The sequence below is a fragment of the Pseudophryne corroboree genome, chromosome 4, assembly GCF_028390025.1.
Source record: "Pseudophryne corroboree isolate aPseCor3 chromosome 4, aPseCor3.hap2, whole genome shotgun sequence".
NCBI classification, from domain to species: domain Eukaryota; kingdom Metazoa; phylum Chordata; class Amphibia; order Anura; family Myobatrachidae; genus Pseudophryne; species Pseudophryne corroboree.
Genome location: NC_086447.1, coordinates 719,236,999 through 719,525,356, shown reverse-complemented (window position 1 = coordinate 719,525,356; position 288,358 = coordinate 719,236,999). Strand labels below are relative to the sequence as shown.

Sequence of the window (288,358 nt, the reverse complement as noted above, 5' to 3'; positions counted from 1 at the left end):
CCGCTTTCTTTTCGGTACCTCTGCACCCTGACAGCCAATATTTGTTTGCATTCACATACAGAGGAGTCCAATACACGTGGACTCGGTTACCCCAAGGTTTCATAGATAGTCCAAGTATATTTTCTCAGGCTTTGCATGATTGTTTACAGTCTTTCCAACCGGAAAGTGGATCAGTGTTGATACAGTACGTGGATGATCTACTACTGTGTTCTGATTCATTGGAGGCATCCCTGAAGGATACGAAACAGCTCCTGTTTCATCTTTCAGACACAGGTCACAAGGTCTCCAAAGACAAGTTGCAATTATGCCAAGCTAAGGTAAAATACTTGGGACACTGTCTAACACAAGGACTGAGACACCTGACCGCTGATAGAATCCAAGCCATTAGAGACATGACACTGCCACAAACCCAGCAACAGATCAGGACGTTTTTAGGAATGTGTGGGTATTGCCGTAATTGGATCCCAGGGTTTTCCATATTGGCGCTACCTTTGCAGGAAATGGTCTCTTCAAACAAACCTGATCGGATTTCGCATACAGACGAATCCGAAACAGCATTTGAGAGACTCAAACAGTGCCTAACGCAGGCACCAGCACTAGGTATGCCAGACTATGGGAAACCCTTTGAACTATACGGAACAGAAAGTGCTGGGTGCGCAGCAGGTGTACTAACACAAAAACACGGTGATGCCAGCAGGCCAATTGCATACTACAGCGCTCAGCTAGACACGGTAGCGCGATCCCTCCCCACATGCTTGCGTAGCGTTGCGGCGATAGCATTGCTAGTGACAAAAAGCGAAGATGTCGTGCTAGGCCACAACCTCACAATCCATACACCGCATGCGGTATCTGCCTTATTGAATTCTGCCCAAACCAGACACGTCTCATCAGCAAGGTTTACAAGATGGGAATTGGCATTAATGGCCCCCGTAAACATCACCATAAGGAGATGCAGTGCATTAAACCCTGCAACATTTCTCCCAGGTGTGCCTGGTCAGACACAAAGGGTGGAAGGTGAGAGTGATGGGGAAGGAGGATTTAATGCAAAGGAAGATACACATGATTGTATGGAATATTTGACCCAAAATTTTACCGCAAGGCCTGACATCAGTGACAATCCACTAGAAGATGCAGAACTCACGTTCTACACGGACGGTAGTTGTCACAGACAGTCAGACTCGGGAGACTTGTGTACTGGATACGCAGTCGTAGATGACCAAGACACCATAGAAGCGGAACCGCTAGGCCCACCTCACTCAGCCCAGGTTGCTGAACTGGTCGCCCTAACCAGAGCATGTGAATTGGCTAAGGGCAAATCAGCCAATATCTACACCGATTCTAGATACGCCTTCGGGGTAGTCCATGATTTCGGAGCCCTATGGCGGCTCAGAAATTTCATGACGGCGGCTGGTACACCGATAGCGCATGCAGCTCACATAAAAAGGCTTCTAACAGCGATACAGGAACCCGACAGAGTGGCTGTTATCAAATGTAAAGCACATACATATAGTCAAGACCCAGTGTCACTTGGTAACAGCCGAGCAGACGAAGCCGCAAAGCTTGCAGCTGCTACCCCCACACGGACAGACGCCACACAGTTGATGGTATTTAATACCATCAACACACAGAAGTTGTGTGAGATGCAGAATTTGTGTTCCACACAGGAAAGAGCAGTCTGGAAGGCAAAGGGATATGGCCAGGAGTCCTCAGGGCTCTGGACGGATGGACATGGTAAACCAGTGGCCCCCAGGGCATACCTTCCATGTCTGGCTGAAGCAGCTCACGGGCTGACTCATCTAGGCAAGGAGGGGATGTGCAAATTGGTAAGAGCATACTGGTGCGCCCCAGGATTCTCCTCCCATGCGAGTAAGAGAGCAATGTTATGCCTCACCTGTCTGAGAAAGAATATTGGAAAGGCAATACCTACAGAACCATCCCATATCCCACCTGCCGGCGGCCCTTTCCAAGTAATACAAAATGACTTCATTCAATTACCCCCATGTAGAAATTTGAAATATGTACTTGTTTGTATAGATGTTTTCTCGAATTGGGTCGAAGCTTTTCCAGCAGCTACAAATACCGCTATGTTTACAGCTAAGAAAATTGTGCAGGAATTTGTATGTAGATATGGTATCCCTAGAATCATTGAAAGTGATAGGGGTACCCATTTTACAGGTGATGTCTTTCAAGGAATGTGTAAGTTGATGGGAATTGATAGCAAGCTGCACACTCCGTACCGTCCACAGGCGAGTGCGAAGGTCGAAAGAGTGAACAGCACTATTAAAAATAAATTGAGTAAAGTAATGGCAGAGACAGGATTGACGTGGCCAGAAGCTTTACCCATTGTTTTGTATAGCATCAGAACCACTCCCAGGTCCCCTCTTAATCTGTCTCCTTTTGAAATCTTGTTTGGTCGACAACCGCATGTCATGATTAACCCTCAGGATGATTTGAAATATAACAATGAAGTAACTGTAAAGTACTTGATTAACATGAGTAAACAGTTGAGGAATCAAAATGATAATCTGAAGTTGGTGATTCCTGATTTACCAGATAGTAATTGTCATGACATTGAACCTGGGGATTATGTAATGATACGAAATTTTCTACGCTCAGGTTGTCTTATTGATAGATGGGAAGGACCATACCAGGTCTTATTGACTAGCACCACAGCATTGAAGGTTGCTGAGAGAGAGACTTGGGTCCATTCATCCCACTGCAAAAAGGTTGCTGATCCAGAGAAGTCCCGTGATAAGGAACAGACGGTAGAGGTTGTATCACTAGAGTGTCTGTTCCAGGAGGACTGAGGCGGCACCTGAGCCTTGAAGACCGAAAGCAGCTGTCGACTCCCCTCTCCCTTTTATTGTTTTCTCCACTTCCCATCCCCTCTCCCTTAAAATTTCTTTTTCCCCCTTCTCATTCTTCTCTATTTCCTCCTCAAAGATGGACTTGCCCCAAGAGACTGTGATCCGGATTTTGATGTTAACCATGATGTTGACCAGAGCAGTCTGTTCCGGCGAGAGTACCATAGAGGTCGAAAGAGGTTCTGGAATGGGTTCCGATTATGATGATGGAGGCGTAGTTTTCCAAGATCAACCAAACCAACAAGCAAAGGCGAGTATCAGAAAACGATCCGATAGAAGAAATTGTGATGGATTGTTAGCTGAAGAAAATTGTATCTGTAGGCTCTGTGATAATCTGGTTGAAGATGGATGCATAAAGAAATGCCAATCTAGTTTTAATATCCATATGGACCGGCATCCATTGAGTGACTATCACTCTCTAGTGGGTAACGTGTTAAACCAAACAGATTGTTGGGTATGCTCTCAAGTACCTCAGGGTCACAGTAAATCAGGGCTAGTACCATTTCCTTTAACGTTAGGGGAGGTACTTGAGCTAAGTGGTGGGAGACCGGTGGATCGGAGGTTTAACATCTCCAGCCCTCCTAGTTTGAAGCTCCACCAATACCATGTGGATAGGTCCCTCATATGTTTTAACATCTCCAATCCCAGAAAACCGGGAAATTGGGAAGTGTCATGGAGCAACCTTACCATGACCTTCTCACACAGAGCAGATAGAATGCCTACAGATACAGAGCTCGTACGCCACATAGCCAGTAGAGGAAAATCTTTCCGGTATCGATATACCTTAGGAAATAGGATTACTAGAGTTGGAGAGGTATCACCAGGATACTGTGCACATATCGTACAAACCGATACGTGCATTAGGCAGATGGAAGAATTAGGGTCAGGAGATTTCACCTGGAAGGTTTGTAACATGGTCATGTCCTTCTCCGTCCCATATGTTCTCCCCGATGATGCATATTTCATATGCGGGAGAAAGGCGTACAAGTGGCTTGCCCCAAACTCTGAAGGATTGTGTTATATTGGAAAAGTATTGCCTGAAGTGATGACTGTTACACATGACAAAATGAAGGACATACACCGTGGTGCCCAAGCTCCTTATACTCACACTCATTACGAGCACCGAGTTAAAAGACAACTGTCAGAAAGGTTAGAGCATCCGGCCTCTGATCTTATCCATGAATCCACCGGGATTCAGGTTCTGGTAGCGTTAGATTTCACTCGCACCGCTCGAGGTGTGATGAATTATAGATACATTTCCGCACTCGCCAATTTGTTAGATAATATCACTGAAATGTATGATGACACGTTTAGATACACTGGAAGAGAACTTCAAGCTTACAAAACAGAACTAGTTCAGCATAGGATGGTTCTTAATTATCTTACAGCAGTAACAGGCGGATATTGTGTTACATTGGCAACACAGTACGGCATAAAGTGTTGCACGTATATCACAAATAGCACCGAGGATCCGGTAGAGGTCATAGACCAAAAGATGGACGATATTCTGCAATTAAAGTGGGAATTTCGTCGAAAACACAATCTCACCCTTGCTGCTGTAGGTAATGAGCTGACTGGTTGGGTGTCATGGTTGAACCCGCGAAATTGGTTCTCCGGTTTAGGAGACTGGGCTCAAGGAGTCATAATGGATGTTGGAAAGTTTCTACTATGTATCTTGGGTGTCGTTATATCGATTGGATTGATATTTAGATGCGGGCAGGCTTTAATGAGGTGCAAACAAAGTACAAAAGTGATGAGCTTGAGGAGTGAGGAAACCGTAATTAACCTGGATTTGATTTATGACCCAATGATAGAAACCAGAATGTGATGAAAATGCGATTATGCGGTCCGTTTCTTTCACCTGTTTTTCTGCTTTTCTCCAAGATACAAAGACCCCCTTGGACGAGGAAGCTGACGAGACGAGATGTATACAGACAACGGATTGACCAAAGAAGAAGATTTGACAACTTTAAATATGGACATTTGATGAACTTTGCCATGGATCCCCAGTTTCCCTAGTACTTTTAAACTCACGCTAGCCCAACATTTTTTGTAAATCTGATGGCTCAGACAAAGCTATTTGCTCATGCCCAAGGAGCAATACAGCGCAAAGAAGACGACTCTCAACAGATACCGAAAACAACTTCGACGACAGATGTACATTTCCCTGACATAGAATATCATTGCATTTTTCGTAAGTGTTCTTTATCTTCATCTCTGCAACCCCCAGGTAACGACACACATAGACGATAGGGAATACAGGCACAGATAGCAGCAACCACATACCTCCCCCATTCATGTATCATCAACTAAAATGTGCATCCCCATTTTGTTACAACCACAGCCGAAATGAGCTCGGTAGAGTTTGACAGCCCATCCACAGACCTGTACCACAGGACAAGAAGGAATTCAAATGTATACTTCGCAATACCTCGAAGCTTGATTTACCACACGTACGGCACGATGATACATGACCATCCAAACATGGACTCATACACACATGCTTCTACTTTCTCACTAGGTCATACCCTCTTCACACCTACTCCACTCTTCTCCCCTACCCAACCATGGAAATCAATTAACCCCTGACTTACATTTTTCTCCTTAAATGTTTTGTGGCAGTTATTATTGACTGCCAAAGGGTGGACTGTCAAAGTCAGAAAAATGTCCCAATGCACGTTGCCATATTTGCACCGCACACTGGTCCGCGCTGCGCGTGCGTACGCTCTCCCGTGGAAGCGCATACCCGCAATAGCGTGCACACGCAGGCGCGGTATGCGTATTTACGGTAGAGTTTATGTGGTCGTAGCGTGCGACTCATTCGTTACATATTTTCACAATTAATGTAGTTTATAGATCATGGTCCCTTTGATAGATTCTGAAAGTTTGGTTAAAATACAATGTCCCAGAGCTGAGGAATCCCTCTTTATATCGTACGAAGGGTCTAACAGGAATCATACAGCAGTGTTTGGTACCCATCGGAAGAGTATTTAATTAGCAATATTCCGGTGTTGGTTTGGAGCGTATTAATCGCTCGTGCGAATAGTTATGGACATAAGAAGTTTATGTCCATTTCTATTATTTACACATACTCAGGTATGCGGCGGGAAACACAGTTTCCCACCCACCTGAGCTGTTGGAAATCGTCACAGCCCACCTGTATGAATCACCCTATGACCTTTTGTTATGATGCAGGGCCGAATTCCTTCGGCCAATGGACAATGGGATTGTAGGACCAGGAGATTGCATTGTGTGTGGGGCATAAATAGGCAGGCCGACCACATCCAGCTCTCACTCTCTCATCAACGGTTATCTGCTGATAGCCGGGAGCTGGATATCGAGGCGCAGGCGATCATACCCTTTGTGCGTAAGTTTCTCTCCGTAATCATTGTCTTTCTGTGAGCCAATTTCTCTCTCTCTCTCTATCTCTCTCTCTCCTCTTTTCTCTTATATCTCTCATAGTATTATAGTATTGTACTGTATTGCATTTAGGTCAGTGTAGTATTGTCTTTTTGTATTTATTGTTTAGTTCTGTGGTTAGGAAGTCTCTGTTATATTGTAGTGTATCATTTGTACTGTTATCCCCTTTTACAAGTATATTAGATATAATACAGTTAATAGGCTTTGGAACCTAAACCAGTATCTGTGCATTTTCTATAGTGTTAAGTGTTCACTTGAGCGTCGGTGACGCTCAAGCAGCTTTGTAGTTAGTCAGGTTACACAAGGTTGCATTTACACCCTGTACTCACATTAAGGTATTCAGTGTATTTCATTGGTATAAGGTTTTAACATAAAGGTATAGTGTTGTGAGCGTCTGCATCGCTGGTGACCTCCTCGTGGTCTCGAGCGTATGCTACGCCATAGCGATTCATTCCCCTAGACATAACCAATAACGTGTTCTGTGATCACTGGGCCGTGAGCGAACGTGACGCTGGAGCGTCTCGCCTACGGCTGAGCGATCGCTACGCCAATAGCGTACCATTACGGTACTTCTTAAGTAAACAGCGTACAGTGTTCTTAGCTTCATAAAGGGTTGTTTATACGACAAAGAATTTAGCATTGTCACGTTGCGTATAGAAAGGGCACTACTGTGTCGTCTAATGTGAATAAAGAGCAATAGGGTGTGGTGTAATGTGAATAAGGAGCAATTCAGTGTGATGTAATGTGAATAAAGGGCTCTACTGTGAGGAGTAAAGTTTATAAGGTAAAGTGATACTACTGTGGGATGTAATATGAATTATCGACACTATCGCATGATCAAATGTGAATAAAGTTGCAGTAATGTGTGGTGTAATTGGAATTGGGGTTACTATTTTGTGGCCATGCCCCTTGCCTGCAAAAACACTCATTTTTGGGTGTGCGCCAAATGTGCGAGCTGTTCCTATTTAAAGTATAGGGGGTACAAACACCAAAATAAGGACTGCTATGGGTGAGGGGTGATAGTGCTGGGAAAGAGGTGTAAGGTCAGAGGCGGAACCAGCGGTGGTGCTAGGGGGCACCAGCCGAAATCTTGCCTAGGGCATCATATTGGTTAGGGCCGGCTCTGCTTAGATATATGCTGAGGGCAGAAACACCGCCGTACTGAGGGCGGAAGTGACTTCCTCTATGTTTACCTATAATCTGGTGACGAAAAACGCCGCTCACGTGACGGGACGCATGCCACGTGATCGGTCCGGTCTGATTTCCTTAAGTTTTCGTATATACACTAAGGGCAGAAGTGACGTACGCTAAAGGGCGGAAGTGACCCGCCCCGGCACCCGCCCCGTTCTCCATGATAGACACAGCCGATCACGTGGTATGATCGAGGTCACGTGACCGGACTCCTCACCATTCACTTACCACATATGATATTGGTCCCTATTTACGGGACATTACATTGGCTACAGCTTCGATCATGTGACACGATGTTAGTCACATGACCAGGCTCTGACACACATATCTTTGATAGGGAAAATCATGTGCGTTTCCTATACTGTCCCCACCCAATCAGAGTGTCTAAAGAAAGGTTTCCATAGTAATCTAAGCCTCAACAAAGTCCCTGATTGGTTACCAATCTTTGTACTTCCTGGTCTTTTCAGTGATTATAAATAGATGTAATTTTTAAAATCTTATAAAATGTGATAAAAAATACAATTTAACCTGTGTTTTCCCACTATGAGAGAAGTAGGTCTGTCTTCTTCATAAATATGTTTTATTATTTGTCCATTATCTGATAAATGTTGCCATAATAGTTCCAGGTGCTAATTAGCCACCATATTGAAATGGGTATATAAACCCCACATGTCTTACCTATGAACACCTTTGAAAAAGCTGCCACCCTAGTGCAGCGAAACGCGTCAGGCTACAGGGACCCACGCCAGGAACTTTGCCTAATACGTCCGGACCATCCCCTACCACATTCCAGCACAAAGATCCATAGCGGAAGGTGTCTGCTATTTGGCTGAACTGTCGAACTTTGCCTACCGCATTGCATGAGGAGCTCATCACTTACCATCTTGGAGCAACACATCCTCTAGCGGTAAAAGCCATAATTTTGGATATATACACCTCCTAAAATCTGTAGTTGCTGGACATACTAACCATTAGGGGAACAAATTTGGAACGGACTTTCCTAATTCAATACCATCTAAATTCCTGGCCTTTGGGTAACCCTGGTTTTATTGATTCTATCATGTGTACTTTTTAATGTTATTATTTGGAACTACCATTGATGGTTTATATTCCTATATTAAATATACTCATTTTTAACTAAATATTGAATTATCAGATATTATTGTTGTTTCATGTAAACAATCTAGCGCAGCCTAAATTGCTTTTTTTGTATATTTCTTGTGGGAGTGACTTCCCGTTTTCTATGGTTGCTGCTTGACAGAGCACCCCATATCCAAGCGCCCGAGAACTTTGGATTATTCCTTTCTTCCACACATTTTCAGACCATAGCCTCAGAACTGCGCTGGAATAATGATGCCCTCCGGGCTGCCTTTTGGAACGGACTCTCCGATCGTCTAAAGGACGAGTTGATCACTAGAGATCTGCCAGATTCCATAGAACAGTTGATCTCACTCTGTGTAAAGGTGGATCTTCGCATGCAGGAACGAGGTGGCGAACGTAGTCAGTCAGATCAATCAAGGGTCCGATCTCTTCCGTCTAAGCAAACGGTTATTCCGAGTCCAGATGAACCCATGCAGATTAATCGATCTCGGCTGTCCCCAGAAGAACATCAGCGTCGTCGTGAGGGTAGACTCTGCCTTTACTGTGGAGCCGCGGATCATTTCCTCAAGTTTTGCAAGTCTCGCCCGGGAAACGGGCAGTCCTAGCTTGTTCCGGAGGAGTCGAGCTAGGGGTTTCTTCTAAACCTTCTCCGACAGTGGACTGTTTACTCTCCGTGTCTGTTTTCTGAGTCAATGGCCAAACCCGTTAAGGCTCTGCTGGACTCAGGGGCTGCGGGGAATTTTATTTCCCTTTCCTGTGCCCAGAATCTGGGTTTTCAGTTACGGTCGGTCGAACGACCTATTACGTTGACTGCTATCAATGGTACCCAAATTTCTAATGGTCTGATTTCAAGTTGTACAGTGCCAATCAAGCTGCAAGTGGGAGCTCTGCATCAAGAACACTTGGAGTTCCTAATGATTCAGGAGATGCCCCACGATCTGGTCCTTGGCCTTCCTTGGCTTAAACTTCACAACCCTCACGTCGACTGGAGGTCGACACAAGTAATATCTTGGAGTCCATTTTGTCATTCAAATTGTCTCACTACTGTCTACCCGCTCCGTGCATATTCCAAGTCTGATGAAGGGCTCATTCCGGAGGCCTATCGGGGGTTTTCAGACGTGTTCTCGGAACATGCGGCCGATCAGTTACCACTGCATAGACCCTGGGACTGCCCCATTGAGCTCATTACGGGGAAAATGCCACCTCGGGGTCGCACTTATCCCTTATCATTACCCAAGACCCAAGCCATGTCGGACTATATCAAGTCTAATCTGCAGAAAGGATTAATCCGCCCCTCTACCTCCCCGGCGGGAGCAGGTTTCTTTTTTGTGAAGAAGAAGGATGGAGGGCTGAGACCATGTATTGACTATTGTGGTCTAAATGATGTCACCATTAAGAATAAGTATCCTTTGCTGCTCATCACGGAGCTTTTTGATAGAGTTTGCGGAGCCCGAGTCTTCACCAAGCTCGATTTAAGGGGAGCTTATAATTTGATACGTATCCGACAGGGGGACAAATGGAAGACGGCCTTCAATACCAGGGATGGGCATTACGAGTATCTGGTAATGCTGTTTGGCCTCAGCAACGCCCCTGCCGTCTTCCAGGGATTCATTAATGAGATATTTTCGGATGTGCTATACCTAAATGTAGTGGTATATTTGGATGACATTCTGATATTTTCTAAGAATCTCACAGAGCACAGAATACAGGTCAAAGAGGTACTTCTTCAATTGCGAAAGAATCATCTTTACGGCAAGATTTCTAAATGTACCTTTGAGGTCCCTTCTATTCCATTTCTTGGTTACATCATTTCGGGCACGGAGCTTCGTATGGATCCGGAGAAGCTCACTGCCATTCGGAACTGGACTCAGCCTCTTTCCTTGAAAGTGGTACAACGATTTCTGGGTTTTGCAAATTACTACCGGAAATTCATAAAGGGATTCTCTACCATTGTGGCACCTATCACTGCCCTAACCAAAAAGGGTTCTGACCCAAGTCATTGGTCCTCTGAAGCTGTAGCAGCGTTCGCTCAGTTGAAGGCAGCCTTTATGTCCGCTCCGGTACTTCAACAACCAAATTTTTCAAAACCATTCTTTTTGGAGGTTGATGCTTCCACGGTAGGCATAGTTGCCGTGCTTTCGCAGTACGCTCCAGACGGGAAGTTACATCCATGTGGTTTCCATTCTCGCAAGTTCTTTCCTGCTGAACAGAATTACACCATAGGAGACAAAGAGCTTTTGGCAATAAAAACTGCCTTGGAGGGAATGGAGATATCTTTTGGAAGGTGCTAAACACCTAATTACAATTTTCACTGATCTCAAGAATTTGCTGTACCTCAAGACGGCCCAGTGCTTGAATCCCCGTCAAGCTAGATGGGCGCTCTTCATTACTCGATTCTCGTTTGTTATTAAGTACCGGGCTGGGACTTTTAACACCAAGGCTGATGCCTTATCCCGTTCTTTAACGGCTTCGGATGAGGAGAATACCATTGAAAAGGCTTTGATTCTCAGTCCAGTTTCTATTTCAGTGGCTCCCACCGCTCTGGGTCCTCCTCCTGGGAGAAAGTCTGTGCCAGCTAAATTCCGACCAAGGTTGTTGCAGTGGGCTCATATTTCCAAGTTTTCCGGTCATCCTGGAGTTCAAAAGATGTGGGAGTTTCTACGAAGATCTTACTGATGGGACACTATGAAAAAGTATATTCAAGATTATGTCAACTCATGTCCTCAGTGTGCTCAGCACAAAATTCTTCGTCTTCCTCCTGCGGGCTTGCTGCATCCACTGTCCATTCCTAAGAGGCCTTGGACCCATATCTCTATGGACTTTGTCACCGAATTGCCCCTCTCCAAGGGTCACAATACCGTCTGGCTAATTATTGACTGTTTCTCTAAGATGGCACATTTTGTTCCTTTGACCGGGTTACCATCTGCTCCCAAGTTGGCTTCGTTATTTATCCGGGAACATTTCCGCCTGCACGGGTTACCTCAGGAAATAGTTTCTGATCGGGGGGTACAGTTCACTGCAAGATTCTGGAGAGCCCTCTGTACGGCCTTACAAATAAAACTCAAGTTTTCATCCGCTTACCATCCACAAACCAATGGGCAAACTGAACGCGTCAATCAAGATTTAGAGACTTTTCTCCGTGTTTATCTCTCTCCCTCGCAAGATGATTGGGTGGAACTGTTGCCTTGGGCCGAGTTTGCCCATAATCATCTGTACCACTCTGCGACTGGTGAGTCCCCATTTTTCATTAATTATGGATTTAATCCCCAAGATCCAGAATTACCCATTTGTCCTCTGAAGGATGTTCCTGCTGCAGCTTCTACTCTCCGGAACTTCAGTCAAATTTGGAGTCGAGTTCATGCTAACCTCAAGAGAGTCTCCGGCCGCTATAAGTTTTTTGCGGATAGGAAGCGACGGGCAGCTCCCCAATACAAGGTTGGTGACAGGGTATGGCTCTCTACCCGCAATCTTCGTTTAAGGGTGCCCACTATGAAGTTCGCTCCGAGGTTCATTGCCCCGTGCTACAAGTCCTGAACCTGGTTGTCTGCAAATTGGGATTGCCATCCCACCTCCGGATACCAAATTCCTTCCATGTCTGTCTTCTTCGCCCCCTTATTTTAAACCGGTTCCATTCCAAGTCCCCAAGGCCAACCTCTGCAGAGACTGAAGCTGGAACGGACTTTGAAATCAAAGCTATTCTTGACTCTCGTTATCTTCACAAGAATCTACAGTATTTGGTGGAATGGAAAGGTTTTGGCCCAGAGGAGTGGAGCTGGGTCAAGGCTACTGAAGTTACGGCTCCCCGACTGGTGCGGATCTTCCATTCCAGACATCCTACAAAACCTGGAAAGTGTCCAGGGGCCACTCCTGGAGGAGGGGGTACTGTCACACGCCAGAGGCGGCGCTCGCCGCGCTTACCCCTGCGTGCCTGCTGGTCTGTGTTGCGGCCTCCGCACTCGTTGGTCCACGGGCTCCGGCGTCTGGCTGGCGCGGCTCCCAGCGGTTCCCTGGGGCTAGGGGGCGCTGCCATGACACTCGGCATCACGTGGGCGGGGAGCAGGTGATGTCATCAGACTGTTCCGCCAATCCAGCGGAGGCGGGAGATTCAAAGTCAGAAACCGGGCAGAGCCTCGGCGCCTGAGTATCGTCTTTTCCCCTGAAGTGGATGCCAGTGCTCTTGTTCCCGGCGAGTCTCTCTGCAGTTGTATTCCAGTGTCTCCGGCATTTGCAGGTGCCAGTTCGCTGCATAGTCTCCAGCGTTCCCAGCGGCTGGTGTGTTCCTCTGCGGTCCAGTCACCAGTGCTCCTTGGAGTCAGTGTGGGCTGCGGGCTAAACACCGCTCTCAAGTTCTACAAATCTTCAGTGTCTTTAACCACCGCTCTCAAGTTCTACGAATATTCAGTGTCTTTAACCACCGCTCTCAAGTTCTACAAATCTTCAGTGTCTTTAACCACCGCTCTCAAGTTCTACAAATCTTCAGTGTCTTTAACCACCGCTCTCAAGTTCTACAAATCTTCAGTGTCTTTAACCACCACGCTCAAGTTCTACAAATCATCAGTGTCTTTAACCACCGCTCTCAAGTTCTAAAAATCATCAGTGTCTTTAACCACGGCTCTCAAGTTCTACAAATCATCAGTGTCTTTAAACACCGCTCTCAAGTTCTACAAATCATCAGTGTCTTTAAACACCGCTCTCAAATTCTACAAGTCATCAGTGTCTGTAAACACCGCTCTCAAATTCTACAAGTCATCAGTGTCTTTAAACACCGCTCTCAAATTTTACAAGTCATCAGTGTCTTTAAACACTGCTCACAAGTTCTTCAGTGTCTTTCACCATTGCTCACAAGTTCTTCATTTATCAGTGTCTTTAAACATCGCTCACAAGTTCTTCAGTCACCAGTATCTTTTAACCTCGTTCACAAGCTCTTCAATCATCAGCATCATTAAAACATTGTTCTCAGTGTCTTTCACCATCACTCACAAGTACTTCATTTATTAGCATCTTTAACATCGCTTACAAGTTCTTCAATAGGCCTGGACATTCCCCCCGTAAGTTCCCTTTCTGCTATGTGACATTGTGTTGCTCCCTTCCTGCAATAAATTCTTTAATATTTTCACCAAGCCTTACTGTCAGAGTCCAGTATGAGGAAAACCTATATCAGGCCACCCATGTTCTGACCCAACTGTGGTTCCTATTCCGAACCATCGGAAGAACCCCCGAGTTCACAACACCCCCAACCTAGGTCAGTGACACAACATAAAATTATTATTGCGTTGGTCCATGGTGGCTGTGCCACTACCAGTTCTCAAAGAACCGGTAACCTCATCGCCTAGAGGCCACGCCCGATAGCCTTGCAATAACAGCCACGGGTAAAAAATGGGGTTTCTTTGGCACAGGATCCCAAGCCTGACAAATGGGGTTTCTTTGGCAAAGGATCCCAAGCCTGAAAAATGGTGTTTCTTTGGCACTGTATCCCAAGCCTGAAAAATGGGGTCTCTTTTGCACAGGATCCCAAGCCTGAAAAATGGTTTGTCTACGCCACAGGGTCCGAACCCTGAAAAATGGGGTCTCTTTGCTACAGGGTCCAAAGCCTGAAAAATGGGGTCTCTTTGCCACAGGGTCCAAAGCCTGAAAAATGGGATATCTTTGCCACATATTCCGAACCCTGAAAAATGAAGTCTCTTTGCCACAGGGTCCCAAGCCTAAAAAATTGGGTCTCTTTGTCACAGGGTCCGAAGCCTGAAAAATGGGGTATCTTCGCCACAGGTTCCGAAGCCTGAAAAATTGGGTTTCTTTGCTACAGGATCCAAAGCCTGAAGTAGTGCTGTAAGCTTACCTTGTTAAAGGCTAAAATATACATTTTCTACCTTACAACTTAAAATTAATATTGCGTTGGTCCATGGTGGCTGTGCCACTACCAGTTCTCAAAGAACCGGTAACCCTTAACGCCTAGAGGCCACGTCCGATAGCCATGCAATAACAGCCACAGGTAAAAAATGGGTTTTCTTTGGCACAGGATCCCAAGACTGACAAATGGGGTTTCTTTGTCACAGGATCCCAAGCCTGAAAAATGGTGTATCTTTGCTACAGGGTATGAAGCCTGAAAAATGGGGTATCTTTGCCACAGGGTCCCAAGCCTGAAAAATTGGGTCTTTTTATCACAGGGTCCGAAGCCTGAAAAATGGGGTATCTTTGCTACAGGATCCCAAGCCTGAAAAATGAGGTCTTTTTGCCACAGGGTTCCAAGCCTGAAAAATTGTTTTTTTTGTCACGGGGTCCAAAGCCTGAAAAATGGGGTATCTTCGCTACAGGGTCCGAAGCCTGAAAAATGGTGTCTCTTTGTCACAGGGTCCAAAGCCTGAAAAATAGGGTCTCTTTGCCACAGGGTCCGAAGCCTGAAAAATGGGGTATCTTTGCCACATGTTCCGAAGCCTGAAAAATGGGGTTTCTTTGCTACAATATCCCAAACCTGAAGTAGTGCTGTAAGCTTACCTTGTTAAAGGCTAAAATATACATTTTCTAACTTACAACATAAAATTAATATTGCGTTGGTTCATGGTGGCTGTGCCACTACCAGTTCTCAAAGAACCGGTAACCTCATCGCCAATAGGCCACGCACGATAGCCATGCAATAACAGCCACGGGTAAAAAATGGGGTTTCTTTGGCACAGGATCCCAAGCCTGACAAATGGGGTTTCTTTGGCACAGAATCCCAAGCCTGAAAAAATGTGGTTTCTTTGGCACAGAATCCCAAGCCTGGAAAATGGGGTCTCTTTGGCACAGTATCCCAAGCCTGAAAAAATGGGTTGTCTACGCCACAGTGTCTGAACCCTTAAAAATTGGGTCTCTTCTCTACAGGGTCCGAAGCATGAAAAATGGGGTCTCTTTGCCACAGGGTCTGAAGCCTGAAAGATAGGGTCTCTTTGCCACAGGGTCCGAAGCCTGAAAAATGGGGTATCTTTGCCACATGTTCAGAAACCTGAAAAATGAGGTCTCTTTCCCACAGGGTCACAAGCCTGAAAGATAGGGTCTCTTTGCCACAGGGTCCGAAACCTGAAAAACGAGGTCTCTTTCCCACAGGGTCCCAAGCCTGAAAAATGGGGTCTCTTTGTCACAGGGTCCGAAGCCTGAAAAATGGGGTATCTTCGCCACAGGTTTCGAAGCCTGAAAAATGGGGTTACTTTGCTACTGGATCCCAAGCCTGAAGTAGTGCTGTAAGCTTACTTTGTTAAATGCTAAAAGACACATTTTCTAACTTACAACATAAAATTAATATTGCGTTGGTCCATGGTGGCTGTGCCACTACCAGTTCTCAAAGAACCGGTAACCTTATCGCCAAGAGGCCACGCCCGATAGCCTTGCAATAACAGCCACGGGTAAAAAATTGGGTTTCTTTGGTACAGGATCCCAAGCCTGACAAATGGGGTTTCTTTGGCAAAGGATCCCAAGCCTGAAAAATGGGGTTTCTTTGGCACTGGATCCCAAGCCTGAAAAATGGGGTCTCTTTTGCACAGGATCCCAAGCCTGAAAAATGGTTTGTCTACGCCACAGGGTCCGAACCCTGAAAAATTGGGTCTCTTTGCTACAGGGTCCCAAGCCTGAAAAATGCGGTCTCTTTGCCACAGGGTCCCAAGCCTGAAAAATAAGGTCTCTTTGCCACAGGGTCCAAAGCCTGAAAAATGGGTTATCTTTGCCACATGTTCCGAACCCTGAAAAATGAGGTCTCTTTGCCAGAGGGTCCCAAGCCTAAAAAATGGGGTCTCTTTGTCACAGGGTCCAAAGCCTGAAAAATGGGGTATCTTCGGCACAGGTTCCGAAGCCTGAAAAATGGGGTTTCTTTGCTACAGGATCCCAAGCCTGAAGTAGTGCTGTAAGCTTACTTTGTTAAATGCTAAAAGATACATTTTCTAACTTACAACATAAAATTAATATTGCGTTGGTCCATGGTGGCTGTGCCACTACCAGTTCTCAAAGAACTGGTAACCTCATCGCCTAGAGGCTACGACCAATAGCCATGCAATAACAGCCACGGGTAAAAAATGGGGTTTCTTTGGCACAGGATCCCAAGCCTGACATATGGGGTTTCTTTGCCACAGGATCCCAAGCCTGAAAAATGGGGTTTCTTTGGCACAGGATCCCAAGCCTGAAAAATGGGTTGTCTTTGGCACAGGATCCCAAGCCTGAAAAACGAGTTGTCTACGCCACAGGGTCCGAACACTGAAAAATGGGGTCTCTTTGCTACAAGGTCCGACGTCTGAAAAATGGGGTCTCTTTGCCACAGGGTCCCAAGCCTGAAAAATGGGGTCTCTTTGCCACAGGGTCCGAAGCCTGAAAAATGGGGTATCTTTGCCACAGGGTCCGAAACCTGAAAATGGGGTATCTTTGCCACAGGTTCCGAACCCTGAAAATGAGGTCTCTTTGTCACAGGGTCCGAAGCCTGAAAAATGGGGTATCTTCGCCACAGGTTCCGAAGCCTGAAAAATGGGGTTTCTTTGCTACAATGGGGCAGATGTATTAACCTGGAGAAGGCATAAGGAAGTGATAAACCAGTGATATGTGCAAGGTGATAAAGGCACCAGCCAATCAGCTCCCATATGTAAATTAACAGTTATGATCTGATTGGCTGGTGCCTTTATCACCTTGCACATATCACTGGTTTATCACTTCCTTATGCCTTCTCCAGGTTAATACATCTGCCCCAGTATCCCAAGCCTGAAGTAGTGCTGTAAGCTTACATTGTTAAAGGCTAAAAGATAGATTTTCTAACTTACAACATAAAATTAATATTGCGTTGGTCCATGGTGGCTGTGCCACTACCAGTTCTCAAAGAACCGGTAACCTCATCGCCTAGAGGCCACTCCCAATAGCCATGCAAAAACAGCCACGGGTAAAAAATGGGGTTTCTATGGCACAGGATCCCAAGCCTGACAATTTGGGTTTCTTTAGCACAGGATCCCACGCCTGAAAAATGGGGTTTCTTTGGCATAGAATCCCAAGCCTGAAAAATGGGGTCTCTTTGACACAGGATCCCAAGCCTGAAAAATGGGTTGTCTACGCTACAGGGTCCTAACCCTGAACAATGGGGTCTCTTCGCTACAGGGTCCGAAGCATGAAAAATGGGGTTTCTTTGCCACAGGGTCCCAAGCCTGAAAAATGGGGTCTCTTTGCCACAGGGTCCGAAGCCTGAAAATTGGGGTTTCTTTGCTACATGATCCCAAGCCTGAAGTAGTGCTGTAAGCTTACTTTGTTAAATGCTAAAAGATACATTTTCTAACTTACAACATAAAATTAATATTGCGTTGGTCCATGGTGGCTGTGCCACTACCAGTTCTCAAAGAACCGGTAACCTCATCGCCAATAGGCCACGCACGATAGCCATGCAATAACAGCCACGGGTAAAAAATGGGGTTTCTTTGGCACAGGATCCCAAGCCTGACAAATGGGGTTTCTTTGGCACAGAATCCCAAGCCTGAAAAATGTGGTTTCTTTGGCACAGAATCCCAAGCCTGGAAAATGGGGTCTCTTTGGCACAGTATCCCAAGCCTGAAAAAATGGGTTGTCTACGCCACAGTGTCTGAACCCTTAAAAATTGGGTCTCTTCTCTACAGGGTCCGAAGCATGAAAAATGGGGTCTCTTTGCCACAGGGTCTGAAGCCTGAAAGATAGGGTCTCTTTGCCACAGGGTCCGAAGCCTGAAAAATGGGGTATCTTTGCCACATGTTCAGAAACCTGAAAAATGAGGTCTCTTTCCCACAGGGTCACAAGCCTGAAAGATAGGGTCTCTTTGCCACAGGGTCCGAAACCTGAAAAACGAGGTCTCTTTCCCACAGGGTCCCAAGCCTGAAAAATGGGGTCTCTTTGTCACAGGGTCCGAAGCCTGAAAAATGGGGTATCTTCGCCACAGGTTTCGAAGCCTGAAAAATGGGGTTACTTTGCTACTGGATCCCAAGCCTGAAGTAGTGCTGTAAGCTTACTTTGTTAAATGCTAAAAGACACATTTTCTAACTTACAACATAAAATTAATATTGCGTTGGTCCATGGTGGCTGTGCCACTACCAGTTCTCAAAGAACCGGTAACCTTATCGCCAAGAGGCCACGCCCGATAGCCTTGCAATAACAGCCACGGGTAAAAAATTGGGTTTCTTTGGTACAGGATCCCAAGCCTGACAAATGGGGTTTCTTTGGCAAAGGATCCCAAGCCTGAAAAATGGGGTTTCTTTGGCACTGGATCCCAAGCCTGAAAAATGGGGTCTCTTTTGCACAGGATCCCAAGCCTGAAAAATGGTTTGTCTACGCCACAGGGTCCGAACCCTGAAAAATTGGGTCTCTTTGCTACAGGGTCCCAAGCCTGAAAAATGCGGTCTCTTTGCCACAGGGTCCCAAGCCTGAAAAATAAGGTCTCTTTGCCACAGGGTCCAAAGCCTGAAAAATGGGTTATCTTTGCCACATGTTCCGAACCCTGAAAAATGAGGTCTCTTTGCCAGAGGGTCCCAAGCCTAAAAAATGGGGTCTCTTTGTCACAGGGTCCAAAGCCTGAAAAATGGGGTATCTTCGGCACAGGTTCCGAAGCCTGAAAAATGGGGTTTCTTTGCTACAGGATCCCAAGCCTGAAGTAGTGCTGTAAGCTTACTTTGTTAAATGCTAAAAGATAAATTTTCTAACTTACAACATAAAATTAATATTGCGTTGGTCCATGGTGGCTGTGCCACTACCAGTTCTCAAAGAACTGGTAACCTCATCGCCTAGAGGCTACGACCAATAGCCATGCAATAACAGCCACGGGTAAAAAATGGGGTTTCTTTGGCACAGGATCCCAAGCCTGACATATGGGGTTTCTTTGCCACAGGATCCCAAGCCTGAAAAATGGGGTTTCTTTGGCACAGGATCCCAAGCCTGAAAAATGGGTTGTCTTTGGCACAGGATCCCAAGCCTGAAAAACGAGTTGTCTACGCCACAGGGTCCGAACCCTGAAAAATGGGGTCTCTTTGCTACAAGGTCCGACGTCTGAAAAATTGGGTCTCTTTGCCACAGGGTCCCAAGCCTGAAAAATGGGGTCTCTTTGCCACAGGGTCCGAAGCCTGAAAAATGGGGTATCTTTGCCACAGGGTCCGAAACCTGAAAATGGGGTATCTTTGCCACAGGTTCCGAACCCTGAAAATGAGGTCTCTTTGTCACAGGGTCCGAAGCCTGAAAAATGGGGTATCTTCGCCACAGGTTCCGAAGCCTGAAAAATGGGGTTTCTTTGCTACAGTATCCCAAGCCTGAAGTAGTGCTGTAAGCTTACATTGTTAAAGGCTAAAAGATAGATTTTCTAACTTACAACATAAAATTAATATTGCGTTGGTCCATGGTGGCTGTGCCACTACCAGTTCTCAAAGAACCGGTAACCTCATCGCCTAGAGGCCACGCCCAATAGCCATGCAAAAACGGCCACGGGTAAAAAATGGGGTTTCTATGGCACAGGATCCCAAGCCTGACAATTTGGGTTTCTTTAGCACAGGATCCCACGCCTGAAAAATGGGGTTTCTTTGGCATAGAATCCCAAGCCTGAAAAATGGGGTCTCTTTGACACAGGATCCCAAGCCTGAAAAATGGGTTGTCTACGCTACAGGGTCCTAACCCTGAACAATGGGGTCTCTTCGCTACAGGGTCCGAAGCATGAAAAATGGGGTATCTTTGCCACAGGGTCCCAAGCCTGAAAAATGGGGTCTCTTTGCCACAGGGTCCGAAGACTGAAAAATGGGGTATCTTTGACAAAGGTTTCGAACCCTGAAAAATGAGGTCTCTTTGCCACAGGTTCCGAAGCCTGAAAATTGGGGTTTCTTTGCTACATGATCCCAAGCCTGAAGTAGTGCTGTAAGCTTACTTTGTTAAATGCTAAAAGATACATTTTCTAACTTACAACATAAAATTAATATTGCGTTGGTCCATGGTGGCTGTGCCACTACCAGTTCTCAAAGAACCGGTAACCTCATCGCCAATAGGCCACGCACGATAGCCATGCAATAACAGCCACGGGTAAAAAATGGGGTTTCTTTGGCACAGGATCCCAAGCCTGACAAATGGGGTTTCTTTGGCACAGAATCCCAAGCCTGAAAAATGTGGTTTCTTTGGCACAGAATCCCAAGCCTGGAAAATGGGGTCTCTTTGGCACAGTATCCCAAGCCTGAAAAAATGGGTTGTCTACGCCACAGTGTCTGAACCCTTAAAAATTGGGTCTCTTCTCTACAGGGTCCGAAGCATGAAAAATGGGGTCTCTTTGCCACAGGGTCTGAAGCCTGAAAGATAGGGTCTCTTTGCCACAGGGTCCGAAGCCTGAAAAATGGGGTATCTTTGCCACATGTTCAGAAACCTGAAAAATGAGGTCTCTTTCCCACAGGGTCACAAGCCTGAAAGATAGGGTCTCTTTGCCACAGGGTCCGAAACCTGAAAAACGAGGTCTCTTTCCCACAGGGTCCCAAGCCTGAAAAATGGGGTCTCTTTGTCACAGGGTCCGAAGCCTGAAAAATGGGGTATCTTCGCCACAGGTTTCGAAGCCTGAAAAATGGGGTTACTTTGCTACTGGATCCCAAGCCTGAAGTAGTGCTGTAAGCTTACTTTGTTAAATGCTAAAAGACACATTTTCTAACTTACAACATAAAATTAATATTGCGTTGGTCCATGGTGGCTGTGCCACTACCAGTTCTCAAAGAACCGGTAACCTTATCGCCAAGAGGCCACGCCCGATAGCCTTGCAATAACAGCCACGGGTAAAAAATTGGGTTTCTTTGGTACAGGATCCCAAGCCTGACAAATGGGGTTTCTTTGGCAAAGGATCCCAAGCCTGAAAAATGGGGTTTCTTTGGCACTGGATCCCAAGCCTGAAAAATGGGGTCTCTTTTGCACAGGATCCCAAGCCTGAAAAATGGTTTGTCTACGCCACAGGGTCCGAACCCTGAAAAATTGGGTCTCTTTGCTACAGGGTCCGAAGCCTGAAAAATGCGGTCTCTTTGCCACAGGGTCCCAAGCCTGAAAAATAAGGTCTCTTTGCCACAGGGTCCAAAGCCTGAAAAATGGGTTATCTTTGCCACATGTTCCGAACCCTGAAAAATGAGGTCTCTTTGCCAGAGGGTCCCAAGCCTAAAAAATGGGGTCTCTTTGTCACAGGGTCCAAAGCCTGAAAAATGGGGTATCTTCGGCACAGGTTCCGAAGCCTGAAAAATGGGGTTTCTTTGCTACAGGATCCCAAGCCTGAAGTAGTGCTGTAAGCTTACTTTGTTAAATGCTAAAAGATACATTTTCTAACTTACAACATAAAATTAATATTGCGTTGGTCCATGGTGGCTGTGCCACTACCAGTTCTCAAAGAACCGGTAACCTCAACGCCTAGAGGCCACGCCCGATAGCCATGCAATAACAGCTGTTATGATACCAGTACGTCTGACCAGAGGTGATCTTATGACGGAGGTCAGAGTACTGGAATGGAATGCTGGTTACGGGAGCAGGAAAGCCTAGTAACCCCTGGCGCCCTAACTCCGTTGTCTCGCCCGTGTTATCAGAAATCCCCTGCGAGACTATGGTTGCTTGAGCCCATGGCAGCCGCGTTTGAAGGGCGGATTATGTCTGCCCAACTCCGATGCCCCCTCAGGTCTTAATGGGAGACAAAGGGAAATCCGAGACAGGGTGATAACAAGGGGCCCTCTGACTAAGCAACCAGGCCAGGGGCTACAAGCTAACTAACTTAAACCAGAAGTATGTGCGGACAAACCGCCAGGGAAAAGGACAACCAAAAATCCACGAATCCGTTACTCCTATCCAGCACCGCTGGATACCAGAGTGGATTTGTGGGAGCGGAATCCTCCGCAAAAGCTCCGAAACACAATATAACCAAATAATAAATAGTAAGCGGTCAAGCCGCAACACACGGCTACGCCGCGACTCACGAACACCACAGGATGTTAAAGGTGCTCGGTCAGGACTCCAGGAAAAGATGACAACTTCCGAGTATTGGACCACTGAGGACACGAACGACCGGATAGACAGGACTGGAAAACTTTCTGCAACAGACACAGCAAACAGGAAGCTATTACCGGCGTCTGTGAGAAGTCCAGAGAGTGCTTTTAACTGGGAGCTCTCCAATCAGGAGCCAGACAGGGTAATTAACAATCATGCCGTGCAGCTGCATGCTGCACGGCCAGGATACCAATGAGGTGATTAATCTAGACCCAGCAACGGGGAACGCGGTCCGACAGTGGCGTCCCCGTTGCTAGGGTCTGAGCGGCTCCGTGCGCCCGGCGTCTAGCGTTGCTAGGGAGCCGGCGGCTGTCCGCATGCGGCGTCCCTAGTTGCTAGGCGCCAGGCCGCACTGACGGGCGGACCCTCGGCGCCTAACAGTACCCCCCCCTTGAGGAGGGGTCAAGGAACCCCTAAGGCCAGGTTTCTGAGGAAATTCTCGAAAAAATGCCTTTTTGAGCCTCGGGGCATGGAGATCCTCATCCAGGACCCAAGACCTTTCTTCTGGACCATAACCTCTCCAATGTACCAAAAAATAAAGCCGACCCCGGGACAACTTGGAATCGAGAACCTTCTCCACCAAGAACTCCTGCTGACCCTGTACATCTATTGGTGATTTCCCCTGAGAGAACTTCCGAGGAAATCTACTGGAAGAAACGTATGGTTTCAACAGGGAGCAATGGAAAGTATTTCCGATCCGGAGAGTTCTTGGTAAACGTAACCGGAAAGCAACTGGATTGATTTTTTTTATAATATGAAATGGTCCAATAAATTTAGGGCCCAATCTGGCTGAGGTTTGTCGAAGTCTAATGTTGCGAGTCGACAACCACACCCTATCTCCAACTTTAAAAGTGCACGGCCGCCGGAGCCTGTCAGAAAAAATTTTCTCCCGAAATGCCGCTTTTCTGAGAGCAAGGTGCACTTTTCTCCAAATGAGTCTGAGATGAGCGGTCAAGGTCAGTGAGGAGACAGAGGAATGTTGAAAAAAGGAATTAGCTCTGGGGTGAAAACCAAAAACTGTAAAAAAATGGAGACACATTGGTGGAGGAATGACAGGCATTGTTGTAAGCAAACTCCGCCAACGGAAGAAACTCGGACCAGTCATTTTGGAGTTTGGCCGAGTACAAACGCAAATATTGTTTTAATGATTGATTAACTCGCTCAGTCTGCCCGTTGGATTGGGGATGGTAGCCAGACGTTAAAGACAATTTCATCTTTAAAGAGGCACAAAAAGACTTCCAAAATTGTGCAATGAATTGTGGACCCCGATCAGAAACAATATCAGTGGGTAACCCATGGAGTCTGAAAACATGGCGGAGGAACAAAACTGCCAATCCCTGGGCAGATGGCAATCGGGGAAGAGCAATGAAATGGGCCATCTTGCTAAAACGGTCAACTACCACCCATATGACTCGGCATCCGGCTGACAGAGGGAGGTCCACCACAAAATCCATGGAAATATGAGACCATGGCCTGAGAGGAACATTCAAGGGCATAAGTTGACCGATAGGCAAGGAACGGGGAACTTTATGCTGTGCACAGACCTGACACGAAAAAACAAACTCCTTAATGTCTTTGGAAAGACCAGGCCACCATACTGAGCGGGAGACTAATTCCAAAGTCTTAGCGATCCCCGGATGCCCGGCAACTTTGCTATCATGAAACTCCGTCAAAACAGTTGCTCTCAAAAACTCAGGGACATAAAGACGACCAGCAGGAGTATTTCCAGGAGCTTGATGTTGAAGCTGCTTTAACTGGGTAAATAAATCTTGTGTGAGGCCTGCCCGAATGACTGAAGACGGAAGTATGGGAGTAACAGGACTGTTATCATGAACTGGAAGAAAACTGCGTGACAGGGCATCCGCCTTGGCATTCTTGGAACCTGGCCTGAAGGTGATAATAAACTTGAAACGAGTAAAAAATAAAGCCCAACGAGCTTGCCGGGCATTCAGCCGTTTAGCTGATTCAATGTACTGAAGATTTTTGTGATCAGTCAAAACTGAAATGGTATGTGTTGCTCCCTCAAGCCAATGCCTCCACTCCTCGAAAGCCCATTTAATAGCCAGTAATTCCCGGTTACCAACATCGTAGTTGGATTCAGCAGATGAGAATTTCCTGGACATAAAGGCACAAGGATGTAATTCTAGAGAATCCGGATCCTTCTGAGATAGGATAGCCCCTACTCCAACCTCCGAGGCATCAACCTCAACAATGAAAGGCAATTCTGGGTTGGGATGTCTGAGGACCGGGGCTGAGACAAAGGCTTGTTTCAAGGCCTGAAAAGATAACTCAGCTTCACGTGACCAGTTGGTTGGATCCGCTCCCTTCTTAGTCAGTGCCACAATGGGAGCAACTAGGTCGGAGAAAGAGTGAATAAATCTTCTATAATAATTCGCAAACCCTAAAAAGCGCTGAATTGCTTTTAAGTTGGTGGGTTGCGCCCAACTAAGGATGGCTTGGAGCTTCTTCGGTTCCATACAAAATCCCCGAGGGGAAATAATGTACCCTAAAAAGGATACCTCCGTGACATGAAATTCACACTTCTCCAGCTTGGCATATAGGTGATTTTCACGTAATTTTTTTAGAACCTGACGCACCTGGGTAACGTGTTGTTCAATAGAGTCAGAATATATCAAGATATCGTCTAAATAGACTACTACGAATCTTCCAAGAAAATCACGGAGCACATCGTTAATGAGATCCTGGAAAACTGCCGGACCGTTAGACAGGCCGAATGGCATAACCAGATACTCATAGTGACCCGACTGAGTACTGAATGCCGTTTTCCACTCATCCCCTGACTTGATTCGGATGAGGTTATATGCTCCTCTCAGGTCAATCTTAGAAAAAATCACAGCCGAACGTAGCTGATCAAAGAGGACAGAAATCAGCGGCAAAGGGTAAGTATTTTTTACTGAGATTTTATTCAAGGCTCTAAAGTCAATGCAAGGTCTGAGTGATCCATCCTTCTTCTCCACAAAGAAGAAGCCTGCACTTAAAGGGGATTTAGACGGCCTGATAAATCCTTTCCCTAGGCTTTCTTTAACATATTCATTCATGGCCACAGTTTCTGGTCCGGACAATGCATATAACCTTCCCTTAGGCAAAGTGGCACCAGGAATTAGCTCAATAGCACAATCATAAGGCCGATGGGGAGGCAGAATGTCCGCATTGCCCTTGGAAAATACATCAACAAAATCCTGGTATTCCACAGGAATGGGTGCGGGAATGACAGCAGCTATTCTGATGGGAAGCGTAATACATTCCTTATTACAGATGGTACCCCACTGTGAGATCTCCCCCGACTGCCAATCAATGATGGGATTATGAAAGGCCAGCCAAGGGTGACCCAGAACCACTGGAACTGCTGGGCAATGGGTAAGGAAAAATTCAATTTTTTCGGAATGAAGAGCTCCTACCGAAAATAGTACAGGAGGTGTACAGAGAGAAATAACCCCATTGGACAAGGGACTCCCATCTAAACCATGCATGGTGATACACCTACCCAAGGCTAACTGAGGAATACCTAAGGCCTTGGCCCACGTTAAGTCCATAAAGTTCCCTGCAGCTCCACTGTCAACAAAAGCCGACACCGAGGAACAGAGGCTGCCAAAGGAAACTTTAGCTGGGACTAACAGTGAATTATTTGAGGAGATAAGCTGCAGACCAAAGTGAACCCCCTCACAATTCACTTGGTCGAGGCGTTTCCCGACTTGTTCGGACAATTACGGGCAAAATGTCCCTTACTCCCACAGTACAAACAAAGACCAGAATTTTGCCTTCTGGTTCTTTCTTCAGGAGACATCTTGGAGAGACCTATCTGCATGGGCTCCTCTATGTCCACAGGAATGGAAAAAACACCAGGAGTAGACCCGACAGATGCTCCTTTTTCAGCCCTCCGCTCTCTGAGACGACGATCAATCTTAATAGAAAGCTCCATGAGTTTATCAAGAGTCTCAGGAGCGGGATACTGAAGGAGACTGTCTTTTATAGACTCAGATAAGCCGAGGCGAAACTGACTGCGCAGGGCTGGGTCATTCCATCCACAGTCGTTCGACCAACGGCGAAACTCCGTACAATAAATCTCTGCGGGATTCTTACCCTGTCTGAGAGCACGCAAATGACTCTCGGCGGATGCCTCTCTATCAGGGTCATCATACAATAGCCCTAAAGACCCTAGAAAGGCGTCTACAGACAACAATGCCGGATCGTCAGTTCTTAAACCAAAAGCCCAGGTCTGGGGATCCCCCTGAAGTAAAGAAATAATAATTCCGACCCGCTGAGATTCCGTACCTGAGGAGACTGGTCTTAAACGAAAATAAAGTTTACAAGACTCTTTAAAATTAAAAAACTGCTTTCTATCCCCAGAAAAACGGTCAGGCAAATGCATTTTTGGTTCAGGAACGACCCTCGGGGAAGTCCGTAACAGATCTTCCTGTGACCTCACCCGAAGGGATAGATCCTGAACCATCTGAGTAAGTTCTTGAATCTGACTAACTAGAAGCTGGCCAGGATTTGGCCCTACACCAGTGGGATTCATGAGGCCGACAAATCTTCCAAACTGAAATAAGGGAAAAAATCAAACCCTGTTTAATTTTACATTTTAGTCTGGCCGGTAATAATGTTATGATACCAGTACGTCTGACCAGAGGTGATCTTATGACGGAGGTCAGAGTACTGGAATGGAATGCTGGTTACGGGAGCAGGAAAGCCTAGTAACCCCTGGCGCCCTAACTCCGTTGTCTCGCCCGTGTTATCAGAAATCCCCTGCGAGACTATGGTTGCTTGAGCCCATGGCAGCCGCGTTTGAAGGGCGGATTATGTCTGCCCAACTCCGATGCCCCCTCAGGTCTTAATGGGAGACAAAGGGAAATCCGAGACAGGGTGATAACAAGGGGCCCTCTGACTAAGCAACCAGGCCAGGGGCTACAAGCTAACTAACTTAAACCAGAAGTATGTGCGGACAAACCGCCAGGGAAAAGGACAACCAAAAATCCACGAATCCGTTACTCCTATCCAGCACCGCTGGATACCAGAGTGGATTTGTGGGAGCGGAATCCTCCGCAAAAGCTCCGAAACACAATATAACCAAATAATAAATAGTAAGCGGTCAAGCCGCAACACACGGCTACGCCGCGACTCACGAACACCACAGGATGTTAAAGGTGCTCGGTCAGGACTCCAGGAAAAGATGACAACTTCCGAGTATTGGACCACTGAGGACAGGAACGACCGGATAGACAGGACTGGAAAACTCTCTGCAACAGACACAGCAAACAGGAAGCTATTACCGGCGTCTGTGAGAAGTCCAGAGAGTGCTTTTAACTGGGAGCTCTCCAATCAGGAGCCAGACAGGGTAATTAACAATCATGCCGTGCAGCTGCATGCTGCACGGCCAGGATACCAATGAGGTGATTAATCTAGACCCAGCAACGGGGAACGCGGTCCGACAGTGGCGTCCCCGTTGCTAGGGTCTGAGCGGCTCCGTGCGCCCGGCGTCTAGCGTTGCTAGGGAGCCGGCGGCTGTCCGCATGCGGCGTCCCTAGTTGCTAGGCGCCGGGCCGCACTGACGGGCGGACCCTCGGCGCCTAACAACAGCCTTCGGTAAAAAATGGGGTTTCTTTGGCACAGGATCCCAAGCCTGACAAATGGGGTTTCTTTGGCACAGGAACCCAAGCCTGAAAAATGGGGTCTCTATGGCACAGGATCCCAAGCCTGAAAAATGGGTTATCTATGCCACAGGGTCCGATTTCTGAAAAATGGGGTCTCTTCGCTACAGGGTCTGAAGCCTGAAAAATGGGGTATCTTTGCCACAGGGTCCCAAGCCTGAAAAATGGGGTATCTTTGCCACATGTTCCGAACCCTGAAAAATGAGGTCTCTTTGCCACAGGGTCCCAAGCCTGAAAAATTGGGTCTTTTTGTTACAGGGTCCGTAGCAATGAAAAATGGGGTATCTTTGCTACAGGATCCCAAGCCTGAAGTAGTGCTGTAAGCTTACCTTGTTAAATGCTAAAATAGAAAAAAAGGCATTTGTTTCCCCCAGCACCCTGAATGATAACCGTAACCAGATATAAATTCCACATAATAATAGAATTCAGAGATCTTCGTTACACATATTTGCGCAAATGTGAGAATAAGCCCTAAAGCCGCATCAAGGCGTCTCTGTATATTTGGGGTCCCTAGCGCTATATCTAAGTGCAGGGTGTGGCACCCCAAAACACCAGCATAAGCCAGAAAGCCCAGCGTAGCATACCAGTGAAAAAACTATAGTGTTAATAAATTAGTATTTAGGAAGCCGAAGCTATAGAGAAAGTGATACAAAAATGAAATGCAATTAAAATAGAGAAATAGTGTTAAAAAATTAATAAGTGAAAAGTGTTAATAGAATGTAAAGGTATGCCACACTAAGGCCATCCAGCTCAGCCAGTCCAGTGGCACCACACCTCACAACTCCATTACCCCAATCTGGATCTAAGATTAACCAGCAAGGAGCCACATGATAATGGCTCCTTACTACAATATGTCTAAGCTAAGAGCTACCTACCTTGGAGCAACCCCATAATGCTCCATGTGGCATGTCAGGGCCTGCACCTCCTCCTAATGCAGGAACCTCTCTGCCTCTCACAACAAACATATATATTGGTAGATGCTCAATTATCTCAGTGATATCATTCAGGTGCTCGAAAGGGAGGGGTATTTCTAAGCAAGAAAAAAAGGCATTTGTTTCCCCCAGCACCCTGAATGATAACCGTAACCAGATATAAATTCCACATAATAATAGAATTCAGAGATCTTCGTTACACATATTTGCGCAAATGTGTGAATAAGCCCCAAAGCCGCATCAAGGCGTCTCTGTATATTTGGGGTCCCTAGCGCTATATCTGGGTGCAGGGTGTGGCACCCCAAAACACCAGCATAAGCCAGAAAGCCCAGCGTAGCATACCAGTGAAAAAACTATAGTGTTAATAAATTAGTATTTAGGAAGCCGAAGCTATAGAGAAAGTGATACAAAAATGAAATGCAATTAAAATAGAGAAATAGTGTTAAAAAATTAATAAGCGAAAAGTGTTAATAGAATGTAAAGGTATGCCACACTAAGGCCATCCAGCTCAGCCATTCCAGAGGCACCACACTTCACACCTCCATTACCCCCAACCTGGGTTTAAGATTAACCAGCAAGGAGCCACATGATAATGGCTCCTTACTACAATAGTTTCTTTGGCACAGGATTCCAAGCCTGACAAATGGGGTTTCTTTGGCACAGGATCCCAAGCCTGAAAAATGGGGTTTCTTTGGCACAGGATCCCAAGCCTGAAAAATGGTTTGTCTACGCCACAGGGTCCGAACCCCGAAAAATGGGGTCTCTTCGCTAGAGGGTCCGAAGCCTGAAAAATGGGGTCTCTTTGCCACAGTGTCCGAAGCATGAAAAATAGGGTCTCCTTGCCACAGGGTCCGAAGGCTGAAAAACGGGGTATCTTTGCCACATGATCCGAACCCTGAAAAATTAGGTCTCATTGCCACAGGGTCACAAGCCTGAAAAATTGGGTCTTTTTGTCACAGGGTCCGAAGCCTGAAAAATGGGGTATCTTTGCTACAGGATCCCAAGCCTGAAAAATGAGGTCTTTTTGCCAAAGGGTTCCAAGCCTGAAAAATGGGGTCTTTTTGTCACGGGGTCCGAAGCCTGAAAAATGGGGTATCTTCGCTACAGGGTCCGAAGCCTGAAAAATGGGGTCTCTTTGTCACAGGGTTCAAAGCCTGAAAAATAGGGTCTCTTTGCCACAGGGTCCGAAACCTGAAAAATGGGTTATCTATGCCACATGTTCCGAAGCCTGAAAAATGGGGTTTCTTTGCTACAATATCCCAAGCCTGAAGTAGTGCTGTAAGCTTACCTTGTTAAAGGCTAAAATATACATTTTCTAACTTACAACATAAAATTAATATTGCGTTGGTCCATGGTGGCTGTGCCACTACCAGTTCTCAAAGAACCGGTAACCTCATCGACAAGAGGCCACACCCAATAGCCATGCAATAACAGCCACGGGTAAAAAATGGGGTTTCTTTGGCACAGGATCCCAAGCCTGACAAATGGGGTTTCTTTGGCACAGGATCCCAAGCCTGAAAAATGGGGTTTCTTTGGCACAGAATCCCAAGCCTGAAAAAATGGGTTGTCTACGCCACAGTGTCTGAACCCTTAAAAATTGGGTCTCTTCTCTACAGGGTCCGAAGCATGAAAAATGGGGTTTCTTTGCCACAGGGTCTGAAGCCTGAAAGATAGGGTCTCTTTGCCACAGGGTCCAAAGCCTGAAAAATGGGGTATCTTTGCCACATGTTCAGAAACCTGAAAAATGAGGTCTCTTTCCCACAGGGTCACAAGCCTGAAAGATAGGCTCTCTTTGCCACAGGGTCCGAAACCCAAAAAATGAGGTCTCTTTCCCACAGGGTCCCAAGCCTGAAAAATGGGGTCTCTTTGTCACAGGGTCCGAAGCCTGAAAAATGGGGTATCTTCGCCACAGGTTTCGAAGCCTGAAAAATGGGGTTACTTTGCTACTGGATCCCAAGCCTGAAGTAGTGCTGTAAGCTTACTTTGTTAAATGCTAAAAGACACATTTTCTAACTTACAACATAAAATTAATATTGCGTTGGTCCATGGTGGCTGTGCCACTACCAGTTCTCAAAGAACCGGTAACCTTATCGCCAAGAGGCCACGCCCGATAGCCTTGCAATAACAGCCACGGGTAAAAAATGGGGTTTCTTTGGCACAGGATCCCAAGCCTGACAAATGGGGTTTCTTTGGCAAAGGATCCCAAGCCTGAAAAATGGGGTTTCTTTGGCACTGGATCCCAAGCCTGAAAAATGGGGTCTCTTTTGCACAGGATCCCAAGCCTGTAAAATGGTTTGTCTACGCCACAGGGTCCGAACACTGAAAAATGGGGTCTCTTTGCTACAGGGTCCCAAGCCTGAAAAATAAGGTCTCTTTGCCACAGGGTCCAAAGCCTGAAAAATGGGTTATCTTTGCCACATGTTCCGAACCCTGAAAAATGAGGTCTCTTTGCCAGAGGGTCCCAAGCCTAAAAAATGGGGTCTCTTTGTCACAGGGTCCAAAGCCTGAAAAATGGGGTATCTTCGGCACAGGTTCCGAAGCCTGAAAAATGGGGTTTCTTTGCTACAGGATCCCAAGCCTGAAGTAGTGCTGTAAGCTTATTTTGTTAAATGCTAAAAGATAAATTTTCTAACTTACAACATAAAATTAATATTGCGTTGGTCCATGGTGGCTGTGCCACTACCAGTTCTCAAAGTACTGCTAACCTCATCGCCTAGAGGCCACGCCCAATAGCCATGCAATAACAGCCTTCGGTAAAAAATGGGGTTTCTTTGGCACAGGATCCCAAGCCTGACAAATGGGGTTTCTTTGGCACAGGATCCCAAGCCTGAAAAATGGGGTGTCTTTGGCACAGGATCCCAAGCCTGAAAAAAGGGTTGTCTACGCCACAGGGTCCGAACACTGAAAAATGGGGTATCTTTGCCACAGGGTCCGAAACCTGAAAATGGGGTATCTTTGCCACAGGTTCCGAACCCTGAAAAATGAGGTCTCTTTGTCACAGGGTCCGAAGCCTGAAAAATGGGGTATCTTCGCCACAGGTTCCGAAGCCTGAAAAATGGGGTTTCTTTGCTACAGTATCCCAAGCCTGAAGTAGTGCTGTAAGCTTACATTGTTAAAGGCTAAAAGATACATTTTCTAACTTACAACATAAAATTAATATTGCGTTGGTCCGTGGTGGCTGTGCCACTACCAGTTCTCAAAGAACCGGTAACCTCATCGCCTAGAGGCTACGCCCGATAGCCATGCAATAACAGCCACGGGTAAAAAATTGGGTTTCTTTGGCACAGGATCCCAAGCCTGAAAAATGGGGTTTCTTTGGCACAGGATCCCAAGTCTGAAAAATGGGGTCTCTTTGGCACAGGATCCCAGACCTGAAAAATGGGTTGTCTACGCCACAGGGTCCGAACCCTGAAAAATGGTGTCTCTTTGCTACAGGGTCCAAAGCCTGAAAAATGGGGTATCTTTGCCACAGGGTCCCAAGCCTATAAAATAGGGTCTCTTTGCCACAGGGTCCAAAGCCTGAAAAATGGGGTATCTTTGCCACAGGATCCAAACCCTGAAAAGTGAGGTCTCTTTGCCACAAGGTCCCAAGCCTGAAAAATGGGGTCTCTTTGTCACAGGGTCCAAAGCCTGAAAAATGGGGTATCTTCGCCACAGGTTCTGAAGCCTGAAAAATGGGGTCTCTTTGCCACAGGTTCCCAAGTCCGAAAAATGGGGTCTCTTTGCCACAGGGTCCCAAGCCTGAAAAATGGGGTCTCTTTGTCACAGGGTCCGAAGCCTGAAAAATGGGGTATCTTCGCCACATTTCCGAAGCCTGAAAAATGGGGTTTCTTTGCTACAGGATCCCAAGCCTGAAGTAGTGCTGTAAGCTTACCTTGTTAAAGGCTAAAATATACATTTTCTAACTTACAACATAAAATTAATATTGCGTTGGTCCATGGTGGCTGTGCCACTACCAGTTCTCAAAGAACCGGTAACCTTATCGCCTAGAGGCCACGACCGAAAGCCATGCAATAATAGCCACGGGTAAAAAATGGGGTTTCTATGGCACAGGATCCCAAGCCTGACAATTTGGGTTTCTTTAGCACAGGATCCCAAGCCTGAAAAATGGGGTTTCTTTGGCATAGAATCCCAAGCCTGAAAAATGGGGTCTCTTTGACACAGGATCCCAAGCCTGAAAAATGGGTTGTCTACGCCACAGGGTCCTAACCCTGAAAAATGGGGTCTCTTCGCTACAGGGTCCGAAGCATGAAAAATGGGGTATCCTTGCCACAGGGTCCCAAGCCTGAAAAATTGCGTCTCTTTGCCACAGGGTCCGAAGACTGAAAAATGGGGTATCTTTGACAAAGGTTTCGAACCCTGAAAAATGAGGTCTCTTTGCCACGGGGTCCCAAGCCTGAAAAATGGGGTATCTTCGCCACAGGTTCCGAAGCCTGAAAATTCGGGTTTCTTTGCTACATGATCCCAAGCCTGAAGTAGTGCTGTAAGCTTACTTTGTTAAATGCTAAAAGATAAATTTTCTAACTTACAGCATAAAATTAATATTGCGTTGGTCCATGGTGGCTGTGCCACTACCAGTTCTCAAAGAACCGGTAACCTCAACGCCTAGAGGCCACGCCCGATAGCCATGCAATAACAGCCTTCGGTAAAAAATGGGGTTTCTTTGGCACAGGATCCCAAGCCTGACAAATGGGGTTTCTTTGGCACAGGATCCCAAGCATGAAAAATGGGGGTTCTTTGGAACAGGAACCCAAGCCTGAAAAATGGGGTCTCTATGGCACAGGATCCCAAGCCTGAAAAATGGGTTGTCTACGCCACAGGGTCCGATTTCTGAAAAATGGGGTCTCTTCGCTACAGGGTCTGAAGCCTGAAAAATGGGGTCTCTTTGCCACAGGGTCCCAAGCCTGAAAAATAGGGTCTCTTTGCCACAGGGTCCGAAGCCTGAAAAATGGGGTATCTTTGCCACATGTTCCGAACCCTGAAAAATGAGGTCTCTTTGCCACAGGGTCCCAAGCCTGAAAAATTGGGTCTTTTTGTCACAGGGTCCGTAGCCTGAAAAATGGGGTATCTTTGCTACAGGATCCCAAGCCTGAAGTAGTGCTGTAAGCTTACCTTGTTAAATGCTAAAATAGAAAAAATGCCGCATCAAGGCGTCTCTGTATATTTGGGGTCCCTAGCGCTATATCTGGGTGCAGGGTGTGGCACCCAAAACACCAGCATAAGCCAGAAAGCCCAGCATAGCATACCAGTGAAAAAACTATAGTGTTAATAAATTAGTATTTAGGAAGCCGAAGCTATAGAGAAAGTGATACAAAAATGAAATGCAATTAAAATAGAGAAATAGTGTTAAAAAATTAATAAGCGAAAAGTGTTAATAGAATGTAAAGGTATGCCACACTAAGGCCATCCAGCTCAGCCATTCCAGAGGCACCACACTTCACACCTCCATTACCCCAATCTGGGTTTAAGATTAACCAGCAAGGAGCCACATGATAATGGCTCCTTACTATAATAGTTTCTTTGGCACAGGATCCCAAGCCTGACAAATGGGGTTTCTTTGGCACAGGATCCCAAGCCTGACAAATGGGGTTTCTTTGGCACAGGATCCCAAGCCTGAAAAATGGGGTTTCTTTGGCACAGAATCCCAAGCCTGAAAAATGGGGTCTCTTTGGCACAGGATACCAAGCCTGAAAAAATGGGTTGTCTACGCCATAGTGTCTGAACCCTTAAAAATTGGGTCTCTTCTCTGCAGAGTCCAAAGCATGAAAAATGGGGTCTCTTTGCCACAGGGTCTGAAGCCTGAAAGATAGGGTCTCTTTGCCACAGGGTCCGAAGCCTGAAAAATGGGGTATCTTTGCCACATGTTCAGAAACCTGAAAAATGAGGTCTCTTTCCCACAGGGTCACAAGCCTGAAAGATAGGCTCTCTTTGCCACAGGGTCCGAAACCTGAAAAATGAGGTCTCTTTCCCACAGGGTCCCAAACCTGAAAAATGGGGTCTCTTTGTCACAGGGTCCGAAGCCTGAAAAATGGGGTATCTTCGCCACTGGTTCCGAAGCCTGAAAAATGGGGTTACTTTGCTACTGGATCCCAAGCCTGAAGTAGTGCTGTAAGCTTACTTTGTTAAATGCTAAAAGACACATTTTCTAACTTACAACATAAAATTAATATTGCGTTGGTCCATGGTGGCTGTGCCACTACCAGTTCTCAAAGAACCGGTAACCTTATCGCCAAGAGGCCACGCCCGATAGCCTTGCAATAACAGCCACGGGTAAAAAAATGGGGTTTCTTTGGCACAGGATCCCAAGCCTGACAAATGGGGTTTCTTTGGCAAAGGATCCCAAGCCTGAAAAATGGGGTTTCTTTGGCACTGGATCCCAAGCCTGAAAAATGGGGTCTCTTTGGCACAGGATCCCAAGCCTGAAAAATGGTTTGTCTACGCCACAGGGTCCGAACCCTGAAAAATGGGGTCTCTTTGCTACAGGGTCCGAATCCTGAAAAATGCGGTCTCTTTGCCACAGGGTCCCAAGCCTGAAAAATAAGGTGTCTTTGCCACAGGGTCCAAAGCCTGAAAAATGGGTTATCTTTGCCACATGTTCCGAACCCTGAAAAATGAGGTCTCTTTGCCAGAGGGTCCCAAGCCTAAAAAATGGGGTCTCTTTGTCACAGGGTCCAAAGCCTGAAAAATGGGGTATCTTCGGCACAGGTTCCGAAGCCTAAAAAAGGGGGTTTCATTGCTACAGGATCCCAAGCCTGAAGTAGTGCTGTAAGCTTACTTTGTTAAATGCTAAAAGATACATTTTCTAACTTACAACATAAAATTAATATTGCGTTGGTCCATGGTGGCTGTGCCACTACCAGTTCTCAAAGAACTGGTAACCTCATCGCCTAGAGGCCACGCCCAATAGCCATGCAATAACAGCCACGGGTAAAAAATGGGGTTTATTTGGCACAGGATCCCAAGCCTGACATATGGGGTTTCTTTGCCACAGGATCCCAAGCCTGAAAAATGGGGTTTCTTTGGCACAGGATCCCAAGCCTGAAAAATGGGGTGTCTTTAGCACAGGATCCCAAGCCTGAAAAACGGGTTGTCTACGCCACAGGGTCCGAACACTGAAAAATGGGGTCTCTTTGCTACAAGGTCCGAAGCCTGAAAAATGGGGTCTCTTTGCCACAGGGTCCCAAGCCTGAAAAATGGGGTCTCTTTGCCACAGGGTCCGAAGCCTGAAAAATGGGGTATCTTTGCCACAGGGTCCGAAACCTGAAAATGGGGTATCTTTGCCACAGGTTCCGAACCCTGAAAATTGAGGTCTCTTTGTCACAGGGTCCGAAGCCTGAAAAATGGGGTATCTTCGCCACAGGTTCCGAAGCCTGAAAAATGGGGTTTCTTTGCTACAGTATCCCAAGCCTGAAGTAGTGCTGTAAGCTTACATTGTTAAAGGCTAAAACATACATTTTCTAACTTACAACATAAAATTAATATTGCGTTGGTCCATGGTGGCTGTGCCACTACCAGTTCTCAAAGAACCGGTAACCTCATCGCCTAGAGGCCACGCCCGATAGCCATGCAATAACAGCCACGGGTAAAAAATGGGGTTTCTTTAGCACAGGATCCCAAGCCTGACATATGGGGTTTCTTTGCCACAGGATCCCAAGCCTGAAAAATGGGGTTTCTTTGCCACAGGATCCCAAGCCTGAAAAATGGGGTCTCTTTGGCACAGGATCCCAAGCCTGAAAAATGGTTTGTCTACGCCACAGGGTCCGAACCCTGAAAAATGGGTTATCTTTGCCACATGTTCCGAACCCTGAAAAATGAGGTCTCTTTGCCAGAGGGTCCCAAGCCTAAAAAATGGGGTCTCTTTGTCACAGGGTCCAAAGCCTGAAAAATGGGGTATCTTCGGCACAGGTTCCGAAGCCTGAAAAATGGGGTTTCTTTGCTACAGGATCCCAAGCCTGAAGTAGTGCTGTAAGCTTACTTTGTTAAATGCTAAAAGATACATTTTCTAACTTACAACATAAAATTAATATTGCGTTGGTCCATGGTGGCTGTGCCACTACCAGTTCTCAAAGAACTGGTAACCTCATCGCCTAGAGGCCACGCCCAATAGCCATGCAATAACAGCCACGGGTAAAAAATGGGGTTTATTTGGCACAGGATCCCAAGCCTGACAAATGGGGTTTCTTTGCCACAGGATCCCAAGCCTGAAAAATGGGGTTTCTTTGGCACAGGATCCCAAGCCTGAAAAATGGGGTGTCTTTGGCACAGGATCCCAAGCCTGAAAAACGGGTTGTCTACGCCACAGGGTCCGAACACTGAAAAATGGGGTCTCTTTGCTACAAGGTCCGAAGCCTGAAAAATGGGGTCTCTTTGCCACAGGGTCCCAAGCCTGAAAAATTGGGTCTCTTTGCCACAGGGTCCGAAACCTGAAAATGGGGTATCTTTGCCACAGGTTCCGAACCCTGAAAATTGAGGTCTCTTTGTCACAGGGTCCGAAGCCTGAAAAATGGAGTATCTTCGCCACTGTCACAACTGAGGGCCTGAGCTGACGGGAGGCAGCCTCAGTTGTAGGGGCTGAGATGTACCGGAACCTGGGAGGTTGTATCAGACCCCTGGACATGTAAGTAACATGAATAATAACTGCCCGAAGGCGTGACCACGACAACTTGGATAAAAGTCATTGATGTTTATTATGACAACTCCGCAACACAGCAGCAGTAAAAGAAAACGTAAAAGTCAGCAAAGAATAAATACAGTTCCTGGGTACTACAGGATGGCAGGAGCCACAGGGCACTGGTAGTGTGAGATAGTTCTTATGATCTTCTAGATGGAAAGTCCTTACCAGGCCCGACTGTAGCAATGGAGATAACCCAGGATTGTGCCAGCTGGTGTTCCAGGAAAAGCTGGGTTGCTGAAGATAAAACAGCTGCTGTGGATACTGGCTGGAACCAGACTGTTGTTAGCACGGAGTGGATACTGGCTGGAACCAGTTAAATAATAAATGAACTTGGGAGCGATGAAATATGAACTGAAATGTAGAACTTGAGAGCGGAGAAATAATAATATCGGTGGAGAGTGGTAAAGTGTAGAAAGGACACCGGCCCTTTAAGGGAAGCTGTACTCTGCTGGAAGCTGAGCTGGAAGCAGGTAATGTTGTAGCTGGAAACAGATGAATCCACAATGGATTGGAGAGTCAGGCTACACCGCAGGTGGAATGCTGGTGCGGGTCTCTATGGTGGAAGTCTTGAGACAGGAGCTGGAACCTGGAAGACAATCACAGGAGAGAGACAAACAGGAACTAGGTTTGACAACCAAAGCACTGACGCCTTCCTTGCTCAGGCACAGTGTATTTATACCTGCAGCAAGGAAGGGATTGGCTAGGCAATTATGCAGATTATCAATACTGAGAACAGATTGGTGGAAATGATCAGCTGACAGAATCCAAGATGGCTGCGCCCATGCAGACACTTGGAGGGAAGTTTGGTTTGTAATCCATGTGGTAATGAAAACAGTAATGGCGGCGCCGGCCACCGGAGACAGGAGGCGCCAGGCTGACAGATGCACATCCAACCACGCGGACACAGCGGAGGCCGCGGCTGACGTAATCGCCACTCAGACACTCTGCATGCAGAAGTTCAGGGACGGCGGCGGAGGCCGCGGGAGACGCCATGCCAGGTGTAATATGGCGTTTACTGTGACAGCGTCCCAGAGTGACAGGAGAGGATACAGGAATGTACACATCAGGATAACAGATGGTATCCGGTCCTGGAGCGCTGAGCCAGCCTTAGGAGGCATCTGATGGGTAAGAAATGGCGTCCAGATACCCGGATCGTGACAGCACCCCCCCCTTTAGGAGTGGCCCCAGGACACTTCTTTGGCTTTTGAGGAAACTTGGAATGGAATCTCCGGACCAAGGCAGGAGCATGGACATCAGAAGCATTGGTCCATGAACGTTCCTCAGGACCATAACCCTTCCAGTCAATAAGATATTGTAGTTGACCGTAACGGTGACGTGAGTCCAGGATCTTGGCCACTTCATACTCAACGCCTCGTTGAGTTTGGACTTTCGGAGTTGGAGGAAGTGAGGAATGAAACCGATTCAAGATCAGCGGTTTCAACAGGGAAACATGGAATGTCCTGGGTATTTTTAAGAAGGGAGGCAACTGGAGTCTGTAAGCAACAGGATTGATGACTTGTTCAATCTTGAAAGGACCGATATAGCGAGGTGCAAACTTCATACTGGGAACTCTTAACCTCAAATTCTTCGTGGATAACCATACCCGATCACCCACCTTGAGAGCAGGAACTGCTCGACGCTTCTTATCCGCAAACTTCTTGTACCTGAACGATGCCTTGAGCAGAGCTGATCGTACGCTCTTCCAGATATTGGCAAACTGATGCAAGGTGATATCCACTGCGGGAACAGAAGTTGCTGGAAGCGGTTGGAACTCAGGGACTTTAGGGTGGAATCCAAAGTTAGTGAAGAATGGTGTTGAAGCAGATGAAGAATGATACTGGTTGTTATGACAGAACTCGGCCCAGGGAAGTAATTGAACCCAGTCATCTTGAGAGGAGGACACATAGATGCGGAGGAAGGCCTCCAAGTCCTGATTCACCCTCTCGGTTTGACCATTGGTCTGAGGATGGTAAGCCGTGGAAAACTTTAGCTTGACTTGGAGGACTTGACATAAACTTCGCCAGAATTTGGCTGTGAATTGAACTCCTCGATCTGAGATAATTTCTTCAGGAAGACCGTGGAGTCGGAAGATCTCTTGTATGAATACTTGAGCCAACTTGGAAGCTGACGGAAGACCGGTGAGAGGAATGAAGTGTGCCATCTTGGTGAACCGGTCAACTACCACCCAGATGGTATTGAACTTGTTGCACATGGGTAAGTCTGTAATGAAATCCATCGACAAGTGGGTCCATGGTCGACGGGGAACGGATAGTGGAACCAGTTGCCCCGCAGGCGACTGGCGGGATACTTTATGTTGGGCACACTTTGGGCAAGATGCAATAAACTCCAAGACGTCCTTTTTCAGAGTTGGCCACCAATAGGACCTAGAGATAAACTCCAGGGTTTTTTGGATACCTGTATGTCCGGCAAAACGGGAAGCATGGGCCCAATGCATGAGCTTCTTCCTTAGCATCGGCTTCACAAAACTTTTCCCTGATGGGGGCGTAGAGTCCATCCCTACCGTGGAGAATGCCAACGGATTTATAATAGGATGCTTGTCTGAAGACTCTGACTCATTTTCTTGCTCCCACGAGCGGGAAAGGGCATCGGCCTTGCGATTCTGAGAGCCCGGACAGAACTGGAGTTTAAAGTCGAACCTGGAAAAGAAAAGTGCCCATCTGGCCTGATGAGGGTTGAGACATTGTGCGCCCTTCAGGTATAAAAGGTTCTTGTGGTCTGTAAGTATGGTGATTGAATGAGAAGCTCCCTCCAACAGATACCTCCACTCTTCTAGAGCGAGCTTGATGGCTAGCAACTCCTGGTCGCCAATGGCATAGTTGCGCTCAGCTGGGGAGAACTTCCGGGAGAAGAAACTGCAAGGGTGTAAATGGCCATCTTTAGCCCTCTGAGATAACACCGCTCCTACTCCAACGGAGGAGGCATCCACCTCTAAGATGAAAGGAGAGTCGATGTCAGGCTGTTTCAGAACAGGCGCAGAGATGAACCTTTGTTTTAAAAGATGAAATGCTTGCATGGCTTCTTCAGACCACTTGGACGGGTTAGCACCCTTCTTAGTGAAAGCAGTAATAGGCGCCACAATGGTGGAAAAGTCTCGTATAAACTTTCGGTAATAGTTGGCGAACCCTAAGAACCTCTGGACCCTCTTGAGGGTTAAGGGTACCGGCCAATTTTGGATTGCTTGTAGTTTCTCAGGATCCATCTCTAGTCCGGAACCGGACACAATGTACCCTAGAAACGGAATGGACTTGACTTCAAAGACGCATTTTTCTAATTTGCAATAGAGACGATTGACACGGAGACGGGACAGAACCTCTTTAACCCAAAAACGATGTTCTTCTAAATCGTTGGCAAAAATGAGGATATCGTCTAGATAGACCACGACATGACGGTATAGAATGTCTCTGAAGATCTCATTGACAAAATGCTGGAAGACAGCTGGAGCATTGCTCAATCCGAAGGGCATGACGAGGTACTCATAATGTCCGTCACGGGTGTTAAAGGCGGTCTTCCACTCGTCACCCTCACGGATCCGGATGAGATTGTATGCACCTCGCAAGTCCAGCTTTGTAAAGATGGTAGCTCCGCTAACTCTGTCAAAGAGCTCAGTAATCAGGGGTAAAGGATAACGGTTCTTGATGGTAATGTCGTTCAAACCTCTGTAGTCGATGCACGGCCGCAGACCACCATCTTTCTTTTTTACAAAAAAGAAGCCTGCGCCGGCTGGAGAAGAAGAAGGTCGAATGAACCCCTTTGCTAGGTTCTCTTTAATATATTCCTCCATAGAATGCGTCTCAGGCAGAGACAACGGATAAGTTCGGCCTCGAGGTGGAACCTTCCCTGGAATTAGATCAATCGGACAGTCCCATTCTCTATGAGGAGGAAGGATATCAGCAGAAGCTTTACTGAACACATCCGTGAAATCTTGATATGGAGGAGGTGGAACATCAGACGACCTGGGGGAGGAAGAACAGACAGGCAACACTTTAAACAAACATGTCTCAGCACAGGAGGGCCCCCATGCCAGAATTTGCGTAGTCGTCCAATCAATTGTAGGATTGTGAAGACGGAGCCATGGAAGGCCCAGGACCACAGGATGTGTGGCTCTTGGAATCACTAAAAGTGAAATAAGTTCGGAATGAAGAACTCCCACTCTCAGACGAACTGGTAGAGTCCTTAGAGCAATAACAGTATCAAAAATTTTACTGCCATCCACGGCAGTTAAGGAAAAGGAGGAAGGAAGTCTCTCGGTGGGTAGGGACCACCGTTTAACATAGGCTTCAGTAATAAAGTTCCCAGCTGCTCCGGAATCAAGGAGGGCAATGACGTTCCGATAACGTTGAGCAACTTGAAGCGAGACTGGGAGATTACAATCATGAGGAGATGGAGAGGAGATCATTACTCCTAGCCGGCCCTCTCCTGGGCGAGCTAGGGTTTGGAGTTTTCCCGGACGTTCGGGACAGGCATTGATGGTGTGAGACGGAGCTGCACAATAGAGACAGAGAAACTCGGAGAGACGTCTTCGGCGCTCAGCAGGAGTTAAACGGGAACGGCCAAGTTGCATGGGCTCATCTTTAGATGGTGACAGTTGACGAGGAGGAGGAGCAGAAGATTTTGGAGCAGATGATCTTCCACGCTCAGTTGCTCTCTCTCTGAAACGTAAATCAACTTTCGTGCAGAGTGAGATTAGCTCATCTAACTTAGAAGGTAAGTCTCTGGTAGCTAACTCATCTTTAATACGCTCAGATAAGCCATGCCAGAATGCAGCATACAGGGCCTCGTCGTTCCATGCCAGTTCGGATGCCAGGATCTGGAACTGTATCAGATATTGTCCTACAGTACGTGACCCCTGGCGTAAACGGAGAATCTCGGATGAAGCTGAGGTTACCCGGCCTGGCTCGTCGAAGATGCGCCTGAATGTTGACACGAAGGCAGTGTAGGAAGATAGCAGGGTGTCGGACCTCTCCCATAACGGTGATGCCCAATCAAGGGCTGAGCCACTGAGAAGAGAAATAATGTAGGCAATTTTTGTACGGTCACTGGAAAAATTGCCAGGTTGTAGCTCAAACTGAATCTCACACTGGTTGAGAAATCCCCTGCAGAATCTTGGAGATCCGTCAAATTTTGCTGGCGTTGGAAGATGAAGACGTGGAGCAGAAATGGGTAAGGTGGGTGGGGTTATAGCTGGAGTCACTGTGGTTGACGCACCAGACGCGCCTGATCCCCGGAGAGTTGTCTGAATCCCATCCAGCCGAGTAGAGAGATCCTGGAGACAGCGGATGATGTGGCCCTGTGCAGCCTCCTGATGTTCTAGTCGGGCTGCCAGTTCTTGCATCGGCCTGGCCGCTTGATCCTGGTCTCCGGCTGGATTCATTAGGTCAGTGCTTACTGTCACAACTGAGGGCCTGAGCTGACGGGAGGCAGCCTCAGTTGTAGGGGCTGAGATGTACCGGAACCTGGGAGGTTGTATCAGACCCCTGGACATGTAAGTAACATGAAAAATAACTGCCCGAAGGCGTGACCACGACAACTTGGATAAAAGTCAATGATGTTTATTATGACAACTCCGCAACACAGCAGCAGTTAAAGAAAACGTAAAAGTCAGCAAAGAATAAATACAGTTCCTGGGTACTACAGGATGGCAGGAGCCACAGGGCACTGGTAGTGTGAGATAGTTCTTATGATCTTCTAGATGGAAAGTCCTTACCAGGCCCGACTGTAGCAATGGAGATAACCCAGGATTGTGCCAGCTGGTGTTCCAGGAAAAGCTGGGTTGCTGAAGATAAAACAGCTGCTGTGGATACTGGCTGGAACCAGACTGTTGTTAGCACGGAGTGGATACTGGCTGGAACCAGTTAAATAATAAATGAACTTGGGAGCGATGAAATATGAACTGAAATGTAGAACTTGAGAGCGGAGAAATAATAATATCGGTGGAGAGTGGTAAAGTGTAGAAAGGACACCGGCCCTTTAAGGGAAGCTGTACTCTGCTGGAAGCTGAGCTGGAAGCAGGTAATGTTGTAGCTGGAAACAGATGAATCCACAATGGATTGGAGAGTCAGGCTACACCGCAGGTGGAATGCTGGTGCGGGTCTCTATGGTGGAAGTCTTGAGACAGGAGCTGGAACCTGGAAGACAATCACAGGAGAGAGACAAACAGGAACTAGGTTTGACAACCAAAGCACTGACGCCTTCCTTGCTCAGGCACAGTGTATTTATACCTGCAGCAAGGAAGGGATTGGCTAGGCAATTATGCAGATTATCAATACTGAGAACAGATTGGTGGAAATGATCAGCTGACAGAATCCAAGATGGCTGCGCCCATGCAGACACTTGGAGGGAAGTTTGGTTTGTAATCCATGTGGTAATGAAAACAGTAATGGCGGCGCCGGCCACCGGAGACAGGAGGCGCCAGGCTGACAGATGCACATCCAACCACGCGGACACAGCGGAGGCCGCGGCTGACGTAATCGCCACTCAGACACTCTGCATGCAGAAGTTCAGGGACGGCGGCGGAGGCCGCGGGAGACGCCATGCCAGGTGTAATATGGCGTTTACTGTGACAGCGTCCCAGAGTGACAGGAGAGGATACAGGAATGTACACATCAGGATAACAGATGGTGGCCCTCATTCCGAGTTGTTCGCTCGTTCTTTTTCATCGCATCGCAGTGAAAATCCGCTTAGTACGCATGCGCAAAGTTCGCACTGCGACTGCGCCAAGTAACTTTACTATGAAGAAAGTATTTTTACTCACGGCTTTTTCTTCGCTCCGGCGATCGTAATGTGATTGACAGGAAATGGGTGTTACTGGGCGGAAACACGGCGTTTCAGGGGCGTGTGGCTGAAAACGCTACCGTTTCCGGAAAAAACGCAGGAGTGGCCGGGGAAACGGTGGGAGTGCCTGGGCGAACGCTGGGTGTGTTTGTGATGTCAACCAGGAACGACAAGCACTGAAATGATCGCACAGGCAGAGTAAGTCTGGAGCTACTCAGAAACTGCTAAGTAGTTAGTAATCGCAATATTGCGAATACATCGGTCGCAATTTTAAGAAGCTAAGATTCACTCCCAGTAGGCGGCGGCTTAGCGTGTGTAACTCTGCTAAATTCGCCTTGCGACCGATCAACTCGGAATGAGGGCCGGTATCCGGTCCTGGAGCGCTGAGCCAGCCTTAGGAGGCATCTGATGGGTAAGAAATGGCGTCCAGATACCCGGATCGTGACAGCCACAGGTTCCGAAGCCTGAAAAATGGGGTTTCTTTGCTACAGTATCCCAAGCCTGAAGTAGTGCTGTAAGCTTACATTGTTAAAGGCTAAAAGATACATTTTCTAACTTACAACATAAAATTAATATTGCGTTGGTCCATGGTGGCTGTGCCACTACCAGTTCTCAAAGAACTGGTAACCTCATCGCCTAGAGGCCACGCCCAATAGCCATGCAATAACAGCCACGGGTAAAAAATGGGATTTATTTGGCACAGGATCCCAAGCCTGACAAATGGGGTTTCTTTGCCACAGGATCCCAAGCCTGAAAAATGGGGTTTCTTTGGCACTGGATCCCAAGCCTGAAAAATGGGGTGTCTTTGGCACAGGATCCCAAGCCTGAAAAACGGGTTGTCTACGCCACAGGGTCCGAACACTGAAAAATGGGGTCTCTTTGCTACAAGGTACGAAGCCTGAAAAATGGGGTCTCTTTGCCACAGGGTCCCAAGCCTGAAAAATTGGGTCTCTTTGCCACAGGGTCCGAAGCCTGAAAAATGGGGTATCTTTGCCACAGGGTCCGAAACCTGAAAATGGGGTATCTTTGCCACAGGTTCCGAACCCTGAAAATTGAGGTCTCTTTGTCACAGGGTCCGAAGCCTGAAAAATGGGGTATCTTCGCCACAGGTTCCGAAGCCTGAAAAATGGGGTTTCTTTGCTACAGTATCCCAAGCCTGAAGTAGTGCTGTAAGCTTACATTGTTAAAGGCTAAAAGATACATTTTCTAACTTACAACATAAAATTAATATTGCGTTGGTCCATGGTGGCTGTGCCACTACCAGTTCTCAAAGAACCGGTAACCTCATCGCCTAGAGGCCACGCCCGATAGCCATGCAATAACAGCCACGGGTAAAAAATGGGGTTTCTTTGGCACAGGATCCCAAGCCTGACATATGGGGTTTCTTTGCCACAGGATCCCACGCCTGAAAAATGGGGTTTCTTTGCCACAGGATCCCAAGCCTGAAAAATGGGGTTTCTTTGGCACAGGATCCGAAGCCTGAAAAATGGGGTGTCTTTGGCACAGGATCCCAAGCCTGAAAAACGGGTTGTCTACGCCACAGGGTCCGAACACTGAAAAATGGGGTCTCTTTGCTACAAGGTACGAAGCCTGAAAAATGGGGTCTCTTTGCCACAGGGTCCCAAGCCTGAAAAATGGGGTCTCTTTGCCACAGGGTCCGAAGCCTGAAAAATGGGGTATCTTTGCCACAGGGTCCGAAACCTGAAAAATGTGGTATCTTCGCCACAGGTTCCGAAGCCTGAAAAATGGGGTTTCTTTGCTACAGTATCCCAAGCCTGAAGTAGTGCTGTAAGCTTACATTGTTAAAGGCTAAAAGATACATTTTCTAACTTACAACATAAAATTAATATTGCGTTGGTCCATGGTGGCTGTGCCACTACCAGTTCTCAAAGAACCGGTAACCTCATCGCTTAGAGGCCACGCCCGATAGCCATGCAATAACAGCCACGGGTAAAAAATTGGGTTTCTTTGGCACAGGATCCCAAGCCTGACAAATGGGGTTTCTTTGGCACAGGATCCCAAGCATGAAAAATGGGGGTTCTTTGGCACAGGAACCCAATCCTGAAAAATGGGGTCTCTATTGCACAGGATCCCAAGCCTGAAAAATGGGTTGTCTACGCCACAGGGTCCGATTTCTGAAAAATGGGGTCTCTTCGCTACTGGGTCTGAAGCCTGAAAAATGGGGTCTCTTTGCCACAGGGTCCCAAGCCTGAAAAATAGGGTCTCTTTGCCACAGGGTCCGAAGCCTGAAAAATGGGGTATCTTTGCCAAATGTTCCGAACCCTGAAAAATGAGGTCTCTTTGCCACAGGGTCCCAAGCCTGAAAAATTGGGTCTTTTTGTCACAGGGTCCGTAGCCTGAAAAATGGGGTATCTTTGCTACAGGATCCCAAGCCTGAAGTAGTGCTGTAAGCTTACCTTGTTAAATGCTAAAATAGAAAAAAAGCCGCATCAAGGCGTCTCTGTATATTTGGGGTCCCTAGCGCTATATCTGGGTGCAGGGTGTGGCACCCCAAAACACCAGCATAAGCCAGAAAGCCCAGCGTAGCATACCAGTGAAAAAACTATAGTGTTAATAAATTAGTATTTAGGAAGCCGAAGCTATAGAGAAAGTGATACAAAAATGAAATGCAATTAAAATAGAGAAATAGTGTTAAAAAATTAATAAGCGAAAAGTGTTAATAGAATGTAAAGGTATGCCACACTAAGGCCATCCAGCTCAGCCATTCCAGAGGCACCACACTTCACACCTCCATTACCCCAATCTGGGTTTAAGATTAACCAGCAAGGAGCCACATGATAATGGCTCCTTACTACAATAGTTTCTTTGGCACAGGATCCCAAGCCTGACAAATGGGGTTTCTTTGGCACAGGATCCCAAGCCTGAAAAATGGGGTTTCTTTGGCACAGGATCCCAAGCCTGAAAAATGGGGTCTCTTTGGCACAGGATCCCAAGCCTGAAAAATGGTTTGTCTACGCCACAGGGTCCGAACCCTGAAAATGGGGTCTCTTCGATACAGGGTCCGAAGCCTGAAAAATGGGGTCTCTTTGCCACAGGGCCCGAAGCCTGAAAAATAGGGTCTCCTTGCCACAGGGTCCGAAGGCTGAAAAACAGGGTATCTTTGCCACATGATCCGAACCCTGAAAAATTAGGTCTCATTGCCACAGGGTCACAAGCCTGAAAAATTGGGTCTTTTTGTCACAGGGTCCGAACCCTGAAAAATGGGGTATCTTTGCTACAGGATCCCAAGCCTGAAAAATGAGGTCTTTTTGCCACAGGGTTCCAAGCCTGAAAAATGGGGTCTTTTTGTCACGGGGTCCGAAGCCTTAAAAAGGGGGTATCTTCGCTACAGGGTCCGAAGCCTGAAAAATGGGGTCTCTTTGTCACAGGGTTCAAAGCCTGAAAAATACGGTCTCTTTGCCACAGGGTCCGAAACCTGAAAAATGGGGTATCTATGCCACATGTTCCGAAGCCTGAAAAATTGGGTTTCTTTGCTACAATATCCCAAGCCTGAAGTAGTGCTGTAAGCTTACCTTGTTAAATGCTAAAACAGAAAAAAAGCCGCATCAAGGCGTCTCTGTATATTTGGGGTCCCTAGCGCTATATCTGGGTGCAGGGTGTGGCACCCCAAAACACCAGCATAAGCCAGAAAGCCCAGCGTAGCATACCAGTGAAAAAACTATAGTGTTAATAAATTAGTATTTAGGAAGCCGAAGCTATAGAGAAAGTGATACAAAAATGAAATGCAATTAAAATAGAGAAATAGTGTTAAAAAATTAATAAGCGAAAAGTGTTAATAGAATGTAAAGGTATGCCACACTAAGGCCATCCAGCTCAGCCATTCCAGAGGCACCACACTTCACACCTCCATTACCCCAATCTGGGTTTAAGATTAACCAGCAAGGAGCCACATGATAATGGCTCCTTACTACAATAGTTTCTTTGGCACAGGATCCCAAGCCTGACAAATGGGGTTTCTTTGGCACAGGATCCCAAGCCTGAAAAATGGGGTTTCTTTGGCACAGGATCCCAAGCCTGAAAAATGGGGTCTCTTTGGCACAGGATCCCAAGCCTGAAAAATGGTTTGTCTACGCCACAGGGTCCGAACCCTGAAAAATGGGGTCTCTTCGCTACAGGGTCCGAAGCCTGAAAAATGGGGTCTCTTTGCCACAGGGCCCGAAGCATGAAAAATAGGGTCTCCTTGCCACAGGGCCCGAAGCATGAAAAATAGGGTCTCCTTGCCACAGGGTCCGAAGGCTGAAAAACAGGGTATCTTTGCCACATGATCCGAACCCTGAAAAATTAGGTCTTATTGCCACAGGGTCACAAGCCTGAAAAATTGGGTCTTTTTATCACAGGGTCCGAAGCCTGAAAAATGGGGTATCTTTGCTACAGGATCCCAAGCCTGAAAAATGAGGTCTTTTTGCCACAGGGTTCCAAGCCTGAAAAATGGGGTCTTTTTGTCACGGGGTCCGAAGCCTGAAAAAGGGGGTATCTTCGCTACAGGGTCCGAAGCCTGAAAAATGGGGTCTCTTTGTCACAGGGTTCAAAGCCTGAAAAATAGGGTCTCTTTGCCACAGGGTCCGAAACCTGAAAAATGGGGTATCTATGCCACATGTTCCGAAGCCTGAAAAATGGGGTTTCTTTGCTACAATATCCCAAGCCTGAAGTAGTGCTGTAAGCTTACCTTGTTAAAGGCTAAAATATACATTTTCTAACTTACAACATAAAATTAATATTGCGTTGGTCCATGGTGACTGTGCCACTACCAGTTCTCAAAGAACCGGTAACTTCATCGCCAAGAGGCCACGCCCAATAGCCATGCAATAACAGCCACGGGTAAAAAATGGGGTTTCTTTGGCACAGGATCCCAAGCCTGACAAATGGGGTTTCTTTGGCACAGGATCCCAAGCCTGAAAAATGGGGTTTCTTTGGCACAGAATCCCAAGCCTGAAAAATGGGGTCTCTTTGGCACAGGATCCCAAGCCTGAAAAAATGGGTTGCCTACGCCATAGTGTCTGAACCCTTAAAAATTGGGTCTCTTCTCTGCAGAGTCCGAAGCATGAAAAATGGGGTCTCTTTGCCACAGGGTCTGAAGCCTGAAAGATAGGGTCTCTTTGCCACAGGGTCCGAAGCCTGAAAAATGGGGTATCTTTGCCACATGTTCAGAAACCTGAAAAATGAGGTCTCTTTCCCACAGGGTCACAAGCCTGAAAGATAGGCTCTCTTTGCCACAGGGTCCGAAACCTGAAAAATGAGGTCTCTTTCCCACAGGGTCCCAAACCTGAAAAATGGGGTCTCTTTGTCACAGGGTCCGAAGCCTGAAAAATGGGGTATCTTCGCCACAGGTTCCGAAGCCTGAAAAATGGGGTTACTTTGCTACTGGATCCCAAGCCTGAAGTAGTGCTGTAAGCTTACTTTGTTAAATGCTAAAAGACACATTTTCTAACTTACAACATAAAATAATATTGCGTTGGTCCATGGTGGCTGTGCCACTACCAGTTCTCAAAGAACCGGTAACCTTATCGCCAAGAGGCCACGCCCGATAGCCTTGCAATAACAGCCACGGGTAAAAAATGGGGTTTCTTTGGCACAGGATCCCAAGCCTGACAAATGGGGTTTCTTTGGCAAAGGATCCCAAGCCTGAAAAATGGGGTTTCTTCGGCACTGGATCCCAAGCCTGAAAAATGGGGTCTCTTTGGCACAGGATCCCAAGCCTGAAAAATGGTTTGTCTACGCCACAGGGTCCGAACCCTGAAAAATGGGGTCTCTTTGCTACAGGGTCCGAAGCCTGAAAAATGCGGTCTCTTTGCCACAGGGTCCCAAGCCTGAAAAATAAGGTGTCTTTGCCACAGGGTCCAAAGCCTGAAAAATGGGTTAACTTTGCCACATGTTCCGAACCCTGAAAAATGAGGTCTCTTTGCCAGAGGGTCCCAAGCCTAAAAAATGGGGTCTCTTTGTCACAGGGTCCAAAGCCTGAAAAATGGGGTATCTTCGGCACAGGTTCCGAAGCCTGAAAAATGGTGTTTCTTTGCTACAGGATCCCAAGCCTGAAGTAGTGCTGTAAGCTTACTTTGTTAAATGCTAAAAGATAAATTTTCTAACTTACAACATAAAATTAATATTGCGTTGGTCCATGGTGGCTGTGCCACTACCAGTTCTCAAAGAACTGGTAACCTCATCGCCTAGAGGCCACGCCCAATAGCCATGCAATAACAGCCACGGGTAAAAAATGGGGTTTATTTGGCACAGGATCCCAAGCCTGACATATGGGGTTTCTTTGCCACAGGATCCCAAGCCTGAAAAATGGGGTTTCTTTGGCACAGGATCCCAAGCCTGAAAAATGGGGTCTCTTTGGCACAGGATCCCAAGCCTGAAAAATGGTTTGTCTACGCCACAGGGTCCGAACCCTGAAAATGGGGTCTCTTCGATACAGGGTCCGAAGCCTGAAAAATGGGGTCTCTTTGCCACAGGGCCCGAAGCCTGAAAAATAGGGTCTCCTTGCCACAGGGTCCGAAGGCTGAAAAACAGGGTATCTTTGCCACATGATCCGAACCCTGAAAAATTAGGTCTCATTGCCACAGGGTCACAAGCCTGAAAAATTGGGTCTTTTTGTCACAGGGTCCGAACCCTGAAAAATGGGGTATCTTTGCTACAGGATCCCAAGCCTGAAAAATGAGGTCTTTTTGCCACAGGGTTCCAAGCCTGAAAAATGGGGTCTTTTTGTCACGGGGTCCGAAGCCTTAAAAAGGGGGTATCTTCGCTACAGGGTCCGAAGCCTGAAAAATGGGGTCTCTTTGTCACAGGGTTCAAAGCCTGAAAAATACGGTCTCTTTGCCACAGGGTCCGAAACCTGAAAAATGGGGTATCTATGCCACATGTTCCGAAGCCTGAAAAATGGGGTATCTTTGCTACAATATCCCAAGCCTGAAGTAGTGCTGTAAGCTTACCTTGTTAAATGCTAAAACAGAAAAAAAGCCGCATCAAGGCGTCTCTGTATATTTGGGGTCCCTAGCGCTATATCTGGGTGCAGGGTGTGGCACCCCAAAACACCAGCATAAGCCAGAAAGCCCAGCGTAGCATACCAGTGAAAAAACTATAGTGTTAATAAATTAGTATTTAGGAAGCCGAAGCTATAGAGAAAGTGATACAAAAATGAAATGCAATTAAAATAGAGAAATAGTGTTAAAAAATTAATAAGCGAAAAGTGTTAATAGAATGTAAAGGTATGCCACACTAAGGCCATCCAGCTCAGCCATTCCAGAGGCACCACACTTCACACCTCCATTACCCCAATCTGGGTTTAAGATTAACCAGCAAGGAGCCACATGATAATGGCTCCTTACTACAATAGTTTCTTTGGCACAGGATCCCAAGCCTGACAAATGGGGTTTCTTTGGCACAGGATCCCAAGCCTGAAAAATGGGGTTTCTTTGGCACAGGATCCCAAGCCTGAAAAATGGGGTCTCTTTGGCACAGGATCCCAAGCCTGAAAAATGGTTTGTCTACGCCACAGGGTCCGAACCCTGAAAAATGGGGTCTCTTCGCTACAGGGTCCGAAGCCTGAAAAATGGGGTCTCTTTGCCACAGGGCCCGAAGCATGAAAAATAGGGTCTCCTTGCCACAGGGCCCGAAGCATGAAAAATAGGGTCTCCTTGCCACAGGGTCCGAAGGCTGAAAAACAGGGTATCTTTGCCACATGATCCGAACCCTGAAAAATTAGGTCTCATTGCCACAGGGTCACAAGCCTGAAAAATTGGGTCTTTTTATCACAGGGTCCGAAGCCTGAAAAATGGGGTATCTTTGCTACAGGATCCCAAGCCTGAAAAATGAGGTCTTTTTGCCACAGGGTTCCAAGCCTGAAAAATGGGGTCTTTTTGTCACGGGGTCCGAAGCCTGAAAAAGGGGGTATCTTCGCTACAGGGTCCGAAGCCTGAAAAATGGGGTCTCTTTGTCACAGGGTTCAAAGCCTGAAAAATAGGGTCTCTTTGCCACAGGGTCCGAAACCTGAAAAATGGGGTATCTATGCCACATGTTCCGAAGCCTGAAAAATGGGGTTTCTTTGCTACAATATCCCAAGCCTGAAGTAGTGCTGTAAGCTTACCTTGTTAAAGGCTAAAATATACATTTTCTAACTTACAACATAAAATTAATATTGCGTTGGTCCATGGTGACTGTGCCACTACCAGTTCTCAAAGAACCGGTAACTTCATCGCCAAGAGGCCACGCCCAATAGCCATGCAATAACAGCCACGGGTAAAAAATGGGGTTTCTTTGGCACAGGATCCCAAGCCTGACAAATGGGGTTTCTTTGGCACAGGATCCCAAGCCTGAAAAATGGGGTTTCTTTGGCACAGAATCCCAAGCCTGAAAAATGGGGTCTCTTTGGCACAGGATCCCAAGCCTGAAAAAATGGGTTGCCTACGCCATAGTGTCTGAACCCTTAAAAATTGGGTCTCTTCTCTGCAGAGTCCGAAGCATGAAAAATGGGGTCTCTTTGCCACAGGGTCTGAAGCCTGAAAGATAGGGTCTCTTTGCCACAGGGTCCGAAGCCTGAAAAATGGGGTATCTTTGCCACATGTTCAGAAACCTGAAAAATGAGGTCTCTTTCCCACAGGGTCACAAGCCTGAAAGATAGGCTCTCTTTGCCACAGGGTCCGAAACCTGAAAAATGAGGTCTCTTTCCCACAGGGTCCCAAACCTGAAAAATGGGGTCTCTTTGTCACAGGGTCCGAAGCCTGAAAAATGGGGTATCTTCGCCACAGGTTCCGAAGCCTGAAAAATGGGGTTACTTTGCTACTGGATCCCAAGCCTGAAGTAGTGCTGTAAGCTTACTTTGTTAAATGCTAAAAGACACATTTTCTAACTTACAACATAAAATAATATTGCGTTGGTCCATGGTGGCTGTGCCACTACCAGTTCTCAAAGAACCGGTAACCTTATCGCCAAGAGGCCACGCCCGATAGCCTTGCAATAACAGCCACGGGTAAAAAATGGGGTTTCTTTGGCACAGGATCCCAAGCCTGACAAATGGGGTTTCTTTGGCAAAGGATCCCAAGCCTGAAAAATGGGGTTTCTTCGGCACTGGATCCCAAGCCTGAAAAATGGGGTCTCTTTGGCACAGGATCCCAAGCCTGAAAAATGGTTTGTCTACGCCACAGGGTCCGAACCCTGAAAAATGGGGTCTCTTTGCTACAGGGTCCGAAGCCTGAAAAATGCGGTCTCTTTGCCACAGGGTCCCAAGCCTGAAAAATAAGGTGTCTTTGCCACAGGGTCCAAAGCCTGAAAAATGGGTTAACTTTGCCACATGTTCCGAACCCTGAAAAATGAGGTCTCTTTGCCAGAGGGTCCCAAGCCTAAAAAATGGGGTCTCTTTGTCACAGGGTCCAAAGCCTGAAAAATGGGGTATCTTCGGCACAGGTTCCGAAGCCTGAAAAATGGTGTTTCTTTGCTACAGGATCCCAAGCCTGAAGTAGTGCTGTAAGCTTACTTTGTTAAATGCTAAAAGATAAATTTTCTAACTTACAACATAAAATTAATATTGCGTTGGTCCATGGTGGCTGTGCCACTACCAGTTCTCAAAGAACTGGTAACCTCATCGCCTAGAGGCCACGCCCAATAGCCATGCAATAACAGCCACGGGTAAAAAATGGGGTTTATTTGGCACAGGATCCCAAGCCTGACATATGGGGTTTCTTTGCCACAGGATCCCAAGCCTGAAAAATGGGGTTTCTTTGGCACAGGATCCCAAGCCTGAAAAATGGGGTGTCTTTGGCACAGGATCCCAAGCCTGAAAAACGGGTTGTCTACGCCACAGGGTCCGAACACTGAAAAATGGTGTCTCTTTGCTACAAGGTCCGAAGCCTGAAAAATGGGGTCTCTTTGCCACAGGGTCCCAAGCCTGAAAAATGGGGTCTCTTTGCCAAAGGGTCCGAAGCCTGAAAAATGGGGTATCTTTGCCACAGGGTCCGAAACCTGAAAATGGGGTATCTTTGCCACAGGTTCCGAACCCTGAAAATTGAGGTCTCTTTGTCACAGGGTCCGAAGCCTGAAAAATGGGGTATCTTCGCCACAGGTTCCGAAGCCTGAAAAATGGGGTTTCTTTGCTACAGTATCCCAAGCCTGAAGTAGTGCTGTAAGCTTACATTGTTAAAGGCTAAAAGATACATTTTCTAACTTACAACATAAAATTAATATTGCGTTGGTCCATGGTGGCTGTGCCACTACCAGTTCTCAAAGAACCGGTAACCTCATCGCTTAGATGCCACGCCCGATAGCCATGCAATAACAGCCACGGGTAAAAAATTGGGTTTCTTTGGCACAGGATCCCAAGCCTGACAAATGGGGTTTCTTTGGCACAGGATCCCAAGCATGAAAAATGGGGGTTCTTTGGCACAGGAACCCAATCCTGAAAAATGGGGTCTCTATTGCACAGGATCCCACGCCTGAAAAATGGGTTGTCTACGCCACAGGGTCCGATTTCTGAAAAATGGGGTCTCTTCGCTACTGGGTCTGAAGCCTGAAAAATGGGGTCTCTTTGCCACAGGGTCCCAAGCCTGAAAAATAGGGTCTCTTTGCCACAGGGTCCGAAGCCTGAAAAATGGGGTATCTTTGCCAAATGTTCCGAACCCTGAAAAATGAGGTCTCTTTGCCACAGGGTCCCAAGCCTGAAAAATTGGGTCTTTTTGTCACAGGGTCCGTAGCCTGAAAAATGGGGTATCTTTGCTACAGGATCCCAAGCCTGAAGTAGTGCTGTAAGCTTACCTTGTTAAATGCTAAAATAGAAAAAAAGCCGCATCAAGGCGTCTCTGTATATTTGGGGTCCCTAGCGCTATATCTGGGTGCAGGGTGTGGCACCCCAAAACACCAGCATAAGCCAGAAAGCCCAGCGTAGCATACCAGTGAAAAAACTATAGTGTTAATAAATTAGTATTTAGGAAGCCGAAGCTATAGAGAAAGTGATACAAAAATGAAATGCAATTAAAATAGAGAAATAGTGTTAAAAAATTAATAAGCGAAAAGTGTTAATAGAATGTAAAGGTATGCCACACTAAGGCCATCCAGCTCAGCCATTCCAGAGGCACCACACTTCACACCTCCATTACCCCAATCTGGGTTTAAGATTAACCAGCAAGGAGCCACATGATAATGGCTCCTTACTACAATAGTTTCTTTGGCACAGGATCCCAAGCCTGACAAATGGGGTTTCTTTGGCACAGGATCCCAAGCCTGAAAAATGGGGTTTCTTTGGCACAGGATCCCAAGCCTGAAAAATGGGGTCTCTTTGGCACAGGATCCCAAGCCTGAAAAATGGTTTGTCTACGCCACAGGGTCCGAACCCTGAAAATGGGGTCTCTTCGATACAGGGTCCGAAGCCTGAAAAATGGGGTCTCTTTGCCACAGGGCCCGAAGCCTGAAAAATAGGGTCTCCTTGCCACAGGGTCCGAAGGCTGAAAAACAGGGTATCTTTGCCACATGATCCGAACCCTGAAAAATTAGGTCTCATTGCCACAGGGTCACAAGCCTGAAAAATTGGGTCTTTTTGTCACAGGGTCCGAACCCTGAAAAATGGGGTATCTTTGCTACAGGATCCCAAGCCTGAAAAATTAGGTCTTTTTGCCACAGGGTTCCAAGCATGAAAAATATGGTCTTTTTGTCACGGGGTCCGAAGCCTTAAAAAGGGGGTATCTTCGCTACAGGGTCCGAAGCCTGAAAAATGGGGTCTCTTTGTCACAGGGTTCAAAGCCTGAAAAATACGGTCTCTTTGCCACAGGGTCCGAAACCTGAAAAATGGGGTATCTATGCCACATGTTCCGAAGCCTGAAAAATGGGGTTTCTTTGCTACAATATCCCAAGCCTGAAGTAGTGCTGTAAGCTTACCTTGTTAAATGCTAAAATAGAAAAAAAGCCGCATCAAGGCGTCTCTGTATATTTGGGGTCCCTAGCGCTATATCTGGGTGCAGGGTGTGGCACCCCAAAACACCAGCATAAGCCAGAAAGCCCAGCGTAGCATACCAGTGAAAAAACTATAGTGTTAATAAATTAGTATTTAGGAAGCCGAAGCTATAGAGAAAGTGATACAAAAATGAAATGCAATTAAAATAGAGAAATAGTGTTAAAAAATTAATAAGCGAAAAGTGTTAATAGAATGTAAAGGTATGCCACACTAAGGCCATCCAGCTCAGCCATTCCAGAGGCACCACACTTCACACCTCCATTACCCCAATCTGGGTTTAAGATTAACCAGCAAGGAGCCACATGATAATGGCTCCTTACTACAATAGTTTCTTTGGCACAGGATCCCAAGCCTGACAAATGGGGTTTCTTTGGCACAGGATCCCAAGCCTGAAAAATGGGGTTTCTTTGGCACAGGATCCCAAGCCTGAAAAATGGGGTCTCTTTGGCACAGGATCCCAAGCCTGAAAAATGGTTTGTCTACGCCACAGGGTCCGAACCCTGAAAAATGGGGTCTCTTCGCTACAGGGTCCGAAGCCTGAAAAATGGGGTCTCTTTGCCACAGGGCCCGAAGCATGAAAAATAGGGTCTCCTTGCCACAGGGTCCGAAGGCTGAAAAACAGGGTATCTTTGCCACATGAACCGAACCCTGAAAAATTAGGTCTCATTGCCACAGGGTCACAAGCCTGAAAAATTGGGTCTTTTTATCACAGGGTCCGAAGCCTGAAAAATGGGGTATCTTTGCTACAGGATCCCAAGCCTGAAAAATGAGGTCTTTTTGCCACAGGGTTCCAAGCCTGAAAAATGGGGTCTTTTTGTCACGGGGTCCGAAGCCTGAAAAAGGGGGTATCTTCGCTACAGGGTCCGAAGCCTGAAAAATGGGGTCTCTTTGTCACAGGGTTCAAAGCCTGAAAAATAGGGTCTCTTTGCCACAGGGTCCGAAACCTGAAAAATGGGGTATCTATGCCACATGTTCCGAAGCCTGAAAAATGGGGTTTCTTTGCTACAATATCCCAAGCCTGAAGTAGTGCTGTAAGCTTACCTTGTTAAAGGCTAAAATATACATTTTCTAACTTACAACATAAAATTAATATTGCGTTGGTCCATGGTGACTGTGCCACTACCAGTTCTCAAAGAACCGGTAACTTCATCGCCAAGAGGCCACGCCCAATAGCCATGCAATAACAGCCACGGGTAAAAAATGGGGTTTCTTTGGCACAGGATCCCAAGCCTGACAAATGGGGTTTCTTTGGCACAGGATCCCAAGCCTGAAAAATGGGGTTTCTTTGGCACAGAATCCCAAGCCTGAAAAATGGGGTCTCTTTGGCACAGGATCCCAAGCCTGAAAAAATGGGTTGCCTACGCCATAGTGTCTGAACCCTTAAAAATTGGGTCTCTTCTCTGCAGAGTCCGAAGTATGAAAAATGGGGTCTCTTTGCCACAGGGTCTGAAGCCTGAAAGATAGGGTCTCTTTGCCACAGGGTCCGAAGCCTGAAAAATGGGGTATCTTTGCCACATGTTCAGAAACCTGAAAAATGAGGTCTCTTTCCCACAGGGTCACAAGCCTGAAAGATAGGCTCTCTTTGCCACAGGGTCCGAAACCTGAAAAATGAGGTCTCTTTCCCACAGGGTCCCAAACCTGAAAAATGGGGTCTCTTTGTCACAGGGTCCGAAGCCTGAAAAATGGGGTATCTTCGCCACAGGTTCCGAAGCCTGAAAAATGGGGTTACTTTGCTACTGGATCCCAAGCCTGAAGTAGTGCTGTAAGCTTACTTTGTTAAATGCTAAAAGACACATTTTCTAACTTACAACATAAAATTAATATTGCGTTGGTCCATGGTGGCTGTGCCACTACCAGTTCTCAAAGAACCGGTAACCTTATCGCCAAGAGGCCACGCCCGATAGCCTTGCAATAACAGCCACGGGTAAAAAATGGGGTTTCTTTGGCACAGGATCCCAAGCCTGACAAATGGGGTTTCTTTGGCAAAGGATCCCAAGCCTGAAAAATGGGGTTTCTTCGGCACTGGATCCCAAGCCTGAAAAATGGGGTCTCTTTGGCACAGGATCCCAAGCCTGAAAAATGGTTTGTCTACGCCACAGGGTCCGAACCCTGAAAAATGGGGTCTCTTTGCTACAGGGTCCGAAGCCTGAAAAATGCGGTCTCTTTGCCACAGGGTCCCAAGCCTGAAAAATAAGGTGTCTTTGCCACAGGGTCCAAAGCCTGAAAAATGGGTTAACTTTGCCACATGTTCCGAACCCTGAAAAATGAGGTCTCTTTGCCAGAGGGTCCCAAGCCTAAAAAATGGGGTCTCTTTGTCACAGGGTCCAAAGCCTGAAAAATGGGGTATCTTCGGCACAGGTTCCGAAGCCTGAAAAATGGTGTTTCTTTGCTACAGGATCCCAAGCCTGAAGTAGTGCTGTAAGCTTACTTTGTTAAATGCTAAAAGATAAATTTTCTAACTTACAACATAAAATTAATATTGCGTTGGTCCATGGTGGCTGTGCCACTACCAGTTCTCAAAGAACTGGTAACCTCATCGCCTAGAGGCCACGCCCAATAGCCATGCAATAACAGCCACGGGTAAAAAATGGGGTTTATTTGGCACAGGATCCCAAGCCTGACATATGGGGTTTCTTTGCCACAGGATCCCAAGCCTGAAAAATGGGGTTTCTTTGGCACAGGATCCCAAGCCTGAAAAATGGGGTGTCTTTGGCACAGGATCCCAAGCCTGAAAAACGGGTTGTCTACGCCACAGGGTCCGAACACTGAAAAATGGTGTCTCTTTGCTACAAGGTCCGAAGCCTGAAAAATGGGGTCTCTTTGCCACAGGGTCCCAAGCCTGAAAAATGGGGTCTCTTTGCCAAAGGGTCCGAAGCCTGAAAAATGGGGTATCTTTGCCACAGGGTCCGAAACCTGAAAATGGGGTATCTTTGCCACAGGTTCCGAACCCTGAAAATTGAGGTCTCTTTGTCACAGGGTCCGAAGCCTGAAAAATGGGGTATCTTCGCCACAGGTTCCGAAGCCTGAAAAATGGGGTTTCTTTGCTACAGTATCCCAAGCCTGAAGTAGTGCTGTAAGCTTACATTGTTAAAGGCTAAAAGATACATTTTCTAACTTACAACATAAAATTAATATTGCGTTGGTCCATGGTGGCTGTGCCACTACCAGTTCTCAAAGAACCGGTAACCTCATCGCCTAGAGGCCACACCCGATAGCCATGCAATAACAGCCACGGGTAAAAAATGGGGTTTCTTTAGCACAGGATCCCAAGCCTGACATATGGGGTTTCTTTGCCACAGGATCCCAAGCCTGAAAAATGGGGTTTCTTTGTAACAGGATCCCAAGCCTGAAAAATGGGGTTTCTTTGGCACAGGATCCGAAGCATGAAAAATGGGGTGTCTTTGGCACAGGATCCCAAGCCTGAAAAACGGGTTGTCTATGCCACAGGGACCGAACACTGAAAAATGGGGTCTCTTTGCTACAAGGTACGAAGCCTGAAAAATGAGGTCTCTTTGCCACAGGGTCCCAAGCCTGAAAAATGGGGTCTCTTTGCCACAGGGTCCGAAGCCTGAAAAATGGTGTATCTTTGCTACAGGGTCCGAAACCTGAAAATGGGGTATCTTTGCCACAGGTTCCGAACCCTGAAAATTGAGGTCTATTTGTCACAGGGTCCGAAGCCTGAAAAATGTGGTATCTTCGCCACAGGTTCCGAAGCCTGAAAAATGGGGTTTCTTTGCTACAGTATCCCAAGCCTGAAGTAGTGCTGTAAGCTTACATTGTTGAAGGCTAAAAGATACATTTTCTAACTTACAACATAAAATTAATATTGCGTTGGTCCATGGTAGCTGTGCCACTACCAGTTCTCAAAGAACTGGTAACCTCATCGCCTAGAGGCCACGCCCGATAGCCATGCAATAACAGCCACGGGTAAAAAATTGGGTTTCTTTAGCACAGGATCCCAAGCCTGACAAATGGGGTTTCTTTGGCACAGGATCCCAAGCATGAAAAATGGGGGTTCTTTGGCACAGGAACCCAAGCTTGAAAAATGGGGTCTCTATGGCACAGGATCCCAAGCCTGAAAAATGGGTTGTCTACGCCACAGGGTCCGAACCCTGAAAAATGGTGTCTCTTCGCTACAGGGTCTGAAGCCTGAAAAATGGGGTCTCTTTGCCACAGGGTCCCAAGCCTGAAAAATAGGGTCTCTTTGCCACAGGGTCCGAAGCCTGAAAAATGGGGTATCTCTGCCACATGTTCCGAACCCTGAAAAATTAGGTCTCTTTGCCACAGGGTCCCAAGCCTGAAAAATGGGCTCTTTTTGTCACAGGGTCCGTAGCCTGAAAAATGGGGTATCTTTGCTACAGGATCCCAAGCCTGAAGTAGTGCTGTAAGCTTACCTTGTTAAATGCTAAAATAGAAAAAAAGGCATTTGTTTCCCCCAGCACCCTGAATGATAACCGTAACCAGATATAAATTCCACATAATAATAGAATTCAGAGATCTTCGTTACACATATTTGCGCAAATGTGAGAATAAGCCCCAAAGCCGCATCAAGGCATCTCTGTATATTTGGGGTCCCTAGCGCTATATCTAAGTGCAGGGTGTAGCACCCCAAAACACCAGCATAAGCCAGAAAGCCCAGAGTAGCATACCAATGAAAAAACTATAGTGTTAATAAATTAGTATTTAGGAAGCCGAAGCTATAGAGAAAGTGATACAAAAATGAAATGCAATTAAAATAGAGAAATAGTGTTAAAAAATTAATAAGTGAAAAGTGTTAATAGAATGTAAAGGTATGCCACACTAAGGCCATCCAGCTCAGCCAGTCCAGTGGCACCACACCTCACAACTCCATTACCCCAATCTGGATCTAAGATTAACCAGCAAGGAGCCACATGATAATGGCTCCTTACTACAATATGTCTAAGCTAAGAGCTACCTACCTTGGAGCAACCCCATAATGCTCCATGTGGCATGTCAGGGCCTGCACCTCCTCCTAATGCAGGAACCTCTCTCCCTTTCACAACAAACATATATATTGGTAGATGCTCAATTATCTCAGTGATATCATTCAGGTGCTCGAAAGGGAGGGGTATTTCTAAGCAAGAAAAAAAGGCATTTGTTTCCCCCAGCACCCTGAATGATAACCGTAACCAGATATAAATTCCACATAATAATAGCATTCAGAGATCTTCGTTACACATATTTGCGCAAATGTGTGAATGAGCCCCAAAGCCACATCAAGGCGTCTCTGTATATTTGGGGTCCCTAGCGCTATATCTAGGTGCAGTGTGTGGTACCCCAAAACACCAGCATAAGCCAGAAAGCCCAGCGTAGCATACCAGTGAAAAAACTATAGTGTTAATAAATTAGTATTTAGGAAGCCGAAGCTATAGAGAAAGTGATACAAAAATGAAATGCAATTAAAATAGAGAAATAGTGTTAAAAAATTAATAAGCGAAAAGTGTTAATAGAATGTAAAGGTATGCCACACTAAGGCCATCCAGCTCAGCCATTCCAGAGGCACCACACTTCACACCTCCATTACCCCAATCTGGGTCTAAGATTAACCAGCAAGGAGCCACATGATAATGGCTCCTTACTACAATAGTTTCTTTGGCACAGAATCCCAAGCCTGACAAATGGGGTTTCTTTGGCACAGGATCCCAAGCCTGAAAAATGGGGTTTCTATGGCACAGGATCCAAAGCCTGAAAAATGGGGTCTCTTTGGCACAGGATCCCAAGCCTGAAAAATGGGTTGTCTACTCCACAGGGTCCGAAGCCTGAAAAATAGGGTCTCTTTGCCACAGGGTCCGAAGCCTGAAAAATGGGGTATCTTTGCCACATGTTCCGAACCCTGAAAAATGAGGTCTCTTTGCCACAGGGTACCAAGCCTGAAAAATGGGGTCTCTTTGTCACAGGGTCCGAAGCCTGAAAAATGGGGTATCTTCGCCACAGGTTCCGAAGCCTGAAAAATGGGGTTTCTTTGCTACAGGATCCCAAGCCTGAAGTAGTGCTGTAAGCTCACATTGTTAAAGGCTAAAAGATACATTTTCTAACTTACAACATAAAATTAATATTGCGTTGGTCCATGGTGGCTGTGCCACTACCAGTTCTCAAAGAACCGGTAACCTCATCGCCTAGAGGCCACGCCCGATAGCCATGCAATAACAGCCACGGGTAAAAAAGTGGGTTTCTTTGGCACAGGATCCCAAGCCTGACAAATGGGGTTTCTTTGGCACAGGATCCCAAGCCTGAAAAATGGGGTTTCTTTGGCACAGAATCCCAAGTCTGAAAAATGGGGTCTCTTTGGCACAGGATCCCAAACCTCAAAAATGGGTTGTCCACGCCACAGGGTCCGAACCCTGAAAAATGGTGTCTCTTCGCTACAGGGTCCAAAGCCTGAAAAATGGGGTATCTTTGCCACAGGGTCCCAAGCCTATAAAATAGGGTCTCTTTGCCACAGGGTCCGAAGCCTGAAAAATGGGGTATCTTTGCCACAGGATCCAAACCCTGAAAAATGGGGTATCTTCGCCACAGGTTCTGAAGCCTGAAAAATGGGGTCTCTTTGCCACAGGTTCCCAAGTCCGAAAAATGGGGTCTCTTTGCCACAGGGTCCCAAGCCTGAAAAATGGGGTCTCTTTGTCACAGGGTCCGAAGCCTGAAAAATGGGGTATCTTCGCCACAGGTTCCGAAGCCTGAAAAATGGGGTTTCTTTGCTACAGGATCCCAAGCCTGAAGTAGTGCTGTAAGCTTACCTTGTTAAAGGCTAAAATATAAATTTTCTAACTTACAACATAAAATTAATATTGCGTTGGTCCATGGTGGCTGTGCCACTACCAATTCTCAAAGAACCGGTAACCTTATCGCCTAGAGGCCACGACCGATAGCCATGCAATAATAGCCACGGGTAAAAAATGGGGTTTCTTTGGCACAGGATCCCAAGCCTGACAATTTGGGTTTCTTTAGCACAGGATCCCAAGCCTGAAAAATGGGGTTTCTTTGGCATAGAATCCCAAGCCTGAAAAATGGGGTCTCTTTGACACAGGATCCCAAGCCTGAAAAATGGGTTGTCTACGCCACAGGGTCCTAACCCTGAAAAATGGGGTCTCTTCACTACAGGGTCCGAAGCCTGAAAAATGGGGTATCTTTGCCACAGGGTCCCAAGCCTGAAAAATGGGGTCTCTTTGCCACAGGGTCCAAAGACTGAAAAATGGGGTATCTTTGCCAAAGGTTTCGAACCCTGAAAAATGAGGTCTCTTTGCCACAGGGTCCCAAGCCTGAAAAATGGGGTATCTTCGCCACAGGTTCCGAAGCCTGAAAATTGGGGTTTCTTTGCTACATGATCCCAAGCCTGAAGTATTGCTGTAAGCTTACTTTGTTAAATGCTAAAAGATACATTTTCTAACTTACAACATAAAATTAGTATTGCGTTGGTCCATGGTGGCTGTGCCACTACCAGTTCTCAAAGAACCGGTAACCTCAACGCCTAGAGGCCACGCCCGATAGCCATGCAATAACAGCCTTCGGTAAAAAATGGGGTTTCTTTGGCACAGGATCCCAAGCCTGACAAATGGGGTTTCTTTGGCACAGGATCCCAAGCATGAAAAATGGGGGTTCTTTGGCACAGGAACCCAAGCTTGAAAAGTGGGGTCTCTATGGCACAGGATCCCAAGCCTGAAAAATGGGTTGTCTACGCCACAGGGTCCGATTTCTGAAAAATGGGGTCTCTTCGCTACAGGGTCTGAAGCCTGAAAAATGGGGTCTCTTTGCCACAGGGTCCCAAGCCTGAAAAATAGGGTCTCTTTGCCACAGGGTCCGAAGCCTGAATAATGGGGTATCTTTGCCACATGTTCCGAACCCTGAAAAATTAGGTCTCTTTGCCACAGGGTCCCAAGCCTGAAAAACGGGGTCTTTTTGTCACAGGGTCCGTAGCCTGAAAAATGGGGTATCTTTGCTACAGGATCCCAAGCCTGAAGTAGTGCTTTAAGCTTACCTTGTTAAATGCTAAAATAGAAAAAAAGGCATTTGTTTCCCCCAGCACCCTGAATGTTAACCGTAACCAGATATAAATTCCACATAATAATAGAATTCAGAGATCTTCGTTACACATATTTGCGCAAATGTGAGAATAAGCCCCAAAGCCACATCAAGGCGTCTCTGTATATTTGGGGTCCCTAGCGCTATATCTAAGTGCAGGGTGTGGCACCCCAAAACACCAGCATAAGCCATAAAGCCCAGCGTAGCATACCAGTGAAAAAACTATAGTGTTAATAAATTTGTATTTAGGAAGCCGAAGCTATAGAGAAAGTGATATAAAAATGAAATGCAATTAAAATAGAGAAATAGTGTTAAAAAATTAATAAGTGAAAAGTGTTAATAGAATGCAAAGGTATGCCACACTAAGGCCATCCAGCTCAGCCAGTCCAGTGGCACCACACCTCACAACTCCATTACCCCAATCTGGATCTAAGATTAACCAGCAAGGAGCCACATGATAATGGCTCCTTACTACAATATGTCTAAGCTAAGAGCTACCTACCTTGGAGCAACCCCATAATGCTCCATGTGGCATGTCAGGGCCTGCACCTCCTCCTAATGCAGGAACCTCTCTGCCTCTCACAACAAACATATATATTGGTAGATGCTCAATTATCTCAGTGATATCATTCAGGTGCTCGAAAGGGAGGGGTATTTCTAAGCAAGAAAAAAAGGCATTTGTTTCCCCCAGCACCCTGAATGATAACCGTAACCAGATATAAATTCCACATAATAATAGAATTCAGAGATCTTCGTTACACATATTTGTGCAAATGTGTGAATGAGCCCCAAAGCCGCATCAAGGCGTCTCTGTATATTTGGGGTCCCTAGCGCTATATCTAGGTGCAGGGTGTGGTACCCCAAAACACCAGCATAAGCCAGAAAGCTCAGCAGAGCATACCAGTGAAAAAACTATAGTGTTAATAAATTAGTATTTAGGAAGCCGAAGCTATAGAGAAAGTGATACAAAAATGAAATGCAATTAAAATAGAGAAATAGTGTTAAAAAATTAATAAGCGAAAAGTGTTAATAGAATGTAAAGGTATGCCACACAAAGGCCATCCAGCTCAGCCATTCCAGAGGCACCACACTTCACACCTCCATTACCCCAATCTGGGTCTAAGATTAACCAGCAAGGAGCCACATGATAATGGCTCCTTACTACAATAGTTTCTTTGGCACAGGATCCCAAGCCTGACAAATGGGGTTTCTTTGGCACAGGATCCCAAGCCTGAAAAATGGGTTGTCTACTCCACAGGGTCCGAAGCCTGAAAAATAGGGTCTCTTTGCCACAGGGTCCGAAGCCTGAAAAATGGGGTATCTTTGCCACATGTTCCGAACCCTGAAAAATGAGGTCTCTTTGCCACAGGGTACCAAGCCTGAAAAATGGGGTCTCTTTGTCACAGGGTCCGAAGCCTGAAAAATGGGGTATCTTCGCCACAGGTTCCGAAGCCTGAAAAATGGGGTTTCTTTGCTACAGGATCCCAAGCCTGAAGTAGTGCTGTAAGCTCACATTGTTAAAGGCTAAAAGATACATTTTCTAACTTACAACATAAAATTAATATTGCGTTGGTCCATGGTGGCTGTGCCACTACCAGTTCTCAAAGAACCGGTAACCTCATCGCCTAGAGGCCACGCCCGATAGCCATGCAATAACAGCCACGGGTAAAAAATTGGGTTTCTTTGGCACAGGATCCCAAGCCTGACAAATGGGGTTTCTTTGGCACAGGATCCCAAGCCTGAAAAATGGGGTTTCTTTGGCACAGGATCCCAAGTCTGAAAAATGGGGTCTCTTTGGCACAGGATCCCAAACCTCAAAAATGGGTTGTCCACGCCACAGGGTCCGAACCCTGAAAAATGGTGTCTCTTCGCTACAGGGTCCAAAGCCTGAAAAATGGGGTATCTTTGCCACAGGGTCCCAAGCCTATAAAATAGGGTCTCTTTGCCACAGGGTCCGAAGCCTGAAAAATGGGGTATCTTTGCCACAGGATCCAAACCCTGAAAAATGAGGTCTCTTTGCCACAAGGTCCCATGCCTGAAAAATGGGGTCTCTTTGTCACAGGGTCCAAAGCCTGAAAAATGGGGTATCTTCGCCACAGGTTCTGAAGCCTGAAAAATGGGGTCTCTTTGACACAGGATCCCAAGCCTGAAAAATGGGTTGTCTACGCCACAGGGTCCTAACCCTGAAAAATGGGGTCTCTTCGCTACAGGGTCCGAAGCCTGAAAAATGGGGTCTCTTTGTCACAGGGTCCAAAGCCTGAAAAATGGGGTATCTTCGCCACAGGTTCTGAAGCCTGAAAAATGGGGTCTCTTTGCCACAGGTTCCCAAGTCCGAAAAATGGGGTCTCTTTGCCACAGGGTCCCAAGCCTGAAAAATGGGGTCTCTTTGTCACAGGGTCCGAAGCCTGAAAAATGGGGTATCTTCGCCACAGGTTCCGAAGCCTGAAAAATGGGGTTTCTTTGCTACAGGATCCCAAGCCTGAAGTAGTGCTGTAAGCTTACCTTGTTAAAGGCTAAAATATACATTTTCTAACTTACAACATAAAATTAATATTGCGTTGGTCCATGGTGGCTGTGCCACTACCAGTTCTCAAAGAACCGGTAACCTTATCGCCTAGAGGCCACGACCGATAGCCATGCAATAATAGCCACGGGTAAAAAATGGGGTTTCTTTGGCACAGGATCCCAAGCCTGACAATTTGGGTTTCTTTAGCACAGGATCCCAAGCCTGAAAAATGGGGTTTCTTTGGCATAGAATCCCAAGCCTGAAAAATGGGGTCTCTTTGACACAGGATCCCAAGCCTGAAAAATGGGTTGTCTACGCCACAGGGTCCTAACCCTGAAAAATGGGGTCTCTTCGCTACAGGGTCCGAAGCCTGAAAAATGGGGTATCTTTGCCACAGGGTCCCAAGCCTGAAAAATGAGGTCTCTTTGCCACAGGGTCCAAAGACTGAAAAATGGGGTATCTTTGCCAAAGGTTTCGAACCCTGAAAAATGAGGTCTCTTTGCCACAGGGTCCCAAGCCTGAAAAATGGGGTATCTTCGCCACAGGTTCCGAAGCCTGAAAATTGGGGTTTCTTTGCTACATGATCCCAAGCCTGAAGTATTGCTGTAAGCTTACTTTGTTAAATGCTAAAAGATACATTTTCTAACTTACAACATAAAATTAGTATTGCGTTGGTCCATGGTGGCTGTGCCACTACCAGTTCTCAAAGAACCGGTAACCTCAACGCCTAGAGGCCACGCCCGATAGCCATGCAATAACAGCCTTCGGTAAAAAATGGGGTTTCTTTGGCACAGGATCCCAAGCCTGACAAATGGGGTTTCTTTGGCACAGGATCCCAAGCATGAAAAATGGGGGTTCTTTGGCACAGGAACCCAAGCTTGAAAAGTGGGGTCTCTATGGCACAGGATCCCAAGCCTGAAAAATGGGTTGTCTACGCCACAGGGTCCGATTTCTGAAAAATGGGGTCTCTTCGCTACAGGGTCTGAAGCCTGAAAAATGGGGTCTCTTTGCCACAGGGTCCCAAGCCTGAAAAATAGGGTCTCTTTGCCACAGGGTCCGAAGCCTGAATAATGGGGTATCTTTGCCACATGTTCCGAACCCTGAAAAATTAGGTCTCTTTGCCACAGGGTCCCAAGCCTGAAAAACGGGGTCTTTTTGTCACAGGGTCCGTAGCCTGAAAAATGGGGTATCTTTGCTACAGGATCCCAAGCCTGAAGTAGTGCTTTAAGCTTACCTTGTTAAATGCTAAAATAGAAAAAAAGGCATTTGTTTCCCCCAGCACCCTGAATGTTAACCGTAACCAGATATAAATTCCACATAATAATAGAATTCAGAGATCTTCGTTACACATATTTGCGCAAATGTGAGAATAAGCCCCAAAGCCACATCAAGGCGTCTCTGTATATTTGGGGTCCCTAGCGCTATATCTAAGTGCAGGGTGTGGCACCCCAAAACACCAGCATAAGCCATAAAGCCCAGCGTAGCATACCAGTGAAAAAACTATAGTGTTAATAAATTTGTATTTAGGAAGCCGAAGCTATAGAGAAAGTGATATAAAAATGAAATGCAATTAAAATAGAGAAATAGTGTTAAAAAATTAATAAGTGAAAAGTGTTAATAGAATGCAAAGGTATGCCACACTAAGGCCATCCAGCTCAGCCAGTCCAGTGGCACCACACCTCACAACTCCATTACCCCAATCTGGATCTAAGATTAACCAGCAAGGAGCCACATGATAATGGCTCCTTACTACAATATGTCTAAGCTAAGAGCTACCTACCTTGGAGCAACCCCATAATGCTCCATGTGGCATGTCAGGGCCTGCACCTCCTCCTAATGCAGGAACCTCTCTGCCTCTCACAACAAACATATATATTGGTAGATGCTCAATTATCTCAGTGATATCATTCAGGTGCTCGAAAGGGAGGGGTATTTCTAAGCAAGAAAAAAAGGCATTTGTTTCCCCCAGCACCCTGAATGATAACCGTAACCAGATATAAATTCCACATAATAATAGAATTCAGAGATCTTCGTTACACATATTTGTGCAAATGTGTGAATGAGCCCCAAAGCCGCATCAAGGCGTCTCTGTATATTTGGGGTCCCTAGCGCTATATCTAGGTGCAGGGTGTGGTACCCCAAAACACCAGCATAAGCCAGAAAGCTCAGCAGAGCATACCAGTGAAAAAACTATAGTGTTAATAAATTAGTATTTAGGAAGCCGAAGCTATAGAGAAAGTGATACAAAAATGAAATGCAATTAAAATAGAGAAATAGTGTTAAAAAATTAATAAGCGAAAAGTGTTAATAGAATGTAAAGGTATGCCACACAAAGGCCATCCAGCTCAGCCATTCCAGAGGCACCACACTTCACACCTCCATTACCCCAATCTGGGTCTAAGATTAACCAGCAAGGAGCCACATGATAATGGCTCCTTACTACAATAGTTTCTTTGGCACAGGATCCCAAGCCTGACAAATGGGGTTTCTTTGGCACAGGATCCCAAGCCTGAAAAATGGGTTGTCTACTCCACAGGGTCCGAAGCCTGAAAAATAGGGTCTCTTTGCCACAGGGTCCGAAGCCTGAAAAATGGGGTATCTTTGCCACATGTTCCGAACCCTGAAAAATGAGGTCTCTTTGCCACAGGGTACCAAGCCTGAAAAATGGGGTCTCTTTGTCACAGGGTCCGAAGCCTGAAAAATGGGGTATCTTCGCCACAGGTTCCGAAGCCTGAAAAATGGGGTTTCTTTGCTACAGGATCCCAAGCCTGAAGTAGTGCTGTAAGCTCACATTGTTAAAGGCTAAAAGATACATTTTCTAACTTACAACATAAAATTAATATTGCGTTGGTCCATGGTGGCTGTGCCACTACCAGTTCTCAAAGAACCGGTAACCTCATCGCCTAGAGGCCACGCCCGATAGCCATGCAATAACAGCCACGGGTAAAAAATTGGGTTTCTTTGGCACAGGATCCCAAGCCTGACAAATGGGGTTTCTTTGGCACAGGATCCCAAGCCTGAAAAATGGGGTTTCTTTGGCACAGGATCCCAAGTCTGAAAAATGGGGTCTCTTTGGCACAGGATCCCAAACCTCAAAAATGGGTTGTCCACGCCACAGGGTCCGAACCCTGAAAAATGGTGTCTCTTCGCTACAGGGTCCAAAGCCTGAAAAATGGGGTATCTTTGCCACAGGGTCCCAAGCCTATAAAATAGGGTCTCTTTGCCACAGGGTCCGAAGCCTGAAAAATGGGGTATCTTTGCCACAGGATCCAAACCCTGAAAAATGAGGTCTCTTTGCCACAAGGTCCCATGCCTGAAAAATGGGGTCTCTTTGTCACAGGGTCCAAAGCCTGAAAAATGGGGTATCTTCGCCACAGGTTCTGAAGCCTGAAAAATGGGGTCTCTTTGACACAGGATCCCAAGCCTGAAAAATGGGTTGTCTACGCCACAGGGTCCTAACCCTGAAAAATGGGGTCTCTTCGCTACAGGGTCCGAAGCCTGAAAAATGGGGTCTCTTTGTCACAGGGTCCAAAGCCTGAAAAATGGGGTATCTTCGCCACAGGTTCTGAAGCCTGAAAAATGGGGTCTCTTTGCCACAGGTTCCCAAGTCCGAAAAATGGGGTCTCTTTGCCACAGGGTCCCAAGCCTGAAAAATGGGGTCTCTTTGTCACAGGGTCCGAAGCCTGAAAAATGGGGTATCTTCGCCACAGGTTCCGAAGCCTGAAAAATGGGGTTTCTTTGCTACAGGATCCCAAGCCTGAAGTAGTGCTGTAAGCTTACCTTGTTAAAGGCTAAAATATACATTTTCTAACTTACAACATAAAATTAATATTGCGTTGGTCCATGGTGGCTGTGCCACTACCAGTTCTCAAAGAACCGGTAACCTTATCGCCTAGAGGCCACGACCGATAGCCATGCAATAATAGCCACGGGTAAAAAATGGGGTTTCTTTGGCACAGGATCCCAAGCCTGACAATTTGGGTTTCTTTAGCACAGGATCCCAAGCCTGAAAAATGGGGTTTCTTTGGCATAGAATCCCAAGCCTGAAAAATGGGGTCTCTTTGACACAGGATCCCAAGCCTGAAAAATGGGTTGTCTACGCCACAGGGTCCTAACCCTGAAAAATGGGGTCTCTTCGCTACAGGGTCCGAAGCCTGAAAAATGGGGTATCTTTGCCACAGGGTCCCAAGCCTGAAAAATGAGGTCTCTTTGCCACAGGGTCCAAAGACTGAAAAATGGGGTATCTTTGCCAAAGGTTTCGAACCCTGAAAAATGAGGTCTCTTTGCCACAGGGTCCCAAGCCTGAAAAATGGGGTATCTTCGCCACAGGTTCCGAAGCCTGAAAATTGGGGTTTCTTTGCTACATGATCCCAAGCCTGAAGTATTGCTGTAAGCTTACTTTGTTAAATGCTAAAAGATACATTTTCTAACTTACAACATAAAATTAATATTGCGTTGGTCCATGGTGGCTGTGCCACTACCAGTTCTCAAAGAACCGGTAACCTCAACGCCTAGAGGCCACGCCCGATAGCCATGCAATAACAGCCTTCGGTAAAAAATGGGGTTTCTTTGGCACAGGATCCCAAGCCTGACAAATGGGGTTTCTTTGGCACAGGATCCCAAGCATGAAAAATGGGGGTTCTTTGGCACAGGAACCCAAGCTTGAAAAATGGGGTCTCTATGGCACAGGATCCCAAGCCTGAAAAATGGGTTGTCTACGCCACAGGGTCCGATTTCTGAAAAATGGGGTCTCTTCGCTACAGGGTCTGAAGCCTGAAAAATGGGGTCTCTTTGCCACAGGGTCCCAAGCCTGAAAAATAGGGTCTCTTTGCCACAGGGTCCGAAGCTTGAAAAATGGGGTATCTTTGCCACATGTTCCGAACCCTGAAAAATTAGGTCTCTTTGCCACAGGGTCCCAAGCCTGAAAAACGGGGTCTTTTTGTCACAGGGTCCGTAGCCTGAAAAATGGGGTATCTTTGCTACAGGATCCCAAGCCTGAAGTAGTGCTTTAAGCTTACCTTGTTAAATGCTAAAATAGAAAAAAAGGCATTTGTTTCCCCCAGCACCCTGAATGTTAACCGTAACCAGATATAAATTCCACATAATAATAGAATTCAGAGATCTTCGTTACACATATTTGCGCAAATGTGAGAATAAGCCCCAAAGCCACATCAAGGCATCTCTGTATATTTGGGGTCCCTAGCGCTATATCTAAGTGCAGGGTGTGGCACCCCAAAACACCAGCATAAGCCAGAAAGCCCAGCGTAGCATACCAGTGAAAAAACTATAGTGTTAATAAATTAGTATTTAGGAAGCCGAAGCTATAGAGAAAGTGATATAAAAATGAAATGCAATTAAAATAGAGAAATAGTGTTAAAAAATTAATAAGTGAAAAGTGTTAATAGAATGCAAAGGTATGCCACACTAAGGCCATCCAGCTCAGCCAGTCCAGTGGCACCACACCTCACAACTCCATTACCCCAATCTGGATCTAAGATTAACCAGCAAGGAGCCACATGATAATGGCTCCTTACTACAATATGTCTAAGCTAAGAGCTACCTACCTTGGAGCAACCCCATAATGCTCCATGTGGCATGTCAGGGCCTGCACCTCCTCCTAATGCAGGAACCTCTCTGCCTCTCACAACAAACATATATATTGGTAGATGCTCAATTATCTCAGTGATATCATTCAGGTGCTCGAAAGGGAGGGGTATTTCTAAGCAAGAAAAAAAGGCATTTGTTTCCCCCAGCACCCTGAATGATAACCGTAACCAGATATAAATTCCACATAATAATAGAATTCAGAGATCTTCGTTACACATATTTGTGCAAATGTGTGAATGAGCCCCAAAGCCGCATCAAGGCATCTCTGTATATTTGGGGTCCCTAGCGCTATATCTAGGTGCAGAGTGTGGTACCCCAAAACACCAGCATAAGCCAGAAAGCCCAGCGTAGCATACCAGTGAAAAAACTATAGTGTTAATAAATTAGTATTTAGGAAGCCGAAGCTATAGAGAAAGTGATACAAAAATGAAATGCAATTAAAATAGAGAAATAGTGTTAAAAAATTAATAAGCGAAAAGTGTTAATAGAATGTAAAGGTATGCCACACTAAGGCCATCCAGCTCAGCCATTCCAGAGGCACCACACTTCACACCTCCATTACCCCAATCTGGGTCTAAGATTAACCAGCAAGGAGCCACATGATAATGGCTCCTTACTACAATAGTTTCTTTGGCACAGGATCCCAAGCCTGACAAATGGGGTTTCTTTGGCACAGGATCCCAAGCCTGAAAAATGGGGTCTCTTTGACACAGGATCCCAAGCCTGAAAAATGGGTTGCCTACGCCACAGGGTCCGAAGCCTGAAAAATAGGGTCTCTTTGCCACAGGGTCCGAAGCCTGAAAAATGGGGTATCTTTGCCACATGTTCCGAACCCTGAAAAATGAGGTCTCTTTGCCACAGGGTACCAAGCCTGAAAAATGGGGTCTCTTTGTCACAGGGTCCGAAGCCTGAAAAATGGGGTATCTTCGCCACAGGTTCCGAAGCCTGAAAAATGGGGTTTCTTTGCTACAGGATCCCAAGCCTGAAGTAGTGCTGTAAGCTTACCTTGTTAAAGTTTAAATATAAATTTTCTAACTTACAACATAAAATTAATATTGCATTGGTCCATGGTGGCTGTGCCACTACCAGTTCTCAAAGAACCGGTAACCTTATCGCCAAGAGGCCACGCCCGATAGCCTTGCAATAACAGCCACGGGTAAAAAAATGGGGTTTCTTTGGCACAGGATCCCAAGCCAGACAAATGGGGTTTCATTGGCACAGGATTCCAAGCCTGAAAAATTGGGTTTCTTTGGCACAGGATCCCAAGCCTGAAAAATGGGGTTTCTTTGGCACAGGATCCCAAGCCTGAAAAATGGGGTCTCTTTGGCACAGGATCCCAAGCCTGAAAAATGGGGTGTTTTTGGCACAGGATCCCAAGCCTGAAAAACGGGTTGTCGACGCCACAGGGTCCGAACACTGAAAAATGGGGTCTCTTTGCTACAAGGTCCGAAGCCTGAAAAATGGGGTCTCTTTGCCACAGGGTCCCAAGCCTGAAAAATGGGGTCTCTTTGCCACAGGGTCCCAAGCCTGAAAAATGGGGTCTCTTTGCCACAGGGTCCCAAGCCTGAAAAATGGGGTATCTTTGCCACATGTTCCGAACCCTGAAAAATGAGGTCTCTTTGCCACAGGTTCCCAAGCCTGAAAAATGGGGTCTCTTTGCCACAGGGTCCCAAGCCTGAAAAATGTGGTATCTTCGCCACAGGTTCCGAAGCCTGAAAAATGAGGTTTCTTTGCTACAGGATCCCAAGCCTGAAGTAGTGCTGTAAGCTTACCTTGGTAAAGGCTAAAAGATACATTTTCTAACTTACAACATAAAATTAATATTGCGTTGGTCCATGGTGGCTGTGCCACTACCAGTTCTCAAAGAACCGGTAACCTTATCGCCTAGAGGCCACGACCGATAGCCATGCAATAATAGCCACGGGTAAAAAATGGGTTTTCTATGGCACAGGATCCCAAGCCTGACAAATTGGGTTTCTTTAGCACAGGATCCCAAGCATTAAAAATGGGGTTTCTTTGGCATAGAATCCCAAGCCAGAAAAATGGGGTCTCTTTGGCACAGGATCCCAAGCCTGACAAATGGGGTTTCTTTGGAACAGGATCCCAAGCCTGAAAAATGGGGTTTCTTTGGCACAGGAGACCAAGCCTGAAAAATGGGGTCTCTTTGGCATAGGATCCCAAGCCTGAAAAATGGGTTGTCAACGCCAAAGGGTCCGAACCCTGAAAAATGGGGTCTCTTCGCTACAGGGTCCTAAGCATGAAAAATGGGGTCTCTTTGCCAAAGGTTTCGAACCCTGAAAAATTAGGTCTCTTTGCCACAGGGTCCCAAGCCTGAAAAATGGGGTCTCTTTGCCACAGGTTCCGAAGCCTGAAAAATGGGGTTTCTTTGCTACAGGATCCGAAGCCTGAAGTAGTGCTGTAAGATTCACCTGTTAAAGGCTAAAAGATACATTTTCTAACTTAGTATATATATATATATATATATATATGAAATAACAAATCGTAGATCTGAATGAATTAAATATTCTTATTAAATACTTTGTTCTTTACACAGTTGAATGTGCTGACAACAAAATCACACAAAAATGATCAATGGAAATCAAATTTATTAACCCATGGAGGTCTGGATTTGGAGTCACACTCAAAATTAAATGTCTTTAAAACAAGTCAAAATGAGGCTCAGTAGTGTGTGTGGCCTGTATGACCACCCTACAATGCCTGGGCATGCGCCAACTCCTGGATAGTCTGTGGTGCAACGGTTGGAGCGAGACATGATGTCCCAAATGTGCTCAATTGGATTTAGGTCTGGGGAACGGGCGGGCCAGTCCATAGCATCAATGCCTTCGTCTTGCAGGAACTGCTGACACACTCCAGCCACATAAGGTCTAGCATTGTCTTGCATTAGGAGGAACCCAGGGCCAACTGCACCAGCATATGGTTTTAGAAGGGGTCTGAGGATCTCATCTCGGTACCTAATGGCAGTCAAGCTACCTCTGGCGAGCACATGGAGGGCGGTGAATGACACTCCTGTTCCTCCTTGCACAAAGGTGGAGGTAGCGGTCCTGCTGCTGTGTTGTTGGCCTCCTCCACGTCTCCTGATGTACTGGCCTGTCTCCTGGTAGCGCCTCCATGCTCTGGGCACTACACTGACAGACACAGCAAACCTTCTTGCCACAGCTCGCATTGATGTGCCTTCCTGGATGAGCTGCACTACCTGAGCCATTTGTGTGGGTTGTAGACTCCGTCTCATGCTACCACTAGAGTGAAATCACCGCCATCTTTCAAAAGTGGCCAAAACATCAGCCAGAAAGCATTGGAGCTGAGAAGTGGTCTGTGGTCACCACCTGCAGAACAACTCCTTTATTGGGGGTGTCTTGCTAATTGCCTATAATTAGAGGGTGAAACGTACGTTCAGCCCAGATATCGCGTCACTAGACGTAATTACCGGGCTCCCGTCATACACACACGTGGAGCCGGAGCCGGAGACCCGGTACACAGGGAGACGCTGCCCGCTACCCATTACCAGTCCTCCAATCGAACCTCTACACGTTGAAGTTACAGAGAGATGTCTCGAGGTATTTCAGTGTCCTCTTATCGTGCCGCGACTGTGCCTGTGTCCCTGCAATGATATTTCCATCACCAGGGTTTCAGAGCACGGGAGCGCACGAAAGCAGAAACACCCTTTTCTTACTTCTACCCGTTACCGTCCAGGTCAATACTCTCACCTCTCATTCACTATGCCACTGTGCGCACATGGGAAGACAGCAGATGTTACCAGGGGCAACGGAACAGGGTCTTTACTCTCTGTAAACCTATTAAACTGTCAATTATCAATGACATATATATTGGTGCTCCATTCAATCTACAAACTAGGTTATTTCCTATTTTTGGAGGACTGTCTTGATTACTAGCACTGAAAAAACGACTTAGATTGGTAATGTCACGGCATGTATATTATTCTGTTAAGCACGGCTGATTTGTAGCACATCACAACTGCTACATTGTTGGCCACATGCTGTCTTGAATGTTGCAAAGATGAGGATTTCCCAAAGAAAACAACACTATTTGTTCTAATTTGTCTCAGTGTGAATATTGGCAATTAAGTGGTTACAATTGCCTGGTGTAGGACAAACGCCACAAGGTTATATAGCACCCATTTTTGAAGGTACATCAGGTTAACTTTGATAGTGATTACTTGGAGATTCATATTACAACATTATTTGGAATTACTCTGCTTTTTTTTCTCCACAGCAATTTATTAATGTGGTGATATAGAGAAATAACAGTTACTATGAACGAATGCATAATTATATTATAAATTGCAATAGTGACTGTTATGCCCAGGAGAGCTGCAAGTTGAACTCTCACGGGATTTATTATTCTCTTTTCCTCTTAGGTTAATTTTCTTCCTTACAGGGGATTATGGAACACCACCATACATTTCAACCTATATATATTTCTACTGCTGTGAGGAATTAACCTTGTGCGGGATTTTGCACTATGCTCTAGTTAGGACAGCGTCTCACTTATTAGTTTAAGGTACCGGGTGGTGGTTAATATAAATTACGTTTAAGAACCACCATAGATTTTTTTATATATTTTCACCCTAGGAAGCATTACAATAGAGAAAAAGCATTATTTTTGTGTATCACTAAAAAAAATTTTTATTCATTTCTTTTCATTATATGCTGATCGGATAATTTTCCTTAAGGGTAATTATAGATAATTAATACATAGATTTTTAATGAATTAATAAAAGTTAAATTTTAACTTTTTTAAATATATATATAATAAAATGAGTGCCCACACAAAGAGGTAACCTTCTTTGTCCCTAGCCTCTTTCCCTAGGACAACCTGTTTGTGATTTTATATATATATATATATATATATATATATATATATATACTGTGCTTTACCATTGCCATCAGAACTAAGAATATTTGTGTCGCATGCATGTCTTAAACTGAATTTAAACAGTGCTAATGACACATTCCATAGCTGCCTATTTAGCCCCTTCACTACCAGGGAGGTATGAGAAGGAGAGGAGGGCGTTATTACAAATATTACATGGATGGTTTTTAAGGCCTAGTATAGTGTATGCCCAGGTTCCTAATATTCACTATACAGTATGACAGTATCAAAGGACTCCCAATGTATGAGATGCATTAAGAGAATTCACTTTAGATTCTCACTAAGGGGCCCATTTATCAATATACAAAATTTAATTGCGGTTAGCACGCAGGTGTAATTAACTATTAGAGATGAGCGGGTTCGGTTCTCAGAGAACAGAAACCCCCCCCCGAACTTAGGGGATCCGGGGCCATCCAAGCCACAGCTCAGATGTCCCTGCCCGCTCCGGATCCCCAATCGAGGCAAAACCTCAGGATTCCACTGTCGGATCCTGATGCTTTGCCTCGGACGCTGGTCTCCATAGTAACCTACGGAAGGTCACTGAAGGCCACAGAGCAGCGATGGCGGAGGCCACGAAAGTTCTTCGCTGGTCGGAGAGACATGCAAGTGCTCGGTCAGCAGTCTTCATTCCAGGAGTGGACAACTGGGAAGCAAACTTCCTCAGCAGACACGATCTCTATCCAGGAGAGTGGGGTCTTCATCAAGAGGTCTTTGCAGAAGTGACAAGTCGTTGGGGAATTCCTCAAATAGAGATGATGGCATCTCGCCTCAACATGAAACTTCCGAGATATTGTTCCAGGTCGAGGGACCCTCAAGCAATAGCGGTGGACGCCCTAGTGACACCGTGGGTGTTTCCCGTGGTCTATGTGTTCCCTCCACTTCCACTCATTCCAAAGGTGATAAAGATTATAAGAAGAACAAGGCTTCAGGCGATACTCATTGTTCCAGACTGGCCAAAGAGGGCCTGGTATCCAGATCTTCAGGAGTTGCTCATAGAAGATCCCTGGCCTCTTCCTCTACGGGAGGACCTGTTACAATAAGGACCGTGCGTGTATCAAGACTTACCGTGGCTGCGCTTGACGGCATGGCGGTTGAACGCCAAATCCTAGCCCGAAAGGGTATTCCCAGTGAAGTCATTCCCACACTTCTTCAGGCTAGAAAAGAAGTAACGGCAAAGCATTACCACCGTATTTGGAGGAAATATGTGTCTTGGTGTGAATCCAAGAGGGCTCCTACGGAGGATTTTCACCTGGGGTGTTTGCTCCATTTTTTGCAAGCAGGTGTGGATGCAGGCCTAAAGTTGGGCTCCATTAAAGTACAAATTTCGACTTTATCAATCTTCTTTCAGAAAGAATTGGCCTCCCTTCCAGAAGTTCAGACCTTCGTGGAGGGCGTGCTGCACATCCAACCTCCATTTGTGCCCCCTGTGGCACCGTGGGATCTTAATGTGGTTTTGCAGTTCCTGCAATCTCATTGGTTTGAACCTTTACGTAAGGTTGAGTTAAAATTCCTTACTTGGAAAGTAGTCATGTTGTTGGCCTTGGCATCCGCACGGCGGGTATCTGAATTGGCGGCTTTGTCTCACAAAAGCCCCTATTTAATTTTCCATGCTGATAGAGCGGAGTTGAGAACTCGTCAGCAATTTCTGCCAAAAGTGGTTTCATCATTTCACGTAAACCAGCCTATTGTGGTGCCAGTGGCTACTGACGCCTTGGCGGAATCGAAGTCTCTCGATGTGGACAGAGCTTTGAAAATCTATGTCACCAGAACGGCTCAGATTAGGAAAATAGAGGCTCTGTTTGTCCTGTGGGTTCCCAACAAGATTGGGGCTCCTGCTTCCAAGCAGACTATTGTGCGCTGGATCTGTAATATGATTCAGCAGGCTCATTCAACGGCAGGATTGCCGTTTCCGAAATCGGTGAAAGCCTATTTTACCAGAAAGGTGGGCTCATCCTGGGAGGCTGCCCGAGGGGTCTCGGCAAAGCTGTACAGCTTTGCCGAGCTGCTACTTGGTCAGGATCAAACACCTTTGCGAAGTTTTACAAGTTTGATACCCTGGCTGAGGAGGACCTCTTGTTTGGTCAATCGGTGCGGCAGAGTCATCCGCACTCTCCCGCCCGTTCTAGAGCTTTGGTATAAACCCCATGGTTCAGGAAGCATCCCCAGCATCCTCTAGGACGTATGAGAAAATAGGATTTTAATACCTACCGGTAAATCCTTTTCTCTTAGTCCGTAGAGGATGCAGGGCGCCCGTCCCAGTGCGGGCTGTAACATGGTTACACTCAAGTTGAAGTAAGTTCAGTCAGTCTGTGGGTGATGTTGGTCATGCCATTGCATGCGTTGTTGTTGAATGCTATGTTGTACGACGTGGTTGAGGTGTGCATGTATCTCACCTTAGTTTTAAAAATTAAATAAATCCTTTTCCTCGAAATGTCCGTCTCCCTGGGCACAGTTCCTATAACTGGAGTCTGTAGGAGGGGCATAGAGGGAGGAGCCAGTTCACACCCCTTTTAAAGTCTTAAAGTGCCCATGTCTCCTGCGGATCCCGTCTATACCCCATGGTTCTTGAAGCATCCCCAGCATCCTCTACGGACTAAGAGAAAAGGATTTACCGGTAGGTATTAAAATCCTAATTTTTTTATGTCTATAGGAGGGGGGAGGGGGGGCAGGCATTTTTATTTATTTTTTATGCTCGCACTGAGAGACAAATTATCTAGAAACAGCCCTGTGTGAATGCACTGCAAGTGGGTGTAGTATGTGATGCCGGCACCCGACTGCCAGCATACCGACAGCTGGGTGAGCGCAAATGAGCTCCTTGCGGGCACGGTGGTGCGCTACATGCGCCACGCTATCTACTCTCCCTCCAGACCCCCAAGAGGGAGAAAAGCTGTCGGTATGCTGGCGGTCGGGATTACGGCGCCGGTATGGTGGTCGTCAAGAGCTCGGCCGCCGGCAACCTGAAGACCACTCCTGCATGTCACCCCTTGAAAGGAATAGGCTAAAGCAGCAGAACACCTGTCAAAGTCAGAAAAATATCACGCTACACGTTGCCATATATGCACCTCATGCGCGTGCCTGCTGCACGTGTACATTCTCTTCCGTGCGTGCGGATACACGCAGCCGCGTGATGGCGCCTCAGCCATGCGCTCGAGCGCGTGGTATGTGCATTTACGGTAGACTTTGTGTGCATCTAGCGGGCGACTCAATCGTTTAATAATAGAACCAAATAGCTCGTTTTATAGATAATGTTCCCCTTAATGATAACTGTAAGTTTGGTTAATGTGACTTGTTCACGGACTTGGGAATCCCTCTTTACGTGGTACAAAGGGTCTGATTAAGGTTGAACAGCTGTGTCTGGTACCTAACTGAAGAGTATTTTAATAGCAATAATCCGGTGTTGGTTAGGTAAAGATTAATCGCTCCTGCGTGTAGTTATGACCATTAGTAGTTTCTGGACATATTCTATATTTGCAGTTCATTATCCATGCGGCGGGAATCCGGAGATTCCCACCCACCTGAGCTGTTTAAAATAGTCACAGCCCACCTGTTCAAACTAACCTATGACCTTTTGATATGATGTGAGGAGACATTCCTGTGTCCAATGAACAATGAGATTGTAGGTCCCTTTGTAGTATACTGTACTCAGTGTATATAAGGTCAGCCAGCCTGAACAGCTCTCCCACTCTCTCCACAAACGGTTTTCATATTGACAAACTCGGGGCTGGTACCAGGCTGCGCTGCGATCGTTCCCAGTGTGTGTGTAAGTAATTCTCTGTAATCATCTCGCTCTTTGTTTGTATTGGCCACATTCTCTCTCTCTCTCTGTTTAGTTTAAGATTGTAACGTTATTGTATATTTATGTCTAGATATTCTGTTAGAATTATATGTTAGTATGTAGTGTATAACTTGTAACTGTTTTACCTCTTTTCGATATAACTATAAGCTTGTTAGTAAAGGTGTTGGATCCTTAGCACAGTATCGTGTGTTCATTTCATTGCAGAGAGTAATAGGAGCGTCTCGATCGCTCAAACAGCTTTAGTGTTAACAAGGTTAAGCAGCGTTATATCGCTACAGTGTTTCAGTACAAGGTTTACAGTATAAGAATATCCTTTCTGTGTGTTACATTCAAGGTTTACTGATTGTCATCTTGTGAGCGTCTGCGCCGCTCGTGATCTCCTCGTGGTCTCGAGCGTCCGCTACGCTGATAGCGTAGCATTACGGTTGTCGCTCGCCTATAGCGTGCTCGACACCACGCATTAAGCTGTGAGCGAGCGTGCCGCATGTGCGTCTCGATCACGGCCTAGCGTATGCTACTCTAAATACGTACCCTTACGGTACCCCATACGCCAATTGCGTACTGTGTCTCTTACCCATTATTGTGAAGGTTATAAGGTAATCTAAATCAGCATTATCACACCATACTCCAGTCAAAATACCGACGCCGGAATCCCGACACTGCTCTGAATGCTGTGCTGGTAGGAAGTATTACTATATGCACTGATAAAGTCCATTATTGATGTCAAACATCTCTCAGCCAGATGGCTTTTTGATCATCATAGTTATAGATAAGCTCAGTGGTAGCGGGTATGGGTCGATCCAACTTAGGTCGACAGTCATTAGGTCGAACACTGAAGGTCGACATGGGCATTAGGTAGACATGCACAAGGTCGACATGGGCATTAGGTCGACAGGTGAAAAGGTCGACATGAGTTTTTGGACTTTTTTTGGTGTTGTTTTCTTTGTAAAGTGATGGGGAACCACAATTAGTGCACTGTGTCCCCTCGCATGCACCGTGTCCCCTCACATGGCTCTCTTCTCTCGCCATGCTTCGGGCAAGGTGCCTCGTTCCGCTGCCGCTGCGCTCGGTACAGGTTACCGTTCCCAATTGTAGTCCACGTGGATCGTAAAGTATGAAAAAGTCACAAAATGTAAAAATATTTGAAAAACTCATGTCAACCTACTACATGTCGACCTAACGCCCATGTCAACCTAGTGCATGTCGACTTAATGCCCATGTCAACCTAAGTTGTGTTGACCTAACAACCGTATCCCGCGGTAGCAGGGTACCCACACTGACAAACAAGAACCCCAGTAATTACCATCAAAATAATGGAACTTGTAGTTCCACAACAGCTACAGAACTAGAGGCTACCAGTACCTACCCTCAGTTCAGAGTTTAGAAAACATTAAAAACTTAATATATACTAAAATAGTGACCATTGGATAGGATAGCAAAAAAATAAAAATCAAGAAATTAAGAGCTTGCAATGCACTAATACAGCAACCGGTACAGAATAATAACCCACATACGCCAAACATTCTACTCACGGCTTCCTGCCAGAGTGCCAGATATCTGGCAGAGTCTGATAACCACCAACCCTCCCAGCACTGCAACCTGCATCCGCAGCCCAGACAGTAAGTGCGCTCCAGGACCCACAGCCATACTTGCCGACTTTATGGCTGCTCTCTCCGGGAGAGAGCAGCCAGGTCGGCTCAGCAGGGGGCGTAGGCAGTGACGTGACGTGCAGAGGGGGGTGGACCAGAGGCGGAACGGGGGCGTGGCGGAGGCAGAATGGGCTATTACAGGCATTATACTGCAGGGGGCGTGGCTATGATCGACTGCCCAGACCGCCCACTTTACTCGCTAACTGGACGGCCGGGCAGGGGGAACCCAGAAATCGTGAGACTTGCCTGCTCTTCCCGGGGGTCGGGATGGTGACCTGATTTTCGGGAGCCTCCCGGCCATTCCGGGAAAGTGGGCAAGTATGCCCTCAGCACACCAGCACTTAAATTTGGTTCAGTCAGTATCACAGCTGCAAGTAATGGCAATCAGGCCCCATAAACCCTCCTCCTGTTTCTGAAAAGCCTGCCGGCCCATCATGCATGTGATGGATTTAAGGAAAGATACCTGACTTATGAGTTACTCAGAGGAAACTCAAACTTTGGGATTCTCAAGTGTTTGCAGTGTAGAATACTGTCTTCTCTACATACAATTCAGTTTTTAAGATGATGTCCACATTAAAACATGTATCACATGTAATCAGTGACGTGCGGTGAGGTCAGTGTCTGGGAAGGCACTGGCTGAATGCCCCCCCCCCCTCCCCCCTTGAAAAAAACAAAACAAGATGTAGGGTTCCCCTTATCTAACTAAAACCAGCACCAAGCTGAACCAGACAGGGGGGTAATGCCATAACAGGTGGGACACTCGGTATGGGATCCCCCTGCCATCACATTAATAATAATTAATAATAATAATTTTATTTATATAGCACTCTTTCTCCAATAGGACTCAAGGCGCTTTACAGATATCAAAAACAATGCACATAATACAGAGGATTTGAGTAATACAGCAATAGATTAGCAACACAGACATAAAAGAAAACCTTTGGAAAGAGAAGAGAAACCTTAGAAAAGGGAACACCCAGACTCACACCCACTTCTCGTGTTTATACTGTATGTCCCTTCCAGCCAGGCTTGGACTGGCCCACAGTGGGACTGGGGAAACCACCGGTGGGCCCCACTGCCTGGAGGGCCCACCTCCTGCTCTAAGGATCAGGTTCCAGACTGTGCACATGAATTATACATAGGTTACCTTATAATGGACTATGGTGTAATTTCTAAAGTGCATTGTTGTTATTAATCTGTTATTAATCTGATACATTATCATACATGCAGCAGTTTCATTTACTGTATATATTTATGAAGGGGCCAAGATGTTGCACTCTCTAATGAGTATTCAAACCAATGAGGTGGCAGGCCACACCCCCTCTGCAGACTGCCCACACCCCTAACATGGGCCCCTACCACTGCATTCCCCCGGCGGGCCCTTCATGCCCCAGTCCGACACTGCTTGCAGCCTCTAATCAAGTTCAATTTAAGACAAGAAAAAAAAATCTGAGATTGCCTTTCGAACTGACTGTGAATAAGTTTGTTTTCACCACTGATAATAATGAAATAAACAGCATGCAAGTAAAGTGTCAGAAAGAGCTGCTGATTACGGTAATAGGGCTCTTCACACTTGATAAGTAGGCCCAAAATTCTAAATAAATTGATATAAAACTCTTCACTAAAATAATTTTATATAACTTAATTGTTCCTTACCTTTTGATAATACGCCAAATAGGCAAATGAAGAAAAATACAGCAGTCATTTCTGAATTGCTCTGTCTCTTTCCCTGGCAATTCTGAGAGTGAGACCCGAGGTCAGCATCACAGTATTATGCCACAGGTGGTGATGTCATAATCTGAGAGTGAGCCCAGCATCACAGTACTATGCCACAGGCGGTGATGTCATAATGATATTTATAATGATATTTATGTGGGCAGCCACCAGCCTGCATTGGACTCAGTATATATATATATATATATATATATATATATATATATACACACACACACACACACATATATATATATATATATATATATATATAAACTGCAGATGCGTCTGGCACTCCCCCTTGGGCAAATCAAGCTGAAGCTTCTGCTCCGGTGCCCTCCTCTGCAGACTGTGCAGTCTGCTAGTATATAACCGGAAAAACAATGGCGGCACTCTGGAGACTTAGTTGAAGTGATGAAAAAGTAGTGCTGTTTATTCACTTACGTAAGTGTTTCCTGAAGACGGGGGCTTGTACCCCAAAATGTTGAATAAATAGCACTACTTTTTCATCACTTCAACTAAGTCTCCAGAGTGCCGCCATTGTTTTTCCGGTTATATACTAGCAGACTGCACAGTCTGCAGAGGAGGGCACCGGAGCAGAAGCTTCAGCTTGATTTGCCCAAGGGGGAGTGCCAGACGCATCTGCAGAATACCGACCGCAGCATCCCAATATTCGGAATCTCAACAGGGGAAGGTGGGCATGCTTAGGTTCACCCCCTGGTCCCCTAATTTAACCCACCCTTGCTGCAAGCTAAACCTACCACCACCACCCCCCCCCCCCCACACACACACACACACACACACACACACACACACACACACACATAGCCTAAACCTAACTCCTCTTCCAGCACGGCTTACCTCTCCTGCTGACCGATGTCCTCTCTTTCAGCATCCCGGCTATCAGGATTCCGGCAACACGAATCGTTGTGGGACTCCAGTGTCGGTATTCTGGCAGCCAGGATCCTGACTGGATCCATTTGGGGGGCATTTGTCATAGGGTAGATGCTAGATCCAAGTGGGCTAAGGGACCTCCATGTGACCTGTGACCCGCCTCGTCCATCACTCCCAGGGTGGTTACGGTTAGGCTCCGGGGAGATGTTAGGGTTAGGCTGCGGGGCTTGGATCCAGCACTCCAGGGGAGGTTAGGGTTAGGCTGCGGGGCTAGGATCCAGCACTCCCAGGAAGCTTAGAGTTAGGCACCGGGGAGATGTTAAGTTTAGGCTGCGGGGCTAGGATCCAGCGCTCCCAGGAAGCTTAGGGTTAGGCACCGGGGAGAGTTTAGGGTTATGATCCAGCGCTCCCAGGAAGGTTAGGGTTAGGCTGCGGTGCTAGGATCCAGCACTCCCATGAAGCTTAGCGCTAGGCACCGGGGAGATGTTAAGTTTAGGCTGCGGGGCTAGGATCCAGAGCTCCCAGGAAGCTTAGGGTTAGGCACTGGGGAGAGGTTAGGGTTAGCTTGCGGGGCTAGGATCCAGTGCTCTCGGAGAGGTTAAGGTTAGGCACCAGGGAGAGGTTAGCGTTATGATCCAGCGCACCTGGGGAGGTCAAGGTTAGGCACCGGGGAGAGGTTAGGGTTAGACTGCAGGGTTAGGATCCAGCGCTCCCAGGAAGCTTAGGGTTAGGCACCGGGGAGACGTTAAGTTTAGGCTGCAGGGCTAGGATCCAGCGCTCCCAGGAAGCTTAGGGTTAGGCACCGGGGAGAGGTTAGGGTTAGGTTGCGGACCTAGGATCCAGTGCTCCTGGGGAGGTTAGGGTTAGGCACTGGGGAGAGGTCAGGGTTAGAATCCAGCACTCCCGGGGAGGTTAGGGTTAGGTTACAGGGAGAGGTTAGGGTTAGGCTGCAGGGCTAAGATCCAGTGCTCCTGGAGAGGTTAAGGTTAGGCACCAGGGAGAGGTTAGCGTTATGTTCCAGCGGTCCTGGGGAGGTCAGGGTTAGGCACTGAGGAGAGGATAGGGTTAGAATGCGGGGCTAGGGTCCAGCGCTCCTGGGGAGGGTGGGGTTAGGCACTGGTGAGACGTTAGTGTTAGGATACGGGTGTAGGATCCAGCACTCACCTGGGAGACGTTAGGGTTAGGCTGCGGGGCTAGGATCCAGCGCTCCTGGGTAGGTTAGGGTTAGGCACCGGGGAGAGGTTAGGGTTAGACTGCGGGGCTAGGATCCAGCATTCCCAGGAAGTTTAGGATTAGGCACCGGGAAGAGGTTAGGGTTGGGCTGCGGGGCTAGTGTCCAGCCATCCAGGGGAGGGTGGGGTTAGGCACTGGGGAAACATTAGGGTTAGACTGCGGGGCTAGGATCCAGCGCTCCTAGGAAGTTTAGGGTTAGGCACCGGGGAGAGGTTAGGGATAGGCTGCGGGGCTAGGATCCAGCGCTCTCAGGGAGGTTAAGTTTAGGCATCGGGGAGAGGTTAGGGTTAGGCTGTGGGGCTAGGATCCAGCGCTCCCAGGAAGGTTAGGGTTAGGCTGCGGGGTTAGGATCCAGTGCTCCCAGGGAGGTTAGTATTAGGCACTGGGGAGAGGTTAGGGTTAGGCTACAGGGCTAGGCTCTAGCGCTCCCGGGGAGGTTAGGGTTAGGCACCGGGGAGAGGTTAGGGTTAGGCTGCGGGGCTAGGATCCAGAGCTCCCAGGAAGGTTAGGGTTAGGCTGCGGGGCTAGGATCCAGCACTCCAGGGGAGGTTAGGGTTAGACACCGGCGAGACATTAGGGTTAGGCTGCGGGGCTAGGATCCAGTGCTCCATCCACAGCCCACGGATGGTGGGGACAGCCTCAGGCTTCATCCCTGTCTCTTGGGTGCCTGGAGGGGGGGGACCCCTTTATTGTAGGGGTCCCCACTCCCCCAGGAAACCCCAGCCAGGGGTAACTAGTTGGGGGGGGGGGTGCTGTGGCCGCAGGGACCTATACAGTGGCGTAACTAGAAATTTTTCTCCCCCAAGCCAAAAAATTCTTCGGCGCCCCCCCCCCCCCCCCCTTCATGCTCAATAATTGGGAGCAAGAAAGGGATAAATATGCAAAAGGGGCGTGGTTTTGTTGGAGTGGGCGTGGTTTCGCATAAAGGAGCGTGGCATTGCAGGAAAAGACTACCTTATACCCCAGTTTTGCAACCTGCACGCCCATACGTTGGCCACCACAGGAAAGAAAAATAATCCTGATTCATGCCCCTTACATTATTTGTCATTTTTCCTCCTTATAGTAATGCCCAGTATACATTATGCCACATACTGCAATGGCCCTTAGACATTATGCCGCACACAATAATGCACGACACAATATGCACACACTGTAATGCCCCCGACACATTATGCCACACAACGTAATGTCTGTGACACAGTATGCCACACACCGTAATGCCTGTGACACATTATGACAGGAATCGCAATGCCCGTTATACATTATGCTACACACTGCAATGCCCCTTATACATTATAGCACATACAATGTCTGTGACACATTATGACACACACCGCAATGTCCGTGATACATTATGCCACACACTGCAATGCCCGATACATTATAGCACATACAATGCCTGTGACACATTATGCCACACACTGCAATGACCTTGAGACATTATACCACAATGCCCGTGATATAGTATACCATACACCGTAATGCCTGTGACACATACCGCAATGCCCTGCCCGTTATACCCTATGCCACATATCGCAATGCCCGTTATGTATTATGCCACACTGCAATGACCCTGAGACATTATGCCACACTGCAATGACCCTGAGACATTATACCACATACCACAATGCCCGTGATATAGTATACCACACACCGTAATGCCTGACACATTATGACACACACCGCAATGTCCGTGATACATTATGCCACACACTTCAATGACCCTGAGACATTATACCACATATCACAATGCCCGCGATATAGTATACCATACACCGTAATGCCTGTGACACATTATGACACACACCGCAATGTCCGTGATACATTATGCCACACACCGTAATGCCCATTACACATTAAGTCCTACAGTAAGGCTTCTAATTACTTTTCAATTACCTGCTCGTTGTCAGGGGTTTCATGCACTGGGTGTCATGCTCGTTGCCAGGGGTTTCATGCTCTTGGTTCCATGCACGGTGCCAGGGGTTTTCATGCTCAGGGTGTCATGCTCGTTGCCAGGGGTTTCATGCACTGGGTGTCATGCTCGTTGCCAGGTGTTTCATGCACTGGGTGTCATGCTCGTTGCTAGGAGGTAGGCCTTGTTGCTAGGGCTGTGCTCCCAGTGCCACATATGTCCCCAGTGCCAGATATTCCCCCACGGTGCCAGGTACTTACATGCCCCAGTGCCAAATATAGTCGTCGTCCCCATGTGCCAGGTACACATATACCCCGCCAGTTCCACATATGCCCCCAGTGCCAGATATTCCCCCCCAGTGCCACATATGCCCCCAGTGCCAGATATGCCCCCAGTGCCAGATATTCCCCCCCAGTGCCAACTATGCCCCCAATGCCATATATGCCCCCAGTGCCAGATATTCCCCCCCAGTGCCAGATATTCCCCCCGTGCCATATATGCCCCCAGTGCCAGATATTCCCCCAGTGCCAGATATTCCCCCCGTGCCATATATGCCCCCAGTGCTAGATATCCCCCCCAGTGCCATATATGCCCCCAGTGCCAGATATTCCCCCCCAGTGCCATATATGCCCCCAGTGCCAGATATTCCCCCCAGTGCCATATATGCCCCAGTGCCAGATATCCCCCCCCCAGTGCCAGATATTCCCCCCAGTGCCATATATGCCCCAGTGCCAGATATCCCCCCCCCCAGTGCCAGATATTCCCCCCTGTGCCATATATGCCCCAGTGCCAGATATCCCCCCCCCCCAGTGCCATATATGCCCCCAGTGGCAGATATTCCCCCCAGTGCCATATATGCCCCCCGTGCCATATATGCCCCCAGTGCCAGATATCTCCCCCAGTGCCATATATGCCCCCAGTGCCAGATATTCCCCCCCAGTGCCATATATGCCCCAGTGACAGATATTCCCCCCAGTGCCAGAAATGCCCCAGTGCCAGATATTCCTCCCTCCCCCCCCGTGCCATATATGCCCCCAGTGCCAGATATTTACCCCCCCCCCCCCCGCCGCCGTCGTCGCTTTTTGGAGGGACACGGAGGGCACAGCTCGTCTCTCCTGTGTCCCTCCTGCTGCATCATCTCCGGCGGCCGCTCACGGACGGCACTTCCCCCTATTAGACCCGCGGCCGCCGGAGATGATGCAGCAGGAGGGACACAGGGAGGCGCGCTGTGTGCCCTCCGTGTCCCTCCAAAAAGCGGCGGAGGGAAGGAGACTGCAGACTGACATGCGGACGCTCGTCCGCATGTCAGTCTGCTGTAAATCAGTGGCGCCCCCGCAGCCCCTCGCCCCCAAGCCACCGCGAGGACTGCGGGGGCAGTAGTTACGCCACTGGACCTATATAAAAGTGTCCCCAGCTGCGGCATTACCTCCCTGGCTAGTGAAGCCCGGTGTTTGTTTTAAAAGTATGGGCACCCCTACTTCTTTTGTCCTCCATATTTTTTGAACCAGGACTGGTCCAAGAGGCCGACGCTGCTTGTTTAAATATGGGAAAATCCTACTCAATTTTTCACCCATACTTTTGCAACCAGCACCGGCGCAAAAAAGAGCCCGGGGCTGGTTATGGTTGTTTTTTTGTTTTGTTTTTTTTGGGGGGAGGGGGCGGAGTCCTGCACGTCTTTTTTTTTTTGTTACTCTTTCCTTACTTCTACACACAGAAGCATGCACAGACCTCACTGATCTCTGCATGCTTCTGTCAATCTCACCAGCCATAAGTTGGTCTACAGTATTTATTGTCAATTATTTGGTAATGTTTTAGGTGTGAGCTCACATCGTATTACTTTGCCTGAGTTGTATGTTTGCAATGGCAAAACATCTGGATGCAAGTTTTGCCATTGCAATCTTTTGGACTGCAGGAAACAGGGCCGGTGCAAGGTCTCACTGCACCCTAGGCAAAGCTTCAGCCTAGCGCCCCCTAACCTTTTAAACCCCCACTACCTAAACTCCAAAACCCCCAGCACAGCATCTGCACATGGGGTCTGGTGGGGATATGTAATTGTTTGTATATATATATATATATATATATATATACACTTACACATACACCGGTATGCTCCTTATTGTGTTCCATCCCCCCATCCGTAAGTTCATTACTAACCCCACCTCCTCCATATGTACTGTATTGTGCCCCAGTGCCCGTGTTTTCTCTATTATGTGCAAACCATCCATTAGGCGGTAAGATCTGTACTGTCTGTGGTCCTGCAGAACCCCCATAGGTTACTTACACTAAAGTTGTTTCATGTTTTCCTTCATAATTGCCATGGTTCCTCTTACAGGTGGCAGCAGCATTACAGCAACGCTGCTGGGTGCAGACATGTAGTTAGGTGCTGCTTGCTGCTGGAGAGCCGGGATCCAGGGGTCTGGAGGAGGTGCAATAGGGCTATGAGGAGTGGCTGTGGGGGTGCCTCTCGGGAGTCATAGATACATCCACCTTCTATGTGTCCTCACATGACTTGATGTTACACGTGTCAACAGGAGGAAGCACTGAGGCACTATGTGGTAAAGCCTTATGGCGGCGGCTGCACCATATTAGACCCACAGCAGCAGCCAGCACAGTGTACAAGGAGGAGGTCACATACAGAGACATCTTTAAGTTTTTTTCTAGATGAATTCAGTGGCGCCCTCCAGGGGCCGGCACCCCTAGGCAGCTGCCTAAAGCTGCCTAATGGTAGAACCGGCCCTGGCAAGAAACATGCGATTTTGCATGTTTCCGCATACCATTACATTGGTCGACTTTGCTAAATGTGCAAGTTTAGCGCTAAACTCGCACATTTCTGCAAAATCACACTCCATTACATTTGGCCCCTGAGTGGTAGCACAGCTTAGGTGGCTGAGGAGGAATTAATGTGATTGCGATGTGATCACATTACTTCTGAGTGATCGTCGGGACGTGCTCCCTAAGCCGCGGTCAGCCCTGTCACTCCATCGGCGGCATGACTGCCATGGTTAGTTTAGTGTGTCCAGGGGTGGGGGTGGAGCCTAACATGGATTTCCTCCGTGTTATCCTTTGCGTCACTCATGTATGCATCTGTTCAAGCCTTCCAAAATTCAAGTTTTATAATTTGCATAAATTGGTTTTTCATTTCTAATGTGTTTTGATCTACACAATGGGTGAAATGTAATAATAAGATTTTAAACCTACCGGTAAATCTTTTTCTCCTAGTCCGTAGAGCAGGCATTCCCAACCACGGTCCTCAAGGCACACTAACAGTGCAGGTTTTAGTGATATCCAGGCTTGAACACAGGTGACTTAATTAGTAGCTCAGTTATTTTGATTTAACTATCTGTGCTGCAGCCTGGATATCACTAAAACCTGCACTGTTAGTGTGCCTTGAGGATCGTGGTTGGGAATGCCTGCCGTAGAGGATGCTGGGGACGCCGTAAGGACCATGGGGTATAGACGGGCTCCGTAGTAGACATGGGCACTATAAAGAACTTTCAGTATGGGTGTGCACTGGCTCCTCCCTCTATGCCCCTCCTCCAGACTGCAGTTAGAGAACTGTGCCCAGAGGAGATGGACAATATGAGGAAAGGATTTTGTTAATCTAAGGGCAAGATTCATACCAGCCCACACCAAACATACCATATAACCTGGAATATGCGCAACCAGTTAACAGTATGAACAAAAAACAGTATCAGTCATAGACCGATTCCAACTGTAACACACTCCATTACATTTGGCCCCTGAGTGGTAGCACAGCTTAGGTGGCTGAGGAGGAATTAATGTGATTGCGATGTGATCACATTACTTCTGAGTGATCGTCGGGACGTGCTCCCTAAGCCGCGGTCAGCCCTGTCACTCCATCGGCGGCATGACTGCCATGGTTAGTTTAGTGTGTCCAGGGGTGGGGGTGGAGCCTAACATGGATTTCCTCCGTGTTATCCTTTGCGTCACTCATGTATGCATCTGTTCAAGCCTTCCAAAATTCAAGTTTTATAATTTGCATAAATTGGTTTTTCATTTCTAATGTGTTTTGATCTACACAATGGGTGAAATGTAATAATAAGATTTTAAACCTACCGGTAAATCTTTTTCTCCTAGTCCGTAGAGCAGGCATTCCCAACCACGGTCCTCAAGGCACACTAACAGTGCAGGTTTTAGTGATATCCAGGCTTGAACACAGGTGACTTAATTAGTAGCTCAGTTATTTTGATTTAACTATCTGTGCTGCAGCCTGGATATCACTAAAACCTGCACTGTTAGTGTGCCTTGAGGATCGTGGTTGGGAATGCCTGCCGTAGAGGATGCTGGGGACGCCGTAAGGACCATGGGGTATAGACGGGCTCCGTAGTAGACATGGGCACTATAAAGAACTTTCAGTATGGGTGTGCACTGGCTCCTCCCTCTATGCCCCTCCTCCAGACTGCAGTTAGAGAACTGTGCCCAGAGGAGATGGACAATATGAGGAAAGGATTTTGTTAATCTAAGGGCAAGATTCATACCAGCCCACACCAAACATACCATATAACCTGGAATATGCGCAACCAGTTAACAGTATGAACAAAAAACAGTATCAGTCATAGACCGATTCCAACTGTAACATAACCCTTATGAAAGCAACAACCATATGCAAGTCTTGCAGATGCAGTCCACACTGGGACGGGCGCCCAGCATCCTCTACGGACTAGGAGAAAAAGATTTACCGGTAGGTTTAAAATCTTATTTTCTCTTATGTCCTAGAGGATGCTGGGGACTCCGTAAGGACCATGGGGATTATACCAAAGCTCCCAATCGGTTGGGAGAGTGCGGATGACTCTGCAGCACCGACTGAGCAAACGCATGGTCCTCATCAGCCAGGGTATCAAACTTGTAGAATTCAGCAAAAGTGTTTTAACCTGACCAAGTAGCTGCTCAGCAAAGCTGTAATGCCGAGATGCCTCGAGCAGCCGCCCAAGAAGAGCCCACCTTCCTAGTCGAATGGGCCTTTACTGAATTTGGTAACGGCAATCCAGCCGTCAAATGAGCCGGCTGAATCGTGTTACAGATCCAGCGAGCAATAGTCTGCTTAGAAGCAGGAGCGCCAACCTTGTTGGCTGCATACAGGACAAACAGAGCCTCTGTTTTTCTAACCCTAGCCGTCCTGGCTACATAAATCTTTAAGGCCCTGACTACATCCAGGGACTTGGAGTCCTCCCAGTCCCCTGTAGCCACAGGCACCACAATAGGTTGGTTCATATGAAATGAAGAAACCACCTTAGGCAAAAATTGAGGACGTGTCCTCAACTCTGCTCTATCCACATGGAAAACCAAATAGGGGCTCTTGTGGGACAAGGCCGCCAATTCGGACACCCGCCTTGCAGATGCCAAAGCCAATAACATGACCACCTTCCACGTGAGAAATTTTAATTCCACTGTTTGAAGAGGCTCAAACCAGTGAGATTTCAGGAAACTTAACACCACGTTATGGTCCCACAGTGCCACTGGGGGCACAAAGGGTGGCTGGATGTGCAGCACTCCCTTCACAAACGTCTGGACTTCAGGGAGAGAAGCCAATTCCCTCTGAAAGAATATAGATAGGGCCGAAATCTGTACCTTAATGGAGCCTAACTTCAGGCCCATATCCACTCCTGTCTGTAGAAAGTGGAGAAACTGGCCCAGATGGAAATTTTCCGTAGGAGCATTCTTGGCTTCACACCAAGATACGTACTTCCTCCAGATACGGTGATAATGCTTTGCCATCACCTCCTTCCTAGCCTTTATCAGAGTAGGGATAACTTCCTACGGAATACCTTTCCCAGCTAGGATTCGGTGTTCAACCGCCATGCCGTCAAACGTAACCGCGGTAAGTCTTGGAACACGCAGGGCCCCTGCTGTAACAGGTCTTCCCTGAGAGGAAGAGGCCACGGATCTTCTGTGAGCATTTCCTGAAGATCTGAGTACCAGGCCCTTCAGGGCCAATCTGGGACAATGAGTATTGTCTGCACTCTTTTTTGTCTTATGATCCTCAATATTTTTGAGATGAGAGGAGGAGGAAATACATAGACCGACCGAAACACCCATGGTGTCACCAGGGCGTCTACTGCTACTGCCTGAGGGTCCCGAGACATGGCACAATACCTCCAAAGCTTTTTGTTGAGGCATGATGCCATCGTGTCTATTTGAGGAATTCCCCAAAGACTTGTTATCTCTGCAAAAACTTCTTGATGAAGTCCCCACTCTCCCGGATGGAGATCGTGTCTGCTGAGGAAGTCTGCTTCCCAGTTGTCCACTCCCGGAATGAAGACAGCTGACAGAGCGCTTACGTGATTTTCCGCCCAGCGAAGATTCCTGGCGGCCGCCGCCATCGCCATTCTGCTCCTTGTGCCGCCTTGTGACGTTGTCTGATTGAATCAGAACCGGTAGGTCGCGAAGAAGATTCTCCGCTAGTCGTAGGCCGTTGTATATGGCCCTCAATTCCAGTATGTTGATGTGTAGACAAGCCTCCTGGCTTGACCACAGTCCCTGAAAATTTCTTCCTTGTGTGACTGCTCCCCATCCTCGGAGGCTCGCGTCCGTGGTCACCAGAACCCAGTCTTGAATGTCGAATCTGGGACCCTCTAGAAGGTGAGCACTCTGCAGCCACCACAGGAGAGACACCCTGGCCCTGGGGGACAGGGTTATATTTTGATGTATTTGTAGATGGGACCCGGACCACTTGTCCAGAAGGTCCCACTGAAAAGTCCTCACATGAAACCTGCCGAAGGGGATGGCCTCGTAGGCTGCCACCATTTTCCCCAGAACTCGAGTGCATTGATGAACAGACACTCTTTTTGGTTTTAGCAGGTCTCTAACCATGTTCTGGAGATCCTGGGCTTTTTCCAATGGGAGTAAAACCCTCTTTTGTTCCATGTCCAGAATCATGCCCAGGAATGATAGCCGAGTCGTTGGAACCAATTGTGACTTCGGCAGATTCAGAATCCAACCGTGCTGTTGCAGCACTTTTAGGGAGAGCAACACGCTCTTCAGCAACTGGTCTTTCGATCTCGCTTTTATCATGAGATCGTCCAAGTATGGGATAATTGTGACTCCCTGCCTGCGCATGAGCACCATCATCTCTGCCAATACCTTGCTGAAAATCCTTGGGGCCGTGGAAAGCCCAAATGGCAACGTCTGAAACTCGTAATGACAGTCCTGTACAGCGAATCTCAGGTACTCCTGATGAGGGAGGTATATGGGGACATGCAGGTATGCATCCTTTATGTCCAGTGACACCATCAAATCCCCCGCTTCCAAGCTGGATATTACAGCTCGGAGCGTTTCCATCTTGAATTTGAACTTTTTCAAGTACAGGTTTAGGGATTTTAGATTTAAAATGGGTCTGACCGAACCATCCGGCTTCGGGACCACAAACAGGGTTGAATAATACCATTTCCCTGTTGGACCAGGGGAACCTTGACCACCACTTGCTGTAGACACAGCTTCTGAATTGCAGCTACCACTACTTCCCTCTCCGGGGGTGAAGCTGGCAAGGCCGACTTGAAAAATCGGCGAGGGGGCACCTCTTCGAATTCCAGCTTGTAGCCTTGGGAAACAATTTCCATCACCCAAGGATCCACGTCTGAAAGAATCCAGATCTGGCTGAAAAGTCGAAGGCGCGCCCCCACTGGTGCGGACTCCCTTAGGGGAGCCCCAGCGTCATGCGGTGGATTTTGTAGAAGCCGGGGAGGACTTCTGCTCCTGGGAACTAGCCGAAGCAGGTGTTCTCTTTCCTCTACCCTTACCTCTGGCAAGGAAGGAGGAGCCCCGACCTCTTCTGGATTTATGCGACCGAAAGGACTGCATCTGATACTGTGGAGTTTTCTTTTGCTGTTGGGGAACAAAAGGTAAAAAGGTAGATTTACCAGTGGTAGCTGTGGCAACCAGGTCCGCGAGCCCCTCCCCAAACAACACTTCACCCTTGTAAGGTAAAACCTCCATATGCTTCTTCGGGTCTGCATCACTCATCCATTGGCGGGTCCATAGAGCTCGTCTCGCAGAAATAGCCATGGCATTGGCTCTGGAACCCAGCAGCCGAACGTCTCTTTGTGCGTCCCTCATATATAAGACTGCGTCTTCAATGTGGGCTAAGGTTAATAAAATGGTATCCCTGTCTAAGATATCAAGGTCAGCTGACAAGGTATCTGTCCATGCCGCAACTGCGCTACATACCCATGCCGATGCTATTGCCGGTCTGAGCAAAGCACCTGTATGCCCATAAATAGACTTTAAAGTACTTTCCTGTCTGCGATCAGCAGGATCCTTGAGGGCTGCCGTGTCCGGAGACGGCAGCGCCACCTTCTTGGACAGGCGTGTTAAAGCCTTGTCCAACCTGGGAAAGGATTCCCAACGTACCCTGTCCTGAGCAGGGAAAGGATACGCCATAAGAACCCTTTTGGGAATCTGCAGTTTTTTATCTGGAGTTTCCCACGCTTTTTCAAATAACTCGTTAAGCTCATGAGATGGGGGAAAGGTTACCTCAGGTTTCTTTTCCTTATACATGCGCACCCTCGTATCAGGGACAGAGGGGTCATCAGTGATATACAAAACATCTTTTATTGCAATAATCATACACTGAATGCTTTTTGCCACCCTTGGGTGTAATTTTGCATCATCGTAGTTGACACTGGAGTCAGTATCCGTGTCGGTACCAGGGTCCACTATTTGGGATAGGGGACGTTTTTGAGACCAAGAAGGGCCCTGTGACCAAGTCAAATCCGTGGATTGACTCCCTGCTTTCTCCCTGGACTCTGCTTTGTCCAGTCTTTTATGTAATGAGGCCACACTCGCATTTAACATATGCCATATGTCCATCCAATCATGAGTCGGCGTTGCCGACGGAGACACATCACACATCTGCTCCACCTCCTCCTTGGACGAGCCTTCCGCTTCAGATATGCCGACACGCACGTACCGACACCCCCACACACACACAGGGATATATCTATAAGGGGACAATTCCCCAACAAGGCCCTTTGGGGGGACAGAGAGAGAGTATGCCAGCCCACACCCAGCGCCAAACTGACACTGGAATAACCCAGATAGCGCTTTTTTATATATATAATCAATGTTATACACTCACTGCGCCTTAAACATGCCCCCCTCTTTTCAGCCCTCAGCAGGGGAGAGTCCGGGGAGCCAGCTTCTCTGCAGCGTTCTGTGGAGAAAATGGCGCTGTTAGTGCTGAGGGATTAAACTCCGCCCCCTCCAGCGGCTGTCTTCGGTCACGCTTCAATATTGAAAAAATGGCGGGGGATCTCTTCATTTACTGCCTCCGCAGCCTAATGCACCCTTTTTAGCCAGACCAGAGGTTTATTACTGCCCAGGGCGCCCCCCCCCCCCCCCCCTACGCCCTGCACCCATCAGTGCCCGTTCTGTGTGTGTAGTGTGTGGGAGCACTGTGAAGATCTGAAGTCTTCTGCCGCGTTGAAGTCTTCTTTTCTTCTTATACTCACCCGGCTTCTACCTTCCGGCTCTGCTAGGAGGACGGCGGCGCGGCTCTGGGACGAACGGCGGAGTGAGACCTGCGTTCCGACTCTCTCTGGAGCTAATGGTGTCCAGTAGCCTAAGAAGCAGAGCCTATCATTTAAGTAGGTCTGCTTCTCTCTCCTCAGTCCCACGATGCAGGGAGCCTGTTGCCAGCAGTGCTCCCTGAAAATAAAAAACCTAACAAAATTCTTTTTCAAAGAAACTCTGGAGAACTCCTCTGTAATGCACCCTATCTCCTCTGGGCACAAAATCTAACTGAGGTCTGGAGGAGGGGCATAGAGGGAGGAGTCAGTGCACACCCATACTAAAAGTTCTTTATAGTGCCCATGTCTCCTGCGGAGCCCGTCTATACCCCATGGTCCTTACGGAGTCCCCAGCATTCTCTAGGACATAAGAGAAAGGATGTGCTAATCAGGAAGTTAGAGATTTTGGGAGAGTTCTCCTGTTTTTTTAAAGTGGCAATCATTTACATGGAAAAAACAATCTGGTTTTGCCATGTAAATGATACCCACTTTAAAAAAACAGGAAAACTCTCCCAAAATCTCTCACTTCCTGATTCTCACATCCTATAACATTCCCCCAAAGGGTAAGTTACTTTTGGTCAGTTAGCTGCTGTTTCCACTACAATACTGTTTAGTAATTAAATCTATTTTTAGAAATTATCCAGGTAAAGAAAATCGGATGTTTCTTGCAAACTTTGTTCAAGTTCTATTCTATATCGTATGGGTAAATGTATAATACATGTGTGATATAGCAAAGTTAACTTGATATTTTAATATAAAAAATAAAATAAAACATTTATGAAGAAAAAAACAAAGATGTGTTGTCCAAGTTTTAGTTTAGAAGAAAAACATATTTATCTTGAACCAAACATGACAAAAGTATCACATGGTGTTAATACACTTTTGATGGATATTTTCAGTTTTTCATCACAATTAATTTTTTTTTTAATTAAATTTAACTGTAGTGTTGGTGGCAAGTGGGACAGGTAGGAGGAGCGTGGCCGCTGGACATGATGTGGAGAAGTCCAGCACAACAGCAGAGAGAGTATTCATAGAATTTCACACTTCTGTTAATATACCTTGAAATTCGGACTGCGCATTCGCAAGTCCAGAAATGCGGGGGGCGGGGCCAGCAGGGGAGAGGCACACTGTGTCCTGTGAGAGCTCTGTGCACTGCAGACTCTGCAGCAGGATGTGAAGACTGAGCACAGCAGCCACCTGTAGTGTACAGGGGAGCACATGTGACGGCAGCCAGGGCTCTGCACTCGATGGCTGGCCCCGCCCACCACACTAACAGTACAGTAGGCAGCATGACAGAGCCCAGCCTTCCTGCTCCTGCTTGTGTCTGCCCTGTGCTACCTCCCCCACCACACACTCCCTGCTCTTCACAGGAGGGACTCAGGGGTAGATTTATTAAGCTCTGTGTTATGATAAAGAGGAAGGTGATAACGCTTCAGCCAGTCAGCTCCTAAGTTCCATGTTACAGGCTGGGTTTGAGAAATGACAGGAGCTGACTGGCTGGTCCTTTATCACCTTCCACTTTTTCACTTCCCCGAGCTCAATAAATCTGCCCCTCAGAGAGCAACAAACCGGGTGTGTACTGTGTCTGCTGAGGGTCATTGGGGGGGTAGTAATGTAATGTGCTGCTGTGTGTAATATAGGGGGGGGGGTCTAGTGTAATGTGCTACTGTGTGTAATATGGGTGGGTATAGTGTAATGTGCAACTGTGTATAATATGGGGGGGGGGTGTAGTGTAATGTGCCACTGTGTGTAATATGGAGGGGTGTAATGTAATATAATGTGCTACTGCGTGTAATATGGGGGGGGGGGTGTAGTGTAATGTGCCACTGAGTAATATGGGTATGTGTGTAATGTAATGTGTGTGTAATATGGGGGGCTGTGTAAAATGTAATGTAATGTGTTACTGTGGTAATATGGGGGGACATGGAGCAGCGGGTCCCAGAGCTGCTCGCAGAGGCGGGTGAGACATGGAGCTGTGGGTCTTGCTGAAGCATTGCTGTCTATCATGGTGTGACACACACACACATAGTCTCTCTCTGGTATAGGGGCTCCACCTGGCGTAGTGTGTACAAGGGACTCTACCTGGGGTAATGTGTGTAAGAGGCTACCTGGCGTATGGTGTATATAAGGGGCTGTCACGCGTAATGTGTATAAGGGGTACTGCTGTGTGATGTAATGTGACAAATGTACACTACTGTACAGGGTATGTAATGTGAATTATGTGGTCATACCACTTTCCCATGAAACCATGCCCCTATTTCTCTTACGTCCTAGAGGATGCTGGGGACTCCGTAAGGACCATGGGGTATAGACCGGCTCCGCAGGAGACATGGGCACTCTAAAGAGTTTAGAATGGGTGTGCACTGACTCCTCCCCCCTATGCCCCTCCTCCAGACCTCAGTTAGATCCTGTGCCCAGAGGAGACTGGGTGCACTGCAGGGGAGCTCTCCTGAGTTTCTCTGAAAAATACTTTTTGTTAGGTTTTTTATTTTCAGGGAGCACTGCTGGCAACAGGCTCCCTGCATCGTGGGACTGAGGGGAGAGAAGCAGACCTACTTAAATGATAGGCTCTGCTTCTTAGGCTACTGGACACCATTAGCTCCAGAGGGTCGGAACGCAGGTCTCACCCTCGCCGTTCGTCCCGGAGCCGCGCCGCCGTCCTCCTCACAGAGACGGAAGATAGAAGCCGGGTGAGTATTAAGAAGAAAAGAAGACTTCAAAGGCGGCAGAAGACTTCTGATCTTCACTGAGGTAACGCGCAGCGGTAACGCTGCGTGCCATTGCTCCCACACATACACACACAGCGGGCACTGTAAGGGTGCAGGGGTCAGGGGGGGCGCCCTGGGCAGCAATATAATCCTCAAGGGACACTGGCATTTAGAGTAGATACTGCGGAGGCCGTATATTAATAAACCCCCACCAGTATAAATAATTTGAGCGTTATCGAAGCCCCCCACTGAGGGGGCGGAGTTTGATCCTCCAGCACTAACCAGCGCCATTTTCTCCACAGCACACTGCAGAGAGGCTGAGAGGCTGGCTCCCCGGACTCTGCCCTGCTGAACACGGTTACAGAGGGCAAAGAAGAGGGGGGGGGGGAGCACATTTAATCGGCGCAGTGAGTGTGTATATATATATATATATATATATATATATTTATATAAAAGCTCTGTACTGACTGGGATTTTATTCCAGTGTCAGGTGGCGCTGGCTGTGTGCTGGCATACTCTCTCTCTATCTCTCCAAAGGGCCTTATTGGGGGACTGTCTCCATATAGATATATCCCTGAGTGTGTGGGGGTGTCGGTACGTGTGTGTCGACATGTCTGAAGCGGAAGGCTTATCTAAGGAGGAGGTGGAGCAGATGATTGTGGTGTCTCCGTCGACAATGCCGACACCTGATTGGTTGGATATGTGGAATGTTTTAAATGCAAATGTGGCTTTATTACATAAGAGATTGTACAAAGCAGAGTCCAGGGATAAAACAGGGAGTCAATCCATGGCTTTGACTGTCACAGGGCCCTTCAGGGTCTCAGAAACGTCCCCTGTCCCAAGTAGCAGACACTGATACCGACACGGATTCTGACTCCAGTGTCGACTACGATGATGCGAGGTTTCACCCAAGGGTGGCTGAAAGTATTCATTATATGATTATTGCAATAAAAGATGTTTTACATATCACAGATGACCCCTCTGTCCCTGACACGAGGGTATGCATGTTTAAGGAAAAGAAACCTGAGGTAACTTTACCCCCATCTCATGAGCTGAACGCGTTATTTGAAAAAGCTTGGGAAACTCCAGACAAAAAACTGCAGATTCCCAAGAGGATTCTTATGGCGTATCCTTTCCCTGCACAGGACAGGGTACGGTGGGAATCATCGCCCAGGGTGGACAAGGCTTTAACGCGCTTGTCCAAGAAGGTGGCGCTACCGTCTCCAGACACGGCAGCCCTCAAGGATCCTGCTGATCGCAGACAGGAAACTACTTTAAAATCAATTTATACACATACGGGTGTTTTGCTCAGACCGGCAATGGCGTCGGCTTGGGTTTGTAGCGCTGTAGCAGCTTGGACAGATACCTGGGGGTAAATTTACTAAGGTCCCGATTTTGACCGAGATGCCGTTTTTTCATCAAAGTGTCATCTCGGTAATTTACTAAGCAATAATCACGGCAGTGATGAGGGCATTCGTAATTTTATGGAAGTCCAACAAAAAAAATACAAATGAATACACCATCGGTCAAAACGCGGCTGTTTAAGTATGAATCTCGGTAATTTACTAAGAAGTGCAAAGCAAAAAAAAAAAAAAACACTGCCGTGAAAAATTACAACTCGTAAAAAAGTGCTAAAAAAAAACAGACCTGCTTTTTTAATCCGTGATTGTATAGGCATGCAGGGATCCATGAGATCCGTGCATGTATATCAGTGGGAAGGGGTGGGAAAGTGGTTATTTTCTTAAAAAAACTTGCGTGGGGTCCCCCCTCCTAAGCATAACCAGCCTCGGGCTCTTTGAGCCGATCCTGGTTGCAGAAATATGGGGAAAAAAATGACATGGGTTCCCCCATATTTAAGCAACCAGCATCGGGCTCTGCGCCTGGTCCTGGTTCCAAAAATACGGGGGACAAAAAGAGTAGGGGTCCCCCGTTTTTTAAAACCAGCACCGGGCTCCACTAGCTGGACAGATAATGCCACAGCCGGGGGTCACTTTTATATAGTGCCCTGCGGCCGTGGCATCAAAAATCCAACTAGTCACCCCTGGCCGGGGTACCCTGGGGGAGTGGGGACCCCTTCAATCAAGGGGTCCCCCCCCCCAGCCACCCAAGGGCCAGGGGTGAAGCCCGAGGCTGTCCCCCCCAACCAATTGGCTGCGGATGGGGGGCTGATAGCCTTTTGTGAAAATGAAAAGATATTGTTTTTAGTAGCAGTACTACAAGGCCCAGCAAGCCTCCCCCGCATGCTGGTACTTGGAGAACCACAAGTACCAGCATGCGGCGGAAAAACGGGCCCGCTGGTACCTGTAGTACTACTACTAAAAAAATACCCAAAAAAAGACAATACACACACACCTTGAAAGTAAAGTTTTATTACATACATCCACACAAACATACATACATACTTACCTTATGTTCACACGAGGATCGGTCCTCTTCTCCAGTAGAATCCAAGGGGTACCTGTTGAATAAATTCTACTCACCAGATCCAGGGTCCCAGGCTCCTCGTAGCATCCATTTGTAATCCACGTACTTGAATAAAATAAAAAAACGGAAAGCCGAGCCACGCACTGAAAGGGGACCCATGTTTGCACATGGGCCCCCTTTCCCCGAATGCCAGAAACCCACTCTGACTGATGTCTAAGTGGGTTTCTTCAGCCAATCAGGGAGCGCCACGTTGTAGCACCCTCCTGATCGGCTGTGTGCTCCTGTACTGAGTGACAGGCGGCACACGGCAGTGTTACAATGTAGCGCCTATGCGCTCCATTGTAACCAATGGTGGGAACTTTCTGCCCTGCGGTTGACCTAAAGTGACGTCACCGCTGAGCAGAAAGTTCCCACCATTGGTTACAATGGAGCGCATAGGCGCTACATTGTAACACTGCCGTGTGCCGCCTGTCAGACTGTACAGGAGCACACAGCCGATCAGGAGGGTGCTACAACGTGGCGCTCCCTGATTGGCTGAAGAAACCCACTTAGACAGAAGTCAGAGTGGGTTTCTGGCATTCGCGGAAAGGAGTCCCATGTGAAAACATGGGGCCCCTTTCAGTTCGTGGCTCGGGTATCCGTTTTGTTATTTTATTCAAGTACCTTGATTACAAATGGTTGCCCCGCGGACCCTGGGACCCTGGATCTGGTGAGTAGAATTTATTCAACAGGTACCTCTTGGATTCTACTGGAGAAGAGGACCGACCTGCGTGTGAACATAAGGTAAGTATGTATGTATGTTTGTGTGCATGTATGTAATAAATCTTTACTTTCACGGTGTGTGTGTCTTGTCTTTTTTTGGGTATTTTTTTAGTAGTAGTACTACAGGTACCAGCGGGCCCGTTTTTCCGTCGCATGCTGGTACTTGTGGTTCTCCAAGTACCAGCATGCGGGGGAGGCTTGCTGGGCCTTGTAGTACTGCTACTAAAAACAATATCTTTTCATTTTCACAAAAGGCTATCAGCCCCCCATCCGCAGCCAATTGGATGGGGGGGACAGCCTCGGGCTTCACCCCTGGCCCTTGGGTGGCTGGGGGGGGGGACCCCTTGATTGAAGGGGTCCCCACTCCCCCAGGGTACCCCGGCCAGGGGTGACTAGTTGGATTTTTGATGCCACGGCCGCAGGGCACTATATAAAAGTGACCCCCGGCTGTGGCATTATCTGTCCAGCTAGTGGAGCCCGGTGCTGGTTTTAAAAATACGGGGGACCCCTACTCTTTTTGTCCCCCGTATTTTTGGAACCAGGACCAGGCGCAGAGCCCGATGCTGGTTGCTTAAATATGGGGGAACCCATGTCATTTTTTCCCCCATATTTCTGCAACCAGGATCGGCTCAAAGAGCCCGAGGCTGGTTATGCTTAGGAGGGGGGACCCCACGCAATTTTTTTTTACGTTTTACAGTGTTTATTTAAAAAAAATAAAAATAAACCCCAACACGGATCACACAGATCCGGCCGAGATTCATTGTGATAAAGTCGGCAGTGTTTTGCTAATCACTGCCGTAAAAAATGGGAAAAAAACCCGTATGACATCGACATCGGAACAAATGAAAAATCCGAATACGACAGCTTAGTAAATTAGGCGTAATAAATTCAAAAAGTTGCAGTTTTACACTTTCGATGTCATTCGTGATTGAACTTTGACCTTTTTCCGAAAATTACGAATGTTAGTAAATATACCCCCTTGTCAGCTGACATTGATACCCTAGATAGGGATACCATTTTATTGACCTTAGGTCACATTAAAGACGCAGTCTTATATATGAGAGACGCTCAGAGAGACGTTGAGCTGCTAGGTTCGAGAGCCAACGCCATGGCGATTTCTGCTAGGCGTGCCCTGTGGACCCGCCAATGGATGGGTGATGCCGACTCAAAGAGGCATATGGAAGTTTTGCCTTACAAGTGTGAGGTTTTATTTAGGGAAGGTCTCGCGGACCTGGTTTCCACAGCTACCATGGATAAATCTACTTTTTTACCTTATGTTCCCCCACAGCAAAAGAAAACACCTCAATATCAGATGCAGTCCTTTCGGCCGCATAAGTCCAGAAGAGGTCGGGGCTCTTCCTTCCTCGCCAGGGGTAAGGGTAGAGGGAAAAGAATGCCTGCTACGGCTAGTTCCCAGGAGCAGAAGTCCTCCCTGGCTTCTACTAAATCCACCGTATGACGCTGTGGATCCACTGAGGGAGTCCGCGCCGGTGGGGGCACGTCTTCGACTCTTCAGCCACGTCTGGGTTCAGTCAGACGTGGATCCTTGGGCAATGGAAATTGTATCCCAGGGATACAAGCTGGCACTCGAAGAGGTGCCTCCTCGCCGGTTTTTCAAATCGGCGTTACCAGCTTCTTCCCCAGAAAGGGAGATAGTTTTAGCTGCAATTCAAAAACTGTGTCAACAACAAGTAGTTGTCGAGGTTCCCCTAGTTCAACAGGGAAAGGGGTACTATTCAACCATGTTTGTGGTCCCGAAACCGGATGGCTCGGTCCGGCCCATGCTAAATCTAAAATCCCTAAACCTGTACTTGAAAAAGTTCAAATTCAAGATGGAATCGCTCCGGGCTGTGATCTGCCCCTTAGTGCCAGATACACATGTCCCCTGCAGTGCCAGATATGCCCACAGTGCCGGATACACATGTCCCCCTAGTGCCAGATACACATGTCCCCTCAGTGCCAGATATGCCCTCAGTGTCAGATATGCCCCCAGTGCCAGATACACATGTCCCCCCAGTGCCAGATATGTCCCCAGTGCCAGATACACATGTCCCCCCAGTGCCAGATATGTCCCCAGTGCCAGATACACATGTCCCCCCAGTGACAGATATGCCCCCAGTGCCAGATACACATGTCCCCCCAGTGCCAGATATGCCCCCAGTGCCAGGTACACATGTCCCCCCAGTGCCAGATATGCCACCAGTGCCAGGTATACATGCCCCCCTTCCCCTGCTGCTCACCGCTGCTGCTGCTGCTGCTGTTGTCTTGATCCTGTGTGTGTGAGGCAAGGAGAGCGCAGCCTGCGCCTCTCCTGCTTCTCAGTCGGTGCAGGTGTCACTGTCTTCCTTCAAGTCAGCGCCATCCGTGAGCCAATCAAAGCTCACGGTCCGGCAGCCTTGGCTGCCGGTCCGCAAGCTCTGGTTGGCTCACAGGCCGGTGCTGAATTGAAGGAAGACACTGAGGGGCAGGAGAGCAAATGCTGCGCTCTACTCCCCTCAAACAGCGGCACCGGTGAGCAGCGGAGGGACCGAGGGAGGGGAGCTGCGGCCCGTCGACGTGGGTACGGCGTACCCATGGCTAAATTCTTAAGGGTACACCGTACCCACCCGTACCCGCCCACTTGCACCGCTGATACCGGTGCATAAATATAAAAAATCATTACCCTGGCATCCTGGTAATGCAGCTCGCTGAGTTACACAACCAAACAGATGGATGGCGCTGTCAGTATATCACTATTCTTCATTATTCTACTAATTAAACACTGGTATGGGACTGCTGCTCCCTAAGTATTGAGGAGCTGACCCTCAAAAGAATACTCAGAAAGAAACAAATTGATGGAAAGGAAATCCAATCACAGTATATCATTTAAACGTATTAATAAAAATATATCCCAATCTAAAATGACTTTAAAAGGTTAATGGTACATCAGCATAAATCTTCTAAGCAATTATATATTAATTATACAATTGATAAACAGACTAAGGGGCCTATTTATCACCATCCGCATCCAGGAAGCGGATGACAGGTGATAAAATCGCCCAAACTCGCACTGCGATAATTGATTACATCGCAGGGATGTATCAATTATCGCATGCAGGGACAGAGCTTGTGGTCAAGCTCTGTCCCTGCGATGCCTCTTCGCAGCATCATCGAGGTATTTTTTCATAAAAAAATACGCCGATGTCCTGCTGCGCATGTGCCACTCCTGCCGAAATCACTGCTACCGCCGCCGCCCGGTCAAACTGACTCATTACATGCCGCCTGCCGCTGTGTGCTGCGGGCCGTCGAAGAGGAGAGCAGGAGAGCACAGAGACGCAGCCACGGGGGGGAGGAGGAGGAGGGAGGGGGACTCGAGAGCCTCAGCAGCGCAATGTAATTGGTGGAGGCGCAGCTGCAGCTGTTCCTCTCCTTCCACATAGGCTGGCCGCTGTGAATGCTGGGATGCACTTCCCTCATCATAGCGGCGGCGGCCAGCCTATGTGGAAGGAGAGGGACAGCTGCAGCTGTGCCTCCACCAATTACATAGTGCTGTTGCGGCTCCCGAGTCCCCCTCCCTCCTCCTCCTTCTCCCCTGCCCGGGATATGCCAGAAGCTGCACCGAGGAGCTTGACTGCCTGAGCCAGCGGATACAGTAAGTATCACCTGTTCTGTCTGTCTGTCTGTCTATCTATCTATTCTGTCTGCCGTAATGTGTAAAAAGGGACGCTGTCTGCCATAATGTGTAAAAAAAAGACGCTGTCTACCGTAATGTGTAAAAAAGGGGACACTCTCTGCCGTAATGTGTAAAAAGGGGACGCTGTCTGCCGTAATCTGTAAAAAGGGGATGCTGTCTGCCATAATGTGTAAAAAGGGGATGCTGTCTGCCATAATGTGTAAAAAGGGGACACTGTCTGCCGTAATGTGTAAAAAAGGGGACGCTGTTTGCCGTGATGTGTAAAAAAGGGGACGCTGTTTGCCGTGATGTGTAAAAAGGGGGACTGTCTGCCGTAATGTGTAAAAAAGGGATGCTGTCTGACGTAATGTGTAAAAAGGGCGCTACTGTGCGGCGTAATTTGAATAAAGAATACTACTGTGCACCATAATATGAATTGGTATTATTTTGTGGCCACACCCCTTCCCCATGAAGCCATGCCCCTATATTTTTTGCGCGCACTGCCCCTATTTTACTTACTGGGGCGCTGATGCCGTTTCTTGCACACAGAGCTAAAATGTCTAGTTACGGCACTATTGCTAGGTATCCATTTCCCTGGCCCTTAGCGGGTCACCTTCACCAGATCCTCTCCAGCACAGTGCCCCCATTGCATCCAAATAATCACCCCCCTCTCCACATCCTAAATCTAGGACACATCCACATCCTAAACCTGAACGGATCTCATCTGTATGTATATCTCTACTCTGTTATGTCATACTGTACTTTGCATCCCTGAGTGCCGCTTAATATTGTATATGTATATATATATATATATATATATATATATATATACACACACATACACCTGTGTGGCCAGCATTCCCTTTTTTACATATTATGTAAATATCTATAGATAATATATATTGATAGATAGATATAGATATATATACAGTGGCGCACAAAAGTATTTGGACAGCCACTGATTGTGCAAGTTGGCCCACTTAAAAAGATGAGAGAGGTCTGTAATTTCCATCATAGGTACATTTCAACTGTGAGAGACAGAATCTGGAAAAAAAAAAACAGGAAATAACATTGTATGATTTTTAAAATATTTACTTGTATATTCTTTTTTTTTTTGCATTGCTTTTAGTGCAAAATATGTTTATTGAAAAACAGTAGCAATGATAAACGGTTAACATGTAGACAATTGCAATAAAGAGTAGTATCGTAATACAACTGCGGGCCTGTCTAGCTCCTATCGCTAATAACAGGAGAGCATGTAAACAACGTTTTATAACAGTTCAAACACGTGGAAAAGAAAATTTTGATTGTCAAACGTGCCTTGTTAACCCTATTAGCACAAACCAGAATCAGAAGAAAGGAGAAGAGGAAAGAAAAGATACGGAAAGAGGCAGAGGAGGAAAGGAAAGGGGAAAGAATAACAATCAGAATCAGAATCACCTGGTCCAAATCGAGAGTCTCTTGCCTACACACAACGGGAGGCAGTACGTTGAGATGGAGAAATGTCTAAGAGGACGTGGAAGAACTGGAGGCGAGGATGGACCTAAAGGTTGGGGAATCTTTAAAAAGTAGCCATCTAACCCACGTGTCCCGGAAGGATGAATAATCCCCATCAGCAGATGTCATTATATCATCCAAATCCATATAAAGATCTACTCTATTCAACCAATCCCTAACGGTTGGAGGGGAGGAGGATCGCCAGCGGACAGGAATCACCGCTTTGGCGGCATTGTTGAGATGGCATAATAAGGAATGTTTAAAGCTCGAGATGGGTTTAGACGAGTAATGAAACAGCCAAAACAGGGGATCCGTTGGTACTGTACCTCTTCTCCGGTAATTTCAGCAGAAAGTGAAAGTATCTCCTTCCAGTACGGTTGGAGTAAGGGGCACGACCACCATATATGGAGCGGGTTCCTTGGGCCAGAAGGGCAGCGCCAACAGGTATTAGGGATTCCAAGACCCATCATAGAAATAATATCAGGACATCTATACCACCGAGAGATCAGTTTGTACTGAGTTTCTACTACTAGTGTACTAGGGGAGCACGCATGAGCCAGTTTAAATATTTTCTCCCAAACGTCTTCGCCGAGCTCCCGGCCGAGATTTCTATGCCACGTCTCAGTGAAGGGTGGGAGAGTTGAGCTGGAGTCTGCCAACAGAAGGTTGTATATCAAGGAGATAGAATGGGGTGGAGGTGACGGGCTATCGCAAAGACGTTCGAATGGCGTGAGGGTTGGGGTCCCTTCCCAGGGTAGCCCTGAGACACCAAAAAGTGGCGAACTTGCAGATAACGCCAAAAATCTCTCGGTGGTAAATGCCATTTCTCTTGTAAATCCGCAAAGGAGACGATCCCACCCCCACCCACCAGCTGCCCGACCCTCCAGAGACCCAAATCATACCAAGGCTGGAAGGCCCGTGTGGCCATACCAGGGGGAAATCGCTCATTAAATAAAAAGGACAAGTAGAGGGAAGCCGGTGAGGAAACAGAGGGGGATTTTCTAATCACCTTCTAACACACCAAAGTGGGGCCTACAGTGGGATGGGAAATGGCAGGAAGGGTATGCAACCACGGAGCGACGGCAATAGGCAACGGGAGCACCTGGCTCTCTATCTGCACCCATTGTTTCATTGGTTCAGTTCTGGACCACCAAAGGATCCTTTGGAGGTGGCAGGCTCGGTAGTAGCCTTTAATGTCTGGCAGGCGAAGGCCACCCCTGTCTCTCCGCCTGACCATCATGGAAAATTTCAAGCGGGGCCTCTTACCGCCCCAGATGAATTCTCTAAATAACAGTTGGACATCTCGGAACCATGTTGAAGGGATTTTGATCGGTAGAGTCTGCAATAGATACAAGATTTTGGGGAGAGAATTCATCTTGAGAATGCCCAGTCTGCCTAGCCAAGAGAAAGACTTGGAATTCCAGGACTGGAGGTCTGCATGTAATTTAGTTAGGAGGGGGGTAAAGTTAGAATCGAAAAGACGTGAAAGATCCCTGGTAATGGTAGTCCCTAAGTATTTCAATTGAGAGCTATGCCAGGTGAAGGGAAGTGCCGCTTTAAGTTCTGAGACCATGGTAAGCGGGGCTGTAAGGTTCAGGGCCACTGATTTTGAGTAATTTACATTAAAATTGGAGAGCTCACCAAAGACCTTAAACTCGTCCATTAAATTAGGCAAGGAGACTGTAGGGTTCGTGATTGTAGCCAGTAAGTCGTCGGCAAAGAGGGCAAGTTTATACTCATTGTCCTGAAGTCTGATCCCAGAAATATTTGGATTAAGCCTAATCGCCCTAGCTAGGGCCTCCATGCAGAGGACAAAGATAATGGGGGACAGGGGGCAGCCCTGCCTCATCCTATTATTTATATCAAACGATCCGGACAAAAAGGGTGGAGGGGTGTGTCTTTACGTAAAGCCGTTTTTAAAACCTGATATACAGGAAGATATTCAGGAGGGGACTGTAGACACTGTCGAGACATTATGGGTAGAAATTGCATGCGGGGAAAAAGGAATAAAAAAGTTAGTATTGGGTGTATGCTATAGGCCGCTTGGTATCAACGCATCTGATGAGGAATTGTTACTAAAGCAAATTGAAAGAGCAGCAGGAGTAGGAGACATAGTAGTGATGGGAGATTTTAACTATCCAGAGATAAACTGGAAAAACGATTCATGTGATACTGCTAGGGGTAATATGTTTTTAAACACACTTAATGATAACTACTTAGTTCAACTAATTGAGGAACCAACTAGGTACAATGCAATCTTAGACCTGGTATTAACAAACAATGGGGATTTGGTATCAGGTATTATAGTAGGGGAACCCATAGGAAACAGCGACCACAATATGGTCACATTCAATATCAGTTTCCATAAACAGCCCTATACTGGCTCAACTAGGACTCTAAACTTTAGCAAAGCAAATTTTGAAAAGATGAGGGTATTTTTCAGGGATATTGAATGGGAAGGTTTGTTTTTAGGAAAAAATACTACGGAGAAATTGGAGGTACTAAAATTCCTGCTAGCTAAAAATACACTCAAATTTATTCCTACGAGCAGCAAAAAAAGGAATAAAAATCATAAACCGATGTGGCTTAACAAAAAGATTAAGGAACTTATGGGCAAGAAAAGGCGAGCATTTAAAAAATACAAATCTGACGGGGAAGCAGAGTCATTTCAGCACTATAAGGAATGTAACAAAATATGCAAAAAGGAAATAAGAGCGGCTAAAGTAGAAACTGAAAAACTAGTAGCAAAGGAAAGCAAAGCGAATCCCAAAAAATTATTTAAATACATTAATAGCAAGAGATTAAAGAAGGAGAGTATAGGCCCTTTAAAAGACAAGTTGGGAGTCTTAAGCAAAAATGATAATGACATAGCGGACACACTAAATGAGTTTTTTTTCAACAGTATTTACTAGAGCGGACCCAATTCAGGGACTAACATATAATCTCAATAATGAGAATATCCCACTGATTGGTATTTATTTAAGCGAGGAAGTAGTCTGTGACCGATTAAAACATTTAAAGATTAATAAGTCACCAGGTCCCGATGGTATTCACCCAAGGGTTCTAATGGAGCTTCATTCTGAACTTGCAAAACCGCTATTTTTGATCTTTAAGGATTCAGTAATATCAGGTATGGTTCCCAAAGACTGGCGTATAGCAGAAGTAGTGCCTATATTCAAAAAGGGAAGTAAAGCTGAACCAGGTAATTATAGACCAGTTAGGCTTACATCTATAGTGGGGAAAGTATTGGAAGGTATTCTAAGAGATAGTATTCAGAAGTTCCTTGAAGTCAATAAGGTCATTAAAAGGAATCAACATGGGTTTATGAAGGACAGATCCTGTCAAACCAACTTACTTGGCTTTTATGAAACAGTAAGCGCAAACCTAGATCAGGGTAAAGAGGTGGATGTAATCTTTTTAGATTTTGCCAAAGCGTTCGATACTGTACCACACATGAAACTTATCTACAAGCTACAAGAATCAGGGCTAGGAAGCACAATATGCACTTGGGTCAAAAACTGGTTAGATAATAGGGAGCAGCGCATTGTGGTTAATGGATCTTTCTCTAACGTCCTAGAGGATGCTGGGGACTCCGTAAGGACCATGGGGATAGACGGGCTCCGCGGGAGACATGGGCACTTTAAGAAAGAATTTAGTTCCTGGTGTGCACTAGCTCCTACCTCTATGCCCCTCCTCCAGTTTGATACTGTGTCCAGACGAGCTGGGTGCTTTTCAGTGAGCTCTCCTGAGTTTACTGATAGAAAGTATTTTGTAAGGTTTTTTATTTTCAGGGAGCTCTGCTGGCAACAGACTCCCTGCTTCGAGGGACTGAGAGGAGAGAAGCAGCCCTACTCTCTGAAGCTAGGTCCTGCTTCTTAGGCTACTGGACACCATTAGCTCCAGAGGGATTGGTACGCAGGATCTCACCCTCGCCGTCCGTCCCAGAGCCGCGCCGCCACCCCCCTTGCAGAGCCAGAAGAAAGAATCCGGGTGAGTATGAGAAGAAAAAAAGACTTCACAGGCGGCAGAAGACTTCATGATCTTCACTGAGGTAACGCACAGCACTGCAGCTGTGCGCCATTGCTCCACACACCTCACATACTCCGGTCACTGTAAGGGTGCAGGGGGGGGCGCCCTGGGCAGCATTTGGGACCTCATATTGCCAAAAAATTACAGTTTAAGCGGGACAGAAGGAGCTTCTCCCTCAGCACTCACCAGCGCCATTTTTTCTCCACAGCACCGCTGAGAGGAAGCTTCCCGGGCTCTCCCCTGCTGATACACGGTAGAAGAGGGTTGAAAAGAGGGGGGGGGGGGCACATAATTAGGCGCAAAAACTATAACATACAGCAGCTACCGGGTTAACATTAAGTTACTGTGTTTTTCCTGGGATTTTATTAGAGATGAGCGGGTTCGGTTTCTTTGAATCCGAACCCGCACGAACTTCACTTTTTTTTCCACGGGTCCGAGCGACTCGGATCTTCCCGCCTTGCTCGGTTAACCCGAGCGCGCCCGAACGTCATCATGACGCTGTCGGATTCTCGCGAGGCTCGGATTCTATCGCGAGACTCGGATTCTATATAAGGAGCCGCGCGTCGCCGCCATTTTCACTCGTGCATTGAGATTGATAGGGAGAGGACGTGTCTGGCGTCCTCTCCATTAGAATAGAGATAGATAGATTAGATAGAGAGAGATTGTGCAGAGTCGCAGACAGAGTTAGTTTACCACAGTCAGTGACCAGTGCAGTTGCTAGTTAACTTTTATTTAATATAATATATCCGTTCACTTCTCTCTGCTATATCCGTTCTCTGCCTGAAAAAAAAAACGATACACAGCACAGTCAGTCACACAGTGTGACTCAGTCTGTGTGCACTCAGCTCAGCCCAGTGTGCTGCACAGTCATCAATGTATAAATTAAAAGCTTATAATTAATTGTGGGGGAGACTGGGGAGCACTGCAGGTTGTTAGCAGGAGCCAGGAGTACAATTATATTAATTAACAGTGCACACTTTTGCTGCAGGAGTGGTGACCAGTGCCTGACCACCAGTATAGTATTGTTGTATACTACTAATATCTCTTTAAATATCAACCAGTCTATATTAGCAGCAGACACAGTACAGTGCGGTAGTTCACGGCTGTGGCTACCTCTGTGTCGGCACACGGCAGGCAGTCCGTCCGACCAGAATTGTATTATTTATTATTATATACCTACCACCTAACCGTGGTTTTTTTTTCATTCTTTATACCGTCGTCATAGTGTCATCCTAATTGTTACGAGTATACTACTATCTCTTTATCAACCAGTGTACAGTGCGGTAGTTCACGGCTGTGGCTACCTCTGTGTCGGCACACGGCAGGCAGTGCGTCCGACCAGAATTGTATTATTTATTATTATATACCTACCACCTAACCGTGGTTTTTTTTTCATTCTTTATACCGTCGTCATAGTGTCATCCTAATTGTTACGAGTATACTACTATCTCTTTATCAACCAGTGTACAGTGCGGTAGTTCACGGCTGTGGCTACCTCTGTGTCGGCACACGGCAGGCAGTCCGTCCGACCAGAATTGTATTATTTATTATTATATACCTACCACCTAACCGTGGTTTTTTTTTCATTCTTTATACCGTCATAGTGTCATCCTAATTGTTACGAGTATACTACTATCTCTTTATCAACCAGTGTACAGTGCGGTAGTTCACGGCTGTGGCTACCTCTGTGTCGGCACACGGCAGGCAGTCCGTCCGACCAGAATTGTATTATTTATTATTATATACCTACCACCTAACCGTGGTTTTTTTTTCATTCTTTATACCGTCATAGTGTCATCCTAATTGTTACGAGTATACTACTATCTCTTTATCAACCAGTGTACAGTGCGGTAGTTCACGGCTGTGGCTACCTCTGTGTCGGCACACGGCAGGCAGTCCGTCCGACCAGAATTGTATTATTTATTATTATATACCTACCACCTAACCGTGGTTTTTTTTTCATTCTTTATACCGTCGTCATAGTGTCATCCTAATTGTTACGAGTATACTACTATCTCTTTATCAACCAGTGTACAGTGCGGTAGTTCACGGCTGTGGCTACCTCTGTGTCGGCACACGGCAGGCAGTCCGTCCGACCAGAATTGTATTATTTATTATTATATACCTACCACCTAACCGTGGTTTTTTTTTCATTCTTTATACCGTCATAGTGTCATCCTAATTGTTACGAGTATACTACTATCTCTTTATCAACCAGTGTACAGTGCGGTAGTTCACGGCTGTGGCTACCTCTGTGTCGGCACACGGCAGGCAGTCCGTCCGACCAGAATTGTATTATTTATTATTATATACCTACCACCTAACCGTGGTTTTTTTTTCATTCTTTATACCGTCGTCATAGTGTCATCCTAATTGTTACGAGTATACTACTATCTCTTTATCAACCAGTGTACAGTGCGGTAGTTCACGGCTGTGGCTACCTCTGTGTCGGCACACGGCAGGCAGTCCGTCCGACCAGAATTGTATTATTTATTATTATATACCTACCACCTAACCGTGGTTTTTTTTTCATTCTTTATACCGTCATAGTGTCATCCTAATTGTTACGAGTATACTACTATCTCTTTATCAACCAGTGTACAGTGCGGTAGTTCACGGCTGTGGCTACCTCTGTGTCGGCACACGGCAGGCAGTCCATCCGACCAGAATTGTATTATTTATTATTATATACCTACCACCTAACCGTGGTTTTTTTTTCATTCTTTATACCGTCGTCATAGTGTCATCCTAATTGTTACGAGTATACTACTATCTCTTTATCAACCAGTGTACAGTGCGGTAGTTCACGGCTGTGGCTACCTCTGTGTCGGCACACGGCAGGCAGTCCGTCCGACCAGAATTGTATTATTTATTATTATATACCTACCACCTAACCGTGGTTTTTTTTTCATTCTTTATACCGTCGTCATAGTGTCATCCTAATTGTTACGAGTATACTACTATCTCTTTATCAACCAGTGTACAGTGCGGTAGTTCACGGCTGTGGCTACCTCTGTGTCGGCACACGGCAGGCAGTCCGTCCGACCAGAATTGTATTATTTATTATTATATACCTACCACCTAACCGTGGTTTTTTTTTCATTCTTTATACCGTCATAGTGTCATCCTAATTGTTACGAGTATACTACTATCTCTTTATCAACCAGTGTACAGTGCGGTAGTTCACGGCTGTGGCTACCTCTGTGTCGGCACACGGCAGGCAGTCCGTCCGACCAGAATTGTATTATTTATTATTATATACCTACCACCTAACCGTGGTTTTTTTTTCATTCTTTATACCGTCATAGTGTCATCCTAATTGTTACGAGTATACTACTATCTCTTTATCAACCAGTGTACAGTGCGGTAGTTCACGGCTGTGGCTACCTCTGTGTCGGCACACGGCAGGCAGTCCGTCCGACCAGAATTGTATTATTTATTATTATATACCTACCACCTAACCGTGGTTTTTTTTTCATTCTTTATACCGTCGTCATAGTGTCATCCTAATTGTTACGAGTATACTACTATCTCTTTATCAACCAGTGTACAGTGCGGTAGTTCACGGCTGTGGCTACCTCTGTGTCGGCACACGGCAGGCAGTCCGTCCGACCAGAATTGTATTATTTATTATTATATACCTACCACCTAACCGTGGTTTTTTTTTCATTCTTTATACCGTCATAGTGTCATCCTAATTGTTACGAGTATACTACTATCTCTTTATCAACCAGTGTACAGTGCGGTAGTTCACGGCTGTGGCTACCTCTGTGTCGGCACACGGCAGGCAGTCCGTCCGACCAGAATTGTATTATTTATTATTATATACCTACCACCTAACCGTGGTTTTTTTTTCATTCTTTATACCGTCGTCATAGTGTCATCCTAATTGTTACGAGTATACTACTATCTCTTTATCAACCAGTGTACAGTGCGGTAGTTCACGGCTGTGGCTACCTCTGTGTCGGCACACGGCAGGCAGTCCGTCCGACCAGAATTGTATTATTTATTATTATATACCTACCACCTAACCGTGGGTTTTTTTTCATTCTTTATACCGTCATAGTGTCATCCTAATTGTTACGAGTATACTACTATCTCTTTATCAACCAGTGTACAGTGCGGTAGTTCACGGCTGTGGCTACCTCTGTGTCGGCACACGGCAGGCAGTCCGTCCGACCAGAATTGTATTATTTATTATTATATACCTACCACCTAACCGTGGTTTTTTTTTCATTCTTTATACCGTCGTCATAGTGTCATCCTAATTGTTACGAGTATACTACTATCTCTTTATCAACCAGTGTACAGTGCGGTAGTTCACGGCTGTGGCTACCTCTGTGTTGGCACACGGCAGGCAGTCCGTCCGACCAGAATTGTATTATTTATTATTATATACCTACCACCTAACCGTGGTTTTTTTTTCATTCTTTATACCGTCGTCATAGTGTCATCCTAATTGTTACGAGTATACTACTATCTCTTTATCAACCAGTGTACAGTGCGGTAGTTCACGGCTGTGGCTACCTCTGTGTCGGCACACGGCAGGCAGTCCGTCCGACCAGAATTGTATTATTTATTATTATATACCTACCACCTAACCGTGGTTTTTTTTTCATTCTTTATACCGTCATAGTGTCATCCTAATTGTTACGAGTATACTACTATCTCTTTATCAACCAGTGTACAGTGCGGTAGTTCACGGCTGTGGCTACCTCTGTGTCGGCACACGGCAGGCAGTCCGTCCGACCAGAATTGTATTATTTATTATTATATACCTACCACCTAACCGTGGTTTTTTTTTCATTCTTTATACCGTCATAGTGTCATCCTAATTGTTACGAGTATACTACTATCTCTTTATCAACCAGTGTACAGTGCGGTAGTTCACGGCTGTGGCTACCTCTGTGTCGGCAGTCGGCAGGCAGTCCGTCCATCCATAATTGTATTATTATTATAATATATACCACCTAACTGTGGGTTTTTTTGCATTCTTTATACCGTCGTCATAGTGTCATACTAGTTGTTACGAGTATACTACTATCTCTTTATCAACCAGTGTACAGTGCGGTAGTTCACGGCTGTGGCTACCTCTGTGTCGGCAGTCGGCAGGCAGTCCGTCCATCCATAATTGTATTATTATTATAATATATACCACCTAACTGTGGGTTTTTTTGCATTCTTTATACCGTCGTCATAGTGTCATACTAGTTGTTACGAGTATACTACTATCTCTTTATCAACCAGTGTACAGTGCGGTAGTTCACGGCTGTGGCTACCTCTGTGTCGGCAGTCGGCAGGCAGTCCGTCCATCCATAATTGTATTATTATTATAATATATACCACCTAACCGTGGTTTTTTTATACCACCTAACCGTGGCAGTCCGTCCATAATTGTATACTAGTATCCAATCCATCCATCTCCATTGTTTACCTGAGGTGCCTTTTAGTTCTGCCTATAAAATATGGAGAACAAAAAAGTTGAGGTTCCAAAATTAGGGAAAGATCAAGATCCACTTCCACCTCGTGCTGAAGCTGCTGCCACTAGTCATGGCCGAGACGATGAAATGCCAGCAACGTCGTCTGCCAAGGCCGATGCCCAATGTCATAGTACAGAGCATGTCAAATCCAAAACACCAAATATCAGAAAAAAAAGGACTCCAAAACCTAAAATAAAATTGTCGGAGGAGAAGCGTAAACTTGCCAATATGCCATTTACCACACGGAGTGGCAAGGAACGGCTGAGGCCCTGGCCTATGTTCATGGCTAGTGGTTCAGCTTCACATGAGGATGGAAGCACTCAGCCTCTCGCTAGAAAACTGAAAAGACTCAAGCTGGCAAAAGCACCGCAAAGAACTGTGCGTTCTTTGAAATCCCAAATCCACAAGGAGAGTCCAATTGTGTCGTTTGCGATGCCTGACCTTCCCAACACTGGACGTGAAGAGCATGCGCCTTCCACTATTTGCATGCCCCCTGCAAGTGCTGGAAGGAGCACCCGCAGTCCAGTTCCTGATAGTCAGATTGAAGATGTCAGTGTTGAAGTACACCAGGATGAGGAGGATATGGGTGTTGCTGGCGCTGGGGAGGAAATTGACCAGGAGGATTCTGATGGTGAGGTGGTTTGTTTAAGTCAGGCACCCGGGGAGACACCTGTTGTCCGTGGGAGGAATATGGCCGTTGACATGCCAGGTGAAAATACCAAAAAAATCAGCTCTTCGGTGTGGAGGTATTTCACCAGAAATGCGGACAACAGGTGTCAAGCCGTGTGTTCCCTTTGTCAAGCTGTAATAAGTAGGGGTAAGGACGTTAACCACCTCGGAACATCCTCCCTTATACGTCACCTGCAGCGCATTCATAATAAGTCAGTGACAAGTTCAAAAACTTTGGGTGACAGCGGAAGCAGTCCACTGACCAGTAAATCCCTTCCTCTTGTAACCAAGCTCACGCAAACCACCCCACCAACTCCCTCAGTGTCAATTTCCTCCTTCCCCAGGAATGCCAATAGTCCTGCAGGCCATGTCACTGGCAAGTCTGACGAGTCCTCTCCTGCCTGGGATTCCTCCGATGCATCCTTGCGTGTAACGCCTACTGCTGCTGGCGCTGCTGTTGTTGCCGCTGGGAGTCGATGGTCATCCCAGAGGGGAAGTCGTAAGCCCACTTGTACTACTTCCAGTAAGCAATTGACTGTTCAACAGTCCTTTGCGAGGAAGATGAAATATCACAGCAGTCATCCTACTGCAAAGCGGATAACTGAGGCCTTGGCATCCTGGGTGGTGAGAAACGTGGTTCCGGTATCCATCATTACTGCAGAGCCAACTAGAGACTTGTTGGAGGTACTGTGTCCCCGGTACCAAATACCATCTAGGTTCCATTTCTCTAGGCAGGCGATACCGAAAATGTACACAGACCTCAGAAAAAGAGTCACCAGTGTCCTAAAAAATGCAGCTGTACCCAATGTCCACTTAACCACGGACATGTGGACAAGTGGAGCAGGGCAGGGTCAGGACTATATGACTGTGACAGCCCACTGGGTAGATGTATGGACTCCCGCCGCAAGAACAGCAGCGGCGGCACCAGTAGCAGCATCTCGCAAACGCCAACTCTTTCCTAGGCAGGCTACGCTTTGTATCACCGCTTTCCAGAATACGCACACAGCTGAAAACCTCTTACGGCAACTGAGGAAGATCATCGCGGAATGGCTTACCCCAATTGGACTCTCCTGTGGATTTGTGGCATCGGACAACGCCAGCAATATTGTGTGTGCATTAAATCTGGGCCAATTCCAGCACGTCCCATGTTTTGCACATACCTTGAATTTGGTGGTGCAGAATTTTTTAAAAAACGACAGGGGCGTGCAAGAGATGCTGTCGGTGGCCAGAAGAATTGCGGGACACTTTCGGCGTACAGGCACCACGTACAGAAAACTGGAGCACCACCAAAAACTACTGAACCTGCCCTGCCATCATCTGAAGCAAGAAGTGGTAACGAGGTGGAATTCAACCCTCTATATGCTTCAGAGGTTGGAGGAGCAGCAAAAGGCCATTCAAGCCTATACAATTGAGCACGATATAGTAGGTGGAATGCACCTGTCTCAAGTGCAGTGGAGAATGATTTCAACGTTGTGCAAGGTTCTGATGCCCTTTGAACTTGCCACACGTGAAGTCAGTTCAGACACTGCCAGCCTGAGTCAGGTCATTCCCCTCATCAGGCTTTTGCAGAAGAAGCTGGAGGCATTGAAGGAGGAGCTAACACGGAGCGATTCCGCTAGGCATGTGGGACTTGTGGATGCAGCCCTTAATTCGCTTAACAAGGATTCACGGGTGGTCAATCTGTTGAAATCAGAGCACTACATTTTGGCCACCGTGCTCGATCCTAGATTTAAAGCCTACCTTGGATCTCTCTTTCCGGCAGACACAGGTCTGCTGGGGTTGAAAGACCTGCTGGTGACAAAATTGTCAAGTCAAGCGGAACGCGACCTGTCAACATCTCCTCCTTCACATTCTCCCGCAACTGGGGGTGCGAGGAAAAGGCTCAGAATTCCGAGCCCACCCGCTGGCGGTGATGCAGGGCAGTCTGGAGCGACTGCTGATGCTGACATCTGGTCCGGACTGAAGGACCTGACAACGATTACGGACATGTCGTCTACTGTCACTGCATATGATTCTCTCAACATTGATAGAATGGTGGAGGATTATATGAGTGACCGCATCCAAGTAGGCACGTCACACAGTCCGTACTTATACTGGCAGGAAAAAGAGGCAATTTGGAGGCCCTTGCACAAACTGGCTTTATTCTACCTAAGTTGCCCTCCCACAAGTGTGTACTCCGAAAGAGTGTTTAGTGCCGCCGCTCACCTTGTCAGCAATCGGCGTACGAGGTTACATCCAGAAAATGTGGAGAAGATGATGTTCATTAAAATGAATTATAATCAATTCCTCCGCGGAGACATTGACCAGCAGCAATTGCCTCCACAAAGTACACAGGGAGCTGAGATGGTGGATTCCAGTGGGGACGAATTGATAATCTGTGAGGAGGGGGATGTACACGGTGATATATCGGAGGGTGAAGATGAGGTGGACATCTTGCCTCTGTAGAGCCAGTTTGTGCAAGGAGAGATTAATTGCTTCTTTTTTGGGGGGGGTCCAAACCAACCCGTCATATCAGTCACAGTCGTGTGGCAGACCCTGTCACTGAAATGATGGGTTGGTTAAAGTGTGCATGTCCTGTTTTGTTTATACAACATAAGGGTGGGTGGGAGGGCCCAAGGATAATTCCATCTTGCACCTCTTTTTTCTTTTCTTTTTCTTTGCATCATGTGCTGATTGGGGAGGGTTTTTTGGAAGGGACATCCTGCGTGACACTGCAGTGCCACTCCTAGATGGGCCCGGTGTTTGTGTCGGCCACTAGGGTCGCTAATCTTACTCACACAGCTACCTCATTGCGCCTCTTTTTTTCTTTGCGTCATGTGCTGTTTGGGGAGGGTTTTTTGGAAGGGACATCCTGCGTGACACTGCAGTGCCACTCCTAGATGTGCCCGGTGTTTGTGTCGGCCACTAGGGTCGCTAATCTTACTCACACAGTCAGCTACCTCATTGCGCCTCTTTTTTTCTTTGCGTCATGTGCTGTTTGGGGAGGGTTTTTTGGAAGGGCCATCCTGCGTGACACTGCAGTGCCACTCCTAGATGGGCCCGGTGTTTGTGTCGGCCACTAGGGTCGCTTATCTTACTCACACAGCGACCTCGGTGCAAATTTTAGGACTAAAAATAATATTGTGAGGTGTGATGTGTTCAGAATAGGCTGAAAATGAGTGTAAATTATGTTTTTTGAGGTTAATAATACTTTGGGATCAAAATTACCCCCAAATTCTATGATTTAAGCTGTTTTTTAGGGTTTTTTGAAAAAAACACCCGAATCCAAAACACACCCGAATCCGACAAAAAAAATTCGGTGAGGTTTTGCCAAAACGCGGTCGAACCCAAAACACGGCCGCGGAACCGAACCCAAAACCAAAACACAAAACCCGAAAAATTTCCGGCGCTCATCTCTAGATTTTATAGCGCTGGGGTGTGTGCTGGCATACTCTCTCTCTGTCTCTCCAAAGGGCCTGGTGGGGGAACTGTCTTCAGAAAGAACATTCCCTGTGTGTGTGTGGTGTGTCGGTACGCTTGTGTCGACATGTCTGAGGAGGAAGGCTATGTGGGAGAGGAGCGGGAGCAAATGAATGTGGTGTCTCCGCCGACGGCGCCGACACCTGATTGGATGGATATGTGGAAGGTTTTAAATGATAATGTTAATTCCTTGCATAAAAGATTGGACAAGGCTGATGCATTGGGGCAGTCAGGGTCTCAACCCATGCCTGACCCTATGTCGCAGGGACCGTCAGGGTCTCATAAGCGCCCACTGTCCCATATTGTTGACACAGATACCGACACGGATTCTGACTCCAGTGTCGAGTGCGAGGATGCAAAGTTACAGCCAAAATTGGCTAAATCCCTTCGATAAATGATTATAGCAATAAAGGATGTTTTGCACATCACAGAGGAAACCCCTGTCCCTGACACAAGGGTTTATATGTATAAGTGGAAGAAGCCTGAGGTAACTTTTCCCCCCTCACACGAACTGAATGAGTAATGTGAAAAAGCTTGGGAATCTCCAGATAAAAAAATGCAGATTTCCAAGCGGATTCTTATGGCGTATCCTTTCCCGCCAACGGATAGATTACGATGGGAATCCTCCCCTAGGGTGGACAAAGCTTTAACACACTTATCCAAAAAAGTAGCCCTGCCGTTCCAGGATATGGCTACCCTCAAAGATGCTGCTGATCGCAAACAGGAGGTTACCCTGAAGTCCATTTATACACATTTAGGTACCTTACTAAGACCGGCAATTGCATCGGCTTGGGTGTGTAGTGCTGTAGCGGCATGGACGGATACCTTATCTGAGGAATTGGATACCCTAGATAAGGATACTGTATTATTGACCCTGGGGCATATAAAAGATGCTGTCCTATATATGAGAGATGCTCAAAGAGACATTAGTTTACTGGGTTCTAGAATAAACGCTATGTTGATTTCTGCCAGAAGGGTCCTGTGGACTCGGCAATGGACAGGTGATGCCGACTCAAAAAGGCATATGGAGGTTTTACCTTACAGGGATGAGGAATTGTTCGGGGAAGGTCTCTCGGACCTGGTCTCCACAGCTACAGCTGGAAAGTCAAATTGTTTGCCTTATGTTCCCTCACAGCCTAAGAGAGCACCGCATTATCACATGCAGTCCTTTCGTTCACAAAGAAACAAAAAAGTTTGAGGTGCGTCCTTTCTTGCCAGAGGTAGGGGCAGAGGAAAGAAGCTGAACAACACAGCTAGTTCCCAGGAACAGAAGTCCTCACCGGCCTCTACAAAATCCACCGCATGACGCTGGGGCTCCACTGGCGGAGCCGAGCCCTGTGGGGGCACGTCTTCGGAATTTCAGCCACATGTGGGTGCACTCCCAGGTGGATCCTTGGGCAATAGAAATTGTGTCTCAGGGTTACAAGCTGGAATTCGAAGAGGTGCCTCCTCGCCGGTATTTCAAATCGGCCCTACCAGCTTCCCCCCAAGAGAGGGAAATAGTGTTAAACGCAATTCAAAAATTGTATCTTCAGCAGGTGGTGGTCAAGGTTCCCCTCCTACAACAGGGAAAGGGTTATTATTCGACCATGTTTGTAGTTCCGAAACCGGACGGTTCGGTCAGACCCATATTGAATTTAAAATCTCTGAACCTATACTTGAAAAGGTTCAAGTTCAAGATGGAATCGCTGAGAGCGGTCATCGCAAGCCTGGAAGGGGGGGATTTTATGGTGTCACTGGACATAAAGGATGCGTACCTTTATGTCCCCATTTATCCACCTCATCAGGCGTACCTAAGATTTGTGGTACAGGATTGTCATTACCAATTTCAGACGTTGCCGTTTGGTCTCTCAACGGCCCCGAGGATTTTCACCAAGGTAATGGCGGAGATGATGGTGCTCCTGCGGAAGCAAGGTGTCACAATTATCCTGTACTTGGACGATCTCCTCATAAAAGCGAGATCAAGAGAGCAGTTGCTGGACAGCGTATCTCTGTCACTGAAAGTGTTACAGCAACACAGCTGGATTCTCAATATTCCAAAGTCACAGTTGGTTCCTACGACTCGTCTGCCCTTCTTGGGCATGATTCTGGACACGGACCAGAAGAGGGTTTATCTCCCACTAGAGAAGGCCCAGGAACTCATGACTCTGGTCAAGAACCTATTGAAACCGAAACAGGTGTCAGTGCATCATTGCACTCAAGTCCTGGGAAAGATGGTGGCGTCATACGAGGCCATTCCCTTCGGCAGGTTCCATGCCAGGACTTTCCAATGGTACCTACTGGACCAGTGGTCCGGGTCACATCTTCAGATGCATCGGTTGATCACCCTGTCCCTGTCACTCCTGTGGTGGCTGCAGAGTGCTCACCTTCTCGAGGGCCGCAGATTCGGCATTCAGGACTGGATCCTGGTGACCATGGACGCAAGCCTCCGAGGTTGGGGAGCAGTCACACAGGGAAGAAATTTCCAGGGTCTTTGGTCAAGTCAAGAGACTTGTCTTCACATCAACATCCTGGAGCTAAGGGCCATATACAATGCCCTACGTCAAGCGGAGACCTTACTTCGCGACCGACCAGTTCTGATCCAGTCAGACAACATCACCGCAGTGGCTCATGTAAACCGCCAAGGCGGCACAAGGAGCAGAGTGGCAATGGCGGAAGCCACCAGAATTCTTCACTGGGCGGAGAATCATGTAAGCGCACTGTCAGCAGTGTTCATTCCGGGAGTGGACAACTGGGAAGCAGACTTCCTCAGCAGACACGACCTACACCCGGGAGAGTGGGGACTTCATCCAGAAGTCTTCACACAGATTGCGAGTCGGTGGGAACTGCCACAGATAGACATGATGGCGTCCCGCCTCAACAAAAACTACAGAGGTATTGCGCAAGGTCAAGAGACCCTCAGGCAGCAGCGGTAGACGCCCTAGTGACACCGTGGGTGTTCCGGTCAGTCTATGTATTTCCTCCTCTTCCTTTCATACCAAAGGTGTTGAGGATAGTAAGAAGAAAAGGAGTGAGAACAATTCTCATTGTTCCAGATTGGCCAAGACAGACCTGGTATCCAGATCTGCAGGAACTGATCACAGAAGATCCGTAGACTCTTCCTCTAAGACAGGACCTGTTGCAACAGGGACCCTGTCTGTTCCAAGACTTACCGCGGCTGCGTTTGACGGCATGGCGGTTGAACGCCGGATCCTAGCAGAAAAAGGCATTACGGTTGAGGTTATCCCTATGCTGATAAAGGCTAGGAAGGAAGTAACAGCGAAACATTATCACCGTATATGGCGAAAATATGTTTCTTGGTGTGAGACCAAGATGCTCCTACGGAAGAATTCCATCTGGGTCGTTTCCTTCACTTCCTACAAACGAGTGAATTTGGGCCTAAAATTAGGTTCCATTAAGGTCCAGATTTCGTCCCTATCCATCTTCTTTCAAAAAGAATTGGCTTCTCTCCCAGAAGTTCAGACTTTTGTAAAGGGAGTGCTACATATTCAGCCTCCTTTTGTGCCTCCGGTGGCACCTTGGGATCTTAACGTGGTGTTAAGTTTCCTAAAGTCACACTGGTTTGAACCACTTAAAACGGTGGAGTTGAAATATCTCACGTGGAAAGTGGTCATGTTATTAGCCTTGGCTTCGGCTAGGCGAGTGTCTGAATTAGCGGCTTTGTCACATAAAAGCCCCTATTTGGTTTTCCATATGGATAGAGCAGAATTGCGGACCCGTTCGCAATTTCTGCCAAAGGTGGTTTCATCTTTTCATATGAACCAACCTATTGTGGTGCCTGTGGCTACACGTGACTTGGAGGATTCCGAGTTACTTGATGTGGTCAGGGCTTTGAAAATTTACGTAGCCAGAATGGCTAGAGTCAGGAAAACTGAAGCGCTGTTTGTCCTGTATGCATCCAACAAGATTGGTGCCCCTGCTTCAAAGCAAACTATTGCTCGCTGGATTTGTAACACGATTCAGCAAGCGCATTCTACGGCTGGTTTGCCGTTACCAAAATCGGTCAAGGCCCATTCCACTAGGAAGGTGGGCTCTTCTTGGGCGGCTGCCCGGGGGGTCTCGGCACTACAGCTGTGTCGAGCTGCTACTTGGTCGGGTTCAAACACTTTTGCAAATTTCTACAAGTTTGATACCCTGGCTGAGTAGGACCTCATGTTTGCTCAATCGGTGCTGCAGAGTCATCCGCACTCTCCCGCCCATTTGGGAGCTTTGGTATAATCCCCATGGTCCTTACGGAGTCTCCAGCATCCTCTAGGACGTTAGAGAAAATAAGATTTTACTTACCGGTAAATCTATTTCTCGTAGTCCGTAGAGGATGCTGGGCGCCCGTCCCAAGTGTGGACTTCTTCTGCAATACTTGTATATAGTTATTGCTTCAATAAGGGTTACGTTATAGTTGCATCGGTATTGAACTGATGATATTTTGTTTTCATACTGTTAACTGGGTAGTTATCACAAGTTATACGGTGTGATTGGTGTGGCTGGTATGAATCTTGCCCTTGGATTAACAAAATCCTTTCCTCGTACTGTCCATCTCATCTGGGCACAGTTTCTCTAACTGAGGTCTGGAGGAGGGGCATAGAGGGAGGAGCCAGTGTACACCAGGAACTAAATTCTTACTTAAATTGCCCATGTCTCCTGCGGAGCCCGTCTATCCCCATGGGCCTTACGGAGTCCCCAGCATCCTCTACGGACTACGAGAAATAGATTTACCGGTAAGTAAAATCTTATTTTTTCAACTTGGACTGAAGTGCTAAGTGGTGTGCCGCAAGGCTCAGTATTAGGACCGCTATTGTTCAATATTTTCATTAACGACCTAACAGAAGGTCTAGAGAGCATGGTGTCAATTTTTGCAGATGATACCAAATTGTGTAAAGTTATAAATGCGGAGGGGGATGCTGAGTCGCTTCAGAATGACTTAGTTAAATTAAAAGCTTGGGCAGCGAAATGGAGAATGCACTTCAATACAGACAAGTGTAAGGAAATGCACTGTGGTAACAAGAACAAAAATAACACCTACCTACTAAATGGGGTAAAATTAGGGGATTCTGTACTGGAAAAGGACTTAGGTGTCCTCATAGATAGCAAACTAAGCAGTAGTACCCAAAGTAGGACTGCAGCAAAGAAGGCTAATAAGATATTAGCATGCATAAAATGGGGAATTGATGCTAGGGACGAGAGTATTATACTCCCGTTATATAAATCACTTGTGAGGCCACACCTTGAATATTGTGTACAATTCTGGGCACCTTACTACAAAAAGGATATCCTGGAGCTAGAAAAGGTTCAAAGGCGGGCGACCAAACTAATCAAGGGTATGGAGATGCTGGAATATGAGGAAAGGCTTGCAAGACTAGGCATGTTTACACTGGAAAAGAGGAGATTAAGAGGGGACATGATCAACATTTACAAATATATAAGGGGACAATATACAGATCTTGCGCAGGACCTGTTTTTGGTTATATCAACACAGAGAACTCGTGGACACTCGCTCAGGTTAGAAGAGAGGAGATTCCACACAATACGGCGTAAAGGCTTTTTTACGGTAAGGACGATACGTGTTTGGAATTCCCTGCCTGAGGGAGTTGTAATGGCCAACTCAGTCAACACCTTTAAGAATGGGTTAGATAAATTCCTAATAAGGATATCCAGGGTTACGGGGCATAGTGACGCACTATGGTTATTATAAAAAAGAGGGGTTAATCGGAACGGCAGTCAGCAACTTCAGTCAAAATTTTATACAAAATAATCGTGCATAGGAGACCACAAATAGGTTGAACCGGATGGACAATTGTCTTTTTTCAACCTTAGATACTATGTTACTATGTTACAAGGAACCGTTGATTACAATTCTGGCCGAGGGAGAGGCGTAGAGGGCTAGGACGCGATGCAAGCAGGTCGGACCCAGTCCCATGTGTCTCAGCACCCCGGCCATTAAACCCCAGTCAATTCTGTTGAACGCTTTTTCAGCGTCAGTGGATAGTAGGATCGCCGGAGAGTCCTTCGAGGAGACGTGGTGTATAAGAGCTATGATCTTAGAAGTATTGTCCTTCGCCTCTCGACCTGGGACAAACCCCACTTGGTCGTTGTGTATAAGGGAGGGTAGAAGGGACTTGAGCCTATTAGCAAGGAGTTTGGCGAAGAGCTTGACGTCCACATTGAGGAGGGATATAGGCCGGTAGCTGGGACACAGGGCGGGGTCCTTGACCTCCTTAGGGATGACCGTGATTTGTGTGCCTCAAGAGATTGCCTAGAAAAAGGGTTAGTATCTGAGACTGTGTTGCACGCTTCCAAAAGGAGAGGGGCTAATTTATCTTTAAAGGCTTTATAATAATTGATGGTGAAACCATCAGGGCCAGGGCTCTTTCAGGAAGGAGTGGATTTAATGGCATCATCGAGTTCTTGGAAAGTAAAGGGCTTTTCTAACTCCTCCCCGGCTTCCCCCGGGAGTTTAGGGAAACCAATCTTCGCAAGATAAGCTTCCACGTCGCGCAACCTATCGCTAGCCGAATCGGGAGAGGGGAGATTGTACAGGGAGGTGTAATACGAACAGAATGTCTCTGCAATTTTATCCGTATCGTGGAAAAGACGACCATGCGTGTCCTTTATGGAGGGGATAAACAAGAGCGCCCTTTGGGTACGTAAAGCCCTGGCAAGCATTTTGCCCGGTTTGTTGCCCCAGCGGTAATACCGGTTGCGACACTTCCGAAAGGAAAGTTTAACTTTATCCAAAAGTAATTTATTTAGGGACGAACGGGCTGCGACCAGATCTACATAGGAGTCAGGGGAGAGAGAGGCCTTATGGGCGGTTTCTAGGGATTCAATTTGCCGCAAAAGTCCCTCAATTTGGCCTAATCGTTGTTTCTTTAAATAGGAGCCTAATTGAATGCATTTTCCCCGGATTACACATTTATGAGCCTCCCAAATGGTCAAGTCGGAGGCATCAGGGGAGACATTACAATCAATATACATAGCAATGGCATCCTCAAGTTGAGCTTTACAGTACGGGTCGTGCAGTAGGGACTCGTTAAAGCGCCACGAGTGACGCTGGGCAGGAGGGGGTCCGATGGAAATGTCCAGTCTAACCGGAGCATGATCGGACCATGTCATCTGGCCTATGGAAGCATCGCAAACCAGGGGCAGGTGTCTGTGGTCAAGTAGAATATAATCTAGCCTAGAGTATGAACGATGAGGAACCGAGTAATATGTATAATCCCGGTCTGACGGGTGAAATATGCGCCAGACGTCGGACAGCTGGTTAACGTGGAGGAGGCGCCTCATCCTCCTGGACAAATGGTGATGCACCATCGGGGACTTGGAGGAGGTGTCTAGGGCGTGGTCGAGGGCCCAGTTTAAGTCCCCTCCCACTATCGGGATCCCCTGTTTCAGCGTGTCAACCCTGTCCATAATATTCTCGAGGAAGGCAGGTTGACCTTGATTGGGAGCATAGATGTTAACAATTGTAAAAGTCGTGTTAAAAATAGAGCATATAAGTAAAAGGCATCTCCCCTCCTCCAACCTGTGGACCACAACATTGGTAATGGGTAAATGTCTAGCAAAAAGGATAGCCACACCTTTAGATTTAGATTGGGAATAATTACAATAATACAAGGTGGGGAAGAACCTATTCCTAATATGGGGTGCAGAGGTTGAGTGTCGGAAATGGGTCTCTTGCCCAAGGACAATATCAGCCCTCTTCGCATGGAATGAACGAAGAGCTCCGGCCCTCTTCTCAGGGACATTCAAACCCCTGGCGTTTATGGAGAGTATCCTAAGTGTTGAAGCCATATGTCGAGGTAGTGAAAGACCTCAAAGAATGTACACTTCGGACCAGGTGAAGAGAGGAAGAAAAGGAAGGAGGGGGCTATGAAAGAAAAAGATGATAGAAGAGCATCAAAGAACAAAAGAGAAAAAAAGCAACATAACAGAGTAAGTTGAACAGTAAGATACCGCATCCAGACAGGAAAGTGACCGCAAGGGTGCCACTGTCTCGGGAAAACCATAGCGGTGGGGGCACACTTGTGGGCCACGGCCCCGCCATCCTAAAGAACAATCATTTTGAGTGAAACGTAATTAACAAAAATAACCGGTGTTGGCTGTGTAGTCCAGGAACAGTAACAATAACAATAATAGTAGTAATAATAAAAATAAAAATAAGGGTCCTTTCAGGGCAGATACAAACAATAGAAAAGGGGGAGGGAGGGGGGGTTTAAGGGTCATAAATGAGGACCATAACTACGTTAAGTAAACGCGTAAGAGTAAGGTTCTAGGTCTAAATATAGATTAGTAACTGACAGCTATGACATGGTACAATGGTGAAAAACAGAGTACAGTTATTGTCAAACATCTTGGGGAGCTGAGGGAGAAAAGAAAAAACAAACAAAACCCCCCCCCCACAAATCTGAAGGCATGAAGCAAATACAACAGAGAAACCAAGCAAGTAAGTCTCACAGGGGGGTCAATCTGTAAACCTGACATGGGAGGCTGTCGAAATCAGATCTTGAATAAGGACAAGCAAAGCACTGCAGCCGTACTCCCGTCAGGTGGCATCCACCGATTGGAGAGGGTCTTCACCTTTGGATTTCCGTTTTGGATTCTGGACCTTGTGCCACCTCTCTTCTGGTTGGATTGGCAGAGGCCAGGGTGGGGAGAGTAAAAGTTTGCCAATCAGGGAGGGAAATATCTTCTAGTCCCAAAGCAGAGCAAAAGCCAGGTAAATCCACTGGGGATTGGAGGGAGAGGATCTTACCAGCATGGGACACTTGTAAGGAAAACGGAAAACCCCATCTGTACTTCAAGTCACGTTTGCGCAACACTTCTGTCAAAGGCTTCAACAACTTCCGCTGTTGGAGCGTACGCCAGGAAAGGTCTTGAAAAATTTGGATTCGAGTACCATTAAAATCGACTCCCTCTAGATCTCGTACCTTGCGGAGAATCTCCTCTTTCTGTGAGAAATAGTGGAGTCTGCAAATGACGTACCTCGGGCGATCAGAAGCTGGCCCTTTTGGTCTGAGGGCTCTATGAGCGCGGTCGAATTCAATCGAGTCAGCGGGGTCCAGACCCAGTATCTCGCCGAATATTTTGGTTAGAGCGTCAACAAGACCGGATGGAGGAACCGCTTCAGGGAAGCCCCGGACTCTAATGTTATTTCGACGGCCTCTATTGTCCAGGTCGTCTAATTTATTCTGCATCAGCTCCATGTCCGACCACTGTTGAGTGACCGCGTCACGAAGATAAAGTAGTTGGTCCTCCACTGTGTCCCTTTCCTCCTCCAGAGCGACAATTCGTGAACCCAAATGTTTTATATCAGATTGTACTGACGAGATCTGGGTTTGAATAGAGTCCTGAAGTCGGCATTCAAGAGCTTGCATGTCCTGTTTAGAAGGAAGGGAGCGGATGTGAGTCAGAATTTCCCCAATTTCAACCTGCAGTTGGGTCATTTGAGCTCGTAGATCTCCAGTCGGGGGAGAGGAAGCCATCGTGGGCGGGTCAATACCTGTATCAGGGGTAGTAGGAGAGGGATCAGCAACAGGCGTTATAGATAAGTAGGAGCGGAGATTCGATTGAGATGAAGTACTACGTGTAGACCGGGCGGATTTTCCCTGTTGATTTTTCTTGCCTCTGGCCATCAGAAGAGGGTGAATGAAAGGACCATTTCAAAAGGACAACACCATAGTCTAGAGGGATGACGGGGGACACATTCCCCTGCTAGTTAGACAGCATAGCCAGTGGAGAGCAGTCGCACTCACATCCCGCAGCGACCATGGGGCAGACGGCCGGGAGTATGTAAATGAGGAACAGTCCAGCAATAAAGTGCCCAGCTATCGTAACAGGGGGGTCGTAAAAGAGCAAAAGTCACAGCACAGTATCCCGTAAAAGCACCCAGATGCCTGCAGCACGGAAATACAGAGTTCCTTCTAAATCAGCATAATAGTCACCAAGGGAGACCCATACAAAGAGGCCAATCAAGTGTGGAGGTGAGCAGGGCTGGTTAGACTGACATGTGGGATAACGAGATTGCTTCAGAGAGCAGCAGCCCCTTGTACTGGCGGTTTGCCAGGTGCCAAGATGGCGCTGCCAGGCTATGGCCCCAGGCTTCAGTAGGAGAGGTGCTGTGTTATCCCCAGCAGCATTGGTGGCAGTGGTGTTCGGGTCAGTCGTCCCCGGGCCCCCCGCACCGCGCAACAGCAGAGAGCAGGGCACCGACGGCCGGGAAGGGGAGCGGCGTCCGCCACTGTCAGAACGAGAGGCGCAGCTGCGTACTCTCTTTCTCGTTGCGCCGGACTTACACAGCGTCCACCGCGGCTAGCGGTAGGGGAAGCCGCACCAGACAGGCAACTCCGGAGCAGATGATGGGCCTGGAGGGGGGGGGGGAGAAGGGTCTCCGCCATCCCTACTTGTATATTCTTGTGGAAAATAAATATCTGGACACCTACCAAGCAGCAAGATTTCTGGCTCTCACAGACCTGTTACTTCTTCTTTAAGAAGCTCTTCTATCCTCCACTCGTTACCTGTATTAATGGCACCTGTTTGAACTGGTTATCTGTATAAAAGACACCTATCCACACCCTCAAACAGTCAGACTGCTACCTCTCCACCATGGCCAAGACCAGAGAGCTGTCTAAGGACACCAGTGACAAAATTGTAGAGCTGCCCAAGGCTGGGATGAGCTACTCGACAATAGGCAAGCAGTTTGGTGAGAAGAGATCAACTGTTGACGCAATTATAAAAAAAATGGAAGAAATACAAGATCACTGACAATCTTCCTCGACCTAGGGCTCCATGCAAGATCTCACCTTGTGGGGTATCAATGATCTTGAGAACGGTGAGGAATCAGCCCAGAACTACACGGGGGACCTGGTCAATGACCTCAAGAGAGCTGGGACCACAGTCACAAAGGTTACCATTAGTAACACACTACGTCGTCATGGATTGTAATCTTGCAGCGCCCGGAAGGTCCCTCTGCTTAAGCCAGCACATGTCCAGGCCCATCTAAAGTTTGCCATTGACCATCTGGATGATCCAGAGGAGGATTGGGAGAATGTAATATGGTCAGATGAGAGCAAAATCAAACTTTTTGGTATAAACTCCACTCGCCGTGTTTGGAGGGAGAAGAATGATGAATGGCATCCCAAGAACACCATACCCACTGTGAAGCATGGGGGTGTCAACATCATGCTTTGGGGCTGCTTTTCTGCAAAGGAGGCAGGACGACTGATACGTATTAAGGAGAGGATGAATGGGGCCATGTATCATGAGATTTTGGGCAAAAACCTCCTTCCCTCAGTAAGAGCATTGAAGACGGAACATGGCTGGGTCTTCCAGCATGACAATGACCCCAAACACACCACCCGGGCAACTAAGGAGTGGCTCCGTAAGAAGCATTTCAAGGTCCTGGAGTGGCCTAGCCAGTCTCCAGACCTCAACCCAATAGCTGTGGAGGGAGTTGAAAGTCCGTGTTGCCCGGCGACAGCCCCAAACATGACAGATCTAGAGAAGATCTGCATGGAAGAGTGGGCCAAAATACCTGCTACAGTGTGTGCAAATTTGGTCAAGAACTACAGGAAACGTTTGACCTCTGTAATTTCCAACCGAGGTTATATTACAAAGTATTGAGTTAAACTTTTTGATTGTCCAAATATTTATTTTCTGCAAGCATATACAAATAAATTGTTTAAAAATCATACAATGTGATTTCCTAGTTTTTTTTTTTCAGATTCTGTCTCTCACAGTTGAAGTGTACCTATGATGGAAATTACAGACCTCTCTCATCTTTTTAAGTGGGTCAACTTGCACAATCAGAGGCTGTCCAAATACTTTTTTGCCCCACTGTAGATATATATATATATATATATATATATATTATATGGGAGCATGCAAAGAATCACAATTTGGAGTTGGGGTTGAGGGGTTGGACTTGGACGGGATCAGGGGGGAACAAAGCATTTTGTTGCACCTGGGCCCACGGCTCGCTAGTTCCACCACTGCTCTAAACCTACTATGAATTGCTGTTTGATTGCTATGATATAAACATGACACTTGCAGTCCTTATGACGGGTGTTCACTAAACAACAGATGAAACCACATATTTAGTCGGCACCATATAGGGGGTCATTCCGAGTTGATCGCTCGCTAGTTACTTTTAGCAGCCATGCAAATGCATAGTCGCCGCCCACGGAGAAGTGTATTTTCGCTTTTCAAGTGTGCGAACGCCTTTGCAGCCGAGCGCAGCAAAACCATTTTGTGCAGTTTCAGAGTAGCTCTGGACTTACTCAGCCCTTGCGATCACTTCAGTCATTTTGGTGCCGGAATTGACGTCAGACACCCGCCCTGCAAACACCTGGACACGCCTGCGTTTTCATAAAAACTCCCAGAAAACGGTCAGTTGACACCCATAAACGCCCTCTTTCTGTCAATCACCTTGCGTTCGGCTGTGCGAATGGAATCTTTGCTAAATCCATCGCCCAGCACCGATCCTCTTTGTACCCATATGACGTGCCTGCGTATTGCGGTGCATATGCATGCGCGGTTTTGCCATTTTTTTACCTGATCACTGCGAAAATCGTCAGCGAGCGATCAACTCGGAATGACCCCCATAGTGCGTTGATGGCCTTAATTGGTTAATGCAGCTGATATAAATAGCAAGCAGCCAGTGTAGATTAGTATAAATTGTAGCAGTCAGAAATTATCAATAGCAGAGTTGCTGTTTTGTTAGATGGTTTTCAAATGTTAATATGCAGAAGTTAAAACCGATTATTATAATTCTGCACCTAGCCAGGTGCTTTTACAAAGGGTGGGATGTACTATGTGATATCGCCGCCCATCGTCACAATGCTAAGCGCATATGTACTTATTGATTGAGGATCAAAACAAGAAGATTGACCAACATATTGCTTTACAGACGCACCAGACTATTGGCTCCCCTGGAACTTCTGGATGGGGACAGGAAAATAATAGGAGGAGTGACCCCCGAGCCACTATTGAGTGTTACAGCTGTGGACAGTTGGGGCATCGGTCCTTTGAGTGTCCCGTAACCAGGTATGAGCCAAGAGGAGGCAACTCTAGTACTCGGAGGCGAGAGGCGACGAGGGAATACGCAAACGGGAGCCCTGTGGACCTCTCACAGGCTCCCCGATCATAAAGGTTCGAGCAATGGGGAGTGCCCAGTGGTCTCATAGCATCCCTGACAATTTACTGGGTCATGCACCACTAACGAGAGCCCTCATTAACGGACATGACTGCACCATCTTAATGGATAGCGGATCGCAAGTATCTATTATATTCGAGTCATGGTATAATGCTCATCTCGCTGATATTCCCATCCAACCCCTCAGCGAACTCACCATCTGGGGGTTGAGTGAACAACAGTATCCCTATTTAGGGTACATAACTACACAGATTACTTTAGAAACTGGCTTGAGTTCCCCTAATGAGACTGTACCGTTAATAGCTCTCATTTGTCCTGACTCACATGGGGACAACGGGAATCTACCAGTTATTGTAGGCACAAACACCAACATGTACCGGAATCTTATACGGTGGTGTGAGAAACAGGATCTAGAAAGAAAGGATAACATAGGAAGGGGGGCCATGGAAGTAAACTGCAGGTGTTTGAAGGTGGAAGGATTGTCCGAGCTCACCGAAGTAGAAGAGCCTCCTAAGGCGTGGCAATCGGCCCTGATGCTCAACCTAGAATCCTGTTTCGCCGGAAGTTGCATTGATGATGACGGTAGGCGGCTACTGATGGACCAACTTAAATAACGGGAAGCTGTATTTTCAAAAAGTGAGTGGGACTTAGGTTCTGCGGTAGGGGTGGAACACCATATTAAATTGACCGACGACACCCCATTCCGGGAAAGATCGAGGCGACTAGTGCCCGCTGACTTTGAAGATGTAAGAAACCATCTGAGGGGTTTGCTGGAGAATAGTGTAATAGCGGACTCAGAAAGTCAATACGCCTGTCCTATAGTCGTGGCACGGGAAAAAAATGGAGAAATAAGGCTATGCATCGACTACCGCACCTTGAATCGCAGAACCGTTCCTGATCAATACATTGACCCTAAGGTGGATGAAGCCTTGGACTGCTTGCAGGGTAGTTGGTGGTTTTCAGTGCTGGACCTCTGCTGTGGATATTACCAAATCCCCATGAGTGGAGGGGATAGGTCAAAAACTGCTTTTATATGTCCCATTGTTTTTTTTTAATTCCTGAAAATGCCTCAAGGGATAACGGGGCACCAGCCACATTCCAAAGGACCATGGAAAAAACAGTGTGGAATATGTGTTACCATGAGGTGCTGGTATATTTAGATGATATTATTGTGTTCGGACGGACCCTTCAGGAACATAACGAGTGACTGCTTAAGGTGTTGGATCGTTTACAGGCCCGGGGGCTGAAATTGTTGGTCGAGAAGTGCAAGTTTTGCCGCTCATCAGTGAAATATCTCGGACATATTGTAAGTCGACAAGGAGTCGCCACTGATCCCGATTAAGTAAATATAGTGAAGAATTGGCCACGACCAGACAACCTTAGGGTTTTGAGATCGTTCTTGGGGTTCTGTGGTTCTATCGAAAATTTGTACCTCAATACTCTCAAATTGACTGACCGCTAACCGAATTGACTCAAGGCTATCCGCCGACTATTGGAAGATCATCTGATTACAGGTCGACCAAACCGAGAGACTATTTCAAACCCAAAGAACCTTCTAGAAGTCGATGGGATATACAGTGTGAAGAGGCTTTTGAGAAGTTAAAAGAGAGGTTAACTAACTCCACAGTGCTAGCCTATGCGAACCCGGAACTCCCCTACAAAGTTCACATTGATGCTTCGTTTGACGCGCTGGGAGGAGTTTTATATCAGCAATAAGAACATCAGCTATGACCGATTGCTTATGTTAGTCGTGGATTATATGTCATTTAGAAGAAGTATCCCGTCCATGAGTTCTTGGCACTTAAGTGGGCGGTCACTGAAAAGTTTCACGAGTATCTTTACGGTGCACAGTTCTTAGTGCAAACCAATAATTACCCTTTAACTTATATTCAGACTACCGCTAAGCTGGATGCTACCGGTCACCAGTGATTGGCGGCATTAAATAACTATCACAACACCATAAAGTACCGACCTGGGTCCGTTAATCAAGACGCAGATGTGTTATCCCGGATGCCTCATCCGGAAGTCCGTGAGGATCTGAATGAATGGATAGAAGTCCCTGCAGCAGCAGTCAAAGGGCTATGTCACCAGATCAGTCTTACTCGAGGTGTAAGGGTGGCAACCATCCAATTGATGGGGGGGCCTCAGATCAGGCCATACTCCATATGTATCGTCATCTTAGTTGGTCCGTTGTAGATGGCTTGAGGGTTATTAGTCCTGCACAGCTTGCGAGGGAACAGCGGGCAGATCTGGACATCTCACCTTTCGTCCAGATGTTGGAGAACTGTCACCGGACTATGGGGGAGGATAGTCTGTCTGATAAGTCACGAGTACTGCTTTGTCAATTGAAAAAAATGAGTTTAGGAAATGGCATAGTCTATAGGAGCGTACGGCGTCCAGATGGTAGTGCCAGATCACAGATAGTGTTACCGACCAAATACAAACTAGTATTGTCCGAGTTGCATGACCAACATGGCCACTTGGGGTATGACAAGACCCAGGGTTTGATCATGGAGCACTTCTTCTGGGCGTTTATGAACTGCAAACTTGAACATTTCTGTAGGACCTGTAGAACCTGTATACTGCGGAAAACCCTACCAGCCCGAGTCGTTGGTGAACATCCAAAATTCTGAACCCCTGGATCTGATATGCCAGACGGCAAGGATGGAAACATACTCATGGTCACAGACCATTTTACCCGGTATGTGCAAGCCTACGTGACACCTAATCAAAGAGCCATAATGGTGGCTAAGGTACTTTGGGAGAAATTCTTCCAGCATTATGTGTTACCCGTGAGGCTACATTCAGATCAAGGGTGAGATTTTGAAAGCCGACTCATTAAGGAACTCTGCCATTGTTGTGGGATAAAGAAATCCAGAACGACTCCCTACCATCCGTAAGGAGACCCTCAACCGGCACGGTTTAACCGGACGTTATTAAACATGCTGGGGACGTTAAGCCCCAAACAGAAACCTCAGTGGAAGCAATATATATCACCTCCGGGGCACGCCTACAATTGCACCAAGAATGAATCCACTGGTTACTCCCCCCTACTTTCTCATGTTTGGCCGAGAAGCTAGGCTACCAATTGATGTGTGTTTAGGGACCCAGTGCAATTTACCCATGGCGTCTTCTCACACACAATATGTGAAGCGCCTACGGAAACAGTTGAAGGATGCCCATCAACTCGCTCAGGCGACTGCAAGACGATCAGGGGAAAAGAACAAATTACAACACGACAGCCATGTGAGAGTGCACCGCTTGCTTCCGGGAGATAGAGTGTTGATCCGAATATTAGGAGTTCCTAAGCGTAGGAAGCTCAGTAATCAGTGGCGGTCCAATCCTTACATCATAGTTCGACAACTTAACACCTTCCAGTCTACCAACTCGTACCTGAGAATGAACAGGGCCCCTCCCTAACTTATCACCGTCAACATCTATTACCTATATTGCAAGATACCCGATGGGGAGACCTCGATCCAAAGACCGTCGCCCCCCACTCTGGACAGGGTCATCCAGATCCAGAAAAGGAAACTATCAATACTAAGAAGGAAGAGAAAGAAGGGATTGAGGATTACTATAGTGGACATTATTATAAAGAGAAGAACCCAATCTATGATGGGAGAGGGGGCGGACATCCCTGACGTGAATAGTAGTCTCAGCGAGTCTAGACTGAATATGGATGAGTGGGGTATGGAGGACAGTGGTAGGATTGAATATCGGAGAGAGGAAAGAGACAGTAGTTTGCATTCTGGGAATGGGTCCTTGGGGGAGACCAGTGAATCAGTAACTGCCCCTCCATCCCCGAGGCCACAAAGAATTCGCAAGTCTCCTCGGGTTCTTACCTATGACCACTTGGGGACGCCTACCGAGGTACCATTGGTAGTACAACATCATATAGTTATGCTCTGGCCTTATTTTGAGCACATGGTGTACTAGCCTATCAAGTGCAAAGTGGGAATCATACCTTATACATTTGTACTTGATATTGTATTAATATATCGGTAAACTATCATGGGTGGTGATCCCCTAATTTAGGCAATTAAAATCACCAGGGGGAGAATGTATCTCCATGTATAGATAGGGGCTCAGCGTGTTATGTGGGATGACATATGCCATATGATATCCCTGCATATTTAATGTAGGCTAGGGCGGTGTATATGTATGTTTGCCATTTTTTTATATCTGTGTGCCCCCATAGTTAGTACATGGTGCAGGAGGTGCTGCTAGCATGGGCAGAGGAGCGGAGAAGCTTCCAGCACCTGCACGAGGGACTCTGAGGGGGTAGAAAAGACAGTTGGTGGCGTGAGCAGCAACTGAAAAAAACGGCAGGTGAACCGAAGGCAGAGAGAGGAGAGGGAAGCTGGTGCTGGGTACCTGTGGTGGAGGAAAAGAGTCTCGTTCGGTAAGCGGTGTCTAGCCAAGCCACTGAAGACTGGTGCAAGGGTAGCCTGGAGAAGTTGGGATACCATCTACAGTGAATGAGGAGTCGCTGCTGATAAGCTGAGAGAACGGAGGCGCTGACACTGCCAGGAGGGATCCAACCCGGAGGTGCTGCACATATAACTGTAGCAGTAAGGCGACATCAGGTCACTGGAGAGATGGCCCCGGTTTCTTTGCTGGGTGAAGCTGGCTATGTTACCGCACCCCTGGCGGTAGGAGGATATTTTGAGAAGGAGGAGTTAGGAAGAAAGTGAGAGGTCCTGCATCCAATTAGCCATGAAGGGGAGTGTCTGCCTCGCTGAGGTTGTACAATAGCCCTGAGTTGGGGGAGGAGATCTGGTAATTCCACAAGCTCAGAGGGAGATTAATTACAAAGCCCTCGGAAGGCTCCTCTGCTGTTAATTATTAGGCATTCATTCTCATAGGCATCTGACTGTAAAAGTAATTTGATGATTTGATGTCAGGCTGACTACGCACCCTGAATGTGGTACTTATTTGTGCGGTTAAGGACAGAAGTGTAATCCTCTAGGGTTTCCTGAGTAAGGTACCCCCTACCACTGAATGAATAATATTATATGAGTTATGGTATGAGTAGTCAGTGGCTGCTCTGTGTCCCAGAGTGACGACACCACTACTCCACAGTCCGTCCCAAAATTCATCTGTCTACCATCTACTTTCCATATCCAGTCCCAGCTATGTGGAGTGGGGAACTTTCCACAGCGGTGGTGCTACTAAGGAGAGCTAGAGAAAGAGAGACCTGTCTTAATTGATATTGTGGTCATATCCCGATTTTCATACAAGCCGAGGTGTTCAGTCCATGGAGCAGACTTACCTCACCCTTCTACTGTCCCCGCTGGAAGTTTCGCTTGGGAGGGTATAAGTGAGTGGCCCCGCCATTACCGTATGGCCCCCTGGAGAACATTCCCAGAATTCCTACCCCCTTCATTGTCATAGTATACCTGGAGAGTAGACTGGTTCAGTATACATTGACTACGCATTAGGATTACAGTGTTAGTATCGTAAAGTTGATCTACTGTAATTGAGGACAGCTATACTTCTTCCTCTTTGCAGAAGAGGGATAGATTTAAGCCTCATACGAGGTCAGAGAGGAACTTTCTAAGAGTCTTACTCTACTTACCTTCTATTTTGGGAATTCCACACTGCGTAGTCCAATTTTAAATCCCGGGTACCTAATCCAATCAATTAGGTTAAAGGTAACAATAGCTATTGTTCTTTTTGTAATGCATACACAGATATTGTAACATAGAGACTAAGTATATAGAGGGATTAGGCTAGGCATTACTAAAGTAATGGTTCAGAAGCCTAGGTGGTATAGGAAATAATCCTTTGTAGTTTCTGTTTTACTGTGTAATTGGTGACCCATATTGCCTATATTACATTGTAATAAAAATTACTTACCTGGATGGGAGTGTCATATCGGCTGGAAAGCCTCGCTTCGACCTGAAAGAGAACAAAGAAACTACTCTTCAGACTCCTCTCATTAAATATATTATAATTAGTGTAAGAATAGTAACTTGTATCACTAGGGAGTCACCGCTAACCTATCAATCCTGTCCCATTACAATCAGTAAACCCAAAATCCCTTATTGGGAGTCTTTCCCAGGCAAGCCAGGGTACTTTAGCTTGGGTGGAGGCGCTATAATCTACATCACTGAAGACCCCCTTTCAAAAGAGGGCTACATACTGTACTTGCAGCATGTAATGGTACATTGTGCTGTACAATATATTATATAGTGTATATGACAGTGCGATGTATCATTACATTGTGTCCACAATCGCTGGGACACACTATCGCATAGTGGGGGTCATTCCGAGTTGATCGCACGTACCAACTTTTCGCTGATCATGCGATCAACTAGACGCCGCCTATGGGGGAGTGTATTTTAGCATAGCAGGGCTGCAATCGCTTGTGCAGCCCTGCTATGCTAAAAAGGTTTTGTGCAGAGTAGCCCTGCAGTTACTTACCCTGTGTGATGGATCCAGCGATGAAGGTCCCGGAATTGACGTCAGACAACCACCCTCCAAACGTCTAGACATGCCTGCGTTCGGATATCCACGCCCGGAAAAGGCCTGTCAATCTTCTTGCGATCGCGCTAGCGATCACTTTCTTCTTTCTTCTGGTCATTGCCCGGCGACGGCTGTCGCTGGGCAACGACGCGCGTGCGCATTGTGGGCGCCGCGCATGCACATTTCTGACCCGTTTACACTGCAGCGATGAACTGCAGCGTGCGAATGGGTCAGAATGACCCCCTGTGTGTACCCGGCTTAAGACTACAGAACTACAAAAGATTAAGGGGTCCATGGGCCTTATTCAGGTTTGTTAGCAAACCAAAAAAGCAAGCAACTGGACAAAACCATGCTGCACTGCAGGGGTGGCAGATTTAACATGTACAGAGAGAGTCAGATTTGGGTGGGGTGTGTTCAAACTGAAACCTAAATTGCAGTGTAAAAAGTAAGCAGTCAGTATTTACCTTCCACAGAAACAATATAACCCACCCAAACCTAACTCTAGCTGCACATGTTACATCTGCCCCACCCGCAGTGCACATGGTTTAGCCAAGTTGCTTGCTTTTTTGGTTTGCTAACAAACCTGAATAACCCCCAATGTACTAAGGGGGTCATTCCGAGTTGTTCGCCCGTTATTTTTTTCTCGCAACGGAGCGATTAGTCGCTAATGCGCATGCGCAATGTCCGCAGTGCGACTGCGCCAAGTAAATTTGCTATGCAGTTTGGTATTTTACTCACGCCATTACGAGGTTTTTTCTTCGTTCTGGTGATCGTAATGTGATTGACAGGAAGTGGGTGTTTCTGGGCGGAAACTGGCCGTTTTATGGGAGTGTGTGAAAAAACGCTACCGTTTCTGGGGAAAACGCGGGAGTGGCTGGAGAAACGGAGGAGTGTCTGGGCGAACGCTGGGTGTGTTTGTGACGTCAAACCAGGAACGACAAGCACTGAACTGATCGCAGATGCCGAGTAAGTCTGGAGCTACTCAGAAACTGCTAAGAAGTGTCTATTCGCAATTCTGCTAATCTTTCGTTCGCAATTTTGATAAGCTAAGATTCACTCCCAGTAGGCGGCGGCTTAGTGTGTGCAAAGCTGCTTGCGAGCGAACAACTCGGAATGACCCCCTAAGCCTTGAAGAGAGATAAAGTGGAGAGAGATAACGTACCTACTACCAACCAACCAGCTTCTTACTGTCTTTCAAACAATAGCCTGTAACATGGCAGTTAAGAGCTGGTTGGCTTGTACTTTATCTCTCTCCAAGGTTTAGTACCTTATAATCTTATGAGAAAAATACAATCAGTAAAACCTGTGATTGGCTTGTTAGAGGAAGTTATACCGCTTTCAGATCGCAATACCGGGTCGCACCCGGTAATTGGAAATGGGTCCTTTCCGGGTGGGACCTGGCATTGGACCTTTCACACTGCCCTCCTTACTCGGGTCGGGTTGCCATGCACCAGGGGGCGAAGCCGGCATCGGGGGCAGAGGCGGCGTTGGGAGATGAACTCATCCCTGCGCCGCCTCTCACTATGTAGTCGCATCTACCCGGCAACCCGTTCACACTGATCCAAACCCGGTATTCAACCCGGGAATAACTCTTTTTATAACCTGGGTTGAATTACCAGGTCAGACGACACGGGATTTCTGAAGGGACCCTTTCACACCGTACTGTGACCCGTGTCAACACGGCAATATATCGGGTCGATACCGGGTTATTTGTGCGATGTGAAAGGGGTATCAGAGGAAGGCAGTCACCTACTGAACAACACTGAAATGTAGGTGTATTCCCATTTCCAAAGGACCAAGAAGTAGTTTATGCATTATGGGGGTAATTAAGAGTTGATCGCAGCAGCAAATTTGTTAGCAGTTGGGCAAAACCATGTACTGCAGGGGAGCAGATATAACATTTGTAGAGAGAGCTAGATTTAGGTGGGTTATATTGTTTCTGTGCAGGGTAAATACTGGCTGCTTTATTTTTACACTGCAATTTAGATTTCAGTGCGAACACACCCCACCCAAATCTAACTCTCTCTGCACGTTTTATCTCTCCCCCTGCAGTGAAGATGGGGGTCATTCCGACCTGTTCGCATGCTGTGATTCATCGCAGCGGTGCGAACGGGTTGGTTCTGCAATGCGCAGGCATGTCGTTGCTCAGCGACGGAAGTCGCTGGGCAACGACGCCGGGAACAAAGAAAGCGGTCGCATCGCGGACTGCAGGAAGATTGACAGACGGGAGGCGGATCGGGATCACCATTTTCCAGGCGTGGAGATCCGAACGCAGGTGTGTGTCGAGGCGTTTGGAGGGCGGATGTCTGACGTCAAATCCGGGACCTTCATCTCTGGATTCATCGCACAGGGTAAGTAACTGCAGGACTAGTCTACTTTTACACAAAACTTTTTTAGCATAGCAGGGCTGCACAAGCGATCGCAGCCTTGCTATGCTAAAATACACTCCCCCATAGGCGGCATCTAGTTGATCGCATGAGCAGCAAAAAGTTGCTATGTGTGATCAACACGGAATGACCCCCATGGTTTTTCCCAACTGCTAACAAATTTGCTGCTGCGATCAACTCTGAATTAAGCCCTATGTTTGGTGAAAGAATAGGCATCTTTGACAAATGCAGCTTATTTCATTGCCATAACAAGCATTTTTTTCAGCGTACAAAGGGGGTCATTCTGACCCGATCGCACGCTGCGCTTCTTCGCAGCCATGCGATTGGGTCGGAGCTGCGCATGGGCGGCGGCTGCATTGCGCAGGTGCATTGTTGCCCGGCGACGGCCGTCGCCAGGCAGCGATGCTGCTACCTAAGAAATCGGTTGCAGCGGCGACCGCGAGAAGATTGACAAGAGGAAGGCGGATCCGGGCGGCAACTCACCGTTTTTGGGGAATGGTGAGTCCAACGCATGCGTGTCCAGGCGTTTGGAGGGAGGATGTCTGACGTAAATTCCGGGACCTGCATCGCTGGATCGATCGCACAGGGTAATACCCCTTTTCCACTACTAAGCACGGGTCGCAGACGGGAGCCTGACACGGGTGCTACCCAGCTGCGGCCCGTGCTCAGCCCCCTTTCCCACTGCGCTCACCAACCCGGCATATTGCCGGGTTGGTGACGCTGCAAGTGACGCGGCAGGGGCGGCGCTTGGAGGTCACATGATCTCCCAGCGCCACCCTTCCATACAGTGTAAATGGGAGCTGTGTCGCATCGACATGGCTTCCGTTTACACTACAACCAGGGCCAGCTCTACCATTAGGCAGCTTTAGGCGGCTGCCTAGGGGCGCCAGTCACTGGAGGGCACCACTGAATTCTGCTACCAAAAAACTGAAGGATGTGTCTGTATGCGGGTTAGTAATGAACCCATGGATGGTGGGTTGGAACACAATACGGAGCATATAAATATATGTATGTGTGTATATGTTTATGTATACGCACATACAATTATAGGGACAGCCGGCATCCTGAATGTTAGTATGACAGGGATGGTTAGAGTTAAGCTGCGGGGAAGGAGGGTTAAGGTAAGGTTAATTAATTTCATTCAAAATGTCTGTATTATGGTGGTCGGGAAGCTGCTGTCGGTATTCTGGCACAGCCCTAATTAAATACCCACACCAGACCCCATATACAGTATTATACCATATAAAAAGAATAGACGGCACTCAAGGACTTTTAAAGTGAAAGTGTACTGTTAACATCACTTTAAAAGTCCTTGGGTGTTGTCCCTTTTCTCTGTGTATGTAATGATGCAATTCACCCCAGCTCACCTAGTGGACACCTGCATCGCCCCTTCGGGAGGTGTGGGGGGGGGGGGCAAGGTTGCTGCTTAGGGGGCGCCAGTCTGAAGATTTGCCTTGGGTGCAGAGAGTTCTTGCACCAGCCCTGACTACAACCCTACCCGGATCATTCCCATGTCCGGGGCCGTTTCTTAGGGCAGGCGAGCAGTGCAACCGCACTGGGCGCCCGCCGCAGCACTAACTGTGGCTCCCTGCTTCCCCCTCCTATTTCTCCCCGAGTTACCCGCTCGGGGGGCGGAGCTTCATGGAATGATGCGTTTGCGTCGTTACGTCACGACGCAACCCCGTCACTCCGCGAAACTCCCCCCCCCCCGAGCGGAGTACAGAGGGGGATCCAAGTTAGGAAGAGGGAAAGGCCAGCGCGAGGAGCGACTGGTGAGGCGGGCCGAAGAGCGGTAATCGCCTCTGTAAGTATTCTCTCTCTCTCTTTCTCTCAGTGTGTAAATTGGGGACACCTGCCGTAATGTGTGAAATGGGGACTCTTGCCTGCCGTAGTGTGGGGATTTAATGTATCAAGGGCATTGCAGTGTGTGGCATAATATGGTGCAGGGGGCATTACTGTGTGGGGCTTAATATGGTAGAATTTTTTTTCCTGTGGTGGTCGTGATCTGTTGGAGCAGGGTAAAAAACTGGATTGTGAGGTAGTCTTTTCAGATGAGGCCATGCCCATTTAAATGAGGCCACACCCATTTAGATGAGGCCACGCCCCCTTGCCGGGTGCGCGCGCATTTTTTTTTTAATCTAGGTGGGGGGGGCACATTTTTTTATGTCATGGGGGGGCGCATTTTTAAATCTCGCACTGGTAGCCAAATTGGCTAGAAACAGCCCTGCCCATGTCCTACCCAGGTAGGATTCATGGGTCACTTGATCCGGGTTTTTGCGGGGGGACTCTCTTCCACTAGCAAAAATAACGGGTAAATGCGCGACCCCGTGCATTTACCCGTGTTTTTTGAGCTAGTGGAAAAGGGGTATAAGTAACTCTTACCCTGGTCTTCTTTTACAGGAAACTTTTTTTGCATAGCAGGGCTGCACAAGCGTTCGCAGCCCTGCTATGCAGAAATATACTCCCCCATAGGTGGCGTCTAGTTGATCGCACGAGCAGCAAAAAGTTGCTACGTGTGATCAACTCGGAATGACCCCCAAAGTGTTTTAAACAAATAATGCAGTCTATTGTCGTATAGTATAATTTATTATTGGCATTTATCACATCGATAAGAAATCATTATTAGTTGTTTATTATCAAGAGTCATCTCAGGTAAAAGGCTCTAATAAATCTATCTCAGTGATGACCCAGACTGCAGTATCTATTGAGAAGAACAGTGACTGCGGTATACTGCATTACTTAGCTGAATGCATGAGATATCTCCTAAATTCATCTTTTAGTAAATTGCCCCAATACTTAATGAATGCATTAATCACACAGAAATGGATCATGATTTTGACTTGATAAACAAGCCCTTAGGTGTTATACTAAGTACAGGGTGTCAAGCCTCTAGTCTTTTGCAAGTCTCTGCACTTTCGCATGGGGGGAAAAGCTCACAGGTGTTTGGCAGAATCAGACATGCAAAGAGTTAAAAGAATTCTCCAAAATGTAGCATATAATAAAGATCACAGTGGATAATTTGCCTGAGGCTCCCATTCTCACTCAGGGAATTACTTCAATCATACAATAAAGGTATGTGGTTGAATGGGCCTCTTTATGAATAGATTGGGGAGGTGGTGAAAGGGGAAGCTAGGTGTTACGTTCAAGTAATCAACATATCCAGTAGGTGGTGTAAATATGCTACTAAAAAGACTTTTCAAAACGTCACTTTTCCATACAAAAAAAAAAAAAGGATGCTTATTGTACAACCAGGAAGTGAGGCATCAGATCTTAACAGAACATAACTCAGCCTGTTGTTAGAGACACACATTAAGGAATCCTGGGACAATACAAGCACATGGCTTCTGAGGAGCCTCACTCTGACAGTAAGGCTTGTCCAGTTCTTTTTTTTCTTATGTGCGAGGTTATTACAAAAATGCATGTGCCACTTTATTTCTTTATTTTCTATTTTTTTGCACCACAAAAAATAAAGTGCTGTCCATCTCTTTCAGCGCTTGTTTTGTTAGCAAGTTAAGACGAATTCCTTCGTGAAAGGTGTACTGTTTATTTAGTCTGTTTTTAGCTCACAGTCTGTCAGTACTATGACTCCTGAGGTTGTAACTGTATTGTTAGGAGTCAGGACTTAACCTTTGAGAAGTTTGTAGTCAGCTGCCTCTTGAGTGAGAATAGCATAGGAGAGTGCAAGCATCAGGACAGAGACAGTTTTTGGGGAAATTAAGTTGTGCATTGCTCTTCTTTTCAAAGTGCAATGCGCTTATTGCGTTATTAATGCCTGCTGCTTGCAACAAAATTGTGAGTAAGAAAGATGTCATTGTATTACTCTGGAGAAGTAAATGTGCCGAAGCTGTTTTGGGGGATAATAGTATAACTGCATTTCTTATACGTTTCAATTGTTAGAACTTTACAAGTTGTTTGTGTTTGGATTCTTCTGATATGTCGTAGCCTACTGTATGTACAATATTGTCTACATCCACCACAAATAATTAGGATTATATACGTAAGAGTAAGTGCTCACACATATTGCATGAGAAGGAGCTGGGCACTCAACTAGTGTATTTCCAGCAAATAATGTATAAAAGAATACTGTAGGTTTCACTAGGATTAAAACTTGATGAAAAAGAAGTTCTACATCGTAACGGGGATCAAATTAATTTCTTTCAATTCTGGCATGTTTTAACTGTATGTAGAAGTAATATTTTTGATAATACAGTGCATTATATTTTTTATTGTGTACTGTCAAAAGCAAGACCAATTTGTTGCATCTTTTGCACACCCGTCTAACAGCAATCTAATAACACTGGTATTTTTTTCACACAAGTGTGTTGCTTAGTTGTTCTGTTCAAGACAAAACAAGCATTGTGTTCTTTACCTGACTAATCTATTTTTTTCTCTAATGCTTACAGACATGTGACTATCCTCTTACTCAATCCATTTACCAAATAATAATATTCGTTTTCATATATAGCACACACATATATGGTAATAAAGGACAGATTTGGCTAATCAGCATTTGTGGTTAGCAGCGAAAACATACGATTCTGTTAGCATGTTGTTCCATTGACTGCCCAATGTCACAAAACTCGATGGGATAGTATGGATGGATGTTGACCATTCTTGTAACATTTGCTAATACCCTGAGCAGAGTCTAATGGGGGCCCAGGAAACCCTGCAAGGGGATTTGGGCTTTGCTGCGCCTGATATGCAGTTTGTGGCCTTCTAACTGGGTTGTTATGTACGGGGCTGGTGCACATTGGGTGAACTGGGGGCAGGTAGTGAGATTGGTCACGGTGAGTCATACATTGAGCGTAGTCAACCGAAACGATCCAGGGAGAAGCTAAGGAGCATAGACATCCTAGAATTTCACCCAGCATCTCTCTTCCGGACCCTTCCATTCCACCAAATACTGGATGGATCCTCAGAGAAATCCAGGAGTCCAGAATTTATTTCACATCATATTCTTCCTGGTGATACACAGAGAAGGCAGAAGGGGAACATTTGGATGTGGAGAACCAATGTAAAGGACCTATAGGAACTTGATGAGTCTTGGCTGAGCACAGGTTGAAAAGGCTGCCACGGAATCTTTTATATCCGGACACATTGAAGGCCACCAGAGGTTCCTGAGAGGTTCCTATCTTCTTTACCCCTGCATCCCTAGTAAAATGTTATGCATGTGCCCAATTGAGTAATTTCAGGGGAAAACAAATGACTTTCCAGGAGGTATTTTTTTTATTTATTACTCATTGAAAGGAAACAAGGATTCAAAATAGGTTTATCCTGACAAGGAACTTCTTCCTCAGTGATACAGGATGCGCAAGACAACACATCAGTCTTGATATTTTTGTTTCCAGGAAGATATGTGATGACAAGATTGAAACAATGAAAAACAATACCCTGGTCTTGCAATGCATCATTGCGCTGTTTGGCGATAAAGCAGATTTTTTATGGTCAATGAAGAATGTCACAGGAACTTTTGCTCCTTCTAACAGGTGCCGCCACTCCTGTAAGGCAAATTTTACTGTTTACAATTCCTTGTCCCCAACAGCATAATTTTTCTCATGAGAGGTGAACTTGTGGGAGCGGAAGCCAGAGGAGTACCACTTTCTGACTCTTTTCGAGAGAGAACAGGCCAAACTTCAACCGTAGAGGTATTCACTTCCTGGAAGAAAAGTTAATCCAGATTTGGTTGCCTTAGAAAGCTCTTTACCTTTCTTGGCTGTGATGAAGTTCCCATTTGCACCGGAATCCAGGGAGTTCATAAACTGACTTATTTAAGAGTAAGGAAACTTCAGTTGCAAATTGTGACGAGACATCCTCTTTTGAGGTGTATTAAACTGAGCCTAAACTAACCTCCCCTTGATTAGTTACGCTTCTTTCATGTCCCATGAACTCGGGACAATTAACAAGAAGGTGTCCTGACTCCTCGCAATATACCAGAACATTCCTTTTGTTGCCCCTCAGGGAAAATATGTGATTTCCTAATTTGCATCTTCAGGGGTCTCGAGAGGGATGAAAATTTTGGGGCCAACCTGCAGTTAGAAAGACAGGTCTGTTCCTTTCTTGAGCTCTTTCCCTGTGGTGAATATCCACTTTAATGCAGGGGGATATTAAGGGGTATATTCAATTGAAGTCTAAAACTGCCGTCTGTCTAAAAGACGTCAGTTTTCGACTTTTTTTGGTCGAATCCTGATTCGACATATTCAATATTTTGCTAAATTTTTCGACAATCCAATAGCTGCCAATCCACGTGTTAATGTTGAAAACGGGGCCAAATCCGACAGGTTTTGGCCCCCTTTTCGACCATCTCAGTCCGACATCAAAATCATGTCGGACTGAGATGCGGACTCGGAGGAGGCGGGGGGGGGGGGGGGAGCCGCAGGGAGACGGGGGGACAGCCGGCGGGCATACAGGGAGATCAGCGCTACAGTAGCGCTGCAGCTGGATGTCACTCACCCGCCCGACCTCACAGCAGCTTTCACCCGGCTCCAGCATGCTGCTGGATCCGGGTGCAAGCTGCCGTGAGGTCGGGCGGCTGAGTGACATCCTGCTGCAGCGCTACTCCGTAGCACTGATCTCCTCTGGCTGCCTCCGGCTGTCCGGCTCGCCCCCCCCCCCCCCCCCCTCCTCCTCTTGGTCCCATCTACATTCGACTTGAAAAAGTCGAATTTTAGATGGGATTGAATAGGGGTTGTCGGATCCAAGCTGACAAGTACATGTCGGAATGGATCCGACTTTAATTGAATATACCCCTAAATCTACCAAGAACAACAGCAGCTTCCTGGATGTTAATTTGTCCTCGATTCATTTAGATAACCCCTGCCAGATGGACATCGTTATTCCAATGTAGCTCGGAAGCGAGAGTTCTGAAATGAACAGAATATTGTCCCACGGGTTGGGTCTCCTGATTCAGGCACAAAATGGAAGAGGCTACACACATAACTTGTCCGGGCTTGTTGAAAACTTTTTAAAGGCATCCAGGAAATTCACAAGACAAATTCTACAGTATATAAACCACATTTATTCTTTCCTTCAGTAAATTAGTAGCCTGTATTTCAAATTATATTAAACACTGGTTCAAAAAATCCAGACAACTTTTGGGTTCCCTACCAAACTTCGGGGGGTTAGGTATCCACAGCTGAGACAAGCTCCTGCAGCTTGAACCAGAACAGCAGGAGGTGGCGCAGGCTGCACCTGAGGAGACTTGATAGCATCAACCCACTCCACAAGTGTCAGTAAATACTGCATTATCTGTCCCTGGTCTCCATTCTATGAAGCTGGTGTTCTAGGAGTTCCTTCGCAGAGAGGATAGCTGTGGCATATATGTTTTGGGCCAGAGTATACTGGCCAGAGATATGACAGAGTATACTGTCATATCTCTAGCAGGGATAGCAAGGATACTTGTAGGATTTTCTAATGCCCTGAGCAGTGGAGTGGAGTAATTTAAGACTTGTACTCATTGATTCTTTCATTGCTTCCTTGGTACATGCAGTATGACCTATGTTTGCTACTTGAATTTAGCCTAAGGAGTACAGTACATACAGGTCACTGAATGTTATGTAGAAAGGGACAGCTGTACATAAGAGCATTTACATTGAACACTGGAAGGATCATGGCTGCAGAGTCTGCCTGATCCCACCACGCCATAGGGATAGTAGCCAAAAGTAAGAGTGGAAGGTGTTGTTACATAGCACCACATGCGGGTAACAGAATTACCGTTGTACTAATTTATGGGAATTATGGGGAGGATGTAGTACACTGAGGTGAATTGTCTTGAATTTTGCTAAAGTTACAAATAATTCAGCCCCCGTCGCAGAAGTGCGAAAATAGCTATGAAGCGATTTTTGCCCATGCATGTACACCGGTATGCGAATGTGCAAGGTCCTAAACTGCGTTCTCTACAGAACGTAATTTAAGACCGGGGGGGGGGGGGGGGCAGGAAAGGGGTGTCGATGCCGCATTTTGTTGGTGTCGACGCTCCGTTTAAGGGTCACAGTCCGGACAACGGAGGCGTGTCTGGGCGGTTGCTGGGCGGGTCACGTAGCCGCTGCGACCCAAAACATGGCGGATAGCTGTCTGCCTTCGTAGCTAGGCTGCGTAGGCAGGGGGCTACTGAAAACATGTGAAAGCATCGCCACCGTGTCTGCGGGGGTCCCCGCATGTCTAAGAATTTGATTGTAGGTGTGCGTTTTTATGTACATCTACGATCAGGTCTGAATTACCTCCATTGTTCTTAAAAAGAATAATACCACTGTGATAAGCAAGAAATATACTCTGCTAACGCTTCCCAGTATTTGCTATATATACAATTATTGGATCTCTTATACTGTACAAAAACCCGTTATGGTGTAAGTCCCACAAATATGATCAGAAATGAAAGTGCGTTATTGCTGCATTCATATATACAGACAAGATCACCACTTTGTAATGATGAACTTTACTAATCTGTGTTTTACAGTACTAATGTTTAGGCATAGCGTTAAAGTGCTGCATTGTGGGTGTTTGGGGTGATGTGATGATGGGGTGTAGTTTGGTTAGGGTGAACAATACTATCTAGAACCACTGGCACAGTATCAGCATAGTATAAAAGAACAAGTTCAAGTTTACATCAGTTGGTGCTGACAACTATACAATTAGTAGTTAGTATATATTATCCTGGATCTCAGAAGTGACAGCAGACAGTATGTGGAGTGAGTCACAGCCACTGCAATTTCCATCTATAGTAAGCATACACAAATGCTGGAGAGCACTGCTGAAGGAATGTTGGAAGCTGTGACCCACATTGTCTTTGGTTTGCTGTTGTTTATTATGGAAATGATGAGCGGATTGGGACTCGAGGAGAAATGTGTGGAACAGGAATGCAATAGTTTTCCTTGATCATTTGTTCTACGTCGCACTCACAAACCTTCTTTGTCTGCATGCAGTCAGTCAGGAACAGTATTGGCTTTTGTTGGCATTTTAGAGGATTGTTGTACATATTTGATGCTTTGGTTCAGTATCAGCTCTATGGAACTATGATTATATCTGATGGGCCTAGTTGTGTAAAGACAGGGGTAGCAGCCATTTTGGACCCAGTAATTCTAAGGGGAATGGTGAATGATTTTTAAACTTGTCTTGTCATATATACTGTAGTCTGTTTCAGTTTCTTGTGTGTGAGTTTGGCATGTTTGGCCTGTGTAATGGTACCCATACACTTAGCCTGTATTGGGGCAATTCCATGGTCGAGTGGATCAGAGAAAAGGAGAGTTATGGTAGACTTACCATTGTTAACTCTCTCTCTGCGAGGTACATTGGGTTCCACAAGGAAACATTGGGGTAGAGTGGATCTTGATCCAGAGGCACCAACATGCTAAAGCTTTAGGCTGTCACAGGATGCATTTGGGCCTCCTCTATAACCCCGCCTCTAGGCACTGTGAGCTCAGTTTTGTTAACCAGTCCAATGCAGGAGCAGGTAAGAGAGAAGGTAGATGTTAGTCACATAGAACCACATTCTCATGACAGAAGAAGGGACCAGCGGATAATGCCATACAAACCCATAGAAGCTAGGTGCGTCAGGGTGGGCTCCCTGTGGAACCTAATGTACCTCGCAGAAAGAGAGTTAACGATGGTAAGTCTACCATAACTCTCCTTTTCTACAGCAGGTTACATTGGTTTCTACAGGGATGTCCTAAAGCAGTTCCGCAAGGGAGGTGATGCGCCTTAGCGGGTATGAGAACCCGGCATCCAAAGGAAGCATCCTGGGAGGCGGAAGTATCAGAGGCATAGAACCTAATAAACATGTTCACAGAGGACCAGGTAGCCGCCTTGTACAATTGTTCTGCGGACGCGCCATGGTGAGCCGCCCAAGAAGGTACAACAGACCGGGTAGAATGGGAATTAATAGCAGCAGGAGCTGGGAGATCAGCCTACGCATAAGCTTGTGCAATCACCATTCTAATCCATCTGGCCAAGGTTCGCTTATTCGCAAGCCAGCCACGTTTGTGAAAACCAAACAAGACAAAAAAGGGAGTCTGACCTCCTGATTGAGGCAGTCCTCTCCACATATATATGGAGAGCCTGTACCACATCCAGAGACCGCTTTTTGAAAGACAAATCAGAAGAGATAAATGCCAAAACCACAATCTCTTGGTTAAGGTGAAAAGATGACACCACAGTAGGTAAATAACCTAAGAACTGAGAACTGCCCGGATACGATGAAATATAAAAAAAGGGTGGACAACAGGACAATGCACCTAAGTCCAACACCCTTCTAGCAGAGGCAATAGCCAGTAAAAACAAGACCATGGCAATGAGCTATTTATGGTCCACTGTCTCAAGAGGTTCAAATAAAGACTCTTGCAGGGCATTCAGGACAACCAACAGATACCATGGAGCCACAGGAGGGACATAGGGAGGCTGAATCCGTAAGACACCCTGAGTGAATGTATGAACGTCAGGTATAGGCACAATTTTTAACTGAAACCATACAGACAAGGCAGATATGTGAACCTTGAGGGAGGCCAGACGAAGGCCTAAGTCCAGGTTTCTTTGCAGAAAAGCTGGAATTCTGGAAGTTCTGAGTCTGTAGGCATCATAATTCTCATCAGCACACCAGGTGAAGTAACAATTCCAGACCCTGTAATAAATCCGAGCTGAAGCCGGTTAACGGGCTTTTAACATAGTTTTGATGATGCTTCTGAGAATCCTTTGGCTCTCAGGAGTGATGCTTCAAGAGCCACGCTGTCAAAGCCAGCCTGGCCAGGTTGCTGGGGAAGTAGAAGAGGACTCTCTGTCGATAGACCCTGCAGGTCTGAGAACCAATGCTGTCTGAGCCACGCTGGAGTGACTAGCAGTAGAAATCCTCCTTCTTGTTTGAACTTCTGCAGGACCCTGGGCAGGAGTGACACTGGAGGGAACACATAAGGCATCCGAAAGTTCCATGGAATTGCCAGTGCATCCACGAGCGCTGCTTGAGGATCCCTGGTCCTTGATCCGAAGACCGGAACCTTGTGCTTGTGTCTAGATGCCATCAGGTCTACGTCTGGTAGGCCCCACTTGTCCACTAGGAGTTGAAATACTTTTGGATGAAGACTCCACTTTCCGGCGTGCACGTCCTGGCGACTGAGGAAGTCCGCTTCCCAGTTTAGGACGCCCGGAATGAACACTGCTGATATTGCTGGCAGATGGTGTTCCGCCCAACGAAGGATTTTTGACACTTCCATCATAGCCATGCGGCCTTGAGTGCTGCCTTGAAGGTTTATGTATGCCACAGTAGTGGCATTGTCTGACCGTACTTGAATTGGCCTGTTCTGTACCAGAGGCAGGGCAAGGGTCAATGCATTGAACACCGCCCGCAACTCCAGAATGTTTATTGGGAGGCGTGACTCCTTGGTCCAGCGACCCTGGAAAGAGTGTTGATCCAACACCGCACCCCATCCCCTCAGACTGGCATCCTTTGTCAGCAGGACCCAGTCAGGGATCCATAAGGGACAGCCCCTGCTCAATTGCTGGTCCTGTAGCCACCAGGTCAGCGACAGACTAACCTCCGGAGTCAAAGTGATTATGTGAGATCTGATCTAATGAGGTAGGCCTTACCACTTGGAAAGGATTAACTTCTGCAGAGGGTGAGAATAAAATTGAGCGTACTTTACCATGTCGAATGCCGACACCATCAGGTCAAGTACTTGCATCGCCGAGTGTATCAACACTCTGGGACAACAAAGAAAGCATCTTATCCTGTCTTGAAGTCTCTGGACTTTTTCTGGAGACAGAAACAGTCGTTGACTGTGTGTGTCCAGGAGTGCCCCCAGGTGCACCGTGCTCTGAGCTGGGATCAGCGAGGATTTCTTCCAATTGATGAGCCACCCGTGGGCTTGTAGGAAGCTTACTGTCAGTTGCAGATGACTGAGGTGGACATTGTGGGAGTTTGCCAGAATCAGCAAGTCATCCAGATACGGCAGGATCCTGACTCCCTGGTGATGGAGATGGGCCATCATTATGGCCATGACCTTGGTGAAGATCTGAGGAGCCATAGCCAGTCCAGATGGCAGAGCCTGGAGCTGATAGCGGAGGTTCCCTATAGCACACCGCAGATACTGCTGATGCGACATGGCAATAGGTATATGCAGGTATGCATCCTGTATATCCAGGGATACCATATAGTCTCTGGGTTCCATAGCCAATACAATTGAGCGCAGTGTTTCCATACGGATCTTGGACACTCTCACAAACTTCATCAGAGATTTGAGGTTGAGTATAGTCCGGAAAGACCCATTGAGTTTCGGAACTAGAAACAGGGTCAAGTAGTAACCTCTGCCTCTCTGGGCCAGAGGAACTGGCACTACCACTCCTGTATTCAGGAGGGAACCCACAACCTTTTGCAGAGCTTGCGCCTTTAACGGATCTGAAGGCATAACAATAGTGCAAAACTGGCGAGGGGGATGTCTCTTGAAGGACAACTTCCCGCACCCATGGGTGTGAAGTGATCTTTAACCAGATAAGGGTGAACTGCAGAAGTTGGCCTACCACCCTGGAGTCCCCCAGGGGGAGGCCCGCACCATCATGCGGCAGGCTTGTCTTGTTTAGAAGCAGGCTGACGGGCCGTCCAGGACTGCTTTGCCTTGGGCTTAGTGGTTTTGGGAGCATGAGATTGTCTCGGGAATGCCTGACCTTTTGCTTTCCCTTGAGGCCAAAAGGAACGAAAAGCGGTACCTTTAGCTTTCTGTGCAGAAGGATTAGTATTTGGGAGAAAGGCAGTCTTAGCAGCCGCCAATTCAGACACAATTTTATTTGTTATCCCCAAACAAAATGTCCCCCTTAAACGGGAGTACCTCCAAGGTCTTTTTGGAGTCTAGGTCTACCTTCCATGACCTCAACCACAGAATACTGTGAGCCAGGACAGACGTAGTCGACGCCTTGGCTGCCAACACAACCGCCTCAGAGGACACCTCCTGAATGTAATAGCCAATGGTGGTAATGTGAGACAGGTAGTATCTGGCATTGTCAGATATATCCTTGGGCAGCTCTTCCTCTAATGCCTGAACCCATGCTTCAATTCGTTTTGCAGCTCAAGATGCCGCAATAGTGGGTCTATGTACAGCACCTGTAAGGGAGAAAATAGACTTCAGGTATCCCTCCACACACTTATCTGTCAGTTCCTTTAGTGAAGTGACAGTGGTGACAGGCAGAGTGGATAACACCACTAGGCGGGTGACATGAGAATCCACTGGCTGTGAATTTTCCCACTTGTTACATAACTCTACAGATAGAGGATAGCAAGCCAAGGCCCGTTTAGAAAGAGGGAATTTCTTCCCTGGATTAGACCAGGGTTCCTGCCTGATGTCCACCAAATGGTCAGAATGGGGTAATAGATTTTTAGCCACCTTCTGCCGTTTGAATATATCAGTTTTATTAGCCACAGTAGTGGAATCCTCATCATCAGTGATTTGTAGGATTTGCTTAAAAGCAACCACAAGGGTGGGGACATCAATTTGCAATGGAGAATCCTTGTCAGAAACACCTGATTCAGTGTCTGACAGGACAGTATGTTACCCCTCCTCTTCAGATGAAACATCTGAAAGATTAGTGGATTGTGAGGAGGAAGCAGCCTGCTTAGATGACCCAGAGAAACTAGAGTGATCTGGAGTAGATTTTTGCCTGGCCAAGGAATGAGTTAATTGCTGCAACTGGTTAGACAAATTTTCCTCCCAAGGTGGATTAACCATAGGGACAGTTTGTGGCTGTAATGGCACAGGTAGTTCCATAGGGGGCGTAAGGCGTTCCACCAGAGTACCCAGTAGGTTTGTGAACACAGCCCAGGGTGGCTCCTGATTGGTTACAGGAGTTGCGGACTGACTGGGAGATGTATGATACATAGTACACAGACCTCTGGTAAATCTGTGGTGCATGCTTTGTATGATGCAGAAGCGTCCACAAACTTGCTGCTCTTCTTATTAGACATTGTACACTAATGCAACAACAGAGCAATTTAGTACGATAAAGCCAGACAGAGTACAATACCTACGATTAAAACTGTTAGTATGTGACTGTAGACACAGTATACAACACCAGCGATTAAATCCGGTACTATGTGACTGAGTATACAGTAGAATACACATAATGTGTAAATACTGTGACGCACTATATATATGACCCTGACGCACCTAGTCCCCTAGGGTACAGAATATAGTGATAGATATATCTGGGAAACACTGAAAAGTGAAACCACACAGCAGATACAGGCACACACAGTCACCGGCAATGCACATAATTATTATGACAATAAAACTGCGCTGGATTAGTATATGTACAGATAGATATATAGATATATAGATATATATAAAACACAGCACGGTCCTAGACCTGAGGTATATATCAGAATACTCGTACAATATATCCTGTTATAGGTACACTTTTTCTTAACTAACGCTGTCTGTATAAAGACATGTAGAATACTCAAGTGTTTGTAAGGACACAGCACTGTATGCAGGTGGCTTTACATGGAGACCTTGCCCTGCAGTCCCAGAGACCAGCCGTGACTGTTCTTATAAGATGGCGCCCAGCATCTCAATCAGGGAGTGAGGGAGAGTGTGAGGTAGCTCCAGGGTGGGAAAATCTGCATTAGATGTCGCCCTTGGCCCGGGGAGAGGCTACAGGTCAAGTGCTGGCTCCCCTATGCTGGACTTCCACTCCAGGTACCAACGAGCCTTATTAAATGGGGCGTTAGTACACCCGACCTGTGCTCTACTGCCCGGGTGGTCTATTGGGTCCCTGCTCGGTGACAGTGTCCACGCCAGCGCCGCGACCTAGGTCGCGGACGGAACGCAATTTAATGGCGGATCCCACCTGGGGGAACCTCAAACGCGTGCGTGCCTAAAGCCGGAGCGTCTCCGCTGCAAGTACCTGGGAACAGACCGCGGGAGTATGCGACGCCGCTTGGGAGGTGATGGAGCCGCAGCGCTGAATGTCACGCAGACATACAGCACTGACAACCCAGTTTTGAAGAAATTTCTGTCAGAAAAAGCTTTTTCAGGGCTGCCCAGTGCAGCCCACCTGTTAAGTGACCTGCTGCTGCAGCCACCAACTGAAACTGAGCTCAGGAGTGGGAGTTATAGAGGAGGCCCCAATGCATCCTGGGACAGCATAAAACTTTAGCCTGTTGGTGCCTCTGGATCAAGGTCCACTCTACCCCGATGTTTCCCTGTGGAAACCAATTTAGCCTGCTGCAGAAATCCAACTTGTTGGGATTCCGTGACTCACTGATTCTGACCAAAAAATAGGATCAGCAAGGCAGGCATTTCCCCAATTCTCCAATGGATCGTCGATCATCAATGAAGGCGTATCAGATAGGTTGAACAGGGAATCGTGCCCATAGATGTATGTCCCGCATTAGAGTAGATTTTCTTTTCGTTGTTTATTTGTCTTGCCTGTTTCTTCACTGTTTTGTGTTACTAAGGAGGCTGACAGGTAGGTCAAGTGGTTCTTATCTGCCGTAAAATTCTATGCTTCTATGAAATTAGAGCCAGTTTTGAGGAGGGCAGAGAGCAAGAAGGGAAAGAGGAGGCAGAGGCGGTTGAGCAGGACAGCATAGTCATCAAAGTCACTAACACGCGCAGCATACTGGCCAACTTTCTGGCTGCCAAGAGGGGGAGAGTCAGCCAGGTCAGCACAGCAGGGGGTGTGGTGCAGCATAGGTGGGTGGTGATGGGGGGGGGGGGGGTGGCGTGATGGCACGACACTGTGGCCCCACTGTCTTCGACACAGTGCCAGCATTTCAGCATCCTCGTCCACCCTGACTGCCCACTTAACCCAGGTAGTGGATGGCGCAAGGCAGATGAGGGCAGGCTCCAGGAGACTTGAATGCTCTTCTGGGCAGTCAGGAGACCCACCCAAGATTCAGGAGCCTCCCGGCTATCTAAGGAGAGTCTGACATGCACTGGCAGAGGAACACATCAACAGTACATGAAAACTAGTCAATTAATATCTGCCTAACGTACCTCTCGACCTCTGTTCTATGCTCTCAGACAGTGGTACAGCAGCATAGAAAAATCAGGCAGTTTCTATTGTTAACTAACATGTTAAAAATTGCAATGGCAATTTCTGTGATGTCGGTCTTGAAAATGGAGAATTGAAGGCAATTTTCCTGGGACTTTCGAGTAGATTTACTAAAAATTTGAAAACCGATAAGTGAGGGGCTTGCCCATAGCAACCAATCAGATATTACCCATCATTTTCTAGCATGCTATATAAAATTATAAAATCTAATTTAGCCCTTTGGGGTATATTCAATAGGAGTTGGATCCATTCCGACATGCAGTTGTCGGAATGGATCCGACAACCCCTATTCAATGGACGGCCAAATCCGACTGTCGAATTTGGCCGTCCTGTCAGGCCGCTGCTGTCAGCGGCTGCGGATGCGCTGACAGCAGCGGCCAGGGGAGCAGAGAGCGGCGGCCGTGAGCGGGAGGGGCTGGCTGCGGGGGACCTGTGTGGAGTCGCAGGCAGCAGGAAGAGAGGTGCTGCGGGCTGAGGGCGTAGCATTGATTGGCGGCCGGCGGGAGGAGCAGGCTGCCCCGGCCAGGCACCTCTCTCCCTGCAACGCCTCCCCCCGCCGCCGCAGACATGTCCCCCCGCCGGCCGCCGATCAATGCTCCCCCCGCAGCCCGCAGCACTACTAGTCTCCTCATCTCAATCCAACGTTTTTTAAAGTCGGATTGAGATTGTCGGAAATGGGGCTAAAACCTGTCGTGTTTGGCCCCGCTTCCGACAATGCACGCTGATCGGCGGCTGAAGCCACCGATCAGCGTACATTCCGACAGCATTCCGACAAGTCGGGTTTCCCGACTTGTCGGAATAAACGGGGCACTAATGAATAAGTCGGAACCCCTTCCGACCTAAAACTGTCGGAAGCTGCTGTCTTTCCGACAAGACGGCAGCTTCCGACAGTTATTGAATATACCCCTTTGTCTTTAATAAATCTGGTGAAACACCCAAAAACAAGCAAAAAAAAGTGTGAATAGGCTAAAACTGCTGCCTGATGAATATACCCCATGCCAGCAATGAGACCACAGGAGAGGACTAATGAAACAGACAGACTAACCGCGGGATGTAATGGAGTCCGAGATCACCGGAGGTGCAGGATGCTGGTCAATCTCAGACATTTTTTTAAGGGGTCAATCACTTACAAGGCAACACCATTGCCCCTTTAAAAATAAAGTCAGAGATTGGACGGCATCCCGCATCTCTGGCGATCTTGGACTCCATTACCTACCGCCTATAATTCGGGAGTCTATTTAGATATATTTATATATGTGGTAGTAAAAGAGAATGCTATCACCACTTATTACAGAAAGTTAACATTAAAAGTGTGCTGCTGCAGCAGAAATGGACACTGAGCTTCCTAGCAATATTTTCTGGCAGCGACATTTTTGTGACAAGTCAGCCCATGTATGCATGCACAGTGGAGCTGGAAACCCGTACTTAGGCCTCTCGTTCCACTTTTGTGGAAAATTAATAGTTTTTAAAATATTGATTAAAAAAAGGGCAAACATTTTTCCCCCACTGACCCTGAAACGACGATAGTTATCGGAGGACATCAGAGTTATCTGAGGACAGCAGCGATACCACTCCCTCTATTAAATAGACTTCCCCAATCTCACTGATGGAAAAGGCAGATTTATTTTCACACCTTAGAACTATATTGCGTTTAGTATATACTTACACAGTATTATGGGTGTGTCTATAATCGGTGCAGTGGGTGCAGTACACACTGTCCGCAAGGTCCAGGGGGGCCCATACCACACACCCTGCACCCATAGGTGATACACACCTGTCACTGGAAACATGCGCCAGTGGGGTGTGGATCATAGGGTCGAACACACTTGGTCGACAGTGACTAGGTCGACACCTGAAATAGGTTGACGCTGTATTTAGGTAGATATGAACAAGATCAACATGGAAAAAGGTCAACATTATTTATTTTTTTAATGTTTTTGGTGTTGTTCTCTTGGTAAAGTGACCAGGAACCCCAACTAGTGACCGTGTCCCCTCGCTCCGCTACCGCTGCACTCGGCACAGGTTACTATTCCCAATTTGGATCGTAAAGTATGAAAAAGTAAACAAAAAATTGAACATTTTTGAAAAACTCATGTTGATTTTTTTCCATGTTGACCTAGTACATGTCGACCTAGCGACCATGTCGACCAATAGTGGTCGACCTAATTACTGTCAACCTAAGTGTGGTTGACCTAGAGACCGGACAACGTGCCAGTGCACAGTGCCAGAGTCTACTCAGGACAAGTTTCCAACAAGAGAAGGGGGGGCACACGAAGGCTGTAAACTGCCCCAGTTCTCTTATTCCACCCCTGTATAGTATAGTATTTTATAACGGGTTGGGAATCGGGTAACCCGCAGTCGGCATCTCGGCGGTCAGCATACAGATGCCGGGATACCGTTCACCAGAATGCCGGCAGGGGGGCGAGCACAACGTGGTTCCTTGTGGGCTCGCTGCGCTCGCCAAAGGTTCTGTTCCCACTCTATGGGTGTCGTGGGCCCCCTGCCAGTATTCGGTATGCTGACCGACAGGATCCTGACCGGTGGGATCATAACTACATCCCTTTTATAACATCCTAGAAGCTGCATAATTTACTTATACATAAAAATATGAGGTTTTCAAACTTGTCAGCAATTATTTTTTCATTTGTAATTTTCCAACAATTGCAATTACATTGTAACTGTGCATCTCATTTATTGGAATTATTGGCTAAGGAGACTATTTATTAATTACTGCAGTGCTTCCCAAACTTACTTGGTTCAGGACACCCTTCGAGTCTGAGACCCCGTTGCACCACTTCTCTCATCACCATCCACCTATTCGTCCTCACACAGAGGTCCTCATTCCGAGTTGTTCGCTCGCTAGCTGCTTTTAGCAGCATTGCACACGCTAAGCCGCCGCCCTCTGGGAGTGTATCTTAGCTTAGCAGAAGTGCGAACGAAAGATTAGCAGAATTGCGAATAGAAATTTCTTAGCAGTTTCTGAGTAGTTCCAGACTTACTCCTACACTGCGATCAGTTCAGTCAGTTTCGTTCCTGGTTTGACGTCACAAACACACCCAGCGTTCGCCCAGACACTACCCCGTTTCTCCAGCCACTCCCGCGTTTTTCCCTGAAACGCCTGCGTTTTTCCGCACACTCCCATAAAACGGCCAGTTTCCGCCCAGAAACACCCACTTCCTGTCAATCACACTCCGATCACCAGAACGATGACAAATCTTCGTTAGGCCGTGAGTAAAATACCAAACTTTTGTGCTAATTTACTTGGCGCAGGCACACTGCGAACATTGCGCATGCGCAGTTTGCAACAAATCGCTCCGTTGCAAAAAAAACAAACGAGCGAACAACTCGGAATGACCCCCAGAGTGGACTACCCGAGCTGCACTACGCAGTGACAGAGATAGTTACCTGCACTGCGGTAGACTGTCAGTGTCTTCCTCCTCAGCCTGTCCCACTCACTAATTAAACCATGCGCCTGTGTCAGCCATAGCCTTCCCATTCCCACGCCGCCAGCTGCCACCATTGGCCTGCCCCGCTACCCCGTGCTGCCAATACCCAAAAATCTGTCAGGTCATCCCTGTTATTTCTGTTAATGACCCGCGGGCCAATCACAGCCCGGGGGTGGCGCCTTATGGGAGTCAGGGGCGGAGCTATGCTCCGAGTCCCGGCACCTTGCAAAAAAAATAAAAAGACATTTGTTTATGTTGTGCCATCGGTGGAGGGAAACCATCTGGTTCTCTGCCATCAATGGCAAAAGCATTCGACATCGGCCATAAACCATCGATAATTAGGAATGATCGATGGTCAAAAGCCATCCCTAGCAGGAAATGCTTATCTTGCTGGATTCAGGCATACTTACCGACAATCTGGCTGCCCCCTCCGGGAGGTTGCAGCCAGGTCGGAGCAGCGGGGGCGTGGCGAGGATGGATGGTGACGTTTAGGGGCGGGATTGGGGGCGTAACCGCATGTCTGCGTAATATTGGCCCCACCCCCTGTCTAGCAACGCCGTTAATATTGGCACTGCAAGGCAGGTGGCGGGGCCGGGATGACGCAAATCGCGTCATCTGACCCCCAGACCGCCAACTTTGACTGCACCGTCGGGACTTTGTCAGGGGATTCAGGGGGCCATTCTGGGAGAGTAGGCAAGTATGGATTCAGGGACGCCTATGCTCCTCGGCGGCCAGCAGCAGAAACAGCATTGAAGGGCCGGTACTGCATCACACGTTCCAACGTCGGCATCGCAGGACGGACCAAGTGACAGGTTAACAGGAAGGCTCGTATGGACAGTGCGGTCAGTTAATTTATTTTTTTAACCTAATTGGTGGGCGGAGCAGACACCTGCACCCTTATTTGTGCCTCTCTCCCTCAGGCCCCTCTGAACCACAGGGCCCGTTACAGCTGCCCCCTTTGACCCCCCTGTTGCCAGGCCTGGGGGTGCAGCCGCATGTTGATCGGTCTAGGGCTAATTGGCACTACAGCAATGGGAAACCACACTGTGCATCCCTGTGCTATAGTGTCACCATTCCAGACAGCTAATTAAAACGCTGGTTGTGCCTGTTTGTGCTTTTGTCCTCCAGATTATTCCACGACAAGCCTAAGTGAAAGCTCTAGTTGTGGTTTCACTTTTCGGAAGAGCCACCGCCATTTCTTTTAATGCATTCTTTTTTTTTTTTTTTAAATTGCATAGCACAGTGCTGCACAGAGGTTTTCTGGGGGCTTTGTTGCAGGATACTGACAGGAATCGATGGTGTGTTCAGTTAAGAAGTTCAAAATGCATACATTGGTTTTCAGATTAAATCCTCCTTTGATCTACGGCAATCCCATCGGTTGCGAGCGCCGGCAATGTCACTGCCTAGTATTTGCCTAAAGTTCTGTTTTCCTGCTTGTTACGTGACCTCTGAATTAGGTATAAAATGATCACTGATATAATATTGCATGTTCAGTCAGTGACACATTCCTGGATAGAGAACACCTGGGCCATACCTTATGTCTGAGAAAGAAAGATGACGATCCTATAAATGAAACCTGTTTAATCCCTTTCTGTTTTAGATTGCACTCATTGATGGAATTCCCACTAGGCACGTGAGGCACGTGTCTAGGGACAGCACCTGCTGGGGGCGGCATAGCAATTCCCCCCCACCCCTTCCCCCCCAGTTAGAGAAGCTGATGTCCCCACTGTGCAGCAATATAAGTAGAAGAGCCGCCCGCCCGTCCATCAGTAGCAGCGGAGTGGGCACTCCTCTGTCCTCCGTCCTTACTGTGGTGCTTGGGGGGGTGGGGGGGTAGCCAATATCATCGTGCCTAGGGGCAACCTTACCCCTAAATCCGGCTTTGATTGCACTACAACATCCCCCCCACCACCACCACCACCACCACTCACAGACACACACCACACAAACACAGAAGTGACACATAGGTCTGTGCACCAAATAAATTATATGAGATGGAGTTTTTCCAAGAATGTAACAGTAATGAAAAGGATGATGACTGATTCTGTACTAAGCATCTAAAGTGTTAAAGGTTGAAAATTTCTAACACGCGTTTATCAGAACTTGTTCTTCAACATGTACAGTATGTTATTCTAGATAAGGGACTGATAGTAGCCTGTGTTCAACAAGTGAACAGGCTATATGAGACCTCTTTACCAGAGAAGAATCTATGTGTTAAATATAAAGCATCAGGCATATTAACACTATTTTGCAGAAAAACCTGCAAAACCAGGAGCATGGCCCACATACAGTAGCTATTACCATTAACTGCAGCCCATAGGCTGCAGTTTTCGCAGTATTTTTAGGAAAGGGATCCAAAGATAAGGTCTACTTGCAGTGGCTAAACATCACAATATTTGTGTGCAATGTGACTTGCATATGACTCTGTAATTGGTTTTGTTCAATAAATATCCAAGGCCTATCTGTAGCATTGGTCACAGACTAGACCAACCTATAATGCACTGCAATGTCCACTAAACTAGATTCTAAGAAAATTTGCATTATGATTTGTGGGCCTTATTCAGCATCAGTGGCAAAATCGCAAATTGGGCAATTATTGGCAGACTGGGCATGCGCTGCGAACGCATTCCACGTGCGCGAAAGCTAAATTTGGATCACAATTTAGTGAAATGTGATCGCAATTTGATTGACAGGAAGTGACCTGTCGTGGGTGTTAACATGGTGTTTGTGGGAAGTGGTTGGAAAAAATGCAGGCGTGTCATGGCCGTTTTCGGGGCGTGTATCTGACTTCAGTTGCAATGGATTGTGACTAAAAACCTGGTGCCGGTGTGACTTCATTGTCATTATTCTGAGTAGCCCTGGGTCAGCTGCAATTGTTGATGGTTCTCGATATCTGCGTATGCATTGCAATTCTGCGATTGCATCAGTGGGCGTCTTTTACTTTTCTGGGCGGCTCTTCACATGTGATTTTTAGCAGAAGCAGGATTGACAAAATCGCACTCTCAATAGCGATCCAAGCTGAATTAGGCCTTATTGTTCCTATTCCTTTTTTCTGATCCTCTTCTCTTATTCAATGCAGTATACACTAGAAAATGGGCCTTAGTGACCCTGGAAATTGACAGGTATACAAAAGGCGTTCTTGCTGGATGTTGATGCTGTTCACCAACTGAGCACTTATAAAGTGCTTTCTCCCAGTGCTATAAGTAGTCTGGTGTATCAGTCCTTCTTAGATAGCCAGAGTGAGAAAACTCTGACACGCCTTGCACTCCCAACGAACTGCTTGCAGCATAAAGGCCCATTACACGCTGTGCATCTTGCCAAGTATTAAGAGCAAGTACAACCATAACTCAATTCATGTTTCAACAAATATAGGATTAACATGCGTGTCTGCCATGCACCTCAAGTCTGTACACGTAATATTTATTTGATGTGGAAGTCTCATGTCAGCAGAACACTTCCAGCTTTCTTTTTTTTTTCTTTTTTTTCGTTGGTATATAGTGTTTGTAAAGCTGACTATAATAAACATTAGTTATATGGCTGGATTAACCCTATCATTCCTGGTTGATAACAGTCCCACAGTAGGAGTTTGTCACAACATTCTACATAGTTTATTGCAATAGAAGAGTGTGGTCAGGATGAGTATTTATCTGTTGGGGAGGGTGTGGTATACGAGATCGAGTCATAATGTAAGCATTTACCATGTCGAAACGAGAATGTCAACAATGTGATTTTCAGGGTTTCAAAGTCAACAGTTATCATGTTGACATTCACTGTTGACATTAATGTCAACAATGCTGTCTAACCCTAAGGCATACCTCCCGATTTAAGAGGGACATTCCCGGTTTTCAGGTCCCACACGTAGGCCACAGGGGGAGGTTGGGAGGGCACCCTGTCACAGCTGTTCTGGCAGAGGCTGGGGGCAGTACAGCAGCTCCCGGAGTGCTGGGTAAGCCCCCAGCGTGACCAAAAATGGGGGAAGGGGGGTGACACACGGTCATACCCCCAAAATGTCATGGGCACTAGGTCATGCTTCCTTCCACATGGAAGTCCTGCATAGAAATTTTCATAAATTGGGAGGTATGCTAACTGTGGACCTAGTTCAGACCTGGTCACTGCATCGGCAGCGATCGCAGGCTGAAGCCCTATGCCATGTGCACATGCGCAGTAGCCACACTGCGCATGCGCACACAATGAGATGCAAAGTCATTTCATTTGTGCGATCGCCTCTGCCTGATTAGCAGGCAGAGGTGGTTGTGGTGCGGTCGTGGGCATGTCGGCGGCGTTGGGGGGGGGGCGCAGTCCACACAACGCAAGCGTGTCCAGACCATTTGCGGGGCAGGCCGCTGCGGCTGTGTGACGTCACACGCTGTCGCTGTGGTCAAAATCATGGCAGATAGCTACTCAGCAGGTGCGAAAGCATCGCCGCTGTGCAATGCTTTCGCACGTAAGTGGGGGGAGGGGGGAGGGCCTGGCATACGGGGCGGACTAGCCCTGTACTGGGCATCCCCCCCAAATGCCTAAGATTGATAGTAGATGTTCGTTTTTTCGCACATCTACGATCAGGTCTGAATTAGGCCCTGTAACCACAGCCAAACTCTCATCTGGATCACTGCCTAACCGTAATGCTGATCTGTTTAGAATGTAGATATGCATAATGTCTACAGTTTGAACATGTCGACATTCTGAACCATTCAGCATTACATTGTCAACATTCTGAATGTTGACATTATAACTACATACCGCTTAGGAAAGTTGTTGGTGAGTTTTACTGGGGCATGAAGACCAAGGGGTACATTTACTAAAGTGCGAATCAGATTCAAGCTATTATCGTCTAGAAGGTGCTAGATAAATAAATAAGTAGAATCTGATTGGTTGCTATGGGCAGCATAATGTGTAAGGGGTACTAATACTGTGTAGGTGTAATGTGTAAGGGAGAATACTACTGTGTGGGTGTAATGTGTAACGGGCACTACTATCATGCGGTATCATGTTTAAGGAGGACTACTGTGTGGCGTAATGTGTATAAGAAGTACTACTGTGTGACGTAATGTGTAAGGGGCACTACTACTGTGTGGGTGTAATGTGTAAGGGGCACTACTACTGTGTGGGTGTAATGTGTAAGGGGCAGCTCACTACCTCATCCTCTGTATCTACCCTTTGTCACTATCTCCCCATCACCCTCTCTCTCCTGTCACCCTCTGCTTCTCCAAGTTATTAACCTCTCCCAGTCATATGGATACAGCAATGTTCCCTTAGAGACCACTCTCCTTGTTATGAGACCACGTCCTTGTGAGGCCATGACCACTTTTCCAGGCATGCACACGCAAATAGCACCCCACCACAGGCACATATTGTAAGAGGGGGGGGCACAGCAAAAATTCTTGCACTGGGTGCTAGAAGGCCTGGAGCCGACCCTGGATGCATATATGTAGTATGTACAGTAAATAGATGAGAGACTTTGCAGTAAGTACTGTTCACAGATCACTCTTTTCTCCATATAGAAGATCAGCCTTTCAGACATACTGGCCGACTACCCCAGACACTCCTGAATTTTGGGGAGTTTTCTTCCTAGACTCTTTTGAGAGAATAGGCCCTACTTATCGGATGCACCCCTTTCCCTGGGAAGTATGCACTCTGATGACTCGATGGTGCATTTCGCAGTGAATGCTTCATCCTAAATCACCATCCCACCCCCACTGCACAATTCTGAAAATTGTGGCAATATACAATGGGGGCAGGAGAGCATTGACTCTAGTCATGGCACCAGTCCCTCCACCAACTGCAACCAGGCTCTCCCCTTCTACCATCTCCTGGGGTGCTCAGGTAAAAAGTTGGCAAGCATGCTTTAAAACAGCATGAAGATAATCTATTATAATCTACATAGTCATTGTTTTCCCTCTCACATGGCTTTAAAACTAGAGATGAGCGCCTGAAATTTTACGGGTTTTGTGTTTAGGTTTTGGGTTCGGTTCCGCGGCCGTGTTTTGGGTTCGAACGCGTTTTGGCAAAACCTCACCGAATTTTTTTTGTCGGATTCGGGTGTGTTTTGGATTCGGGTGTTTTTTTCAAAAAACACTAAAAAACAGCTTAAATCATAGAATTTGGGGGTCATTTTGATCCCAAAGTGTTATTAACCTCAAAAACCATAATTTACACTCATTTTCAGTCTATTCTGAATACCTCACAATATTATTTTTAGTCCTAAAATTTGCACCGAGGTCGCTGTGTGAGTAAGATAAGCGACCCTAGTGGCCGACACAAACACCGGGCCCATCTAGGAGTGGCACTGCAGTGTCACGCAGGATGTCCCTTCCAAAAAACCCTCCCCAAACAGCACATGACGCAAAGAAAAAAAGAGGCGCAATGAGGTAGCTGTGTGAGTAAGATTAGCGACCCTAGTGGCCGACACAAACACCGGGCCCATCTAGGAGTAGCACTGCAGTGTCACGCAGGATGGCCCTTCCAAAAAACCCTCCCCAAACAGCACATGACGCAAAGAAAAAAAGAGGCGCAATGAGGTAGCTGTGTGAGTAAGATTAGCGACCCTAGTGGCCGACACAAACACCGGGCCCATCTAGGAGTGGCACTGCAGTGTCACGCAGGATGTCCCTTCCAAAAAACCCTCCCCAAACAGCACATGACGCAAAGAAAAAAAGAGGCGCAATGAGGTAGCTGTGTGAGTAAGATTAGCGACCCTAGTGGCCGACACAAACACCGGGCCCATCTAGGAGTGGCACTGCAGTGTCACGCAGGATGTCCCTTCCAAAAAACCCTCCCCAAACAGCACATGACGCAAAGAAAAAAAGAGGCGCAATGAGGTAGCTGACTGTGTGAGTAAGATTAGCGACCCTAGTGGCCGACACAAACACCGGGCCCATTTAGGAGTGGCACTGCAGTGTCACGCAGGATGTCCCTTCCAAAAAACCCTCCCCAAACAGCACATGATGCAAAGAAAAAGAAAAGAAAAAAGAGGTGCAAGATGGAATTGTCCTTGGGCCCTCCCACCCACCCTTATTTTGTATAAACAAAACAGGACATGCACACTTTAACCAACCCATCATTTCAGTGACAGGGTCTGCCACACGACTGACTGATATGACGGGTTGGTTTGGACCCCCCCCAAAAAAGAAGCAATTAATCTCTCCTTGCACAAACTGGCTCTACAGAGGCAAGATGTCCACCTCATCATCACCCTCCGATATATCACCGTGTACATCCCCCTCCTCACAGATTATTAATTCGTCCCCACTGGAATCCACCATCTCAGCTCCCTGTGTACTTTGTGGAGGCAATTGCTGCTGGTCAATGTCTCCGCGGAGGAATTGATTATAATTCATTTTAATGAACATCATCTTCTCCACATTTTCTGGATGTAACCTCGTACGCCGATTGCTGACAAGGTGAGCGGCGGCACTAAACACTCTTTCGGAGTACACACTTGTGGGAGGGCAACTTAGGTAGAATAAAGCCAGTTTGTGCAAGGGCCTCCAAATTGCCTCTTTTTCCTGCCAGTATAAGTACGGACTGTGTGACGTGCCTACTTGGATGCGGTCACTCATATAATCCTCCACCATTCTATCAATGTTGAGAGAATCATATGCAGTGACAGTAGACGACATGTCCGTAATCGTTGTCAGGTCCTTCAGTCCGGACCAGATGTCAGCATCAGCAGTCGCTCCAGACTGCCCTGCATCACCGCCAGCGGGTGGGCTCGGAATTCTGAGCCTTTTCCTCGCACCCCCAGTTGCGGGAGAATGTGAAGGAGGAGATGTTGACAGGTCGCGTTCCGCTTGACTTGACAATTTTGTCACCAGCAGGTCTTTCAACCCCAGCAGACTTGTGTCTGCCGGAAAGAGAGATCCAAGGTAGGCTTTAAATCTAGGATCGAGCACGGTGGCCAAAATGTAGTGCTCTGATTTTAACAGATTGACCACCCGTGAATCCTTGTTAAGCGAATTAAGGGCTCCATCCACAAGTCCCACATGCCTAGCGGAATCGCTCCGTGTTAGCTCCTCCTTCAATGTCTCCAGCTTCTTCTGCAAAAGCCTGATGAGGGGAATGACCTGACTCAGGCTGGCAGTGTCTGAACTGACTTCACGTGTGGCAAGTTCAAAGGGCATCAGAACCTTGCACAACGTTGAAATCATTCTCCACTGCGCCTGAGACAGGTGCATTCCACCTACTATATCGTGCTCAATTGTATAGGCTTGAATGGCCTTTTGCTGCTCCTCCAACCTCTGAAGCATATAGAGGGTTGAATTCCACCTCGTTACCACTTCTTGCTTCAGATGATGGCAGGGCAGGTTCAGTAGTTTTTGGTGGTGCTCCAGTCTTCTGTACGTGGTGCCTGTACGCCGAAAGTGTCCCGCAATTCTTCTGGCCACCGACAGCATCTCTTGCACGCCCCTGTCGATTTTTAAAAAATTTTGCACCACCAAATTCAAGGTATGTGCAAAACATGGGACGTGCTGGAATTTGCCCATATTTAATGCACACACAATATTGCTGGCGTTGTCCGATGCCACAAATCCACAGGAGAGTCCAATTGGGGTAAGCCATTCCGCGATGATCTTCCTCAGTTGCCGTAAGAGGTTTTCAGCTGTGTGCGTATTCTGGAAAGCGGTGATACAAAGCGTAGCCTGCCTAGGAAAGAGTTGGCGTTTGCGAGATGCTGCTACTGGTGCCGCCGCTGCTGTTCTTGCAGCGGGAGTCCATACATCTACCCAGTGGGCTGTCACAGTCATATAGTCCTGACCCTGCCCTGCTCCACTTGTCCACATGTCCGTGGTTAAGTGGACATTGGGTACAACTGCATTTTTTAGGACACTGGTGAGTCTTTTTCTGACGTCCGTGTACATTCTCGGTATCGCCTGCCTAGAGAAGTGGAACCTAGATGGTATTTGGTAACGGGGGCACACTGCCTCAAGAAATTGTCTAGTTCCCTGTGAACTAACGGCGGATACCGGACGCACGTCTAACACCAACATAGTTGTCAAGGCCTCAGTTATCCGCTTTGCAGCAGGATGACTGCTGTGATATTTCATCTTCCTCGCAAAGGACTGTTGAACAGTCAATTGCTTACTGGAAGTAGTACAAGTGGGCTTACGACTTCCCCTCTGGGATGACCATCGACTCCCAGCAGCAACAACAGCAGCGCCAGCAGCAGTAGGCGTTACACGCAAGGATGCATCGGAGGAATCCCAGGCAGGAGAGGAATCGTCAGAATTGCCAGTGACATGGCCTGCAGGACTATTGGCATTCCTGGGGAAGGAGGAAATTGACACTGAGGGAGTTGGTGGGGTGGTTTGCGTGAGCTTGGTTACAAGAGGAAGGGATTTACTGGTCAGTGGACTGCTTCCGCTGTCACCCAAAGTTTTTGAACTTGTCACTGACTTATTATGAATGCGCTGCAGGTGACGTATAAGGGAGGATGTTCCGAGGTGGTTAACGTCCTTACCCCTACTTATTACAGCTTGACAAAGGGAACACACGGCTTGACACCTGTTGTCCGCATTTCTGGTGAAATACCTCCACACCGAAGAGCTGATTTTTTTGGTATTTTCACCTGGCATGTCAACGGCCATATTCCTCCCACGGACAACAGGTGTCTCCCCGGGTGCCTGACTTAAACAAACCACCTCACCATCAGAATCCTCCTGGTCAATTTCCTCCCCAGCGCCAGCAACACCCATATCCTCCTCATCCTGGTGTACTTCAACACTGACATCTTCAATCTGACTATCAGGAACTGGACTGCGGGTGCTCCTTCCAGCACTTGCAGGGGGCGTGCAAATGGTGGAAGGCGCATGCTCTTCACGTCCAGTGTTGGGAAGGTCAGGCATCGCAACCGACACAATTGGACTCTCCTTGTGGATTTGGGATTTCGAAGAATGCACAGTTCTTTGCTGTGCTGCTTTTGCCAGCTTGAGTCTTTTCATTTTTCTAGCGAGAGGCTGAGTGCTTCCATCCTCATGTGAAGCTGAACCACTAGCCATGAACATAGGCCAGGGCCTCAGCCGTTCCTTGCCACTCCGTGTCGTAAATGGCATATTGGCAAGTTTACGCTTCTCCTCCGACAATTTTATTTTAGGTTTTGGAGTCCTTTTTTTTCTGATATTTGGTGTTTTGGATTTTACATGCTCTGTACTATGACATTGGGCATCGGCCTTGGCAGACGACGTTGCTGGCATTTCATCGTCTCGGCCATGACTAGTGGCAGCAGCTTCAGCACGAGGTGGAAGTGGATCTTGATCTTTCCCTAATTTTGGAACCTCAACATTTTTGTTCTCCATATTTTAATAGGCACAACTAAAAGGCACCTCAGGTAAACAATGGAGATGGATACTAGTATACAATTATGGACTGCCTGCCGAGTGCAGACACAGAGGTAGCCACAGCCGTGAACTACCGTACTGTACTGTGTCTGCTGCTAATATAGACTGGTTGATAAAGAGATGTCTATGTAACTATGTATGTATAAAGAAGAAAGAAAAAAAAACCACGGTTAGGTGGTATACAATTATGGACGGACTGCCTGCCGAGTGCAGACACAGAGGTAGCCACAGCCGTGAACTACCGTACTGTACTGTGTCTGCTGCTAATATAGACTGGTTGATAAAGAGATGTCTATGTAACTATGTATGTATAAAGAAGAAAGAAAAAAAAACCACGGTTAGGTGGTATACAATTATGGACGGACTGCCTGCCGAGTGCAGACACAGAGGTAGCCACAGCCGTGAACTACCGTACTGTACTGTGTCTGCTGCTAATATAGACTGGTTGATAAAGAGATGTCGTAGTAGTATGTATGTATAAAGAAGAAAAAAAAACCACGGTTAGGTGGTATATACAATTATGGACGGGCTGCCGAGTGCCGACACAGAGGTAGCCACAGCCGTGAACTACCGCACTGTACTGTGTCTGCTGCTAATATATAGACTGGTTGATAAAGAGATAGTATACTCGTAACTAGTATGTATGTATAAAGAAAGAAAAAAAAACCACGGTTAGGTAATATATACAATTATGGACGGGCTGCCGAGTGCCGACACAGAGGTAGCCACAGCCGTGAACTACCGCACTGTACTGTGTCTGCTGCTAATATAGACTGGTTGATAAAGAGATGTCGTAGTAGTATGTATGTATAAAGAAGAAAAAAAAACCACGGTTAGGTGGTATATACAATTATGGACGGGCTGCCGAGTGCCGACACAGAGGTAGCCACAGCCGTGAACTACCGCACTGTACTGTGTCTGCTGCTAATATATAGACTGGTTGATAAAGAGATAGTATACTCGTAACTAGTATGTATGTATAAAGAAAGAAAAAAAAAACACGGTTAGGTGGTATATACAATTATGGACGGGCTGCCGAGTGCCGACACAGAGGTAGCCACAGCCGTGAACTACCGCACTGTACTGTGTCTGCTGCTAATATAGACTGGTTGATAAAGAGAGAGTATACTCGTAACTAGTATGTATGTATAAAGAAAGAAAAAAAAAACACGGTTAGGTGGTATATACAATTATGGACGGGCTGCCGAGTGCCGACACAGAGGTAGCCACAGCCGTGAACTACCGCACTGTACTGTGTCTGCTGCTAATATAGACTGGTTGATAAAGAGATAGTATACTCGTAACTAGTATGACTATAAAGAAAGAAAAAAAAACCACGGTTAGGTGGTATATACAATTATGGACGGGCTGCCGAGTGCCGACACAGAGGTAGCCACAGCCGTGAACTACCGCACTGTACTGTGTCTGCTGCTAATATATAGACTGGTTGATAAAGAGATAGTATACTCGTAACTAGTATGTATGTATAAAGAAAGAAAAAAAAACCACGGTTAGGTGGTATATACAATTATGGACGGGCTGCCGAGTGCCGACACAGAGGTAGCCACAGCCGTGAACTACCGCACTGTACTGTGTCTGCTGCTAATATAGACTGGTTGATAAAGAGATAGTATACTCGTAACTAGTATGTATGTATAAAGAAAGAAAAAAAAACCACGGTTAGGTGGTATATACAATTATGGACGGGCTGCCGAGTGCCGACACAGAGGTAGCCACAGCCGTGAACTACCGCACTGTACTGTGTCTGCTGCTAATATAGACTGGTTGATAAAGAGATAGTATACTCGTAACTAGTATGACTATAAAGAAAGAAAAAAAAACCACGGTTAGGTGGTATATACAATTATGGACGGGCTGCCGAGTGCCGACACAGAGGTAGCCACAGCCGTGAACTACCGCACTGTACTGTGTCTGCTGCTAATATATAGACTGGTTGATAAAGAGATAGTATACTCGTAACTAGTATGTATGTATAAAGAAAGAAAAAAAAACCACGGTTAGGTGGTATATACAATTATGGACGGGCTGCCGAGTGCCGACACAGAGGTAGCCACAGCCGTGAACTACCGCACTGTACTGTGTCTGCTGCTAATATATAGACTGGTTGATAAAGAGATAGTATACTCGTAACTAGTATGTATGTATAAAGAAAGAAAAAAAAACCACGGTTAGGTGGTATATACAATTATGGACGGGCTGCCGAGTGCCGACACAGAGGTAGCCACAGCCGTGAACTACCGCACTGTACTGTGTCTGCTGCTAATATATAGACTGGTTGATAAAGAGATAGTATACTCGTAACTAGTATGTATGTATAAAGAAAGAAAAAAAAACCACGGTTAGGTAATATATACAATTATGGACGGGCTGCCGAGTGCCGACACAGAGGTAGCCACAGCCGTGAACTACCGCACTGTACTGTGTCTGCTGCTAATATAGACTGGTTGATAAAGAGATGTCGTAGTAGTATGTATGTATAAAGAAGAAAAAAAAACCACGGTTAGGTGGTATATACAATTATGGACGGGCTGCCGAGTGCCGACACAGAGGTAGCCACAGCCGTGAACTACCGCACTGTACTGTGTCTGCTGCTAATATAGACTGGTTGATAAAGAGATAGTATACTCGTAACTAGTATGTATGTATAAAGAAAGAAAAAAAAACCACGGTTAGGTGGTATATACAATTATGGACGGGCTGCCGAGTGCCGACACAGAGGTAGCCACAGCCGTGAACTACCGCACTGTACTGTGTCTGCTGCTAATATAGACTGGTTGATAAAGAGATAGTATACTCGTAACTAGTATGACTATAAAGAAAGAAAAAAAAACCACGGTTAGGTGGTATATACAATTATGGACGGGCTGCCGAGTGCCGACACAGAGGTAGCCACAGCCGTGAACTACCGCACTGTACTGTGTCTGCTGCTAATATATAGACTGGTTGATAAAGAGATAGTATACTCGTAACTAGTATGTATGTATAAAGAAAGAAAAAAAAACCACGGTTAGGTGGTATATACAATTATGGACGGGCTGCCGAGTGCCGACACAGAGGTAGCCACAGCCGTGAACTACCGCACTGTACTGTGTCTGCTGCTAATATATAGACTGGTTGATAAAGAGATAGTATACTCGTAACTAGTATGTATGTATAAAGAAAGAAAAAAAAACACGGTTAGGTGGTATATACAATTATGGACGAGCTGCCGAGTGCCGACACAGAGGTAGCCACAGCCGTGAACTACCGCACTGTACTGTGTCTGCTGCTAATATATAGACTGGTTGATAAAGAGATAGTATACTCGTAACTAGTATGTATGTATAAAGAAAGAAGAAAAAAACACGGTTAGGTGGTATATACAATTATGGACGGGCTGCCGAGTGCCGACACAGAGGTAGCCACAGCCGTGAACTACCGCACTGTACTGTGTCTGCTGCTAATATATAGACTGGTTGATAAAGAGATAGTATACTCGTAACTAGTATGTATGTATAAAGAAAGAAAAAAAAACCACGGTTAGGTGGTATATACAATTATGGACGGGCTGCCGAGTGCCGACACAGAGGTAGCCACAGCCGTGAACTACCGCACTGTACTGTGTCTGCTGCTAATATAGACTGGTTGATAAAGAGATAGTATACTCGTAACTAGTATGACTATAAAGAAAGAAAAAAAAACCACGGTTAGGTGGTATATACAATTATGGACGGGCTGCCGAGTGCCGACACAGAGGTAGCCACAGCCGTGAACTACCGCACTGTACTGTGTCTGCTGCTAATATAGACTGGTTGATAAAGAGATAGTATACTACTAATATTATATATACTGGTGGTCAGGTCACTGGTCACTAGTCACACTGGCAGTGGCACTCCTGCAGCAAAAGTGTGCACTGTTTAATTTTAATATAATATTATGTACTCCTGGCTCCTGCTATAACCTATAACTGGCACTGCAGTGCTCCCCAGTCTCCCCCACAATTATAAGCTGTGTGAGCTGAGCACAGTCAGATATATATATACATTGATGCAGCACACTGGGCTGAGCAGTGCACACAGATATGGTATGTGACTGAGTCACTGTGTGTATCGTTTTTTTCAGGCAGAGAACGGATATATTAAATAAAACAAACAACTGCACTGTCTGGTGGTCACTGTGGTCGTCAGTCACTAAACTCTGCACTCTCTTCTACAGTATCACAGCCTCAGGTCAATCTCTCTCTCTCTCTCTCAACCCTAATCTAAATGGAGAGGACGCCAGCCACGTCCTCTCCCTATCAATCTCAATGCACGTGTGAAAATGGCGGCGACGCGCGGCTCCTTATATAGAATCCGAGTCTCGCGAGAATCCGACAGCGTCATGATGACGTTCGGGCGCGCTCGGGTTAACCGAGCAAGGCGGGAGGATCCGAGTCTGCTCGGACCCGTGAAAAAAACATGAAGTTCGTGCGGGTTCGGATTCAGAGAAACCGAACCCGCTCATCTCTATTTAAAACTATTATTTTTTTAAGAGAGATTAAAATACTAAAACAGAAACATGATTCTCTGACCCTCAGGGGATTTTAAATTATACCACTTAATAACTCCTTAGCTTGGTTGAATGGAAATCAGTTGCAATTAAAATGTGGTTTTAGGAGTATTCTATAATTAGCATGTCCTCAATAGATTTTATAAAATGATGTAGTTATTCTCTGGGAGAGGTAGTGTTTTCAGTGTGTTGTACATAAGGGATGGCATCGGGATCCCAAATACCGACAGCGGCATCCCGAAGCTCAAGATCCCAACACCAAGGTGGTAAGTAGAGTAGCCCTAATCCTCAACCCCCCTAACCATCCCTCCCCCCCACCTGCAACCTAACCATCCCCAGTGGTACCTAAAGCGCATCCTAAACCTAACCCCTATCCCCCAGAGCCTAATCCTAACCCTCCCCAAGGATGCCTAATCCTAAATCCCCTGCAGCCTAACCACTCCCCCCCCGCGCGCAGCCTAACCCTAACCCTACCCCCGCAGCCTAGACCTAACTCCCACTCCCCCATGCCACCTTTTCCATGCAAAACTAACAGGTTGTGCCTGCTGTATAACAGCTGCCCGCTACTCTGTCCGGCTCCCCCCGCTTGTTGTCCTGTGCTGCTAACGGGAGTATGTATGCGGGAGTATGCATGCACAAGTATCCTGCTTTAATACACTATGCCTCGATGATATATAAGGACACATCTGTGTGAAACATTGTGCCGTATACATAAACTACTCATTTGAAACCCCTATGTTAGAACATTCCTACTCCTAACATGACACTGAACAAATTAATAGTTTGACAGGTTTTCAGGAGTAAAACTTCTGTCTTCCATCAAAATTCGCTTGAGTGCGATAAATGGCTGCTATTTCCATAGGATTCCAGGGCAATGTTTCTTGCACTCTCTCCACAGAGAACAAGACCCTCTTTTTAAATCTTCTTGAAATCGGGATTGTGTGCCAGGACAGCCCCAACTTCTTGGCTATGGATGCCCCAACTGCTTCAGGAGACACTTTGTTCCTCACTTCCTGCATGACCTGAAATGCTTCTGTCATTGGGAGAATTTCCTTTTCCAGCTTCTTGACAGTACAGTACAAGTCTGACCACACACATATATATGTGACAGCGCCACCATGGTGGACAGTACTGTCATCACATTTCCACAGTAAATTTATATAGTTTCAACTTACGTAACAGAAATAGGTTCTAACAGTCTGTCAGGGTTCACGCCGGCGGCTGTGGTCACTTACCGCTGCGCCGACTTCCTTTGTGCCTGGCCGGCGACTGGACACTGGGTGCGGCGTCAGTGTATGGCATGGTCCCCTTCATCCAGTGTCTAGGGGCTCCCTGTGAGTTTCGTTGTTTTGTGGGTTCCGTATCTTCAGTGTTCACCATCTTCTGTACATCGTTCATTACAGTCTCAAGCCTCTCTTATTCCCTGCTTTTTTCTGAGTACCAGACCAGAGGGCCGCGACCTGCGTGTCTGACGCAGCGAAGTCCATATCCCCTCGCGGGGGTCACTGGTGAAAGTCACCGGCGGGTTAGACTCCGCGCCTTTGGTTAGGTCTCCACCAGCACTTGGTAATAGTTAGTGGATGAAGAGATCCTATATCCGTCTTCCTCATCTCCTACTGCCTATTCCACCTGTGACTTCACTTCTGATACACTAGCGGAAATCACCAGTGACTGGGTCGTGACACAGTCAAAATAGGTAATTTTAGGTACTAACACCCAGATTAGGGCATTTTAGGTCCTGTAGAAATTAAGTATGTTACTCATTGGCACATACTGTAAAACATATAAGGAAACTGAAATATTGAGTGTAATGGGAAAGGATTAGAATAGATTAGAACCTAAGAATCCTGGGCTTAGTGATCAATGTCTTAAGAAGTTTGATGCATTAAACCATTTTTGTGGACACCCATGTTTTGTTTTTTTGCTTGGTTTTGGCAAAACCATCCTCAAGCGTTTTGGTTCCGTTTTGGTACTGGTTTTGTTTTTTTTATTGATAAAAACATGTAATTTTGATCTGTTTTTGTTCCTACGTTATTATTAGTGATGAGCGGGTTCGGTTCCTCGGAATCCGAACCCGCCCGAACTTCACCTTTTTTTTACACGGGTCCGAGCGACTTGGATCCTCCCGCCTTGCTCGGTTAACCCGAGCGCGCCCGAACGTCATCATCCCGCTGTCGGATTCTCGCGAGACTCGGATTCTATATAAGGAGCCGCGCGTCGCCGCCATTTTCACACGTGCATTGAGATTGATAGGGAGAGGACGTGGCTGGCGTCCTCTCCGAGTCCGTTGTATTATATTAGAAATTAGTTAGTTATAATTGTGGGGAGGATTGGGGACGGGGAGTAGCTGTTAGGGAGTACAGTGCAGGGTTTTGAGTTTAATCCGTTGTTTCTCTGCCTGAAAAAAAACGCTCCACCATATCTGTGCTCACTCAGTGTGCTGCACTGCTGCATGATATATCTGTGCTGAGTGCACTGCTCACACTGCCTAATTGTGGGGACTGGGGAGCAGTTATAGCAGGAGTACAGTGCACAGTTTTGCTGACAGTGACCACCAGTCCAGTATACGTTTGTCTGCCTGAAAAACACTGTGGTGTTTTTTTTTTTCTTTCTTCATGCTAGTTTGTTTAGCAGTCTGCTGACACTGCAGTGTCCACCAGGTCCGTTATACAGTATATTATATATATAATTAAGCACTAAGTAGCAGTACGGTAGGCCACGGCTGTACCTACCTCTGTGTCGACTCGTCACTCGTCGTCCATAAGTATAAGTAATACTATCCATCCATCTACATTGTATACCTGTGGTGTTTTTTTTTTCTTTCTTCATACTAGTTTAGCAGTCTGCTGCTGACACTGTCCACCAGGTCCGTTATACAGTATATTACATTTATATATAAGCACTAAGCAGCAGTACGGTAGGCCACGGCTGTACCTACCTCTGTGTCGTCACTCGTCGTCCATAAGTATAAGTAATACTATACTATCCATCCATCTACATTGTATACCTGTGGTGTTTTTTTTTTTCTTTCTTCATACTAGTTTAGCAGTCTGCTGACACTGTCCACCAGGTCCGTTATACACACAGTATATTATATTTATATATAAGCACTAAGCAGCAGTACGGTAGGCCACGGCTGTACCTACCTCTGTGTCGTCAGTGCACTCGTCGTCCATAAGTATAAGTAATACTATACTATTCATCCATCTACATTGTATACCTGTGGTGGTTTTTTTTTCCTTTCTTCATATTAGTTTAGCAGTCTGCTGACACTGTCCACCAGGTCCGTTATACAGTATATTATATTTATATATAAGCACTAAGCAGCAGTACGGTAGGCCACGGCTGTACCTACCTCTGTGTCGTCACTCGTCGTCCATAAGTATAAGTAATACTATACTATCCATCCATCTACATTGTATACCTGTGGTGGTTTTTTTTTTCTTTCTTCATACTAGTTTAGCAGTCTGCTGACACTGTCCACCAGGTCCGTTATACAGTATATTATATTTATATATACGCACTAAGCAGCAGTACGGTAGGCCACGGCTGTACCTACCTCTGTGTCGACTCGTCACTCGTCGTCCATAAGTATAAGTAATACTATCCATCCATCTACATTGTATACCTGTGGTGTTTTTTTTTTCTTTCTTCATACTAGTTTAGCAGTCTGCTGCTGACACTGTATACCAGGTCCGTTATACAGTATATTATATTTATATATAAGCACTAAGCAGCAGTACGGTAGGCCACGGCTGTACCTACCTCTGTGTCGTCACTCGTCGTCCATAAGTATAAGTAATACTATACTATCCATCCATCTACATTGTTGTATACCTGTGGTGGTTTTTTTTTCTTTCTTCATACTAGTTTAGCAGTCTGCTGACACTGTCCACCAGGTCCGTTATACACACAGTATATTATATTTATATATAAGCACTAAGCAGCAGTACGGTAGGCCACGGCTGTACCTACCTCTGTGTCGTCAGTGCACTCGTCGTCCATAAGTATAAGTAATACTATACTATCCATCCATCTACATTGTATACCTGTGGTGGTTTTTTTTTCTTTCTTCATATTAGTTTAGCAGTCTGCTGACACTGTCCACCAGGTCCGTTATACAGTATATTATATTTATATATAAGCACTAAGCAGCAGTACGGTAGGCCACGGCTGTACCTATCTCTGTGTCGTCACTCGTCGTCCATAAGTATAAGTAATACTATACTATCCATCTACATTGTATACCTGTGGTGGGTTTTTTTTCTTTCTTCATACTAGTTTAGCAGTCTGCTGACACTGTCCACCAGGTCCGTTATACAGTATATTATATTTATATATATAAGCACTAAGCAGCAGTACGGTAGGCCACGGCTGTACCTACCTCTGTGTCGTCACTCGTCGTCCATAAGTATAAGTAATACTATACTATCCATCCATCTACATTGTATACCTGTGGTGGTTTTTTTTTCTTTCTTCATACTAGTTTAGCAGTCTGCTGACACTGTCCACCAGGTCCGTTATACAGTATATTATATTTATATATAAGCACTAAGCAGCAGTACGGTAGGCCACGGCTGTACCTACCTCTGTGTCGTCACTCGTCGTCCATAAGTATAAGTAATACTATACTATCCATCCATCTACATTGTATACCTGTGGTGGCTTTTAGTTGTGCGCAAAATATGGAGAACAAAAATGTGGAGGTTAAAAAAATAGGGAAAGATCAAGATCCACTTCCACCTCGTGCTGAAGCTGCTGCCACTAGTCATGGCCGAGACGATGAAATGCCATCAACGTCGTCTGCCAAGGCCGATGCCCAATGTCATAGTACAGAGCATGTAAAATCCAAAACACAAAAGATCAGTAAAAAAATGACCCAAAAATCAAAATTAAAAGCGTCTGAGGAGAAGCGTAAACTTGCCAATATGCCATTTACGACACGGAGTGGCAAGGAACGGCTGAGGCCCTGGCCTATGTTCATGGCTAGTGGTTCAGCTTCACATGAGGATGGAAGCACTCATCCTCTCGCTAGAAAAAAGAAAAGACTTGCGGCAAAAGCACAGCAAAGAACTGTGCGTTCTTCGAAATCACAAATCACAAAGGAGAGTCCAATTGTGTCGGTTGCGATGCCTGACCTTCCCAACACTGGACGGGAAGAGCTTGCGCCTTCCACCATTTGCACGCCCCCTGCAAGTGTTGAAAGGAGCACCCGCAGTCCAGTTCCTGATAGTGAAATTGAAGATGTCAGTGTTGAAGTACACCAGGATGAGGATATGGGTGTTGCTGGCGCTGGGGAGGAAATTGACAAGGAGGATTCTGATGGTGAGGTGGTTTGTTTAAGTCAGGCACCCGGGGAGACACCTGTTGTCCGTGGGAGGAATATGGCCATTGACATGCCTGGTGAAAATACCAAAAAAATCAGCTCTTCAGTGTGGAAGTATTTCAACAGAAATGCGGACAACAGGTGTCAAGCCGTGTGTTGCCTTTGTCAAGCTGTAATAAGTAGGGGTAAGGACGTTAACCACCTCGGAACATCCTCCCTTATACGTCACCTGCAGCGCATTCATAATAAGTCAGTGACAAGTTCAAAAACTTTGGGCGACAGCGGAAGCAGTCCACTGACCAGTAAATCCCTTCCTCTTGTAACCAAGCTCGCGCAAACCACACCACCACCTCCCTCAGTGTCAATTTCCTCCTTACCCAGGAAAGCCAATAGTCCTGCAGGCCATGTCACTGGCAAGTCTGACGAGTCCTCTCCTGCCTGGGATTCCTCCGATGCATCCTTGAGTGTAACGCCTACTGCTGCTGGCACTGCTGTTGTTGCTGCTGGGAGTCGATCGTCATCCCAGAGGGGAAGTCGGAAGACCACTTGTACTACTTCCAGTAAGCAATTGACTGTCCAACAGTCCTTTGCGAGGAAGATGAAATATCACAGCAGTCATCCTGTTGCAAAGCGGATAACTGAGGCCTTATCAACTATGTTGGTGTTAGACGTGCGTCCGGTATCCGCCGTTAGTTCACAGGGAACTAGACAATTTCTTGAGGTAGTGTGCCCCCGTTACCAAATACCATCTAGGTTCCACTTCTCTAGGCAGGCGATACCGAGAATGTACACGGACGTCAGAAAAAGACTCCACAGTGTCCTAAAAAATGCAGTTGTACCCAATGTCCACTTAACCACGGACATGTGGACAAGTGGAGCAGGGCAGACTCAGGACTATATGACTGTGACAGCCCACTGGGTAGATGTATTGCCTCCCGCTGCAAGAACAGCAGCGGCGGCACCAGTAGCAGCATCTCGCAAACGCTTACTCGTTCCTAGGCAGGCTACGCTTTGTATCACCGCTTTCCAGAATACGCACACAGCTGAAAACCTCTTACGGCAACTGAGGAAGATCATCGCAGAATGGCTTACCCCAATTGGACTCTCCTGGGGATTTGTGGCATCGGACAACGCCAGCAATATTGTGCGTGCATTACATCTGGGCAAATTCCAGCACGTCCCATGTTTTGCACATACCTTGAATTTGGTGGTGCAGAATTATTTAAAAAACGAAAAGGGCATGCAAGAGATGCTGTCGGTGGCCAGAAGAATTGCGGGCCACTTTCGGCGTGCAGGCACCGCGTACAGAAGACTGGAGCACCACCAAAAAAAACCTGAACCTGCCCTGCCATCATCTGAAGCAAGAGGTGGTAACGAGGTGGAATTCAACCCTTTATATGCTTCAGAGGATGGAGGAGCAGCAAAAGGCCATTCAAGCCTATACATCTGCCCACGATATAGGCAAAGGAGGTGGAATGCACCTTTCTCAAGCGCAGTGGAGAATGATTTCAACGTTGTGCAAGGTTCTGCTGCCCTTTGAACTTGCCACACGTGAAGTCAGTTCAGACACTGCCAGCCTGAGTCAGGTCATTCCCCTCATCAGGCTTTTGCAGAAGAAGCTGGAGGCATTGAAGGAGGAGCTAAAACAGAGCGATTCCGCTAGGCATGTGGGACTTGTGGATGGAGCCCTTCATTCGCTTAACCAGGATTCACGTGTGGTCAATCTGTTGAAATCAGAGCACTACATTTTGGCCACCGTGCTCGATCCTAGATTTAAAACCTACGTTGGATCTCTCTTTCCGGCAGACACAAGTCTGCAGGGGTTCAAAGAACTGCTGGTGAGAAAATTGTCAAGTCAAGCGGAACGCGACCTGTCAACATCTCCTCCTTCACATTCTCCCGCAACTGGGGGTGCGAGGAAAAGGCTACGAATTCCGAGCCCACCCGCTGGCGGTGATGCAGGGCAGTCTGGAGTGACTGCTGATGCTGACATCTGGTTCGGACTGAAGGACCTGCCAACGATTACTGACATGTCGTCTACTGTCACTGCATATGATTCTCTCACCATTGAAAGAATGGTGGAGGATTATATGAGTGACCGCATCCATGTAGGCACGTCAGACAGTCCGTACGTATACTGGCAGGGAAAAGAGGCAATTTGGAGGCCCTTGCACAAACTGGCTTTATTCTACCTAAGTTGCCCTCCCTCCAGTGTGTACTCCGAAAGAGTGTTTAGTGCCGCCGCTCACCTTGTCAGCAATCGGCGTACGAGGTTACTTCCAGAAAATGTGGAGAAGATGATGTTCATTAAAATGAATTATAATCAATTACTCCATGGAGACATTCACCAGCAGCAATTGCCTCCAGAAAGTACACGGGGATCTGAGATGGTGGATTCCAGTGGGGACGAATTAATAATCTGTGAGGAGGGGGATGTACACAGTGAAAGGGGTGATGAATCGGACGATGATGATGAGGTGGACATCTTGCCTCTGTAGAGCCAGTTTGTGCAAGGAGAGATTGATTGCTTCTTTTTTGGTGGGGGCCCAAACCAACCAGTCATTTCAGTCACAGTCATGTGGCAGACCCTGTCGCTGAAATGATGGGTTGGTTAAAGTGTGCATGTCCTGTTTATACAACATAAGGGTGGGTGGGAGGGCCCAAGGACAATTCCATCTTGCACCTCTTTTTTCTTTCTTTCTTCTTTGCGTCATGTGCTGTTTGGGGAGTATTTTTTGGAAGGGCCATCCTGCGTGACACTGCAGTGCCACTCCTAGATGGGCCAGGTGTTTGTGTCGGCCACTAGGGTCGCTTAGCTTACTCACACAGCTACCTCATTGCGCCTCTTTTTTTTCTTCTTTGCGTCATGTGCTGTTTGCGGAGTATTTTTTGGAAGGGCCATCCTGCGTGACACTGCAGTGCCACTCCTAGATGGGCCAGGTGTTTGTGTCGGCCACTAGGGTCGCTTAGCTTACTCACACAGCTACCTCATTGCGCCTCTTTTTTTTCTTCTTTGCGTCATGTGCTGTTTGGGGAGAATTTTTTGGAAGGGCCATCCTGCGTGACACTGCAGAGCCACTCCTAGATGGGCCAGGTGTTTGTGTCGGCCACTAGGGTCGCTTAGCTTACTCACACAGCTACCTCATTGCGCCTCTTTTTTTTCTTCTTTGCGTCATGTGCTGTTTGGGGAGAATTTTTTGGAAGGGCCATCCTGCGTGACACTGCAGTGCCACTCCTAGATGGGCCAGGTGTTTGTGTCGGCCACTAGGGTCGCTTAGCTTACTCACACAGCTACCTCATTGCGCCTCTTTTTTTTCTTCTTTGCGTCATGTGCTGTTTGGGGAGTATTTTTTGGAAGGGCCATCCTGCGTGACACTGCAGTGCCACTCCTAGATGGGCCAGGTGTTTGTGTCGGCCACTAGGGTCGCTTAGCTTGCTCACACAGCTACCTCATTGCGCCTCTTTTTTTTCTTCTTTGCGTCATGTGCTGTTTGGGGAGTATTTTTTGGAAGGGCCATCCTGCGTGACACTGCAGTGCCACTCCTAGATGGGCCAGGTGTTTGTGTCGGCCACTAGGGTCGCTTAGCTTACTCACACAGCTACCTCATTGCGTCTCTTTTTTTTCTTCTTTGCGTCATGTGCTGTTTGGGGAGTATTTTTTGGAAGGGCCATCCTGCGTGACACTGCAGTGCCACTCCTAGATGGGCCAGGTGTTTGTGTCGGCCACTAGGGTCGCTTAGCTTACTCACACAGCTACCTCATTGCGCCTCTTTTTTTTCTTCTTTGCGTCATGTGCTGTTTGCGGAGTATTTTTTGGAAGGGCCATCCTGCGTGACACTGCAGTGCCACTCCTAGATGGGCCAGGTGTTTGTGTCGGCCACTAGGGTCGCTTAGCTTACTCACACAGCTACCTCATTGCGCCTCTTTTTTTTCTTCTTTGCGTCATGTGCTGTTTGGGGAGAATTTTTTGGAAGGGCCATCCTGCGTGACACTGCAGAGCCACTCCTAGATGGGCCAGGTGTTTGTGTCGGCCACTAGGGTCGCTTAGCTTACTCACACAGCTACCTCATTGCGCCTCTTTTTTTTCTTCTTTGCGTCATGTGCTGTTTGGGGAGAATTTTTTGGAAGGGCCATCCTGCGTGACACTGCAGTGCCACTCCTAGATGGGCCAGGTGTTTGTGTCGGCCACTAGGGTCGCTTAGCTTACTCACACAGCTACCTCATTGCGCCTCTTTTTTTTCTTCTTTGCGTCATGTGCTGTTTGGGGAGTATTTTTTGGAAGGGCCATCCTGCGTGACACTGCAGTGCCACTCCTAGATGGGCCAGGTGTTTGTGTCGGCCACTAGGGTCGCTTAGCTTGCTCACACAGCTACCTCATTGCGCCTCTTTTTTTTCTTCTTTGCGTCATGTGCTGTTTGGGGAGTATTTTTTGGAAGGGCCATCCTGCGTGACACTGCAGTGCCACTCCTAGATGGGCCAGGTGTTTGTGTCGGCCACTAGGGTCGCTTAGCTTACTCACACAGCTACCTCATTGCGTCTCTTTTTTTTCTTCTTTGCGTCATGTGCTGTTTGGGGAGTATTTTTTGGAAGGGCCATCCTGCGTGACACTGCAGTGCCACTCCTAGATGGGCCAGGTGTTTGTGTCGGCCACTAGGGTCGCTTAGCTTACTCACACAGCTACCTCATTGCGCCTCTTTTTTTTCTTCTTTGCGTCATGTGCTGTTTGGGGAGTATTTTTTGGAAGGGCCATCCTGCGTGACACTGCAGTGCCACTCCTAGATGGGCCAGGTGTTTGTGTCGGCCACTTGGGTCGCTTAGCTTAGCCATCCAGCGACCTCGGTGCAAATTTTAGGACTAAAAATAATATTGTGAGGTGTGAGGTGTTCAGAATAGACTGAAAATGAGTGGAAATTATGGTTATTGAGGTTAATAATACTATGGGATCAAAATGACCCCCAAATTCTATGATTTAAGCTGTTTTTGAGGGTTTTTTGAAAAAAAAACACCCGAATCCAAAACACACCCGAATCCGACAAAAAAAATTCGGTGAGGTTTTGCCAAAAACGCGTTCGAACCCAAAACACGGCCACGGAACCAAACCCAAAACCAAAACACAAAACCCGAAAAATTTCAGGTGCACATCCCTAGTTATTATTAACATCATTAACATCCATCCAGTGTGAAATGACACCTTAAAATACGGAAGGACTTACATGCCATTATTGAGATTTTGTTTTTAGATCCCAGATCTGACCCAAAAATGACCGGAGCCGGGACTCTATTCTACTCAAAACCCCAATGTTCGGGTGTGAAACGCTCACCTCTACATTTTACTTATGCTTTCTGTACATCAGGGAAGGTGAGCAGGGAAAATGGATGCCTAAAACATTACATAAGACCTTGTCATTGTAACTAATGACCACCAACCCTGGGCTGCAGCATAATTACAGTATTACTGGACAAGGCTAGACTTAACAGATCTAGCTTCCAAACCAATCCAAATTCTTTCATTTCTTTACAGTAAATTGCTGCAGGGAAAACCCAAAAAGGAGAGGAGACAACTGTTTATTATAAGGCTAAAAACATTTCACATACCTGGTACAACGCAATGACGACTATATTAAGTAACTCTATTAAAGAGTAATACTGCCACTAAGGGGAGCCTGGGCACGGCAGCTACAGAAAGTGGAGGGTAAGCCCTTGCTCTGCTCTTATGAGCATCCAAGGGTTGAGGTTTAACTGCAAATGTGTTGGGCCCACACTCTCCCCTGAAAACCAGAGCAACGGGCTTTACAAGTATGCTTGGGTTTGATGCATGTGTAATGAAGATGACCCAATTAGGAGTACACTTTACATTCACAAGACACACATATGCTCTTCTGAGAGCAGAGTGGGCATGGCCAACGAGACAAACCATGGACGAGTGATGCATGAGGTGTGGCCAAATCCTAGAGGTGTGGCCATGCCCTAGTAGAAATAGAAAAGGAAATTACTATTTGTGCCACCACAAAGCAGCAATGTGTGCTCCTGAGGGTGATAAGTCTCCTACTCTAAAGCTCGCCAAGGTCCCCACTGGACCCCCCATCAAATACTGAGGTCAGTTAAATAGTACTTGCCCCCCTTCTGCATCCCTGAGAGTGGGTGGCTAGGATATAGAGCAGCACCGCTGCTTGTTTGCACTTAATTAAGGGTAAGACATAACAAGGTATTGATCATGAAGAACATTGATGCTGACCCACCAAGCCTTGTGTTGAATCACGTTTCTGTAGCTATAGTCTTGTCCTATATGGGCACAGGATTCCGTGTCACCGAGAGTGCAGTAAGCTGAAGTCACTGTCATGTCACATTGCTAGAACCATTTCAGAAAAAGCTGGATATCTGCACACTCAGAAATCAATATTATAATAATCTGGGTGAATGTATGTGATTCATCACCATACATTCACTCATAAGAAACCCCTATTTAATATTAACCACATGTTGATTTAATGAGGGGGTGCAGTCAACTACAGTATGTCAGAACTAGAGTGTTTGAAGAAAAAAGAGAAGGAATTCTGTATTGTCAACGCACTGGAAGAAACTAATTCTAAAATATAACCTTTATTAGATATGTATTAAGATATGATTATGATTGAATCATTTTCCCAAACTACAGTGAAACATAGAATTAAAATCACAGACAAACAGGTAAGTGAATCTAAACAAAGAATTGGAAATTTGTGAATAAAGATTTTAAAAAGCGTGTCCACGTGTATTTAGAAGTGTATCCTTATACTCGGGGTTACTATATTGGTATAAATACCATCAGCATTCCTACATCCATCCAGTATTATACGACTACTATAAGTATCTATAGTGTCGATACATACATATAATGACGACCACTATCAGTATCTATAGTGTCGGTATCCACTACTTTGAGTTCAGGGACTTGGGGATCATATATAATGTATGAAATTTTCAAATAAAGGTTACTCTGTTTAATTAACAGTTGGGGTGACTATGGGTCATCTATAGATACATTCCCAGGTCTAATTTCCCCTGAAGTTAAATCTCCATGTATTAAGAGCCTCTCACACCGGCTATCAATATTATTAGAATAATATACTCTAATACCCGGAGCCATCCAATTGTTGTAAACACACCCAACACTTTACATTGTCACTTCCAAGGTTGAGACATGGCTGTACATAATTCACGCAGTTTTCTACATGTACTTGTCCTTGCATTAGTGTCAGATTGTAGGAGACCAATGTTTTTCCAATACTCAAGTGTCCAAAACTTTTGCTAATCCCAATCTACTACTCCTGCACCATCTTATATTTCTATTTTTACAATCCATAGTGGAACACAATGAGGTTTCCTGTGACCGTGTCCCATATGTGATAAAAGATAATAAATTGTGTACCACTTTTAGCGGGGGGTCTTCAGTATGCCGGCTGTCGGGATCCCGGCGCACAGTATACCGGCGCCGGAATCCCGACAGCTGGCATACCGACACTTATTCTCCCTCGTGGGGGTCCACGACCCCCCTGGAGGGAGAATAAAATAGCGTGGCGTGCGTGCGAGCGCAGCAAGCCCGCAAAGGGCTCATTTGCGCTCGCCACACTGTCGGTATGCCGGCGGTCGGGCTCCCGGCGCCGGTATGCTGGTCGCCGGGAGCCCGACCGCCGGCATACCATACTACACCCCTTTTAGCATCACTTTTCTACTCTATTATTACATCCTGACATCAACGTGTGTGGTTCTATGCCATAATCATATCAGCCACCATCGGCCCCTTTAATTAGTGGTCACCCTGGGTTTACATAGCACTAGTTGCACATACGATGCATTAACTCAGTGAGCAATTAGATAGGGAATGCAAGTGTATTTACTAAACTAGCTACTCATAATATATTTGCATCTAAAAAAAATGTTGTGATTGATATTCAATTGTCAGATATGTACAATATAATCATAAAACAAAACACATTCATGTACTTTCCTTTTATATGGCCCCATTTAACAATGAGACATTACTATAGAGCTTAGTTTACCGCTGTTTGTCTCTGTACCTCTTGAGCGATACCCAGGGCCGTCTTAACAGCAGTGTAGGCCCCTGGGCAAAGCAATGCACTGGGGCCCCTACCAGGGGCGGATTGGGATTGAACACCAGCCAGGGAAATTTATGGAAGCAGCCCTAATGGGAGCGGAGTCTGTTGATGGGGAGGGGTCTGTCAAGAGGGTGTGGTCACTCCTCAGAGGTCCGGACTCTGTCCCAGTGGCCAATCCGCCCCTGATTATATACATAGCCACCACATTATTACATGAACAACACCACATTACACGAATAGCACCACATTACACGTATAGCACCACATTACACGTATAGCACCTCATTACACGTATAGCACCGCATTACTGCATAGCACCACATTACACGTATAGCACCACATTACACGAATAGCACCACATTACACGTATAGCACCACATTACACGTATAGCACCACATTACACGAATAGCACCACATTACACGTATAGCACCGCACTACACGTATAGCACCTCATTACATGTATAGCACCGCATTACACAAACAGCCCCGCACTACACGTATAGCACCACATAACACAAATAGCACCACATTATATACGTAGCCAGCGCATTACATAAATAGGCCCATCATCATGGACAGACATTGGGCTGCTATAGGGCTGAAGGACGTTGCATTAGAGATTGTCCCAGGGCTGGCTGTGAGTGCTGCCTGGTCAGCTGGCATCCTGAGAACAAAGTACATCCTGTTCCTGTCCAGTCCCCAAACCATACACTGTGACCGGGGACGCCCTAACCCTTACACTAACATGATAATGCAAATAATGTAATTAAAAATAATCTCTCTGCCGGGTCCCCTTCAGTGCTCAGTTGCCGCTCTGGCCAGTTCAGTGAGAGTGCGGGAGCTAAGGTGACAGCGGGTGTAGTGAACCTGGTTTTCGACTATCGCTATGCTGCTGCTCCCAGGCCAGGCTCGTTGAAGAGACCTTTGGCCGGGGCCAGAGAGAGGATGCTGCTGGGATGGTTACATTTCTCCATATACCCCGTTGGCAGAACGGCTTCACCACTTTTCACGGCTAGCGGCACCTGGAAGTGCCTGCTAGTCTAACTTCCGGATTGTGTTCCAATGAAAAGCAAGTACTGGATGCAGGGTGAGCCAGCCCAACCTGAGTGTAAATCGGCCTGGCTGAGGGGGATATCGGACTGGCCCATCGGAATCTGTCATGGTGTCCTGGTGGGCCAATCCGCCCCTGGCCCCTACCCATCCTGCAGCGGTAGGGGTGAGGGGTGCTATTAGCGTCAGCTTTGATGTGCCGTGGGCGGTAGTGGGTGTTCCATCTTCCGCTCAGCATGTAGGACCTGGAGCAGTCATTTCTGCTAATTACTCCTTTACTGCACATATGGTGGAGATGGGATGGGAGGCAGAACACTAAACTGTAGAAGGGGACATTGGGCTGAATGTAGGGGCCCTGGTACATGACTGCCAGGATGGTAGGGGGCGTTTAATATGTAGGGGAGGAGCATACTTACCAACTTCTAGGTCAGCTCAGCAGGGGGGGGGCAGGACAATGACGAACAGAGGGGGCAGGGTGGAGGCGAAATGGGGTGGGGAGGAGATGGTAAGGGGGCGGAGTTCCAGCGGCATAACGTTTAAGCCACGCCCCCACTCGGTAATGCCGATATTACTAGCATTATACTGCAGGGGGCGTGGCTATGATGACGCAAATCAACATGAATCACATCATCGACTGTCCGGACCGCCCACTTTACTATCAAAGTGGGCGGCCGGGCAGGGGGGTAACAGAAGAATCAGGAGACTTGCCTGCTCTTCCGGGGGGCTGGGAGGGTCACCCGATTTTCGGGAGCCTCCCGGCCATTGCAGGAGAGTAGGCAAGTATGGGGAGGAGTGGATAGTGAAGTGGGCTTAATAGTCATAATTTCTCTAACGTCCTAGAGGATGCTGGGGACTCCGTAAGGAACATGGGGAGAGACGGGCTCCGCAGGAGACATGGGCACTTTAAGAAAGAATTTAGTTCCTGGTGTGCACTGGCTCCTCCCTCTCTGCCCCTCCTCCAGACCTCAGTTTGATTCTGTGCCCAGAGGAGCTGGGTGCTTTTCAGTGAGCTCTCCTGAGTTTGCTGATAGAAAGTTTTTTTGTTAGGTTTTTTATTTTCAGGGAGCTCTGCTGGCAACAGACTCCCTGAATCGTGGGACTGAGGGGAGAGAAGCAGCCCTACTCTCTGAAGCTAGGTCCTGCTTCTTAGGCTACTGGACACCATTAGCTCCAGAGGGATCGGTAAGCAGGATCTCACCCTCGCCGTCCGTCCCAGAGCCGCACCGCCGTCCCCCTCGCAGAGCCGGAAGACTGAAGCCGGGTGAGTATGAGAAGCAAGAAGACTTCACAGGCGGCAGAAGACTTTGTGATCTTCACTGGAGGTAACGCACAGCACTGCAGCTGTGCGCCATTGCTCCACACACCTACACATACTCCGGTCACTGTTAGGGTACAGGGCGCAGGGGGGGGCGCCCTGGGCAGCATTTGGGACCTCATTCTGGCAAATGAACACATATATACAGCTGGGCACTGTACATATGTAGGAGCCCCCGCCAAAGAAATAAAATTTAAGCGGGACAGCATTTACCAGCGCCATTTTTTCTCCACAGCACGCCGAGAGGAAGCTCCCCAGGCTCTCCCCTGCTGATACACGGTAGAAGAGGGTTGAAAAGAGAGGGGGGGGCACATAATTAGGCGCAAATAAGTATATAAACAGCAGCTACTGGGTTAACATTAAGTTACTGTGTTATTCCTGGGTTATATAGCGCTGGGGTGTGTGCTGGCATACTCTCTCTCTGTCTCTCCAAAGGGCCTCGTGGGGGAACTGTCTTCAGAAAGGACATTCCCTGTGTGTGTGGTGTGTCGATACGCTTGTGTCGACTTGTCTGATGTGGAAGGCTATGTGGGAGAGGAGCGGGAGCAAATGAATGTGGTGTCTCCGCCGACGGTGCTGACACCTGATTGGATGGATATGTGGAAGGTTTTAAATGATAATGTAAATTCCTTGCATAAAAGATTAGACAAAGCTGATGCATTGGGACAAGCAGGGTCTCAACCCTTGCCTGATCCTATGTCGCAGGGACCGTTGGGGTCTCATAAGCGCCCACTATCCCAAATTGTTGACACAGATACCAACATGGATTCTGACTCCAGTGTCGATTACGATGATGCAAAGTTACAGCCAAAGTTGGCTAAATCACTCCGATATATGATTATAGCAATTAAGGAAGTTTTGCACATCACAGAGGAAACCCCTGTCCCTGACACAAGGGTTTATATGTATAAGGGAAAGAAACCTGAGGTAACTTTTCCCCCCTCACACAAACTGAATGAGTTATGTGAAAAAGCTTGGGAATCTCCAGATAAAAAACTGCAGATTTCCAAACGGATTCTTATGGCGTATCCTTTACCGCCAACGGACAGGTTACAATGAGAATCCTCCCCTTGGGCGGACAAAGCTTTAACACGCTTATCCAAAAAGGTAGACCAGCCGTCCCAGGATATGGCTACCCTCAAGGATGCTGCTGATCGCAAACAGGAGGGTACCCTGAAGTCCATTTATACACATTCAGGTACCTTGCTCAGACCGGCAATCGCGTCGGCCTGGGTGTGTAGTGCAGTAGCGGCATGGACTGATACCTTATCAGAGGAGTTTGATACCCTAGATAGGGATACTGTTTTATTGACCCTGGGGCATATTAAAGACGCTGTCCTTTATATGAGAGATGCTCAAAGAGACATTAGCCTGCTGGGTTCTAGAATAAACGCTATGTCGATTTCTGCCAGAAGGGTCCTGTGGACTCGGCAATGGACAGGTGATGCCGACTGTAAACGACATATGGAGGTTTTACCTTACAGGGGTGAGGAATTGTTCGGTGAAGGTCTCTCGGACCTGGTCTCCACAGCTACGGCTGGAATGTCAAATTTTTTGCCTTATGTTCCCTCACAGCCTAAGAGAGCACCGCATTATCAAATGCAGTCCTTTCGTTCACAAAGAAACAAGAAAGTCCGAGGTGCGTCCTTTCTTGCCAGAGGGAGGGGCAGAGGAAAGAAGCTGCACAATACAGCTAGTTCCCAGGAACAGAAGTCCTCCCCGGCCTCTGCAAAATCCACCACATGACACTGGGGCTCAACTGGCGGAGTCGGGGCCAGTGGGGGCGCGTCTTCGGAATTTTAGCCACATGTGGGTTCACTCCCAGGTGGATCCCTGGGCAATAGAAATTGTGTCTCAGGGTTACAAGCTGGAATTCGAAGAGGTGCCTCCTCGCCGGTTTTTCAAATCGGCCCTACCGTCTTCCCCCCTAGAGAGGGAGATAGTGTTAAATGCAATACAAAAATTGTATCTTCAGCAGGTGGTGGTCGAGGTTCCCCTCCTTCAACAGGGAAGGGGTTATTATTCGACCATGTTTGTGGTTCCGAAACCGGACGGTTCGGTCAGACCCATATTGAATTTAAAATCTCTGAACCTATACTTGAAGAGGTTCAAGTTCAAGATGGAATCGCTAAGAGCGGTCATCGCCAGCCTGGAAGGGGGGGATTTTATGGTGTCACTGGACATAAAGGATGCGTACCTTCATGTCCCCATTTATCCACCTCATCAGGCGTACCTAAGATTTGCGGTACAGGACTGTCATTACCAATTTCAGACGTTGCCGTTTGGTCTCTCAACGGCTCCGAGGATTTTCACCAAGGTAATGGCGGAAATGATGGTGCTCCTGCGCAAGCAGGGTGTCACAATTATCCCGTACTTGGACGATCTCCTCATAAAAGCGAGATCAAGAGAGCAGTTGCTGAACAGCGTATCTCTTTCACTGAAAGTGTTACAACAACACGGCTGGATTCTCAATATCCCAAAGTCGCAGTTGGTTCCTACGACACGTCTGCCTTTCTTGGGCATGATTCTGGACACGACCCAGAAAAGGGTTTATCTTCCGATAGAAAAAGCCCAGGAACTTATGACTCTGGTCAGGAACCTTTTGAAATCAAGACAGGTGTCCATGCAACATTGCACTCGAGTCCTGGGAAAGATGGTGGCCTCATACGAGGCCATTCCCTTTGGCAGGTTCCATGCGAGGACTTTCCAATGGGATCTGTTGGACAAGTGGTCCGGATCACATCTACAGATGCATTGGTTGATCACCCTGTCCCCCAAGGCCAGGGTGTCGCTCCTGTGGTGGCTGTAGAGTGCTCACCTTCTCGAGGGCCGCAGATTAGGCATTCAGGATTGGATCCTGGTGACCACGGACGCAAGCCTCCGAGGTTGGGGAGCAGTCACACAGGGAAGAAATTTCCAGGGTCTTTGGTCAAGTCAAGAGACTTGTCTGCACATCAACATCCTGGAACTAAGGGCCATATACAACGCCCTACGTCAAGCGGAGGCCTTACTTCGCGACCAACCAGTTCTGATCCAGTCAGACAACATCACCGCAGTGGCTCATGTAAACCGCCAAGGCGGCACAAGGAGCAGAGCGGCAATGGCGGAAGCTACCAGGATTCTTCGCTGGGCGGAGAATCATGTAAGCGCACTGTCAGCAGTGTTCATTCCGGGAGTGGACAACTGGGAAGCAGACTTCCTCAGCAGACACGACCTACACCCGGGAGAGTGGGGACTTCATCCAGAAGTCTTCGCACAGATTGTGAGTCGGTGGGAACTGCCACAGATAGACATGATGGCGTCCCGCCTCAACAAAAAGCTACAGAGGTATTGCCACAGGTCCAGAGACCCTCAGGCAGTAGCGGTAGACGCCCTCGTGACACCGTGGGTGTTCCGGTCCGTCTATGTATTTCCTCCTCTTCCTCTCATACCCAAGGTGTTGAGAATAGTAAGAAGAAAAGGAGTGAGAACAATCCTTGTTGTTCCAGATTGGCCACGACGGACCTGCTATCCATATCTGCAGGAAATGCTCACGGAAGATCCGTGGCCTCTTCCTCTAAGGTAGGACCTGTTGCAACAGGGACCCTGTCTGTTCCAAGACTTGCCGCGGCTGCGTTTGACGGCATGGCGGTTGAACGCCGGATCCTAGTGGAAAAAGGTATTCCGGTTGAGGTTATCCCTACGCTGATAAAGGCTAGGAAGGAAATAACAGCAAAACATTATCACCGTATATGGCGAAGATATGTTTCTTGGTGTGAGGCCAGGGATGCTCCTATGGAAGAATTCCATCTGGGCCGTTTCCTTCACTTCCTACAAACTGGAGTGGATTTGGGCCTTAAATTAGGCTCCATTAAGGTCCAGATTTCGGCCCTATCCATTTTCTTTCAAAAAGAATTGGCTTCTCTCCCAGAAGTTCAGACTTTTGTTAAGGGAGTACTGCATATTCAGCCTCCGTTTGTGCCTCCGGTGGCGCCTTGGGACCTTAATGTGGTTTTGGACTTCCTAAAGTCACACTGGTTTGAACCACTAAAAACGGTGGAGTTGAAATATCTCAATTGGAAGGTGGTCATGTTATTAGCCCTAGCTTCGGCTAGGCGAGTGTCGGAATTAGCAGCTTTATCACATAAAAGCCCCTATCTGGTTTTCCAAATGGATAGAGCGGAATTGCGGACACGTACTCAGTTCCGGCCAAAAGTGGTTTCATCCTTTCATATGAACCAACCTATTGTGGTGCTTGTGGCTACACGGGACTTAGAGGATTCTGAGTCCCTTGATGTGGTCAGGGCTTTGAAGATTTATGTAGCCAGGACGGCTAGAGTCCGAAAAACAGAAGCACTGTTTGTTCTGTATGCAGCCAACAAGCTTGGCGGCCCTGCTTCAAAGCAGACTCTGGCTCGCTGGATCTGTAACACGATTCAGCAAGCGCATTCTACGGCTGGTTTGCCGTTACCAAAATCGGTCAAGGCCCATTCCACTAGGAAAGTGGGCTCTTCTTGGGCGGCTGCCCGAGGGGTCTCGGCACTACAGCTGTGTCGAGCTGCTACTTGGTCAGGTACAAACACCTTTGCAAAATTCTATAAGTTTGATACCCTGGCTGAGGAGGACCTCATGTTTGCTCAATCGGTGCTGCAGAGTCATCCGCACTTTCCCGCCCGTTTGGGAGCTTTGGTATAATCCCCATGGTCCTTACGGAGTCCCCAGCATCCTCTAGGACGTTAGAGAAAATAAGATTTTACTTACCGGTAAATCTATTTCTCGTAGTCCGTAGAGGATGCTGGGCGCCCGTCCCAAGTGTGGACTTCTTCTGCAATACTTGTATATAGTTATTGCTTCAATAAGGGTTACGTTATTGTTGCATCGGGCGTGAACTGATGCTATGTTATTGTCATACTGTTTACTGGATTGTTATCACAAGTTATACGGTGTGATTGGTGTGGCTGGTATGAATCTTGCCCTTGGATTAACAAAAATCCTTTCCTCGTACTGTCCATCTCCTCTGGGCACAGTTCTCTAACTGAGGTCTGGAGGAGGGGCAGAGAGGGAGGAGCCAGTGCACACCAGGAACTAAATTCTTTCTTAAAGTGCCCATGTCTCCTGTTGAGCCCGTCTCTCCCCATGGTCCTTACGGAGTCCCCAGCATCCTCTACGGACTACGAGAAATAGATTTACTGGTAAGTAAAATCTTATTTTTCTGTTGGGAGTGCAGCTTGCCTGACTGCAGATATCTCCAGTTCATGGAAATAGATTTCTTAGATTTTAAAGGTATAAAAAACTAGAGAGTTCAGGAGGTACTGGGGACATGGTGATCAGAGTTCAGAAGCCAGAGCAATCCATCGATGAAAATATAAAACTGCATACCAGGTGTGTGGAAGGCTGATATCTCTTCTGGGCATAGTAGAGACAAGCTGCCAGTGTCCACTGAAAGGGGAGAGTCCCAGCTTTTTAAGTATAGACAAAACCCAAGATATCTGGCTGGAAAGAGCAATTAACAGGCTTGGATAGGGAACACTGCTTTGAAGTCAGATATCTCCGGTTCCTGAGGGACGATTTTCAAAAATCTGGTACCCTTGGAAAAAGGAGACCCTCAGCTATCAGCATAGGGCCCTTATACTCCTGGGGCCCTTTGGCAACTGCCCATTGAGCCCATATGAAATGAAAGCCCTGGCGATACCATCCCCATTGCCGGCAATGTGGACCCAGCGCAGCCTTTATCGGCTTCAGCAAAGTTTTCCATGCATTGCAGGCTCCCCGCCGGGGGAAAGTGTAATGGACATGCGCAGACTAGCCATCGTCAGTAACAGAGCGGAGGACGCCGCTGAGGAGGGGGATGTCACTGGACCTCGCTGGAGAGAAATGTAATGTTATATACCAAAATTTTCCAAGGATGTGTCATGTGAAACAAGACCTTACACTGTAAAATCCCTTGTTCTTCATGGGCATTTCTCCTGAAGGATACACTTGACTGACATTCCTTCCGGTGATCGTCTCCAAAGACCAATTATTACAAGTGCAATTCATCAGGGGTGGGGTGTGCTAACGGTAGATGCTAGATTCAAGTGGCCTAAGAGACCTATGACGTCATGGGGAGGAGCCACGCCACCAGGGGGAGGAGCTAGGCCAGCGGGATAGTTCTTCTATTATCCACGCCACCAACTACTACCTTTAGTAACCCGGTGGCGAGCGGAGCAGAGCAAGCCACCGAGCCCGAAGCGTGGCGAGAGAAGCGAGCCCGCGTGAGTACATTTTGGGTACCCTGTATGGGCTTGTCTCCTACCCCTGGTGATGTGGATCCGCCCCATGGTGATGTCAGAGGTCCCGTACCCAACTTAGATTTAGAACCAACCGTGTGCTAACGGCAGCTGTGGCTGTGATTCCGAGTGGTGGGTGCTAACGGCGGTGGCTGTGATGTGCGGTTTGGCAGCTATTGGCAACTGAGATGTTCAGGGGGGGTAGTTGTTATTGGCAGAGGCTGTTCAGCGAGGAAGGGGAGGTTCGGCATGGACCAACTGCCCATTAAGACCAATGGAAGAGACGGCCCTGGCTGGTGTATTCTTGGAATATGCGACAGGCGCATTAGTAGTGAAACTCTAGTTGCGCTTTCAGTTGTGTAAATTGTAAAACAACAGATGTGATGTCTGTATTTTATTACAGTTTATATTTAAATGTGGATTTGGTAATTATTGTTAATAACTGTCAACACAGGTTAAGGCAACTTTAGCATTTAATACTACACCTCAGGGCAAAAGATTATGGGGTACGCTCACCGGGTAGATAACTATGATGCATTGAGGAGCAGCCACGGTAGTGGGGGTCACCCCCCCCCCACAATATGTAAACTATAAAGTATAAATAAAACTCTGTGCACACCTCTTGTCTGTGTGTGTTGACTGATAAAATGGAAGGGGGGGGGGACTGAGTTTAAACTCACTTGGTTTTGGGATGGATGTCAGTTGGCACCATCATACAATGGTGGGGACCAAACAAGAAATTAAGATGTTTGTCTAATCAGTGTTTATTCTAAAAACAATTGCTGGTGTGACTGCTGAGGTCAGGTGACCATATAGAGAATGCGGTCATGTGACCGCCGCTTGGGGTGCTCTAAATGCCGTCAACCGAAATGCCAATCCACAGGGCCTATTGATTCCCATTCGTGGATGTCCACGAGAACCATAGAGTGTGAATAGAACCTGTGGCGAGCCCACAACGGGCTTTGTTGCGTTCGCTTCCCCCGGCATTATGCTGCCGAGATCCCGATGTTGGTATGCTGACCGCCGGGATCCCGGCAGCCGGTAACACGGACCTAACCCCTATATAGGGCTGCAGCAATTCACTCTCACTTGAAGCTCACACAAGATGGTTAGGAAGATGTTAGGCAGGCTTTCCATAAGGAGCAGTACAGATGCAGTGTACGTTGTGGGTAGGACCAACTGGTGTATCTTAAACATGGAGACCAGCAGCCTACCACTTACAAACTTTAGTAGACACACCAGATAGTTCAAGGACAGCCGGACACTCCCACACAAACAGTCAGATGTTCTCCTCTGATGGCCACTGTCCAAATGCTGAAGTAGACTGTGGCGTATCCATCACTACTAACAGCACACACAGCCGAGTCCCAGCGGGAACGCCTAGCCTTTCCCTGGCAGCACTGTGCCTGAACCCACCCCAGAGACCCACTCAGCCTCTTACCTAGGACTGTGGATCCCCGAGTAAGGCATTCGGCGCATTACCTACAGAGAGGGCTGCGACTGCGGAACATACAGATGAATACCAAGTAGTGAGATGAACGGGTAAGTAACCCAATTAACACAGGAAAATACAAATTTGACCTTATCAGCACTTTTTTGCCCTTCCCCCACCCTCCTGTTTTGTATATTACATTTTTATTATTTGTTGTCTGCATGGGTTCAGTATGAAATACAGATGGGCGGGATGCCGGCCCTCAGTATACAGATAGCAACATTACGGCCACCAGTTTGCCACCAGCAGGGCGAGCACTTGCAGCGCTGCGGGCACGGTGGCTCACTGTGTTCACAACAGGTTATATTCTCCCTCTCTGTGCGGGATTCCAGCATCGGCATTATGATCACTGGGATCCCGTTAGGAAGTAACTTATCCGCTTCCCGTCTGCATACTGCATTGTAATACAAATTAGTTTTAGAATAAACATTCATTAGAGAAACATCCTAGTTTATAGTTTGGTCACCACCATTGTGTGATGGATTAGCCCAATAAGTGCCAATTCACATCCACTCCAACACCAAGTGGGTTTAAAAACACTCCTGCCCCCTTTATCAGGCAACACACACCTACAAACAAGAGGTGAGTGTGGAGTTTTATTTATTCTTTATACAGTCCTGTAATAACACGTATAGCCACATCTCTCCATCTCTCTGTGATATGTAGGTGTAATTAATTGTTATATCTTACAGACAGTATTCCTGGTACAAATGCTACTGGTATTGAGTATGTTGCTGCTGCATTCCAGAAATACTACTCTGACCTATATAACAGATGACAACTTATCACTATTTTATATTTGAAATGTTATATTGGAATTCACTAGTAACAATTTTTCCACAGCAAAATAATGATCTAATACCTACAGTAGTCTAGTGTACCCAGAGACATAGCGTGTAGCGATGGCACCTGGAGCAAGCTCATGTCACGCCCCCCATATATACACAAGCACATCTCCATCACCTTCCTCAGACCCATCACCATTCTCAGCTCCCAGCCCCTCATCTTCCTCAGCCTCATTACCTTCCTCAGCCTTCAGCTCCATCACCTTCCTCAGCCCGTAGCTCCATCACTTCCTCAGCTCCCACCCCATTACCTACCTCAGCTTCCATCTGCCCCAACTTCCACAGCCACAGCCCTCTTACTTTCCTCAGCCACAGCCGTCTCACCATCCTCAGCCCCCAGCTCCACCTTCCCTGCAGCGGCAACATGGATAATGATGTGGTAGAGCCCCTTATACACATTACACCAGGTAGCCCCATATACACATTACGCCAGGTAGCCCCATATTCACATTACACCAAGTAGCCTCATATACATATTACACCAGGTAGCCCAATATACACATTACACCAAGTAGCCCCATATACACATTACACCAGGTAGCCCCATATACACATTATGCCAGGTAGCCCCATGTACACATTACGCCAGGTATTCTCATGTACACATTATGCCAGGTAGCCCCATATACACATTATGCCAGGTAGCCCCATGTACACATTACGCCAGGTATTCTCATGTACACATTATGCCAGGTAGCCCCATGTACACATTATGCTACTCACCCTCCCTGCAGCTCCGGGACCCACCGGCACCCTTTGGCGGTTTTGGCACCTGGAGCTTGCGCTCCACCGGAACTGCCCTCCCTACGCCCCTGAGTGTCCCTTTCTCTTGTGATTAAAACTGCAAAGAATACAAAATACCTTATCCTGTGGACTGTTTAAGAAGCAACTGCAAAACATTTAGTTATGCTTTAAACATACTTATGGACTAAACAGGAATTAAGAAAATAATATATAAATGTGATATTTGCCAGAAATAAACCAGGGGTTGATGGATGCTAAGATCTACTTCAAATGCCTATGTTTTGTCCTCAGCTTGAAGGAGCCTTATCAGCTTCAAGACATAACTAGCCCATAATTATGTTTTATGACACAGCAGATGCTGTGACTAAAGTTGTTGTGGTTACTCCAATTACATTATATTTCTTGTATGAAAAATTCATCTAAACAGTAATTTTCATAATCAAAGTTTGAAGAGATCTCAGTACATACAGTATTCATAACTAGTGAACCAGTCACGTGACATGTGTTATCAAAAGATACAAGTCCATAAGGAATTGACAGAGATAATGTATCTACGCAAAAAAAAAGTCTATTTTTCATGCTCTTTCTCTCTAGTCTTTTTCTTCTCATTGCTATAGTCACGAGTTTGATCCTTGGTTCCCATCCAATTAAATAACCTCTGTTTACCCCGATGTATAACCCATCACTGTTTATTTGCATTATGGGAACCACATGTTCTTTATTCTAAGGTTATATCTCTGCTTTTGGTAATATAATGTTAAACGGAACAGCTCACCCCACAAGTGGGGGGAGATTGCTGTAATGTCTATAACCTGTAAATTAAAATAAACAATTAAAAAAAAAAAAAAAGTCTATATAAACACATTCATGTTTCCTATGCATATGCGATGAAGCCTTTAACTTGTATTGCGGATATAATATTATGGGGCCTATTTAATAATATTTGTGGGATATTCCCCAAAAATAGACATTTTCAGAGGATACCAGCAAATAGAAATTAACCCCTGAATGTACCATTGAGGGACCATGTCATGACTAAGGTTTTGTGAACCCGGTGTTAGTAAAGTCTGTGCGGGCGACTGGAGGATTATATGAATACTACCACTGACCTGGTTTGGGACTGTTGTGGACTCTGGGTTTCTTCCGGTGACTGGGAAGAGGAACCGCAGCAGAGATGGCCGAATCTAGGTTCTCCTCATGCAGGATTAGGTCGGCAGACAGGAGGCATGCTGAAGGTCTCCTGAAAGACAGAACTGGAAAGGCACTGATGAATCAGTCAAGAATACCAGGTATAATTGTGCTAAAGGGCACGGGGTGCTTGGAGACACTGAGGTGCTTGCGGACACTGAGGTGCTTGCGGACACTGAGGTGCTTGGGGACACTGAGGTGCTTGGGGACACTGAGGTGCTTGGGGACACTGAGGTGCTTGGAGACACTGAGGTGCTTGGAGACACTGAGGTACGTGGAGGCACTGAGGTGCGTAGAGACACTGGGGTGCGTAGGGGTGCTGAGGCACGGAGGTGCTGGAAGCACGGAGATGCTGAGGCACGGAGGTGCTGAGGCACGGAGGTGCTGTGGCACGGAGGTGCTGTGGCACGGAGGTGCTGGAAGCACGGAGGTACTGAGGCACGGAGGTACTGAGGCACGGAGGTACTGAGGCACGGAGGTGCTGGAAGCACGGAGGTACTGATGCACGGAGGTGCTGGAAGCACGGAGGTGCTGAGGCACTGAGGCACGGAGATGCTGAGGCACTGAGGTGCTGAGGCACAGAGATGCTGAGTCACGGAGATACTGAGGTGCTGGAAGCACGGAGGTGCTGAGGCACGGAGGTACTGAGACACAGAGATGCTGGAAGCACGGAGGTGCTGAGGCACGGAGATGCTGAGGCACGGAGATGCTGTGGCACGGAGATGCTGGAAGCACGGAGATGCTGAGGCACGAGGTACTGAGCCCTGGAGATCCCAACTACAACAGTAGTAAAACTGAAACACGACAGCTGTGGTTTTCAGTGGAGAACATGGAATTCAGTACTGTGCCTTTAAGACGAAACATTGCAGCTGTACCTTTACATTGAGACTCAGGGAAATGGTGAAATCAAATGGCAACACACAAATAAACCAAACGGTAACAAGGGAACAGAGTTTCCACAGGAACTTAGGTACAAAGGTTACCTTTAGGGAGCTCAGCTTAAGACCCACACAAGGCTGTATGTGACACAAGGAACTGGCCCAGATTCCAACTCAGCCTCCTGATTTATACTTCCTGGTCCTTGATGATTGGTGGGCAGGATTAGGTGATGTCACTGTCATGTGACTACTCTAGCCAAGGCTGTGATGTAGAATGAGGCCTAGCAGGCCAAGAGAACACTGAAGCCTGGACTTCTGCAAAACACAGGATGCTTACTTTTAGATTACTGAATTCAGCCTCACACAGGAGATCACCACAGGTGGAGCTGATTACCTCTCAGGCAGAGAACTCAGGAAAACTCATAGTGCTGACAAGCTGTTTAACTCCGTGAGTGAAAAGACACAGGATCCAGGACAGATGGCAGGGGTAAGTCACCAAATATAAACCTACAGTCAGGATTGTGACAGTATCCCCCTCTTCAAGGGTGGACTCCGGACACCCATCTTGAATCTTAGAGGAACTTGATGAATAACTTGTACACAAAAGCTTCTAAAAAGTGGAAACCAGAGGGTCCAGAACATAACTTAAGCTGGATTCTTTAGAAGTCTTCCTGATCTTCATCTTCAGAACAGGTAGACCATCCATCATAGACAAGACTGGAATTTCCTTCATCCGAAAGGACTGAGGAATAAACTGTAGAAGGTTCCTCTCCTCGTTTTGTAGTGCGAGAAGATTGTGCTTTCGAAGCTAGCACTCCACTGAGGCTTAAATTAAATCTTGTTCTATAACGAGGACTTTTCATACAAAGACCTGTAGAGCTTTTTGGTGATTCTGGAACCTCTTCATGCATGGAAGCATAACAGGAAGGAACAGCACCTCCCAAGAAAGGAGTAGCATCATAAACTGGATCAAATTCAGAGTCTGAGTCCAAGTCTAACGGAAAATACGAATCTCCTTTAGATACACAGTTTGAAAATGACCTAGAAGTGCACTGTAACTTTAAATTCTTTGGCGGAGAACTTAGTATTGAGCTAGGAGAGACTCCTACATGACCAACCTGAATGGTCGGATTCCTACGGAAGGAGATACTTGGACTATCTTTGGCAGGCTTAGAGGATGAAACTGAAGAAAGCTTTGGCTGGACGAGTAGGACTGGATTGGATCCGAGGATACTTGAATTGGCTGGAGCCAAAGGAGACGGACCAGGCTGGTCCTGGAGTATTGTTGGACCGGCTGTAACCGGGACGGACTGACCAGGCGGAACCTGGAGTATTGCTGGACCGGCTGGAACCGGGACGGACTGACCAGGCGGAGCCTGGAGTATTGCTGGACCGGCTGGAACCGGGACGGACTGACCAGGCAGGGCCTGGAGTATTGCTGGACCGGCTGGAACCGGGACGGGCTGAGCCCTTTCTTCACAGGGCTGGGCTGAGGCAAGAGCCCCCACTTCACGGGGCTGGGCTGAGGCAAGAGCCCCCACTTCACGGGGCTGGGCTGAGGCAAGAGCCCCCTCTTCACGTGGCTGGGCAGCACTCTGTAGAATCTCTGGCTGGGCAGCACTCTGTAGAATCTCTGGCTGGGCAGCACTCTGTAGAATCTCTGGCTGGGCAGCACTCTGTAGACTCTCTGGCTGGGCAGCACTCTGTAGACTCTCTGGCTGGGCAGCACTCTGTAGACTCTCTGGCTGGGCAGCACTCTGTAGACTCTCTGGCTGGGCAGCACTCTGTAGACTCTCTGGCTGGGCAGCACTCTGTAGACTCTCTGGCTGGGCAGCACTCTGTAGACTCTCTGGCTGGGCAGCACTCTGTAGACTCTCTGGCTGGGCAGCACTCTGTAGACTCTCTGGCTGGGCAGCACTCTGTAGACTCTCTGGCTGGGCAGCACTCTGTGGACTCTCTGGCTGGGCAGCACTCTGTAGACTCTCTGGCTGGGCAGCACTCTGTAGACTCTCTGGGGCTGGACGCTCTGAAAACGCCCCTCCTGGGGCTGGACGCTCTGAAGACGCCCCTCCTGGGGCTGGACGCTCTGAAGACGCCCCTCCTGGGGCTGTGGACACGGACTCCTCTGTGACTGTAAATGGCTTGAACATTCTTCTCTGGACACCCAACTTGGGATAAGGTCTTTTAACCACCGGACCCCAGTCATAAATTTGAGTCTCTCTCAGAAGAGTAGCCTTCTTGATACCCCCGTCAGCAGCAGAAGGATCGGATACTGTGGATGACTTGTAGACATGAGCACTATGATACTGAGATTTGTCACTATTACCTGGCTTGCGAAGAATGCAGTCTTTAACAAAATGACCAGAATTTCCACAGTAAAGACAGAGATGTAGCTCCTTACGCCGCTGACGTTCAGCTTCAGAGAGCTTGGGCCGTGGATAGCTCTGATGAAAAACTTTCCCTTGCGCAGAGGAAGAGACTCTATTAACTGGATGGGACAAAACAGGATCAACAACGTTGGTAGTATTCCTGAGGAGATCAGGCATCACAGAGAGAATACTAGGCAAAAGTTCTTGTAACTGTAGTAACAAGTAACATCTGGTAGAAAATCTGCAGTTGGTCAGGAGTCTTAGAGCAGAAGGTCATAGAATCTCTGGAGGACGAATTCCGCTGCAGACACTGTGCCAATCGATGCTGAGTCGACTCCAGACCTTCCAAGCGTCCTGCAATATTGCTTAGGAGGTCATGCGTCAGACAAACACTTTCGGCCGGGTCCATGTGGACAGTTCCTACTGTCATGACTAAGGTTTTGTGAACCCGGTGTTAGTGAAGTCTGTGCGGGCGACTGGAGGATTATATGAATACTACCACTGACCTGGTTTGGGACTGTTGTGGACTCTGGGTTTCTTCCGGTGACTGGGAAGAGGAACCGCAGCAGAGATGGCCGAATCTAGGTTCTCCTCATGCAGGATTAGGTCGGCAGACAGGAGGCATGCTGAAGGTCTCCTGAAAGACAGAACTGGAAAGGCACTGATGAATCAGTCAAGAATACCAGGTATAATTGTGCTAAAGGGCACGGGGTGCTTGGAGACACTGAGGTGCTTGCGGACACTGAGGTGCTTGCGGACACTGAGGTGCTTGCGGACACTGAGGTGCTTGGAGACACTGAGGTGCTTGGAGACACTGAGGTGCTTGGAGACACTGAGGTACGTGGAGGCACTGAGGTGCGTGGAGGCACTGAGGTGCGTAGAGACACTGGGGTGCGTAGGGGTGCTGAGGCACGGAGGTGCTGGAAGCACGGAGATGCTGAGGCACGGAGGTGCTGAGGCACGGAGGTGCTGAGGCACGGAGGTGCTGGAAGCACGGAGGTACTGAGGCACGGAGGTACTGAGGCACGGAGGTACTGAGGCACGGAGGTGCTGGAAGCACGGAGGTACTGATGCACGGAGGTGCTGGAAGCACTGAGGTGCTGAGGCACTGAGGCACGGAGATGCTGAGGCACTGAGGTGCTGAGGCACGGAGATGCTGAGTCACGGAGATACTGAGGTGCTGGAAGCACGGAGGTGCTGAGGCACGGAGGTACTGAGACACAGAGATGCTGGAAGCACGGAGGTGCTGAGGCACGGAGATGCTGAGGCACGGAGATGCTGAGGCACGGAGATGCTGGAAGCACGGAGATGCTGAGGCACGAGGTACTGAGCCCTGGAGATCCCAACTACAACAGTAGTAAAACTGAAACACGACAGCTGTGGTTTTCAGTGGAGAACATGGAATTCAGTACTGTGCCTTTAAGACGAAACATTGCAGCTGTACCTTTACATTGAGACTCAGGGAAATGGTGAAATCAAATGGCAACACACAAATAAACCAAACGGTAACAAGGGAACAGAGTTTCCACAGGAACTTAGGTACAAAGGTTACCTTTAGGGAGCTCAGCTTAAGACCCACACAAGGCTGTATGTGACACAAGGAACTGGCCCAGATTCCAACTCAGCCTCCTGATTTATACTTCCTGGTCCTTGATGATTGGTGGGCAGGATTAGGTGATGTCACTGTCATGTGACTACTCTAGCCAAGGCTGTGATGTAGAATGAGGCCTAGCAGGCCAAGAGAACACTGAAGCCTGGACTTCTGCAAAACACAGGATGCTTACTTTTAGATTACTGAATTCAGCCTCACACAGGAGATCACCACAGGTGGAGCTGATTACCTCTCAGGCAGAGAACTCAGGAAAACTCATAGTGCTGACAAGCTGTTTAACTCCGTGAGTGAAAAGACACAGGATCCAGGACAGATGGCAGGGGTAAGTCACCAAATATAAACCTACAGTCAGGATTGTGACAGACCACAGCAGATATCTCCATATCTGCCATGGTCCCTCCATTTCTGATAGCAGCTGCAGCCCCCATAGGTTTCTATGGGAAACATTCCAGAGTTTGGCCCAACAGCTGATGCTACCAGAGGATAGCATTAGCCCACTGTAACATAGGGATTACATTTCACAAACAGTACCAGGAGATGGTCAGTAGAACACTCATCCTCAGAAATCCCTATAGAGAAGCAAAGAGACTACCAATGCATCACAGGGACAGCCTCCTTTCAGAGCCCTTGTCCCTGCAGATGTATATTGATACATTCAGATGAGAAAGCGCAACGGAATATGCTGCGCTATATAAGAAACTGTTAATAAATAAATAATTTAATTTCTTATTGCCGTGAATAGCAGCGATACGAAATTACAATTATCGAGTATGCCCCTATATCTATATATATTGTTTTTGTGGGCCAGTCTGCTACTGAATGACTGCACCTTCTAGACTCCCTCAGGCAGAATATAATATGAAAAGTATGTGACTATGAGTTTCTCTTTTTGTACCTAATTTAAGAACACTGCTTTGCATTTTATTACCTTACATCAATTTATTACCATTTGTATTTAAACATTATTTAATAACATTCTTTCTTTATGCTATTTAATAATTAATGTTTCAGATAGATTTGTTTTTCTTATATCTCTGCATTCAAGGCAGATTTTTAGTTTACACATTATCTATGATTAATTTAGATTATATTTGTATTATGGTATAAGTTTGGGCGTAACTAAAGACTTCCTAAAAAGCAACAGCTCTTGAATCATATCTTAGTGTTGACAGAACTGGTTGTTTAATAGTAAGTGAGAGATATACATTTAGTTACATATGTTATTTTGTGATGTGATGATGTCATTTTGTGGTATCTTACTATTTTTTTAGATAGACTAAGTGGTTATGTTAACCCTTTCACAGCCATGTCTTTCAAATTCCCATGGTTGGGTTGTTGTGACACACTTTTGTATAATTTCCATTTACTTTAAAGATAACATTATGGTTTTAAAAAATAAAAAAATAGGCAGACATCTGTGTATGAGCTATAGTGTAATTCCAGCACTAAATATGTACCTGAAGTACTATGGGGGAAAAAAGTAGTAGGTTAGCATGACATACCTCTACTACAATAAATAGTTCAATTAGAACAACTGGTGTTCTACAAATTTATGAAAGCATTATTGCTTACTAAATCAAATCAAATATTGAACGTTGATACTGGCATTCCATTTGTAGTGTCCTTTGTAGAGATATAAAAAAGTGTTTGTTTTTCATAGTGAAACAGAAGAATAAAGTTTCTTTAAAACTTACTTAGGGGGCCTGCTTTTTAATGATCATGTTTTAAATGCAATCATTACATTTTTTTATCACTGATTGTGGCAATTAGAAAAGAGATACTGACAGAATGTATTAAAAAAAATTTGCGCGAACTGGGGCTTTGATAGGAACTTGTCTCTAACGTGTAAAAGTAAAGTGATCACTAATAAAATCACTTAACTTTCTCGTTCGAAGCCTGGCCAAGCTATGGCACTTGCGTGCTCAGCAGCAGAGCTGGATTAAGGTAGGCACAGCGGATGAATAGCCGAAGCCCCCCCCCCCCTCCACCTTCCCCTGAGCCCTTCTCTCTCAGGAGGCCCCCCATACTTTATTCACTGCTGCAGTAGTGCAAAACAGGAACTGAGAAGAGGGAGGTAGGGTCCAAGTAGTGGATGGGGCTACGGCCATCAGTGTGCTAGCCATCAATGGGTGTCATCGATAGCAAAACTGTAAAAGGCCATCAATGGTCACCAACTATGCTATGGGAGACCATCGATGGTTTCACTTATCGATGGTCATACCTGTTACTTCAATGAATGACCCGCGGGCCTACCACAGCCTGGGGGTGGGGCTTTGTGGGTATCACACTGTAGTTCGAGCAGCTGCGGCCGCTAACCATATGCATATAACTGCTAAAATGTGTATATAAGTTGCATATACACGCCAACACGTTATGCGCACAATATAGCGACACGTGTGGCTGAATACACTTTACCCCAAACAAGAATGGAATGCGGCACCAGTACTTAAATGTTATGTTGTGGTCCATTGCATCAACAGTATTTACTTTTATATATATATATATATATATATATGTATCTCACATCTAACAAGCAGCGGCACTCGGAGACTCTCTCGTGGTAAAAAATCAAGTGTGAAATTTAATTCATATCACAGCAAGGCCAACGTTTCGGGGCTTGTCTACCCCTTTGTGAAGGTGAGTACCCACCTTGACAAAGGGGTAGACAAGCCCCGAAACGTTGGCCTTGCTGTGATATGAATTAAATTTCACACTTGATTTTTTACCACGAGAGAGTCTCCGAGTGCCGCTGCTTGTTAGATGTGAGATACATGTGCTATGTTTCCAGAGGGCACCGGAGCCAATTAACATCTAAGGGTGAGTGCCGGTCCAACAGATAATATATATATATATATATATAATCTCTATAAAGCAGCGGCACTCGGCAGACTGTTTTGCAGAAAAAAGCCGTTTATTCCGGTCCTACGCCGTTTCGGGGATGTACCCCGTCTTCAGGGACAATACAGTACAAATATAGTGCTAATACCATCAACCTTTTATACCCTCTAAACAAGTGCTCATGAATGTTTAATGTGTGATACAACTCACCTGTCCAGCGCTGCCGATTCCCGCCGCGTCTGGCCGCTGTGTGTACAGGACTCACATGGATGACGTCAGCGGTCAGCGCCAGACAGGGAGCTCCAATCAGAGAGTTAGTGTAAGTGTTGCTAAGCAACCGCTGTGAATAAATAACACAAAAACATGTTAATAAAATCCCGTGCTGGTTAAAATAGTGCTAATCAGAGATCACTCTGAGCATGCCACTAACTCATACCTACTAAAACTATATACTATCTACATTAAAAACAAAGGATAAACGTTCCCGACGGAAGATAAGCATTGACGTGAACATAATTATATATATATTATTATCTACTGGTTAAACTGCTGTCTATAGCTAAATAGCTAAATACTTCTGAAAAATGCTTGAAACAGTGGCTATACTGACTATGGCTCTAAGACTATACATATCATGAGGTTATCCATAGCTCTCATCGTCTCGATATTCAAAGCATGTAAAGTTATACTGATGTAGATAATCACTATACATTGCATCATAGAAAACCTCATTAGTAACTATACCAAAGACCCGTCCTCAATATACTTCAATATCATAGAAAACACTGCAGACCTAGTGTCTCATTTAGACCTCCCGGGGATATGGTGTTTAAAGAATGAATCCATCTGCTCTCCTTCTGCATCAGTATTTTATTACGATCCCCTCCTCTGTGTAGTGGGGGTACATGGTCTATAATTATAGCTCGTATGCTTGCTATATTGTGTTTGGCTGTCAAGCAATGACGAGCCACCGGTTGTTCACTCGTCCTTTTCTCGATGGCCTGTTTTATAGCACTTCTGTGCAGGGCCATTCTTTCGCGGAATTGGCGTTGCGTCTTCCCGACGTAAGCCAAGCCGCATGGGCATTTCAACATATATATAACGTGAGTTGTGGTGCATGTCACCCTATGTAGAATTTTAAACGATTTGCCTGTATGCGGATGAAAAAACTGAGAGCCGGTAAGCAAAGTGTTACATGTTGAACACCCTAGACAGCGGAAGCATCCACTCTTAGGTCGTAAAAAATGTGTTTGCAGTTGCTTGGTGAGCGGGAATACATCTAATTTTACTACTTTATCTCCTATACTAGAACCCCTTTTATAACTAGGTAATATTCTAGAATCCAGCAGTGCCGGTAGAGCTTTATCCGTATTTACAATGGGCCACAGTTTTTTGACCCTTTGTGTGATCCCCGGAGTCGCTGCTGTAAATTTGTTGACCCATGGTATTTTCTGCGTTTGTTTTTTCTCTATGGGGTCACATTTATGTAACAACGAATCTCTGGAGAGATTCAAGACTTTATTCCTGCTGTATAGTAGATCCTGTCTAGGGTATCCCCTTTGCTCAAATTTTTGAACCATCTGGTCTAATGCTGGTTCTACCGCAGTTGGATCTGAAATGATCCTTTTTGCCCATAAGAATTGTGATTGCGGTAATCCCTTGCGTAGAGGTAAAGGATGTGAACTGGTATAGTGCAACAAGGAATTGCGGTCTGTGGGCTTGAGGTATAGGGATGTATGCAATTGGCCTTCCTGCAGGGTAATAGTTACATCCAAAAAGTGTATGTCCCGAAGGGACATCTGATATGTAAATTTCACCGGACTCATGGTGTTATTATGCTCATTTAATAAGCACTCCAGGTGTTCCTGTGGCCCCTGCCAAAAAATAAGCAGATCATCTATGTACCTCTTATAGAAGTACATAGATGATATGCGGGGTGTACCAAAAAGTGTGCGTTCAATGGCATACATGTACGCATTAGCGTACGATGGGGCCACTGGGGACCCCATCGCACAACCTGAGACTTGTAAATAGATCCGGCCATCAAACGTAAAATAATTACGTGTCAAGACTAGGGTAAGTAACTGCAGAAAGAAATCCACTGCTGGACCCTGATATGTAGGGTTGTCTGTGATCAGATTGCGGACTGCCTCTACCCCTGCATCATGTGGGATGCAGGTGTAGAGGCTAGTCACATCTGCACTACATAATGTTAAGTCTAACGGTATTGTGTCCATGGCTTGTAAATGCTTCAACAGTGTCGTCGTATCTTTAAGATACGACGGTATCTGTTGTATGCATGGGTTCAAAAATGCATCCAAAAAGATAGCTATGGGATAGTATAGGGAGTTCCTGGCCGAAACTATAGGTCGACCCGGGGGATTAGTAAGTGATTTATGTACCTTCGGTACTGTATAGAACAGCGGTGTCTGCGGAAACTCTACTGTCAAAGCTCTTCTCTGCTCTACAGTCAACACCCCTGACTCGCTAGCCTGTGTCAAAATTCCATCCAATTCCTGTTTAAATTTCACAGTAGGATCGTAAGATAAAAGACTATAAGTACATTGATCAGACAATTGGCGTCTACTCTCCAAAATATAGTCAGACAGGTCCTGTATAACTGTGGCTCCCCCCTTGTCTGCACTTCGAATGATGATGTCAGTCCTTTTTGAAAGGTCATTCAGTTCTGTTAGTTCTTGTTTGTTCAGATTGGAGTAGTATGGTTTAACTCCCTCTTCCTGATAAGCCAGCTCTGTTAGGCGAGAGAATGTCCTGATCGACGGACTGTTGGTTTTGGGATCAAACTTGGATCTTGGTGCTATCCGTTTAAGTTTGTCCGGAACAGATGTAGATGCTGTAGATATGGCACTGGTTCCAAAGTGCTCTTTTAAGCGTAAAGTCCTATTAAATTTGTAGTTTTCTACTTTCGCAGTGAAGGGGTCAGGTTTAACTGTCGGAACAAAAGTAAGGCCCTTAGATAGGACCCTATTTTCCTCTTCTGTTAGAGGACTAGTGGACAGATTTATAACTAATTCTGTTATTGGCGTGGTGGCCGTCTTGTATTGTATCCTTTTGTTCTGCCCCGCCCTCCTCGTCCTCTTGGGGGCTTTGGTGGTATACCAGATCGGGTGGCCATGCCTAAAGGGTAGGAGGCATTTCCTGATACTGCACTAGTACTGGCTTCTCCTTCGCTGGCTGTAGTACTCGTTCCAGATTGGTCCGAGTAATTCTGTCGACGACGGTATCTCCTGTTGTATTGAGGGCGTTCCTGTGTAGTGCCAGTATTATTCAGCCAGGAGTAGACCCTACGTTGTTGGTAATCTTGTTGTACTTTCACTAATTTTTCTTTTTTATATTTAATAAGGTCACTCCTGTATTTGTCCATATGCGCCTGTAGTTTCTCTAGCCAATTTGTGCTAGTGTCTTGCGCCAATGTATCTTTGTGTGCTGTCTCAAATATAGACAACTGCTCCTTGATGATTGCAAGTTCCCGCGTTGACTCCTCCACTACCAATAATAAGAGGTCCATGGAACACTTATTTAAAATAGCTACCCATTTACGACAAAAAGGGATGCTATATCGCCCTATTGTGGGAGTGTTCCGGATCCTAAAACCTCGTGGAATTTGGTTATTTCTATAGTAATCAGACAAGCTGATCCCATGGTAGGTAAAATCACACTCACGTTGTTTGAGTTTCTGCCACTGTCGAAACAGTTCCTCCTTCGATGTGACCTGTGGGTCATCATCTAGTTTTCTCTTTATCAGTATAGCCTGGGCTTCGGCGTCTGAAAAACATTGGCGCAGGCGGATGCCAAAGAACGCTTCAGTTTTTCAGACGCCGAAGCCCAGGCTATACTGATAAAGAGAAAACTAGATGATGACCCACAGGTCACATCGAAGGAGGAACTGTTTCGACAGTGGCAGAAACTCAAACAACGTGAGTGTGATTTTACCTACCATGGGATCAGCTTGTCTGATTACTATAGAAATAACCAAATTCCACGAGGTTTTAGGATCCGGAACACTCCCACAATAGGGCGATATAGCATCCCTTTTTGTCGTAAATGGGTAGCTATTTTAAATAAGTGTTCCATGGACCTCTTATTATTGGTAGTGGAGGAGTCAACGCGGGAACTTGCAATCATCAAGGAGCAGTTGTCTATATTTGAGACAGCACACAAAGATACATTGGCGCAAGACACTAGCACAAATTGGCTAGAGAAACTACAGGCGCATATGGACAAATACAGGAGTGACCTTATTAAATATAAAAAAGAAAAATTAGTGAAAGTACAACAAGATTACCAACAACGTAGGGTCTACTCCTGGCTGAATAATACTGGCACTACACAGGAACGCCCTCAATACAACAGGAGATACCGTCGTCGACAGAATTACTCGGACCAATCTGGAACGAGTACTACAGCCAGCGAAGGAGAAGCCAGTACTAGTGCAGTATCAGGAAATGCCTCCTACCCTTTAGGCATGGCCACCCGATCTGGTATACCACCAAAGCCCCCAAGAGGACGAGGAGGGCGGGGCAGAACAAAAGGATACAATACAAGACGGCCACCACGCCAATAACAGAATTAGTTATAAATCTGTCCACTAGTTCTCTAACAGAAGAGGAAAATAGGGTCCTATCTAAGGGCCTTACTTTTGTTCCGACAGTTAAACCTGACCCCTTCACTGCGAAAGTAGAAAACTACAAATTTAATAGGACTTTACGCTTAAAAGAGCACTTTGGAACCAGTGCCATATCTACAGCATCTACATCTGTTCCGGACAAACTTAAACGGATAGCACCAAGATCCAAGTTTGATCCCAAAACCAACAGTCCGTCGATCAGGACATTCTCTCGCCTAACAGAGCTGGCTTATCAGGAAGAGGGAGTTAAACCATACTACTCCAATCTGAACAAACAAGAACTAACAGCACTGAATGACCTTTCAAAAAGGACTGACATCATCATTCGAAGTGCAGACAAGGGGGGAGCCACAGTTATACAGGACCTGTCTGACTATATTTTGGAGAGTAGACGCCAATTGTCTGATCAATGTACTTATAGTCTTTTATCTTACGATCCTACTGTGAAATTTAAACAGGAATTGGATGGAATTTTGACACAAGCTAGCGAGTCAGGGGTGTTGACTGTAGAGCAGAGAAGAGCTTTGACAGTAGAGTTTCCGCAGACACCGCTGTTCTATACAGTACCGAAGGTACATAAATCACTTACTAATCCCCCGGGTCGACCTATAGTTTCGGCCAGGAACTCCCTATACTATCCCATAGCTATCTTTTTGGATGCATTTTTGAACCCATGCATACAACAGATACCGTCGTATCTTAAAGATACGACGACACTGTTGAAGCATTTACAAGCCATGGACACAATACCGTTAGACTTAACATTATGTAGTGCAGATGTGACTAGCCTCTACACCTGCATCCCACATGATGCAGGGGTAGAGGCAGTCCGCAATCTGATCACAGACAACCCTACATATCAGGGTCCAGCAGTGGATTTCTTTCTGCAGTTACTTACCCTAGTCTTGACACGTAATTATTTTACGTTTGATGGCCGGATCTATTTACAAGTCTCAGGTTGTGCGATGGGGTCCCCAGTGGCCCCATCGTACGCTAATGCGTACATGTATGCCATTGAACGCACACTTTTTGGTACACCCCGCATATCATCTATGTACTTCTATAAGAGGTACATAGATGATCTGCTTATTTTTTGGCAGGGGCCACAGGAACACCTGGAGTGCTTATTAAATGAGCATAATAACACCATGAGTCCGGTGAAATTTACATATCAGATGTCCCTTCGGGACATACACTTTTTGGATGTAACTATTACCCTGCAGGAAGGCCAATTGCATACATCCCTATACCTCAAGCCCACAGACCGCAATTCCTTGTTGCACTATACCAGTTCACATCCTTTACCTCTACGCAAGGGATTACCGCAATCACAATTCTTACGGGCAAAAAGGATCATTTCAGATCCAACTGCGGTAGAACCAGCATTAGACCAGATGGTTCAAAAATTTGAGCAAAGGGGATACCCTAGACAGGATCTACTATACAGCAGGAATAAAGTCTTGAATCTCTCCAGAGATTCGTTGTTACATAAATGTGACCCCATAGAGAAAAAACAAACGCAGAAAATACCATGGGTCAACAAATTTACAGCAGCGACTCCGGGGATCACACAAAGGGTCAAAAAACTGTGGCCCATTGTAAATACGGATAAAGCTCTACCGGCACTGCTGGATTCTAGAATATTACCTAGTTATAAAAGGGGTTCTAGTATAGGAGATAAAGTAGTAAAATTAGATGTATTCCCGCTCACCAAGCAACTGCAAACACATTTTTTTACGACCTAAGAGTGGATGCTTCCGCTGTCTAGGGTGTTCAACATGTAACACTTTGCTTACCGGCTCTCAGTTTTTTCATCCGCATACAGGCAAATCGTTTAAAATTCTACATAGGGTGACATGCACCACAACTCACGTTATATATATGTTGAAATGCCCATGCGGCTTGGCTTACGTCGGGAAGACGCAACGCCAATTCCGCGAAAGAATGGCCCTGCACAGAAGTGCTATAAAACAGGCCATCGAGAAAGGGACGAGTGAACAACCGGTGGCTCGTCATTGCTTGACAGCCAAACACAATATAGCAAGCATACGAGCTATAATTATAGACCATGTACCCCCACTACACAGAGGAGGGGATCGTAATAAAATACTGATGCAGAAGGAGAGCAGATGGATTCATTCTTTAAACACCATATCCCCGGGAGGTCTAAATGAGACACTAGGTCTGCAGTGTTTTCTATGATATTGAAGTATATTGAGGACGGGTCTTTGGTATAGTTACTAATGAGGTTTTCTATGATGCAATGTATAGTGATTATCTACATCAGTATAACTTTACATGCTTTGAATATCGAGACGATGAGAGCTATGGATAACCTCATGATATGTATAGTCTTAGAGCCATAGTCAGTATAGCCACTGTTTCAAGCATTTTTCAGAAGTATTTAGCTATTTAGCTATAGACAGCAGTTTAACCAGTAGATAATAATATATATATAATTATGTTCACGTCAATGCTTATCTTCCGTCGGGAACGTTTATCCTTTGTTTTTAATGTAGATAGTATATAGTTTTAGTAGGTATGAGTTAGTGGCATGCTCAGAGTGATCTCTGATTAGCACTATTTTAACCAGCACGGGATTTTATTAACATGTTTTTGTGTTATTTATTCACAGCGGTTGCTTAGCAACACTTACACTAACTCTCTGATTGGAGCTCCCTGTCTGGCGCTGACCGCTGACGTCATCCATGTGAGTCCTGTACACACAGCGGCCAGACGCGGCGGGAATCGGCAGCGCTGGACAGGTGAGTTGTATCACACATTAAACATTCATGAGCACTTGTTTAGAGGGTATAAAAGGTTGATGGTATTAGCACTATATTTGTACTGTATTGTCCCTGAAGACGGGGTACATCCCCGAAACGGCGTAGGACCGGAATAAACGGCTTTTTTCTGCAAAACAGTCTGCCGAGTGCCGCTGCTTTATAGAGATTACATTTGGATGGCAACATTCGCGGAAGGCACCACAGCAAGTAAATAGTGCCCAACAGTGAGTGCCGAGCCTGCCAGCTTTGCTTATATATATATATATATATATATATATGTATGTAAAAAGTACAACAATATACAGAGAAGAGCTACAACCAATAATACATACGTTTAAATCGCGAGCGCTCCTGGATCCAGGACTCAGTCAGTCTTAGCAGGATGACCAAATACAGTACAATGGGAACTGTAAACTCTTCTTTCATTGGTCAGAGGGCAAATCATTTACAGTACATGAGGGGTCATAGGTTGGTTTGAATGAATGGGCGATGCTTGGTCCAGGTGTACTTGCAGATGTTCGCCACTGGGTTCCCACCGAATATCATGAGTACAGTATTACAGCAGTTTGCGAATATTACAATCCTGCGTATATCTATATGCAGAAACATGCGATAAACTGGAAATAGCCACCGGAATGTAGATCACAAAATACTGTACATCTGGATACCAAACACCAAGACTTAATACTGCTCCATCCCCTCACACCATGTAAAGCTGAATAGCTCTGTTGTTTTACCTTTTAAATGTATGTAAGTTGCTGACACTGTGTATGGAGACTATGGGGGTCATTCCGAGTTGTTCGCTCGCTAGCTGCTTTTAGCAGCATTGCACACGCTAGGCTGTCGCCCTCTGGGAGTGTATCTTAGCTTAGCAGAATAGCGAACGAAAGATTAGCAGAACTGCTACTAAATAATTCTTAGCAGTTTCTGAGTAGCTCCGGACCTACTCACAGATTGCGATCAGCTCAGTCCGTTTAGTTCCTGGTTTGATTTCACAAACAGGGCCGGTTCGAGCCCTCTCTGCGCCCCGGGCGGGAAATGGGGGCGCGGCTTAATACAGGGTGCATGGTCAGTTACGCCCCCTGTACAGTAGTAGCGCCGCTTAAATGCTGAGCGGTGCGCGATGACGTCATCGCGCACCGCACAGCAAAAGGTCCTCTCCACGAAGGGAAACTAGACGCGGAGCGTCTAGTTCCCTTCGTGTAAAGGACCTTTGCTGTGCGGTGCGCGATGACGTCATCGCGCACCGCACAGCAAAGGTCCTCTCCACGAAGGGAAACTAGACGCTATGCGTCTAGTTCCCTTCACAGGGGGACACAGCGGGCAGCGGAGGGCACAGCAGTAGTGGATCTTGCCATGGTGCGGCGCCCTCCGGATGGCGCCAGCGCCTCCGGAAGGCGGCGCCCCGGGCAAAAGTCCTGCTTGCCCGTGGCAAGATCCGCTACTGGTCACAAACAGGCCCTGCTTTCGGCCAGCCACTCCCCCGTTTCTCCAGACACTCCCGCGTTTTTCCCTGACACGCCTACGTTTTTTTGCAAATGCCGGGAAAACTGGGGGCGTTATGTGTATCCGGAACTATACAGGGCACATTATGTGTATCTGGCACTATACTGGGGACAGTACTGTATGTATATCTGGCACTATACTGGGGGCATTATGTGTATCTGGCACTATACTCGGGGGGTAGTATGTGTATCTGCCACTATAATGGGGCATTACATGTATCTGGCACTATACTGAGGGCATTATGTGTATCTGGCACTATACTGGGGGCATTGTGTGTATCTGGCAGTACTGGAGACGTGTATCTGGCAGTACTAGGGGTAGTTATGTGGAGTATACAGGGGTCAGTGATGTAGTGTAGGGTATAGAGGGGTCAGGGATGTAGTGTTGTGTATAGAGGGGTCAGTTAAAATACTAATCCCAAGTACTTAGTACACCATTATTGAAATAAGATTTCTTTGGGGGTGGGGGGGTGGAGGCGCCAACGGAAATTTTCGCTCTGAGCTCTACTTGGTCTAGAACCGGCCCTGATCTGTATGTGTATATGGGTGAGCTACAGTGTCATATGGGGAGGAAAGGTAGTGAGGAAACACTCTCCACTGCTATACACGCAAGGCATGGGGCAGCCCAGCAGCTGTGGAAGGGATGTACAGTATTCCAGGGGCAAACGCAGGATCTATTTAGGGGGGTTTCCGTTGGTGTGTATCTGTGGATGTGTGTATATATATGTATATATATATATATATATATATATATATACACACACACGATGGAAGCAGCCCGGCACTCAGTTGAAAGTCCAGAAATGCCCTGGTGCCCTCAGTTTGGAATCCAACAACAACCGAAAAGAGTCTGCGGCACTCAAGGTCTTGTGTAAATGTAAATTGTATTAAAACATCAGAAAGGTGTCCATCAACGTTTCGGGGACTTCAACCCCTTTGTCAAGATGTGTGCAAGTGTGTACAAGTGAAATAACTCACCTTAAGTAGAAGGAGACCCGACAACCAAGGGACTCCTTCTACTTAAGGTGAGTTATTTCACTTGTACACACTTGCACACATCTTGACAAAGGGGTTGAAGTCCCCGAAACGTTGATGGACACCTTTCTGATGTTTTAATACAATTGACATTTACACAAGACCTTGAGTGCTGCAGACTCTTTTCTGTTGTTTTATATATATATATATATATATATATATATATATACACACACACACGGTGTTTGAGAGACCGACATGCCACAATCCCGACAGCTGGTGAAATACCGACAACAGAATCCCGATATCCGCAGGGTATTCCCACTCAGTTAGTTGCTCCAAGCCACCAACCGAGTGGGAACATGACCTGTGGCGAGCGAAGTGATCAGCCGGGCCTGCAGCGAGCCCGCGAGTGTTCTCGCCACCTCGCTCGCTTCCGTCAGATGGGATGCCACTGTCAGTATTCTGAGAGCTGGCATCCCGTGTGCTGGTAAAACATACTGATTATATATACATATATATATGTATATATATATATATATATATACATATATAATTTATCTGCAGTATAAAAAAAAAAAAATATATATATATATACACACATACATATACATACATAGACATGTGTGTGTGTGTATATATATATATATATATATATATATATATACACATACCACACACATTCCACACACATTCATACATGCACAACTACACATGCATACATACATTAATACATCCCTTTAAATATATAAATATGATACACACACATTTCATATACAGTATTGGTGTTATACATACCACCAGGGGCTAGAGCAGACTGGCAGTTCAGTGATGAGGGAGAGAGCAGCTGCGGCTGAGCATGCGCAGCCAGCAGCTCTCCCCGGACTTTCTCTATGCAGAGAGCTACATAGCTCTCTGCTGCTGCAGTAGCTCCATGGTCACGGTCGTGATTGCGATTGCGGCTTTTGCTGAAACGGAGACACTGCTGTCTACGTCTCACAAATAAACATTTGGCTCATCAGGGGGGGTTTCCAGGTACTCGGAAAAAAAACCCTGCGTGCGCTACTGTTTTTGCATCCTACATGACATGAACCAGGCCCACAAAGCCTTAATCCAGCTCTGACCAGCAGAACACACAAGTGGCCATTACAGAGGAGAAATCCTATGGATCTGTAGCATATAGGTTACTAAGGCCAAGATCTTTGTATTCCAGAACTGGGTAAATCTAACAGTAGAGCAGCCACCATAGAAACCTGCCATTGCGATAGCCATCTATTCACTGCCGGTGCCTCCTAACTGCCCCCATACCCCCTCCCCCCCACGCGGGACACAGCGGCCGTCCGGTGGGACAGTGGGACTGTCCACCAAAAAAATGGGACTGTCCTGCAAAAATCGGGATAGTTGGGAGGTATGCTATACATGTTAAGATCTTTCAGTCTTTCCTGGTAAGATGTGCTCCTTTCGGAGCCCTGTTCCTGCTGGTGCTCTAAGATATATGCTGCTGGTACTCTGTGATATATGCTGCCGGTATAATCATATATTGTATTGCGATTTTGAGTGCTTATATTGCACCCAGATCTCAATGCAAAAGCAATTATTCCTAATTGGGCCCCTAATTCATCAGTGGCGAAGACACTGTATCACACAAAAGTAACTTACCACTGTATCACAAAAAGAAAATTAAATATATCTTCCTAAAGGCCCATACACACTGGCGATTTTGAGCTGAAAGCAGCTCACTTTTGGTGTGTTGAGCTGCTTTCAGCTCAAAGACGCCCAGTGTGTATGCCCCAGCGATAAGTGCTGATGCGCGCTCCCACTTCATCACCGGCGACTACCGCTCATTTGCTGGTATTACCAGTAGATAAACGGCGGGGTGAGCGGATTTCCATAGCGTCCTGCTATGGAAAGCCGCTCACCCCCGCTGACATCGCTGGGCAGAGGGGAAAATTGCTCAGTGTGTATGCACCTTAAGAGAGCAGTACAAGGCAGAGCAAAGTCTTTATATTCCCACAAATGATGCTGTGCAAAATGTCTTAGTAATTGTGAAAGAAACATAGTAGTAATAATAATAATAATAATAATAAATCATTATATCCGAAATATGAATTATTTTGAGCAGGGCTGAGACAGTGACACCATTGCTTTCTGATGGTTCACTGTACACAAAATTAAACATTTTGTTTAATGCTCCAAAATATTAAAAATATTGTAGAAAATTACCTTTAGGCTATGTGTATACGGTGTATGTGAAACATAAAAGCATTCTGGGGGGAATTCAATTCCAGATGAAGGGTGCGAGTTGGCATTGCCGCAGCATTTATACACCGGCAACAGCACCCCGTCTTGCACCCTTTGCCTGGTAGACCAAATTGCCAATTTGCACAAAAGTGCCCGCTACCCTATGGGGCAGTAAACACTTTTGTGCAAGATCCTACTGCTGTAAAGTGTGGCGGGTGCCTTGCAGATCCAGCCGTGCGAAGGTCTCACCAGCAAATGAACCCCCATCCTGTATATATGCTTGGGTCAATCCCTAGATAAATGGCAATGACAGTGATCCCAACTGACCAAATTTCATATGAAGGGGTAGGGCTGGTGTTGTGGCAGGATACATTGGAGAGCAGTTGAAAGTTAATGGAGAAAGGCGTGTGTGTGTGTGTGGGGGGGGGGGGGGGGGGGTGAATGAGTGTTGCATAATGCTGGCCAAGGACCCTAGATTTTTAAGTTAAATTTAGAAGAGTTCTTAATTATGCTAACCATAGGTTCCATATGATGGGTGTGCCTGATTCAAATGATTAAGGACTGCATAAGTGAGTTTGGCTGTTTCCAGTCGGTCGCTAGAGTTGGAGTGGGCAGCAGAATATATATGCATTATTTTGGTTTGGAGATGAGTGGATACTTGAAATTCCAAGGGGCATAATAGAGAACTTGGGAGGATCGAGACCTGGAAGATCGAGAATATTAAATTGTGCTCATCATGATAGAAACCTGAATTCACATGCAGTTCCACCACATGTGAAACAACAATCCTGATGTAGGATCGCCTCGTCAATATTTATATTTTATTCCATCGTCTCCTTTCAAAATATTGTTTTTTGTAGTTTTTGTTTTGAGTTATTCTTTATGGTTTAGGTCAGGGATGGTCAGCTGTGGCAGGGCTGTTTCTAGCCAATTTGGCTCCCAGTGCGAGATTTAAAAATGCGCCCCCCCTCCCCCCCCATGACATAAAAAAATGTGCCCCCCACACACACACACACCTAGATGAAAAAAAAAACAACTTGCGCGCGCTCCCGGCAAGGGGGCGTAGCCTCATCTAAATGGGTGTGACCTCATTTAAATGGGCATGGCCTCGTCTGAAAAGACTACCTCACAATCCAGTTTTTGACCCTGCTCCAACAGATCACGACCACCACAGGAAAAAAAAATTCTACCATATTAAGCCCCACACAGTAATGCCCCCTGCACCATATTATGCCACACACCGCAATGCCCTTGATACATTAAATCCCCACACTACGGCAGGCAAGAGTCCCCATTTCACACATTACGGCAGGTGTCCCCATTTTACACATTGAGAGAGAGAGAGAGAATACTTACAGAGGCGATTACCGCTCTTTGGCCCGCCTCACCAGTCGCTCCTCGCGCCGGCCTTTCCCTCTTCCTAACCTGGATCCCCCTCTGTACTCCACTCGGGGGGGGGGGGGAAGTTTCACGGAGTGACGGGGTTGCGTCGTGACGTAACGACGCACCGCGTCATTCCGTGAAACTCCGCCCCCCATGCGGGTTACTCAGGGAGAAATAGGAGGGGGAAGCAGGGAGCCACAGTTAGTGCTGCGGCGGGCGCCCAGTGCGGTTGCACTGCTCGCCTGCCCCAAGAAACGGCCCTGAGCTGTGGTTTAGGTTACTTGTATATTTTACTCTTCAGGAGATGTTAGGATCTTCATGGTCAAACACTTAAAATGTTTATTTTTTCAGAAAACGGGTGTATTGTTTCCCAAGCACACTAAGGTAGACGTTGTTGTAGAGTCTCCCCTATCCAAACTCAGAGCTTGATTCAGGTTTGTAAGCAGCAGCAAAAAAGCACACAACTGGACAAAACCATGCTGCACTGCAGATGGGGCAGATGTAACACGTGCAGTGATATTTAGATTTACGTGGGGTGTGTTCAAACTGAAATATAAATTGCAGTGTAAAAATAAAGCTGTTTGTAAAAGCAGCCAGTATTTACCCAGCACAGAAACAATATAACCCACCCAAATCTAAATGTCTCTGCACATGTTACATATGCTCCACCTACAGTGCAACATGGTTTTGCCCATTAGTGTGCTTTTTTTATTTGCTTACAAACCTGAATCAGTCCCTGAGTCCAACTACTGAGTGGCAGGGTCTGTTTTACTATTTGGACGTCCTAAAATTGAACAGATATTGCAGTTCTGTGTGTACTATTGAAATCATCGATGGTCTTTGACCAATGTTGAATACTTTTGCCATTAATGGGGAAGAACCAGATGGTTTCATGTCATCGATGGTAGAAAATACTTACTTTTCCAAATGTTGGGACACAGATCTTAGCTCTGCCCCCCGACACCCACAAAGGTTTGAATGACCTGTAGTTCTTTTACCACTAATGCAGAAGTGACCATCGGTGGGTAAAACCATTGATGGTTCCCTTACAGATGGTTACACCACTGAGGTTATCCATCAATGGTACCATCGATGGTGACCATTGATGGATATCCCACCGATGGCCAGCCCTAGTGTGTACAACCCATGCACGTCGTTTACTGCAGGTAGTTTTAATGCACTTAAGTGACTTCATACAGTACATAAGCCTACAATGATACAATTTTTATTGGCTCATGCTTTGACATCCTTTTTATTTTGTGGTGAAACACTTTGATCGTACTAGGGCAAATATTGCTATGTACTATATATTGTCATTACCATACTAAATATTAATCAAATGCCCAATTTTCACCTTGATTCAAATGGTCTTCATTACTGCCTTTCAATCACTACAATATGATGGGGTCAATATACTGACATTGCTCTTTCCTTAGCACTGGGAGATCTTGCATATCTTAGCGCTGAAATGTACTAAAGATAGAGGGGTATCCAGGGGTGTAACTATGCATAATTGGGCCCCATAGAAAACATTTCATCCCCTCCCCACAAAACAACAACACAAGTTTCCCCACCCCTCCCCACCGCACCGCAGCCCAATGAACTCCACCCCCCCCAACCCCACCCGAGCACTCATCAGCACAAAAGCACTCACCTCCTGTGGCTCATGGCTTTTCCTCTTTACAGGCATATCTGCTGTCAGTGTCTTGGTCGGTTCCTTCTTTCTGTCCTCACAGATGCAAGGAGAAGTCAGGCTATGCATTACCACGCCTCCACCCAGCATCACTGAGAACGGAAAGACAAAGCTACAGTAGCGGTGACAATGACAGCAAATGTGTCTGCTGCAGCAGTACACGACTAAAAGAGGAGAAGCCACGGGCCTCCTTGGGCCACAGGCAGAGCTGGACTGGCCATCTCGCACTTCTGGCATATGCCAGTAGGGCTGATGGGCAGGTCGGCCGATCCGGTCCCTCAGAGAGCCAGGAACGCCGCGCGTAGTGCAGCCTCCGGCTCTCTGGTTGAGCTGCCCCCGCCATGTAATTGGGGGGGTGCCGCGCGTCCACCGCCCCGAACTAGCGGTGCACCCCCGCCCCCAGCAAGCGTGCCATGAATCCAAGGGGGCGTGCCATGAATCCATGTCCCCATGACTCGCGGCATGCCCCCCGTGATGTGCGCGCACCCCCCCCCTCCCCGTAACGCATGCCCGGGACGATATGGAGGCCCAATCCGTCACTGGCCACAGGAGATGAGGCGTAGGCATAGTAGGTGCCAGGGGAGGGTGAGGGCCTGGCCCCAGAGGCAGCCTGGGCCTGTAGCAGGTGCACCCCCTTCACCTACTATTTCAACGCTCATGGGGGTATCAAACCCAGCATAAGAGAGATAAAGTGGAGACACACACTCTACCAAAACTAGCTACTTCTTCTATCCACAGTTCAACTTTCATTGCCCCTCTTCCTTATCAATCATGGGTACAAACAGAGCCGGATTAAGGAGGGGGAGTCCGGGGGTATGTATATACCTGTATCTCTATGTATGTAGGTACAGTATGTATATACACTGCTCAAAAAAATAAAGGGAACACTAAAATAACACATCCTAGATCTGAATTAATTAAATATTCTTATCAAATACTTTACATAGTTGAATGTGCTGACAACAAAATCACACAAAAATTATCAATGGAAATCAAATTTATTAACCCATTGAGGTCTGGATTTGGAGTCACACTCAAAATTAAAGTGGAAAAACACACTACAGGCTGATCCAACTTTGATGTAATGTCCTTAAAACAAGTCAAAATGAGGCTCAGTAGTGTGTGTGGCCTCCACGTGCCTGTATGACCTCCCTACAACCCACACAAGTGGCTCAGGTAGTGCAGCTCATCCAGGATGGCACATCAATGCGAGCTGTGGCAAGAAGGTTTGCTGTGCCTGTCAGCGTAGTGTCCAGAGCATGGAGGCGCTACCAGGAGACAGGCCAGTACATCAGGATACGTGGAGGAGGCCGTAGGAGGGCAACAACCCAGCAGCAGGACCGCTGCCTCCGCCTTTGTGCAAGGAGGAACAGGAGTAGCACTGCCAGAGCCCTGCAAAATGACCTCCAGCAAGCCACAAATGTGCATGTGTCTACTCAAACGATCAGAAACAGACTCCATGAGGGTGGTATGAGGGCCCGACGTCCACAGGTGGGGGTTGTGCTTACAGCCCAACACCGTGCAGGACGTTTGGCATTTGCCAGAGAACACCAAGATTGGCAAATTCGCCACTGGCGCCCTGTGCTCTTCACAGATGAAAGCAGGTTCTCACTGAGCACATGTGACAGACGTGACAGAGTCTGGAGACACCAATGAGAACGTTCTGCTGCCTGCAACATCCTCCAGCATGACCGGTTTGGCAGTGGGTCAGTAATGGTGTGGGGTGGCATTTCTTTGGGGGGCCGCACAGCCCTCCATGTGCTCGCCAGAGGTAGCCTGACTGCATTAGGTACCGAGATGAGATCCTCAGACCCCTTGTGAGACCATATGCTGGTGCGGTTGGCCCTGGGTTCCTCCTAATGCAAGACAATGCTAGACCTCATGTGGCTGGAGTGTGTCAGCAGTTCCTGCAAGACGAAGGCATTGATGCTATGGACTGGCCCGCCCGTTCCCCAGACCTGAATCCAATTTAGCACATCTGGGACATCATGTCTCGCTCCATCCACCAACGCCACATTGCTCCACAGACTGTCCAGGAGTTGGCAGATGCTTTAGTCCAGGTATGGGAGGAGATCCCTCAGGAGACCATCCACCACCTCATCAGAAGCATGCACAGGTGTTGTAGGGAGGTCATACAGGCACGTGGAGGCCACACACACTACTGAGCCTCATTTTGACTTGTTTTAAGGACATTACATCAAAGTTGGATCAGCCTGTAGTGTGTTTTTCCACTTTAATTTTGAGTGTGACTCCAAATCCAGACCTCCATGGGTTAATAAATTTGATTTCCATTGATAATTTTTGTGTGATTTTGTTGTCAGCACATTCAACTATGTAAAGAATAAAGTATTTAATAAGAATATTTCATTCATTCAGATCTAGGATGTGTTATTTTAGTGTTCCCTGTATTTTTTGGAGCAGTGTATGTATATATATATATATATATATATATATATATATATACACTACAGTATATATTTGTATTATGGTTTTAATTTTAGACCTGAGGGGCCCCCTGTCTTAAGTACCCCGAGCCCCCCAAAGTCTTTATCCAGCTTTGGATACAACCACAGTTCTTGTATTGTAGGCTCTTTTCACCATGATCACATATACGTATAAGATGTTTGCTTAATACAAATAAATAATAAAAAAAAAAATCTGAATTTAATTTATTTAAATAAATTATTAATTAAGGGCACATAAAAAAGCATAATAATATATTATATTTACCAATGTTTTGCTACAGTATACACCAGTCAGGCTTTTCCAATAATAATAATTAAAAAAAAAATTGTCACAGGTCTATAGTATCAGTATTCACTAGTTGAATGTTCATGGGAGAGGGGACACTGAGCTGGTGGAGGGGGGATAGTGGTATTAGGGGTTGATATATGAGGGGACGCTGGACTGGATAGAAAGAGGGTCAGTGAGATGGGAGTGAGTCAGAAACATTGGGCGAAATGGGTTGGGGGGATTCTGTCACTTGCTGGCTATGGGGTTCTAGGTGCTAGGGGCAGTGGGTTGTTTGGGGAGGGAAGGGGGGAGACACTGGACTGGCATGGTGTGAGACATTGAGATGGGGGGGTCAATGAGCAGGTGGGGGCAATTGGACTGGAGGGGGGAGCGGGGTGATATATGTGGAGGACACTGGGCTGGATTGGAAGAAAATAGGATTTTGATAACCTACCGGTAAATCCTTTTCTCTAACGTCCTAGAGGATGCTGGGAACTCCGTAAGGACCATGGGGAATTGACGGGCTCCGCAGGAGATAGGGCACTTTAAGAAAGACTTTAGGATTCTTGGTGTGCACTGGCTCCTCCCTCTATGCCCCTCCTCCAGACCTCAGTTTTAGACTGTGCCCAGAGGAGAATAGGTGCACTGCAGGGAGCTCTCCTGAGTTTCCTGCTTAGAAAGCATTTTTGTTAGGATTTTTTCTCTTTTTCAGGGAGCACTGCTGGCAACAGGCTCCCTGCATCGAGGGACTGAGGAGAGAGGAGCAGACCTACTTAAATGTTAGGCTCTGCTTCCTCGGCTACAGGACACCATTAGCTCCAGAGGGAATGAACACAGGTTCGTCCTGGACGTTCACCCCAGAGCCACGCCGCCGTTCTCCTCACAGAGCCAGAAGAAACGAAGACAGAAGACGTCTCAGGCGGCAGAAGCCTTCGGTGCTTCACAGAGGTAACGCACATCACTGCAGCTGTGCGTCATTGCTCCGCTACACCTCACACACTCCGGTCACGGTAAGGGTGCAGGGCGCAGGGGGGGCGCCCTGGGCAGCAATAAAACACCTCTCCTATGGCAAAAGTGTATATACATGTACAGGTGGGCACTGTACATGTATATAAAAGAGCCCCCGCCATTTTTTAATAAGTTTGAGCGGGATAGAAGCCGAGGGGGCGGGGCTTCACCCTCAGCACTCACCAGCGCCATTTTCTCTACACATCACTGCTGAGAGGAAGCTCCCCGGACTCTCCCCTGCTTGACACACGGTGAAAGGGGGTTTTAAAGTAGAGGGGGGGGGGCACATTATTGGCGTTTAAACACTACAGCAGCGCTACTGGGTAAACATTCTTGTTTTTCTCCAGGGACATATAGCGCTGGTGTGTGTGCTGGCATACTCTCTCTCTGTCTCTCCAAAGGGCCTCAGGGTGAACCTGTCTTCAGAAAAGAGTTTCCCTGTGTGTGTGAAGTGTGTCGGTACATGTTTGTCGACATGTTTGACGAGGAAGGCTCACCTAAGGAGGAGGGGGAGTGCATGATGGTCAGGTCGCCGTCGGCAACGCAGACACCGGACTGGGTGGATATGTGGAATGTCTTGAATGCAAATGTAAATTTACTGCATAAACGATTAGACAAGGCTGAAGCTAGGGATCAGTCAGGTAGTCAGACCATGCCTGTCCCTGTGGCACCAGGACCTTCGGGATCTCAAAAACGCACCATATCCCAGATCACTGACACAGATACCGACACAGAGACTGACTCTAGTGTCGACTACGAGGATGCAAAATTACAGCCAAAGGTGGCGAAAGGTATTCGTTACATGATTATGGCCATTAAAGAGGCTTTGCATATCACTGAGGAATCCCCTGTCCCTGACAAGAGGGTACACATGTATAAAGGGAAAAAGCCTGAGGTCACTTTTCCGTCCTCATTTGAACTAAGCGACTTGTGCGAAAAGGCTTGGGAATCTCCAGATAGGAGACTACAAGTTCCCAAAAGGATTCTTATGGCGTATCCCTTTCCACAAAAGGACAGGATACGATGGGAATCTTCGCCGAAGGTAGACAAGGCGCTGACACGCTTATCCAAGAAGGTGGCACTGCCTTCTGAGGATACAGCTTACCTCAAGGATCCTGCTGATCGTAAGCAGGAGGTTACCATGAAGCACATTTACACACATTCCGGTACTATCGTTAGACCGGCTATGGCATCGGCCTGGGTGTGTAGTGCTATCGCAGCATGGACAGATTTCTTATCTACGGAACTTGAAACCCTAGATAAGGATTCCATTCTAATGACCCTAGAGCATATCAAAGATATATGAGGGATGCTCAAAGAGACATTTGTTTACTAAGCTCCAGAGTAAATGCTATGTCTATTTCTGCTAGGCGACTCCTGTGGACCCGACAGTGGACGAGGGATGCCGACTCAAAGCGGCATATGGAGTCGTTGCCTTACAAGGGGGAGGAGTTGTTTGGAGAAGGCCTCTCGGACCTTGTCTCTACTGCTACGGCCGGTAAATCGAATTTCTTACCTTATGTCCCCCCGCAGCATACTAAAAACGCACCTCATTATTAAATGCAGTCCTTTCGTTCCAGTAAAAGCAAGAAGGTACGGGGATCGTCCTTCCTTGCCAGAGGAAAAGGCAAGGGAAAAAAGCTGCATGCAGCTAGTTCCCAGGAGCAGAAGTCCTCCCCTACATCTGCAAAGTCCACGCTGGGGCTTCCCGGGGGGAGTCAGCTCAAGTGGGGGCGCGTCTTCGATTTTTCAGCCAGGTCTGGGTTCACTCACAGGTGGATCCCTGGGCTATAGAGATTGTTTCTACAGGCTGGAATTCGAAGACGTGCCTCCTCGCCGGTTTTTCAAATCGGCTCTGCCAGCTTCCCCGTCAGAGAGGGAGTTAGTGTTGACTGCAATTTAAAAATCCCTGAACTTGTACTTGAAAAAGTTCAAGTTCAAGATGGAATCGCTCAGAGCGGTCATCGCCAGCCTGGAGGGGGGGGGGATTGGATGGTGTCCCTGGACATAAAGGATGCATACCTTCATGTTCCGATTTTCCCTCCTCATCAGGCGTTCCTGAGATTTGCAGTACAGGACTGTCATGACCAATTTCAGACGTTGCCGTTTGGGCTTTCCACAGCCACGAGAATTTTCACCAAGGTAATGGCGGAAATGATGGTGCTCATGCGCAAGCAGGGGGTCACAATTATCCCATACCTGGACGATCTCCTCATAAAGGCGAGATCTCGGGAGAAGTTGCTGGACAGCGTGTCGCTGTCGGTGAGGATGTTGCAGGGGCACGGCTGGATTCTCAATTTACCGAAGTCCTAGCTAGTCCCTACAACGCGCCTGACCTTTCTGGGTCTGATTCTAGACACAGACCAGAAAAAGGTTTTTCTTCCGATGGAAAAGGCTCAGGAGCTCATGGCCCTGGTCAGGAACCTATTAAAGCTAAAAACGGTTTCAGTGCATCATTGCACACGTGTCCTGGGGAAGATGGTGGCATCGTACGAGGCCATCCCCTCCGGCAGGTTCCATACGAGGACCTTTCAATGGGATCTACTGGACAAATGGTCCGGGTGCCATTTACAAATGCATCAGAGGATCACCCTGTCTCCCAGAGCCAGGGTATCTCTCCTGTGGTGGCTGCACAGTGCTTACCTCCTAGAAGTCCGCAGGTTCGGAATTCAGGACTGGATCCTGGTGACCACGGACGTAAGCCTCCGAGGTTGGGGAGCGGTCACACTGGGAAGAAATTTCCAAGGTCTCTGGTCAAATCTAGAGACTGGTCTCCACATCAACGTCCTGGAGTTGAGGGCCATATACAACGCCCTACGCCAAGCGGAGGCATTGCTTCGGGACAAACCGGTTCTGATTCAGTCAGACAATGTCACGGCAGTGGCTCATGTAAACCGCCAAGGCGGCACAAGGAGCAGAGTGGCCATGGCAGAAGTGACCAGGATTCTTCGCTGGGCGGAAGGCCATGTAAGCGCCCTATCAGCAGTATTCATCCCGGGAGTGGACAACTGGAAAGCGGACTTCCTCAGCAGACACGACCTGCATCCGGGAGAGTGGGGACTTCATCCAAAAGTCTTCGCACAGATCGTGGGTCGGTGGGGACTGCCTCAGATAGACATGATGGCATCCCGTCTCAACAAAAAGCTAAAGCGGTATTGCGCCAGGTCCAGGGACCCTCAGGCGGTAGCGGTAGACGCTCTAGTGACACCTTGGGTGTTCAGATCGGTCTATGTGTTCCTTCCTCTACCTCTCATACCCAAGGTGTTGAGAATAATAAGGCTAAGAGGAGTCAGAACGATCCTCATTGTTCCGGATTGGCCACGAAGGACTTGATATCCGGATCTGCAGAGTTGCTCACAGAAGATCCGTGGCTTCTTCCTCTAAGGCAGGATCTGCTGCAGCAGGGGCCCTGTCTGTTCCAAGACTTACCGTAGCTGCGTTTGACGGCATGGCGGTTGAACGCCGGATCCTAGCGGAAAAAGGTATTCCGTAGGAGGTCATTCCTACCCTGATCAAGGCTAGGAAGGACGTGACATCGAAACATTATCACCGTATATGGCGAAAATATGTGTCTTGGTGTGAGGCCAGAACTGCTCCTACGGAGGAGTTCCATTTGGGCCGTCTGCTTCACTTCCTGCAAACGGGAGTGAATTTGGGCCTAAAATTAGGGTCCATAAAGGTCCAAATTTCGGCCTTATCCATTTTCTTCCAAAAAGAATTGGCTTCTCTTCCTGAAGTACAGACATTTGTGAAGGGGATACTGCATATTCAGCCTCCCTTTGTACCTCCGGTGGCACCTTGGGATCTTAACGTGGTATTAAGTTTCCTCAAGTCACCTTGGTTTGTACCACTCAAGACGGTGGAATTGAAATATCTCACTTGGAAAGTGGTTATATTATTGGCCTTGGCTTCTGCAAGGCGTGTTTCAGAATTGGCGGCTTTGTCGTATAAAAGCCCCTACCTGGTTTTTCATGTGGATAGGGCAGGATTGAGGACTCGTCCTCAATTTCTGCCAAAGGTCGTCTCATCTTTTCATATGAACCAACCTATTGTCGTGCCTGTGGCTACGCGGGACTTGGGGGATTCCGAGTCCCTGGATGTGGTCAGGGCTTTGAAGATTTATGTGTCCAGAACAGCTAGGATCAGGAAGACTGAAGCACTGTTTGTTCTGTATGCGGCCAACAAGGTTGGCGCTCCTGCTTCAAAGCAGACTATTGCTCGCTGGATCTGTAACACGATTCAGCAGGCGCATTCTACGGCAGGATTACCATTGCCCAAATCGGTTAAGGCCCATTCCAGTAGGAAGGTGGGCTCTTCTTGGGCGGCTGCCCGAGGGGTCTCGGCATTACAGTTGTGCCGAGCAGCTACTTGGTCGGGGTCAAACACCTTTGCAAAGTTCAATAAGTTTGATACCCTGGCTGAGGAGGACCTCCTGTTTGCTCAATCAGTGCTGCAGAGTCATCCGCACTCTCCCGCCCGTTTGGGAGCTTTAGTATAATCCCCATGGTCCTTACGGAGTCCCCAGCATCCTCTAGGACGTTAGAGAAAATAAGATTTTACTTACCGGTAAATCTATTTCTCGTAGTCCGTAGAGGATGCTGGGCGCCCGTCCCAAGTGCGGACTTCTTCTGCAAGACTTGTGTATAGTTATTGCTTACATAAGGGTTATGTTATAGTTTCATCGGTTCGAACCGAGTCTATGTTGTTGTTCATGCTGTTAACTCAGAGCCGGCCCTAACCAATATGATGCCCTAGACAAGATTTTGGCTGGTGCCCCCTAGCACTACCGCTGGTTCCGCCTCTGACCTTACACCTCTTTCCCGGCACCATCACCCCTCACCCATAGCAGTCCTTATTTTGGTGTTTGTACCCCCTATATTTTAAATAGGAACAGTTCGCACATTTGGCGCACAGACCAAAAAGGGGTGTGTTTTTGCTGGCAAGGGTCATGGCCACACAATAGTAACCCCAATTCCAATTACACCACACAGTACTGCAACTTTATTCACATTTGATCATGCAATAGTGTCCATAAGTCATATTACATCCCACAGTAGTATCACTTTACCTTATAAACGTTACTCTTCACAGTAGAGCCCCTTATTCACATTACATCACACTGAATTGCTCCTTATTCACATTAGACGACACAGTAGTGCCCTTTCTATACGCAACGCTACATAGTAGAGCACCTTATACACATAATTCTCACAGTAATGCCCCTTGCACATATGAGACACATTATTAATGTCCTTATAAACATAATGTGTCTTACACATTATGACAACCTTTATTAATGCCCTTTTACACATAATATCCCTTACACATATGCCGCACATTATTAATGCCCTTATACACATAATGACACACATAGTGCCCCCTAAACATTTGCTGCACATTATTAGTGCCCCTATGCACATAATGACACACATACAGTAGTACCCTGTTACACATATGCCGCACATTATTAATGCCCTTATACACATAATGACACACATAGGCGCCCCTTTACACATATGTTGCACATTATTAATGCATTTTTACATGACACACATAATGCTCCTTACACATATTCTGAATTCTACTGCACAACCAACCCACTCACATGCACACAGCACTCACACTGCCACTAACACTGTGACCTCTGCCTCTGCTTGGATACAGATGTGTCCTCATAGTTCTTGCCTCAATGCTAATGTCGGGCACCTTTTTTTAATGAAAATGCATCTTATTTGCATTGAGATGAGGATGCACAAGCAGCTTCTGCTGATTAAAATGATATGCAGCATGCCTATATACTGTGTGAGACTGTGGCTGTATCTGCATATGAAATTCTACACACAGAATATAGGCATGCCACATATCATTTTAATCAGCAGAAGCTGCTGAGGCCCATAGGCATATCAAATGCCCTAGGCAATTGCCTAGTTTGCCTATGCCTATGGCCGGCTCTGTGTTAACTGGATAGTTTATCACAGGTTATACGGTGTGATTGGTGTGGCTGGTATGAATCTTGCCCTTAGGTTAACTAAAATCCTTTCCTCATACTGTCCGTCTCCTCTGGGCACAGTTTACCTAACTGAGGTCTGGAGGAGGGGCATAGAGGGAGGAGCCAGTGCACACCCAGAATCCTAAAGTCTTTCTTAAAGTGCCATATCTCCTGCGGAGCCCGTCTATTCCCCATGGTCCTTACGGAGTCCCCAGCATCCTCTACGGACTACGAGAAATAGATTTACCGGTAAGTAAAATCTTATTTTCTCCTAGTCTGTAGAGGATGCTGGGGACGGCATCAATACCATAGGGTATAGACGGGATCCGCAGGAGACATGGGCACTCTAAAGACTTTTCATTGGGTGTGAACTGGCTCCTCCCTCTATGCCCCTCCTCCAGACCTCAGTTGTAGGAACTGTGCCCAGGGAGACTGACATTTCGAGGAAAGGAATTACTTAACTAGTGGTACGATATCTACCAACTCACATCCTCAACCATGCCGCACACATGGCATTCAACATAACACACGCCAACAGGCATGAACCAATTGCAGCAACATGCTGAAACCAAGGTAACACAAATTGTGTAACTGTAATAACTAAACTGCAGGTAAATTACGCATTGGGACGGGCGCCCAGCATCCTCTACGGACTAGGAGAAAAGGATTTACCGGTAGGTTATCAAAATCCTATTTTCTTATATGTCCTAGAGGATGCTGGGGACGACATCAAGACCATGGGGTCTTTACCAAAGTTCCAGTACGGGCGGGAGAGTGCGGATGACCCTGCAGCACCGATTGACCAAACTTTAGGTCCTCATCGGCCAAGGTGTCAAACTTGTAGAACTTAGCAAATGTGTTTGACCCTGACCAAGTAACTGCTCGGCAAAGTTGTAATGCCGAGACCCCCCGGGCATCCGCCCAGGATGAGCCCACCTTCCTAGTGGAGTGGGCCTTTACCGATGTCGATAACGGCAATCCAGCCGTAGTATGAGCTTGCTGAATCGTATTTCTAATCCAACTTGCAATAGCCTGCTTGGAAGCAGGACAGCCAATCTTGTTGTGATCATACAGGACAAACAGAGCCTCTGTTTTCCGTATACGAGCTGTTTCAGCAACATAGATTTTCAAAGCTCTAACCACATCTAGAGACTTTGAATCAGTGAATGTGTCAATAACTACTGGCACCACAATAGGTTGGTTTATGTGAAAAGCAGAAACCACCTTTGGAAGAAAATGTTGGCGAGTTCGCAATTCTGCCCTATCTTCATGGAAAATCAGGTAAGGGCTCTTGTGAGACAAGGCCCCCAATTCCGACACCCGCCTTGTGGATGCCAATGCCAAAAGCATCACCACTTTCCATGTGAGAAACTTCAACTCTATCTTTTGTAGAGGCTCAAACCAACCCGATTGAAGGAACTGCAATACCACGATAAGGTCCCATGGTGCCACTGGAGGCACGAATGGAGGCTGGATGTGCAGAACCCCTTTCACGAAGGTCTGAACCTCTGGAAGAGAGGCCAATTGATTTTGGAAGAACACTGACAAGGCCGAAATCTGGACCTTGATTGATCCCAATTGTAGGCCCGTCTCCACACCATCCTGCAAAAAATGGAGAAAACGTCCTAAGTGAAACTCTTCCATAGGAGCTTTCTTGGATTCATACCAAGACACATATTTTCTCCAAATACGGTGGTAATGTTTTGACGTTACTCCCTTTCTGGCCTGAATAAGGGTGGGGATGACCTCCTTAGGAATACCCTTCCTGGCTAGGATACGGCGCTCAACAGCCATGCCGTCAAACGTAGCCGCGGTAAGTCTTGGTACACACATGACCCCTGCTGCAGCAGGTCCTCCCGAGGAGGAAGAGGCCGAGGATCTCCTATGAGTAACTGCTGAAGATCTGGGTACCAAGCCCTTCTTGGCCAGTCTGGGGCAATGAAGATTGCTCGAACCCTTGTCTTTCTTATGATCCTGAGTACTTTTGGGATCAGCGGAAGTGGGGGGAAAGCATACACTGACGGAAACACCCACTGGGTCACCAGTGCATCCACTGCTACTGCTTGAGGGTCTCTCGACTTGGAACAGTATCTCTGAAGCTTCTTGTTTAGACGAGACGCCATCATGTCTATTTGAGGAACTCCCCAAAGACTTGTCACCTCTGCGAAGACTTCTTGGTGGAGGCCCCACACTCCTGGATGGAGATCGTGTCTGCTGAGGAAGTCTGCTTCCCAGTTGTCTACTCCCGGAATGAATATTGCTGACAGAGCTTGTAGATGTTTGTCTGCCCAGCGGAGGATTTTTGTCGCCTCTGCCATTGCCGCTCTGCTTTTCGTTCCGCCCTGCCTGTTTATGTATGCGACTGCTGTTACATTGTCCGCCTGGATCTGCACGGGACGGTCTTGAAGAAGATGTACCGCTTGTTGAAGGATGTTGTAAATGGCTCTTAGCTCCAGAACGTTTATGCGAAGGCAGGCTTCCTGTTGTGACCAACGTCCCTGGAAGTTTTCTCCCTGAGAGACTGCTCCCCAGCCTCGGAGACTTGCATCCGTGGTTACTAGGACCCAGTCCTGAATCCCGAACCTGCATCCCTCTAGCAGGTTAGAGCTGTGCAACCACCACAGGAGCGAAATCCTGGTTTTTGACGACAGAATTATCTTTCTGTGCATGTGTAGGTGTGACCCCGACCACTTGTCCAACAGGTCCCACTGGAATACTCTGGAATGGAACCTGCCAAACTGTATGCCCACCATCTTCCCCAACAACTGAATGCACTGATGGATCGACACACTTGATGGTTTCAATGTCTGTGTTACCATTTTCTGGATTTCCAGAGCATTTTCCAGCGGAAGAAATACTCTCTGAACTTCTGTGTCCAGAATCATCCCGAGGAAAGACAACCTTGTCATCGGTTCCAACTGTGACTTTGGGTAATTTATGATCCACCCGAGTTGTTGGAGTATTGACAGGGAGAGGGATATGTTTTGTAATAACTGCTCCCTGGATCTCGCCTTTATCAGGAGGTCGTCCAGATAAGGAATTATATTGACTCCTTTCTGACGAAGGAGGACCATCATCTCCGCCATCACCTTGGTGAATACCCTTGGCGCCGTGGAGAGACCGAAAGGTAACGTCTGGAATTGGTAACGGCAATCCTGAATCGCGAATCTCAGATAAGCCTGGTGAGGAGGATAAATGGGAACATGCAGGTAAGCATACTTTATGTCCACCGACACTAAGTAGTCCCCCTCCTCCAGACTGGCAATCACCGCCCGAAGTGATTCCATCTTGAACTTGAACCTTTTCAGGAAGAAATTCAGATCTTTTAGATTTAGGATCAGTCTGACCAAGCCGTCCGGCTTCGGAACAACAAAGAGGCTTGAATAAAAACCCCGCTCTTGTTGTGACAACGGTACCAGGACTATAACCTGGTCTTGACATAATTTTTGGATTGCCGCTGTTACTGCTTCTCTCTCTGGTGGAGAAGCTGGCAAGGTCGATTTGAAAAATCGGCATGGGGGAACGTCTTGAAACTCTAGTTTGTATCCCTGGGATACTATTTGCAACACCCAGGGATCCAGGCCAGACAGAATCCAATCCTGGCTGAAGAGTTTGAGACGTGCCCCCACCCGAGCGGCCTCCCGCAAGGGAGTTCCAGCATCATGCTGGGGATTTGGCAGAATTAGGGGTAGACTTCTGCTCTTGGGAACCTGGAGCCGGCGTGGGCTTCTTTCCCTTTCCCCTTCCCCTACCTGCAAAGAAGGGGGAACCTCTCGCCTTTTTGTATTTATTGGGCTGAAAGGACTGCATTTGCGGGTGATAGGTCTTTTTTGCCGGTGCAGGCGCAGAGGGCAAAAATGTTGACTTACCTGCGGTAGCCGCCGAGACTAACGCATCCAGGCCATCACCAAATAAGCCCTCACCTTTATATGGGAGAGCCTCCATGTTTCTTTTGGAATCTGCATCCGCGTTCCACTGGCGAATCCATAATGCCCGCCTAGCCGATACTGCCATGGTAGCGGCTTGTGAACTCAAGAGTCCAATATCCTTCATTGCTTCCAGCATGTAGGCGGCAGCGTCCTTGATATTCCCTAACTTAAGGAGTATCTCATCTTTATCAATCGCGTCAATTTCTGATGACACGCTTTCTGACCATTTTTCAATAGCGCGACTCACCCATGCGCAGGCAATAGAGCAGTGTACCATTGGTAACATAAATGGATTTCAATGTCGTTTCCATTTTGCGGTCTGCCGGCTCTTTAAGGGAAGCCGTGCCAGGAGCAGGGAGAATTACCTCCTTTGTCAACCTGGAAAGTGCACTGTCTAACACAGGGGGTGACTCCCATTTTTTCCTGTCTTCAACCGGGAAAGGATAAGCTATGTGAATCCTTTTGGGAATACATTTTTTTTTATCAGGATTCACCCACATCCCTTCAAACAGAGCATTTAGTTCGTGTGAAGGAGGGAACGTGACTTTAGATTTCTTTTCCTTACATAAATAAGCTTTCTCTTGAGGTACAGGAGTGCTTTCTGTAACCTCCAACACGTCCCTTATAGCCACAATCATATATTGTATACTTTTTGCCAATTTATTATCTATCTCTCTGGATTCACTATTGTCGACACAAGAATCAGAATCTGTGTCAGTATCAGTGTTTACAACATTTGCAAATGGTCTCTTATGTGACTCAGAGGGGCCGCCCGCATAAGGAATAACAGCATCCTGAAAAATCACATCTTCCACAGATTTTCTCCAGCATGCAGCCTTAGATTCAGATTTATCTAATCTACGGTTAATCAGATGCATACTGTCACGTAGCTCTTTCACCCATGCAGGCTCTTGGTGTGCCGGTAGCGCCACCACATTACAACTCTGTGTCCCTAAAATGGCTTCCTCTGGGGAGGAACTCCCTGCCTCAGACATGCCTCACATGTGTACACCACACTCACAGACACACTGGGACTTATTTTGGGGACAGACCCACAGTAAAATCTGTCAGAGGGACACAGGATAGGAGCAACCAGTTCACAAACCCAGCGCCAGTATTGCCTGTGAACACAGTATGTCCACAGCCCAAAAGCGCTTTTAAATAGTAATATACACTATCAAATGCACCACAATCGCTTTGTGCCCCCCCCCTTTATAGCACAGTGTACTTGTCAGAAGTGGAGGAGAGGACCAGCGTGTTCTCTGCAGCCTGAGGAGAGAAAATGGTGCTGAGTAGTGTGCTGGCTGCCTGAGGAAGAAGCTCCGCCCCTCAGTATCCATAACAATATTTATACTGGCAGGGTTAGGGCTGTGCCAGCGGCATCTTTTGCCCCCTTTTAGCCAGTTTGAGGTATTTTTCTTGCTGGCCAGGGCGCCCCCCCCACGCCTTGCACCCTGCAACCCTGCAGTGCCTGTGTGTGTGGGCAGCAATGGCGCGTTGCGCTCCCGCCAGCCGCGCCGCACCTCAGCCATCACTTACTTGACTTGAAGATCATTCTTCTCATACTCACCTGTCTTCTGACTTCTGGCTGTGAGAGGGGGGTGACGGCGTGCTGTGGCAGTGAGCATCTAGACACGGCTAGCGTTCAGTTCCCTTCAGGAGCTAATGGTGTCCTGTCAGCCAGAAACAGAGCCATGAAACTCTGAGGAAGTTGGTTCTGCTTCTGCCCCCTCAGTCCCACGAAGCAGGGAGTCTGATGCCAGCAGATCTCCCTGAAAATAAAAAAACTAACATAAGTCTTTTCAGAGAAACTCAGTAGAGCTCCTCAGAGTGCATCCAGTCGACCTGGGCACATTTCTAAAACTGAGGTCTGGAGGAGGGGCATAGAGGGAGGAGCCAGTTCACACCCAATGAAAAGTCTTTAGAGTGCCCATGTCTCCTGCGGATCCTGTCTATACCCCATGGTCTTGATGTCGTCCTCAGCATCCTCTAGGACGTATGAGAAATGGGGGTGAGAGGGGTGAACACTACACTGGAAAAAGGGGGTGCACTGTGCTGAATGAGGCTGAAGAGCACTGGGACTGTACTGGCTCCGACAGTCACAGTGCCTCTCAGTCTCATACAGCACAGTGCCCCCCCCCCCCCTTCCCCTCATCCTTTTCTAGTCTAGCGTTCACCCCTCCCAACCCCATTTCTTCTAGTCGGCAAACTGCACCATCCCATTACACCCCTACCTAGAAGCCCCCCATTCCAGGTTGGGGTGCAACGAGATGGGGCAGTTGGCCGATTGGGGAGGGAAGGGAGAAGACACTGGTCTGGCAGTGTGAGAGACACTGGGATGGTGCGGGCCACTGGGCTGGAGAAGGGAGAGATACTGGGATTGGTTGAGGGTTGGTTAATGAGGAGGCTCTGGGCTGGGAACAGGGGATGGTAGCACTGACCTGGGGTTGCTTGCCTGGCCCCTGCACACTCACTGTAGCACCACGTGTACACACAGGAGCCTCATGAGTAACCCCTCAGCTCTGGCTGCTGCTGCTGAGATCTGGGAGACTGGTGTGTCCATTAGTGGTGGGCAAGTTCCAGCAGTCACTGCCTCACCCTCTTGCCTTTCTCTCATGGTGCGGTGCAGCTCAGTGGCAGGAAATGAGACTGGGGATTGTTCCAGCCCAGACGTCAGCTCATGCAGCCACTATCACCTGAGGGCTGGATGTACCAAGCTTTGAAAAGTTATAATTTCACTGTGATAAAGTACCAGCCAATCAGCTCCTAACTGCCATGTCACAGTCTGGGTTTGAAAAATGACAGTTAGGAGGTGATTGGCTGGTACTTTATCACAGTGAAATTATAACTTTTCAAGGCTTAGTAGATCCCGCCCTGTGTGAGAGGCTGAGTTGTGAGGTATACAGGCAGAACTTTTCTCCACTCACTAAGGGCCTATTTCAGACCTGATCACTCGCTAGCAGTTTTTTGCAGCGCTGCGATCAGATAGTCACCGCCTGCAGGAGAGTGTATTTTAGCTGTGCAAGTGTGCGAACGCATGTGCAGCCGAGCAGTACACAAAGATCTTTTGCAGTTTCTGAGTAGCCCAGGACTTACTCAGCCGCTGCGATCACTTCAGCCTGTCCGGGACCGGAATTGACGTCAGACACCCGCCCTGCAAATGCTTGGACACGCCTGCGTTTTTCCAAACACTCCCAGAAAACGGTCAGTTGACACCCACAAACACCTTTTAATCTTCTTGCGATCGGCTGTGCAAATGGTTTCTTCGTAAAACCCATCACACAGCAACGATCCGCTTTGTACCTGAGCGATGCACCTGCGTATTTCGGTGCATACGCATGCGCAGTTCTGACCTGATCGCAGCGAAAAAAGCTAGCATGCGATCAGGTCTGAATTACCCCCTAGGTCACATGTGCTAGGCACTGGCTCCAGATCAGCACTGGCCGGGGGAGACAGAGAGGGAGGAGAAGCACTGTGGTGTTGCTGCATGATTTGGTACAGAGGGAGTGGTGGGTCCCTGTGGCAGCCTGGGCCCCATAGCAGCTGCAGTTCCAGTCTTTGAAATGACAGAAGCCAATTGGTTGCTTTAGGCAACGTCTCCACTTTATCTCTCTAACGCTGGGTAAACACTAAGCAGATATATCGTTCGTTAGACAAACAATATATCTGTAGTGTGTCAGTGGGTGTGTACATCCGATATATCTATGACAATGTTGTTTACAGACATAGCGGGTCGGCCCTACAGCACAGCCAATGCTGATATATGTAGAAAATATATTGGCATGTTAGACTGTGTGTATGTGCAACCTGCCAACCACCCGTTCACTGGCTGCAGGGACTGACTTCACAGCGGGGCGGGGAAAATTAAATGCCCACCCAGTTGTGACATGTGACCCGACGTATCGAGCAGCCGATTGGTAAGTGTGTATGCTTACCTAATTGGCCACACTGTCGGTGCGACGTCGGGCCAGGGGACATGTCGCTGTGTTTTGTACCTAGCCTTATTCTTGGTATCTCCCTGGAGTCACCACAGAGGTCTTATGATAAGTCACCTCTGCAGCGATATCTGCCCTGCCTGTATAGCATGAGCCTAGTACTGATGCGATATGGAATGGGTCCGTGCCACAGTGAGACCCAGTCGTTATTATTATGTATGTTTTCCAATTGACATAAATCCTTAAAGAAATCTGCTTCCTTTCTATATTAAGTATTTTAACTTGACATCATTTTCTCAGCAGATCATGAGGCCAAAGAACCAGTTGAGGATACTGAGCCCAGCACATTGCTGTTTGAAACAGTAAGTAGGCCATGCATGTATCTTTCCCCATCCATAGATTTGTAAGGCACAAATATTTTGCTTTATGTTCTTAAAGAGCAGTGCTTGACTGCATTCAGTGGAGCAGCCATTTTGTGACCTGGCAATGCAGTATATCAATTCACGGTTAGCCAGTGACATCGATGGCTTTAGTTTCAGAGGCAAATTTTGTATTAAAATACCTGCTGAGTTTATCCTTTCCATTTGATTTCTATTGAAGTATGAGGAATAGATTGCTACCAATGCCTTAAGATTGTACAGGAAACTGGTCCATCTGTTAAAAAAAAAACTCTACCATAATATAGTATCAAAATGTAAACATGTAGTGCAAATATATCAATACATTACATAAGCCTATCATTGTTACATGCTATCCAATTATTGGCCTGATAATAATTATAAAGTGTGATTGCCAATATATGGCTCCTGCACCATTCAGATTAGGAGGTCGGGGCCTGATGTGCTGCACACGCTGTATGGTTCCCGACATCCAGATAATATTATAGAGATGTGAAGGAAGTACACATCGAGCTTAGCTAGAAATTGCTCAGTATGTACAAGTACACACCGATCCGATAATCACTTAAATTGCATCAGCACACACTATCTGATAGTGTACACTACACAGCTTATTTCCTACTAATTACATCATTCTGTCTGCAGCATTTTATTTGTTCTAGCTTTATGCAATGTATGTAATGTAATGGTGACATAATACTCCTGTTCCACTTATTTAACAGACTGACAAGTATCCTGTGCAAGACACAGCACTTCCTAAAGGTAAGTGTACCTGTCTACTGGGTTCTGTATCCATGTCTACCACTACTCATTCACGTTATTATTATTATACAGTAATACTATTCCATTTATACTGTACAGTACATACTGTATAGTTTTTACATCATATGTATGTTAGGGTTGGATATGCGTGACCGGCGGTCACCAGTGCCAGATTAAGATCTACGTGGGCCTGGAGCTGAGATTTAGGAAGGGCTTATTATGTGCTGTCGCAGGTAGTGTAATCAGTGCCGTAGAGAAGTTCTCCCAAGTGGGTAGGGGAGTGTGGTGACATGCTATATCACTGCAATACCTGCGCACATTACATTACTGTGTTACTTTCCCACACTACGTCCCCATCGCTATGATGGGTTGGTAATGGGAGACCGGCATTTGAGATCCCAGAGGTCACCATAATAACCCCGGGATCCCGGTCTCCAGAATGCCGGCGGGGGAGGAGGGGGCGGAAGAAGTGCAACAAAGCCCCTTGTGGACATGCTGCGCTCGCCACACAGCGGGCTGAGTGGCTCGCTGCGTTCACCCCAGGTTCTATTCCCACTCTATGCGTGACATGGACACCCATGAGTGGAAATAGTCCCTGTTAGTCGGCATGCTGTCTGTCAGGCTTTCCAGCGTTCGGTATTCCGGCGTCGGTATAGTGACCGTCTATCTCCCGACCGCCAGTCACATAACTACATCCCCACTATGATACTTAATCACACTACACCACTGCATTACACCCCTACAGTATATCACTATGCTACCTCCCCGCACTACATCTCCATATTATTTCACTGCACTACTTCTCAAGACTACATTCCCGTCCTACACCTACCTCCCCACACCACCGTACTGTACTATCTTCCACGCCACATGAATGCACTACCTTCCCACGCTGCACTATTTTCCCACACCACCATAATGAGCTACCTTTCCAAACCACTGTACTGCGCTATCTTCCAACTCCACCGTATTGCGCTACCTCCCCACACCAGATTACTGCACAACCTTCCCACACCACCATACTACGCTACCTTTCCACACCACATTAATGCACTACCTTCCCACGCTGCACTAATTTCACACACAACCATAATGCACTACCTTTCCAAACCACTGTACTGCGCTATCTTCCCACACCATCGTATTGTGCTACCTCCCCACACCAGATTACTGCACAACCTTCCCACACCACCGTACTACTCTACCTTCCCACACCACATTACTGCTCTACCTTCCCACATCACATTAATGTGCTACCTTCCCACACCACTGTACTGCGCAACCTTCCCACACCACTGTACCGCACTACCTTCCCGCACCACTGTACTGCGCAAGTTTGGCGCATATGCCACGCCACTACCCTTTTAGCCCTGCACTGGCACCAGCCCACGTCCACTATGCAGACACTAGTATGCAGCTTCCCTGGCGCTTGCTTGCATACCCAATACGCTGCCTCCAAATTTACTCTACTTGAATTCCACCCCACCTGGCTTCTATAGGCCAGGAGGGGGCTACATTCTGCCTCCTTATAGAAGTCCCTACTCCCATTGGTCTAGTGGCGTCTACCAATACCCCACAGGCAACCCCGGATGCTCATGAGCACTGGGTGGTGGAGTACATAGTACATTATGTAAACAAACACCCTGTGGAATCCCACTCCGCCATATAAACACAGTGCTCTGCCCGGCGGTGCCGCCCTCCCTCTGCTGAGTCTGTCACGGGCCCAGGACATGAGCCCTGCTCGCCCTGCCCTTGTTATGCCTCTGCCTCTAACAGTGCCTTTGTAGTGCCCTTTACGGCATCCATCGGTGACTGTGTGTGGGCCCCCTCCTCTCCTGTAGCCGTCACCGCCGCTGCTAGCGCACTGAGCACTAGGGACTGTGGCACAGTGCCAGAGTCTACAGTGTATGCGCAGGACTCTGAAAAAGTGGTGCGGTGGCCATTTCTTCGGAGTCCTGCGCATGCGTTGTAGACTGTGGCACTGCTGAGAGCGCTAACAGCGGCAGTGATGGCTACAGGAGAGGAGGTGGCCCACACACGGAGTCTGCACACGGGCCCCCTCCTCGCTAGAAACGCCTCTGGAAGGAGAGGACCAGGACTGACAGCAGCTGAACAAGCAGGACCTCTGATGACCCCAGCTGCTAACTTCCAGGGGGCGGAGGTAATCAGGCCTATGTGCAGAGCTTTGGGCATCCCAGGGGAAGGTGGGAGTGGCTCCAGCCTCAATGTGGAAGTAGTGGAGCAGTCGGGGACAGAGCTTTTAGATAGCATGGGGGCGGAGCTTCAGGCAGTGTGAGAAAGCACAGTTGCAGGCCGTCAAGGAGGCGGGGCTTATCGACATTCTGGGCAGAGCTTATCACATCGCGGGGTCTGACTCTGAGAGACTCTGTTAGGCAACTCAGGGGAGGGGACCGGCTGTGTACGGCTGCGGGGCGCGGGCGGTTCAGAGGTGATAAGGGGAGATTTGGCTGGGAGGGAGGCATTTCCTGTTGCTGGGTGATCAGTAATTTCTCCTATCAACACTGGCTGTCTACACTACGTAGACCCGGTGGTCCTATTTTCAATGGGGTGCCTAGAACTGCAGTTCCATCCGCCACACTGTTAATCTGGCCCTGCCGGTCACCATACCAACGCTAGTATCCCGGCATCAACATGGCTGGCGGGGTGGTGGTGGTAGGGGACTGGATGGGCTAGCGCAACACATAACTACATCCCGTATGTTAACTACATTGCACTTTCTTACTTTACAACATTTCTAAAGCCAATGCTAAACAAAGTCACAAGTTTTGAGCAATGTGTAATGTGTAAATTTCCTGTGTTCATTTTGACCAAAATTCACCAAATTATGTCTTTGTGGTCCCCAGTTCCCCTGAAAGTTCCATAGACTCCCATGGATTACTCATGTTGTTTTTGGTATAATATTCAGTACATAAGGCCTCATTCATGATTGCAAGGAATTGCACAGCTGCAAGGAAGTGGCTGAGTAATTCCGTGTCACTAAAATGCAAATGCAGCAGGAGGCGTCTGTAGGAGATAGACACCTCCTGTTTGCATTAGGATTTGCGAGGATCCAAGTGTTGCGTCTGAAGATGTAGCCTCATATGACCATCATGATTCACAATGGATTTAGGCACCGGCCAGCTACGCAGGCTGGCTGTCGGATTCGGACACCCGAGTCTAGGAAATCTGTGCCCGACGATGCAGACCCATGTCTTCAAAACAGCCGCAACACGTCCCCGTTTTGAAGAACGATGCCGGGTGCAGCCCACACTCCACCCCCCCCAAAATGTTGCAGCATGTCAAGAGGACCGTGAGCGATGTAGCAAGACCTGTTCTGCACATGGGGGGGGGGGGTAATTCAGAGTTGATCGCAGCAGCAAATTTGTTAGCAGTTGGCAAAACAATGTGCACTGCAGGTGTGGCAGATATAACATTTGCAGAGACAGTTAGATTTGGATGGGTTGTTTTGTTTCTGTGCAGGGTAAATACTGGCTGCTTTATTTTTACACTGCAATTTAGAATTCAGTTTGAACACACCCTAACTCTCTCTGTACATGTTATATCTGCCCCTCCTGCAGTGCACATGGGGGGTGATTCCGACTTGTTCGCTCGCTAGCTGCTTTTAGCAGCATTGCACACGCTAAGCCGCCGCCCTCTGGGAGTGTATCTTAGCTTAGCAGAATTGCGAACGAAAGATTTGCAGAATTGCGAATAGAAAAATCTTAGCAGTTTCTGAGTAGCTCGAGACTTACTCACAAATAGCGATCAGTTCAGTCAGTTTCGTTCCTGGTTTGACGTCACACACACGCCCAGCGTTCGGCCAGCCACTCCCGCGTTTTTCCCTGGCACGCCTGCGTTTTTCCGCACACTCCCAGAAAACGGCCAGTTTCCGCCCAGAAACACCCACTTCCTGTCAATCACACTACGATCACTTCAACGATGAAAAACCTTCAGGGGTGATTCCGAGTTGTTCGCTCGCTAGCTGCTTTTAGCAGCATTGCACACGCTAAGCCGCCGCCCTCTGGGAGTGCATCTTAGCTTAGCAGAATTGCGAACGAAAGATTAGCAGAATTGCGAATAGAAAATTCTTAGCAGTTTCTGAGTAGCTCCAGACCTACTCACAAATAGCGATCAGTTCAGTCAGTTTCGTTCCTGGTTTGACGTCACACACACGCCCAGCGTTCGGCCAGCCACTCCCCCGTTTCTCCAGACACTCCCGCGTTTTTCCCTGGCACGCCTGCGTTTTTCCGCACACTCCCAGAAAACGGCCAGTTTCCGCCCAGAAACACCCACTTCCTGTCAATCACACTACGATCACTTCAACGATGAAAAACCTTCAGGGGTGATTCCGAGTTGTTCGCTCGCTAGCTGCTTTTAGCAGCATTGCACACGCTAAGCCGCCGCCCTCTGGGAGTGCATCTTAGCTTAGCAGAATTGCGAACGAAAGATTAGCAGAATTGCGAATAGAAAATTCTTAGCAGTTTCTGAGTAGCTCCAGACCTACTCACAAATAGCGATCAGTTCAGTCAGTTTCGTTCCTGGTTTGACGTCACACACACGCCCAGCGTTCGGCCAGCCACTCCCCCGTTTCTCCAGACACTCCCGCGTTTTTCCCTGGCATGCCTGCGTTTTTCCGCACACTCCCAGAAAACGGCCAGTTTGCGCCCAGAAACACCCACTTCCTGTCAATCACACTACGATCACTTCAACGATGAAAAATCTTCGTTCGGGCGTGAGTAAATCTACTAAGTTTTGTGTTAAAATACTAACCGCATGCGCACTGCGAACCATGCGCATGCGCATTTTTGCTTTAATCGCTCCGTTGCGAAAATCGGCAACGAGCGAACAACTCGGAATGACGACCCTTTGTTCGGGCGTGAGTAAATCTACTAAGTTTTGTGTTAAAATACTAATCGCATGCGCACTGCGAACCATGCGCATGCGCATTTTTGCCTTAATCGCTCCATTGCGAAAATCGTCAACGAGCGAACAACGAGGAATGACCCCCATGGTTTTGCCCAACTGCTAACAAATATGCGATCAACTCTGAATTAGGCCCATGCTCCGAGTGGGTCTTGTGCCTGCGCAGACTCTCAAACATCATATTTGTACGCAAACCATGGGGTTTGCATACAAATATAAATTATGCCCATACAGTAGTTAAAGTATCACAATTCACTAAAACTGAAAATATATGGGCCCTCATTCCGAGTTGTTCGCTCGCAAGGCGATTTTAGCAGAGTTACACACGCTAAGCCTCCGCCTACTGGGAGTGAATCTTAGCTTCTTAAAATTGCGAACGATGTATTCGCAATATTGCGATTACAAACTACTTAGCAGTTTCAGAGTAGCTTCAGACTTACTCGGCATCTGCGATCAGTTCAGTGCTTGTCGTTCCTGGTTTGACGTCACAAACACACCCAGCGTTCGCCCAGACACTCCCCCGTTTCTCCAGCCACTCCCGCGTTTTTTCCGGAAACGGTAGTGTTTTTATCCACACGCCCATAAAACGCCGTGTTTCCGCCCAGTAACACCCATTTCCAGTCAATCACATTACGATCGCCGGAGCGAAGAAAAAGCCGTGAGTAAAAAAACTATCTTCATAGCAAAAATACTTGGCGCAGTCGCAGTGCGAACATTGCGCATGCGTACTAAGCAGAAAAACGCTGCGATGCGAAGAAAATTACCGAGCGAACGACTCGGAATGACCTCCATAGTTTGTATATAACAGTGAATGGCACAGTTAGAATTATTTGGAAGCCAGTGGCTCCATATATAATATCATGAATATCATGACAAGGAATGAAAGACATTAGGGGGTATATTTACTAGGTCCCGATTTTGACCGAGTTTTTTTTTTTTCCCCAAAGTGTCATCTCGGGAATTTACTAAACAGAAGTCTCAGCAGTGATGAGGGGATTCGTATTTGTTTTAACGGCAGAGTTCACAAATACGAATGAATACACCATTGGTCAAACACGCCTGTTATTTTATAGAACTCGGTAATTTGCTAAGAATTCGTATTCACAATCACTGCCGTCAATAGCCAAACACTGCCTTTAACTGTTACAATTTTTATCCGTATTTTGATAGGCATGCACGGATCAGTGAGATCCGTGCATGCTTATCTTTGGAAAGGGGTGTGAAAGGGTTAAAAATCATTGGAAAAAATTGCGTGGGGTCCCCCTTCCTAAGCATAACCAGCCTTGGGCTCTTTGAGTCAGTCCTGGTTGTAAAAATACAGGGGAAAAAATGCATACGGTCCCCCCATATTTATACAACCAGCACCGGGCTCTGCGTCCGGTCCTGGTTCAAAAAATACGGGGGACAAAGACGTAGGGGTCCCCCGTATTTTTTCAACCAGCACCGGGGTTCACTAGCCAGAGAGATAATGCCACAGCAGGGGGACACTTTTATACTGGTCCCTGCAGCCGTGGCATTATCCCCCAAACTAGTCACCCCTGGCCGGGGTACCCTGGAGGAGTGGAGACCCCTTAAATCAAGGGGTCCCCCCTCTCCAGCCACCCAAGGGCCAGGGGTGAAGCCCGAGGCTGTCCCCCCTATCCGTGGGCGGTGGATGGGAGACTGATAGCCTTTGTGTAAAAATAAAGAATATTGTTTTTTGTAGTAGAACTACACGTCCCAGCAAGCCCCCCCCCCCCCCCCGCAAGCTGGTACTTGGAGAACCACAAGTACCAGCATGTTGGGGTAAAACAGGCCCGCTGCTACTTGTAGTTCTACTACAAAAAATACCCCAAAAAATACACAACACACACACCGTGATAGTATAACTTTAATTGACATACATACACACTTACACACACACATACTTACTTATGTTGACACAGTACCTATGTTGACACGGGGCACCTCGGCCCCCTTGTCCACGTAGAATCCACGGGGTACCTGTAAATAAAAATTATACTTACAAACAATCCGGCGTCGTTCTGTCCTCTTCTTTAACTTTGTAATCCACGTACTTGTTTAAAATAAAAAAACGAAAAGCCAATCCTCGCAACTAAAGGCATTCCATGTTTACACATGGAACCCCTTTTCCCGAATGGCGGGACCCCCTGTGACTTCTGTCAGTGAAGGTCCCGCCAGCCAATCAGGGAGCGCCACGTCATGGCACTCTCCTGATTGGCTGTGCGCTCCTGCACTGTCAATCAGGCGGAGCGCACTGGTTACAATGTAGCGTAGCGCAGCTCCATTGTAACCAATGATGGGAACTTTGTGGTCTGCAGTAGACCGCAAAGTTAATTGGGGTCACGGTGTGTGTGTGTTGTGTATTTTTGGGGGGGGTTTTTTGTAGTAGAACTACAGGTACCAGCGGGCCCATTTTCCACCCACATGCTGGTACTTGTGGTTCTCCAAGTACCAGCTTGCGGGGGAGGCTTGCTGGGACTTGTAGTTCTACTACAAAAAACAATATTATTTATTTTTACACAAAGGCTATCAGCCTCCCATCCACCACCCACGGAGGGAGTGGACAACCTCGGGCTTCACCCCTGGCTCTTGGGTGGCTGGAGGGGGGACACCCCTTGATTTAAGGGGTCCTCACTCCTCCAAGGTACCCTGGCCAGGGGTGACTAGTTGGGGGGGTAATGCCACGTCCGCAAGGAACAAGTATAACAGTGTCCCCCGGCTGTGGCATTATCTCTCTGGCTAGTGGAGCCCGGTGCTGGTTTAAAAAATACGGGGGACCCCTCTACGTCTTTTGTCCCCCGTATTTTTTGAACCAGGACCGGACGCAGAACCAGGTGTTGGTTGTATAAATATGGGGGGACCGTATGCATTTTTTCCCCTGTATTTTTACAACCAGGACCGGCTCAAAGAGCCCGAGGCTGGTTACGCATAGGAGGGGAGACCCCACACAATTTATTTTACATTTTTTAACCCTTTAAACACTTCTTATAATGGACACAATGAAGCCCTACACGGATCTCACTGATCCGGCCGGGATTCATTGTGTTATGTCCGGCAGTGTTTTACTCATCATTCCCGTAAAACACTGCCCGACAATACGAATCACAGCGACATCGAAAAATACGAAAGAAGACAACTCGGCAGCTTAGTAAATTACATGCAATTTCTTCAAAAAGTTGCAAAAAAACACGACTGATACAATTCGAGATGAAACTCCCACCAAATTGACACAAATACGATTCTTAGTAAATATACCCCCTAGGTGTTTGACTCTGAAGAGCAGGTGGGATGTAAACACTTCACACATCACCTATGGAGCATAGTTTTCTTCTTAGTTCATGAAACCCTAAAATTAGAGATGAGCGCCTGAAATTTTTCGGGTTTTGTGTTTTGGTTTTGGGTTCGGTTCCGCGGCCGTGTTTTGGGTTCGAACGCGTTTTGGCAAAACCTCACCGAATTATTTTTGTCGGATTCGGGTGTGTTTTGGATTCGGGTGTTTTTTTCCAAAAACACTAAAAAACAGCTTAAATCATAGAATTTGGGGGTCATTTTGATCCCAAAGTATTATTAACCTCAAAAACCATAATTTACACTCATTTTCAGTCTATTCTGAATACCTCACACCTCACAATATTATTTTTAGTCCTAAAATTTGCACCGAGGTCGCTGTGTGAGTAAGATAAGCGACCCTAGTGGCCGACACAAACACCGGGCCCATCTAGGAGTGGCACTGCAGTGTCACGCAGGATGTCCCTTCCAAAAAACCCTCCCCAAACAGCACATGACGCAAAGAAAAAAAGAGGCGCAATGAGGTAGCTGTGTGAGTAAGATTAGCGACCCTAGTGGCCGACACAAACACCGGGCCCATCTAGGAGTGGCACTGCAGTGTCACGCAGGATGGCTCTTCCAAAAAACCCTCCCCAAACAGCACATGACGCAAAGAAAAAAAGAGGCGCAATGAGGTAGCTGACTGTGTGAGTAAGATTAGCGACCCTAGTGGCCGACACAAACACCGGGCCCATCTAGGAGTGGCACTGCAGTGTCACGCAGGATGGCCCTTCCAAAAAACCCTCCCCAAACAGCACATGACGCAAAGAAAAAAAGAGGCGCAATGAGGTAGCTGACTGTGTGAGTAAGATTAGCGACCCTAGTGGCCGACACAAACACCGGGCCCATCTAGGAGTGGCACTGCAGTGTCACGCAGGATGTCCCTTCCAAAAAAACCCTCCCCAATCATGTATAAAGAAAGAAAAAAAACCACGGTTAGGTGGTATATACAATTATGGACGGGCTGCCGAGTGCCGACACAGAGGTAGCCACAGCCGTGAACTACCGCACTGTACTGTGTCTGCTGCTAATATATAGACTGGTTGATAAAGAGATAGTATACTCGTAACTAGTATGTATGTATAAAGAAAGAAAAAAAAACCACGGTTAGGTCACTGGTATATACAATTATGGACGGGCTGCCGAGTGCCGACACAGAGGTAGCCACAGCCGTGAACTACCGCACTGTACTGTGTCTGCTGCTAATATATAGACTGGTTGATAAAGAGATAGTATACTCGTAACTAGTATGTATGTATAAAGAAAGAAAAAAAAACCACGGTTAGGTCACTGGTATATACAATTATGGACGGGCTGCGGAGTGCCGACACAGAGGTAGCCACAGCCGTGAACTACCGCACTGTACTGTGTCTGCTGCTAATATATAGACTGGTTGATAAAGAGATAGTATACTCGTAACTAGTATGTATGTATAAAGAAAGAAAAAAAAACCACGGTTAGGTCACTGGTATATACAATTATGGACGGGCTGCCGAGTGCCGACACAGAGGTAGCCACAGCCGTGAACTACCGCACTGTACTGTGTCTGCTGCTAATATATAGACTGGTTGATAAAGAGATAGTATACTCGTAACTAGTATGTATGTATAAAGAAAGAAAAAAAAACCACGGTTAGGTCACTGGTATATACAATTATGGACGGGCTGCCGAGTGCCGACACAGAGGTAGCCACAGCCGTGAACTACCGCACTGTACACTGGTTGATAAAGAGATAGTAGTATACTCGTAACAACTAGTATGACGACGGTATAAAGAATGAAAAAAAAACCACGGTTAGGTGGTATATAATACAATTATGGTTGGACGGACTGCCTGCCGAGTGCCGACACAGAGGTAGCCACAGCCGTGAACTACCGCACTGTACACTGGTTGATAAAGAGATAGTAGTATACTCGTAACAACTAGTATGACGACGGTATAAAGAATGAAAAAAAAACCACGGTTAGGTGGTATATAATACAATTATGGTTGGACGGACTGCCTGCCGAGTGCCGACACAGAGGTAGCCACAGCCGTGAACTACCGCACTGTACACTGGTTGATAAAGAGATAGTAGTATACTCGTAACAACTAGTATGACGACGGTATAAAGAACGAAAAAAAAACCACGGTTAGGTGGTATATATTATAATACAATTATGGATGGACGGACTGCCTGCCGAGTTCCGACACAGAGGTAGCCACAGCCGTGAACTACCGCACTGTACACTGGTTGATAAAGAGATAGTAGTATACTCGTAACAACTAGTATGACGACGGTATAAAGAACGAAAAAAAAACCACGGTTAGGTGGTATATATTATAATACAATTATGGATGGACGGACTGCCTGCCGAGTTCCGACACAGAGGTAGCCACAGCCGTGAACTACCGCACTGTACACTGGTTGATAAAGAGATAGTAGTATACTCGTAACAACTAGTATGACTATGACGACGGTATAAAGAAAGAAAAAAAAAACCACGGTTAGGTGGTATATAATACAATTATGGATGGACGGACTGCCTGCCGAGTGCCGACACAGAGGTAGCCACAGCCGTGAACTACCGCACTGTACTGTGTCTGCTGCTAATATAGACTGGTTGATAAAGAGATAGTATACAATACTACTAATATACTGGTGGTCAGGCACTGGTCACCACTAGTCACACTGGCAGTGGCACTCCTGCAGCAAAAGTGTGCACTGTTTAATTTTAATATAATATTATTTATCATGTACTCCTGGCTCCTGCTATAACAACCTGCAGTGCTCCCCAGTCTCCCCCACAATTATAAGCTTTATATACAATACATTGATGTGCAGCACACTGGGCTGAGCAGTGCACACAGACTGAGTCACTGTGTGACTGTGTATCGTTTTTTTCAGGCAGAGAACGGATATATTAAATAAAACAAACAACTGCACTGTCTCTGGTGGTCACTGGTCACTGTGGTCGTCAGTCACTAAACTCTGTCTGCACTCTGCACTCTCTTCTAATCTACAGTATCACAGCAATCTCTCTCTCTCTCTCTCTTCTAAATCTAATCTAAATGGAGAGGACGCCAGCCACGTCCTCTCCCTATCAATCTCAATGCACGTGTGAAAATGGCGGCGACGCGCGGCTCCTTATATAGAATCCGAGTCTCGCGAGAATCCGACAGCGTCATGATGACGTTCGGGCGCGCTCGGGTTAACCGAGCAAGGCGGGAAGATCCGAGTCGCTCGGACCCGTGAAAAAAAAAGTGAAGTTCGTGCGGGTTCGGATTCAAAGAAACCGAACCCGCTCATCTCTACCTAAAATCTGTTTAGAGAAATGTGGTCCTTAGAACTGTCTAACCCCAAGGTCACATTCCTTCATAATGTTATAACTGTGCATTGTGGAAATAGAAGGATTTTCCCTGAAACATTATACGTTGCCAGAGGTGGACTGATGTGACTAATGTGTGCTGACATCATGTTTGTGCAATTATGCGTCTGCTCAATCTAAGATAAAATCTCTTTCATGAACGTAAAATTCTGTGAAATTAACGGTAAGTTAATTTGCATACATACGTGAAGTTAATGAAAAAAATATCTAGATTTATTTTAAATGTATGCTTTGTAAAATTGAAAAAATAATTTAAAGGTAAAATAACTTATAAAAGGATTATATTAAATAAAAATATTTAAATTAAAAATAACAATATCAAAATTAGTTTTTCTAATAAAAAAGTAATTTCTAAAAGTTTTCTCAAAACAAAAATGAAACAAAATAGAAGAAATTCAAAACAATTGGCCTTAAGTGGTCTGCTCCCAACCTTACCCCAACTAAACAACATAGCATGGACATTAGACGGTTATCGCACCACCCCGATTCTGTGCACAGACTATAAGTTTTGTAAACACTGTACAGTTTAAAATGCCATTTCTGACAAAGCAATAGCTGAGCACAAACATTATATCACTAGCAGTTTGTGAACAGTCTTATTTTGCCACATAATGTAATTTGTGAAAAATGTCACCATAAAGCCTTAATTTTACGTAAAATTTCATGCTTGCTAAAACCATTCAAGTGTTCTAATGTAGTAGGTGCTTAATATGGCTGTCATTTCATATTGCCAGGGCTGATGTCATTGTCCTGTGAATAGCCGAGGGGTGCAGGGAAAGTCCCATTCCCTGTCAGTTTATCTCTGTAGAACAAAACACTGCAGTGTCATTACTGTGACTCCCTGTTGTTCTATTTTGTTTAACAGGCTGGACATATTTAACCCTTTCAGTACTTCAGACGTCACAAAATAAAGACACTCGGTAGTTTATACACAGGAAACCCTGACAACCAATGAGATTACAGATGTCATTTTTCTATCAGGAAACTTACTGAGTAATGGTGTGTACACACGGTGAGATTTTTCTAACGATTTTGACTATATAGTCAAAATCGTAAGAAAAGTTAGTGCAGATCGCAAGGTGAAAGTCGCCTTGCGATCCCGATGCAATGCCGATGCGCAGTCCCGCAAGGTCGGCATCGCAAGCCTAGTTAGACTGCGCAGGTGTTAACGGTGGTGGTATTAGTGGGTCGCGCTGGCTCCCGGCCGTTGCTAGGTTGCTAGGCAACAGGGCCGGCGCGTCATTTCCACTGCTGGGAGTCCGTCTCCGGCCGGTTGCCTATCGACCGGAGACGCCAGGCGGCCGCCCTGCACTTCAGGCCTGGCTGTTGCTAAGCAGCCAGGACGCCGCGCTCGGAGCGCCCTTTCACAGCTAGGCAATTAGGGTCCGGAGGGGATGGTCTTGCTGGCTCTCCTGTGATTTGCCAGCAGGGCCTTTTTATGGGAGCCAGCATATTGCAGCCTTACCGGTGATAGCTTCCTGTGGAGCCTGTACCCAGGGCCGGCGCTACCATTAGGCAGCTTTAGGCAGCTGCCTATGGGCGGCAGCCACTAGAGGGCGGCATGCTCCTCCTGAATCAGTTTTAGTGCTGTTAAATGGCAGTGGCTGATCTAGCGCCGGAGGAAGCAGTGCATTGCACCGAGGCCTGACACTGTGAAGGGGCCCACAGCTGCCGGCATTACAATGAGTCACACTGACTCATTATATGCCGCAGCTAGCCAGCCACCCACCGCCGCCACCGCCAGTCCGTGTCTCCCCCTGTATTAACTTTTGCTGCTGCAGTTAGGACACGGCCAGAGGAGGAGAGGCCGCTCTCCCCTCTCCTCTCAGGTCCTCCCCTTTCCTCCGACCCCGTCTTCTGCCGTATTATGTATGAACGGTGTGGCGACTGGTGTCCCCGCTGCGTGTGATCAGGCTCCCCGTCCGTTCCTCTGTCCTCCCTAATACAAGCGGCTGCGGCGCCGGGGATGGTTAAGAGATGGTGACATCAGATCCCCAGCGCACAACAACTGAGGTAGTCGTTGTTGTGCGCTGGGGATCTGATGTCACCATCTCTTAACCATCCCCGGCGCCGCAGCCGCATGTATTAGGGCGGACAGAGGAACGGACGGGGAGCCTGATCACACGCAGCAGGGACACTAATCGCCACACCGGCACCTACAATCGCTCTGCAGACAGCGGCCTGGGCACCACAGGGGGCTCCATGGTGTCCGTAGCTCAATGCACGGCACTGACAGCTTCCTCAGTGCTGATTCTGTGCCCGGCCAGCCCGCCCACCAGCCCGCCAGAGCACTTTGCAGGAATTGGGCAGCAGCATAAGCCCATGGGTGATGGGGCAGCAGTGGCAGTGACTCTGGGTGCTGTTGGGCAGCCCATGTATGTCCCATCCTATCTGTTGCACCAAATGCCCAGGGCCACCCAGTATACCTGTTGATGGTGAGGATGACAGGTATGAAGCGTTTTACATTTGTCTAAATGCTATAAGTGCACCTTGTTTCCAAGAACATGAGCAAAGTTTCTGTTTACAGTATGACACACTTGAACAGCAGGTTTTATAGTGTTGAAAGTGGAGTTGTTAAATATTGTGATATTATCTACAGTTCCATTTTAATATTATCTACCTGTTCCCATCTATTTAATGTACTCAGTAATACATAGCGGGGTATTCAATTACCCCGACTTGCTGTCAGGTGAGATTTATCGCCGCCGGGGGCTATCTAAATAGCCCAGATAAACCTGCGCGTGCCGCAGCTTATCAGGGATTTTGCTTCACCTGCCGCCGGCAGGCGAAGCAAAATCCCAGATAACAGCCCCATTTTTATTCGAAAACGGGGCTATTTCACCTGAAAACACACAGGTTTCACTGAACTTGTGTGTTTACGGGTGTAACTGCAACTTTTACTGGCCGAGCTAATCAAATAGCCCGACCGCAACAAATTTTCGTGGGAAATTGAATATCCCTCATAGGGGGAGATTCAAATGCGTGAAAAGTCGGTTGGGTGTCTGTGTTTTCCTGTCTATTAGATAGGAAAAAAACAGACTCCCAAATGACTTTTCAAACATTTGAATCTCCCCCTATAGTGTCTTGAGCAATAACACATGAAAGTAGTGAATATGTATACATGTTTCTGTTCTTTGCTTAATGCTTACTGTAAAATATATTGCTGATTTTAGATATGTTTGTCCTATGTCACCGTGTATCTGCCAAGAACCTTATACCACAATGTTAGCCTTTGTTGGCATTAACTATATTCCTCCTTGTTTTTGTCACAGGCAATATTGTCTGTTAGTGGGTAAGCAGTTAGTACTGTGAATCACAATTGTTCATAATTTGTCACCCTGTCCCTCACCCCATCACCCTGTGCCTTTCCCTGTCACCCACAGCCTCCTTCCATCACTCCTGATCACCCTGTGCTTCTCCCTGTCACTCTGCCTATCCCTGTCACCCTCTCACTGTCACTATCTGCCTTTCCCTATCATTCTCTGCATCTCACAGCCACCCTCTCTTTCCCTGTCGCCCTCTACCTCACCCTTTCATCCACTCCCTGTCACCATCTGCATCTCCATCTCCCACAGTACTGCCTCTCCCCATCACTCTCTCGGTCACCCTCTTCCTTTCCCTGTCACCCACAGCCTATCTCCATCACTGTCTGCCTCTACCTGTTACCATCTCTCCATCACCCTCTGAACACAGCCTCTCTCCGTCACCTTTTCCCCACTCAGCATCACTCTCTGTCTCTCCCCGTCACCCTCTGACTCTCCCCATCACCCTCAGCCTCTCCCTGTTACTCATCCTTTGCCTCTCCCTTGTACCCTCTGCCTCTCCCTTTCACCCTCTCTCCATCACCCCTTGACCACAGCCTCTACCCATCACCTTTTACATACTCCCCGTCACCGTCTGCCTTTCCCTGTCACCCACTGCCTCTCCCTGTCATCCTCTGTCTCTCCCCATGACCCACTGCACGCCACCCACTTCCTCTTTGTGTGACCCTCTCCATGTCACCCACTGCCTCTTACCATCACATTCTCTCTCTCACTGTCACCCACTGCCTCTCATTGCCATGTGGCATATTATTAACCTGGAGTGGGTGGCTGAGGGGGGCCCAAAGCATATTTTTGCACCTGGGCCCACCACTCACAAGTTCCGCCACTGATATATATATATATATATATATATATTATTTATAAACAGGAAAGGGGATATGGGGCACAGAATCAATAAATAAATATATATATAGAAGGCGAGTGACTAGCATTTGCAACTATAATTAAAGAAGGAAACATAATAGGCAATCACTGGGTTTCATCAAAAGGATGGATTCATATATATATATATATATATATATATATAATGTAGTTTTATTGTTATGTATAACATGTACCCTGGGAGCCATCAAAGCACATTGCAGGGAGTACTACTGTGTGGCGTAACATGGATGTGCTCTACTGTGTGGTTTAATGTAAATGGGCTCTACTGCAGTGTAACGTGAATACGGGACACTACTGTGACGAAACATCAATAAGAGGCACTACTGTGACGTAACACAAATATGGGGGTTGAGGGGGGGGCTTAGGCTTAAGTTTTGCCTAGGGTGCCGGAAAACCTTGCACCGGCCCTGATTGTACCTGCCTCTGGAGTGTTCTTGCTTACAGCCTGTACGTTCCAGCATCCTGTGTCCTGTTTTCCGGAGTCTTGTCCTGGGGATCTATTCCTGCCTTCCAGCCGAGTGACCTTGAATCTTGAGCCTTGGGATCCTGGTTGCTTCCTGTGTGCACCTTTCCCGGTGTCGTGAGTAGTGGCCCTGCCGCACCTTACGGCTGAAGCCGCATTCTCTATTCTCTTGTCATTTTGTTTTGTTTTTCTGCTGAGGTTTCCACTACTGTTGTCCTTGCCGTACTACGACGGGTTCGTATTCTGCACTTTGGCAGCCTTATTTTGGTTTGCTGTTTTTCTTGGCGGCTGCGCCACACATAAACTAGTTATTTATTTTCTGTAGTCTTCTCCTTCATTGTCGTGTCTGTCTTAGTTAGTTTTCCCTTTGTTCTCTCTGTTTCGGTTAACGCCTTGTCACCTACTAAGACCGGGGGGCATCGGAGTCTAGGCGGACCTAATTCGTCCATTCAAACGTGGCTGCCGTTGGCACAAGAAACCATAGTCTTGCAATCGTTAATCGACCACTGGGAAAGGACAACGGAGTCAGGGATTTTTATTAGGGGTAGCTGCGTATCTCAGTTCTCCCGCAGCTTCACGTATCGGTATTTGGAACTCCTCTATTGCCACCCAATCTCTTGGGTTCCAAGTACGTTGAACATAACATTATCACCGGCCACACAAAACAGGGTGGCCTTGAAATTCTTTCCCCATGAATCCATCAGTGCAAGGTCAGAATCCCAGCCAGGTTTTGACTAGTCAGATCCAGAACCTCACTCAAATGGTGCAGGATCTTACCCTTTGGGTGAGGTCTCAGGAGAATCTTTTACGAACTTCCCAGAGTGTAGCTGCAGGACCCAAGATGAATCTTCCTGACCGTTTTTTGGGCAACCGAAAAGATTTTTTTAATTTTCGGGAGAGTTGTAAACTTTACTTTCACTTAAGGCCCCGGTCCTAAGGTTCAGAATCTCAGCGGGTGGGCATAGTTATGTCTTTACTTCAGGGGGACCCACAAACTTGGGCCTTTGGGCTAAAACCCGATGATGCAGCGTTACTTACTGTGGATGCCTTTTTTAAATCTTTAAGTCAGTTGTATGATGATCCTGATAGGGAAGCATCTGCAGAGAGCCATTTACATGCGTTAAAACAGGGTAAAAATTCCGCTGAGGCATATTGTACTGAGTTTCGCCGTTGGTCGAATGACTGTGGCTTGAATTATCCTGCCTTGCGCAGTCAGTTTTGCCTCGGCTTGTCAGAGGGAATCAAAGATAGTCTCAGTCTCATTCAGTACCCAGTTCCGGAGATTCTGGATAAGCTCATGGAGCTTTCTATCAAGATCGACCGCTGTCTCTGGGAACGGAGGACTGAAAGAGGGGCCAGTTTTAGGTCTAGTTCATCTGTGTATGTCCTTTCCGAGGACATTGAGGAACCCATGCAAGTAGGGCTGTCCAGACTTTCCTCTGAAGAGAGAGCCAGGAGACTAAATTTAGGGCCTTGCTTGTACTGTAGCGGCAAGGTAAATGTTGCGCGCAGCTGCCCAAACAAACAGGGAAACGCTCTGACCAAGTGTACGTTGAGGGGGTTCACTTAGGTCTTCAGTTAGTCTCCTCACACGATTCCTTGCTAGTCCCAGCTGAGATATCTTTAGGGAATCGGAGTTCTCCTGTGTCTTCGTTTATTGATAGTGGAGCTGCTGGAAATTTCCTGGATCTTACTTGGGCTCGGGCTCTGGGAATCCCACAGCTCCAGCTCAGTAGACCTATTACCATGCGCGGTCTGGATGGAGGACCTTTCTCAAACGGGGTAATTACCCATCAGACTCCACCGTTGTATTTGACTGTGGGTGTGTTACATTCTGAAAAGATTGAACTCTTTCTCACCCATTGTCCGGCCATGCCTCTAGTCTTGGGTCACCCCTGGCTTGCCGTCCATAATCCAACCATTGATTGGCATTCTGGGGAGATTTCACAATGGGGTTCTAACTGCTTTGGGAGATGTGTTACTCGTCCAGTGCGGGTCGCAGTCATTGCTTCAGAAGGTATTCCTTCTGCTTACCGGGACTATGCGGATGTATTTTCCAAAGGTAATGCGGATGTCCTTCCACCCCATCGTTCCTATGATTGCACCATTGACCTCATTCCTGGGGTCAGTTTGCCTAAGAGGAGACTCTATGCACTGGCTGGCCCAGAAACTAAGGCCATGGACGAATATGTGCAGGAAAGTCTAAAGAAAGGCTTTATTAGGCCGTCAAAGTCCCCTTTGAGTGCGGGGTTCTTTTTTGTAGAAAAAAAAGACGATTCTCTTAGACCCTGCATAGACTACCGGGCCCTGAATAAGATTTTGGTCAAAAACACTTACCCATTACCCCTCATCTCAGTGTTGTTTGATCAACTCCACACCGCGGTCATATTCTCTAAAATAGACCTTAGAGGAGCGTATAACCTCATCCGAATAAGATCAGGTGATGAGTGAAAAACGGCTTTCAGTACACAGTCTGGGCACTACGAATACCTGGTGATGCTGTTTGGTCTCGCTAACGCTCCTGCAGTGTTTCGGGATCTGATTAACGATGTCCTCCGTGATTTCTTGGGGAGATTTGTGATAGCTTATTTGGACGACATTTTAATCTGTTCTGAGTCTCCTGAACAGCATTGTCTCCATGTTCGGCAGGTGCTTAAAAAATTGCGGGAGAATCACTTGTATGCCAAGATGGAAAAATGTGATTTTCATGTTACACGGGTACCCTTTTTAGGATATATTATTTCACCTGAAGGTTTTTTTATGGAACCTAAAAAACTCCAGGCAGTTTTGGATTGGGCTCAACCCACTAACTTGAAGGCAATTCAGAGGTTTTTGGGTTTTGCCAATTATTATAGACGTTTCATTGATGCTTTTTCCGAATTAATGGCCCCTATTGTGACGTTAACTAAGAAGGGTGTTGATCCATCAAAGTGGTCGCCTTAAGCTAAGGGTGCCTTCCGGGCATTGAAACAGGCTTTCGTTTCTGCTCTTGTCCTTAGTCACCCCAACCCTGATCTTCCCTTTATCGTTGAGGTAGACGCCTCTGAGGTTGGGGTGGGAGCTGTCTATCTCAAGAGGACCCCGAGTTTTTGGTTTTACATCCTTGTGCTTTCATGTCTAAAAAATTATCTTCTGCAGAGGCCAACTATGATGTTGGTAATAGAGAATTGTTAGAAGTCAAGTGGGCTTTTGAGGAATGGAGGCACTGGTTTGAGGGAGCAAAGCATACCGTCACTGTGTTTACGGACCACAAGAATTTACAGTACATTGAGTCAGCCAAACGGCTTAATTCCCGGCAGGCTCGCTGGGTGCTGTTCCTTACTCAATTCAATTTCATCATCACCTACAGGCCCGGTTCTAAGAATACTAAAGCTGATGCCCTGTCACGTTGTTTACTTCCTATTCACGATAACCATTCTCCTGCCACCCCAATTATTCCAGCAGCCTCCATCCGATCCGGTTCCACACAGGATCTACACACACAATTAGCCCAGATTCAGTAGCAGGCTACTAGTAACACTCCCATTGGCCGTCTCTTCGTTCCTGAATTCCTGAGAGGGAGTGACCTTGCTGAGTTTCACGATTACAAGGTTGCTGGCCATCCAGGTGTTGCTAAAACACTGGAGTTGCTCTCTCGCTCTGTGTGGTGGCCTGATGTTAGGGAGTTCGTTCTCTCTTGCCAAGATTGTGCTAGGCACAAGGTGTCCCAGTCTCTTCCCACTGGGCAGCTCCTGCCTCTAGCTATTCCAGTCAGGCCATGGTCACACATTTCTATGGATTTTGTGGTAGATCTTCCACTCTCCTGTGGTTTTTCAGGTGATCTGGGTGGTGGTGGATCGATTTAGCAAAATGGCCCATTTCATTTCTTTACCTCGATTACCATCCACTCAGGTTCTGGCAGTCTTGTTCCTTCGCCATGTTTTCAGGCTACATGGATTAACCAAAGATATTGTCTTGGACCGGGGACCACAGTTTATTGCCCGTTTCTGGAAGCTCTTTTGCGCCTCGTTAAACATGAAACTCAGTTTAACCTCTGGATACCACCTGCAGTCTAACGGGCAGATGGAGCGTGTAAACCCATCTCTGTAACAGTATCTGCGTGTTTATGCTGCTAAGCTTCAGAATAATTGGTCCGAATATCTTCCCCTGGCCGAGTTTGCGTACAACAACACCTGTCATTCATCCACCAAGGTTTCTCCGTTCTTTTCAGTCCTTGGCTTTCATCCCAGAGTCAATTCCTTTTGTCCCAATTATCTATCTTCTTCCTTTGCCTTGACTTCCTGCCTCAGAGTTATTTGGAAAAAGGTGCACTTTGCTCTTAAGAAAGCTGCCTTCCGGGAGAAAAAATTTTCGGACAGGTTCCAATGCCCATGCACCTTTAAGGTGGGAGACAAGGTGTGGTTGTCAAACCGTAACATCAAGCTCCGACAACCATCAGCTAAGTTGGGACCCAGATTCATTGGGCCATTTGTTATTATCAAACAGGTCAATCCGGTTGCCTTTTGGCTACAATTGCCTAAATCTCTTAAGATTTCTAACACCTTTCATTGTTCTCTGCTCAAGCCATTTGTTTTTTCCCAGGAAATTCCCTCTGAGAAGTATCCGGGGTAGGCCCTCCTGTGGATGTGCAGCGCCAACAGGAATTCTTGGTGGAAAAGGTTTTGGATTCTAAGTTTTCCCATGGGCAGCTTTGTTTTTTGGTCCATGGGAAGGGGTATGGCCCTGAAGAGAGATCTTGGGTCCGGGACAAGGATTTGCATGCCCCTAGGCTAAAGAAGATGTTTTTTCGGGAATTCCCTCATAAACCCGGGTTTAGGGGTTCCTTAACCCCTCCTCAAGGGGGGGTACTGTTAACGGTGGTGGTGTTAGTGGGTTGCGCCGGCTCCCGGCCATTGCTAGGCAACAGGGCCAGCGCGTCACTACTGGGAGTCTGTCTCTGGCCGGTTGCCTAGCGACCGGAGACGCAAGGCGGCCGCCCTGCTCTTCAATCCCGGCTGTTGCTCGGAGTGCCCTTCCACAGCTGGGCAATTAGGGTCCGGGGGGATGGTCTTGCTGGCTCTCCTGTGATTTGCCAGCAGGGCCTTTTTATGGCAGCCAGTATATTGCAGCCTTGCCGGTGATAGCTTCCTGTGGAGCCTGTAACTGCGTCTGGAGTATTCCTGCTTACAGCCTGTACGTTCCAGTATCCTGTGTCCTGTTTTCCGGAGTCTGTTCCTGGGGATCTATTCCTGCCTTCCAGCTGAGTGATCTTGAATCTTGAGCCTTGGGATCCTGGTTGCTTCCTGTGTGCACCTTTCCCAGTGTCGTGAGTAGCGGCCCTGCCGCACCTTACGGCTGAAGGTGCATTCTCCTTTCTCTTGTCATTTTGTTTTTCTGCTGAGGTTTCTGCTACTGTTGTCCTTGCCGTACTACGACGGGTTCGTATTCGGCACTTGGGCAGCGTTACTTTGGTTTGCTGTTTTTCTTGGCGCCCGCGCTGCACATAAACTAGTTATTTATTTTCTGTAGTCTTCTCCTTCATTGTCGTGTCTGTCTTAGTTAGTTTTGCCTTTGTTCTCTCTGTCTCGGTTAACGCCTTGTCACCTACTAAGACCGGGGGGCATCGGAGTCTGGGCGGACCTAATTCGTCCATTCAAACGCGGCTGCCATGGGCACAAGAAACCATAGTCTTGCAGGCGTTATTCGACCACTGGGAAAGGACAACGGAGTCAGGGATTTTTATTAGGGGTAGCTGCGTATCTCAGTTCTCCCGCAGCTTCACGTATCGGTACTTGGAACTCTTCTATTGGCACTCAATCTCCTGGGTTCCAAGTATGTTGAACATATCAGCAGGCAAAAATAATTTTTGTATCTTGTAGAAAAGATAGTCAAAATTGACACTTAGCCAAAATCGCACATAGTATCACAAGCACAGTCATTATGTGCTTGCGATACCGGCCTAGCATCTATCGCATAGTGAGAATCGGGGTTAGCCCGAATCTCACCATGTGTACACACCTTTAGGTTCATAGTGCAATCCACAGGCCTCTAAGGTTAAGAGGTTATTACAGTTATATAGTAGTTCTCATTTCTTTACACACCACAGTGCATCCTTTGCAAATAACACAATTGCTTGCACACCTGCAAGAAGGTAAATTTACGAACTGCAAAAAATGTACACTCCCGCCTCCTGGTCTATGGAAATACCCCAGTAAAAGTAAGGTAGTGCCTATATAAAAAAATAAAAGCATTGGGGGGGGGGGGGAATTCAAGTAGCGGTGGTAATTTACCGCGGGCTCATTGAATCTCTGGGGCTATACAGTTAGCCCCGAAGTGCGGCCACTACCAGCTATTATCAGGGATTAGCTTTCATTTTATTAAAAAGAATTATGCCCCTTCCTATGCACTGGAAAGGGAGGCGGAGTTCTCCACCTCAGCCAGAAGGTAGACCTGGGGGTGAAGGGGGGTTGAGGGAGGGGGGGGGGGGTGATCAGTGCGATGCCCCCCCCCCCCCCCCCCCCAAAAAAAAAAAAAAAAACCTTGTAGGGACAGAGAGGAGATTGATGTTGCTCAGTGGCAGCATCCTCCCTGGACCCACCACAGCTGGGCTGGGTAGAGACTCATGCTACTGAGCAGCAGCAGTCTCTTCTCTCTCCCTGCCTAATATGCTAATATGCTGACCGAGGCCACTCCAGCTGGTCAGGGACAAGTACGTAATGCCTGCCCCCCCTCCCCCTTCTCCTGGTCTGTCTTAACAGCATTGAATGCTCTTGGCAAAGCAGTGCACTGGGGCCCTACCTACCCATTCACAGAAATACATTTTTTTTAAAAATCATAATTTGCCCCGCATGCGGGCTCCCACCATGTCTCACATGCTTCCATACAGTGTATGGCTGTCAGCACTCTGGCTGCTGGATAGCTCCCTCCACCAATTGGCAAGCTGATAGCCATTTGATGTATGGCTGCAGACTAGAGGCAGGTAGATAATGCTACACTTTGGTGGATGGGTCCTGCTATCCCTCAATCAGCAGGCAGGCAGCCATTCGTTGACTTGCTGCAGCTTGAGAGGCAGGTATAGAATGCTGTCTGTCTGATCTGATTGGGTGTAATTCACAATCAGAGCGGCCAGGCAGTAATGTCTAACTACCTCCCAAGAAGGTTAGGAGGCACCAGCCCCGGAGGCAGATACCCTCTTACTCAGCCCTCCCCTGCTCGAAGTCACTTAGAATCATGGTGATCTAGCATCTGCCCAGTTTGCCTATACATTAAGAAAGCCCTGCAGCCCCCCACCCACCTTCCCCCTTGGTACCCCTGATGTGTCCTTGTGATCAGGTTATACTGTATAATTACCATAACGTTTTTTTACTGTATTTGCCATCAATGCTTTTTAGACCAAGCTTAGATTAAGAAGATGACTTTTGATTTCTGCATTATTTATGTGTTATATGTTGTAAAACGTTCTACCTATACTTGCCGCAAGTTGTTGGAGGCTTGCACATTTTTCGGGCAGTCATCCGAGACTTGTACATTTTTCGGGCATCCCGCCTGCTTCATGTTGCAGCGGGCAGGAGGAGGAAATTAAACATGGAATTGCAGTGGCGTATGGAGGGGAGGGGCTAAATTATGCAAATTCACATCATTTAGCCCTGCCAACGATTCGCTGCATTTTGGTAGGCAGCTATGGTTCTTCTCTATTTCATAAATATGTTATTTACTGAAATAATTTAATAAAACGGTGTTATAGATCACTGTGATCTGATGGCAGAAGAATATGCAGGATCCCAAATCACTTGTCCTCCAAGAGGTGACCCTAAAGATGTTGGGGGTCCTTAGAAATTCCAATAATGCTATGTCTGAGTTAAATCATAAGCCTTTGCCATGCACAATAACCGTACCAATTCAAAAATAAATAAATTAGTTTTAAATTATCATTCCTGGCAGGAAATTATGTCTTAAATTAAAATGTCAGACCTGCTTTACATTTGTACAGTTGACTTCAAAAGTTTTATACAAATAGTTTAATATCACAACAGATTAAAAATTTTTTACCTTCACACATATTATAAGGAGACATTTTCTGAATTTAATAAAACAATTTAGTAGCAGTGCTTGATAATCACTAGTGAGCCGTTCTTCTGTTTGGAATTCGGCCATGTTTTTATGCTGTGCACCTAGAGGGATGTAGGGGAGGGGTTGCTAGAGACATGTAATAACACATTCAAGCTTTCTCATCTGTTATGTAGACTTATTTGAACTCAAGTAAATAGCAGTGCCTAATAACGCAAAAAGTTTTCACACATAGTTGCCGACTTACTGTGTATACCTTATACACTTATTAGATCTTATCAAAGTGCCTGATTCATAAGGCCAGAACACACAGGAGATGTGTGCTGAGCAGCGATCTAGCACAGAATGCTCAGCACACATCTCTCCCCCGCTGTGCTGAGCGAGGATGGGGTGGTGGGGGAATGGGGGGGGGGAGGGGCGCTCACCCAGCGGTGAAATGAGCAATGTGCTAGATTGTACTAGGCCAATCTAGTACCGGCGATAGCGAGGCGCAGGCTGCACTTCGCTATATCTGTGGGGCATACACACGGAGAGATCCTTGCTTAATTTCTAAGCAATCTGACTAGATTGCTTAGAAATTAAGCAAGGATCTCTCCGTGTGTACCCCCTATAGTATCACGGTATTGCAATGTTTTGGATCTGTGCATGTGCAGAGATCACAGTGCCACAGCCACAGCATGATTGACAAGCTGCGGCCGTTTGGGGTGAGGGACCATTTTACAAAATGAGGGTGAGCCATCTTCATTTTGTAAGTGTGGCCAGGCTCTTCGCCTTCCAACGCAGTTTTCCTGGCCCCGGTAGAGTTCCATCTCCCATTCTGAGTAAGCTTAGACTTACTCAGATGGTTGATGGCTGCAAGCATCATGATCGATAGTCGCTATGGTGATGCGATGCTGCGTCTTTGTACATAACATTTGGATCTGTGAAGCTGGCAGGAGGTGTCTTCTTTCTCAAGGCACCCATTATAGTGTAAGCCTAGAGTCTCTCAGTTGGTTTAGCACGTCATGCCTCCGTTCACAAAAGTATGGTTTTCCTAGGCCCTTATAGTGTACAGATAGCATTTTCACAATCAAGTATTCCCTTCATTAATGCATACAAAGACACCAGTTTTACATCATTTTAGTAACTCTCCTATAGGGACAACAGGCAGTGTACATCTCCAACTCCAGGGGTTGGAGATCAGTACACTTCCTGTTGTCCCTATAGGAGAGATTACTCAGTCAGTTGTGAGTCTGATCATTTTCTAAGGAAGTTGTATTTTTAACAACGCTGTTTATTATCTTGGACATTGAAAGTCCGGTTTTAAAGTCACCTTTTAAATTGCACTAAGCTGCCCCTTCAACACCCTCCTATCCCTCAGTCAGCTTTTCACTGCCGCAGAGCAGCATTGAATCGGTTACACCTTCCATCTGCTGTACATGATGCTTGGAAAGTATGCATTGGTCAAATGTACATGAAATCTGCATGTCTGAAAGGTGCCAAAGGAGTAGATCACATCATCTTTAAGTAAATGTAAACCTCATTTCCTCTTCTGGTCTCATCTAAATAGGGACTGCCACCATAAATGTGTCTTTTAAATCTAATTTAAGAAAAACAGTCCACCAGCACAAAATATATTATTTTCAATGTGTGTGGAGCCTGCACTCCAAAGAGAATACCTGCTTTTCTTGTAGCTGCTTCTATTAGAAGATGTTAAATCATGCGCTCTTAGAGGTCCCTGAGGACCGGAGTTTGGGAACATTTCCTTATACTGTAATCTTATAAACCTCTACTATCTCACAGGTGAGGGGAGTTGTGTGAAACCTTAGTCTGGCTACACACTGTCTGATGTGCACCTGATATATCGTACAAGCCGCAGGGTGACATTGTATACGATGTGCGCTCCCGCTGGTCATATACGACGTCACATATCTTTTGTTCTGCACTTGAGAGCAAAAGATATGTGACTGCCCTGCATGCTCCGGGATGTGGGTGGATGCGGTCACAGCCGATACATTGTACAGTGTGTATGCACTTACGATATATCGTTTGCGATGTCACATCTGCCCTACATTCTACAGTGTGTACACACGGTGAGATTCTTGCTATGGCCGATTTTGACTATGCTATTTACCCTGAACTCCCCGGAGGCCAGCACCACCGATTTTGACTAACTTTTCTTGAGATATGGACTATGTGTGCTTACGATTTTGGCTTATGTGAGATGTCATTGACATGTGAGATGTACTAGATAGTACACCGATCTAGCAAGGATTGACTTGCCTGCACAGTCTATCTTTTCTTGCGATGCCGACCTGGCGGGACCGCCCATCAGGATCGAATCGGGGTCGCAAGGTGACTTTCACCTTGCGATCTGCACTAACTTTTCTTGATATTTTGACTTTATAGTCAAAATCGAAAGAAAATATCTCACCGTGTGTACACACCTTTAGAGAGCTTCTAAGTGTAATTTTATAGCGTGTGCTGGATAAATGATAGAAGGTTATTGGTTGCTATAGGCAACTTCTCCACTTCATTGCTTTCTATTTAGAACCCCCCCATCACCTCCATTAGTGTGGATTGCTACAGAGTGAATACATTATAATTTTCATTCTTTTGGTAATATACTAAAATGACGGTATTAACCAATTTCCTTATAGAGGACACTTGCTTGACAGATCATACGCCAGTGGAAAGTCCAGCTGATCCTGTGGCAGTCCCCAGATCAGACTCCGGTAGAATAAAGCAGGTAAGAGACCTATTACTTTCTTCTAATATCTGCACAATAACTGATTTTTAGCATGAGTCACAATAATATTGATACCCACAAGTGAAGGCCCATAGTCCTCAATGTCCAGGTTTAGGTTAGAGCAAATGGCAAACTAAAGCTGCGTACACACGGTGCGACCCGTGTGGCGGCCGATACTAATTATATTGACTCAGGAGGCATGAGCCTCCAATATAGACAGTATTGGCCCTGCCTGCACCAACTATATTTCATTGCGATGCCGATCCCGCGGGACCGCGCATCGACATCGCAAAGTGCATACACACGGTGCGATATGCGCTATATTTACTGCCGATATGGACTAGTCCATATAAGAGGTAAAATCGCACCATGTGCATGCACCTTTAAGGTTCATACACACTAGACGACGTTGCTCTATGACGGCCGCCCGTATACACTGAGCAATATGACCATTCATATCGTACAGTGACGTCACGCAGCTTCCCGCCGTGCATGCATCTCCTGGACGACAGTCCAGATCAAGCATGCATGCACTGCCAACAGCAACGATCGTTGCCGCACATCAATCGTCGCTGGCGGCATACACATTTGCCGAGAAAATGAGCGACGTCACTCAGGAAGAGGAAAAACGAGTGACCTCGCTCAATTTCTTTACAAGTGTGTATGCACCTGGTCAGGGTCACAATAAACAGCAATAATTATTTTTATTATTGTTTATTTATATTTACAAGTACATAAATAAATGAGCCAAACAGGAAAAAATGACTACAGTACAAGATAATATAGGACAACTACATGGTGTATACTGTAAATATTTCTGCATCAGGTGACAGAGGGTTAGGTGCTGTTGTGAGGAGCATGGAGTAGAAAATAGTCTGGGCCACATGCACTAAGCCTTGAAAAGTGATACATTTCACAGTGATAAAGTACCAACCAACCAGCTCCAACTGTCATTTTTCAAACCAAACCTGGGACATGGCAGTTAGGCACACAAAGAAAGAAAGAAGGAAAAGGCTGTATTATCGGTGCACATAAGGAAGATTGGATCTGGTTATCACATCCACCTATATTTAATTAAAATTTAACTTTTATTGATATCAGTTTAAAAATCGTGTACATTACTTACACATGACCATGAGTATAGGCGAAACATAGAGGTTAAAATTGTGACATGGACAAAACATACATAGTGCAAGTGAAATAAAGGTGATTTAAAGATTAAAATGTGTGTCCACGTGTCTTATTCCAATGTCCGACAAAGTGTATCATATTATTCCATAATGGGATCAGTGTTCATTCATATGTTTAATTATTATTAAGCTCTTGGACAAAGTATTTGGGCAACAAAATGGTTATTAATTATGGTGATATCTTAGATATTGTTGCAATATGAGCTGTTGGTACCAATTTGTTTGTGACAGAACAGCTATCGCAATGTCTGCTTGAATCAGATGTATAATGGAATGTAAAATGCACAGGCGGTGCTAAAGATTCAATGTAAATATATGTTATATTCTGGGGAGATAGATCTCTTCCTCAATTGTTTATGATCACTAGCATATATGATATTATATAGGGATATATCTTTCCTTTGAATATATGTCAATCAGCTCCAATAGTTAGATATTCATAATATTGTTGTCTCCAAAAGGAAACACCTTATTTTATAGGGATCAATAACACCTATTTAGGTGTCAGTATACAACTTTCCCAGATTATGCATCACTATTAAATATCTAATCTAATTGTTAAACAGGAGTAGCCTTCATTAAATATGTATATATATCAGTATATTATATGAGGACTTTATTAGCCTGATATGTACCACCTAATAGAGATGGATTACCCAAACAGCATTAGATATTAGTGTTATCACATTCTTTTATTCACAGCAGCTACATGGACTTGAAGGGTTTATTCTGAAAACATTTGTTGCAATTGCATCTGCTCTAGTGTCACATTTAGCATGAAAGGATAGAATGTATCTATTTGAACTCAAAGCAGTGCCTTCTGCTCTCTATGTATACTAAAAGATTTTAACAGCCACTGCTGCGTTGTTCATTAATTACTGTATTGTTATCTAATCAGCAAGTATATAATTTTCTATGTTTCAATAGTCATCTGTTCATAATCTCTTAATAATGATTGTGATAATCACTGTATATAGTGACTGGGTAGCACTGATTGGTCATTAGTTTCATGAGCATTTGTTGTAATTGTATCGCAGGTGCTTAGTAACACTGACACTTCTAATATAAAGACCTAGTAAATTTGTCTGGAGCAGTGCTTATAGCTACCTATATATTTTCAACTAAATCTAACAGCTGGTGCTGCATTCATTATTATATTACCAATTTTTGCTATCCACTGAGCAGAAGTATAACTCTCTAAAATTCAGTATTTATATACCCAATTGGGTCTAATAGCTAGTGCTGCATTACTTGTATAGTGACAGTCTTGTTGTCCACTAAACAGGGATGTAACTCTCTAAGATTCACTATTTATGTATTCGCTGCCTCATACTAATAATCTAAACATCATGATTATATAGAGCTAACTAAACATTGATATAGCATGGACATGGAGACACGCGGAGACACGCTGCCCACACGCGTGTTCCGCCGTTACTCTGACAGCTTCGTCAGGGCAGTTAGGCAGACAGACAGGGGTGACACAGATGGGGTAGAAGTGAGCATGGATCAGAGAGTTTGGATGAGAGATGGCTGGTTTTAATGAAGAAGTGGGTATTGAGGGCCTGTTTGACGTTTTGTAGAGAGGTGGAGAGTCTGATTGGGAAAGGTTGAAAATTCCAGAGGTAGGGAGCACCACGGCCAAAATCTTGGAGGCAGGAATTTGGAGGAAGTAATTAGTTGCAGGAGAGGCAGCATGTGTTTGTGGAATGAAGAGGGCAGGTGGGAGTATAAAGGGAGATAAGGTCAGATATATAAATGGGTGAGGGTTTTGTAAGAAGCTTGAATTGTATTCGGAAGGGGAAGGGGAGCCAGTGTAGGGCTTGTAAGAGAGGTGAGGTGAACTTAGTACGTTTGGAGAGGAAGATGAGCTGTGCAGCAGAATTGAGGATAGATTGGAATGGAGAGAGGCGTTTCTCAGGGAGGCAGGATATGAGGAGATTACAGTAGTCCAATCTGGAGATGACCAGTGAGTGGACAAGGGTCTTAGTAGCATCTAGTGGGAGAAATGGTCTGATCTTGGAATTATTTTTGAGATGGAAATGGCAGGACTGCGAGAGCTACTAAATGTGTGGTTTGAAGGAGAGGGAGAAATCAAGGATAACGCCACACTAGGGGGCTAAAGGAGACAGCACACTAGGGGGCTAAAGGAGATAGTTGTGCCATCCATAGATAATGAAATTGTGGAATTAAGGTTATGTGGGAGGGTGGGAGGATGGTCAGCTCAGTCTTTGACATGTTAAGTTTAAGATAGCACTGGGACCTTACAAGAAGATATAGCAGACAGTTGGCGATACGAGTGAGGAGAAAGGGACAGAGGTCAGGGAAGGAAATGTAGATTTGAGTATCATTAGCATAGAGATGATATTGGATGTCGAAAGAGCAAATGAGCTCACCTAAAGAGGACGTATAGAGAGAGAAAAAGAGAGGTCCAAGAACAGAACCTTAGGGGACACCTACTGTTAGGGAAAGTGCAGGGGAGGTGGGGTCTTTAGAGGAGACAAAATGAGCGGTCAGAGAGGTAGGAGGTCAGCTAGGAGAGGGCAGTATCACGCAGACCAATGGGGTGAACGTTTTGCAGGAGGAGAGGGTGGTCCACATTGTCAAAAGTAGCAAAGAGGTTTAGGAAAATAAGCAGAGAGTAGTGTCCCTGGGATTTGGCAACATGGAGAACATTGCAGACTTTTGTGAGGGCAGTTTCAATGGAGTGTAGAGGACAGATGCAAGACTGAAATGATCAGGGAGCGGGAGTAAAGAAAGTCAGTTAGGTGGTTGTAGACTACAGACTCAAGGAGTCTGGAGGCGAAAAGGAGGAGAGAGATGGATCGATAGTTGGAGAGAGTGTTAAGATCAAAAGTAAGTATTTTAGGAAAAGGAGAGACCAGGGAATGCATGAATGCAGAGGAGACAGTGCTTGAGGACAGGGAGAGATTGAGGAGGTGGACAAGATGGGAACAGGCAGAAGGAAAGAGGTAACTGAGAAGGCAGGAGGGGAAAGGGTCTAGTGAGGAGGTGGAGGAAAAAGGGGGGAAGGACCGGTTGAGGGCCATTACTTCATCTCCAGATACGGTGTCAAGATGTCAGAATTGGTAAGATGGATGGAGAAGGGTGGTCAGGGAAAGCAAGGAGCGGGTTGAAAAGAGACGCCAGGGGTTTGAAGACTGGAAGGAGATGAGGTTCTTGAAGTATGACCGTTTAGAGAGGGAAAAGGCAGCACTGTAGGATGAGAACATAAATTTGAATTGGAGGAAATGTTTTAGAGCATGATTTCCTCCACTGTCGCTTTACAGTACGTGAACCTTTTTTCAGATATCTGGCAAATTTGGAATGCCAGGGTTGACATGTTGATCTGTGAGGGTGAATAGTGGTTGCTGAAGCAACAGAGGGGGTAATTCAGACTGGATCGCTAGGGTGCGTTTTTTGCATCCCTGCGATCAGGTAGTCGCCGCCTATAGGGGAGGATGAATTTGCTGTGCAAGTGTGCGTTCAGATGTGTAGCAGAGCTGCACAAGCTAAGTTTGTGCAGTCTCTGCGCAGGCCAGGACTTACTGTTCCAGTGCGATGATCGGGGCCGGAGCTGACATTAGAAACCCTCCCTCCAAACGACTGGCCCCTCCTGCGTTTTTCCGGACACTCCTTTAAAACGATCAGTTGCCACCCACAAACGCCCTCTCCCTGTCAATCTCTTTGCGTTCGCCGGTGCGATTGGAATCACACCATCCCGTCGCTGCCCTGCGATCTCTGTTGCTGCGGTCTATTGCGCCTGCGCATTGCGGTGCATATGCATGCGCAGTTCAGACCTGATCGCCCGCTGAGCGAAAAGTCAAGAGTCAAGAGCAGAAGTAAGGAAGGCATTGTATAGGGAGGAAAACAATCCAAAAGAGGTCAAGGAGTACTGAATACGAGAAATAAAAGTACTCCAGAACACTGTACCTGTAGTTGGAAGTGAGGAGTACAGATGCCTGCACTATAAGGGTTTAGCAGCCAATCAGAACACTCCTTAGGAATTGAGAATCTGTAGCTCATTTATCTTTGTAGAGTGGTCATGTGATTGCACTTTACCTGCGTGGCCAATCAGTAGCATCCATAATAACTGGGTTGCTGATGGAGATGAGCTACACTCCCATCCACTTCAGTTCATAGGCCATATGGTGCCCAGTTGAACTTATAGAAGATGCAAATTAGGTATTTTCTATTCAAGTATTGAATAGTATAACAAAAGTAAATGCAGAATCAATCCGACACAACTAATTTTGTTTTCTGTTACTTGTTTATTCCCCAGCCAGAAGAAAATGACTGTCCTGTATCTACTATAAATGCTCTATCAGGTAAGTGAAGTATGTTTGCAAATATTTAGACAGTGAAAACAAAAAGTTGTCGGCCCATGTGTAATAGCCTGCGTGTGTCATGAATTTAGGCACTTAGGGGTATATTTACTAAGATTCATAATTGTCGGGATTTGGTGGGAGATTAAACACGAATGACATCGGTAGAGTGAATTTTCAACTTTTTGGTTTTTTTTTTCGTGGCATTTACTATGCTGTCGTATTCTGCATTTTCATATTTTCCGATGTCGATGTAATTCGTAATGTCGGGCAGTGTTTTACGGGAGTGATTAGTAAAACACTGCCTGACAAAACACAATGAATCCCGGCCGGATCTGTGAGATCCATGCAGGGCTTCATTGTGTATATTATGAGAAGTGAAGAAAGAGTTAAAAATTCCCCCAAAAAATTGCGTGGGGTCCCCCCTCCTAAGCATAACCAGCCTCGGGCTCTTTGAGCCGGTCCTGGTTGTAAAAATACAGGGGGAAAAATTACTGGGGTTCCCCATATTAAAACAACCAGCACCGGGCTCTGCGCCTGGTCCAAAATATATGGGGGACAAAAAATGTAGGGGTCCCCCGTATTTTTAACACCAGCACCGGGCTCCACTAGTCAGAGAGATAATGCCACAGCCGGGGGACACTTTTATATTGGTCCCTGCGGCCCTGGCTTTAAATCCCCAACTAGTCACCCCTGGCCGGGGTACCCTGCAGGAGTGGGGACCCCTTAAATCAAGGGGTCCCCCCCTCCAGCCACCCAAGGACCAGGGGTGAAGCCCGAGGCTGTCCCCCCCATCCATGGGCGGTGGATGGGAGGCTGATAGCCTTTTATGTAAAAAAAGAATATTGGTTTTTGTAGCAGAACTACAAGTCTCAGCAAGCCTCCCCCACAAGCTGGTAATTGGAGACCCACAAGTACCAGCATGCAGGGCCCGCTGATACCTGTAGTTCTACTACAAAAAAAACCCAAATAAAAACAAAACAGACACCGTGAAAGTACAACTTTAATGTACATACATGCACACTTACATACATACATACTTACCTATGTTGACACGGAGCACCTCGGTCCTCTTCTCCAGTAGGATCCATGGGGTACCTGTAAATAAAATATATACTTACAAAGAATCCAGTTTAGATCGGTCCTCTTCTTTCTAGTTGTAATCCACGTACTTGTTAAAATAAAAAAATTAAATACCCGAACCACGAACTGAAAGGGGTCCCATGTTTACACATGGAACCCCTTTCCCCGACTGGCGGGACCCCCCGTGACTCCTGTCAAAGAGGGTCCCGCCAGCCAATCAGGGAGCGCCACGTCATGGCACTCTCCTGATTGACAGGGCAGGAGCGCATTGATTATAATGGAGCGCCGCTGCGCTACATTGTAACCAGTGCGCTCCTCCTGATTGACAGGGCAGGAGCACACAGCCAATCAGGAGAGTGCCATGACGTGGTGCTCCCTGATTGGCTGGCGGGACCCTCTTTGACAGGAGTCATGGGGGGTCCCGCCAGTCGGGGAAAGGGGTTCCATGTGTAAACATGGGACCCCTTTCAGTTCGTGGTTCGGGTATTTTGTTTTTTTATTTTAACAAGTACGTGGATTACAACTAGAAAGAAGAGGACCGATCTACACTGGATTCTTTGTAAGTATATATTTTATTTACAGGTACCCCATGGAGTCTACTGGAGAAGAGGACCGAGGGGCTCCGTGTCAACATATGTAAGTATGTATGTATGTATGTATGTAAGTGTGCATGTATGTACATTAAAGTTGTACTTTCACGGTGTCTGTGTTTTGTTTTTATTTGGCTATTTTTTTGTAGTAGAACTACAGGTACCAGCAGGCACGTTTTTTCCCAGCATGCTGGTACTTGTGGTTCTCCAAGTACCAGCTTGCGGGGGAGGCTTGCTGGGACTTGTAGTTCTGCTACAAAAAAAAATATTCTTTTTTTACACAAAAGGCTATCAGCCTCCCATCCACCGCCCACGGATGGGGGTGGGGGGATGGGGACAGCCTCGGGCTTCACCCCTGGTCCTTGGGTGGCTGGAGGGGGGGGGACCCCTTGATTTAAGGGGTCCCCACTCCTCCAGGATACCCCGGCCAGGGGTGACTAGTTGGGGATTTAATGCCAGGGCCGCAGGGACCAATATAAAAGTGTACCCCGGCTGTGGCATTGTCTCTCTGACTAGTGGAGCCCGGTGTTGGTGTTAAAAATACGGGGGACCCCTAAGTTTTTTGTCCCCCATGTTTTTTGGACCAGGCGCAGGGCCTGGTGCTGGTTGTTTAAATATGGGGGAACCCCAGTCATTTTTCCCCATGTATTTTTACAACCAGTACCAGCTCAAAGAGCCCAAGGCTGGTTATGCTTAGGAGGGGGGACCCCACGCAAATTTTTATTTTTAACCCTTTCACACCCCTTCCCACTGATAAACATGCACGGAACTCACTGATCCGTTCATGCCTATCAGAATAAGGGGGGGAAAAGCAGGTCTATTTGAAAACTCCTTTTTTTTTCGATTTGTACTTTTTCACGGCAGTGTTTGGCTATTGCCGGCAGTGATTGTGAATACGAAGTTTTAGTAAATTACCGAGTTGTATAAAATAACAGGCGTGTTTGACCGATGGTGTATTCATTCGTATTTTTTTTCTCTGTCTTCAAAAAAAATACGAATGCCCTCATTACTGCAGAGATTTTAGTTTAGTAAATTCCCGAGAAGACACTTTGAAGAAAAAACACAAAATCGGTCAAAATCGGGAGCTTAGTAAATATACCCCTTAGAGGGCAATTTAGAGATGGACGCAGCCTCTGCGTTTGCATGCAGCGGCCACGTCCATCGGATCTGTCCGACTGCCAGAATGCTGGTAGGGAGGTGAGCGCAATGAAGCCCCTTGCGGGCTTGCTGCACTCGTCACGCTGCGGGCACGGTGGCTCGCTATGCTCGCCACAGGTTCTATTCCCACTCCGTGGGTTTCGTGGATACCCAGGACTGGGAATAGCTGTGGCGGCACTGCTGGCATTCTGGTGGCCGGGATCCCGGCGTCGGTATTCTGACTGCCGGGATCCTGACTACATCCCATATACAGGTATAAATATATACGGTTGATTTTGCCTTTTAAATTATTGTTGCTTTAAACTTACAGGCTAATTCGCCTTAATCGCACCTATTCACACAACTCGCAGGTTGGCCCCTATGACTGTTGTTTATATGATTCTCTTATTCTCTCTTGGCTAAACTGCTGGATTCTAAGCCTGATTCTGAGTCAGACACAGCCGCATCTGTGTCTGTCTTTTTCTGCAATCGCTGAGAGCGCTAGCAGCGGCGGTGACGGCTACAGGAGAGGAGGGGGCCCACACACGGAGTCTGCACACGGGTCCCCTCGTCTCTAGAAACGCAGCTGGCAGGTGGGGCAGATATAACATGTGCAGAGAGATTTAGATTTTGGGTGGTGTGTGTTTAGACTGGAATCTAAATTGCAGTATAAAAATAAAGAAGCCAGTATTTACCCTGCACAGAAACAAAATAACCCACCCAAATCTAACTCTCTCTGCACATGTTATATCTGCCACACCTGCAGTGCACATGGTTTTGTCCATTAGAGAAAGATTTTGCTTTTGTGATCAACCCTGAAATGAATTGGGCCCTATATCGGCTGCCCAGGAGCCGAGGCACTAGACACTCACAGAGCGGATCGTCAAGTAAATACCCACCTTTACTGATCAGGTCAAAATGATCAACACCTCTGGTCTGGATAGGGATACCTACCTAGAGTAAGTGGAGCCTTTCTTAAGGGAAATACTCCATTTTGAGTAGAGTTACTTTTTAAAATTGTCATTGTAATATTATATGTCTATATTAGATATTGCCAGTTCTCACATTATATTATTCACAGATTTAACTAATTCTTATAAAGAAAGCAGTGAGACGAACAACTGTCCCCCGACGATCAGCGATTTGCTGGATGATGAGGATCTGCTGTATACCCTGAAGATAAAATTAGACCCCTGCCACCCTACTGTGAAAAACTGGAGAAACTTTGCCAGCAAATGGGGTATGAGTTACGATGAATTGTGTTTCCTGGAGCAGAAACAACAAAGTCCCACCATTGGGTTCTTGCTACGGAACAGTGAGAGGACTGTGGAGCAGCTGATTGACCTGTGCAAGCTCTATAAGAGGGTCGATGTCCAGAAAGTTTTGTTGAAATGGGTCAATGTGGATTGGCCAATGAGAGTACATAAAATGTACAGGAACAGTGTGTGACTTGGAATATGTGTGGACTTATGATTATTTTTAAAAAATATATATTTTTTTATTTTCTTTTTTTTTCCAGCATTGCAGAATATGTCTAAATAATTTACTTTACAGTGTCCTTGCCTGTGCAGAATATTCCTCACATTTCACAGCAGGATATATAAATAGGCATCTGAAGAACAAGACTGGCGGCCCTGCTTGACTACAAACTCAACCCTTGCCCAAGAACAAACAGGCAATTTTGAAGAGCACTTAAATCTGATTGTAATATGTTCTAATGTTGTACAATTTATTTTTCTATGGGCTAGTGTAGTGTGCATTTTTTCGTTATAAGTCCTCACTATAGTCTTATAATAAGCCTCTATAATATATTATAAACAAGATCCGATCATAAACAATTACTACATTTAAATAGCAAATAAAGCTCAATAAAAAAAATTTTGTTTTCATTTTTTGCTACAGAAACTACAACAGATCAGACTGAAATAAGATATGTCTTTATCGGTGGTTCACAAACTTTTTAAAATCTTGGCACCCTGCAGTATCAGAATTTTTTTCACGACACCCCTAGGCCAAAAATGTCTTATTGAGAAATCAGAAAAAAATATAAAATTAAGTGAATTGTGTGTGATAAAGCTGATTATCTTTACAGGAATGAAAGCTATACCTTAAACATACCTTAAATACACTTTAAACCTTTAGCCGCTGCGGCCGCTATACTTAATTCACACTCTACGCACCTTTTACGCTATTAGCGTACAGAGTCCCGTACAGTGTACGGACTTTGCGTAAACACGCCGCGCTGACAGTACAAAGTACTCACAGTGCGTACACACCCAGAGATACACTTTAAACCTTCTACAGCAATGCAATGCAATAATAATACACTTTAAACCTTAGCAGGGCAATGAGGACACAACACCAATTATGATTTTACCGCTGGGTTCCGACACCACAGTGGATTATTTCTGAAAGGGGGTTTACAATACAAATGATACACTACAATACAAGACAATATAACAGAATAATGGCTACAGTCAATGTACATACGTGAGTATATTTGCATGCGCTTCCCAGTCCGGTCCTCCGTCATCAAATAGATAACATTGTGAGTCTGGTGCCAGGCCAGGCTGCAGCAGGCTTTATTTATACAATTCTTCCAAAAGCAATACAATGGATACTGTAATACCTTTGTCAATTGGACACAGGAATGCACTTTTACAGTACAGGAGAGGTCATAGGTTGATTTGAAAAGGTAGGCGATGTCTTTCTCAACTGCTCTTGTGGGTGGTCTCCTCTGGATTCCCGCCGCATACATAATATACAGTAAATACAGTTTATATCTATATTCTGCTTCTGCACATAACTATCCGCAGGAACATGTGATCTTCCGCAGACCAACACCGGAATGTTACCCTTAAAATACCGTACAGCTGGATACCAAATACCACCTTATAACCTTAGTCTGTCCCCTCTTATCCTGTAAAGGTGAATCCCTTTGTTCTGCAACCATTTAAACAGCTATAACTTTCTGATGTGGTGCAAGGAGACTATGTGTACATTGTGCACTATTTGGATTAAATATGTAATGTGTTTTGATGGCTCTCCATGCGTACACAAACTCTGCCGTAAATACCCATACCACGCGCCAATGCGCAGGACCGCGGGAGTGACCATACGCAAATTGCGGATATGTGCACGCACGGCAGAACAAGTGCACGCGCAGTGGGCATGTGTGTGCAGTTTGTACGTGATGTGTGTTCTGCAATATTTTTCGACTTTGACAGTCCACCCTTTGGCAGTCACCAATAACTGCCACTATCTAATCACTAAACAGAAAAATATCAATACAATATCTACAGACGATTGGATGGTCGGAGGAGAGTTGTAGGCGGGAAATGTATGACCTAGTGGGATAGTAAAAAGCATGTATGTATGAATCCATGTCTGAGGGGCATGTATCATCGTGCCGTATATGTTTTATATAAGCTTTGAGGTATTGCAAAGTATACATTAAATCCTTCTTATCCCGTATTAAGGGTCTGTAAGTGGGCCGACAAACACTACCGAGCTCTTTTCGGCTTCTTGTTCCAACAAATGGGGTGCACATTTAGTTGATGATACATGGAGGGGGAACATATGTGAGTGTTAGTATATGTGGATATCACCTGTCGACTATGTGTGTCATTAATTGAAGGTTGTAGAGATGAATATAAGACACATATCTAAAATACATTCACATAACATTTACATAAACATTCTTGGGTAGGGCTGATGTCTTTTCCGGATGGGTGTATCTGGGCAGAGGGGGAGACAAAGGAAAAACGGGTGAAAGAAACAGACCATGGAATTAATTTGCAATCCTTATCATAACATTGTCTCTATGGATGGGTCGTAAATTAAATCTGCTGCTATGACAATGCCCTCGCTCCTTAAACTCAGCAAATTTGTGCAGTGCTTGCGCCGCGTCAGAATTCGAACACACCTAAATATCAAGCCAATAATTATGACGACTCCCAGGATACAAAGGAGAAACTTCCCTACACTCATAATAACATTTTGAGCCCACTCTCCTAATCCTGAGAACCAATTTCGTGGGTTCAACCATGAGACCCAGCCGGTCAGCTCATTACCCACAGCCGAAAGGGTAAGGTTGTGTCTCCTCCGGAACTCCCACTTCAACTGCAAGATATCGTCCATCTTTTGATCGATAATCTCCGTGGGGTCGTCAGTGTTGTTTGTAATATACGTACAGCACTTCACACCATATTGAGTTGCCAAAGAGATACAGTACCCACCCGTCACGGCTGTAATATAATTAAGGACCATCCTGTGCTGGATCAGTTCCGTCTTGTAAGCTTGTAACTCCCTTCCCGTATACCTGAAGGTGTCGTCATACATCTCAGTGATATTATCTATCAAGTTCGCTAGCGCATGGATATACCTATAATTTATAATTCCTCTGGCAGTACAGGTGATGTCTAATGCGAGAAGGAATTGAATCCCGGTGGATTCGTGGATCAAATCAGAGGCTACGTGCTCTGTCCTCTCTATGAGGTGTCTCTTGACGATGTGTTCATAGTAAGTATGAGTATAAGGAGCCTGAGCACTGCGGTGAACATCTTTCATCTTATCATGGGTTATGGTCATGACCTCTGGCAACACTCTTCAACATAACACAATCCCTCTGAGCTTGGGGCAAGCCACTTGTACGCCTTCCTCCCACATATGAAATAGGCATCATCGGGGAGAACATAGGGGACAGAATATGACATTACCATATTACATACTTTCCAAGTGAAAAACCCAATCCCTAGTTCTCCCATCTGCTCAGTACAAGTTTCGGGCTGGATGATGTGAGCACAGTACCCTGGTGATACTTCTCCAACCCACATGGTCTTGCTTCCTCGAGTATACCTATATCGAAAATACCTTCCACTGTTGGCTATTTGGCGTACAAGTTCAGAGTCTATGGGTATCCTATCAGCTCTGTGCGAAAAGGCCATTGTATGGTTATTCCACGTCACTTCCCAATTTCCCGGTTTTCAGTAATTGGAAATATTGAAACATAATAAGGATCTATCTACATGATACTGGTGGAGCTTCAAACTAGGGGGCCTAGAAATATTGAATTTCTTGTCCACCGGTCTCCCACCCCTCATCTATTGCTAAAGGGTACGGTACTAATCCTGACTTGCTCTGACCTTGAGGTACTTGTGAGCACACCCAGCATTCTGTCTGGTTTAAGACCTTACCCACTAGTGAGTGGTAATCACTCAGTGGATGACGGTCCATGTTGATATTAAGGCTGGACTGACATCTCTGGAAGCACCCGTCCTCGACTATGTTCTCACAATTCCTACAAAAGCAATTTTCCTCAGACAATAACCCTTCACAGTGCCTCCGAGCTCCCTGACTACCAGAGCGCTTTCTGATACTCGCCTTTGCTCGAGTGATGTGTTGCTCTTAAGATTCTACAAATCCATCCTCGCCATCAGAACTCATTCCAGATCCTTTCTCGACCTCTCTGGGACCCTCACCGAAACAGACTGTCCTGGTCAACAACAGGATTAACAGGAAAACCCGGAACGCAGTCTCTTGGGGTAAGTCCATCTTGTTAAGGGAAG

The 288,358-nt window shown here is 46.8% G+C and overlaps 1 protein-coding gene across 2 annotated transcripts; it reads left to right on the top strand.

Annotated features, from left to right (window-relative positions):
- Positions 1–148,336: 148,336 nt before the first annotated feature.
- EDARADD (EDAR associated via death domain) lies at positions 148,337–284,651 on the top strand. Of its 2 annotated transcripts, none has more exons than XM_063919781.1 (6): positions 148,337–148,423; positions 246,544–246,602; positions 247,361–247,400; positions 274,378–274,466; positions 279,939–279,984; positions 283,873–284,651. In XM_063919781.1, the coding sequence occupies exons 1-6, from the start codon at positions 148,396–148,398 to the stop codon at positions 284,238–284,240; spliced, it is 630 nt and encodes a 209-aa protein (XP_063775851.1). In that variant the 5' UTR covers positions 148,337–148,395; the 3' UTR covers positions 284,241–284,651. The 2 variants fall into 2 exon arrangements, with proteins under 2 accessions (XP_063775851.1, XP_063775850.1); XM_063919780.1 differs by having other exon boundaries at positions 246,541–246,602.
- The last annotated feature ends 3,707 nt before the right edge of the window (positions 284,652–288,358 follow it).

What these genes read in the sequence shown, in the direction of transcription:
- EDARADD (XM_063919780.1), top strand. Translation starts at nt 148,396, where the DNA reads ATGGCTTCTGAGGAGCCTCACTCTGACA. An exon ending in TGAGGAGCCTCACTCTGACA is followed by an intron (nt 148,424 to 246,540) that starts GTAAGGCTTGTC and finishes TCATTTTCTCAG; the next exon opens with CAGATCATGAGGCCAAAGAA. An exon ending in GCACATTGCTGTTTGAAACA is followed by an intron (nt 246,603 to 247,360) that starts GTAAGTAGGCCA and finishes CTTATTTAACAG; the next exon opens with ACTGACAAGTATCCTGTGCA.